Raw genomic sequence first — 288,358 nt, forward strand, 5'->3', positions numbered from 1 at the left:
AACAGATTACAAGCAATATTATTAATTAAATTTAACAAATTAGAATTGAGTAATAATTAATCAAAATAATTCCTTAAAAGGTAACCATTTAAAATGAGTAAAATTTACAAAGAAAATTTATACACAATTTTTTTTTATTGCCAACATTGAAGACACCTGATGATAACAAGCAGAATCACTGAAGGAGAAAACCGTAATTTTAAATCACCATTATGGTGATCAGTGTTTGTTTTAGTTGGGCTCTTGACCCTTAAATCATTAACTTTAGATTTTGTTTGGCTGCTGTACATGAGTTATAACAGCCAGATGAACAAAGAGGAAAGGTGATCTGATGGTGTTGGTTGTGTTTTAACATAATCATTATTTCACAATCATTTGACCTGAATCACTGAACAGAAATGATTCACTGTTTTGAACTGTTATGCTGGCTAGACACATGCAAATTTGCAAAGGAAAGACCCGAAACAAGCTAGATACAATACAATTTAATAAAAGAGCACAATATCCTTAAATACACTGCTGTATATTTTCAGAATGTGCAGAACTTAATATGCAAGTGTGATATTTTATGAATATATTAGTTTTAGAGCTTATAGTTTCCATACAGTCCATACTAACGCAGTATTATGTTTTATTTGTATAATTAACTTCTTTTTGGTTTTATATCTCATTTTATAACTTAGACATGTCAACATCTTACACATTACTGACAAGACCCACAGCATTATCAGTCAGGATAGGGGATGAGGAGGGGTCGGGGAGATCAGCAGAAAATAAACAGCCATGGTAACAGCGTTCGTGTGTTGGTGGTTGGCTCTCTGCCTCTTCTAAAGCGGCCACAAAAGTCATCGCTGCTATTGTGAACTTGCTGCTCCCCTTCAACAGCGACACTAACAAGTGTCGAAAAGGCGCTTTGCAGACTGTAAAAAAATATGGACGTAGTGTCCGTGACGTCACCCGTAGTTGAGAACCACTGTTTTAGCATCAAATTATCAGAATTTCAAATTTCGTTTCACATTGTATGACCTAACAAAGCCTCGTTTTCTGAAATCACGTGCCTTGGCCAGTTTAATACACACTTTGAAACACAGATTTTAAACAGAATTTTGAATCTTCGTACCTTTTTATCATTTAATGTTTTATTTGAAAAGGAATAAAGAGAAAAATCTGCCACATGCACTCGTCAATACACAGATAAAATTTATAAAATATTACAGAAACAACTCTAAACTCGTTTATTAATTGCACATTGACTGTTTATTAATGTCACACGAATATAATCCATTACTTTCTGCAGAATGGAAACTCTGAAGATGCGTTTCATTTTTCATCAGTAGTTGTGATGTGGATGTGTCCAGCGATGGGACAAAAGTTGAGTAAAGTTTAGCTTGTGCTTCACCTTACTGTGGCGTCTTGCCGTGGCTACAACAGAAATAAGACACACATTTACATAAATCAACACTACAAATGGTACAAATAATCTGAGAAAAACAATATATATTTCTGTCAGTGAATCGACTCGTATAATCCATCTTGTAACAGAAAGAAAAGACTGTTTAGTATCTATTAACTACACTGTTAGACTTTTCAAGGGTTTTTTACAGTAACTTACTGGCAACACTGTTGCCAGTAAGTTACTGTAATTAAGAGTTACAGTACCAAACCGTATTTCAGTTTTGTGTAATACAGTGCATTACTGTAAAAACGAAGCGAATCAGTACAGTGCATTACTGTAAAAACGAAGCTAATCAGTACACTACTGTAATTATTTTTATTTGTACTAAATATAAATTAGATTTGATAATTTTGATATATGATTAATTTTATTTTTATCCTACATAAGTACTACTTTCATACAAACTAGGGCTGGGCGATATATATCGCGATATTGTTATGCACATCTCGTCAGTAAAGCCGGTTCCTTGATTAGTAGTAAATCACTATCACCTGCTTTCAGATGGAGCGGCATTTACTACAAAGAGCCGTAGTTAACTGACAAGCTGAGCCATATCGCATTAATATCGCGGACGTATCGCCAGCGATAATTAATGCGATATGGCTCAGCTTGTCAGTTAACTACGGCTCTTTGTACACAGCAAAAACTCCACTGTTAAATTAACACTCCTGGGAGTGTATGAGTCCACACTCAAGAGTGTTTAAGTTAATGATATAATTAAGTGATTAATTTAGTGATGATTGAACATTATTGAAGACACCTGATGTTAACAAGCAGAATCACTGAAGGAGAAAATCTCAAATTGTAAGTTACCGTTATGACGATCAATGGTTGCTTTAGTTGGGCTCTTCACCCATATATTATTAACTTTAAATTTTGTTTGTCTGTTGTTTCTGAATTATAATCACCAGTTGAACAAAGAAAAAAGTGATCTGATGGTGTTGGTTATATTATGATAATAATCATTTGAACTTGATCACTGAATTCGTTAAAATAAATGTTGTTGGTTAGTGAATCTGTATAAATGCCCAGAATTTTCCGTATAATATAAAGGATTTCTTAAAAGTTGATTAAAAAAAAAAAAATCATTCTTTTAGGCACACACAGATGTCAAGATTCAGGCGAATTACTACTAATCAAGGAACCGGCTTTACTGACGAGATGCGCATAACAATCTCACGATATATATCGCCCAGCCCTAATACAAACCAATTAGACAAAGTTATCACAAAATACCATTTTTTTTTATTTAAAACATTTCATATATATCACAAAATAAACATGCCAATGCTGGAAATGATGTGTGAAATTTTTACACATGAATGGGTGAGTTTAGAGACAACATTTTTTGTGTTAATTTTAACTCATTCATTGTGTTAATGATTTTAACAAAGTAAATATGTCAGAGAGGTTAGCACAAAGATGTGTAAACGTGTTAAATTAACACATTATGTGCTGTCCTTCACTGCAAACATTTTTGAGAACATACATAAAACCATAAACAAAACATTAGCATTTGACTAAATGAATGTAGAGTCATTGGTTGTTTAGCTTATACAAGTATTATAATGAAATATCAACCATTACATTCATAAAACTGCAGAATATAAATACATTTTTAAGCATTCAAAAAGGAAATGTCCAAAACAGGACAAAACACAGTTCTTTTCACAATACAAGACACATAACCCCACCTTAAAAATAATTTCACTTATTTCCAAAAATGTGTTGGATTCATGTACACTGGTGGCCAAAAGAAGTATTTAAGTGTCGTAATGTTTTTGAAAGAAGTCTCTTTGATGCTCAAGAAACATTTCTTATTATTATCAATGTCTGACTGTCTACTCCATCTTTTCTACAGCATAGGAGTAAAAGTCATCATCAAAATAATCTTTAAAAAGCCAACACAATGTTTTTGACCACCTTTGTGAATAAATGAACTCCTCCAAAGATTGGTTCCTGTTCAGAACTTGATTGACAACATCAGAGTGTTCCCTGGTCTGCATGCGTGCCCACAAACACAAATGTACTCAGTCCTTCAGAGGAGATCCCGGTTCCAAAACTATATGAGAGAGAGAGAGAGAGAGAGAGAGAGAGAGAGAGAGAGAGAGAGAGAGAGAGAGAGAATATTAGTGTCACATTATTTTTAACCTCCTTTTTGTTAATTTTTATTATTATTTTCACAAAAACTTAAGAATATATATTTGTAAACAGCTTTTGCCAATAAATAGCATACAAAATAACTAAATTAAATTATGCCAGATTAAATTTTAATACTTACAAATCCTAAATTCTGTCCAAAAATACTGAGATCCATAGAAAGAACGACTGAAATAGATGATTTTAGCCCATTTCAGCTTGTCTGCAGTGAAGGAGTACCTGTTTGAGACAAATACACAGTAAGATACATGCAAGAAATCACTGTGTGATGATCGTTCTCCTTCCTACAGTAGTTAACCCACCTGTGCGCTGATATTAGGACCTTCCTAGTCAGGTGGAACTGCAATGGTAGAGTCTTCTGGCTAATAAAATATAAAAATAATGCAAAAATATAAACTTAAGTTGTTTAGAATGCTAGATTTGGTCTGAATGAATTAGTGAGAGTTTTACTGCAGTGCTTACCTGGATACATTAAATCTGGTGAGACTGAACAAAGACAATGGTCCATCTTCTGATTGGTTCATTTGCTGTGTAATAAAGTTAGACATAATGCAAAGGTCACTTATTTGATATAAAGTTAGCCAATTTTATAGAGATTTTATAAGATATTGTAAGCTACCTAGTCTGCACCAGTGGCTCAAAAGCAATTTTCACATAGCGTATGCTAATAATTTCAGCAAACTTATCTCAAAATATATCACAAATGGGCTGACCTACCTCTGGAATCTTGCTAAGTCACTGACGCGAATTGGCGCTTTGTTGCAGTTGCCTTTAAACACAAAAATGGAAGTAAATATTAAATTCCATTTAAAAAAAAACTATAATATGGTATAGTTTGCAAACTAATGCTAAAACTATAAAGGTTCTCATCAGTAGGCCAAAATTAGGCTATAAACAGAATTTCACATTAGTTTATTCACATTTATTGTTAATGTAAACGCGTTGCTCGTTGGCATATTTTAACTCGACAATTCAATAATCTAACAAGGTGTGTAAAATGAAACGTTAGCTCAGTTTACCATGGTAAAGTTCGTTACCGCCATGTTGACGACGAGTAACGTTAGGCTAGCGTTAACGTTATAACATGCGTTAAACTGGTCACAATCCTGTCAACAGCCAGTCTATGGTCAACATACACAGAATGTTTTTTTTTTTTTACCTTGCTTGCTGATCTCTCTCTCGGTGAAGTGAATTCCGTCTCTTCCCCGGGCCAGACACGAACGTCGCGATCCAACAAAAGACAGACCCCATTACCTACACTGGATGTCTGTCTGACGCGACACGACAAATCCCAGACCCAGACAGTGTAGTGATGCGCCGCGGCCGTTATATTTCAGACGTAGTCCGATACGAGTCCAAGCGCTCGCGCTAGTTCTTACAAGGGATAAACAGGTTTGCATTTAAAGGTCCGGTCGCTTCAATGTGTCCAATATAGACAGCCTCTGGCTATTATAGCGTTGTAGACACGCGGTGTAAGGCAAAAATTAGGAAATAAAAAGCACGGTGGAATGGTGCCAGCCAGAGAGGCAGTTACATCAAATACAGTAGTATACAGCAAATTTAAAAAATACAGTAAGTCTCTGTATGTGGTGTTAGACGTCACAGAAAATTCCCATGATGCAATTGGAATCACTGTTATTTACTGTAAAGAGAAATAGCAGTATAATACTGGGGGATTTAAAGTAAATAACTGTAGAAATTACAGAAAAGTCTAACAGTGTAGTTGATTGACTACTGAGGACATTTTGTTTTTTTTTATGAAATTGAGAAGACTTGAGAAACTTACGGACAGATTCTCATATCCAGAAGAGCCCGACTGGTGAACAGCAGGTCTGGGATGGACGGTCTATGGGAAAAACACATTGATTATTGATTATTTGACTTTTGAATGAACAAACTCTTTTACACGTGTAGTTTTTGACATTTCTCTTACTGTGAGTGTGTCATAGAGGTCAGCTGATCTGGTCTTGAGGTCAAGAGCTGCATATGTGTTTGCACTGGGATCATCGTTCTGCAGGGAAACAGAGAAGGACTATCACCACAAAACAAGAGATTTTGCATGAAAATCAAAAGTGTAATCACTCCACAGTGTGTGTTCTCACATAAAATCCTGTATAATTGTGGTAATATATGTTCTGCGTGTATAAAGTAGCTCTAATTGATTTATTGGTAGCCTGTGATTCTTTGGCCATCTCACCTCATACTCGTGTATTGCAGATCTGCAGTTTATCCTAAAAAACAAATGGAAACAAGCCAATTAATTGTTTCATTTAATAATCAAATGTACTTCTGCATTAATTAAAAGCGAATTATATTACTCTTTGTTGATCATTTTATATTTACATTTTATACAATATGATGATGATGATGATGATGAATATTCCTACACATCCCACTGGGATCCCCAGCCAGATGAGCCAACCAGCACCACGACGAACTGAAAGAGGGAGAATATCGTAATTAAATCTACAAACTAAGATTGAAGTGTGTTAATAAAAACTTCACCTGTGACAGTGACAGTGACAGTTACAGCGTCTGATCTCTGAGATCCATGTTGATTGTGAGCCTGACAGTAGAAGCGTCCACTCTGTAGTGCACTGAAACTCTGTCCAGATCCAACAGCTGAGGTTTCATTCTCCTTAAACCAGCTGATTTCTGCAGGAGGGTTTGAGTCACTGATGCAGTTCAGAGTCACTGAATCTCCCTCCACTATTACACCAGATCCACTCATCAACACTGAGACGCTCCTGGGAGGATCTAACACAGAAAAACATAGATATCCTTAACAATCACAGTAAATTTGGAATCACAGATGTTTACTTTTACGTAGATGTGATTCTGGCCCCCACATTCTCTACAAACTGCTACCATTCCCATCCATGTTCACTGGTGTTTGTTACTTGGGATTGAGTGAACTAACATTCAGCCAATCACACACAAGTGTTATTAGACCAATCATCTCTCATGCACACTGCGTGAGAGATCTCTCTGGGGGATCGACAGGTGAAATATTTCAAATATTATTTTTAACCACTAGTATTTCTCTAAAAATCCTCCAGCTGTAAATTAAATTTTAGTCTTTTACATGAATATTAAAAGTGTAAATATGGTGATTGGTCGCCTGATCAAGATTAGTTCTCTCACATTGACTATATAACCACATGTGCATGTTGGATATTTAATTTCAAAATAATGCTTTCACTCTTCTGCAAAAGCTTTCCATTAAATGTTGTACCATGAAACCCATTAATTACAAGAACTGCTTCTTAATCTTCTTAATTTGGAAAGAAACTTCAAAGAAAAAAGTGCATACATTAAATGAATCTGTACTCACACATGACATTGAGCTGAACAGCAGGAGAGATGTGAGTGTGTCCGTCTACAGCACAGCTATATCTGCCTGAATCCTCTCTTCTGACTGACTGCAGCAGGAGTTCATTGTTTCTGTCTCTTCTCTCAGTTAATGGCTGTGAGTTTCTGTACCAGATGAATGTTCTGTCAGTCAGAGCGCAGCTGCTTTTACATCTCAGAGTGACTGAATCTCCCTCTGTCACTCTCTCAGGAGACTCCACCTGAAGATCTGAACACAACACACACATTATATCTAGTGCTGCTGTCATACACTGATTATTATTCAACATAATGCACAGAAGAAGAGATAAACCTCATCAAAGTCACCTGTGACAGTAAGATTCACTCCTGGTTTACCAATCCATTTTCCATCAGGTTTATCAGTGATGAATCTGAAATAGTACTCGTCTTCATCCTTCAGTGTCACATGACTCAGTCTGATGTTGCAGTTCTGCTGTTGATCTCCCAGATACTGAAGCCTCTGACTGTATTCAGGGTCCTCAGACAGATCTGGAGGATCAACACCCCTTAGAATTGAGCCTTTGGTCCAGAACACTTTCTTGATCTTATATCCAGTAGGGTATTTATAAGTGCATCTCATTATCACTGTTGAGTCCTTTAGTGCACAGATGTGTGATCGACTGTAACTCACACCCCAATCAAACGACTGGGTACAAACTCCTGAAACACACATTAAAGGGATAGTTCACACAAAAACGATTGTTTCATAATTATTGACCCTTCATGTTCATTACATTCTTATTTCTTTTTTATATTTATTTGTTTGTAGAACACATGAAATGCTGACATTGCAAAAACATTCAAATAATCATTATTAATGCACATATTTATATTGTACATTAATTTCAGTGAGAATAATTTAAACATTTATCTAAAGGTTTAATTTTAATTTCACTTTTTAATTTTATCTCTGACTGCCTTTATTTTTTACTTTATTTGCATGATTTTTTTTATAATTTTTTTTACAAATTTGTTTGTGAAAGGGGTTTTAACAGGGTGCTGCCGGACTCATGATTTAATAAAAGAAAGACTTTGATGAGAGACTAAAGGAGTGACTCACCGTGAATCATGAGCAGAAACACCAGAGGAAGAGGAGGAGCCATTATCAGTGATGTCACTACAAGAACAATAATACAGAATCACACAGTTGTTCCTAATCCTGGACGATCCCCAGCATTTTAGATGTCTCCTTAATCAAGCACACCTAATTCAGTTCATCAGCTCGTTATTAAAGGCTTCAAGGCCTTAGATGGATTTGTCAGATAAGAGAGATATCATAACTGTGCAGTATTGGGGGTCCTCAAAGACCAGGATTGGAACCACAGGGATAACACACACAATGAGCATTATAAAACAATCTTTAGCTTTAAAAATATTTCCATAAATAATATTTCACTGAGAATATTTCCAATTGATTAGGTCAGTGGTTTCTACAACAGTATTAATCTGACTATATTCACACAGTAACCAGCGTAACTCTTACCGTGTTCTGGTGAGTCTCTCCAGCAGGCGTTGAACTGATGAATTTCTCATGGTTACACACTTAGTTTTAAAATACTCGCACACACAGAAAATGTTTCTTCCTCTTTCTTGACTCCTGCCCACACAAGCAACTTCAGACAACTTTTCATGATGATCCAATGGCATTTATTGATATCTAAAAAGTCATTAAACCCAAAATGTTTAACAATATGAAGAAGTTTGTCCACCACTTGTATTGCTCTTCTACAAAGATTTATTAACATATAGGACGTATTTACAGTTTAACATGAATTTCCACATTTTAAAAGTGAGGGGATGTTCATAAATAAATGGAATACAAATAAAAGGGGATTTTAAACTTAGTTTTTATAGCCTTTCTTCCTGGAAACATTCTCTGAAGAATTATTGAGCAAGACACTAGCGAATTTATATTGAGTAAGACTGGATGTCGATACTTTGACCGCAGACAGACAAGTTGTATTTTTACATCCTCAGGATAATTTTTGTCTTCAGTTTATTGGCGAAAAGAATAGCGACAGGAAGTGGTGGGCAGTAGAGGTGGGTCGGACAGGAAATGACCTCATCCAGAATCAGTTAAGAACACATGCACAGCCCAATGTGTCTCGTCATCGGTCCAAATTAATTCTTAGCTAATATTGCTTAATACAAAAACCCCTAAAAGGACATGGAGATGCAAAAGTATGAGATGGGAGGAGAAATTATATTTCAATGCTTTTGCATTTACTCACAAAAGTTTCATGCATGGGGAATGCAAAGAATTTGAGAGAAAACGCAAAAGCATTGAAATATAATTTCCACCACCATGTGACTTTAGGGGCTCCATTAAATGTTGTTTTAGTCAAGCTGATTAAACCAACATGATTGACCTCGTCTTAACACACGTACACAGAAGTTGCTCTACAAATAATCGTCACTGGTGACTTTAATAGACTGAGGTGTTCATCAAAGCTTTAATTGTATCCACTGTTGCACAAGTTTGTTAGAATAGTCAAAATATTAATAATAACCCAGCTATCACATATAATAGGTTACTCTGAGATTAGGTCTACAAAGACCCAGAAATGACCACACACAAGCTTGAATTTGGTAAAACTGATACAGCCTTTTTATTTGCTTACAGTAAACACATGAAGTCAAAAGTTCAAATGACTTTAACAAACAAATTACCAAGCAGTGACATCACAAAATGTTTTTAGTTTCACTAAACGCGTGTTGTTGGTTCTTTGGCTCTTTCCTTTATATTCATGCTCTTGTAATGAGAACAAGATCACAGACACTGCATTCCTGACATCTATTCACCTGATTTAATGAATAATAAATAACTGAGTGAATTAGCATGCTAAATGGACAGCCCTACTCTCAGAATATTGTTTCACTGTTTTGGCCTTTGTCTTCATGATGGTCTCATTTACTCATTTGACACTGCTGTAGATCACAGACGCCTCTTCCACAGTCTGCACATTTGATAGCCTAAAAAAATTTAATAAAACAACAATCATGTTATGTATCAGAATACATGATGATAAAATTCATTAAACAAATCAGATAACATGAGGGTGAGTAGATGGCAAACGTTTTATTATTGCGTGAACTGTCTCTTTAAGCTCGTTCTTCTCACCTCAGGACAGAATCAGGCTGACGGATCCTGATATTGTCGTAGTGGCTTTCGTTCTCCTCTGCTCTCTTCGTCTCGGTCTTTCTGTGATGTTGGACAGTTGCGTACTGGATCTCCTCAGTGTCTCTGCATTCAGGAGCATTTCCGTCTCTTCTGGGTTTGCTGGAAGTAACACTGGCGTACTGAGCGTCATCACAATCGGCTGATTCAGAAACATGAACGTCTCCCCCTGTTACGGTGGAGTACAGATTGTCCTGAAACGGAGGAAAATTAAATATTATTTATCATTCACATTTAAAGGCTATTCACACAGAACACGTTTTTCCATTTCAGCGCACTACTTTTCCATTATATTTCTATGTAAACTCTAGACCGACGTGTGTGACTGTTATAAACACGGCACTGAAATTAAATGCGGTAAACTTTTAAAAACACATCTCTAGACTTTCTGGGGTTTTTTGTCTCTCATTCCACTGACTTGTCTCTCACGTTTTGTGTGAATGGCCCCGTCTAACTAGACTATTCACATGTTGTGTCTGGAAGATTTACCTGTTTTTCAGTGAGGTCTTCAGCTTTAGCACCTCTTCGTTTTCTCCTGATTTAACAGACATTAAACTTGTAAGCTGCATTTTAAAGATTAATTACTAATCACATTACATGAGGCATTTCCACCTGCACTAGTCTGAAAGTGAATTACATTCATACACTCACTGTAACTGAGAATGATTTGAATCAAACTTACATTATAAACAGAATGATGATGATGATGACGATGAAGAATCCTAAACACGCTGTGATCCCCAACCAGACGAGCCAGCCATGACCACGATGTACTGAAAGATGAAGAATTGTAATTCAGATTAAGTCTCAAAGCTACATACTATAACTGTCTTGAACCCTTTATAAAATAAAAGCTTCACCTGTGACAGTTACAGCGTCTGATCTCTGAGATCCATGTTGATTGTGAGCCTGACAGTAGAAGCGTCCACTCTGTAGTGCACTGAAACTCTGTCCAGATCCAACAGCTGAGGTTTCATTCTCCTTAAACCAGCTGAAGTTCAGAGCAGGAGGGTTTGAGTCACTGATGCAGTTCAGAGTCACTGAATCTCCCTCCACTATTACACCAGATCCACTCATCAACACTGAGACGCTCCTGGGAGAGTCTATAACAATTATCAGATTATTATTTTTAAATCGTAGTACACATTTTTAAAATTGCTAATATGGACTGAATTTATCAAAACAGAAAATTTGCATCTTATGTTTTATCATTAACTCACACATGACATTTAAAGTCACAGCAGAGTATTTCTCTCCATGTTCATTGATGGACTTGCACTTGTATTCTCCACTGTCATCAGAGCTGATCTTTGAGATGCTGTAGATTCTTCCAGATCCTACAATCGTTCTTCCTTTAAACCAGATGATTTTTGCAGGAGGGTTTGAGTCACTGATGCAGTTCAGAGTCACTGAATCTCCCTCCACTATTTCACCAGCTGGACTGATGGACACTGAGACGCTCCTGGGAGGGTCTAATAACAATTATTATTATTATTATTATTATTTTTAAATTGAATTACAAATATTTTAAATTGCTAATATGGACTGAATTTATCAAAACAGAAAATTTGCATCTTATGTTTACTCATTAACTCACACATGACGTTTAAAGTCACAGCATTAGAGTATTTCTCTCCATGTTCATTTCTGGACTTGCACTTGTATTCTCCACTGTCATCAGAGCTGATCTTTGAGATGCTGTAGATTCTTCCAAATTCTACAAACGTTCCTCCTTTAAACCAGTTGATTTCTGCAGGAGGGTTTGAGTCACTGATGCAGTTCAGAGTCACTGAATCTCCCTCCACTATTACACCAGATGGACTGATGGACACTGAGGCGCTCCTGGGAGGGTCTAATAACAATTATTATTATTATTATTATTATTATTTTTAAATTGAATTACAAATATTTTAAATTGCTAATATGGACTGAATTTATCAAAACAGAAAATGTGCACCTTATGCTCGAATGGATACTTTGACAATTTTCAATCTGGTTTCCGACCGCACCACAGCACAGAGACAGCGCTCATAAAGATAATAAACGATATTCGCTTAAATACTGACTCAGGCAAATTATCAGTGCTGGTACTACTCGACCTCAGTGCTGCATTTGACACTGTCGATCACAACATACTTCTGGACAGGCTGGAAAACTGGGTGGGGCTTTCTGGGATAGTCCTAAAATGGTTCAGGTCATACTTAGATGGGAGAGGTTATTATGTGAGTATAGGAGACCATAAGTCTGAGTGGACATCCATGACATGCGGAGTCCCTCAAGGCTCAATTCTTGCACCACTCCTGTTCAACCTGTATATGCTCCCAATGAGCCAAATAATGAGAAAGAACCAAATTGCTTACCACAGCTATGCAGACGACACACAGCTCTACTTAGCCCTATCGCCTAACGACTACAGCCCCATTGACTCCCTGTGCCAATGCATTGATGAAGTCAACAGTTGGATGTGTCAAAACTTTCTTCAGTTAAACAAAGACAAAACTGAAGTCATTGCGTTTGGAAACAAAGATGAAGTTCTCAAGGTGAACGCATACCTTCACTCTAGGGGTCAAACAACTAAACATCAAGTCAGGAATCTTGGTGTGACACTAGAGTCAGACCTTAGTTTCAGTAGTCATGTCAAAGCAATAACTAAATCAGCATACTATCATCTGAAAAATATTGCAAGAATAAGATGCTTTGTTTCCAGACAAGACTTAGAGAAACTTGTTCATGCTTTCATCACCAGCAGGGTGGATTATTGTAATGGACTCCTCACTGGACTTCCCAAAAAGACCATAAGACAGTTGCAGCTCATACAGAACGCTGCCGCCAGGATTCTGAGCAGAACCAGAAAATATGAACATATCACACCAGTCCTCAGGTCTTTACACTGGCTCCCAGTTAAATTTAGGATTGATTTTAAAGTATTATTACTGGTATATAAATCATTCAATGGCCTAGGACCTCAATACATTGCAGATATGCTCACTGAATATAAACCCAACAGATCACTCAGATCATTAGGATCATATCAGCTAGAAATACCAAGGGTTCACTCTAAGCATGGCGAGTCCGCTTTTAGCTATTATGCCAGCCGCAGCTGGAACCAGCTTCCAGAGGAGATCAGACGTGCTCCTACTGTAGTCACATTCAAATCCAGACTCAAAACACATCTGTTTAACTATGCATTTACTGAATGAGCACTGTGCCAATGTTCGTCCGACTGTTTGTACTGTATTTTATTTTGTATTCTTCTAAACTGTTTTAATTATTCTTATTTCTTTTTATTATTTTAATTTCTTCTATGTAAAGCACTTTGAATTGCCATTGTGTATGAAATGTGCTATATAAATAAACTTGCCTTGCCTTGCCTTGCCTTGCCTTGCCTTGCCTATGTTTACTCATTAACTCACACATGACGTTTAAAGTCACAGCAGAGTATTTCTCTCCATGTTCACTGATGGACTTGCACTTGTATTCTCCACTGTCATCAGAGCTGATCTTTGAGATGCTGTAGATTCTTCCAGATCCTACAATCGTTCCTCCTTTAAACCAGCTGATTTCTGCAGGAGGGTTTGAGTCACTGATGCAGTTCAGAGTCACTGAATCTCCCTCCACTATTACACCAGATGGACTGATGAAGAACTCAGGTTTCACTGGAGGATCTACAGGAGAAACATATAGTATCACCCGTCACTCGCCCCACCAAAGCACTTCTATTTCTGTTCTTACATACAGATGGTAGGGGCAGAATTTAGCATAAACAACATGAATCCATGGATCCTTGAGTCAAAAGGTCATGTCACTTATTAAGAAATATCCAAAACGAAAAAACAACACTTTTTTCTGTGTGTGATAGTCAGTAAATCAGTGCTTGATAGTTTACTTACAAACTATAGTCAGTTACTGATTCCAAATTACATGACAAAAATTGTAGTTAGTAACTGTTGCAGAGGGACTATTTGCTGTATAGACCGGGGTGGAACCCGGAACCTTTGTTTGTTATTTTGCTTCCCCCGGTCCTGGTTAAGCTGTTGCACACCGGATGTTTTGGTTGTGTTGTTGCAGTTTTGCAAGCCGTTTTCTGTACTTGCTGCTGAGTTTAGTAAAGACGATAAACAGCAATGTCTGCGTGCATCTTTAAATACTCGGGTTATCACTCTGGCGACGAGGATTAAAACCGATAATAACCAAGCCAAGGTTCCAGTAAGTCAGCCGGTTCGGCAGCAAAGAAGTTGGCGCATAATTAAACGAAAGCTATGGCTGCTACTGTCGGCTCGCTCAGTGAGTTCTCCGAGAAGGATGGTGACTGGGTGGAATATGTCGAGAGACTGGAGCACTTTTTCCTGGCTAATGACATTGTGGATGAGGAGAAACAACGATCAATCCTCCTGAGTGTGTGCGGGGCTAAAACGTACAGATTGATCCGAAATCTTGCAACGCCGCAGAAACCGGGAGAGATCAGGTTCAAAGAAATTGTGGAGATGGTGCAAAATCACCTCAACCCCAAGCCCTCTGTGATTGTGCAGCGCTTCAAGTTTCACACGCATTCACGCAAGCCAGGAGTGACAGTGGCGGAGTTCGTGGCAGAGCTGAGGCAGCTATCTGAGCACTGTGAGTTCAGGGCAGTGCTGGAGGACATGTTGCGGGACAGGTTAGTCTGTGGGATTAACGATGACGTCATACAGCGCCGCTTATTGGGTGAAGCCACACTGACTTTCAAAAAGGCTTTAGACATTGCCCTAGCCATGGAGACGGCGGCAAACAACACGATTGACATAAAACATGCAGGCGGAGGGACGCTATCAGATACTGCCCATTTTGTAGCAAAAGAAGGCAAAAGTAGTTCAGGAAAACCCACAGAGTGTTATCGTTGTGGGGGTCCGCATTTTGCGAATGACTGTGGCTTTAAAGACGCTGTTTGCCATAATTGCCAGAAAAGGGGGCATATTGCAAAAAAGTGCAGGGGTGCTAAAAATAAACAGACAAAAGGATGGGGAAAAGCACCTAAGCCCAACACACATCACCTGCAGAGTGAGGATTTTGAGGAGCAGTGCTCATTCAACATGTTTAATATCCGTGGCCAGCCCCGGGCTCAGCCCATATACGCAACAATTAAGGTAAATGGCAAAGAGCTGAACATGGAAGTGGACACTGGGGCCTCAGCTTCAGTAATCAGTCAAACCACATTCAACAGGTTGTGGAGCTCAGGGGGTGCACCTGCAATGGAAGAGACAAGTATTAGGCTCAGAACGTATACGGGGGAGTGCATTCCACTCGCGGGGGCTATCAAGGTGGACATTGTATATCAGGAACAGCAGGCCGCGGTGACACTGCTTGTGGTGGAGGGGGAGGGACCGAGCTTGTTGGGGCGGGATCTCCTCCAGAAAATTCACCTGAATTGGGGACAGATCTGGGGTGAAATCAAACATACCACTGTGGTACAGGACATCATAGGGAAATATGCTGATGTCTTTAAAGAGGAACTGGGTACCCTCCGAGGGACCACAGTTAAACTGTGTGTTGACCCCAAAGCACAACCGCGTTTCTTCAAACCGCGAACAGTACCATATGCCATGAAAGCTAAGGTGGAGGCGGAGTTGGAAAGGCTGCAAAGGGCAGGGGTGATCGAGCCCGTGGAGTTTTCTGACTGGGCAGCCCCAATAGTGCCAGTGGTGAAGGAGGACGGGGAAGTGCGCATATGTGGGGATTACAAAATGACCATTAATCAGGCCTCACAGCTCGACACCTACCCCCTACCGCGAGTGGAGGACCTATTTGCTACACTGGCAGGTGGAAAAACATTCACTAAACTAGACATGAGTCACGCATATCAGCAACTTTTGCTAGATGAAGACTCTAAGCAATATGTGACTATAAACACTCACAAGGGTCTATTCAAGTATAACCGCCTGGTGTTTGACGTGGCCTCAAGCCCGGCTATTTTCCAACGCACCATGGACAATCTGTTTCAGAACATTCCCCAGGTTGCCGTCTACCTGGATGACATTCTCGTCACAGGTAAAACAGAAGAGGAACACCTGCAAAACCTTGACCTGGTGTTAAAGAGAATGTCTGAGGCGGGGCTGCGTCTGAAGTGCAGTAAGTGTGTTTTTCAAGCTCCTAGTGTCACATATCTGGGCCATCGGATTTCAGCTCAGGGTTTGTCTCCAGTCGAAGACAAAGTGAGAGCAATTAAGGAAGCCCCAACACCAAAGGACGTTGCAGAGCTCAGGTCGTTCCTGGGTCTGGTGAACTATTATGGGAAGTTTTTACCAGACCTCTCGACCGTGCTGGCCCCACTCTACCGGCTGCTACACAAAGGCTGTGTGTGGAGATGGCAGCAGGATTAGGACGACGCTTTCCAGCACGTAAAGGGACTATTACACTCAACACGACTGCTGGTACATTTTGACCCAGACAAGGAGGTCATTCTATCGTGTGATGCCTCCCCGTATGGACTGGGGGCAGTTCTTTCGCACCGCATGGAGGATGGAAGTGAAAAGCCAATCAGCTATGTGTCACGTACTCTTACTGCAGCAGAAAAGGGGTACTCGCAATTAGAGAAGGAGGGCCTGGCGGTTGTTTTTGCAGTAAAGCGTTTCCACCACTACCTGTATGGTCGCCCTTTTACCATCTTCACAGACCATAAGCCTCTAATGGGTCTGTTCAGTGAGACAAAGGGCATTCCACCCATGGCCTCAGCAAGAATACAGCGCTGGGCATTAACCCTGTCAGCATACCAGTATAGCATAGAGTACAAGGCGGGTAGCGACAATGCAAATGCTGATGCTTTTAGCCGTCTGCCTCTCCCAGACACACCACACCACACAGGCTTTCCCCCAGAGACTGTTTTTCTGATGGACAGACTGTCACAGGCTCCAGTGACAGCAAAGCAAATAAAGCTGTGGACTGAAAGAGACCCAGTGTTGTCGCAGGTGAAGAGGTGGGTGATGCAGGGGTGGCCTGCCACTGTGGAACAGGAGGGGTTCAAACCTTACGTCAAGCGCAAACTTGAATTAAGTGTCCTTGATGGCTGTCTCCTCTGGGGTTCCAGAGTGATTGTCCCACCTCCAGGGCAGGCTCAAGTGATGGATGAGCTACATGAGGCCCACCCCGGGGTTTCCCGTATGAAAAGTCTCGCCAGATCATTTGTGTGGTGGCCTGGGATGGACTGTGCTTTGGAAGAAAAGGTGAAGGGATGTTCTCAGTGTCAAAGCAACCTGAAGATGCCAGCGGCAGCGCCACTACACCCATGGCAGTGGCCCGGCCGTCCGTGGTCCAGACTTCACCTGGATTTTGCTGGCCCATTTATGGGTCGGATGTTTTTAGTGCTAGTGGACGCGCACTCCAAGTGGCTCGAGGCACAGATCATGTCAAATATTACTGCACCTACTACTACAGACACACTGAGAAGCATTTTCGCAACACATGGGCTGCCAGACACAATTGTGACAGACAACGGGCCCACTTTCACCAGTGAGGTTTTCAAGGAGTTTATGGATAGAAACGGGATTCGCCATGTCTGCACTGCCCCCTATCATCCCGCGTCCAACGGCTTGGCAGAGCGGGCTGTGGAGACTTTCAAAGAGGGGCTGCGGAAGATGTCAGGACAATCTCTGGAAACCAAGCTTGCACGCTTCCTGTTTCAATACAGGATTACTCCACACACAACTACTGGAGTGTCTCCAGCTGAGATGTTGCTGGGGAGGAGACCAAAGTCTCATCTGGACCTCCTCCAGCCAGACATCAGAGCGAGGGTTGCCAAGTATCAGGAGGAGCAAAAAGCAAGGCGGGACTAACATGCCAAAGAGAGACATTTTCACCCAGGGGACAGTGTGTATGTCAAGAACTTTGCCATAGGTTCACCCTGGTTGCCAGGGGTTATCCACCGCCAGACAGGGCCAGTATCTTTTGTTGTGGAATTATGTGATGGTAGGCAGGTGCGCAGGCACCAAGATCACTTGCGGGTCCGCCATGATGGGGGAGGGAAGAGTTCTCACGGGGTTTCATGCAAAGACAGTGTGGGCGGCTCTGCAGAGGCCGTGCCAGTAGCTCCAGGGAACGCGGAAATGTCACATGAGGGTCTGTTTGAGCCCTCAGAGGAGGCACCTGATGGATTGTCGGAGCAGGCAGCTACGGCTGACCCTGCTCAGAGCCTACCTGGGGGACCAGAGCCTGCCTCCAGTTCGGAGGACACCATTCCTGAGCTTAGGAGATCTAAGAGACAACACAAGCCTCCAAACAGACTGACATGTTGAGCTACAGATACACAAACATTAAATATACCATATAAAAGAGTGTTGTTTGTTTAACAAAAATTTGATGTTCATATTGCTACCAATGTTCCTCCTGGTAGAGAGGCACTTATCTTACAGTGTGTGTATTAATGTTTTATGTTTGCACTTTAAGAGGGAGAAGTGTTGCAGAGGGACTATTTGCTGTATAGACCGGGGTGGAACCCGGAACCTTTGTTTGTTATTTTGCTTCCCCCGGTCCTGGTTAAGCTGTTGCACACCGGATGTTTTGGTTGTGTTGTTGCAGTTTTGCAAGCCGTTTTCTGTACTTGCTGCTGAGTTTAGTAAAGACGATAAACAGCAATGTCTGCGTGCATCTTTAAATACTCGGGTTATCACAGTAACATAATTGTTAGGTGTGGCTGAAGAAAGCGCTAGTGATGTTCGGTTCTTGAACGAATTGTTCTTTTGAGCCGGTAGGAAGTAACCAGTCGAGCCGGTTCATTAATCAAACTGAATCAAACTTTAGTTCCAGGTTAATGATGCAAAACACGCAAGACAAAGTAGCATGTGCCACTCAAAAAGACCCCACTGTCGAAGTCTGCAGAGGATTACCGAGGATGGCGTAGTGCCATCATTGCTTGATGACGTATGGAACAGACAAATCTTTTTTTTAAACCAGCTGTCCGAATGAACCGGCTCGCGGAAATGAATCAGACTTTTCATCACAAGTAAGCGCACGACGCAGGAGATTAAGAGAAATAAACCGTCCTTATCCATTAATCCACACTGTTAGACCTTACCAGGTTTTTTTACAGTAAAATACTGGCAACACTGTTGCCAGTAATTTACTGTTAATTGTACAGTTCTTTACTGCAATCTGAAGTACGTTACTGTAAAGGTGCACTAAAATTCTAGTTAACTAATTTCACTTGCAGAAACCGACTGCCTTAAAATGACCAACTATCATTTAAACGTATTAACTAAAATGTATAATGCATTAATAACATGATAAAAGTATTACTGTGAACTTATTTCATTTGAAACCACAACAAAAAATGTGTAAATAAAGAGATTTCTACTGGACCAGCAACTACACAGTCACCGCCTGTTAAATAAAGCAACATGCAGCAAATCATCAATTTTCGTAGATCTTCTCCTGGACTGAAGCACAGGCTCTACTCTTCTGCACAATGGTGACCCAAAAAACAAGATTTTACAGTAAACTACTGGCAACAGTGTTGCCAGTATATCCTGTTAACCGTTGCCAGAGCGTGGGCGCACTGAAGCGGTTTTATTTATATATAGTTCAAAGTTACTATCAGATTTAATGTTATACCTTGACAAACTATACATCATTAAAAAGATATAAGACTCAAGTTTCAGAATTTGACCACTATTGTATTCTGAGAAACTTATAGCGACAGTTATTTCTTAATTTGTGTCAGGAGTTATGAAATGAAAAAATGAGTCGATACCTTTGATATGAATTATGCGCGTCAGCCGCTTTCATTCATAAAAAACTCCGTGCTGTCGTCATGACAGCGATACACAAAACAACGTCCTTCAGGGCTTTTAGCTAAAAAATTTGCAGATTTGGAGAAATATTGATATATTCTCATAGGTTTACATCAGATTTCTATAGACAGGAATAATATTTATTGAATTTATACCCAAATGCGTCGATGTAATCATTATGAGCGTTTGCATACTCTGTTAATGTGTTTTCAATTCATACCAATAGCCTGAGGGCGCCCTCGCCGCCCTGTGCACAGTATTAGAACATGAAGAAGTGCCAAAATCATGTGACAATCCAGGAAGCCTCGAACACACAGCTAACAACAGATCGCGCTAGGGGGGTCGGGCTAAGATGGCGGTGGGTGCAGACGACCTTTTCTAAGTGGGGAACAACTTCCCGGGATTTCCCTTCTAAATTATCTTTTTATTATGAACTGATGACAAAATAATTATTTTACATGAACTTTGTGCCGAATTTTTTGAAAAGAGATCAACTTTTACCCCGTGTTATTCGTCAGGAAGTATTTTGACTGAACCGTGCTTAGTGGGCCTATCATGGCGGGGAAAGGAGAAAAGCGCACACAAAGTGAAGTACATTCTTACTCAAAGAATTCGAATGCTGATAAAAGTAAGAGTGATGGAACGAGTAGCCCCGAAAGTAAGAAAAAAAAAGAGTTTTCCTTGATTGATTTATATAATTTAATCAACGAGAGATCGGACAGAATTGAATCAAAGGTGTCTGAAAATGCTGTGCTCGTCGAAGATCTGCGGGAGAAAGTAGACTGCATATACAACGAAGTGGGCGGCTTTCGCATCGAAATGGACGTTCTCAAGCAGAAACATGAAGCTCATGAACAGAAAATTGCGATGTTAGAAGAGAGGTTGTCCGATGCGGAGCGTTATGGAAGGAGGTGGAATTTACGGCTTTACGGGCTATCGGAGAACAGCAAGGACGACGTCAAGGCCAGAGTCAAGGAGGTGTGTCGTGCGGTCGCTCCAGAATTCAACACGAGCACAGTTGATGTGGCTCATCGACTAGGCAAGATCAACAGTGAGAACCAGCGAGCCAGGCCCGTGATCATTCGATTCATTTCACGTTCTGAGAAAGATATTATCTGGAGGGCAGCCAAAACCAGCGAGTACTTGAAGACAAACAAGCTGCAATTCAAGGAGGATTTGACGCCCGCTGATCGAGCAGTGAGACAGCGGCTGTGGCCAGAGGTGGAGCGCGCCAGGAAAGCTGGAAAGTCGGCCTACTTTGTGGGAGCGAAGGCGTATGTGGATGGGATCCAGATTCGACCAAAAGATGGAAAAATGGAGATCGGATGATTTCAAGCAGCAGAAGAGAGAAAGGAGTGAAAACAAATTTCTCCCTTGAAGTTCGACAGCTGACAATCTTCATTATATTTCTGTGTTCAGGTAAAGGGGAAAAAGAAGGAAGATATAACTAATTTGTTCAGACTGTTATATATGTTAACTTATATTCTCAGGGAGGTGCTGAACAGTTAAACCAGTTCCATGGACAGTTCCCCCTATCTCCCTCCAACGCCTATTTTTTTTTTTTTTCTCTCTCTCTTTCCCTTCTTACTCATCAGTCATCATCAATACATTAAATATATAGAAAGTTATTTTTTTGAATAAGTTTTGTTCATTTTGACATAGAGGGGTTGTCCGGGTATTGTTCTACTTAGTAAACCAGGACTTACAGTTCAAGTTTTTTCTCATGTCTTTTTCTTTAGTTTCTCTTAATGTTAGAGGCATCCGCGATATAAATAAAAGAAAGGCTGTTTTTTTATTTTTGAAAGACAAAAGGGCTGATTTTTATTTATTACAAGAAACGCATAGTTCAAAGGCTGATTACAATTTTTGGAAGAGTCAGTGGGGTCAGGACATTTGGTTGAGTCATGGTACAAATAGATCAGCAGGGGTCGCTATTCTCAGAGGGAATTTCAGGGGCAAAATTCTTCATCATGAGAGTAATAATAATGGAAGGTGGCTAATAATCATATTAGAGGACTCTCATAAGCAATATATTATTGCTAATATTTATGGTACTAATTGCAAATCTACAAATTTGATTCTACTCAATGAATTAGAAAAACGAATTATTGACCTATCAACCAAATACATGAATGCAAAATGTATTCTTGGGGGTGATTTTAATGTAGTCCCAGATAGTAACTTAGATAGGTGGCCTCCCAAATGTGTAAAAGATGATAGCAACAAAATTATTTCTGGGTTATGCAATAACTTAGGTCTTGTTGATATCTGGCGAAAAATGAACCCCCAAAAACTCATGTATACATGGCAAAATAATGACTTGTCTTTGCAGTCTCGAATAGATTTGTGGTTAATATCAGAGGAGTTGACATCATTGATAGACAACGTTACAATTGATCTTGCACCTTTTACTGACCATAATTCTATTCACATTTTTATCATCTCTAATGACAATAGAAAGAACCTGAGCAGAAGTGGATACTGGATATTAAACAATTATTTATTATTTAATGAGGAATTTAATTGTGAAGTATTAAAAATAATTGATAAATACTATAAACAGGGTGTAATTACTAACCAATATGGGCTGCAGTGGGATTTTATGAAATATAAAGTGAGGAGTTTAGCCATTAAAATGAGTAAAACAATTGCCAAAAATAAACGGGCCAAATTGCAAGCCATCATCCAAGAGTTTGGTGACCTGTGTGATAAAACAGATTTAACAGAGGAACAAGCTCAAAATCTCATAAAATTACAAGAGAATTTAAATAAACATTATGAGGAAAAGGCAAAATCTGCTTTCATACGTTCCAGAAGAAAGTGGCTCGAACATGGTGAAAAAAACACCAGATACTTTTATTCTTTAGAAAAAAGAAATGGTGAAAGATTAGCAATTAATAAATTGCGTATAAATAATTCTGTCACAGATGATTTATCTACAATTTCAAAACATACAGCAGAATTTTATAAAAGTTTGTATTCTAGCTCTGATATACAGTACTCCTTAATGGAGTCCTTTTTAGGAAAATTGGATAACACTAGTAAGTTGGTTAACGATGAATTTGGCAGCATTTGTGAGAAAGAGCTTAGTATTGGAGAAATTATCGACAATATTAAGAAACTCAAGGACAACAAATCTCCTGGAAATGATGGGCTTACGAATGAATTTTTCAAAACTTTCAGAGATGCCCTTTCCCCGTTTATTTTAGCTATGTTTAATGAATCTATAAATAATGGAATCTTACCTCCATCTCTCAGACAGGGGGTAATTACCTTAATACCAAAGGCAAATAAGGATACTTTATCTCTAGATGGGTGGAGACCCATAACTTTATTGAACACTGATGCCAAACTCTTTTCTCTTATTTTTGCTAGCAGGCTGAAATTAGGTTTGGACTCATTAATTGATCAGTCTCAGTCTGGCTTCATGAAAGGGAGGCATATCTGTAATAATATTCGTCTTATTCTTGATTTTATTGATTATAGTCACCTTCTCAATGAGGACAATCTAATACTCTTTGTTGATTTTAATAAAGCGTTTGATACAGTAGAACACAAATTCATGTTTGCAACACTAGAATACTTTAAATTTGGGAATTTTTTTAGAAAGGCGATTACAACCCTGTACACCGAATGTAACAGCTCTGTTAAAATGGTTAATGGAACTTCTGATAGATTTTTTCTTTCTAGGGGCATCAGACAAGGCTGCCCAATCTCACCGTTTCTCTTTCTGCTCGTCACTCAGGTTCTTTCTTGCTATGTAAATATGAATTTCTTTCAAGGTATTAACGTTTTTGGGAATGAACTAAAAATATGTCAGCTAGCTGATGACACAACTCTATTTTTAAAAGATGCTGCGGAGGTTAGCAAAGCAATTCGTACCATAAATAATTTTTCTAAAGTATCTGGTCTCAACCTTAATATAAGCAAATGTGAGATTTTTCCACTTAGGAATATTAACCTTGAAGAAATTGATGGAATCCCTGTCAAGGAGGTTGTCACATATCTTGGTGTAAAACTTTGCAAAGATGAATCATATCGTGCTTCTCTTAACTTTAATCCGATTATAAACAGTACAAAAAGAAAATTTGACTCTTGGTTGCAGAGAGATTTATCCATTTATGGTCGTGTCCTATTGTCTAAATCTGAAGGTTTGTCAAGATCTGCGTATATCTCCCAAGCTCTATTTGTACCCAAGACATTTACCAAAGAGTTTGACAAGTTGTTATTTGATTTTGTTTGGAAAAAAAAACCTCATTATTTGAAGAAAAATATATTATGCAATCCATATGATCAGGGTGGTTTGAATGTTGTGGATTTTACAACCTTAAACAGCACTTTTAAAATAAATTGGCTAAAATGTTTTATTAAAAATAATTGCTCTATGTGGAATATTTTCCCTAACCATTTAATTAATCAACTTGGTGGTATAAATTTTTTCCTTAGATGCAGTTTTGATATCAACAAAATACCTCTTTGTTTATCTAATTTTCACAAGCAAGTCTTTTTGACATGGTGTTTGGCTTTTAAACATAACTTCTCTCCTCATTTCTTTTTTATATGGAATAATAAGTATATTACACACCGAAGAAAAACATTATTTTTAAAACATTGGTTTGAATCTGATATATTATTAGTTAGTCAGTTATTGAATTCTGATGGTCAGTTTTTGAGTATTACTGAACTATGTCTGAAATTTAAGTGTCATATCTCTGTTAAAGAATATTGTACTGTCATGAATTCTATTTCTGCCAAAATTGTATCTCTATTCAGAAATCAGGACTCTAGGGGTAACACTGCAAGTAAAGTTTCCAAACATTTGTTTTTAGATAAACTTGATTTAATTAATGATAAATGCAGTAACCAACTGATTAGATCTCTTTTTGTCAGTATCTCTTCTCCTCCATCTAAATTTGTTTGGGTTAATATGTTTCCCTCATTTGAGTGGGAAAATGTTTGGGGAGTTCTTAGTCGGTATTGTGTATCAAATAAAACCAAAGAAGTGTCTTTTAAAATTTCTCACAGAATATATCCTGTGAAAGACACATTAGAGCGTTTTCATCTGGATATTGATTACAACTGCTGTTTTTGTAATAGTGAAAGAGAGTCTATTGTGCACTTGTTTTTTGAATGCCCCTGTTCTTCAGTCTTTTGGTATGAGATGTCTCAATTTCTAAGTGTTAAAATGAACTGCAATATAGTCTTAAATTTGTCATCTGTCTTGCTTCATTCGAATGAATTTGACTTTTCTAAAAAAAAAATTTATGTTATCGATTTGTTTCTATTATTAGGAAAATTTCATATTCATCAAACTAAATGGAGTAACTCAAAACCCAACTTTGTTCATTTTAAAGCAGCCTTTAAAATGTATTTTGAATCTGTAAAGTTTTTAAAAAATCAAAAAGCCCAAAGATCTGTATCGCTGTTAAATAAGTTTAATATATGTGTGTGATGCCCTTTTTCTTTTGTTTGTTTCTTTTCTTCTTTCTTTTTTCCAATTATTGTTGTTTCAAGTTGTTTACCAAATGTGAAAATGTGTATAAGATTTGTAACAAGATCTTGATATCAAACTCTGTAATTTTGAAAATGCAATAAATAAATAAAAAAAAATAAATAAATAAAAAAAAACAACAGATCGCGCTGTAACTATGGCTGTAACATGCAGATACAGACATTTTGAAGACAATAAACATGTTTGCTATGATATTTGAGTTACCTGTGTTTTTCAATCCATGCCAGGTATTTCCATAATAATAGATTATATTTATAATGTAATGCTAATCTATATAGAATCGTTGTGCAGAACACTATCCAATAGTATATTTTCTGTCTGATTTTTTATCTGAAGCCAAATTAGATCACAGAAGATTATTTAAAATACTCGATTTGCTTTATAAAGTAAGTTTGGAGCACAAACATGGTTTTAATCTCATAAATTGTCGTGTATTGATGGTGTGCTAAGCTAACATGCTAGCTAGCCCTAGGTGCACCTGCCACCTAGAAGTTATATTTTTATTATTTTTTGAATGCTACCTGAAATGTTTCTTTATTCAAGAAATGCATTAGATACAGTTTAAAATGTAAGGGTGAACTTTGAGAAAAGAAATTAGGGACTGAAACCCTATGAATAGCCTGTGAATAGCCAGTCGTTAGTAGCTATAATGCAGACAAAAGAAATGCATATTTACAGCCATAACAAGGCTGGAGAGGTGTGAATGTGTGCAGGGGGAGACTGAGACTGAATGGGGCTCGTTTGCACCACAAAACAATAAAGAAAATATACTGGATAGATGGTTAGAAGATGGCAATAAACATCAGTAGCATTTTAGCGTCAAATCAAAATAAAGTCACATGACATGGTCTTGAAAAACATTTCACTAAATACAGAGTTTTGGACTTATTATCTTAAGATTTTAAACATAAAATGTTTAGACATGTGGCATTAGCTGTAGTGCATTTCTAGATTGCTCCAGTGCCAACTTCAATTTTATTTTCATGAGGATATTTCATAAAAAATAATTTCTAATAACTTTACAAAACTTTGAAGCTATTTATAACATTTTTTGTCATTATGACAATAATTAATTCTACATTTACAATAAACTGCCAGGTGTCAGCTTTCAAATGAGATCATACTTGTGCTTTTAGTACAAAGGGTTCATGAACTGTATCTGTTTCAGTTTGGGTATGTCATTTCTGGGGATTTTTCAAAAGTGGGGTTGCAGCTTAACAGGATATACCAGTTTTATAACTTACAGTTTATTACTGTTAAAATACATTTTGTGGGTGTGTCGTTTTATCTTACACTGTTAACCCTTTCAACCCCACAGGAAAATCCACACTACAAAGAGTAAAAGTAACATTGAGACAGTGTTGCAGTGAGATAATTAAGAGAATATGTAAGTGATTGTTGAGCATTAGTGATGAACACCTGCTGTTAGAACAGAAAATAGAGAAACACAAGACCTACAACTGACTTCCAGCCATTACACATTATTACACTTATTATTAACCAGTATGACTTTATTTCTGTCATACATCTACAGAAGTTGTTATTGAGATGTTTAATTGAAAATGTTTGGTTTGAAGTTACCATTATAGAGATCAGTGCTTGCTTTAGTTGGGATGCTGATGCTAAAACATTTGTGTTTCTTTTACTGCTTGAGCTGTTTTTGTGCAAGTCACACTTGTGCACACATGCAGTTTATGAATGATTGTGGTTATAATGATTATGATGACAAAATCATAATATTGCCTGTTCATTCACTAAGGAAATTCATTCTCACTCATTCAGAGTTTAATTCTCAATCAAAAGAGTTGCATTAGCACCACTGTGAAACCACATCAATAAATTACAATGACAATTTTTTTTTTAACACATCATGCATAACCAGAGAAACAGAGCTCCACTGTCTATTAGAAACACAGAGATATCACAATTTAGCACATAAATCTCAACAATGGTGCCAATTTTTTTTTTTTGCAGCAGTGCATGCTGGGAGCTTTATATTATCCTGGAACCCAGCATACATTGCGACATGAAACATTTGATTGTCACCATTGTTGAGATTCTTGTGCTGATTGTTGATGTCTGTGTGTGTCTGAGTCAAGCAGGAGCTCAAAATGTTTTAATGCACTATATGATTACGATATTCTTCAGAAGACCTAATTACAGAAATATTGATTTCATGTTGTAAATTTACAGATATATGCTAAATATGAAATACCCATAAATTCAAAAAAATATATACAGGAAATATAAGAGAATCAGACATGTACAGAATGGTTGTGATATCATCACAAAAGCCAAAAACACCAGATCATCTTCCTCTTGGCTCTTTCTTGCCATAACAAATGTGTTTTATAAACTCACTGTTACAGCAGTCAGAGAGAGATGAATGGTAAGAAGTCAAGGGACAAGAGACCAACTAAAGCAAATACTGATCTCCATTATGGTGACAACAAACTGTATTATTAACTAAATATCTGTTAATTCTCAACAAGAACTTTTGTACATGTATGAAAGAAATAATCGTAAACTGGTTTGTAAACTGTTTTCACACTCGGTGGCTGGAAGTCAGTTGTAGTTTTTGTGTTTCTCTTTTTTCCTGTTCTTGTTTCTCTGTCCTTCAGTGATTCTGCTTATCAGGTGTTCATCAGTTTCTCAATTCACTCACTTTTTTACATTAAATCTGTCAAGGGGACTATATTAGTGAACTAATGTAGGGAATAGTGAATGAGGGTATAGGGTGTGATTGGGAAAACAGCCTCTGAGTGTAGACTTTGAGCGCTGTTGATTTACAGTATATTCCTGTATTCTAGTTTTGTTTTCTACGGTATATTACTGTTTTAATGGAAAATGGTATGATACTGTCAGAATTTGGCCTTTTTTTACAGCAAGGGCTAACAGTGCAGCCGGCACAGGGTCTCATTGGTCAGCTCTGTTGCCTCACAGCAGGAGTCCTTTCAGTTTGCATGTTCTCCCCTGTCAGCGTGGGTTTCTTCCGGGATACTACTGTACGGTTTCCCCCACACCACATGTAACGGAGGCCAGCTAGTATTCGCTGTGCGAGTAAACCTCACTCCTCTGATCTCAATAGGCGCTCTAGCGACAGAGGTAATTCAGCCTATTTGTGTAAATTCAAAGTTTTGTAGTTGATTGGCTAACTATAGCATGGTTGTGGATAATGCTAGAACGACGTCTAGGATACTTTTCCTCACGTCAATGATGAAAAACGATTGTTTACCTTGTAAATAATACGGCCACCGTAGGAGTTAAAACTCCCTCAGGAATGGGAGGGGCTGGAAAGTAATATTCAGTTGGTAGTCAAATACAATTTCACCACTAGATGGGAGAAAATCTTACACAGTGTAACTTTAAAAAAGATAATTTTTTTTTTGAGGCACTTACAATAGAAGTGAATGGGGCCAATTTTGGAGGATTTAAAGGCATAAATGTGAATCTTATTATTTCATAAAAGCATTTACAATCAGTATTTTGTTCAAATATGTGCATTATTTGAGCTTTAAAGGTGTTTAAACCATTATTTGAACAGCTGTTTTAGTGTATTGTGTTTATGGTGTGGCGTTGCCATAACAAGGGAGTAATATATATATATATATATATATATAACTGAATATATAAAATGTTAAAATCACACATATTGTTCATGTTTTGTGACTGTACTATTGAAACAGTGAGCATTTAAATGTTTTAAATATTAGCCCCAATTACTATCATTTTTAAAGAAAAGGAGGGACGAGTGAACTCTACTGGCTTTGGAAAGAAAACTTTAAAGAACATACTCACACATGACATTGAGCTGAACAGCAGGAGAGATGTGAGTGTGTCCGTCTACAGCACAGCTATATCTGCCTGAATCCTCTCTTCTGACTGACTGCAGCAGGAGTTCATTGTTTCTGTCTCTTCTCTCAGTTAATGGCTGTGAGTTTCTGTACCAGATGAATGTTGCTCTGTCAGTCAGAGCGCAGCTGCTTTTACATCTCAGATTGACTGAATCTCCCTCTGTCACTCTCTCAGGAGACTCCACCTGAAGATCTGAACACAACACACACATTATATCTAGTGCTGCTGTCATACACTGATTATTATTCAACATAATGCACAGAAGAAGAGATAAACCTCATCAAAGTCACCTGTGACAGTAAGAGTCACTCCAGGTTTACCAATCCATTTTCCATCAGGATTATCAGTGAGGAATCTGAAATAGTACTTGTGTGAATCCTTCAGTGTCACGTGACTCAGTCTGATGGTGCAGTTCTGCTGTTTATCTCCCAGATACTGAAGCCTCTGAATGTATTCAGGGTCATTAGACAGATCTGGAAACTCTTCATTATCTATTACCAGTGCTTTGGTCCAGAACGCTTTCATGATCTGATGTCCAGTAGGGTATGTATAAGTGCAGCTCATTGTCACTGTTGAGTCCTTTAGTGCACAGATGTGTGAAGGACTGTAACTCACACCCCAATCATCCCACTGGCTACAAACTCCTGATACACAACATTCACAAGGCAACAAGGATAAGAAACAACAATAGAAGCACACACATGCCCATCTATGAGTTAAACAGTTTACAAAACTATTGTTAATAAATGAAGAATTACACTTATGGTGTGATCTGTGTAAAACGTACAGCCATCAGACAGAAGGTGATGAAATGCAGGAAGCAGAACATTGAACACTAACCATGAAAAACGTTATGCTCTAAATGTTAGCAGTTTATTTCAGCATTATATCAGCATTATATCAGCATAACCTGAATAATACCATTTTCTTTAGAAGCAACAAATAAATCACATAAATTTCCCTCCATTATAGTAGATATTTTACCAGTGCTATTTTTCCTGGGGCACCAGCAGTGCTAACTGATCCATGTTAACTAGCCAAAACCTTTTACTCTTAGTTAGTAATGAACTCGTATGTCATTTACAGGAGAGACTCACCTGGCATCAGGAGCAGAAACACCAGAGCAAGAGTTATCAGTGACATCACAGGAAACTAAATAATTTACACAACAGTACAATATGTCATCTTTCATTTCATCAAAACTATAATAACAGCCGGTTATTGCATTATAAACACTGCAAAAATGATACAAACACTTTACAATCTTCACTGTTAGTAGATTTCCACGGATGAAACTCATTTAAAGATAACGTTATGAACACATGAGTCATCTAACAGAGGTTATAATGAAAGAAAATGTTTCTCACTTCAATTTTCTTGTATGAAACCACTCGGAAATAGAAAAAGATAAAACACTCTCTCTAAAGGATTGGTTAAAGAATATCTAAAAGCATACTATACACTGTTAGACCGTACCGTTTTTTTTTACAGTAAAATACTGCCAACACTGTTGCCAGTAAAATACTGTTAATTGTGCAGTTCTTTACTGTAGTCTAGTTTGTTTCTGTAAAAATGCACTAAATTAAAATTCAAGTTAACTAATTACATTTGCAGAAACCGACTGCCTTAAATTGACCAACTGTCATTTAAATGTATTAACTAAAATTTATAATGCATTAATAATGTGAGCAAAGTATTACTGTGAACTTCTTTCATTTGAGACCACTAAAAAACTATTGAACGTAAAAAGATTTCCACTGGACCAGCAACTACACAGTCACCGCCTGTTAAATAAAGCAACATGCAGCATATCATCAATGTTTGTAGATCTTCTCCTGGACTGAAGCACAGGCTCTACTCTTCTGCACAACGGTGACCCAAAAAACAAGATTCTACAGTAAACTACTGGCAACAGTGTTGCCAGTATCAACCTGTTTTATAACTTACAGTTTATTACTGTTAAAATACATTTTGTGGATGTGTCTTTTTATCTTACACTGTTAACCCTTTCAACCCCACAGGGAAATCCACACTACAACGAGTAAAAAGTAACATTGACGCAGTGTTGCAGTGAGATAATTAAGAGAATATGTTGAATAATAAGTTAATAAGTGAAATAAGTTATTGTTGAGCATTAGTGATGAACACCTGCTGTTAACAAGCAGATTCACAGAAGGAAAGAGGAACACACAAACAGAAAATAATACAACTGACTTCCAGCCATTACACATTATTACACTTATTATTAACAGTATGACTTTATTTCTGTCATACATCTACAGAAGTTGTTATTAAGATGTTTAATTGAAAATGTTTGGTTTGAAGTTACCATTATAGAGATCAGTGCTTGCTTTAGTTGGGATGCTGACCCTTGACTATTTAACATTAGTGTTTCACTGGCTGAATGAACTGTGTCTTTGCACTTGTGCGCACACACACAGTTAGATTGCAGTTATACTGATTATGATGATAAAATCAGTGTATAGCCTGTTCATACCTTAAATCTCTTTAATATTTTTAATTCTGTATCAAAAGTGTTATATTACCACCACTGTGAAACCATAGTAATACATTACAATCATTTTTTTTAACACATAATGCACAGCCTAAAAAAGAAACAGAGCTACAATGTCTTGTAGAAACACAGAAATATCAAAAATCTTCATATGTCTCTCATCAATGGTGGCAATAATTTATTTGTATTTATTTATTCATGCAGCAGTGCATGCTGGGAGTTTTATACAATCCTGGAACCCAGCATGCATTGCGACATGAAAGTTTTTATTGTCACCATTATTGAGATTCATGTGCTGATTGTTGATGTCTGTGTGTGTCTGAGTCAAGCAGGAGTTAAAAAAGTTTTTAAACACTATATTATTTCAATATTCTTCAGAATAACTAATTATAGAACCATTGCTGTATTTCACACTATAGATTTACAGATATGATTTATATGAAATACCCATATACAAATACAAAGCTTAAACACTGGTTAAGATCAGAGAATCAGACATGTCCAGGATGCCTATGTAATCATCACATCAGTCATAAACACCTGATCATCTTTCTCTTGACTTTTTCTTGCCATTACAAATGTGTTTTATAAACTCACAGTTAAAGCAATCAGAGAAAAACTGATATAATAAAGTCAATGGTTCAAGAGCCCAACTAAAACAAACACTGATCTCCATCATGGTGACAATAACCTTATTATTTTCAATAAAACATCAACAATTAAATATCTGATAATTCTCAAGAATAACTTTTGTACAAAAGAAATAATGTTAAATTGGTTTCACACTCAGTGTTGCTGGAAGTCAATTGTAGTTCTTGTGTTTCTCTTTTTTCTGTTCTTGTTTCTCTGTCCTTCAGTGATTCTGCTTATCAGGTGCTCATCAGTTTCTCAATTCACTCACTTCTTTTCATTCACTCTGTCAAGGGGACAATATTAGTGAACTAATGTAGGGAATAGTGAATGAGGGTATAGGGTGTGATTGGGAAAACAGCCTCTGAGTGTCGATTTTGAGCACTGTTCATTTACAGTATATTCCTGTAGGCTATTTTTGTTTTCTACGGTATATTACTGTTTTAATGGAAAATGGTATGATACTGTCAGAATTACGCCTTTTTTTACAGCAAGGGTTAACAGTGTAGAGCTTACATTACACATATCAAATGAAACTTTCAGTGTGAAGGGAAACCTCCTGTCAACATGATTAGATGGTGTTTTTCAGCTTCCTGAAAAGTGATCTTCTTTCTTTAAGACAAGCAGTTCTTCATTTTTAAAGACAGTGTTTACAAAATAAGATCAAACTGTGTGTGTTTACAGGCATGTTCAGTATTTACACCTATTTGAGGGATGAACATGCCATTGCCTTCCCTTATAATAGAATCAGGCAACAATATGATGGATGAATGGATGGATGGATGGGTTTATAATTTTGTGGGTGAAAGAAAGAAAGAAAGAAAGAAAGAAAGAAAGAAAGAAAGAAAGAAAGAAAGAAAGAAAGAAAGAAAGAAAGAAAGAAAGAAAGAAAGAAATTGATTATTGGATGGATGGATTGATTAATATGTGGATGGATGGATGGGGCATTAACATGTAATTTCATTCCCTTATATAAAAGAATCAGGCACCAATATGATGGATGGATGGTGTAACATTGAGGATGGCCAGACTTTACCTCCACTGTCCTGAAGAGGGAGCTGTTTTTCAGATCATACTTCTGACACTGTGTCAGTGTTTATCCATGTGCATTATTAGGGAAGTGTAACTCTATAAACACACACACACACACACACACACACACACAATATCTATCTAGTATGTAGTGTGAGAACAGGTAGTGGGAGTCGATGTTCAAGTCGACAGTCATGAGAACCGTCTCCTCCTGCTAATGTCTTGTCGTTTTGGTCTCATTGAGATCAAATATATGATATATGTGTCGGGGGCGTGGTTCAGTGAAGTCTACAGTGGGAGAGATCTGCCTTGTCTAAATACCACACTTGCGGTCTTTGCACTTGAACACTTGTCTACTTGCATGACGTATTTCCTCTATTTGGCCAAAGTGTTTACAGAGATTTTATTTATTATGATGGATGTAGCTAGCGTAGCTAGCGAAAGCGGTCATATAGGGATTGTCAAAGTTTTTTTTTTTTTTTTTTTTTGTCATCTGCTGAATTTTTCCGTCAACGATACCAGGGACACCGAAACACCGGGGAACATGAAATTTGGTGGGCATGTAGCCCCACTAGACTTTTACGGAAAAATTTCGTTTGGTCCGCGCTGGGCCCCCCCAAACCCAAAAAATGCAGTTTTTCCTAAATAACTACCTGAACCGTGGCACCGAGGATGAAGAATTTTTTATGGTATGTTGGTCTACTAGACTTTTACGGAAAAATTCCGTTTGGTCCCCGGGGGCCACTCCCCGTACCCCCCCCCCCCCGCGCTGGGGCCCCCGTGAATTTTTCGTCAACGATACCAGGGACACCGAAACACCGGGGAACATGAAATTTGGTGGGCATGTAGCCCCACTAGACTTTTACGGAAAAATTTCGTTTGGTCCCCGGGGGCCACTCCCCCCCCGCGCTGGGCCCCCCCAAACCCAAAAAATGCAGTTTTTCCTAAATAACTACCTGAACCGTGGCACCGAGGATGAAGAAATTTTTATGGTATGTTGGTCTACTAGACTTTTATAGAAAAATTTAGTTTGGTCCCCGGGGGCCACTCACCCCCCGCGCTGGGCCCCCCGTGAATTTTTCGTCAACGATACCAGGGACACCGAAACACCGGGGAACATGAAATTTGGTGGGCATGTAGCCCCACTATAGATTTTACGGAAAATTTTGTTTTGGTCCCCGGGGGCCACTCCCCCCCCCCGCGCTGGGCCCCCCGTGAATTTTTCGTCAACGATACCAGGGACACCGAAACACCGGGGAACATGAAATTTGGTGGGCATGTAGCCCCACTAGACTTTTACGGAAAAATTTCGTTTGGTCCCCGGGGGCCCCCCCCCCCCCCGCGCTGGGCCCCCCCAAACCCAAAAAATGCAGTTTTTCCTAAATAACTACCTGAACCGTGGCACCGAGGATGAAGACATTTTTATGGTATGTTGGTCTTAAGGGCCCACATCAACCTAGCCCATAATCGATTGTCAAAGTTTTTTTTTTTTTTTTTTTTTCGTCATCTGAATTTTTCGTCAACGATACCAGGGACACCGAAACACCGGGGAACATGAAATTTGGTGGGCATGTAACCCCACTAGACTTTTACGGAAAAATTTCATTTGGTCCCTGGGGGCCACTCCCCCCCCCCCCCGCACTGGGCCCCCCCAAACCCAAAAAATGCAGTTTTTCCAAAATAACTACCTGAACCGTGGCAACGAGGATGAAGAAATTTTTATGGTATGTTGCTCTTAAGGGCCCACATCAACCTAGCCCATAATCACTCATTTGTGATTTGCGCCCCTCCCATAAAAAATGAAAATGCAATATTATTCTGCTTTAATCGCCCCTATCTTCAGTGGAGATGTTCAGAACTGCACCATATTTCATGTGTATGATTAACTTGACATCCTCTGGGGGTATGCTAAGTTTCGTAGAATTTCATCCATGGGGGGTATAAAATAAATTCATTTATGTGCACATTTAGTGACTGTACACTCATCGGCCTGTAGATGGTGGTGTTGAGCGAAGGGTTGCTGGTTTAGGATGATACTGTCACACACACACATGCAGGAATACAAACAAACGCAAGCATGCACACACACTGACATCCACACGCACAGACACACACCCATACACACACATACAAATCCACATGCACAGACACACACACATGCACACACACATGTACGCACGCATACATACACGCACAGCAGAGGTGGGAGACTCGAGTCATATGACTTGACTCGAGTCAGACTCGAGTCGCAATTTTCTGGACTTGAGACTTACTTGACTAGATCTCTGAAAAGACTCGACTTGACTTTAGACTTGCTCCTTGTGACTTTAGACTTGACTCGGACTTGTGCCTATTTACTTGAAATGACTTGTGGAAAATAATTTATTTCAATTATTGTGAATTTTTTATTTTTTTTACGGAAACTCTTTTTCCCTCCTCTGTGGCTGTCAATCATTCTCCATTCAGTATTCAAACAGTGCGCGCGCCTCTTCCGGTTGGATGCACGGTAAAACTCTCTCCATTCTCCAATATGATATATTCACATTATAATGCATGATCTGTAGATAAAAGGCTGTGGATTTGCATAAAATGACTTTATTTTGTTGGAGTTTGTTGCTGTTTTTAAACAACTCACTACCGTGTGCTTGTTAGATCACGCACATCACAAGGACTATGAATCGGCATCAAACGCACAATAACTGGAATTTAAAACTGTGAAACAAATGATCAATAAACTGTTGGACAGATATACTCTAGGATTTGTGCGCTCGACATTTCTTCGCTTTGTGCCGTGAACTTTTAAATGCGCACTTGTGCAGCGCAGGGCTGAACACTGTGACTCCATGTTGCTTTGAGCACATCATTCTGCATACGCGCTTTGTGCGTTCTGTTTTGAAGCGTTTCATTATCATAGTTTTGCGCACTGAAAGATTATTAAAAGCTTATATTTTTTTATACCTAGCCTGCTCAATACATTTGAAATAAGCATAATTTAATTGTATATTATTTCTGTGTAGTGTAGGCTATATAAATACACTTCTGAATTCTTGACATTAATATATAAATATAAAATTGTGAAATGTATGACTGCCTGTTTGAATTTTATAAGAGTACTAATAGTAATTTGTTTTTATTAACATGTTTAGATTTTATAAAATTACTGTGCAGATTTTTTCAAGAATTACTTTTTGCTGCTGATTTATACACATTAAGTTTAATAAAAATGCATAATACATTTATGTAATATTTAAAGGTGTTAACTGGAATCTTACACTGCAAAATAATAACTTAAAAAGGATTAAATTCATCACAATTATGTAAGTATCTGGAAATTTGACATCACAGCAAAATAACTATATGTATGGCTAGCACAAGATGGGAAAAGTTTTATTAATTCTTGTTTATTTGTGTTCATTTAATTTATTTTTATTTTAGAGCATTTAAAGTGCATCTTAATGATATTTTATTTATTACACACAAGTTAGTTTATTTATTTTTGTAACCCATCAGCCCTCTGTGTCTAAATAAGTAATAAAAGTCCCAGAGTTAAAAAAAATGTGTAAAACGAGCCTGTGTGTGACTTGGTATGACTTGATGACTAAGTTGCGACTTGACTTGACTTGACCCTTACAACAGAATGACTTGACTTGACTTGACCCTTACAACAGAATGACTTGACTTGACTTTGACTTGACTTGACCCTTACAACAGAATGACTTGACTTGACTTTGACTTGACCCTTACAACAGAATGACTTGACTTGACTTTGACTTGCAATGTTAAGACTTGGACTTGACTTGAGACTTGCATTTAGTGACTTACTCCCACCTCTGACGCACAGACACACACACACACAGACACACACATACACAAACACACACACATACACACAGACACACACACACACAGACAGACATGCACATACTACTACTTTTTTTAGGTATATACATAAACACGCAATACAGCCAAATTGCTCCACGTCATTTATTTTTGTGGAAAGCCAGTGCAGGCCTGAGGGCGGTCATATTTTGTACCGCCATGCGGTACATCTAGTTATACTTTTAATACTTTGCATTTTAAAATAAACTTCTACATGTCTGTTCAGTAGTCGCTATGTAACTAACAGAAGACACAGATTTAGCATTTGACTAACCAATTATTTATTTATAATACACTTAATATATTTGTGAAATTTCTATCAAAATATTTGAGGATGGAGAATTAAACTGATCTGTTTCAAGAAACAAATATATTACTTAATTCAAATCAATATTATTAGTATATTTAACACACTTTTAATAAATTGAGTAAGTTTACTCAATTAAAACAATGCACCCCTCCCCCACCCTTGGTGCATTTCCTCTGAGAAATTCAGGTTTGTGTATGTTTTATTTTATCTATAAAATCATTACTGTGCTTTAAATCATTTTATTTAATGCAGAACAACATAGAGGCGTAATGCGACACCTAAACGAGAGTCGCGCCTGTCTTTACGCGTGATTGAAACGCTTTGCATAAACACACGACTTTATTCCTAATGATAATGAATATAATTAATTTGGATGCTAAAATGTCCTCAGAACTGTCACTGTTTGTTTATTGGCAGGTTATGGAGTCAGTCGCTCGCAGTATCTTTCGGCTGTGAGTGAAACGCAGGACGGCGGTCTGAAGGTCGAAGTTCATCCGCAGAGCGCGAGTCCGTCTCCGGCACGAGAACCAGCGCTGATCCGGTGGAGATTGGATAACAGACTGGTTGATTACACTTGAATTAGGCAAATGTTTCCTTTTTACTTCTAAAATGTTTGTTAAATGAGTTTAAATATAGGCAATATTGTTAAAACACTGTAAAATATGCTGTATTGCTGTACTCATCGACAATAAAGGCCAATGTCATGTATTATACTGGTGGTTGTATGGAATACTATTTACAAAGGTTTAGAGGAAATAAAAAGTTAATATTACTCATAAATAAAAACAGTTAATATTACTCATAAATATTGTTTTTTTTTATGTTTAAATGTTAAATTATTTCTACTCAATTTTATTTGTTAATGTACCAGATGCAGTTACTCAGATTTACTTTATTTTTTTACTTGGATTTATTCAATTCATACAGTATATTTCATTGATTTCACAGCTTTAAAATGTACAAAAAATTTTTTTTGGTGTAAAAATGTTTCACCAAAGAAATTGAGTAAATCATATTAAACCTTTTAGAGTGTAATTAAGTGATAAAAACAGTTGCAAATGTTGTACAAAATAGGCCTACACATTCCATACTCATCTTTGCACCAATAAAATGTGCAACACTTTATGTTTTTACTACCAAATTATTTGTCTCTAATTAATTTAAATTACAGTGGAATGTTTTCCTCTACATCTTGCGATTTCGGGGCACATGAGTTCCCGAACATAATGCATGATGGGATACGCTTAGCCTTGAATACTCCGAAGTGGTATTCGAGATAGTGTGGGTTTAGTGTGCATTAAGGGCACTGCACTTTGGCATTTTTAAGTCATGGGACAGTATTACGCACTTATTTCTGTCGCGTGCACGCGCTCTCAAGTGGCCAAGACCACAAGTGTGGGTATTTAGACAAGGCAAGAGACTGGAGACGAGCGGTGAGTAAGCAGGTCAAGTGCATAATGATAAACATCTGTGTCTTGTTGCAGTAATTGGCATGGAGAGACCAGATAAAAGCCACTGGGAAACTGGGAGATTCTGAGAGAGACTGGGCTGAGGACTCGTGCGCTGTGTCTGTTCCAGAGCAGACTTTATGCTACTTTGGTCTACTGAGAAATGTATGTAAGCGCAGAGAACACGTGTTTGTTTTTGGTTTATTTTAAACTAATAATAGCACTAGCCTCAGCCTATTCTTGGACCTACAGATGAAGACTCTAGCTCAACATAAACCCCCTGTATCTTGACTATAGCTGTGCATGCACACGTACAAGTGTGTGGGTTACCTAATGTAGCATCAGTGACCTCATCTTCCTTTTCTCATGAAAATTGAGCACCATCTATTTTGAGATTGAACAGAAAACTGAAAGAGAAATACACTCTAGTTCTTAGCTTAAAGTCAAACAGAAATCAACGAAATACTTTATTTATGCAAGAAAATGACAGCAACCATCATTTTTGCACTGCTTGAGTACGGAACTGTCTAAAGCCTTTCCCCGTCCCCTTTGATTGACAGCAGCTTTCATCATATAGTCAGCCTGTATTATACAGTTACTTGTTGTTAAAATATTAAAGTTTTAAGGTGTTTGTCTATGAACGCTTTACAAACGGCGCCCCATATTTGTCACCAAAATACAAAACAGTGCTAGAGAAAACATTGTGCTATTGGACTTTTGATTTTAAACCATATAGTTACTGAGACACAGCTCTGTGACAACTAGCCCCAACCAATCTCCCATAAATCCCCCACACTTAAGATATTTAACAGAACAGTTATAAAATCATGCTCTTACCCGTTTCACCAACACCCGTGACCAGTGCCAGCACTACAAATGATCAGGATGAAACCAGTATAGGCGTTTTCACACACTGAGTGACACGTGATTAACACATTATACTTTCACATGAGCTTATGACACCTCAACTAGTGCAGATCGAGCAGAGGAAGAGTTTTAACAGAAAACATTAGACTAAAGGCATAAACATTAAACTGAGAGCAACTTTACATCAGTCCATAAAGATGCTCATGTAACAATGTTTTCAAACTTGGGAATATCTATATTTAATCAGTTGCATATAGATAGTAATGACAAGGAACATGTTCTTAGGAAAATAATTGCTTTAATAACTGTACTTTAATTTGCATATGCAGACCAACTATCCTAGCTTGTAAAACACTGGAAGGTATTGCAGTAGCAGTGACGTCAAAACACACATTTCATCTCCAGCATCGCCAACTGTGCACTTGATAAACCTCCAGTTTACTGATTTATTAATACCAATCTGGAAGTTGAATAAACAAAGAACTTAAAACAGAAACAGAATTGATTAATCTGAATGTTTTTATCATGAGAACTTCAAAGCATTTTTTTTTTTCAGCGGCCTTGTTCTTCTTGAATGCATCACGTCTCTAAAAATACCATTTCCTCTTTAGTAAGTGAGACTTCAGCATCACAGTGTTGATCACGTGACCTTCATAAGCGATGGAGAGACGCTGAGGGACTTCACACCCAAGAGGAAGAGGAAATCAGTCCTGTCAGAGTAACGCTTGAGGCCTTTTTCACATATGGCGGCTCTAGTCATGGAAGTCCTGCCTTTTAAATAAAAGGTCCAAATTGGTAATCATGTCACTGTAACTGCTGTTTGATGCTCCGATTTCCATAGAAACAGTTCTGAGATGCGCGTTCAGGACTGCACAGGCGAATTGGCTGGACAAACATGTTATTAAATCAGAGCAGAAAAATGAAACAGGGCGGCAGTTCTTTATTTCTTTTAAATCACCTTTTTTGGGTAACAGGATAATGACTGCCCTCCTACAGCTCAAAGGTAGCAACCCTCCGGCCAGACTATCATTGAGCACAGACAGCAAGTCACACCTCAGCACTCACCAAAACGTTTTATAAAACTCAATTGGTAGACCATCAATTCCCGGGGCCTTACCGCAATCCATGCTTCGCAGAGCAACATGCAGTTCAGATGCTGAAAGCGGCCTCTATTGGTCTCATCTGGAACCAGTGTTGCCAGATTGGGACGGTGATTTCCAGCCCAAAAGCTCACCAAAACCCGCCCACTACAAGAAAAAACCGCCCAAAATTTTACTGCCAAAATAATATGATATAATTTCATTGTCATTCAAGGTTGATAAGCATAATTTGTATCTCCTTAAAACAAAATAACAATAAAATAAAAAATAAATAAAATAAAAAATTCCAGGAAAACAGATCAAAACAGGGCAATAATTAAGGAGAATTAGCCAAAATGACTAAAATGTCCAGATGGACACTGTCAAAACGGCAATCAAGAAATGAACCGATGACTTTAACCCTCGGAAGTACACATTGCAGAACATAACGCAGAATTTAGCAGTCAAACTCATTCATCGTTGATTCAAACCTTTTTCAGCAGCTGTCAGGGTCGAGTATTGTGCAGTCTGGACGGTGTAAAAGTTGCCGATGTCTGGTAAGGTTAGGTTAGTGTGCACATGACCATGGACATATTTCACGTCCCATATTTAATTTCATTTCAAGTCATTCAACTGTGCTCTCCTCAGAGTTATATTGACCATCGATATCTCCCACCAGGTGTACGTTTTTAGAGCTGCTCACTATCTCACTCTTTACTGTGTAGATACAACTTACTGTTTAGTAGGCTATATCACTTTGGCATTAGCGTTCACTTGAATATACAGCTACAACTTATCGCGCTCAATCGCATCTGCCTGCGGATCGCTGATTGGCTAAAAGTGCGTGCTCGTCGGTGATGTCAACACTAACGCCAGCTGACTCTGCATGGGCGTGTGTATGTCATGATGACTGATTTTATGGACTACATGCACACTTTAATTTAGTTTTTTAACCAATTAGACTTTAAAATGTAGATGTTTGAAAACCGCCTAACTGACCCCAAACCAGCCCAAATTTTGTCCACCCGCCCAAACCCTTTTTTACCCGCACAATCAAATTCAAAACCGCCCAATTGGGCGGGAACCCGCCCAATCTGGCAACACTGTCTGGAACTTTAGGCAAACCCATATAAAGAGAGCTGGCCAGCTCATCTTCCTCTGTATGTTCACTTTTATAAAGCTCAGAATAATATAATACAGCTCTTTTTCTAATTTCCTTCGGCTCCACCATTTCTATACCCTCCAATGAGTACAAAGAATATATAAGTCTGCTTTGACCATTCTTTTTTTCCAAACCGAAGAAGAATTTAGTTGGGCCATCCATCTCAACTGCACTCTGAAAACATGAGCAGATCAAAGCTCCCTGTGCTCTGATGCCCAACAGGTTATCCTTATTTTTATTTTTATTTTTTACTTTGAGGAGCTCAATATGTCCTTGATTTCCTGTGGACTCTACCAAATTCTGAAGTTCCACTATTTCAATCTCTAAGGTCTTCATTGATTGGGAAATGTCCTTGGATACATTGAGAGTGTACTGACGACACAGTTGCTGTATCTCTTTTTTCCCATGATCCCACCATTGTTGTAGGGAAGAAAACAAATTTTTCCTGGAACTGAACTGTTTCCAAAAATAAATAAAAACATCCTTAAAAAAATTGTCTTGTAGCAAAGAAGTATTAAAGTGCCAGTAGGCGCTCTTAGACTTTATATTAGTAATGAAGACACTACAGATTACTAGACTGTGATCAGAAAACCCACTAGGCAAAATCTCAGATTTCTTAATAACATTAAAATGGTATTTAAAACAATAGAACCTATCCAATCTAGCCATAGAAATATCATTTTCTCTTGTTTGCGCCCATGTGTACTGCCTTTGTTCTTTTTATAAAGTTCTCCACATATCACACAAATCATGTTCTTCTATAAGCTTTCTTATAGCATTACATGTTGAAAAGCTAGAGGTGGCTCATATCCATTCCATCATTTGCCGTACAATTAAAATCCCCTCCAGCAAATATGAACTCTTCCTCTTTACAGTTTGACAAAATATTACTTAATTTATCAAAAAGAACAACCCTTTCAGGACCAACAAGAGGAGCATGCACATTTATAAAAACTAAAAACATTTTTTCAAATTTTGCTGTTATTATTGTGGTGGGACGTACCGAGTTTCGTTTTTAATTAATTTAATGCTCGTGGGTAATGTAGTGTCCAATTACATTCCGTGAGGGAGCGTATAAAAAGGGATTCGAATGCACCATTTGTGTGTGTGTGTGGTCATTGCTGGGGACCGCCCATTCCGGTTTGTTTCATCCCTTCCGCTTGAGGTATGTGTTTGGTTAACCAGTTAGCACATAGATTTGTAACAGTCATTTGGTTTATAGCATTATGGCGGATGGTTTGTTGCTGGGGGTTGTTGGCGGCGGCTATTCATATGCCCCTCCTGCATTCCCGTGCTTCTGTTGGCATGGCGATAGTCTTCTGTGTGCGTGACTTGGATTTGCGACCCGCTATGAAATGAAGGTACGTGTAACTACCGCTACTGCGGTTCATTCATAGTTATGTTGGGAGTAATTTTATGTTTAAATTCTAACAGGAATAATCTGTTCTCGGATACCGTGTGTTCAGTGAGGCCAGCGGGGCAACACTATTTGATGCTGCTGCTTTGTCGATCCTGGTTTCTCCTGGACAACTCGCTCGTCAGCGCGTGTGCGCTCGGTTCATGTGTATTGTGACACCTGCTTTCCAGCATATATTGCTTATGTGATCGCTGGGTTGCTGGTGAAGAATGAAAGTGGAGTGAATATCCACCCAGTTTTGGAGCCCAATTCTTAACCTCAGCGTGGTTTGATGCATGATTCTCTGGTTTATTAATTAAATGATTTTCTTCTGTAACTTTTATTTAAGTTTCAGTTGTTGTTATTATATGCTGTTTTGTTTATTTGGAGACCATTTTGTTCATTCTGTTTCTCGTTATAGGAACCGAGGCTTCAGGGCAGGCCGCTCATAGGCCCTCGTGTGCGGTGGTGGGATTCTGTCACGGAGTGCTGTGTGTTCATGCTTGAACTTATTGGAGTGTGTGTGTTGTGGTGAGACCTGTGCACAGGGTGGTATAGGAGTCTTGTGCTCATTAAACTAGTTTCCCTGCCATTGGTAAGCCGCAGCCTTAAAGGGATACTTCACCTCTGGAAAGATGAATGTGTATTTAAATTGGGTCATTTATGTAGTAGAAATGTGAAAATATTTTTGAATTTGAAGCCTTCTAGAATGAGAAAAGCCAGAAAATATATTTTTGGCTCATGTGGATGAAAGACCAGAATGCACTTGTTTCGCTGCCCTAGGAGGACACTCCCAAGCCACGCCTACCGGTTAGAGAGCAGTTAAACAACAAAGCTAAGCTACTAGTGAGTCTCTGTGACGAGTCTGCCCGGGTTTTTGAGATCGCACAAAATGTCTGGGATTCGGCTTTTGCGTTCTACAGTCGCCATTCATCATGTTTACTGTGGCGAGCAGGACGAGGCTAGGGCCGCGTGAGAACGAGACGAGGCCGGTGGCGTGATTACTGATGAGTGACACCTGTGAGACGCACCGGTCTTGTATCTCTCATGGAGGAGCGGGTAGGGCTGGGCGATATGGCCAAAAAAAATGATCACGATAATTTTTTTTATATCAGTCGATATCGATAATTATCACGATAAATGTCAAATCTTTATTTCTTTCAAGTTTAAAGGCAAATTGTTGCTCTTAAGTGAAAGTTGTAGAAACCAGAGTGTTAATTGTGGTTTTAAACTACTCTTTATTGTCAGAACATATCATGACAAACACTTGCCAAACTGGTCAACACTTCACAAATCTGAGGTAGAACATTCAAACATTTGTCAATCTTCCTTAACAAAATAAATATCTTAAAGGTGCATTGCGCAACTTTTCATGTTAAAAATACCCGTTTTCTAACCCATACATGCTTAAACAATTGCCTGATGGGCTGACTGAGCCCTTTTTTGATCACTGCGATTGCCTCTATAATCCTGTACAGTAAAATAAATAAGAGGGATTCGGGTCGGAATCTGAGACTGGGCGTGACGTCATGCGCGTTCACGGCACGCTCATATGTCTGGCAGGTTTGTGTATGCGTCGACGCCGCCATTCTCCGTAGAAAATGGATTCTAAGAGACCGGCTTGTAGTTCATTTCAAACACCAACGCAAACTCCACGTAAGATAAAAAAAAAAAGAGAACTTTTGTCTAGTGCAACCAAAAGGTCCAAATTGGAGTCAGACAGGCGTCGGGGTAAGACGAGAGTAAACATAGGGAAGGCTTTCAACAAATGGAGAGATCTCCGGTCTGCTCTAGGGCTCAAACGGGATCCTCAGTTGGCTTTTTTCTTGATAAAAAGGTAAGATATATCCCATTCTCTAATGTCTGATACGGCCAATAATGACAATAAATGACGATCCATAAAATGTGTAATGCTTTAGCGTAAGCTAGATAAATGTACAATCGGAATAGGTTTTACTAACTTACCATTGTCAGTGATCAGGTTCAGAATGATTGTGATATAAAATGCTGATATATAAGTTAGATACTTAGACACAAATTTTGAGCAAATTACTGCTTAATTACGATGTATTGCTATTGGAATATGCTACTTAGCTGATCAATAAAACAGGCTAAACCCCCGCAAATCTTCGGCGGATTAGCCTGTTTGGCTTTTATGGTAACGTCATAGTGCCACTTGATTGTTTATTACCTTGAGACATTTGGGTGTACTTTGTTGACCGACTGTGTATGGTATGGTATCATGGTTACAATTTTGAGCTTTTACAAAGTTATAACTTATATTGTTCATGAACGTGTTTCCATAATAATAGTCATAAGTGGATACAGTAAACACATAACACAGTTCAACATGGAGATAGATGGGAATAAAAAACGAAGTTTTCTACTACCCCCATTTTTTCCCTCACACATAAGTGTGTTATTTACTCAATTGCCTTTCCTTTCACATATTTTAAATTACTTGCAGATTTAAAACTTTATTACCTCTGAAGACATTATGATTGTAAACAAAAGATTTGTGCGGCTGATGCTCCTTGGGTTATGACCAGCTCGAGCTCGTGCAAGCGTGCGTGTGCGTGTGGTCCGTGAGCGTGCACACCTCTGGTTGCAGTTTCGCTTGCCGCCAGAGGGGGCGTAGTTCTGCGAAAACTCAGACTCTTGCGCAATGCACCTTTAATAAAAAAAATAATTTCTTAGTTTCTGCATGTGCTAATTTTTATTTGGTAAAATGTAATATTCTGACTGTTTGAGTTTTATTAAAATTAAAACCATTGGTCATCCAGTATCATGCATTTAGATCATTAAACCACAGATGAAACCATAGCCTACAGCACCTCACCATCATGGCAAAATGTAACTTTATGGTTTCTATGGTATTTGTATGAAAAACAGTAGCCTAAATACATTATTAAATACTGCAATTATATTCCATTAGTCATTTAATACATTGTCTACATTAATAATATAACCCAATTCAATATGTATATCCCACATTTCATGGTGCAGTTAATATTACTATGCTAACGTTACAGTAAATCCATGGTAAATGATGGGAATTTGTAGACGGAAAAGCCTTCTGACTGTATCGTTGTGCACAGTGTTTCTCCTGTTTGTCAGCGCTGTTTCATCTGCCTTTAAACTGGTTTAAATCACTGAGACGTGTGTGTTCTTCGCTGAACTCAAGCGCTTCTCACTGGATCTCGTGACGAGAGCGATCAGAGTAAACGCATCGGCTCTAGTGAGCTCGCGCTGCGCTGCCGTTTGGACTTTGAGCCGAGCGGATAAACGGTCCGTGTAGCGCGCGGTTCAAATGAGTTTCGTTCCGCTTTTGGCGAATAAACATTATCGAACATTTATCGAACTCCTGATATCGTTTTATCGAGAAAAATTATATCGCGATAATTATCGTTATCGTTTTATCGCCCAGTCCTAGGAGCGGGTATTTTCTTAGCAATGGTAAAACACACATCAGCCGATCATTTGTTTAGCGTTCATGTAAACACTACATTCAGATTCACCAATCGGAATGAATTCAGTTAGATTGAAACAAAAGGTGTGCATGTAAACAATGAATGGTGACCGCAGAAAGCAAAAGCTGAATCCCGGACATTTTGGACGATCTCGATGGCCGGACATGTCCGGGAAAAAGAGGATGTATGGTAACCCCTTCTACTCAGCTTTCTCCACAGAATAAGAACCCGTTAGCTTAGCTTCCAAATAAAAGATGGCTGGCACTGTTTGTACATTCTGTGAGTGAGATCCCACCCTCTATGGGCGGGTTGAAAACATGCGGGACAGCTCCTACTACTGGCTGTAGTCTCTAGCCTCTGGCCAAAAAAATCCTCCGATGATGCAAAATTACGTTTTACGATTAGGATTTTTTTAGGACAATTAGGACAAAAAATACATAAATCTCTCGTCTCAGGGGGATATGAGGGAGGAAAGCATGGTAATTCAAAAATACTACAGGTTTTCTACTGATACAAAGCTTAATGCTAAATCCTGAAGTATCCCTTTAATGTTTGTATGTGCAACCTGCTCCTTCACTCTTTTAATGTTTTAAGATTACTGCTTGATGATTGAAATAAAACTTTTGTATCTTTTGGTATCCACGTCTCAGGCCCTCCTTCCGATAACCACGTTGTTGTGTGTCCTTTGTAGGTGGTTAAAATCATTAATATTTATATTTCCCTGTCTAACAGGGTGGCGTAGTCAGCTATATCGTATAGAGGTCGCTTGCTCTCACCTCAATGTGGCATCCCGCTACATTTTCATTAGATGTCCCTCAACAACATGTTCTATCTCATATGAAATTGGTTTAAAGTTTTTCTTAAAAAGTACAACTAAGCCACCACTACAGTGATTTTTATGGCTTAAAATAATTGACCCATCCCATTCCATTAGCCATTCATTCTCATTAAAAACATCACTATGAGTTTCCTGGACCAACATTACATCGATGTTCTTCTGTTTAATCAGTTCATAAAGCATTGCTCTTTTCTTGCTGTCTCATGCACCATTCAAATTAAGTGTGCCCAATTGTATCCTTACAGGTAATATGAGAACACCAGTAACAAACACTTAAAAAAAAAGAGAAAATAAGCTAGACTGATTTGAATTCATCGTTCAATAAATTTAGTTTTAACTTCTGGACAATTTTCTTCAGCCTAAAGACTTCTTGTTCAGTGAAAGCTCCACCCTCCTTCATTAAAGCCCTGGTTGAATCTATAAACAACTCACAATCTGAGAAGTCTACATTTACACCTTTCATGCCTTTCGTTGTCTGAAGAAACTTTTATATTTTGTCCGATGTGTAAGCGCTGGGGGCTGGGGGCTGGGTTGGAAAATATGTGACGTCATTATGTTGTGGCTGACGACATGAAATTTCTCTGTACTGTATATGTGTTGTAGACATTAAAGAAAACATTTAGTTTCATATTTATGTTTAAATATTATAGGCTAATGTTATTTTTTTATTTAATCAATGTTGATTATAAAAGTGAGCATATGCAGCATATTGAAAGATAAAGATACATCATGAGATGGCAATATGACTGGAGACATGGAGTGGGTAAGACATGATTTTGACCACTTCATTGAGTTTTGTTTTGTAGAAAGACTTTTTTTTAAAAGATTTTCGTTTTGTATAAATTGTATCTTAATTTTGATCAATGTTTTATCAACCAATTGCCTGTTTTTAATAAATAAGAAGCAAATATATAGCAGACAATGTAATAAGGCGGCACAATCACTTGCATTGCACGTGAACTGGAGGGCGCCGAAACTCAGCTTGTGCATCACTGATTTGGGAAATATAGGCTATCTATTATAGAAAGCTTGAAATGTCTACTTTTAAACGAAACTATTCAAAACGAAAAGAAATAGGCTACTCTCTGATTATGTAATCCAATGTGCATTTCACATGCATTTCTCTCTGGCGTCGAGTCCGCATCGCTAACTTCATCTTTGCAGCAACACAGAAAACCGCAGTTTATTAATAAACAATTAAATGTCTCCTTGCTATTTTTGACACATTTATACTTTTGCCGTTTTTTTGTGGCAAGCTTAATGCGTGCGGCCGTGCGCTTGAGTGCGGCTACAAATGCTCATTATCCTGTATATAGCCTATTTAAGTAATAAAATGAATATAAAGGGGCGATTTGTCCACTAATGTCTTAAATGAACAACTACTAGTCGACTAGAAAAAAACTTTAGTCGGAGGCAACCCTTACTCCACATATTTTGGTACCAGCAGGCCATTCTGGGTTGAGCGAGCGACCCTGAGCGGAATGAGCGAGCGGAGCAGAATATTCAGAAATGCGCTCTCCACTCACGTGCTCTGATCGGAACAAAGCATGACAAATTCAAACTTTATTTCATTTTCTCAGTAGCTTGAACACTCACTACATTAGGCATAAGAGAGTTAGTTAACGCTGTCCATTTATTTATTTTTATTTCACGTTTTTAAAGTACAATATTATGTTAGTCCACAGCCCCCCACTTGGGGGTGCTGATGCTATGAGGAGGGGCCTGCAGCCCCCACAGCACCCCCCTTCCCGCGCTACTGTGTGTAATACTATTTTTATGAGCTCAGACATTAGCACAACAGAATTTTTTTTAATATTTTTATTTCAACATTAAGGCCTGTTCACACCGGGACGAATTTCGCGCGCGATATTCGCCGACGTTTAACGCCTCGTGACTAAACAAAGGGCGCCAATGTGAGTGTGCACACCGACGCGAAAAACGCCACGCGTAAAAGCGTCATTTTTAAAAAAACGCCTCGGGTTCGTTTTTTTGGTTTGATGCGCCGCGTCAAAAACTATCCGACCAATGAGATTGGCGCTTTTGCTCACGTGTCTGGAGCTTCTGAAGTTACAGTAAAACACAACTTGGGGGCGCTCAAACACAAAACGGTCTTGCCGAGCACACATACAGGCGAAGAAGATAGCGTCTACACTGCTGGGAAGAAATAAGACGAGGAAGATGCAAGGCAAGATGAATGTAGAGCTGCTGGCCTCGTTGGTGTCTGAACATAAAGAACTATATGACAAACGCGACTACAAAAATCTTGATAAAAGAGAACTGTTATGGAGTGGTATTGCAGAGCAAATGGGCCTTGATGGTGAGTTTCATTTTACTTAATTGTCTTTCATGTACATAGGCTTGTAACTTTTTCCCACGAACGTTTGACAATCGCGCCATCTAATGTCAGGGAATGAATTTGCATGTTCACTCGGCTCATCGTCAGCGAAAATCGCTTGGGTGTGAACACAAAAAACGCGTTGAAAAACGCTGGCGAATAACGCGCGCCGATATTCGTCCCGGTGTGTAAGGCCCTTTACACTGTACTTTTGAGTATACATTCATAAATTGAGGTAGTGAAGAAAATGATAGACCGGCATTACATACATAAAGTAAAACATTAACGACATTTACAGATGGTCTAACCAGAATAGGAAATACCTGCAGGCTATCATGTTTTGCTCTAGAGTGTAGTTGACCAGACTTTCAACTATTTCACCAATGTCAGTTTTTGCATTTTTTTGACACCAGTGACACACAGAGATCCATACACATATGTACACATACAGAGTATTTCAGTGACTCCTATAACATCACTACATTTACGCAACACATCCAGAACTTTTCTGAGGATTACGCCAATTGGCTCTTTGCCATTAAAAAACATGGGGGTAACATCTGTCCATGAATTTGTCAAGCCTTTTACGACATCCTAGCCTGGATGCCAGCCGAACTTAGTCCCGCCCACAACATTTTTAGGTCGGGAAGTTCGGTCTGGACTCGATCCGTTGAGGAGCTATTATGCCCGAACAAAAATTGTTCGGACCAATCAAATTGTCAGGGCGGGCTTTATACGATGATGGACAGATGAGCAACGTAATCATCTACGTCACCAACGAGCGCTTGGGTTGAATTCGTTAACAACAAAGACGACAGCCGCTTGAGAATTGAGATTTCATGAATTCACACTTACAAATAAGTCAGATAGAATATATGCATATTTGACGTGCTGTCCGAGGAGAGGCTCCGGGCTCGGTATTCGGCTTGAACCCAAAGTACTCCCACCGTATTCCTGGCTGTGGAAGAACAGGCCAAGAGTGATGGAGGGATGCTGAAAACTGTCAAGGAATGTTAGGTGAGTTGACAGAGTGAATATATGTTTCCTCTCATGCTGATAGGGTAGACATGGTGTTTGATGACAAGTTGATTGGATTGATTATGTGAACGTGCTCCTGCCGAACTTTGTTTATGAAACATCATGTGTAGATTCCGCCATCGCGTCTGTTATAGAAGATATCGACAGCGCATTAATTTTAAAAGAGGAACAGAGAACCACGATCAAGGCATTTGTCGATCGGAAACATGAATGAAAACTTACTCCGTTGCTCTGATTGGTTGTAGGTCTATCCAATTGAGTGCAGAAGAATTTTCCTTCCTGGCTCGGTTGAAACGCCCCATAATCAAAGCTCAATGGAGCAGTATCAGACTCACATTCTGACTAGAATCTGAGTATGACGACGTCAGGCTAACGACATCCATTAAATTTTTGAGATTTGTAACACGTTTGGTATCCTGCGCACAATCGCAGTTTTTCGTATCACACGCAGCATCGATGATCCTGTGCATCAAGCCAACCATCTGGCCTCTTAAAATTATCTATAAACATACAGTCTAGCGTAGCTCTTAAACGACACTCATTGCCCGTGGCGCACTCACACGCCGGAAGATACTTGTGCCCCGCATCGCCAGAGCTCAAAGGGGAGTCGCTCTCCATCAGTTTTTGTGTAGCCATTTCAGAAGGTTTTAGATTTTCGAATAGTCCCTTATTCGATGATGAAAGATACTGTTAGTTCCTGGAATCTCCTGAGTGAGTCCTTGCGGCACAATCCTTCAGTGTCACATGACTCAGTCTGATGGTGCAGTTCTGCTGTTTATCTTTGGAAGCAACAAATAAATCACAGAAATGTCCCTACATTATAGTAGATATTTTACCAGTGATATTTTTCCTGGGGCTACCAGCAGTGCTAACTGATGAAAATAATCAGTTGAATTAATGAAAAGAAGAAATTTATTTGGTGGGTAGCCATGTAATAAGCGGGATAATGTAGAGCGAGGCGGTTGTTATAGCATACAACCCCTTCAGGCTGATTCAAGACCTCTCCGCTTTGCGTCGGGGTCCCGATCAGCCTGTCGGGGACCTGTTGTATTCGCTATAACAACCGCCTCGCTCTACATTATCCCTTACATATGACCCATTGAACAACGTGGGATGTGTGCCAAAATCTCTACCCGGGACGAAAGTCCTGAAAATGACCACAACCGGAGACACTATTATCACACTACAGGTGAATGGGACTTTTTCTTCTATTTATAGATATTCTCATAAATTTCTACCAGATTAATCTTCATATTAAGAGATATACTTTTTGTATTACACTTTGTCAAAAAAAAACAACAAAGCAAATGAGGCAATATCTCATTAAATATGCGTACATATAAACCCTTGAAGCTACAGATTTTCTGAGGTGATCACAATGTTCACAATGACCATGATTATAAGGTCATAGAAGAGTGTAAGCATTCTGATTTTATATAAAGAAAATGGCTAAAAAACAGTCAACCTATTACATACAACTAGCAACATACAGGAATTGCCAGTTATTTGTTAACCTAAACTTTAAAAGCTTACATTTCCTACCTGTTCTAAATATTGCTGTCATCACGTCATCACCTCCAACTTTTTTTTTTTTCAACAAAAGTTTACTTGGCAGCCAAAGTGACTTGAGGTCATAGCAGAGCACATGGCTGTCAAGCAAGATGACTTGTGAGATCAAGTAAAGTAAGGAAATCTACTCTTTATTCTTTGTGTTGGCGTGTACACTTATTACGTGTCATTATCATATGAGTTGTAATTTTGTGTATTTAAATAATTATAATGAATTTATATCAGTTTTATATTTAATTTGGTGTGTATTGTATCTAGCTAACTAGCCTACAGTTTGTTAGCTAGCTAGCTGCTAATGTTTTTGTTTTGTTTTTTTGTCAAAATGGGTAAAACATGTCATCACCAGTACATCACAACTTGTGATCACATAGTCTCAGACAAGTTGATGAAGTTACAGTGTCTTCATGTCATGAAGTTATTCCTCACAAAGAACAGATACGTTGGTACATACCAATTACTCATATTTGAAACCTTATTTTACAAAATTCCAAAAGATCTGGAGAGAGTGAGAGAACAACTTATCCATCCAGTGTCACATAGATAATACTTCATTGGACTGGGCTACAGCGGGAAACATGGTGACATAAGCTTTAATTAATTAATTAATTTCAATTTATCACTGGATTATGGGGGTTGAAAAATAGAAAAGTGACATGCCATCCTTAAGGCAACTTTTGTTTGCAACTTTTGTCTCTATCTAACACAGAGTGCAATACAAATGGCGGAAACATTCTTGGTTAAATGTCTCAAACCATCAACGGACATGGATACATCTGACGACCTGCGCATTGCTGCGTTCGATAGTAATGCCCTTATGATGGACTTTGAGAGGACCGCTTGCACCTCAACTGATGCAAGAAAACATATACAAAGAGCCTATTATCAACAGCAGCTTTGGGTCCAAGCACCATTTACAGACGCCACCTCGATCTTAAATGCAGATGCTTATGGTTTTGTAAGAAAGGGCAGTTTATTAGTCCCTGAGATTGTAATCTCAAAGCCTGAAGGTTTGCCAGATCCCTGCTCGTGTGGCAAGTGTGCACACAAGAATGGGTGTCCCTGTCGGGTAGCTGGTATCCGTTGTTGCAAGTACTGCAAATGCAAGGGAGGTTGTAATAGTTAGCTGTAAATGCAATAGTTGTAAAAATCCTATAACTGAATGAGCTCTCATCATCATCATACAGGGAATAAACCTGTTGTTTTGTATTTCTCACTTTAAGTTAACGTTCCAATGATAATAGCAAGGTTGGATATAAAATGTCTGTATATTAATCAAATGCTTGTTTTCTTTCTTTTAAAAAAGTCCCTTGTTTGTATACAATTGTATTTATAATTTTCCATTCAATACAGCACAAAACAGGACATCTTAATATGAAGATTAATCTGGTAGAAATGTATGAGGAAAGCTATAAATAGAAGAAAAAGTCCCATTCACCTGTAGTGTGATAATAGTGTCTCCGGTTGTGGTCATTTTCAGGACTTTCGTCCCGGGTAGAGATTTTGGCACACATCCCATGTTGTTCAACGCGTTGAAAGGGATAATGTAGAGCGAGGCGGTTGTTATAACGAATACAACAGGTCCCCGACAGGCTGATCCCACGTTGTTCAATGGGGTCATATTAGTCTATAACAGTTGAGATATTTTCCGCTAAATGAAGCGCATACAAATCTTACCCAGGACTTAGACTAAAAAACACCAGGCTGTAAATATTTCTTTTTCTGCTGTAAGCACTGCAACGGTTAAAAGCTGTCTACACTTGATGCGACAAAGTGACCGTTACAAATCCATTTGTTCTTCATGTCAGAAGTAGTGTATGTCATAAATTGAAGTGAGCATCAGCTTCTTGTCAGGGATTTATCGTGTCCCGCCGCATCCAGTGTCGATGGTTTCTATTGTCTTCAGTTGCGTTTCGCTGCTCGCATCACATGCAGACACGGTGACATTGAAACTATTGCAGGTGTTTCTCAGTTACAAATCTTTCAATTTTCATAATTTTTGGTAAATTTATTTGGTAGTTTGAGGTGGGGGTGGCAGATTTTGTTAAAGGTTTAAAGGGGGGCCTGATCAAAAAAGTTTGAGAACCACTGTTTTAGCATCAAATTATCAGAATTTCAAATTTCGTTTCACATTGTATGACCTAACAAAGCCTCGTTTTCTGAAATCACGTGCCTTGGCCAGTTTAATATACACTTTAAAACACAGATATGAAACAGAATGTTGAGTCTTCGTACCTTTTTATCATTTAATGTTTTATTTGAAAAGGAATAAAGAGAAAAATCTGCCACATGCACTCGTCAATACACAGATAAAATGTATAAAATATTACAGAAACAACTCTAAACTCCTTTATTAATTACACATTGACTGTTTGTTAATGTCACACGAATATAATCCATTGCTTTCTGCAGAATGGAAACTCTGAAGATGCGTTTAAAGAAGGCTTTGCCTTTCTTAGCGTTTTTGTTCCCCCTGCTGGTCTTTTTATATTCTGCACTTTGAATTGGTTTTATTCAGTTTCGGGGGTTGGGTTCAAAAGAACAAGCGCATGTTGAATTTGCCGTCAGTCCATAGCAACAACAACACTTAAACGAGGCACTGCCTGTAAGTGGGGTTTAATTATTCTTGATTGTGGCATTTTATATGTTTATGAGGGAGTGCATATGAAAGTAATCGTTTTCAAAGTTCTGCGTTATATTGTGTGAACATTTTGTATTAATTTTTCCTGTTGTACATTGTTGGACTCGTCATTTGTGACAGTTTATTTATGTATTCTTTTTGTTTTTATATTGTTTTACAGTTTTACACATTTATTCAATAAATCTGAACGATGACTCCGGTGTCAAGACTGTTTATTGAGTGGATGTGTTTAGCTTGCTGTGTACGAAGCCAGTATAGTAGTTGTGATGTGGATGTGTCCAGAGATGAGACAAAAGTTGAGTAAAGTTTAGCTTGTGCTTCATCTTACTGTGGCGTCTTGCCGTGGCTACAACAGAAATAAGACACACATTTACATAAATCAACACTACAAATGGTACAAATAATCTGAGAAAAACTATATATTTCTGTCAGTGAATCGACTCGTATAATCCAACTTGTAACAGAAATAAAAGACTGTTTAGTATCTATTGACTATATGATTGACTACTGAGGACATTTTTTTTTTTTTTTTTATGAAATTGAGAAGACTTGATTCTCATATCCAGAAGAGCCCGACTGGTGAACAGCAGGTCTGGGATGGACAGTCTATGGAAAAAACACATTGATTATTGATTATTTGACTTTTGAATGAACAAACTCTTTTACACGTGTAGTTTTTGACATTTCTCTTACTGTGAGTGTGTCGTAGAGGTCAGCTGATCTGGTCTTGAGGTCAAGAGCTGCATATGTGTTTGCACTGGGATTATCGTTCTGCAGGGAAACAGAGAGAAGGACTATCACCACAAAACATTTTGCATGAAAATCAAAAGTGTAATCACTCCACGGTGTGTGTTCTCACATACAATCCTGTAAAATCTTGAGTGTGGTAATATATGTTCTGCGAGTATAAAGAAGCTCTAATTGATTTATTGGTAGCCTGTGATTCATTGGTTCTTTGGCCATCTTACCTCATACTCGTGTTTTGCAGATCTGCAGTTTATCCTTTTATTTTGACTGTTAAAAAACAAATGGAAACAAGCCATTTCATTGTTTCATTTAATAATCAAATGTACTTCTGCATTAATTAAAAGCGAATTATATTACTTTGTTGATCATTTTATATTTACATTTTATACAATACGATGATGATGATGATGATGATGATGATGAATATTCCTACACATCCCACTGGGATCCCCAACCAGACGAGCCAACCAGCAGCACGACGAACTGAAAGAGGGAGAATATTGACTTCCGGTTTGAGCATGTAGCGAACAGACGTGTGAGAAGTGGCTCCCAAATTACTTTTTTATTTTCTACCTCATTTTTTCCTCAATGTACACGTACCTCACGTGTACGTTAAGCATAACTTTGCACAACTAAATGAGACCAAAGAGAAGTGACCGAGGGCAAAAAACGACCAAGATGGACGAAGATGCCACAAGTGAAGACAATATGGCTACACAAGCTAGCCCAAGCCCAAGCTCGGAGTTACCTGCTGATCTTGCTAAACTTCACTCGGTGCTTCTATCCGACCTTGCACAGCAAATCCCTCCTTAAAAAAGCACTCGGCGATGCACTGGCACCAATTTCGGCATCCCTGGAAGTGGTAAAATCGTCGCTTGACTCCCACGAAGAACGTATCCATGACATGGAGGAAGGGCTAAACGACCACAGCGACAGGATTGAGGACCAACATCGAAACAACATGCACCGCACTTCTAGCTGAAAACAAGAGGCTCAAGAACAAAGTGAAGGATTTGGAAAATCGCTCTCGTAGGTCCAATCTGCGAGTTGTCGGTATCCCGGAGCATATGGAGGGGCCGGACACAGTTAAGTTCATAACTGAATTTTTAGAAGAAGTCCTGGGTAAGGAATTCTTCCCACATCCCCTCATTATCTCCCGCGCGCACGGAGTGGAACCCAAACCGACCGCCGACTCCGGCGATAGCTCCAAACGGCCGAGGATATTCCTCGTTCTCTTCCACAACTTCCAAAACAAACACCGCATAATAACGAGGAAACGAGTGCAGTTGTTCTTCAGGGGACATAAGGTATTTTTCCACGAGGATGTCAGCGCGGAACTCGGCAAGAAACAAGCTGCTTTTAAAGAAGTGAAATCCCTCCTGTATAAGAAGAACGTCAGGTTCGCTCTTATTTATCCCGCCCGGCTCCGCGTCCTTCACGACGAGAAGACGCTGATCTTCGAGACTCCGGAGAAGGCCAGAGAGTTTTACGAGCTTCATTGGGGAAAGTAGCCTAAATGATGCTGGAGCACAGCATATTTACTAGAAGGTGAAAGTAAGCCTAACTTTCAGCTTAGACACTTTGATTCCTTGGGACTATTTGTTTGCTTGGATAATATATAGGGGAATTTTTTTTTTTTTTTTTTAAGTAAACTACAAGCCTACAAGGTAATACTTACCTTAATGTGGTTTTCATCCATGTTTAAGGTACTATAACAACGCAGTGGCCTCTGTGATTTAAATATACAACGGCTATGGTTTTTATTTCTTTCTTTTTCTTTCTTTTTTTGAAGCATGGCAGGGTTGTTTTAGTTAGTGTGGCTTTCACACACAACTGGCATATGACCATTTCACAGACTGGTCAATTTTAGTAAGGTAAATGAACTGATAATATCTGTCCCAAGTGAGCTGGATACATTTTATTTTTAACTAGGTCAGTCACTTTGATTTATTTTACATACTTTTATCAGTCCAATTGTGCTCTGTGTAATTGCACAGTGAGCACTGGTGATCCAGATGCAAATCAGGGATATAATACTTTCAATTTTATTTATTGATTTAGTTTGGTCACTTTTTTCTTTATTCTCAAGGTGAGCCGAATAGATAATTGTATATAGGTAGAACACAAATCACTTACTGAGAGAGGAGCCATCCTCAGGTTAGGATAGGAGTTATAGACAACGCTAGATGTCTTGGAAGTTTTCCGTCTGGGAATTCCCGCGGTTTTCTTCGTTTGGGGAAGAAGATCTAGGTTTGGGGTGTTCAATGGAATTTTTTATTCTTTTTCTATTTCAACTTAAGTTTCATGAGAACTGGGGAACATTTTATTTACATGGCAAAACCTTATCTTCTAAGGATGCACACAGCTATGTTAAACTGTATTTTTAGTTCATTATTATTACTATTTCATTTTACTTCTACACAACTGCACGCAGTGTGTGTTGACATCACTTATGACCACAAATGTACTTCCATAATGTGGTTCAGGCTAATCATACACATTTTGGATGTCTCTTATGATAAATAATGCAGGCGGTACAAGCCCAGTAGGGGGAGCTGCAGTTAGGTTTCTGTCCTGGAATGTTTAGGGGATGAACGGTACTGTGAAACGTTCTAGGATTTGTTCCCATCTTAAACAATTGAAAACTGATGTTTTGTTTTTGCAGGAGACACATTTACGGTTAGAAGATCACACCAGACTCCGTAAATTATTGGTTAATAATATCTTCCATTCCAAATTTAATAACAGATCACGAGGGGTGGCAATTTTGATTAATAAACAAATTCAGTTCTCACTAAATGCAATTATTGCAGACCCCAATGGTCGATATGTCATTGTCTCGGGCCTCCTATTTCAAACACCCGTTCTTTTGGTAAATGTGTATGCCCCTAACTGGGACGATACTGAATTTGCCAATAAGCTTCTGGCATCTCTCCCTAATTTAGATACACATAGACTGATCCTTGCAGGAGATCTTAATTGTACAATAACCCATTGCTCGATAAATCTAGCTCTAAATCTACCTCACCTTCTGCAATGTCGAGGGTCTTTTCAGACTTTATGAGACAAAATGGCTGTGTAGACCCATGGAGGTTTCAAAATCCGACCTCCAAACAATTCTCTTTCTTTTCTCATGTCCACCATTCTTTCTCAAGGATAGATTACTTTTTTATAGATAGCTCGTTCATCCCTGCAGTGAAATCGGTTGAATGCTTGGCCATCATCATTTCAGATCACGCACCACTCATCTTAGACCTTTCTTTCACTTTGAACATTAGAGAGCAATCCTTCTGGAGACTTAATTCCCTACTACTTTCAAACGAGATATTTTGCGAACATGTGGCTACTAATATAGATACTTTTCTGGAAGTAAACAAGAAGGAAGGTATATCATATTCCCTACTTTGGGAAACCTTAAAAGCGTACTTAAGAGGACAAATTATCTCCTATGTAGCAATAAAGACCGCCGCAAACAAATACAAGACCTGACGGATTCAGTTCTTTATTTAGACCGCAAATATTCTGAAAGCCCCTCCCCAGAATTATATAAAGAAAGGATAGCTCTACAGTCTAAGCTTAATCTTCTATCCACCAACCAGGCTGAATACTTATTACTGCGGACCAGGAGAACTTACTATGAGTACGGAGAAAAAACTAGTTGATTGCTGGCTCACCAGCTGAAACGTCAGGCTGCTTCACGGCTCATACCCCAAGAAAGAAATCAGGATCAAAACATAGTCACCAACCCAAAGGAAATCAATAAAACTTTTGCAACATTTTACTCTACACTTTACATGTCTGAATTCCCATCAGATGTTACGAATATGAACAGTTTTTTAGATAATTTAGAATTACCTACTATTGAGCCTGGAGACAGGGAAGTGTTAGATCGACCTCTTGCACTGACAGAGATCGCTGCAGCCTTCGGAAACATGCAAACTGGTAATTCTCCAGGACCCGACGGTTACCCCCCTGAATTTTTTAAGAAATTTAAAGATAAACTTGCACCTATTATGTTAGAAGTATTTAACGAATCATTGGGAAACGGTTCCTTGCCCCCAACCCTCACACAAACTAATATTACACTACTTCTCAAAAAGGACAAGGACCCCACTAACTGTGGCTCTTGCCGTCCTATCTCCCTTCTAAATGCTGATATAAAGATTTTAGCCAAGGTGATGGCACATCGTTTAGAAGCCGTTCTCTTCCTAAAGTAATCTCTGAGGATCAGACTGGTTTTATAAAGGGTCGCCACTCTTTTTCAAATATTCGCTGACTTGCTAACGTGATCTACTCCCCCGGTTCTTCCTCGACTGCAGAAGCTGTAATCTCTCTGGATACGGAGAAGGCCATTGACCGGGTGGAGTGGAAATACTTGTTTGCCGTATTGGAGAGGTTTGGGTTCGGTGACACGTTTCTGGCATGGATTCGTCTGCTCTATTCGTCCCCACAAGCATGTATTCAAACGAATCAATCTCATTCCAAATTTTTCCCCCTGACACTTGGGACATGTCAAGGATGTCCTCTATCCCCGCTGCTATTTGCAGTGGCAATCAAGCCTCTTTCGCTTGCTTTAAAATCGTCGTTGTTATTTCGGGGGGTTGGGCGTGGGACTGAGGAACATCGCATCTCAATTTTGGGTTTTTTTCTGGCTACAAACTCAATTATCAGAAAAGCGAATGCTTCCCCATTAATGATTTAGCAATGCAAATTAAACAAGAAGCAGTCCCCTTTCACTTAACATATTCTGGTTTCAAATATCTTGGAATAAACATTAAGCGTTCCTTCACCTCTCTTCTTGGGGCTAATTTTACACCTTTAGTTAACCAAATTAAAGCTGACTTTCAAAGGTGGAGCTGCCTACCTCTGACTATTGCAGGGAGGGTACAATCGGTGAAGATGAACGTACTCCCAAAGTATTTGTATTTGTTTCAATGTCTAGTGTTATTCCTGACTAAATAATTTTTTTAATCAGTTAACACAGCGGTTACCTCCTTCATCTGGAAGAATAAAGTTCCAAGAGTTAATAAAGGCTTACTTCAGAGGGGTCGCAATGTGGGGGGACTAGCTCTCCCCAGTTTTATTCACTACTATTGGGCAGCTAACTTACAGAAAATTTTATTCTGGCTTCATGTGCCAGACACCGACTGGTGTACACTTGAGGCATACTCTTGCCGCTCGTCATCTCTCTGCTTTGGTATACTCCTCCCTGCCCACAAAGTGGTCCAGGTTTACCTCCAATCCCATAGTACTGTCCACCCTTAGAATCTGGGCCCAGTTCCGAACCCATTACAAATTCACCTCTCCCTCCCCCCTTAGCCCTATTTGTAAGAATCATTTATTTCCAGCCTCCTCTCTTGACTTAACATTTACTCAGTGGGACAGGAAGCAGCTTTCCTGTTTTAAAAGCTTGTACTGTGAAGAAGGGTTCGATAGTTTTGATAATATATGCCAGAAATATGATCTCTCACGCAGTAACTTTTTTAGATATCTCCAAATACGCCACTGTGTCAAAGCACTGTTCCCTTCCTTCCCGGTCCTCCCTACTGAGGCAGCATGGGAAGAAATGACCCTCCTTCGTCCAAAAAAAGGACTGATATCACGATTATATTCTCAACTTATGTCTCTGGAAAACCATGACCTCTCAAAAATTAAGAACGGGTGGGAAGGCGAGTTGATGGTTGAGTTGTCGGACAGACACTGGGAGGATGCACTACAAAGGATTAACTCATCCTGATCCTGTGCACGCTTGGGGCTCATTCAGTTTAAAGTAGTGCATACCCAGCTAACAATTTTAGGTTATAAGAACGTTTCCGTAACGTTCCCATTAAGTTATAAAAACGTTATTTCTGAATGTTCTAGAAACGTTCAAAGCGTCCAGTTTTTTAGACGTTGTATTAACGTTATTTCTTAGTTATAAGAACGTTATTCAAAACGTTATTAGAACGTTCTATTCTCCTGTTATATAAACGTTGTATTAACGTTCTTGCTTGGTTATAAGAACGTTGTTCAAACGTTATTGGAACATTAAATTCTTAGGTTATAAGAACATTTCCATAACGTTCCCATTAAGTTATAAAAACTTTATTTCTGAATGTTCTAGGAACGTTCAAAGCGTCCAGTTTTTTGGACGTTATATTAACGTTATTTCTTAGTTATAAGAACGTTATTTAAAACGTTCCACTAACAAGTAAGAATAACGTTTTGATACTAACGTTTTTAGAACGTTTATCAATGACATGTTGGCACAACGTTACTTTGGTAACTTTGAGAGAACTTTTATCTAAGTTAATCAGCATTGTGATAAAAGTGTCTAATTCATACAACAAGCAAAATGCACTCAACTTAAATGAATACTGCTTTTTTCCTGAACATAATTATTTTATATTCTGGGATTTTTTATTCTGACCATAAAAAATATTTAAATGAAATAGTTAAATTATGTCAGTGCATTGTGTCATTAGTTGTGTCACTGGATTTACAAATTATATGTTTCTGAAGTTGATTTGCAGAATAAAAAGCTGTATAACTAATTTGTAATGACTAATATATATTTTTTAACATAATAATGTTTTTTAAAACGTTTATCAATGACATGTTGGCACAACGTTACTTTGGTAACTTTAAGAGAACTTTTATCTTAATATATATTTTAACAATAACGTTTTTAAAACGTTCCACTAACAATGTAAGAATAACGTTTTAATGCTAACGTTTTTAGAACGTTTATCAATGACATATAACGTTGGCACAACGTTATAATAACGTTACAACAAGAACGTTTTTGATAACTTTTAGAGAACTTTTAGAGAACTTTCAGAGAACGTTAGCCAATGTTCTGAGAACGTTCCCTGTTAGCTGGGTAGGGCTCATTTCAGTAGGGCTAGGTTAGCAGATATATATCCAGGAACGGACGGGAGTTGTAATAGATGCTCCCTCTCTCCAGCTGATTTAACACACACGGTTTGGTTGTGCCCCCGTCTAAATCAATATTGGTCATCTGTTTTGCAAACTTTATCCGAAGTCATAAAAATTAAAATTAAGCCCTGTCCGTTGATTCCAATATTTGGTATTCCAAAGGAGACCTTAACTTTAACCCGGGACCAATTGGACATTATCGCTTTTACATCACTTCTTGCCCGTCGTAGAATCTTATTGGTTTGGACATCCGCTACTCCACCAGCAGTAGCTACATGGTTAAGGGATGTTTTATTTTTTCTTAAACTAGAAAAAGTGAAATTCACGTTGAAAGGGTCCGTCCAGAAATTTTACTTAAAATGGCAACCCTTTGTGACATATTTTGAGAATCTCAAAGTATTGCCTGAAGTATAAGACCTCTTTATATTGTACAATTTACTTCTTCTTCTCTGTTTCCTTTTATATATATATATATATATATATATATATATATATGTTTATTCAAATCAATGGGCTTTTTGGGGGGGGGTTTGTATAAGGTTTTAGTTGTTTAAGATAAAATGAAACTGGAGAACTGTAACTGTCACTTCCTGTAAAATTGATTCTCCAATAAAAAAGATTTACGGGAAAGAGGGAGAATATCATAATTAAATCTAAAAACTAAGATTGAAGTGTGTTAATAAAAGCTTCACCTGTGACAGTTACAGCGTCTGATCTCTGAGATCCATGTTGATTGTGAGCCTGACAGTAGAAGCGTCCACTCTGTAGTGCACTGAAACTCTGTCCAGATCCAACAGCTGAGGTTTCATTCTCCTTAAACCAGCTGAAGTTCAGAGCAGGAGGGTTTGAGTCACTGATGCAGTTCAGAGTCACTGAATCTCCCTCCACTATTACACCAGATCCATTCATCAACACTGAGACGTTTCTGGGAGGGTCTAAAAAAGACAAAAATTCAAATTCATAATATATATTACAAAATTATACATTTTGAAATTTTAAAAAAATGTGCTGGTGATCATTAACTCACACATGACGTTTAAAGTCACAGCATCAGAGTATTTCTCTCCATGTTTATTGATGGACTTGCACTTGTATTCTCCACTGTCATCAGAGCTGATCTTTGAGATGCTGTAGATTCTTCCAGATCCTACAATCGTTCCTCCTTTAAACCAGCTGATTTCTGCAGGAGGGTTTGAGTCACTGATGCAGTTCAGAGTCACTGAATCTCCCTCCACTATTACACCAGATGGACTGATGGACACTGAGACGATCCTGGGTGGGTCTAAAACAGGACAAAAATGAAAATTCACAACAAATATTAGAAAATAATGAATTTGAAATTTTTGAACAATGAGCGGATGATCATTAACTCACACATGACGTTTAAAGTCACAGCATCAGAGTATTTCTCTCCATGTTCATTGATGGACTTGCACTTGTATTCTCCACTGTCATCAGAGCTGATCTTTGAGATGCTGTAGATTCTTCCAGATCCTACAAACGTTCCTCCTTTAAACCAGCTGATTTCTGCAGGAGGGTTTGAGTCACTGATGCAGTTCAGAGTCACTGAATCTCCCTCCACTATTACACCAGATGGACTGATGGACACTGAGACGTTCTTTGGAGGGTCTAAAACAGACAAAAATGAAAATTCACAATAACTATTACAAAATTATGTTTTTGGAAATTTTAAACAATGTGCATATGATTATTAACTCACACATGACGTTTAAAGTCACAGCATCAGAGTATTTCTCTCCATGTTCATTGATGGACTTGCACTTGTATTCTCCACTGTCATCAGAGCTGATCTTTGAGATGCCGTAGATTCTTCCAGATCCTACAATCGTTCCTCCTTTAAACCAGCTGATTTCTGCAGGAGGGTTTGAGTCACTGATGCAGTTCAGAGTCACTGAATCTCCCTCCACTATTACACCAGATCCACTCATCAACACTGAGACACTCCTGGGAGGATCTAACACAGACAAAAGAAAATCTAAATCCATGTTTTGCGATTGTTAATCCACTAATTTGTTTGTTAAAACAGTGACTGAACCATCATTAACTCACACATGACTTTTAAAGTCTCAAGATTAGAATATTTCTCTCCATGTTCATTGATGGACTTGCACTTGTATTCTCCACTGTCATCAGAGCTGATCTTTGAGATGCTGTAGATTCTTCCAGATCCTACAATCATTCCTCCTTTAAACCAGTTGATTTCTGCAGGAGGGTTTGAGTCACTGATGCAGTTCAGAGTCACTGAATCTCCCTCCACTATTACACCAGATGGACTGATGGACACTGAGACGCTCTTTGGAGGATCTAACACAGGACAAAAAATAAAACCTTAAATCATCTAATTCAAACACAATCTCCTAATTTTAAAAAGACTAAATGAATCTGTACTCACACATGACATTGAGCTGAACAGCAGGAGAGATGTGAGTGTGTCCGTCTACAGCACAGCTATATCTGCCTGAATCCTCTCTTCTGACTGACTGCAGCAGGAGTTCATTGTTTCTGTCTCTTCTCTCAGTTAATGGCTGTGAGTTTCTGTACCAGATGAATGTTGCTCTGTCAGTCAGAGCGCAGCTGCTTTTACATCTCAGAGTGACTGAATCTCCCTCTGTCACTCTCTCAGGAGACTCCACCTGAAGATCTGAACACAACACACACATTATATCTAGTGCTGCTGTCATACACTGATTATTATTCAACATAATGCACAGAAGAAGAGATAAACCTCATCAAAGTCACCTGTGACAGTAAGAGTTACTCCTGGAGTGCCAATCCATTTTCCATCAGGGTTATCAGTGATGAATCTGAAATAGTACTTGTGTGAATCCTTCAGTGTCACATGACTCAGTCTGACTGTGCAGTTCTGCTGTGTATCTCCCAGATACTGAAGCCTCTGACTGTATTCAGGGTCCTCAGACAGATCTGGAGGCTCAACATTATCTTTCACCAGTGTTTTGGTCCAGAACACTTTCATGATCTGATATCCAGTAGGGTATGTATAAGTGCAGCTCATTATCACTGTTGAGTCCTTTAGTGCACAGATGCGTGAAGGACTGTAACTCACACCCCAGTCATCCCACTGGCTACAGACTCCTGAAATACGGATTAAAAGGATAGTTCATATAAAAACTATAGTTTCATAATTATTGACCCCTCGTGTTCATTACATTCTTATTCTTTTTGTAGAACACATGAAATGCTGACATTGCAAAAACATTAATATAATCATTATTGATGCACATATTTATATTGTACATTAATTCCAATCAGAATAATTGAAACATTTATCTAAAGTTATTATTCTTTTTAATTTTAGCTCTGACTGCCTTTATTTTTTACTTTATTTTAATGATTATTATTATTTTTTTTACAAAAATTTGTTTGTGAAAGGGGTTTTAACAGGGTGCTGCCGGACTCATGATTTAAAAAAGAAAGACTTTGATGATTGACTAAAGAACATTAAAATATTCTCCATCAGGAGCGACTCACCGTGAATCATGAGCAGAAACACCAGAGGAAGAGGAGGAGCCATTATCAGTGACATCACTACAAGAACAATAATACAGAATCACACAGTTGTTCCTAATCCTGGACGATCCCCAGCATTTTAGATGTCTCCTTAATCAAGCACACCTAATTCAATTAATCAGCTCGTTATTAAAGGGCACCTATTATGACTCTTATCACAAGATGTAAAATAAGTCTCTGATGTCCCCAGAGTGTGTATGTGAAGTTTTAGCTCAAAATACCCAACAGATCATTTTTTACAGCATGTTTAAATTGTCATTTTTTGGAGCTCAGAAAAACATGCTGTTTTAGTGTGTATCCCTTTAAATGCAAATTAACTGCTGCTGCCGGCCCAGGGGGCGGAGCCTGACGAGCTCGCAATCAGAACAGAAACTCTCAGGCCTAGTCCACACGGACACGAGTATTTTTATAACCGGAGTTTTTCCTCCTGCGTTTAAAAAATCCCTTCCACACATGCTCGGTTTAAAAGAAATCTCCGCCTACATGAAAACACAAAAACACGCTATCACGCGCTGTCAAGAGCATGCCACACCAGCAGGCGGCGATCATAAAGCCACGTTGGCCAATCAGAAGCCTGAATCAGAAGCAAAAACCCTGGTTTTACTGTCTACACGACAACACTGCAACTGGCGTTTCTGAAAATCCTCACCCTGGCAGGGGTTTTCAAAAATGTTCGGTTTCAGTGACCTGATACTGCGTTTCCGTGTGGACGAACGGCCGAACTGCGAAAAAAAAGTCACAGTTATAAAAATACCCGTGTCCGTGTGGACAAGGCCTCAGTTGCGGTGTTCATTTCGACTCGGAGTCGGACAATAATGCCCACAGAGCCAGAGAATATATGCTGTATGGAGATAGAACAGGTATAGTTTAGTTTAATTATGGTTATAACTTATTTGTCATCTGCTTTTATCCACTATTAATACAAGCCTGCTGTAGCAAACCCCGTCTGAATGATGACCAAAATATACTGATGAATTAAGTGAAGTTTATTGTACATCACACAAAAGATGAGCGTTAGTTTTACTCCAGAGAATCACAGTAAGAGCTGAATAAACACAGTAAAAGAAGTGCCTTATCCATAAACTCACGCTCTCTCTCCCTTTCATTATCATCAGCATACACAGCGAAGTACACAAAACACTCGTTACAACTAAAAGAAAACAAATATATACACACCTTTTCAGTGGGTGCTTAATAAACTGGTAAACCTTATATCCGTAAACCGACTGGATGAGCTGTCATAAAGTGCGCGCTCTCACTTTAATTTCTGCCGTGATCAGTAACGTTAGGCCTGTCGCTCTGGAGACTGTAAGCTGGATCACAAACAGTTGGTACAGATCCATCCTCGAGTAACGGGAGTAAATGAAGACTGCTGTGATCATTCTTACATCCAACAACAAAACACCTCAATCGCTTAGGAGACATTCTTGTCTACCGCTGCTAAAACGTCGAAACAATGGTGGACTGTGTCCAGCTCACTCAGGGCGGGTCTGTGCTCAAACTGCAGTGTCAATCAACAGTCGTGGGAGGGGCCTGTGCAAAGTGACGTCACATTGCCCCGAATCTGAGAACAGCTCGTTCTGAGGCAGTGCTTATGATTTATGGGGATTTTAAAAAAAGCACTGGGTGGATTTTTATCATTATAGGGTGGTTGTGTACACACACTGCCAACACACATTTAGGTTCAAACGCCATGTAAAAGTGAATTTTGCATAATAGGTGCCCTTTAAAGGCTTCAAGGCCTTAGATGGGGGTGTCAGATAAGAGAGACATCAAAAATGTGCAGTATTGGGGGTCCTCAAAGACCAGGATTGGGAACCACAGGTATAACACACACAATGAGCATTATAAAAACAATCTTTAGCTTTAAAAACATTTCCATAAATAATGTTTCATTGAGAATATTTCCTTTTAAATAGTTTAGTGGTTTCTACAACAGTATTAATCTGACTATATTCACACAGTAACCAGCGTAACTCTTACCGTGTTCTGGTGAGTCTCTCCAGCAGGCGTTGAACTGATGAATTTCTCATGGTTAACAGTGTTTATTTTAAAATACTCGCACACACAGAAAATGTTTCTTCCTCTTTCTTGACTCCTGCCCACACAAGCAACTTCAGACAACTTTTCATGATGTTCCAATGGCATTTATTGATATCTAAAAAGTCATTAAACCCAAAATGTTTAACAATATGAAGAAGTTTGTCCACCACTTGTATTGCTCTTCTACAAAGATTTATTAACATATAGGACGTATTTACAGTTTAACATGAATTTCCACATTTTAAAAGTGAGGGGATGTTCATAAATAAATGGAATACAAATAAAAGGGGATTTTAAACTTAGTTTTTATAGCCTTTCTTCCTGGAAACATTTTCTGAAGAATTATTGAGCAAGACACTCAAGATAGGAACTTATATTGAGTAAGACTGGATGTCGATACTTTGACCGCAGACAGACAAGTTGTATTTTGACATCCTCAAGATCATTTTTACCTTCAGTTTATTGGTGAAAAGAATAGCGACAGGAAGTGGTGGGCAGTAGAGGTGGGTGGGACAGGAAATGACCTCATCCAGAATCAGTTCACCCACACATAAGCGCCAGCCCGTAATGAAGAACACATGCACAGCCCAATGTGTCTCAATGTACGTCATCGCTCAAAATGAATTCCTAGTTAATATTGCTTAATACAAAAACCCCTAAAAGGACATGGAGATGCAAAAGTATGAGATGGGAGGAGAAATAATATTTCAATGCTTTTGCATTTGCTCACAAAAGTTTCATGCATGAGGAATGCAAAGAATTTGAGAGAAAACGCAAAAGCATTGAAATATAATTTCCACCACCATGTGACTTTAGGGGCTCCATTAAATGTTGTTTTAGTCAAGCTGATTAAACCAGCATGATTGACCTCGTCTTAACACACGTACACAGAAGTTGCTCTACAAATAATCGTCACTGGTGACTTTAATAGACTGAGGTGTTCATCAAAGCTTTAATTGTATCCACTGTTGCACAAGTTTGTTAGAATAGCCCAAATATTAATAATAACCCAGCTATCACATATAATAGGTTACTCTGAGATTAGGTCTACAAAGACCCAGAAATGACCACACACAAGCTTGAATTTGGTCAAACTGATACAGCCTTTTTATTTGCTTACAGAAAACACATGAAGTCAAAAGTTCAAATGACTTTAACAAACAAATTACCAAGCAGTGACATCACAAAATGTTTTTAGTCTCACTAAACGCGTGTTGCTGGTTCATTGGCTCTTTCCATTGTATTCTGCTCTTGTAATGAGAAAAAGATCACAGACACTGCATTCCTGACATCTATTCACCTGATTTAATGAAAAATAAATAACTGAGTGAATTAGCATGCTAAATGGACAGCCCTACTCTCAGAATATTGTTTAATTGTTTTGACCTTTGTCTTCATGATGGTCTCATTTACTCATTTGACACTGCTGTAGATCACAGACTCCTCTTCCACAGTCTGCACATTTGATAGCCTAAAAAAATGAAATAAAACAACAATCATGTTATGTATCAGAATACATGATGATAAAATTCATTAAACAAATCAGATAACATGAGGGTGAGTAGATGGCAAACGTTTTATTATTGCGTGAACTGTCTCTTTAAGCTCGTTCTTCTCACCTCAGGACAGAATCAGGCTGACGAATCCTGATATTGTCGTAGTGGCTTTCGTTCTCCTCTGCTCTCTTCGTCTCGGTCTTTCTGTGATGTTGGACAGTTGCATACTGGATCTCCTCAGTATCTCTGCATTCAGGAGCATTTCCGTCTCTTCTGGGTTTGCTGGAAGTAACACTGGCGTACTGAGCGTCATCACAATCGGCTGATTCAGAAACATGAACGTCTCCCCCTGTTACGGTAGAGTACAGATTGTCCTGAAACGGAGGAAAATTAAATATTATTTATCATTCACATTTAAAGGCTGTTCACACAGAACACGTTTTTCTATTTCAGTGCACTACTTTTCCATTGTTTTTCTATGTAAACTCGTGCTAGACCGACGTGTGTGACTGTTATAAACACAGCACTGAAATTAAAATGCAGTAAACTTTTAAAAACACATCTCTAGACTTTCTGGGGTTTTTTGTCTCTCGTTCCACTGACTCTCTCATGTTTTGTGTGAATGGCCCCGTCTAACTAGACTATTCACATGTTGTGTCTGGAAGATTTACCTGTTTTTCTGTGAGGTCTTCAGCTTTAGCCCCTCTTCGTTTTCTCCTGATTTAACAGACATTAAACTTGTAAGCTGCATTTTAAAGATTAATTACTAATCACATTACATTAGGCATTTCCACCTGCACTAGTCTGAAAGTGAATTACATTCATACACTCACTGTAACTGAGAATGATTTTAATCAAACTTACATTATAAACAGAATGATGATGATGATGACGATGAAGAATCCTAAACACGCGGTGATCCCCAACCAGACGAGCCAGCCATGACCACGATGTACTGAAAGATGAAAATTTTTTGTTCAGATTAAGTCTCAAAGCTACATACTATAACTGTCTTGAACCCTTTATAAAATAAAAGCTTCACCAGTGACAGTTACAGCGTCTGATCTCTGAGATCCATGTTGATTGTGAGCCTCACAGTAGAAGCGTCCACTCTGTAGTGCACTGAAACTCTGTCCAGATCCAACAGCTGAGGGTTCATTCTCCTTAAACCAGCTGAAGTTCAGAGCAGGAGGGTTTGAGTCACTGATGCAGTTCAGAGTCACTGAATCTCCCTCCACTATTACACCAGATCCATTTATCAACACTGAGACGCTCCTGGGAGGGTCTAATAACAATTATCAGATTATCATTTTTAAATCGTAGTACACATTTTTAAAATTGCTAATATGGACTGAATTTATCAAAACAGAAAATTTGCATCTCATGTTTTATCATTAACTCACACATGACATTTAAAGTCACAGCAGAGTATTTCTCTCCATGTTTATTGATGGACTTGCACTTGTATTCTCCACTGTCATCAGAGCTGATCTTTGAGATGCTGCAGATTCTTCCAGATCCTACAAACGTTCCTCCTTTAAACCAGTTGATTTCTGCAGGAGGGTTTGAGTCACTGATGCAGTTCAGAGTCACTGAATCTCCCTCCACTATTACACCAGATGGACTGATGGACACTGAGACGCTCCTGGGACGGTCTAATAACAATTATTATTATTATTATTATTATTATTTTTATTTTTTAAATTGAATTACAAATGTTTTAAATTACTAATATGGACTGAATTTATCAAAACAGAAAATTTGCATCTTATGTTTTATCATTAACTCACACATGACGTTTAAAGTCACAGCATCAGAGTATTTCTCTCCATGTTCATTTCTGGACTTGCACTTGTATTCTCCACTGTCATCAGAGCTGATCTTTGAGATGTTGTAGATTATTCCAAATTCTACAAACGTTCCTCCTTTAAACCAGTTGATGTCTGCAGGAGGGTTTGAGTCACTGATGCAGGTCAGAGTCACTGAATCTCCCTCCACTATTACACGAGCTGGACTGATGAAGATCTCAGGATTCACTGGAGGATCTACAGGAGAAACATATAGTATCACCCGTCACTCGCCCCACCAAAGCACTTCTATTTCTGTTCTTACATACAGATGATAGGGGCAGAATTTAGCATAAACAACATGAATCCATGGATCCTTGAGTCAAAAGGTCATGTCACTTATTAAGAAATATCCAAAACGATAAAAAACACACACTTTTTTCTGTGTGTGTGGTAGTCAGTAAATCAGTGCTGGATAGATTACTTACAAACTATAGTCGGCTACTGATTCCAAATTACATGACAAAAATTGTAGTTAGTAACATAATTGTTAGGTGTGGCTGTAGACAGCGCTAGTGATGTTCGGTTCTTGAACGAATTGTTCTTTTGAGTCGGTAGGAAGTAACCAGTCGAGCCGGTTCATTAATCAAACTGAATCAAACTTTAGTTCCAGGTTAATGACTCAAAACACACAAGCTAAAGTAGCATGTGCCACTCAAAAAGACCCCACTGTCGAAGTCTGCAGAGGATTACCGAGGATGGCGTAGTGCCATCATTGCTTGATGACGTATGGAACAGACAAATCGTTTTTTTAAACCAGCTGTCCGAATGAACCGGCTCGCGGAAATGAATCAGACTTTTCATCACAAGTAAGTGCACGACGCAGGAGATTCTGAGAAATAAACAGTCCTTATCCATGAATCCGGCCGGCACAGGGGCTCATTAGTCAGCTCTGTTGCCTCACAGCAAGAAGGTCCCCGGTTTGAGCCCCGGCTGAGCCAGGAGTCCTTTCAGTTTGCATGTTCTCCCGTGTCAGCGTGGGTTTCTTCCGGGGTACTACGGTTTCCCCCAGACCACATGTAACGGAGGCCAGCTAGTAGTCGCTGTGCGAGTAAACCTCACTCCTCTGATCTCAATAGGCGCTCTAGCAACAGAGGTAATTCAGCCTATTTGTGTAAATTCAAAGTTTTGTAGTTGATTGGCTGTAGATGATTGGTTGTGGATAACGCTAGAACACCGTCTAGGATACTTTTCCTCACGTCAATGATGAAAAAGGATTGTTAACCTTGTAAATAATACGGCCACCGTAGGAGTTAAAACCCCCTCAGGAATGGGAGGGGCTGGAAAGTAATATTCAGTTGATAGTCATATACAATTTCACCACTAGATAGAGAAGAGAAACATTTTTTGAGGTACTTACAATAGAAGTGAATGGGGCTAATTTTGTAGGATTTAAAGGCATAAATGTGAATCTTATTATTTCATAAAAGCATTTACAATCAGTATTTTGTTCAAATATGTGCATTATTTGAGCTTTAAAGGTGTTTAAACTATTATTTGAACAGCTGTTTTAGTGTGTTGTGTTTATGGTGTGGCGTTGTCATGACAAGGGAGTAATATATATATACAGGGCTTGACATTAACTTTTTTGCTCACTAGCCAATGTGGCTAGTGGTTTTCCAAAGTTACTAGCCACACAACATTTTTACTAGCCACATTTTTGTTGTTGTGAAATTACCTGATAAAAGTTGACTATGGCGTGCTAAAATTTACTCGAAATAGATTTACAACCCTTTTAAATGTAAAACCACTGTACACACCCAAATCAAGACTACATAAATATATAACAATACAGGTCATTATCATTAGCTCTGATAAGGTTGTGTGTAAAGCTCCTTTTTTTAAATAAAACCATGTATTATGTATTATATGTCGCCACATAGCTCCACCAACATACGACGTAACTCCAGCAGGGCAGCTAGCTGTCTCTTCGTTTCTGTGTTGTCGGTAACTAGCGCGCAAGCGCAAGGCAACACTGTGTGCATGTAATACTCATTAGGGCTGTCAAAATTGCTAAAAAATGACGTTCGAATATTCCCTCTAAAAAAAACACATAGCCTATATTAGAACTATTTGAACATCTGGTTGCGCATTTTGTCAATGACGCGCATTACGTCAATAACAGGACAAATTAATACAAAGAGACATACTTGTATAGGTAGTTTATTTAAGTTTAAACATATTTGACAATGTATTACCTACACGAAAACAAGTAAATCAACTAATGGCCAAGACCGCAGACCTCACTCTCGCTCACTCGCAGGCACTCTCTCTCTCTTGCCCTCACGCTCATGCTGCGTTCACACCAAATAGAGCGTCTGGCGCGAGTGATTTCAATGTAAAGACGCGTTTACACGCGTCTGGAGGTCTTGCGGCGCGAATGAGGCGTCACGCTCTCTGCGCATAACGGTTTAAATGAACAACAACAAAGCAAATGTTGAGTGCTGATCAAGAGTTTTGTGCAAGCAATTTAAGTTATATATTATCTTATATAGACTCTTATATAGCAGGCTTCATTCAGTGATTGAAACAAATATTATTAACATTAATTGAAGTTTTACAGTATATAGAACCGACATTGAATGCTCCGAGCGAGCTGTGCTGTGGTAAACATGGTACATTTTCTTGACATGAAACGGTAAATAATCAAACCAGTGGAAGCCTGCAGTGCATGAAACTGCTGTATCTAACCTACCTTATTCATGCAATATCTATTCAGTCAGTGCAGTAGCCCACACTATAGTAATGTTTCTGTTTAATGTTAACGCTTCTTCCTGTTAGCTGTCCCTGACCCCTCAGGCAGCGCGCCCACTCGCAAAGCAGACAGCCGCGCCTCTGCTACCGCGGGCGTTTTTCCACATTCAAATATTCATTTTCACCTTCGAAATTCTGTTTTTTAAAACTATTCGAATATATATTCGAATTTAGAATATTCGTTGACAGCCCTAATACTCATGGGAGTTCAGTTGTAGTGTCACACTTATTTCAGATGCCTTTTGAAAAAAGACTACAATTATTCAACCCGCCAAAGTGGCTAGTTGGAGTGACTATGTTACCCGCCACGAGCAAAATCCACCCGCATTTGGCGGGTTGGCGGGTGTTAATGTCAAGCCCTGTATATATATATAACTGAATATATCATAAAATGTTAAAATCACACATATTGTTCATGTTTTGTGACTGTACTATTGAAACAGTGAGCATTTAAATGTTTTAAATATTAGCCCCAATTACTATCATTTTTAAAGAAAAGGAGGGACGAGTGAACTCTACTCGCTTTGGAAAGAAAACTTTAAAGAACATACTCACACATGACATTGAGCTGAACAGCAGGAGAGATGTGAGTGTGTCCGTCTACAGCACAGCTATATCTGTCTGAATCCTCTCTTCTGACTGACTGCAGCAGGAGTTCATTGTTTCTGTCTCTTCTCTCAGTTAATGGCTGTGAGTTTCTGTACCAGATGAATGTTCTGTCAGTCAGAGCGCAGCTGCTTTTACATCTCAGAGTGACTGAATATCCCTCTGTCACTCTCTCAGGAGACTCCACCTGAAGATCTGAACACAACACACACATTATATCTAGAGCTGCTGTCATACACTGATTATTATTCAACATAATGCACAGAAGAAGAGATAAACCTCATCAAAGTCACCTGTGACAGTAAGAGTCACTCCTGGAGCACCAATCCATTTTCCATCAGGTTTATCCGTGATGAATCTGAAATAGTACTTGTGTGAATCCTTCAGTGTCACATGACTCAGTCTGATGTTGCAGTTCTGCTGTTTATCTCCCAGATACTGAAGCCTCTGACTGTATTCAGGGTCATTAGACAGATCTGGAGGCTCTTCACTATTTTTATTAGTCCAGAACGCTTTCATGATCTTATATCCAGTAGGGTATGTATAAGTGCATCTCATTATCACTGTTGAGTCCTTTAGTGCACAGATGTGTGAAGGACTGTAACTCACACCCCAATCATCACTAGAAACCCCTGAAACACAAAATTCACAAGGAAACAAATACCCAGCTATGAGTTAAACCGGACCACAAACTTTCATTAAAACTTGTTTGTCTTTACAAAACCAGTGTTAATAAATGAAGAATTACACTTATGGTGTGATATGTGTAAAACCTACAGCCATCAGACAGAAGGTGATGAAATGCAGGAAGCAGAACATTGAACACTAACCATGAAAAACGTTATGCTCTAAATGTTAGCAGTTTATATCAGCATTATTTCAGCATTATATCAGCATAACCTGAATAATACCATTTTCTTTAGAAGCAAACTGCTTTTTAACTCCATTATAGTAGATATTTTACCAGTGCTATTTTTCCTGGGGCACCAGCAGTGCTAACTGATCCATGTTAACTAGCCAAACCCTTTTACTCTTAGTTAGTAATGAACTCGTATGTCATTTACAGGAGAGACTCACCTGGCATCAGGAGCAGAAACACCAGAGCAAGAGTTATCAGTGACATCACAGGAAACTAAATAATTTACACAACAGTACAATATGTCATCTTTCATTTCATCAAAACTATAATAACAGCCGGTTATTGCATTATAAACACTGCAAAAATGATACAAACACTTTACAATCTTCACTGTTAGTAGATTTCCACAGATGAAACTCATTTAAAGATAACGTTATGAACACATGAGCCATCTAACAGAGGTTATTATGAAAGAAAATGTTTCTCACTTCCATTTTCTTGTGTGGAGATTAATTAGTTAGACAATATTAATTACTGAACAAGTGAATCTCTTACCGTTTTGTAGTTTCAGCCGCTGATAACAGACTCCAGGAGAGTGAAGTGCAAATGCAAGCTGAAAACTTTCTTCTGCTATTTTACAGTTGTTTCCTTCCTCTTTTTAAAGTCTGAGCAACCTTCCCCACCCCGAGACAGGAACAACCCGAATGAAACCACTTGCAAATAGAATAAGATAAAACACTCTCTCTAAAGGATTGGTTAAAGAATATCTAAAAGCATTACTATAGAGCTTACATTACAAATATCAAATGAAACTTTCAGTGTGAAGGGAAGCCTCCTGTCAACATGATTAGATGGTGTTTTTCAGCTTCCTGAAAAGTGATCTTCTTTCTTTAAGACAAGCAGTTCTTCATTTTTAAAGACAGTGTTTATAAAATAAGATCAAACTGTGTGTGTTTACAGGCATGTTCAGTATTTACCCCTATTTGAGGGAGGAACATGCCATTGCCTTCCCTTAAAATAGAATCAGGCAACAATATGATGGATGAATGGATGGATGGATGGATGGATGGGGTGGGTTGATAATTTTGTGGGTGAAAGAAAGAAAGAAAGAAAGAAAGAAAGAAAGAAAGAAAGAAAGAAAGAAAGAAAGAAAGAAAGAAAGAAAGAAAGAAAGAAAGAAAGAAAGAAAGAAAGAAAGAAAGAAAGAAAGAAAGAATGGATGGATGGATGGATGGGGCAGTAACATGTAATTTCATTCCCTTATATAAAAGAATCAGGCACCAATATGATGGATGGATGGTGTAACATTGAGGATGGCCAGACTTTACCTCCACTGTCCTGAAGAGGGAGCTGTTTTTCAGATCATACTTCTGACACTGTGTTTGTGTTTATCCATGTGCATTATTAGGGAAGTGTAACTCTATAAACACACACACACACACACACACACACACACAATATCTATCTAGTATGTAGTGTGAGAACAGGTAGTGGGAGTTGATGTTCAAGTGGATAGTCATGAGAACCGTCTCCTCCATCAGTTTCTCAGGTATGATATCTGTCCTAACACTAAATCAGTAAGAATTGCACTTTTTACTCTTCAGTGTCATTGATAAACACCACAATTCAGCCTAATAACTCTGAATCTGCCTCTGTCAGCAGTGCTTGTTCTGTCAGCGCTGTGGCTGATGAATAACTCACTGGCTCTTACCGTCACTGGATCTGTGGGAAGCAACATCTCAGTCTCCTGCAGATACCCTGAAACATACGAGAATAACAGCAAGTTCTTCTGTCAGACGAGCGGCTGGTTTTCTCCGAGAGATCCTCAGTGTGTTCACACGGCCCATCGAGACACGAGGTCTGAACGAGGGAGACTGGCTCTTCTGGACGACACCAGCGCTCATGTTCTCACGGCTCTCGTCTCTAGACTGGCTCCAGAAGACTCGGGGAAGTACTGGTGTGGTGTAGATATCGATCTCCTGCCTGACTTTACCTCTGAGATCTGGATAACAGTCAGCAAAGGTGAGATTCACAACAGCTGAAGACTATCCGTCCTAAAGAATATCCTTAATATATACGAGCAGTTGATGTGATGAGAAGGGTTTTCTGTTAGAACGGTGTCGTGTAAGCGCCCCCTAAGTTAATAACCAATGATCTTTGCAACGGAAGTGAATCAATCAAAACTAACTTTAGCTGGACAATAACTTTATTCTAGAGCTGCTGTAAAGCCAAACAATCTCTGTTACTGTAATCTCCTATTATCACTGTAAAGCTGCTTTGAAAGAATCTATAGTTGCTATATAAATGAAGGCGACTTGACTTGACTTAAATATCTTAATTTGTCTAAACATCAAAATTGTGGAAAAAAAAATACATTCAAGCTCCATGTACAACTATTTTAAAAAGTTATTTTTCACTTTGCCTGTGGTTTTTAAGAGCTCATGTAAATTGAGCCATGAGGACATGAAATATACAGATTCATCACACAGACTGTGACACCTAATATCTTGATGAAAATAAACGTCCATGTATTGTGTATTTGTCATCAACCCGATCGGTTATTAATGCAATCTCGATCTGTTCGGCATCATTTGCGCTGAGAAACACGACCGTTCAACAGTTACAGGGATTTCTGAGGTGCCACTGAGACTCAGATTGGTTTCAGATGGGATGTGATACAGCGTCGTCTTCCTCTTACACGTCTCATAATGAGTCACTGTGAGAACTGAATTCACTCAAATGTGTGGTGAATGAATACCAGCTGAGGTTTCGATACAGATGATGAACTATAGTCCTTTCACTTTTGTTTTCTATGCTGGGGATCCACAAGAACAAACCACAGACCTGTTCCCGGAAGAAGCTGGCGGTGAGGTTACGAAACACACACACACACACACACACACACACACACACACACACACACGGTTTTGCTTTTTTCAGTCAACTCATTGTGGGTTTGCATCAACAGAGTCTTACTCCAGGTTCATGATGATGGTGGCTTTGATGTGCGTTTGCGCTCTGCTTTTCGTGTTTCTGTTTGGTCTGTTTCAAGTCCTGAAACACAGCAGTCTCAGTAACTCAGGTGAGACTACAGCACTAACAGAACATGTCTTTTTCTTCAAAACATCTTCTGTTGAGGTTCTGAAAGAGTTCAATAAATCGATAATTAAATCGTTATGTTCTTATCAGGTTCTGCTCATCACCGAAGGACAATATCAAACCCAGTTCAGGTGACGACAGCAAATCTCATTGATAATTAATAACGTTGTCTTAACATCAGTGTTATTTTAGAATTATTGACACACTAATATTATTATACACATCATGACCATATTCCAGGATGACAATAACAAGATTCACCTCTGGATGGAAAACCTGTTGTGATGTTTTTGGTCAGGATCTTGTATTGTCAATGCAAGAGTCCAGCTCTCTGTAAAGTCTCTTCCAGCACATCCTAAAGACTTTCAGTGAGTTTAAGATCTGGACTCAGAGGAGCCGATTCATGTGTGGAAATGATTCTTCATGCTCCTCCAAACCATTCTTTCACAATCTGAGCCTGATGAATCTTGACATTGTAATCCTGGAATATAAAATGCTAGAAACAAAATAATCACTGTGATAATGATCCAATCATAGACTCTTAAGAAGGCAGTGCATATTATATATTAGCCGTTATCTGCTTATAATTTATAAGTTATATTTATTTATTTTATATAGGATGACTACCAGAGAATAATGCTTCCAGACTCATCCAAAGCTCAAAGGGATAAAGAGGAATTTTACAGACCCATAAACCTGGATTACACAAACACAGAAGCGGTCGACACAGACTCCTACTACACAGATGTTGTTTCAGCACAAACACAAGATCAGATCTACACAGAACTGAACGCCAGTAGACGGAGTCACGTGTATCAGAGTTTAACAGCAGATTCTGCTCAAGAAGAGGCCATCTATCACACTATTGATCACTGAATCCTCATCAACAGCCTCATCAAAACCCTAGATTCCTCTGACAGCTACGATAATCCAACCTCTGTCAGCATCACAAGTTTTTGTGTTGTTTTCACAAAATAAAATAAAAAATATTAAGTTTACTGAATTAATTGATACAGCCTTTTGTTAAAGGTGCAATATGTAGTTTTTCGCCGCTAGGAGTCGCTAACCTCTTCAAAACAATAACAAAGGCGTAGAGTGATGACGCAGTGAATGAGCGTGGAATCATGGAACTTGTCGTCATGCCGATGGATCTAATAATGTTTATTGGGAAATGTTTATGGATGAGTGAATGCACTGATGTTTTTAACATGACTGTGGTTTGAAGTAGGGCTCGATTGCTAATGAGAGACAGATATCAGCGACACGCGAGTCCTGGGGATATAAAGGAATGAGGACATTTCATTCTACCAAACTACCTGCAATTTCTGAATTACTACTCACACAGGTCAGTTTATTAGACAAATTAAACTTGAGAGGTAACGCAGCGCTGTTTCACTTGGTCTAACAGTTACTCTATCATACTAAACAGCATATGAGTGTGTTGAAAGTTATAATGTTATTCTATGTGTAAGTTAGTTAGCTGTATGTGACTAGCAGTTAGCTAGATGAACATTAATATATCATACTGATCATATTCTAACATTTCATCATGTTAAGCTACATAACATTGATTTGTTTTATGTACATTTGCTCACCTGTCTAATAAAGCACATTCTAGAGCGGCGTCTCAAATAGAAGTGTGTCGCGAAGCTCTCAGCATCTCGAAAACGGCACAATGATATTTTATTTCTCCTTTTGTCCCAAAGTCTGCTTGCCATGGTCCATAATGTTTGAACAAAACAACATCAGCGTGTTGTTAGACGTTATGCAGTTGTTCACGTCTGTCGCCATGGTTACTATGGCAGTACAAGCGGAAACCGGGGATATTACGTCATTGACAGGCGATAAGTGACGGGCAGTATTTAAAATTGTGAATTTCTCTGGATTTACAAATTCTTGGAAACATTTAGGATATTGTAAGTATGCAACTGAACAAATACATATATCTGTGCCAGTGGTTTTTTCGGATATCTTAATTCAAAATTTTTACATGTTGTACTTTTAAAGGTGTACTGTGTAATTTTTAGCGGCATCTAGTGGTGAGGTTGCAAATTGCAACCAACATAAGTTAAGGTGGCCAACAGGAAAATATGTCGTCTTCTGAGACAGTGGAGAGTAGCCAGTTAAGGTTTCTTAACAAAGATTAATTAAGAAATTATGTTTACTTAATTATTCAGTAAATCGATATGTTATTGCTACTTGTTCATTATTGTGTCAGTGTTTAATTTGCTGACCTTTGCTAGCTTTTTTGCACGAAGAACAACATATTGACTAAACGCTCTGTAGTAGTTTGTCCGTATAGGGCCACTGTAGGAACATGTCGGCGCAAAATGTCTATTTCAATGTAAAAAGACCCGCGGTGTGTGTAGATAGAAATGGCTCATTCTAAGGTGATAAAAATATAACGGTTCATTATGTAAGGTTTTATACACCACTGCGGTTCATGCAACGGTTCATTATGTAAGACTTTATACACCACTGAAAACATAGTTATGTATATGATATTGCATTTCTGTCAACAGATCCTCCTAAATATTACACAATGCACCTTTAAAGTTGACCTATTATGCCAAAATACCACCCAGATTTTTTTATTAGGTTGTCTTTAAATGCAAATGAGCTGCTGCTCTCCGCCCCCATTCAGACAAGGACCAATCCTTTATGAGCTTCGGATACTGTGGGAACTACATAACTGACGAATTTCTTTCAGGCAAAATGTCAATAATACCCAGTAGTGAGTGCAGCCTTACGTGTTTGAACTGGAGTCAGACACAGATGGAGATGTCACCGGTGCAGGCCGGGGCGGACTCGGATGACCAGCCGCCCCTGACTCCAGACACCACCGTGAGGAGCCGACACCACAGGCACGCGACAGACGGACAAAGGAGGAGACAAGTAGTTTAGTTCACAAGCAACAATCTTTATTGAATAATAATCAACTTGGGGAAAGAATGAGCAACTCTTGTCTTCTAAGGCTATTCGGCCGGAGTAGCCGCTGGATCGACTATTCACTGTCTTCGAGACCCAATGGTGTAATAGTGGCTGGGAAGGCTTACTCCACAGCGTTGCTGCACATCTGCAGGATTCAGACAGTAAGTAACAGGCAATGTTGCTTCGCTCAGCAGTAGATTCTCTTATCAGGACATGCAAGGGAAATCGTAACTTTAAAACTCACTTCACAGCGTTGCTGCACATCTGCAGGACTCAGACGGTAGGTAACAGGTGAGGTTTCTTCTCTTAACAGCAGCTTCTCTTATCAGGACGTGAGAGGGGAATTGTGACTTTAAAACTCACTTCACAGCGTTGCTGCACATCTGCAGGACTCAGACGGTAGGTAACAGGTGGGCTTTTCTTCTCTTAACAGCAGCTTCTCTTATCAGGTCGTGAGAGGGAAATTGTGACTTTAAAACTCACTTCACAGCGTTGCTGCACATCTGCAGGACTCAGACGGTAGGTAACAGGTAAGGTTTCTTCTCTTAACAGCAGCTTCTCTTATCAGGACGTGAGAGGGGAATTGTGACTTTAAAACTCACTTCACAGCGTTGCTGCATATCTGCAGGACTCAGACGGTAGGTAACAGGTGGGCTTTTCTTCTCTTAACAGCAGCTTCTCTTATCAGGTCGTGAGAGAGAAATTGTGACTTTAAAACTCACTTCACAGCATTGCTGCACATCTGCAGGACTCAGGCGGTAGGTAACAGGTAAGGTTTCTTCTCTCAGCATCAAACACTTTCATCAGACATTAGCAAGAGACTCGATAAGCAGCTTTATCAGCGATGTTATACATCTTCAGGGCTCCATCACTAAGTATAACGGTTCAGACTTTTCCACAGCCATACGGTTCTTCACGAGACAGTTCAGTTGCATCGTTCTGGGATTTAGATGGAGACCAGTAGATCATCTCACAAGAATGAAAGCAGGCGTTGGAAGACTCTTCTCAGCATAGCACACAGCACTCGTGTTCACTACAAATCCACAGCATTAATTCGACGTGCATCAGGTAAGGCAAACAACTGCAAATCACTCACACAGTAGGGCTGATCAGAAGCCTCGCTTCATCCATGCATTTCAACGGAAATATTCACTCTCAATTCCTATCCAATGTATCTGAAACAGATGTCCTCCTCAACAGTAAATTTCACATTCACAATCTTTTCTTCAAGCTTTACATTTGATTCAATGATGAAATTAATTCACTTATCTTTCTTCCTTCCTCTTCCATAGCAGATCCAAGCAGCAGTTCAATCCAGTAGTATTCCACAACAGTTACAGGAGATCTTCTACCCCAAAACACAACTGAGACCCAGCCAAACAACTGATCAACTGAACACCGATCAACCTTTACCAGTTCCAACCTTCGCTTGACCAGTTCCAACCTTCGCTCTAACTCGACTCTGAATGGCTCTTTTATCCTCCTCTTGTGAAGCGGAAAGCCTGTACAAACACCGCTCCTCTCTCTCCCTCACACCTGTCGTGCATCAGCTGTAATTAGTTCGCGCAATATCTCCGCTACACCCGGAACCGGAGTGAGGTGTTACACCAAAATAATTCCCCTCGGGAAACATGGGAAGAAAACAAAGGTTCCGCTTTTCCCCGCATTTTGTCACCCGTGACATCCCCCCTTGCCAATCGGTTCTAGTCCCTGGAACCGGTCTTCTCTAATGCCATTCGCCATATCTCTCAGGCGGCTGTCCTTGGTTGTCCCGCTGGGACCGTCGGGGTGGCGTGGGTGAAGCCGCTCGGGCCTCTACTTCGGGATTCCGCTGGGGGCGTCGGGGTGGCGTGGGTGAAGCCGCTCGGGCCTCCGCTTCGGGGTTCCCTGGGACTATTGCCCACCCTACCATGGGCACATTGGGAGCAAGCGGCGCACTTTGTATTTCAGCCGCTGGCTGTGGATAGTTTGGACATGGACGGAGCAAATTTCGATGAAGTACTCGTATAGGTCCCGGTTTTCCCTCAGGCCGTACCGAGTAGACTGGAGCATCAGGCCCCTGCCGGTGCTCCACCACATATGGTGTCGATTCCCAACGATCATGGAGCTTTCCTTTCCCTGGACGTCGGTTGTCCCTTACCAGCACTCGCTCTCCAGGCAGTAAAGGGGCTTCTCTGGCAGTTCGATCATACAGTCGCTTGTTCTTAGCTGCTGCAGCACTCAAATGGTCTGAGACTCGCTTGTAGGCATTTAGTAGTTGTTGATGGTGTCGATTTACCCAGTCCGTTGTGTTGTACTCTCCTTCGGTGGCCTCGGTGCCCAGAAGCAAGTCTACAGGTAGACGTAGATGACGCCCAAACATGAGGTAAGAAGGGGCATACCCGGTGATGCTGTGCACGCTATTATTATAGGCTTGTAGTAACGTAGGGAGGCTCTCGGCCCACTGACACTGCTGCTCACTCTCCAACGTTCCCAACAGCCCCAACAGGGTCTGATTGAATCTTTCACATCCTCCGTTGCCTTGGGGGTGATACGAAGTCGTGTGTGTCTTTCGACAACCATAGAGCTGGCTCAGCTCCTGTATGACTCGGGACTCAAAATTTGGACCTTGGTCCGAATGGAGGGTCTCTGGACAGCCGAACGGCTGTATTACCGTTTTCCAAAGGGCATTGGCTGTAGTCACTGCCGTCTGGTCTACTGTGGGGGCGGCCCAGGCGTACTTGGTAAACAGATCCGTCATTACCAGGATGTTTTGGTATCGATCTGCGGGTCTCCCTAAGGTCAGGAAGTCAATCCCTATAATATGTAGAGGTGCCTTCGGCCGAAAAGGGACCAGTGGGGCTCGAGGTTCCTTCCGGCGTTTAAACAGCGTACACCGTGGACAACTCTGAACGAACTCTTCAACTTTCTTCTCCATCTTCGACCAGTAGAAATACCTCCTCAGCAATGACAAAGTCTTTTCTTGGCCCTGATGGCCAGCATGGGTGTGATAGGCAGCCAACAGCTCTTGGACTTGGTCCTCTGGGACCACCACTTGGTACCTGGTTTCCTGAGTTCTTTGATCTCGCAGTGAACGACAGATTACCCCACTTCTAATCCGCAGTCTCTTCCACTGCTTCAGGAGCTGTCGTACTCCCACTGTCTGAGCCTGCCTTTCCTCGGCTCGCAGCCTGAATCCCCGCCTGAGATGCGAGGCGAGCTGGCACAGGTCTTCGTCTCCTTGCTGTAACCTGCTCCACCGTCCGGGGTCCCATCCCCAACTGGACGGAATGTCCCCCTGGGTCCCGGGAGCTTCCACGACCGCCACCAACAATTCATCCTCTTGACCAAGGGCATCGAGGTGCGTTTGACCGTTTCTCTGAATGGCTGGGAGTCTGGACAATGCATCAGCATTCGCGTTTTCTCTGCCGGGTCGATACTTGAGCTGATAGTCATAATTAGCAAGCTGAGCCACCCACCGCTGCTCCACTGCTCCCAGCTTAGCAGTCTGTAAATGAACTAGAGGATTGTTGTCCGTGATCACAGTCACCTTAGCTCCCCACAGGTAGTCTTTGAATTTCTCGGCCATGGCCCATTTCATGGCTAGCAACTCTATCTTGAAGGAACTGTAGTTTGCTGCGTTCCGCTCTGCAGGATGTAAACTTCGACTGGCATAAGCAATTACCTTCTCCACTCCTTGTTGCTCTTGGGCTAATACCGCCCCCAATCCTGCATTGCTGGCATCGGTATACAGGAGAAATGGCTGAGTGAAGTCTGCATAGGCCAGGATAGGGGCCCTCAAAAGCTCCTGCTTCAAATTTTGAAAGGCTGTTTCACATGCTGAGTCCCATTGCACCGTCGATGAGCCTTTGCCACGGGAACGTCCAGTACCAGCAAGAAGCTGGTTCAATGGCTTAGCAAGCCCAGAGAATCCTTTAATAAATCGTCGATAATATCCTACGAAGCCTAGGAAGGACCGTACTTGTCTCACTGTTCGTGGGGGCTCCCAACCTTGGACTGCTGCAACTTTCTCTGGGTCAGGGGATATACCGGCAGCACTGACTCGATGTCCCAGGAACTGTACCTCTTTGCGAAACAACTGGCATTTATCTGGCCTCAACTTTAGCCCATATCTCTCCATGGCCCGAAAGACATTCTCCAAGTGATGCAGGTGAGTTTGAAAGTCAGGGGAAAAAACGATTACATCGTCCAAATAGACCAGCGTGGACTCCACTAGTTGCCCTCCCAGGCATCGCTGCATAAGTCGCTGGAAGGTTGCGGGAGCGTTGCACAACCCGAACGGCATCCGGTCCCACTCGAATAGCCCAAACGGTGTGGTGAAGGCAGTTTTCTCTCTGTCACGGTCATCCATCTGTACTTGCCAGTATCCGCTGGCCAGATCCAAAGTTGAATACCATGCTGCTTGAGTCAAACTCGTGAGTGAATCTTCGATCCGCGGCAACGGGAATGCATCTTTCTTGGTCACACTATTGAGCTTACGGTAGTCGACGCAAAATCTCCAGGCTCCCGTTTTCTTCTGTACTAGGACAATCGGGGCTGCCCATGGACTACTACTTTCTCGAACAATCCCTCCATCTAGCATCCCTTTTAGCAGGGCACGGACTTCAGTGTAGAGAGTGGGGGGCACCGGACGGTACCGCTCCCGACTAGGTGTGGCTTCTCCGGTGGGTATTTGGTGCTTAATCACTCCTGTACAACCATAGTCTTCCTCATGGGTTGAGAACACATGTTTCCACCTCTTCAGGAGCTCCTGGAGCTGTAACACTTGTCCTTCCTCCAGGTCCTCACCCTTCAAAGACTCCCCCATCAAATGGGTCGGCATTTCCCCTCTCACAGGGCCTGTACTGGCCTCCACTGGACGGACGGCAACTTCTACCACCGCAGGGCTCACCTGCCTAAAACAGACATCTTGTTGCTCTTGGACTTGGACAGGACGGACAGATGAAACTCGAACCAGCCGTTGGTGTCGACGAAGGAGTACTGGGTAGGGATGGGCATTTCGCACCTTCACTGAAACTCGCCCTCGTCGTATGACCGCTAGCCCATGGGCTACTTCGATGGGTTGACAATCTTCATGGGGCTCTACCAGGACACAGTTACCTGACTCACGGGGTCCAGCAGGCACTCGGACCCAGAGAACAGCCTCGCTCCGGGCTGGAACAGACAGAGCGTACCGGCAGGTGACTCGACCGATATCTTCCCGCTCTTGCACCTGACTTGCTGCATGAACTCTTCGGCAATCGGCCAGGATCTGGTCCCAGTCCTGCCTCACTGCTAACGGGGACGTTCGGGCCGGTCGGTCTTTAAACAGCTCTTCCCAGCAATCCAGGACAACATTCATCCCTAGCAGTGCTCGATGGAGACCCAAGCAATGGTCCCGAACAATGACAACACCCTTCTGGTGGACAGGAACCCCTCGAACCAAAAAGTCTACCACGATGTACCCAGTATAAGGAATGTCCAATCCATTCGCTCCACGTAATGTGAGTCTTGAAGTTTCCGTCCTGTGAAGCCGATGATCCGCGAATAACTCCAGAGCCAGACTCTCTGAAAACAATGTGACCTGAGAACCTGTATCGACCAGACAATTAATCTTCATTCCATTAACTTGAACTTCTACGGTGGGACAACGCCCAACCCAGTCGTCTCTCATCACAGGAACAGAACAAGGGTCTCTTGAAGGGGTCCCGGCCACTTGACCCACAGTGACCGGTGGGACTAAAAACCCCCTTGAGAACTTCGACGACGGTCGCACTGGCGGCTAATGTGTCCCGGATTTCCACAATTGATACAAATGGGTCGACCCTGATGATCCCACTGAAACCGGGGGCCCATCGGACGCGGAGGGCGGCGTACCGGTCCTTGCCCCTCCTCTGAATATGATCTTCCTCGCCCCATCGGCCCACCTTCAACTCGACCTCGATGAAGCTCACCCAAAAGATTCCGAGACAATTCTGCCATCTGTCCCTTAACATCCTCCAGTAATTCTGTCCTCAACTTCTGCTTCCACTCACTTGACTCAACAGGCGCGGGCACTGTGGCGCTGCTGGCCGCCACACGAACCGGTGTCCGAGTCGTCTCTCCCTGATCTGACTCCAACGCCAAGGCCTCTTGTCGAAGAGCCTCAAAAGACATAATGGGGTCTCGTCGAAGCTGGAGCCGTATGCCCTGACGCACCGGTCCTTCACGCAGCCCCAAAACAAACTGGTCTCTCAATAAGCCCTCTCCTTCTCCCAGTCCATGATCTTGTCGACCTTTCAGCCGGCCAAACTGCTCTCGCAGTTTCAGGGAGTATGCTCGCAGAGTCTGCTGAGGCCCCTGCTGACAGTTAAAGAACTGGGCACGAAGGATGGCTACCGGGGTAGAATCTCCATATACTCCAGACAAGAAATCAAAGATATTCTTCACAGTGGCCCGCGTAGCTTCTGATGCAGCAAGAACTTCCCTTTTGGCTTCTCCTTCTAACGATCCTAGCACAAACTGTACCTTTTGCGATGCGCTCAGTCCTTGTAATCCAGCCAGATATTCCGTCTGCGCTTTCCAGTCCTGAAAACTCAGCTCCGATCCTGGTCCTCCATAGCGTTGTGCCCAAGGGGCTCCCATCATGATGGGCATTACTTGCGAACGAACTGATGGGGCCTCTTCGTCCACCATCGCGTACCTGTGGCCGCTACAACTCACGGTGGCAACCCTGCCGACTTACGCCAAATTGTGTCACCGGTGCAGGCCGGGGCGGACTCGGATGACCAGCCGCCCCTGACTCCAGACACCACCGTGAGGAGCCGACACCACAGGCACGCGACAGACGGACAAAGGAGGAGACAAGTAGTTTAGTTCACAAGCAACAATCTTTATTGAATAATAATCAACTTGGGGAAAGAATGAGCAACTCTTGTCTTCTAAGGCTATTCGGCCGGAGTAGCCGCTGGATCGACTATTCACTGTCTTCGAGACCCAATGGTGTAATAGTGGCTGGGAAGGCTTACTCCACAGCGTTGCTGCACATCTGCAGGATTCAGACAGTAAGTAACAGGCAATGTTGCTTCGCTCAGCAGTAGATTCTCTTATCAGGACATGCAAGGGAAATCGTAACTTTAAAACTCACTTCACAGCGTTGCTGCACATCTGCAGGACTCAGACGGTAGGTAACAGGTGAGGTTTCTTCTCTTAACAGCAGCTTCTCTTATCAGGACGTGAGAGGGGAATTGTGACTTTAAAACTCACTTCACAGCGTTGCTGCACATCTGCAGGACTCAGACGGTAGGTAACAGGTGGGCTTTTCTTCTCTTAACAGCAGCTTCTCTTATCAGGTCGTGAGAGGGAAATTGTGACTTTAAAACTCACTTCACAGCGTTGCTGCACATCTGCAGGACTCAGACGGTAGGTAACAGGTGGGCTTTTCTTCTCTTAACAGCAGCTTCTCTTATCAGGACGTGAGAGGGGAATTGTGACTTTAAAACTCACTTCACAGCATTGCTGCACATCTGCAGGACTCAGGCGGTAGGTAACAGGTAAGGTTTCTTCTCTCAGCATCAAACACTTTCATCAGACATTAGCAAGAGACTCGATAAGCAGCTTTATCAGCGATGTTATACATCTTCAGGGCTCCATCACTAAGTATAACGGTTCAGACTTTTCCACAGCCATACGGTTCTTCACGAGACAGTTCAGTTGCATCGTTCTGGGATTTAGATGGAGACCAGTAGATCATCTCACAAGAATGAAAGCAGGCGTTGGAAGACTCTTCTCAGCATAGCACACAGCACTCGTGTTCACTACAAATCCACAGCATTAATTCGACGTGCATCAGGTAAGGCAAACAACTGCAAATCACTCACACAGTAGGGCTGATCAGAAGCCTCGCTTCATCCATGCATTTCAACGGAAATATTCACTCTCAATTCCTATCCAATGTATCTGAAACAGATGTCCTCCTCAACAGTAAATTTCACATTCACAATCTTTTCTTCAAGCTTTACATTTGATTCAATGATGAAATTAATTCACTTATCTTTCTTCCTTCCTCTTCCATAGCAGATCCAAGCAGCAGTTCAATCCAGTAGTATTCCACAACAGTTACAGGAGATCTTCTACCCCAAAACACAACTGAGACCCAGCCAAACAACTGATCAACTGAACACCGATCAACCTTTACCAGTTCCAACCTTCGCTTGACCAGTTCCAACCTTCGCTCTAACTCGACTCTGAATGGCTCTTTTATCCTCCTCTTGTGAAGCGGAAAGCCTGTACAAACACCGCTCCTCTCTCTCCCTCACACCTGTCGTGCATCAGCTGTAATTAGTTCGCGCAATATCTCCGCTACACCCGGAACCGGAGTGAGGTGTTACACCAAAATAATTCCCCTCGGGAAACATGGGAAGAAAACAAAGGTTCCGCTTTTCCCCGCATTTTGTCACCCGTGACAGAGAGACTCAGGAAGAGGCTGCAACTGTTAGACTCTACATGGACGTTTCTCAATGGTTAGTGGATACATTTATGTAACTTAGTTGTTGTGGAGTTACGTTTATTCATCTCATCGACTAGCCTGTACTGTCATGTTAATCTATAAACTGTTGTAAAGGTGCTTGTGTGTGAACTGTATTAGAGCCAGAACATGCTGCATGGAGATGGTTAGTTGCAGGTATGGTTTAGTTTACAATTATAATGTGGGACTGCTGCTTCTCACTCAGGGCGGGATCTAGTGCAGGTCGTCACCAGTGTCGTGGGCGAGTTTCCCTAGTCTTATGTAGGAGTAGAGGGAAATCTGAAACAGCTTGTTCTGAGAGATTGATAATGATATGTGAGGATTATAACAAAGTATGGGGTGGATTTTTACCATTAGGCTGTTTTTTTACACACACTGTGGACACACATCTGTGTTCAAACACCTTATACGAGAGTCAGAAGTTGAGATTGTAAGAACTTACAAGTATATCTGAACAACAAGCTCAACTGGTCTGACAATACGATGCAAGTCTATTAGAAGGGTTAAAGTCGTATTCATTTGTTAAGGCGACTGAGATCCTTTGGGGTTTGTCATGTACTACTTAAGACCTTCTATGACTCTGTAGTCTCATCTGCGATCTTGTACTCTTGTCACATGTTGGGGAGGGGGACTGTTGGAAAAGGAGAAGAACAAATAATCTTATAAAGAAGGCAGGTTCTGTTGTGTTTCCCACCTATTTTTATGATGAATCATGATTGTCATCCCCTTAATGAAACAGTTTGACCTCTTGTGAGTACTCACAGCTCAAGATGAATTCATCCCCGCTGTTACAAGGAGTGTTTTAGGAAGTCTTTTTTTCCAAACGCAATTAGATTGTACCAGGACGTTCAATGCAGTATTATGTTGTATATGTATGCTTAAGTTTTGGTTTATATCTTATTTGTATCTTAGACATGTCAACATCTTACACATTACTGAATAAACCCACAGGATTTTCAGTCAGGAGAAGGGATGAGGAGGGGTCGGAAAGATCAATGTCAAAACTAGAAGCATCAGCTTCTTGTCTGGGATTTGTCTTGTCCCGCCGGATCCAGTGCCGATGGTTTCTATTGTTTTCAGTTGCGTTTCGCTGCTCGCGTCACATGCAGACACGGTGACATTGAAACTATTGCAGGTGTTTCTCGTTGCAGGTTTTTCAGCTGCAAATCTTTCAATCTTCAAATTTTTTTGTGAAATTATATGGTTGTCTGAGGTGAGGGCACACGTTTTTTTTTAAGGATTAAAGGGGGTAAAACCCCAAAAAACTGAGAACCACTGTTTTAGCGTCAAATTATCAGAATTTCATTTGACATTGTATGACGTAACGGAGCCTCGTTTGCTGAAATCACGTGACTTGGCCAGTTTTGATATGCACTTTAAAACATCGATTTGACATAGAATATTGATATATGAATATTCTGAATATTCATACCTTTTTTTATCATTTAATGTTTTATTTGAAAAGGAAAACAGAAAAATCTATCACATGGACCCTTTAATACACAGATAAAATGTATAAAATATTACAGAAACTACTCTAAACTTGTTAATTAATTACACTTTGACTGTTTAATTATGTCACATGAATATAATCCATTACTTTCTGCAGAATGGAAACTCTGAAGATGCGTTTCATTTTTCATCAGTAGTTGTGATGTGGATGTGTCCAGCGATGAGACAAAAGCTGAATAAAGTTTAGCTTGTGCTTCATCTTACTGTGGCGTCTTGCTGTGGCTACAACAGAAATAAGACACACATTTACATAAATCAACACTACAAATGGTACAAATAATCTGAGAAAATATATATATTTCTGTCAGTGAAACGACTCGTATAATCCATCTCGTAACAGAAATAAAAGACTGTTTAGTATCTATTGACTAGTTGATTGACTACTGAGGACATTTTCTTTCTTTATTGATGAAATTGAGAAGACTTGAGAAACTCACGGACAGATTCTCATATTCAGAAGAGCCCGACTGGTGAACAGCAGGTCTGGGATGGACAGTCTATGGGAAAAACACACTGATTATTGATTATCTGACTTTTGACTCTTTTGCACGTGTAGTTTTTGATATTTCTCTTACTGGGAGTGTGTTGTACAGGTCAGATGATCTGGACTTGAGGTCAAGACCTGTATATGTGCCTTCACTGGGATCAGTTCTGGGATCGTTCTACAGGGAAACAGAGAAAAGGACTATCACCATATTACATTTAAAAAAATAAAATAATAATAATAATGTAAAAGATTTAAATTGTTACATGACAGTCAAATGTGTAATCACTCCAGAGTCTTTACTCATAAAACAATGTACAATCCTGTGTTTTATATATATATATATATATATATATATATATATATATGAGCTTTTTAACTCCTACGGTGGCGTATTATTTCAAATCTGCCGTCAGTCGCGAGTAATCTCTCCCTCGCATTCGTCACGGTGCCACTGAGTGTCAAAATGCAAAAGGCGAAGCTTGAATTTCCAGGTATGTCCCTCTTTGACTAATGTATTTTCAAGATGGTGGCGCAAAATGGCTGCCGTCATTCGAGCGACTCGCTCATATGTATTCTGAATGGCAGATTCTATGCTTACGAGAATACTTGGTAGTTGGTAGAAGTAATTATACATTAATGAGCACATATCATTTGGAAAGAACAAAGTGTTTTTTGCTAAGAATCAACTTTAAAAATTACACAGTGTATCTTTAAATTAACACTGCTCAGAGTTTATATAATCCACATTTAAAGAGTGTTATAAGTAAAGTTAATGAGATAAGTGAATAACTGAGTGATGATTGAGCATTATTGAAAACACCTGATGTTAACAATCAGAATCACTGAAGGAGAAAAACGTATTTTCGGTGTTTGTTTTAGTTGGGCTCTTGACCCTTAAATCATTAACTTTAGATCTAGTATGGCTGCTGTTACCTGAGTTATAACAGCCAGATGAACAAATAGAAAAGGTGATCTGATGGTGTTGGTTGTGTTTTAACATAATCATTATTTCACAATCATTTGACCTGAATCACTGAACTCATATAGAGCCCAATCTCTGAGTTAGGTTTACTTTATTAATTATAGCAGCACTGTCCTTGTACAGCATAATATGTTTAACTTTTACAATGTAATCCAAATAATTTCTTAAAAGTTGGTCTTATACATTTTTAGACACAAACATTAAGAATCAGCCTGTGAATCTCAACAATGGTGACATTTATAAAGCATGTTGCAGTGAATTCTGGGTGCCACCAATCAAAACTCATTCATGGCTCCCATCATGCATTGCAGTATGAATAAAGAGGTGATCTGTTCGTCACCATTGCTGAGATTCATACGCTAATTCTTGATGTCTGTGTGTGCCTACATTACATTTTTGGTAATTGATTTGATCATTTTGATTTCATTGAAAAGGCTAAAAATAGCATGCTCTACAAGGACAGTGCTGCTATAATCCATAAAGTAAACTTAACTCAGAAATTGTGCTCTCAGTGATTCAGGTCAAATAATGATTATGTTAAAACACAACCAACACCATCAGATCACCTTTTCTATTTGTTTATCTCACTGTTATCACTCGGTTACAGTAGGCAAACAAAATCTAAAGTTAAAAATGTAAGGGTCAAGAGCCCAACTAAATCAAACACTGATCACCATAATGGTGATGTAAGGACTGATTTTCCTGCTAAAACAAAGACTCACCCTGCAATAAAGCCATAAAACACACTCACAGAAGATAGCAAAGACAGAGCACAGGACAGGATTGTCCTGTCCAAACTTATCTCTTTGTCTCCTTGTTTGACCTCAACTCATCCCCCCTCTCCCTCCTCAAGTCACTGAAAGTTCATTAAGAATGTCTATATATCACATATGGTGTATCTTGTGAATCTATTGTTTTTCCTTTTCATGTTTGGTATCGTTTTAAGTCTCTCAGTGCGACTGGTAAAATGGTCTTAATTTCATTGCAGTCATTGGTTTAATGAGAAAGATTGAGAACTTAGGAGAATTCGGTTCCCCTCTCTGGGTGATATCTCCCGAAACCAGGTGCTACCCCCTGGTGGACATGGATTGACCCAAACAACTCTAAACAATATTTGTATAACCCTTTTGTTCTGGTCTGGGTATTTAAGGCTAGGTGACAGAGCAGTCTATGGGACCCTTTACCAGGAACATCCCCCATACAGTGCTGTTTCAGTGTTTTCCCATTGGAAAACACTCACACACCACTGTGTGTCTCGGTCAGGAAAGCATTACTTACTTTTAGAGTCATCTGTCATGTATTTATTATTTCTGAATTGGCTTTTAATCATTTACTTGTGTAATTGGCAGAATACATTTTTACCTGACAAATGTTACATCTTGATTTATTCTGAAGTATTCTGAAATCATTATTTTAGTAGGTTATGAGGAGGCTGGTGCTACTGCAGCTCTGTGTCCAGGATAGGTCAAACTAAAGACGGAACAGAGCAGTAGGCACGTCATTTGAAGACCTTTTGATTTCTGTCTATCACTGACTTGGCAAGTTGTACGGAAGTGGCTAAATAAACTGCACTTTTTTGTATGAGTGAGCAGTAGGCAACCGACTGAAGAGGTATTAGCAAACCCTGCACCCTCTGACCAAGATCAGACTGGCGAGGCTGTGTCCGTGAGATCCACGTAAACCCGGGGCGTGTGACTCTGTGCGGCATCGGGTCCCTTAGTGAATTAATAATTGAAAGTATGGGATACTCAGAAAATAATCAAAGATCTAAATTAATACATAATCAATATTTATGACTATTTTCTAATCAGAAACACAATCTAAATTTGATTATCATTTGAAATTGGAGTCAGATTAAGCGTAGAGCTAAAGTAATATTGAAACTAAATTCCAATAAATTTAGTGAACTTCACTGGAGCGCTGGAAAGACATACGCGCATTATTACTTCGCCCAGGCCGTTGGACTCCGTCATTGGGCCAATGGGTGGTCCTTAGAGTGATTTACATTACAGTTTTCTCCTTCAGTGATTCTGCTTGTTAATATCAAGTCAAGTCAAGTATATTTGTATAGCACTTTTCACAATACAGATTGTATCAAAGCATCTTCACAGTATTAAATCAAAATAACACAACAAGGTTTATTTCTAGTGGAAAAAATGTCCACGTTTGGTAAGGCTGATCAATAGTATTATTGATTGATTAAATTAAATTAAATATCCCCAACTGAGCAAGCCAAAGGCAACAGTGGCAACGAACAGAAAAAACTCCATCAAGTGACCTAATGGTGACCTAAAACTCCATCAGGTGAGCCAATGGAGAAAAAAAAAAACTTGGGAGAACCCAGGCTCAGTCGGAGGCCAGTTCTCCTCTGGCATTTATGAACTAGAGGCCGGATTTAACTGTAAGATTAAAAATATTATATGAATGCCTGGCTGAAGAGATGCGTCTTTAATCTAGTTTTAAACTGGGAGAGCGAGTCTGAGCAACGAACAGTATCAGGAAGGCTATTCCAGAGTTTTGGAGATAAATGTGAAAATGCTCTCCCTCCTTTGGTGGATCTGGATATCCTAGGTATGACCAAAAGCCTCGAATTTAGTGATCTTAAAGACCGCAATGGATTATAGGGTGATAGAAGATCCGTTAAATAGACTGGAGCTAAGCCGTTTAGGGCTTTATAAGTCAGTAGCAATACCTTATAATTAATACGGAACTTTATAGGTAACCAATGCAGTGATGATAAAATCGGTGTTATATGATCATATTTTCTTGATCTAGTAAGAACTCTAGCGGCGGCATTTTGGACTAACTGTAGCTTGTTTATTGAGGATGCAGGACAACCGGCTAATAAAGCATTACAGTAATCTAGTCTCGAGGTCATGAATGCATGAACTAACTTTTCTGCATCAGAAACTGATAGCATATTACGTAGCTTAGCAATGTTTCTAAGGTGGAAAAAGGCTGTTTTTGTAACATATGAAATATGATTTTCAAAAGACATGTTGCCGTCTAGTATAACACCCAGGTCTTTTACTGTAGAGGATAAAGTAACAGGACATCCTACGATGTTAAAGTTGTATTGTGAGCGGTTTTGTGGGTGGTTTTTTTATCCGATAAGTAGTACCTCTGTCTTGTCTGGATTTAATAAAAGAAAATTACGCGTCATCCAATCTTTTATATCTTTAACACACTCTGTCAATTTGGATAATTTAGCGTTTTCATCCGGCCGTGATGAAATATATATTTGAGTGTCATCAGCATAACAATGGAAACTAATTCCATGTTTCCTTATAATATTTCCAAGTGGCATCATATATATTGAGAATAATAGAGGGCCCAACACAGATCCCTGCGGCACTCCATAGTTTACTGAAGTTATGACCGATTTTTCTCCATTTAAATAGACAAAATGATAGCGGTCAGATAGGTATGATTTGAACCAGCTTAATGCTTGTCCTTGAACACCAGCATAATTTTGTAGTCGATCTAAGAGTATTGTGTGATCTATAGTATCGAACGCAGCACTAAGATCAAGTAAAACTAGTATTGAGATACAGCCTTGGTCAGAAGCTAAAAGTAAATCATTTGTGATTTTAACGAGCACAGTTTCAGTGCTATGGTGCGGCCTGAATCCAGACTGAAACTTTTCATAGATATCATTTTCTTGCAACAAAGAGCCCAGTTGAGCAGACACCACTTTTTCTAATATTTTAGACATAAATGGAAGATTTGAAATGGGTCTATAATTTGCTAGATTATGTGGGTCAAATTGTGGTTTCTTAATGAGTGGTTTTATAACTGCCAGTTTAAATGTTCTTGGAACATGACCTAAAGATAAAGATGAGTTAATAATATTGAGGAGAGGCTCTTCCACTACAGGTAACACTTCTTTCAGTAGTTTAGTTGGTATAGGATCTAATAAACATGTTGTTGTTTTAGATGAAGTGATAAGTTTATTTAACTCTTTTTGTTCTATAGTTGTAAAGCACTGTCATTGTTCTTGCGGGGTGATAATTGAGGCTGAATTATAAGGCGCGATTGAAGATTGAACATTTACAATTGTGGTTCTGATGCTTTCTATTTTCTCAGTGAAGAACTTCATAAAATCATTACTACTGAACTGTAACGGGATATTTTGTTCGGGTGACGTCTGTTTATTTGTTAGTCTCGCCACGGTGTTAAATAAAAACCTTGGATTGTTTTGGTTGTTTTCTATTAGTTTGCTGATGTGCTCAGCCCTGGCTGCTTTTAGGGCCTTTTTATAACGTGACATACTGTCTTTCCACGCGATTCTAAAACCTCTAAATTAGTTTTTTTCCATTTACGCTCTAAATTACGGGTTTCTCTCTTTAGAACATGCGTAGTATTGTTGTACCATGGTGCTTTACTTTTCTCTCTAACCTTTTTTAATCTAATGGGTGCAACAATATCCAATGTTCTAGAGAGAATGGTGCTCATAGTGCTAGTAGGGGTGTGCGATATATATCGTTTGCGATAATATCGTAATTGTTGTTTAAACGATATGCAAAATCATATTATCGATTATGTCATTCATTTTCAGAAACCAATCAAAATGCTGCATCAATTGTTCAAGCAAGGGTGCACACACGTGACGCATGCATTCAGAGCGTGCGGTGCTTGACAGAAGTTAAAATGAGCAACGAAACTGTGAGAGAAGATATTCAAACACCAGAAAACTCACAATCCACGCTAGAATTAATCCCTAGACGTGGGTCGTCATCACTAGCATGGAGGTGGTTTGGTTTTGAAAGGTCAGATGTCAGTCAAAAGACGCCGATCTGCAAAATGTGCCGAAAATCGGTTACAGTCAAAAGCAGCTCGACGACCAATCTCTTTCATCATCTTCGAACTACCCACCGCACCGAATATGAGGATTATGAAAAGCTTCGCGAGGCAGCCGAACACGACGCGCCTGCAGCTGACAGGGTAAAATCAAAAAAACACACGCAACAAACTTTGGCTGATTCATTTACCAAGAAAGTTCCTTACGACAGAAAAAGTGACAAATGGCAAGATATAACAAACGCTGTCACCAATTACATTGCCAGAGACATGGTGCCAATTCAAGCGGTTGAGAGAGATGGTTTTAAACATTTACATTTACATTTATGCATTTGGCAGACGCTTTTATCCAAAGCAACTTACATTGCATTATCCTATACATTTATACATAGGTATGTGCAATCCCCTGGGATCAAACCCACAACCTTGCGTTGTTAACGCAATGCTCTTACCACTGAGCTACAGGAAAGCTTTTTTTTTAAACAGCTTTTAAAGACATTAGACCCAAGATACACACTGCCTGGACGAAAATACTTCAGTGAAACAGCGCTGCCTAAATTGTATGAATCATGTCGCCAAACTCTTGCGCATGAAGTGCAGATGATTTCACATTTTGCCACAACAACCGATTTATGGACAAGCAGAACGTCAGAGCCATACCTCTCCCTGACAGCACATTTCATTGATGAAACTTGGCAACTCCAAAGCTACTGTCTGCAGACAACTTACTTTCCAGACGACCACACAGGCGACATAATTGCTGCATAAAAGATGCGTTGGCATCATGGTCGTTGCCCGAAGATCGCATGGTTTGCATGACAACAGACAGCGGGGCTAACGTTGTCAGTGCTCTACGAATTAACAACTGGCAGCGACTTCCTTGTTTTGGCCACAGGCTTCATATTGCCATTGGTAAGCAATTTTCGTGCTTCTATGAAATTAAATGTACGTAAAACATAATTGTATTGTTTGGAATGATTAAAAATACAAATAAGAATAAAATAATAAGCAAAGCTGTTTTAGAACTGTAAATTTATTTATTTTCATTATTTATTAATTTATAAAACAAATTATAAATTAAAATATAATATTATATAATAATAATGTATTTAATATTTATAAAATAGTAATATAAACTAATATAAAATGTCGTTCATACCTTCACACTTTGAATGTTCAATGGACTCAAAATGTTTTAAGTGTATCTTATGTTTTATTTTAAATGTTTTCCAGAGAGGAGCATGCGGGACCCTAGAATAGACAGAGCAATTGGAGTTTGCAAGAAAATGGTAGCTGCTTTTTCCAGCAGCTGGAAAAAGAAAAAAGCTCTTGCTGATGCACAAGAGCAGCTGCAGTCACCAACACGATGAGGGTCAAAACAGCGCATGATTGAGAGGTTTCTTGAGCAAGAAAAGGCCATTCGTCATGTTTTAACTCAAGACAAAAAGCAAAGGCACCTTGTGCCAACATGGCAAGACGTTGAGGTGCTGGAGGCAGTAAGCAAAGCACTTGATCCTCTGCTAGAATTTACAGACGCTCTGTCAGGTGAGCAGCTTGTAACAGTTTCTTACTTAAAACCTGTGTTGTCCTTGTTCAACACTGAAGTTCTGGCGGTGAAGTCTGATGACACAGAGCTAACCAAAAAAATCAAACAAACCATTTTGGAGTACCTGAACACCAAGTACTCCGAAGACTGTGTGGAAGAATTGTTAAGTTTGGCATCCACACTTGACCCACGGTTCAAAAACCGCTATAACAACGATGGCAGGATCAAAACCATTGAGACAGCAGTGACTCCAGAACTCATAGCTATGGTGACAGAGGAAGACAGCCCTACCCCAGGCCCATCAACTGCTTCTGCTCAGCCTACAACAGTGGAACCTGAAGCAGGTGACGCCACTGAGCCAGCAAAAAAGACAAAAAAGTCTTTTGGCAGTTATTTCAAGAAACCACAGGAATTCAGAGGAGAGTCTCTGCACATTGCTATAGAAAAGGAGATCCAGAGCAACTTAATGATACCAGAGGTGGACAGTGACATAAACCCACTTGACTGGTGGAAAACACAAGAAATAAATTTCCCCAGACTTGGGAAACTAGCAAAAAAGTACCTATGCATCCCTGCCTCAAGCAGCCCTTCTGAGAGGGCTTTCAGCACCGGAGGAAATATTGTAACATGTCACCGTGCAGCTCTCAAGCCAGATGCTGTGGACAACTTGAAATGGATGTAGATCAAAAGAAACCCAGTTAATGGCAAAAAATGTTCAAGCTGCTGAAAGCCTGTTTTCTCTGTTCTAGTGACTTTTATATTATAAAGGCTATTTTACCTTTTAGTCTTTAAATCGTAGACTTTGTTTATAGTAGAATCATTTGTTAATGTTTACATATAATTCTTTTTTTTTCTCAGTGCAATATTTGACAAATCTGAAGGGTTTCTAATTTTACAGCTGCTACAGCTGTTTACTTTTTGTGCAATATTAGACAGAACTTTAAGTTAGTAATTTAATTGAGTTTTTTTAATTTTTTTTTGACTATAGAACATTTTACAGAAGGGTGTATTTTGTTTACAAAGGTTTTCTAGTGCTGTTTTTGACAGAAGTTTCTTCTTGAATGTTTCAGTTTTAAATAATAAATACCCTTTACAACAATATGTTTCCATTAGCAATATATGAATATCCTATTGACATTGTAAAATATAAGACATTTACAAATACATTTTTGAATAATGCAAAATATCGTCTGATTATCGTTATCGGCAAAATCCCAAAAAATATCGAGATATCATTTTTTTTCAATATTGCACACCCCTAAGTGTTAGTTAGTTCCTCTAGTTCATCTGTTTGTTTGGGTTCAGGCAGCAGCTGAGACAGATTAGATAAGCAATTTGAGAAATGATCTATGTTGGATGGAAGGATTGTTCTGCCTGGTCGATAACGTGGCGCCGCATGACATATTACAGCAGTACGTAATATGCAAGTTACCATGTAATGGTCAGTGACATCATCACTGTGTGGAATGATATCTATATTGGTTGGATCGGTTCCATATGATATAATTAAATCGAGTGTATGATTAAGACGATGAGTTGGTCCGGTGACGTTTTGCTTGACCCCAAATGAATTTAATAAATCTGTAAACGCAGCCCCTAACGCATCATTTGAATTATCTACGTGTATGTTAAAATCTCCAACAATTAATGCTTTATCGACGTTGACCAATAGATCTGAGAGAAAATCTGCAAACTCTTTTAGGAAATCAGTGTAAGGCCCTGGCGGTCTATATACGGTAGCCAAGGCTAGAGATAATAGGATGTCTTCAATACTGCTCAGGTGTCTTCAATAATGCTCAGGTGTCTAATAATATCAGGTGTCTTCAATAATGCTCAACCATCACTCAATTATTCACTTAATTATCTCATTAACTTTAACACTGCCTCCGTCGTCCTTCAATACCAGACAGTCTCAAAAACACGGTTTGAAATCAGGTCCGGATTTGTTGCGGAACGGCTGCGGCCATTACTGACAGCTGAAGTCACAAGGACCCACGAGATCTCGCGAATTCACATATGATTGCGCGATATACGTGCTGAATTGCTGCGGAGCTCTCCGGCATCCGGCAAAAATAGAAGCTCTGCGTATCTGCTCCGGAGCGCTGCAGTCAGTGAAAATACACACATTGACATCAATGGAAACCTATTGACTCTGCCGTTCCGGAGCGGATCCGCAGCCGTTCAGCAGTTGGTGGAAATTAGGGGTGAGTGTGGACTATTGTGATATATCGCATCTCGTCAGTAAAGCCGGTTCCTTGATTAGTAGCAAATCGCCATCACCTGCTTTCAGATCACTTTATTCTTTGTTCAACTGGCAGTTATAACTCAGATACAACAGCCAAACAAAATCTAAAGTAAACATATAAGGGTCAAGAGCCCAACTAAAGCAAACAATGATCGCCATAACGGTGGCTTACAATTTGTGATTTTCTCCTTCAGTGATTCTGCTTGTTAACATCAGGTGTCTTCAATAATGATCAATCATCACTCAATTAATCACTTAATTATCTCATTAACTTCAACACTCTTGAGTGTTCATATAGACTCCCAGGAGTGTTAATTTAACACTGGAGTTTTTGCAGTGTACAAAGAGCCGTAGTTAACTGACAAGCTGAGCCATATCGCATTAATTATCGCTGGGATACGTCCACGATATTAATGCGATATGGCTCAGCTTGTCAGTTACCTACGGCTCTTTGTAGTAAATGCCGCTCCATCTGAAAGCAGGTGATGGTGATTTACTACTAATCAAGGAACCGGCTTTACTGATGAGATGCGCATAACAATATCGTGCGATATATCGCCCAGCCCTAGTGTGGACTCATATAAACACTGAGCAGTGTTAATTTAACACTGGGGATTTTGCTGTATACATGTACAAAGAAGCTGTAATTGAATTATTAGTATCATTCTGTGATTCTTTGGCCATCTTACCTCATACTCGTGTATTGCAGATCTACAGTTTATCCTTTTCTTCTGACTGTCAAAAAGAAACGGAAACAAGCCATTTAATTGTTTTGTGTAAAATTCAAAAGTACTTTTGCATTAGTCTAAAAGCAAATTATATTACTCTTTGTTGATACATTTGTATTTACATTGTATACAATACGATGATGATGATGATGAATGCCACTGTGATCACTACCCAGACGAGCCAACCAGTACCACGATTATCTGAAAGAGGGAGAATATCATAATTAAACCTACAAACTAAGAATGACACTAATAAATTCTGTGGTGGGTCTAAAGTAGAAAACACAATAAATTTCACATCACAGACAATGTTTAGAGGATTTAATGTCACATTTACTGAACCATCATGAACTCACACATGACGTTTAAAGTCGAAGAGTTCAGATGCAAAAACCTCTAAATGCCATCTGAAATTTCCTCCTAGAATGATCATTTTTATGAAGCTCGTATATTTAAGTTCAGTAATTTCACTTAAATGGCAATGAAAATTACCTATTAATTGCCATTTAAGTGAAATTATTGAAATTAAATATACAAGCTTGATAAAAATGATCATTCTAGAAGAAAATTTCAGATGGCATTTAGAGGTTTTTGCATCTGAACTCTTCAATCACAGTATCAGAGTATTTCTCTCCATGTTCATTGATGGACTTGCACTTGTATTCTCCACTGTCATCAGAGCTGATCTTTGAGATGCTGTAGATTTTTCCAGATCCTACAAACGTTCCTCCTTTAAACCAGCTGATTTCTGCAGGAGGGTTTGAGTCACTGATGCAGTTCAGAGTCACTGAATCTCCCTCCACTATTACACCAGATGGACTGATGGAGATCACAGCCAAGCAAAATTATGTTCAAAAGACATCTTTTCAATGTCTTTGTCACAAAAGCGTACGTTGAAAAGACGTCTACTGATGTCAGAATGAAAGTTTTTATGACATCTTTTTTTGACGTGTTCTGCACGTCCGATATAGACGTTCATGGATCCTCCGTACAAGGTTAAAAACTAGCTCAAATGTGGTCATTGTGGTCATTTTCAAAGTCATTCAAGGTCTCATTTAGACTTTTTATACTGTTTCTGGATGAAATAAACACTCTCAGCATGCATTAAATTAAAACTCACGTTTATTTCAATGTAATTTCCATCTGTGGTTGCAGAGAATCTCACAGACAGTGTGTATTTGTCCAAAAATCATGAAAATAAAAGAAACCACGCACCACTTTAAACAACTTAGCATCTATTTGAAGTCATCATTGTAGTGGGCAATGTTTGCTTTAGTTGGTCCCTGTACTTCTTGTGTTAGCTGTTTTTTGGCTGTTGTAGCTGTGTGTGTGTAACACAATCAGCTCATTGTTGATGATGACAAAATAATCACAAAATGAGCATCCTATGTAGTGGTTTTAATTTTGGGTTTATATTTGGCATTTATAGCAAGATTTTGCATATGAATCCCAACAGTGACAATTAAAAAAAAAGAAAAGCATTGGAATCAGGGATGAGTTTTGTACTATAAAGCCACCCATCATGCATTGCAGCATGAAGCTTTTTTTGTTTTGATTGTCACCGTTGTTGTGATTTATATGCAAAATCTTGATGTCTGTGTGTGACTACATGGTACACTTGCTCAAAACTTTATATCCACCTTCTGTATCTGATTGAAATAGTCAAAGTTTCTGTATTTTATGTCTTTGATTGAGAGCAGCACCAGTGGCTCAGTGAAGATAACAACAGAGTGAAATGCCTCTAATGTTTGTGAAGATTCATTCATATTATAAATGGCAAATAATATAGATTTTAATATAAATTCTTGCACTTAATATAAATGATTCACCCTAGTGAAGTGGTGATGAAAAATAGGTTGTTAACAAAGGTTTGTTATCTAAACATAATGTATTAACTGAACTGTGTAATTTTATTATATACTAAATAAAATAGATACTCACACATGACATTGAGCTGAACATCAGGAGAGATGTGAGTGTGTCCATCTACAGCACAGCTATATCTGCCTGAATCCTCTCTTCTGACTGACTGCAGCAGGAGTTCATTGTTTCTGTCTCTTCTCTCAGTTAATGGCTGTGAGTTTCTGTACCAGATGAATGTTCTGTCAGTCAGAGCGCAGCTGCTTTTACATCTCAGAGTGACTGAATCTCCCTCTATCACTCTCTCAGGAGACTCCACCTGAAGATCTGAACACAACACACACATTATATCTAGTGCTGCTGTCATACACTGATTATTATTCAACATAATGCACAGAAGAAGAGATAAACCTCATCAAACTCACCTGTGACAGTAAGAGTCACTCCAGGTTTACCAATCCATTTGTATTGATCAGTGATGCAGTAGTAATTGTCTTCATCTTTCTGGTTCACATGACTCAGTTTGATGGTGGTGTACCACTGTGTGTCTCCCAGATACTGAAGCCTCTGACTGTATTCAGGGTCCTCAGACAGATCTGGATACTCTCCATTATCTATTACCAGTGCTTTGGTCCAGAACACTTTCTTGATCTTATATCTAGTAGGGTATTCATAAGTGCATCTCATTTTCACTGTTGAGTCCTTTAGTGCACAGATGTGTGAAGGACTGTAACTCACACTCCAATCAGCCCACTGGCTACAAACTCCTGAAACACACATTAAAGGGATAGGTCACACAAAAACGATTGTTTCATAATTATTGACCCCTCGTGTTCATTACATTCTTTTTTTACACATTAAACACATTAAAAACATTAATATAATCCTTATTGATGCACATATTTATATTGTACAATAATTCCAATCAGAAGAATTTAAACATTTATCTAAAATTATTATTCTTTTTTATTTTAGCTCTGATTACCTTTATTTTTTACTTTATTTGGATGATTCTTTTCTCTTTTTTTTTTTCACAGAAATTTGTTTGTGAAAGGGGTTTTAACAGGGTCCTGTCGGACTCATGATTTTAAAAAAGAAAGACTTTGATGAGTGACTAAAGAACATTAAAATATTCTCCATCAGGAGCGACTCACCGTGAATCATGAGCAGAAACACCAGAGGAAGAGGAGGAGCCATTATCAGTGATGTCACTACAAGAACAATAATACAGAATCACACAGTTGTTCCTAATCCTGGACGATCCCCAGCATTTTAGATGTCTCCTTAATCAAGCACACCTAATTCAGTTCATCAGCTCGTTATTAAAGGCTTCAAGGTCTTAGATGGATGTGTCAAATAAGAGAGACATCAAAAATGTGCAGTGTTGGGGGTCCTCAAAGACCAGGATTGGGAACCACAGGGATAACACACACAATGAGCATTATAAAACAATCTTTAGCTTTAGCTTTAAAAACATTTCCATAAATAATATTTCACTGAGAATATTTCCAATTGATTAGGTCAGTGGTTTCTACAACAGTATTAATCTGACTATATTCACACAGTAACCAGCGTAACTCTTACCGTGTTCTGGTGAGTCTCTCCAGCAAGCGTTGAACTGATGAATTTCTCATGGTTAACAGTGTTTATTTTAAAATACTCGCACAGACAGAAAATGTTTCTTCCTCTTTCTTGACTCCTGCCCACACAAGCAACTTCAGACACAAACTTCTTGGGTCCTGCCCTTGTGTGAGAAACTTCAGACAACTTTTCGTCATGATCATGTATCGTAATCTAAAAAGTCTTTAAACCCCAAATTCTTTAACAAAAGGAATCCTCATTTCCTATTGTTAAGGCATTTTGGGTTTAATGACTTTTGTCATAATTCTTTGGTTCAACACTTTAATTGATCAGTGAATCTCAGATTTATTGACATATTGTCAGATATTAACGTATACAGTTTTGCTTGCTTTTTCACATATTAAAACTGAAGAGATGTTTAATATGAAGAGAGGTTTAGATGTTTATAAATCATATAAAAATGAAAACTGGCTGTTTATACTGGCCACAGTTTCTTCCTGGAAACATTTTCTGAGTAATTGTGAAACATATATTGAGTAAGACTGGATGTCGACCATAGAGAGTTATTTTTCGACATCCTTGAGAGATGTTCTTTTTGCCTTCAGTTTATTTGCAAAAATAAAAAAGAGAGAAGTGACAGGAGGTGGTGGATTGTGGTTGTTCGGCATATTTTTTAAATTCTTCAAATGATCAGATTGCATAACACTGCTGGAGCTAACGCTGCATTATCAATAGAGTCAATAGAACAAAATTTGTATGCATTAATAATACTAATGTGACCACACTGTAAAAAATAAAATCGTAAAAAAACGGTCAATGACTGTCAGCTACGGCTGCCAAACAAAAACCGTAAAAAATAAAAATATCCTAATTTAAATGAAGTGCAAAAAACTTTTACAGAAATTAAAAGTTATTTTACAGTTATTTTACAACTATTTCCTGAATTATTACGATCAAACACCTTCATTGTAAACAAATCCCATAAAAAAACAGTCAAATGACTGTCAGCAATGGCTGCCATACAAAACCCATAAATATCCTAATTTTTAAATAAGTGCAAATAGGGCTGGGCGATATATCGCACGATATTGTTATGTGCATCTCATCAGTAAAGCCGGTTCCTTGATTAGTAGTAAATCGCCATCACCTGCTTTCAGATGGAGCGGCATTTACTACAAAGAGCCGTAGTTAACTGACAAGCTGAGCCATATCGCATTAATATCGCGGACGTATCGCCAGTGATAATTAATGCGATATGGCTCAGCTTGTCAGTTAACTACGGCTCTTTGTACGCAGCAAAAACTCCAGGGTTAAATTAACACTCCTGGGAGTGTATATGAACACTCAAGAGTGTTGAAGTTAATGAGATAATTAAGTGATTAATGTAGTGATGATTGATCATTATTGAAGACACCTGATGGTAACAAGCAGAATCACTGAAGGAGAAAATCACAAATTGTAAGCCACCGTTATGGTGATCAGTGTTTGCTTTAGTTGGGCTCTAGACCATTATATGTTTACTTTAGATTTTGTTTGGCTGCTGTATCTGAGTTATAACTGACAGATGAACAAAGAATAAAGTGATCTGATGATGTTGGTTAAATTATGACATTCATCATTTGAACTTGATCACTGAACTCATTAGGATCCTTCTTTCTGACTTAGATTTATGTCGTTGATTACAGCATAACTGTGAATCTGCATAAATGCCCAGAATTTTTGATACAATATAAAGGATTTCTTAAAAGTTGTTTAAAATAAAAAATCGTACTTTTAGGCACACACAGACGTCAAGATTCAGTCTATGCATCTCAACAATGGTGACGAGCAGAATATTCACGCGATTTACTACTAATCAAGGAACCGGCTTTACTGACGAGATGCGCATAACAAAATCGTGCGATATATATTGCCCAGCCCTAAGTGCAAAATACTTTTAACAGAAACACAGTTATTTCACATTTATTTTCTGAAATTTTTACTGAAAAACATGCAGTTAACTACATGCATGATTTGCTGTGACTATACGTCACTGCATCAGCAACTACACAGTTACTGTCAGTTAAATAAAGCAACATGCAGCATATCATCAGGATTTCTTAGCTCATCCTGGACTGAACCTCAGGCTCTACTCTTCAACACAATGGTGACACACAACACACACCATACAGAAACACTTTAAACCCCAAAAGAACATTAAACACTACCAGATCTCTCAGCATCTTCACTTATTACAATCCAGACTTTATTTCTTTCATACTAACATTCTTTTTGAGAATTAACAGAGGTTTAGAAGTTGAAGTTTTATTGAAAATAATAAAGTTTGGTGTCACCATGATGGAGATCAGTGTTTGCTTTAGTTGGGCTCTTGCCCTTTTAGTTATTAACATTAATAACTATTTTTCTCTGGCTGCTTTAACTGTGTGTCTCTGATGCATATTAGTTATGGTAGGAATCCAAGAATAACTCATCAGGGGTGCAAACACATGTATGGTGAAAAAAGAGAGAGGTAATCGAAGCCCTCGTCCCACGGCAAATATCCAGATACTACATTGCCACCATCCCCAACCCACCCCTATAGGCACATAGAGTCAAATGAAATTTAGAAAAACTATCTTGCACTTCTTCTTGCTTTACTGCTACTTCCTGAAAACAATTTCACCTGATGATTTCAATAGCTCTTTTTGTAAAGAATGAATAATTCTAGGATGATTGGGGTAATTGTGTAGGGTAGGCCTAGTGCATCTGCATAGAAACTAATAAACAAAATACAAATATAAATACAATAAAACACAAATACACGAGAAATAAAGCAGTGCTTTATGTTTTTCAGGTAAATTAACTGTATTAAGTATTAATACAGTTAATTTACCTGAAAAACATAAAGTATAAGTAAAGAATAAGTAAAGAATTTATGTATTATACATAAAGAATAAGTATTAATACAGTTTATCTTTTGACAAAACGTGATTTTTCTCTTTCTCTTTTGTTGTTTGATTACTTTGGTGACACAAACAGCTGCAGGTATATTGGGTGCTGTCCCTTTAAGACGAATGCACGTATCTAATACCGGTAATGACACGCATCCGTTTTATTTTGACTGCGTTTACGGGGAAACTCGTTGAGACGGACACTGGCTTATTTTTTCGTGCACATGTCTGTTCAAACACAAATAGATAAGAAAGAAAAGGGAATTCAATTCGGTGTTCACGAACTTCACGTGCTGTCTGCGACTGCATGGCTCTGTGCGCCGACAGACCATCTACATTTGGATGTAAAACATAATATATATAGCCTGATACAGCAAAGACAACGTCGGCAGTATTGACGGCAAAATAGGCTACAGAATATTTCGTTCTGTAGGCCTATTGACAGGGGCAATATTTGAAAATCGATAATTAGGCCTATTTTTTAAATTACAATTATATATGCATTTGTCAAAACCGAGAGACTTTCAAGCATCAAAATGTAATTTATTAATATGTATTTGCGCCTTCTATTTTGTCTGAAAACTTCCAACACTCTTGCGTGTCGCGTGAAAAATAGGCGTCGGTTGCGGTTCTATTTCTGGCTCGAGAAGTGTGTGTGTCACGCAGGCATTGTGCTCTAACACAAGCTCTAACCAGTTAACATGAGAGCCGACATAAAAAAACGGACACTCCACGCCACGCAGAGAGAAATGTGATGCAGTGGCAGATCCAGAGTGAGACAGAAACACTAGTGGTTCACGCTTGCGCACATACTGCTGGTTTGGCGCGCAGTGTTCCGATTCGCTTATTTACTATTTACTTGTTGGTGGACGCAATCCAGAATTACTGTTGGTTAAATTATAATCAGACCCTCTCAACCCCCCCCCCCCCCCCCCCCTTTAAAAAAAAAACTCTTCGGATCTGCACGATTCACACAAGTCACCCAAACTGACGCGAAAAAAGCGGGAGGCGCCGAAAAGCGCGCTGTTTGCACCCCTGAACTCATATAAGATGATGTTGGTTACTTTTTAGTGATAATAGATATCATGTGGTAATTGCCTGCTTTATTGCTGTCATCTGAAGTGTAATATCTGATTAAATCATCAAATATTAGTTGTTAATTTTGCATGACAAAACTGCTATATAAGATCATGCAATGCTGTGATTTTAGTACTTAGATTTTTTTGAAGTCATTATACAGAAAATGTTTTGACAGGATCATATAGACTCACTCAGACATCAAGAATCAGCGTATGAATCGTGACAATGAAAAAAAAAAATCTGAATTACTATAAAGTCACAAAAATGCTTTGATGGTTGTCACCGTTGTTGAGATTCATATGTTGATTCTTGATGTCTCTATTCTACTAAAAAAAAAAAAACAGCTCAAAACTTTTTCTGTATAATATATATATATTTTTTCAGCTTGTTATAATACTGATGCCACAATATTTCAAGGGTCATGTGAAAAATTATGACATTATGGACTTTGTATAAAGCTAAATTCCATCTACATTAGTGTTGTCACGATACCAAAATTATTGTTTCGATACCGATACCAAGTCAAGTATTGCGATTTCGATACTTTTTCTATACTTTTCCTGAAAAGGGAGAAACACTCTCAAATATCATTGCTGTGCTTTATTTTAAAACCAGGACACCATTCTAATCATATAACACACTAATAAATGAACATATGAACAGCAGATATATTAAACGTTTGAACAAAATATGAAATATAAAAAATAAATTAAAGCAATGACATTCAAGGTAAAAAAATATATATAAATTTAGCAGCATTATCTCATTTATCATAAGAAACATAAGAGCTTTATCTTGATTCTGAACTTTGAATAAAAATATGAACAGCGATTATATTAACCAATGTTTAATATTGGTAACATATGATAAGCCTCATTGGTGATATATTTGACATATGGGGAGAGAGTTGTGGAAGGCCTATACTTCATGTTAAACATAAATATATAGCAGCAAAGACAACATCGGCAGTGTTGACGGCAAAATAGGCTACAGAATAATTCGTTCTGTATTGAGAGGTGCAATATTTGAAAATCGATAATATTTTTTTAAATTACATTTTATATTGTATTTGTCAACTTTCGAACATCAAAATGTCATTGATTAATATGTATTCGTGTCAAAATGACATAGAAACATCTTTTCCTATTTTATTTTGCCTGGAAACCCTTCCAACATGCTTGCGTCACGTGAAAAATAGGCGTCGGTTCTATTCTAGCATGCACGTGTTTTCCGCGCGTCTCGAGCTGCGCCCAGACTCGTGTGTCACGCAGGCAGTTAACATGGGAGCCGAAATAAAAACGGACACGACACGCAGCCAGTGTGTCGCCGGCCTTACAAATCTGGAACGCGGTCATTCTTAGAAGTATCGATACTAATAAATTAAGGAATCGTGACGTTTTTAATTTCCGGTTTACTTTTGAAGTTTCGGTGCACCGTGCAACAGAGCAAGGTAGGCAACGTACTTCCATATGTCACTCCTCGCGTCTTCTTTTTCTACGAGTCGTGGACCACATCTCGGTGTAGTGTTTTGTTACATGACACTGACAGCGGTGGGTTCTTTGCTGCGTTTGAGGCGTTTTTTTATTATTTTTTTAAGTATCGATACTGATAAATTTAGGTATCGTGACGTTTTTAATTTCCAAGTATCGCGATACTTTTGAAGTATCGGTACATCGTGCAACACTAATCTACATATTAAATAATCTAGGCTATTCTATTCTGAGATTTGACTGTTATATCAGTGAATCAGATCATCATATGATGACTTTAACATCACCAATGACTAATCAAGATCATCTGATATTTTCTTCTGCATTTATTGCTATAACAAATGTGTATCAAATACACAGTTAAAGCAGCAACGAGGCTTTGTTAGGTCAATACAATGTTCTGCTAATTTGATTGACTAGTTGATTGACTACTGAGGACATTTTCTTTTATTTTTTGATGAAATTGAGAAGACTTGATTCACATATCCAGAAGAGCCCGACTGTTGAACAGCAGGTCTGGGATGGACGGTCTATGGCAAAAACACATTGATTATTGATTATTTGACTTTTGAATGAACAAACTCTTTTGCACATGTAGTTTTTGACATTTCTCTTACTGTGAGTGTGTCGTAGAGGTCAGCTGATCTGGTCATGAGGTCAAGAGCTGCATATGTGTTTGCACTGGGATCATCGTTCTACAGGGAAACAGAGAGAAATACGATGATGATGATGATGATGATGAATATTCCTACACATCCCACTGGGATCCCCAGCCAGACGAGCCAACCAGCACCACGGCGAACTGAAAGAGGGAGAATATCATAATTAAATCTAAAAACTAAGAATGAAGTGTGTTAATAAAAGCTTCACCTGTGACAGTTACAGCGTCTGATCTCTGAGATCCATGTTGATTGTGAGCCTGACAGTAGAAGCGTCCACTCTGTAGTGCACTGAAACTCTGTCCAGATCCAACAGCTGAGGGTTCATTCTCCTTAAACCAGCTGAAGTTCAGAGCAGGAGGGTTTGAGTCACTGATGCAGTTCAGAGTCACTGAATCTCCCTCCACTATTACACCAGATGGACTGATGGACATTGAGACGCTCCTGGGAGGATCTAACACAGAAACACATAGATATCCTTAACAATCACAGTGAATTTGGAATCGCAGATGTTTACATGACTGTTAAATAGATGTGATTCTGGCCCCCACATTCTCTACAAACTGCTACCATTTCCATCCATGTTCACTGGTGTTTGTTACTTGGGATTGAGTGAACTAACATTCAGCCAATCACACACAAGTTTTATTAGGCCAATCGTCTCTCATGCACACTGCGATCTCTCTGGGGGATCGACAGGTGAAATATTTCAATATTTATTATTTTTAACTACTAGTATTTCCCTAAAAAACCTCCAGCTGAAATAAAAAATAAAATTTGAGGCTTTTACATGAATATTAAAATTGTGAAGATGGTGATTGGTCGCCTGATCAAGATTAGTTCTCTCACACTGACTCTGTAACACTTTTAACCACATGTGCATGTTGGATATTTAATTTCAAAATAATGCTTTCACTCTTCTGCAAAAGCTTTCCATTAAATGTTGTACCATGAAACCCATTAATTACAAGAACTGCACATACTTTTTGCCCATCCCTGGAATCTTCTTAATTTGGAAAGAAACTTAGTAGTAGTAGTAGTAATTTATTTCTTCGGTCATTATAAACATTTAAATCATTAGGTCACATGTTATTCAAAGATCCTGTACATAATACAAAAAAAAATAAAAATACAAAGAAAGAAAAAAAACAAAATATGTACATTAGAAAGAAAAAGAAAAATACAAAATGTGTACATTAGGAATTTAAATGCTAAATAATGTCTGACCGAAGGGATTTAGGCTGAAGTCAAGACTTATTTTGCCTAACCCCTTTTACAACTGAGACACTATGTCCCAAGATGACACAATTATACAGTTTCTATAATACCAACGATGGTAACATGTAAGCACAGACCTTAAACTTCACAATCAAAATTATATTATGCATCCTCTTTCAACTTCTTTTCTAATGTTCTTCATTCAAGTGTTCTATACTTTTCCATAATGTTTAACTTATACATTTTCTTGAATGCATTAATAGTTTTAGAGCCCTTAAGTTGAATAAGAAGACCGTTCCATAGATCAACTCCTTTAACTGATAAACACCTCCTCTTAGTATTACTCTTCGCCATGGGTTTTTGAAACAGATCAATTCCTCTAAGGCTGTATCTAGATTCTCTAGTTTGAAACATCTCTTGTAAACAGTGAGGAAGCATGAGATTGTGAGCTTTGTACATCACAACTGCTGTGTAAACATCAACAAGATCATGAAATTTTAATATATTTAATCTAATAAAAAGTGGATTTGTTGGAGCAAGGTATTCTGCATAACTAATCACTCTAATTGCTTTCTTCTGCAATAAGAAAATGGGTTGTATATTAGTTTTATAAGTATTCCCCCATATTTCCACACAATAGCTAAGGTATGGAAGGATAAGGGAATTGTACAGTATATATAATGCATTTTGATTCACCAAGGTTTTTATTTTACACAGTATAGCAATAAGTTTAGAAATTTTAGTCTTTAGTAAATTTATATGCGCTTTCCAATTTAACTTATCATCAATGTTAATTCCCAAAAACTTTGTTACATACACCCTTTCAATTTCTACCTCCCCAATTTTGAGTCGACAAAGTTTGTTTACTACCTTGTTTCCAAATACAATATATTTAGTTTTATGCAGATTTATGGAAAGTTTATTTACTTCAAACCATTTTTTGAGTATCTTAAGTTCGGTTTCTACTGAGTTCAAAAGCAGCTCAAGATCTTTTCCCGAACCGTACAAACTGGTATCATCAGCAAATAGGATACATTGCAATTTGTTGAGGACTTCACTAATTTCATTAATGTACATAATAAATAGTTTAGGTCCCAAAACGGAGCCCTGAGGAACACCGTGGGTTATTTTTGCCTCCATTGAACTGATACTATTAATATGTACATACTGATTTCGGTCACTTAGATAACTTTGTAGCCAAGCATGTGCTAAGCCCCTGACACCATACCTTTCTAATTTATTTAAAAGCAATGAATGGTCTATTGTGTCAAAGGCCTTGCTAAGGTCAATAAAGACACCAACAGCATACTCACTGTTCTCGATAGATGTTGATATCTGTTCTACTAATTCTGTGACTGCCATTGAAGTGGACCTATTGGATCTAAAACCGTACTGATGTTCACTTAACAAGTTATGCTTGTCTATAAAGCTATCAAGTCGTTTCACAAATAGCTTTTCCAATATTTTTGAAAACTGCGAGAGTATTGAAATCGGTCTATAATTAGTAAACTGTTGCTTATCTCCACTTTTAAAAATAGGTATTACTTTGGCAGTTTTCATTTTACTCGGAAAGATACCCATTAAAAAAGACTGATTACATATATACATGAAAGGACTAACAATACAATCAATGATATCTTTCACAAGGACCATATCTATGTCAAATATATCTGTTGTTCTCTTAGTCTTGATGGAATGTACAATTTCAATGATTTCTCTCTCACTAACACTTTCAATGAAAAGTGAGTTTAGATTATTTTTAATATTAATTTCTTCAAATTCTTTTGCATTGTTTGATTGCACAATTCCATTGGCTAACTTAGGCCCAATACTGACAAAAAAGCTATTAAATGCATTAGCAATTTCCTTTTTTTCACTGATGATTGAATTATTCACTGTGAAGTAATTTGGATATTCTTCCTTTTTTCTCCCATTCCTGATAATGCCATTCAAAACCCTCCAGGTACCTTGGATATCATTCTTGTTCTGCTCCAGCAAACTGTGATAGTACGCTTTTTTATTCAATCTTATTATTTGAGTTAACTTATTTTTATACATTTTATACCTTTCTTCAGTTTGTTTAGTCCTTTGCTTTAAATAAACTCTATAGAGCTGTTGTTTTCTCTTGCAGGCCTTAGCTATGCCCTTAGTAAGCCATGGCTTATCCTGGCTATTTTTGTTTTTAATGTAATATTTCTTACGCGGACAGTGCTGGTCATACAACTGTATAAGGGTAAGTAGGAAGGCATTGTATGCCCTATCAGGGTCAGGAGTTGCATACACTTCTTCCCAAGTTTGGGCACATAAGTCACCCTTGAGAGCAGCAATAGCTTCAGGTGTTCTATGTCTTACGACTTTGAAATCATTTGTTTTGGTTGTATTATTTTGTAATTGTTTAAAAATACTAAAAATAGGAAGATGGTCAGTGATATCATTAATGAGTACTCCAGCAGTAATTTGACTTGCTAATTGATTAGTAAAAATATTATCTATTAATGTTGATGTGTCCGTAGTAATTCTGGTTGGCTTAACAATAAGGGGAAAAAGAGTGTTGCTATACATAGTATTAATAAAATCTGTTGTTTTCATATTTTTCTGAGGGTTCAGAAGATTAATATTGAAGTCACCACACACAATATGAACCTTATTTAAATTACTAAAAAGACTGTCCATTTTTTTATTGAAGATGTCTAGACATGATCCAGGTGTTCTGTACACACAACTAACAACAATATTTTTAGATTTTTCTACAATAATTTCACATGTTATACACTCCAAAACATCATCTATGGTGGTTGACTCACTATTAATCATTTTAAACCCCAGATCTGTATCTATGTATAGTGCAACGCCTCCACCTCTTTTATTTATCCGATTGGTAGTGAACAGTTCATATCCATCTAATTCTACTTCACAACACCTATCTGCATCCAACCAAGTCTCAGAAACAGCAATGACACTGAATTTATTAAACTGACTAAGATATTGTTTAATATCGTTATAATTTTTGTTCAAACTCCTACTATTAAAGTGTATAATACTAAAGGCACCATTCATATTAATACATTTAAATTGCTCGTCAGTGTAGTAATCACAATCATTAATTATATTATTAAACAAATGCTTATCTGGATCTATGTCACAGCCAAACTCATTTACCCCATAATTTATATCATTATACAGATTGATGTCTTCACTACCATTTATAAATTCTACATCATTGCTGTCAATATCCTCTTCACACAATTCATCCTCACTGTCATACATTTGTTTTTAGTGTTGTCATACACCTTCCCACCAAAAGTACATATCGTTGGACAACCTAACTACAGGACCATTCACGCTCATAGAGCACACGTTTATGCACGCGTACGCAGGACACGCACACAGACAGCGTACAGATCCCGATTTATGCCCGAGCAACACACTAATAATCACACACACGCGCGCATACAGCACACAATCAGACACACACATAAAACTACAGTCCATTTGGAGATGTCCCGTACAGTTCCCAGTTCTTCCAAATCCAAAGCCCAAAGTCCGAGTGTTCGAAATATTGATGTCCACTTGTCGACTCCACTGAATACCATTGGAACAACCACTAATAGGAAAGCGACTCACTGTCATTATATCCCTTGAAAAAAATGTCCCAAAACTTAAGTCCTCCATCCAACGCAAGACGAACATACTCTGCCCATTTGCAGCGTTACAGTCTATCCTCAGTTCAACAAAAAAATATCCATTATTCCATGGTCTACTTCGTGTTAAATTATTAATCCAGGAAACATCCGCTGCGTAACTAAAAATAATAATAAGGCAAGATATCACCTGTGAGCATCCATGTCCTCCCATCTGGACACAATTATCTTTCCCATAAACTCTAGGGCTTGTCTTCTCTCGAGTTGTATCAAGAATAATATTCAGTGGAATTATCAACATTATTTAAATTGGTCAAGGTCTTTCATTTCTCTTACCAATATGACTTTAGCTTGTTCCGGAGTGCGCCCATTTAGCTGGATAAATATCTTACAGTTCCTCGTCCATGTCGCTTTGATCTTCCCATTTTTTTTCAGGATACGCGCTTCTCTGGCAATTTCTGCCGCTTTCTTTGTGAGATGATCATTCAAATACACTGATGTTCCTTTTAACTTCTTTCCTTGACGCATGAGTTCTGTCTTATGTTTGCGATTTGCAAAGCGCAAGATAATAGCTGGATTAGCCTTGTCCTTCCGCGGCAAAGTATGGCATGCTGAGATGGCGTTCGGATCCAGGTAAACATCCTTCTTTGCCAGAAAGTTCACAACTTGCTCTTCCAGCGTTTGCAAATCCTCGACATGTGCATCCTCACTTATATTTCTGCCTTCCATAGCTGCTCTAGCATAAGAGCGCGGCTTGATGGTAAGACCTGTAATTATTACATCTTCCATTCTGGTGTACTGCTCTAGGTTGTCGATTCTTTTTTCAAGCTCCTCGATGGTTTTGTCTCTTTCTCTTACAGTGTTTTTAAGTTGTTTCACTTCTTCAAAAAGCTCCGCTAGCTTCATCAGCTGTTGCGTCACTTTCGTTAGCTCCCCAGACATATAATTTAGGGACTCGCGGATTTCCTCCAAATCATTCTCTATCTTTGCCTCCGCTGCTGATTTTTTCGGGCCCATCATAGACTTTTCCTGTGCTTCTTTTTTGTTTGTTTGTTTTTCGTTCGTTTCTACTCACACTTTAGGCAAGAAAAAAACTTATATTTTGGTGCTTAAGCCTGCAGCACTTCACAGAGCGCAGCCATCTTGGAAGTCTCCACTCCCAAAGAAAAAGTGTCAGCCGTCTGAAAAAACTTCTTTGAAACTTCAAAGAATAAAAAGTGCATACATTAAATAAAACGATCTGCACTCACACATGACATTGAGTGTGTCCGTCTACAGCACAGCTATATCTGCCTGAATCCTCTCTTCTGACTGACTGCAGCAGGAGTTCATTGTTTCTGTCTCTTCTCTCAGTTAATGGCTGTGAGTTTCTGTACCAGATGAATGTTCTGTCAGTCAGAGCGCAGCTGCTTTTACATCTCAGAGTGACTGAATCTCCCTCTGTCACTCTCTCAGGAGACTCCACCTGAAGATCTGAACACAACACACACATTATATCTAGTGCTGCTGTCATACACTGATTATTATTCAACATAATACACAGAAGAAGAGATAAACCTCATCAAAGTCACCTGTGACAGTAAGAGTCACTGCTGGATAACCAGAATATTTTCCATCAGGTTTATTAGTGATGAATCTGAAATAGTACATGTGTGAATCCTTCAGTGTCACATGACTCAGTCTGATGGTGCAGTTCTGCTGTTTATCTCCCAGATACTGAAGCCTCTGACTGTATTCAGGGTCCTCAGACAGATCTGGAGGCTCAACATTATCTTTTACCAGTGTTTTGCTCCAGAACACTTTCATGGTCTGACGTCCAGTAGGGTATGTATAAGTGCAGCTCATTATCACTGTTGAGTCCTTTAGTGCACAGATGTGTGAAGGACTGTAACTCACTTTCCGATCATCACTATCACTGAAATATATACTAATAATATATAATATATAATAATATACTGGGTACAAACTCCTGAAACACACATTAAAGGGATAGTTCACACAAAAACGATTGTTTCATAATCATTGACCCTTCATGTTCATTACATTCTTATTCTTTTTGTAGAACACATGAAATTCTGATATTGCAAAAACATTAAAATAATCATTATTGATGCACATATTTATATTGTACATTAATTCCAGAGAGAATAATTTAAACATTTATCTGAAGTAATTTTGTTTAGCTCTGACTGTCTTTACTTTATTTTTTACTTTATTTTGATGATTTTTCTTTCACATAAATTTGTTTGTGAAAGGGGTTTTAACAGGGTCCTGTCGGACTTATGATTTTAAAAAAGAAAGACTTTGATGAGTGACTAAAGAACATTAAAATATTCTCCATCAGGAGAGACTCACCGTGAATCATGAACAGAAACACAAGAGGAAGAAGAGGAGCCATTATCAGTGACGTCACTACAAGAACAATAATACAGAATCACACAGTTGTTCCTAATCCTGGACGATCCACAGCATTTTAGATGTCTCCTTAATCAAGCACACCTAATTCAGTTCATCAGCTCGTTATTAAAGGCTTCAAGGTCTTAGATGGGGGTGTCAGATCAGAGAGACATCAAAAATGTGCAGTATTGGGGGTCCTCAAAGACCAGGATTGGGACCACAGGTACAACACACACAATGAGCATTATAAAACAATCTTTAGCTTTAAAACATTTCCATAAATAATGTTTCATTAAGAATATTTCCAATTGATTAGGTCAGTGGTTTCTACAACAGTATTAATCTGACTATATTCACACAGTAACCAGCGTAACTCTTACCGTGTTCTGGTGAGTCTCCAGCAGGCGTTGAACTGATGAATTTCTCGTGGTTGACAGTGTTTATTTTAAAATACTCGCACACACAAAAAAATGTTTCTTCCTCTTTCTTGACTCCTGCCCACACAAGCAACTTTAGACAACTTTTCATGATGATCCAATGGCATTTATTGATATCTAAAAAGTCATTAAACCCAAAATGTTAAAGAATATGAAGAAGTTTGTCCACCACTTGTATTTCTCTTCTACAAAGATTTATTAACATATAGGATGTATTTACAGTTTAACTTGAATTTCCACATTTTAAGATTAAAGGGATGTTCAGATATAAATGGAATAAAATAAAAGTGGGTTTTTAAACTTAGTTGTTATACCCTTTCTTCCTGGAAAACATTTTCTGTAGAATTATTGATCAAGACACTCAAGATAGGAACTTATATTGAGTAAGACTGGATGTCGACACTTTGACAGCCGACAGACAAGTTGTATTTTGACATCCTCAAGATAATATTTGCCTTCAGTTTATTGGTGAAAAGAATAGTGACAGGAAGTGGTGGGCAGTAGAGGTGGGTGGGACAGGAAATGACCTCATCCAGAATCAGTTCACCCACACATAAGCGCCAACCCCTAATGAAGAACACAGCCCAATGTGTCTCAATGTACGTCATCGCTCAAAATTAATTCTTGGCTAATATTGCTTAATACAAAGAGCTAGGTCTACAATCAGGCCCGTCGCGACAAGGCAGGCAAACCAAGCAATTGCTTGGGGCCCCGAGCTGGCCTGGGGCCCCAAGACAACTACTGGTTAAGAATAAAATGCAACGACAAACTGTGTGAGCGCCCCTTTGATAGTCAATGCAGTAAAGTGCAATGACACTGTTATCGGGATCCCCCTCAAGGGGGCCCCCTCAGCAGCCAGCCAACCATGCGATCTCTGCTGCCGGCAAAATACAAAACCTCCTCGCCAGTCATCATGAAGTGGAATTATGCTTCAGGAAGCCAGAAAAGAATGAAGAGAAAGGAAGAGGAGGATAAGAAAAAACAAGATAGTGGTAAGTAGGGGTGTAACGATACACGTATTCGTATTGAACCGTTCGGTACGAGGCTTTCGTTCGGTGTTCGGTACGCATTTTCAAATCGAACGGTTCGTTGGATCATTTTTCCTGCCGACCAAAATTTCGTTATTTCAAATGTAGGCGCGTTGCGCGTGGCAAGCGCGCTCATAATGTAGAGACGCCGGCGCGACCACAACATTGCCCAACATCAAATGTGCAAACGTAATGCAAGCGGAACGAAACTGGGCTACTCGTTATTGTGTGGTTGACGGACCGTTGTTTATCATTTTGGACCAGTGCAGCGCGAGCCGATCGTGATCATGCGACACTGTTACACAGCGCTTAAGAGATCCAGTAAAGAAAGCATTTGAATTCGCCACAGAAGTAATAACATCGCTGCGAGATCTAGTGAGAAACATTCACATAGTTTGGCAGGAATAGTAGGCTATTATGCCTTCAAGTAACATTACGTCGGTTTTATTTTGACATTATGAATACAATGCCCTCAAATGTTAATCTTAACTAAAATAAACATTTGTTTATAACTACTACAATATTACATTTAATTTTTTCCAAGGAGCTGTTTTGTTTTATATGTTCCTAAGAAGAGTCAATTATAGCTCCAGAATTGCTCAAAGTAAAAAGAAATCATATTTTATGATGCTAGTTTTAATTAAAAAAGAAGAAAAATAAATAAATCAAGGAAATTGGCATTTCTTTCTTTTTGCTGTATCGAGAACATACCAAACCGTGTGTATCGTATTGAACCGAATACCACCCCTAGTGGTAAGTGATAAATTACACTGGATAAAATAGCTCCACTTGTCTTGTACAAATGATGTAATTTTGCAGCAGGTAGGATAGAAAAAAATGTTTATGTTAGCTACCTGCCTGACGGCAAATGCTGCTTGTAACAAACAGTTAGTGCAACTTTTTTTTCGAACGGACGGAATTATAATATGTTTTTTATTGGGGGGGCCTCCATGTCCATTTTGCTTGGGGCCCCCAAATTCCTTCAAATGGCCCTATCTACAATGACCCAGAAATGACCAAACACAAGCTTGAATTTAGTAAAACTTATACAGTCTTTTTATTTGCTTACAGAAAACACATGAAGTCAAAAGTTCAAATGACTTTAACAAACAAATTACCAAGCAGTGACATCACAAAATGTTTTTAGTCTCACTAAACACGTGTTGTTGGTTCTCTGGCTCTTTCCTTTGTATTCATGCTCTTGTAATGAGAAAAAGACCACAGACACTGTATTCACCTGATTTAATGAATAATAAATAACTGAGTGAATTGGCATGCTTAATGGACAGCCCTACTCTCAGAATATTGTTAATTGTTTTTGCATTTGTCTTCATGATGGTCTCATTTACTCATTTGACACTGCTGTAGATCACAGACGCCTCTTCCACAGTCTGCACATTTGATAGCCTACCCAGTGGGCATTTGATGTCAATTTGACATCAAATTGATGTCAAAATTACATCAAGAAATTGGTCAAAAATGAAAATCAAATTGACGTCAAAGTGTTGATGTCAATTTGATGTCAAGATTTGACCTCTGCTGATGTCATTTTGCCAAACAAAAAGGTGAAACGCATGGCCGTACACTTATTACCAGCTTCACTTAAAACTAACCAGATTTACTTTATTTAATTTCCGGTTTAAATAAATATAATATTTAAATAGTTTAAAATATATTAAACATATTTTGATGACACCATGATGGTGGTTAGCGTTTGCTTTAGTTGTGCTCTTGACCCTTGACTCTTTAATATAAAATTTTCTCTGGCTGCTATAACTGTGTGTTTATAAAGCACAACTGTTGTAGCTAAAAAAGCCATGAGATCAGGAGATGTTGGCGGTTTATTGAAGATGATGACAATATCATCATGTAATTGCCTGAATCGCTGATCTTATTCAGTGTCTAATCTTTGGTTATATAGGACTTGTGATTTTAATGTTGTATTATAATATAAGCCAATTAATCTAACAGCATGAGAATAATGTTTTTTTTTTTAATTAATAAAGGATTTTAAAAACATTTAATGCATTAAACTCAACATTATTACTTAGCTATCAAGAATCAGTGTATGACTCTCAACAATGGTGACAATCAATGAAGTGCTTCATGCTGCAGTGCATGCTGGGTACCACCAATCAAAACTCACCCATATCTCCCAGCATGCATTGCAGCTTTAATAAATTATGCAGCTGGAGTTGATCTGATTATCTGGATATTTTGTTTGATTGTCACCATTGTTGAGATTCATACGCTGTTTCTTGATGTCTGTGTGCGTCTAATTAATGCCATAGATGACAGGGTTTTGTGCACTAAATAGTTTTTAAAAACCAAGTGCATTATTTGATAAACAACACTGCTAGATATGCTGTAGAATCAAATTACTTCTATCATGAATAAAACCGCTTTTAAACCACAAATCCCATATAATCAAAGCATTAGACACTGAACATGATCAGGGATTCAGGAAATTACATGATGATATCATCAATAAACAGCCAACATCCCCTGATCTCAGTTTCTGATGGCTTTTTCAGCTACAACAATTGTGCTTTATAAACACACAGTTATAGCAGCCAGAGAAAATTTATATTAAAGAGTCAAGGGTCAAGAGCACAACTAAAGCAAACGCTAACCACCATCATGGTTTCATCAAAATATGTTTAATATATTTTAAACTATTTAAATATTATATTTATTTAAACTGGAAATTAAATAAAGTAAATCTGGTTAGTTTTAAGTGAAGCTGGTAATAAGTGTACGGCCATGCATTTCACCTTTTTGTTTGGCAAAATGACATCAGCAGAGGTCAAACTCTTGACGTCAAATTGACATCAACACTTTGACGTCAATTCGATTTTAATTTTTGACCAATTTCTTGACGTAATTTTGACATCAATTTGATGTCAAATTGACATCAAGGTGCCCGCTGGGTAAAAACATCAAATAAAACAACAATCATGTTACGTATCAGATGATGATAAAAGTCATTAAACAAATCAGATGTTTCTGAAACATCAGTGGGACACAAAGTTGTTAAGAAAAAAAAAATCCAGATTTAAAGAACTATAAATTCTCCTTTCATCAACACAAAAGTAGCATGAGGGTGAGTAGATGGCAAACGTTTTATTATTGCGTGAACTGTCTCTTTAAGCTCGTTCTTCTCACCTCAGGACAGAATCAGGCTGACGAATCCTGATATTGACGTAGTGGCTTTCGGTCTCCTCTGCTCTTCTGCTTGAAAAAATCGTCAATAAGCTCATAATTTGTGCTAAAATAGTCTAAATGTTTAGTTTTAAGAACAATTTTAAAAAGCTGGTTATGTCCATTTTGATGTTTCTGTGCAAGTTCAGCAGACAGTGAGGTTCGGGTTTGTTCCGATCAGAGCTCGTGAGCGGAGAGCGCATTTCTGAATATTCCGCTCCGCTCACTCATTTCGTAGGGTCGCTCGCTCAACCCAGAAGAATGGCCTGCTGCCTGGCTCGAAAACATGTGGAATAAGGGCTGCTTCCGAATACATTTTTTTCTAGTCGACTAGTAGTTGTTCATTTAAGCCATTCGTGGACAAACCGCCCATTTATATTAATTTAATTACTTAGGCTAGGAGAACATCTAACTGTATATTGTAGATTGTGAACATTCCATTATCTGTTTATTTGGGGTCAGAGAACATACTTAGCTCATACATCTCTTTAATTTTGTGCTGGATGTTGAAGTGTTAGTTAAAAGATAAAGGTATTAGTTAATAACAAACAAACAAAAACTTTAAATCAACATGAAGCCATAATATTAATAAATAAAATATGGTATAATTACAGTTTACAATTACAGTACAATGACTTCATAATATTTTATTTTAGTAAAGGTATGCCTGGATCACCCAACACAAAGTTGTGCGTTGCGAGTGAGACATCGCAAAGATTACACCGATATTAGATTTCTCGAACATTGCGTGGTTGCACTATGCCTGCAACTTAGTAATCAACATGCATTTATGTAGGACTGTCAAAAAATCATCCATTATCATGGTTTAGTTGTATTTTAAAACACTGATTTTTCTTAAAAACGTTGTGTCAGATGTATTTGGTAGCATGATTATCTTGTTTAATCGTGTATTCAGTCCATATTTATCAGGTTGATATTTGTAGAAATACCGTAAGCAAAATACATTTATAAACCAAAAATAACAAGGTAATGGCCTTGTGTCAGAACACAACAGGTATGAAGATATGTTTGTTTTTTTACTTTTTATTCTAACTTTAAAGCTAGATTATCCTTTGAAAAGTGTAATACAGTATTTGATTTTTACACATGCAGTGTTTTCGCCAACTGGCCTAAACCGTCGACCCCTGAAGTTATGACTTCTGAAGGCCTCTCGTGTAGATTCACTCGGTTGAAAAAAATGGTATTTTGTCATTTAAACTTATGAAATTAATATGAAATTAACTTATTTTATTAGCTGAAATCATTGTCTTTATTCATAAATATGTCCTCATTGGTGTAAAATGACCTCTGCCAATGATCTGACATCCTTGTAAGCGAAACATTTCTTATCTTTATTTACATGGGGGCGGGTAAGTCCATGTAAGCTCCCATGTTGTTCCGCCATCTTGAAAAACTATAATAGCAGAGAGGGACACTAGCCTAGCCTAGCACTAGCCTACCTCGACACGTTTCATCAACGCGTGTTCGTTCAGAGCCGGCTGACTGAGACCAGCTGAAGCGGACACGGAGATCAGTGAGAGGCGCTTGTCACTACCCCGGCAAATATGAAAGGCTGCAGTGCACGGGACAATATAATGCAGGATCATAGTTATGCAGAGTCACAGGAGAAGTAATCCTCGTCGCCAAAAAACAAAAATTTAAAGGAGAACTCGGCAACTCTAGCGAACTCTAGTCACTTCTTCGCTGATTTTCCCTTTTGTTGTCGCATGTTTTCCCCACAAGCTCCCCCTACAGCTGTGGGGGGGCGTATATTTCACAACACGGTTGTAAAAAACTCACTTGCGGTGGCCTCCTCCCCCTCTCTACCGCTGCTCATGTGCGTTTGTTTTGATCGGAGCAAGCCAACTGTATCGCGTGGAGCTATGTCTACCGAGGTGGTGATGTATACATCATACATGCGTGGGTGTTTATGTCGAATTGCCCTAAAGCAATTTGTGTTTCACGCTCGTTCTCATTCTCGTTCTCGCTTCTCACGAGACTTCCAATTTCTATCTTGCCGGGACGGTAGTCCCCAAGTTGCAAGGTTGGTTTTCCGCCTGGGAACGCTGGGGGGAGCGGGGAAAGTCACTAATATCACCAGAACAGGTTGTTTAACCATCCAAATGAATGTTTTATTAAGTTAAAAAAGTTACCAAGTTCTCCTTTAATTTATCGGGATGTAAATAAATATCGGGATAGCTTTTCCCAGGTGGAAAGAGCTAATGAAGGAGAAAGACTTTGAAAGGGACGCTGAAGTTGCCTGCTTTCTTCTCGACAGGTAAGTCAAAGTTAGGATCTAAATTACAAGCTTTTTCCATTGCTTGGTTGTGTAAAATATTTTTTAGGCAGCATAACAGTAGAACATGTACAGTTAAACTCAATGAAGTGCTATTGGAAGACATGTTGTCATAGCTTCTTTGCACATAATGGTTACCGTAGTTGCAATACGCATTTTAAAAGCGAGGCGCTAGAGAGCACTATTCGTTAAAATGCAAAATACAATGTCTCCGCTAGATGGGAGAAATTCTTTTGGGAGAACTAAGCATACTTTTTTGCTTTATTTTTTATTTATTTATTTCATTTTTGAAAATGTAGTTTTCTGTGATGGTCGTGTTTAGGTGTACATGATCTAATATGCAGTTACGGTACAAAAATCATTATGGCTATGGAAAGCCCACATCATAAAAATTTAAACCCTGCATGGACAAAAAAATGCTAATTGAATCTTTTCATATAAATGAGATTTAAGACGACTAAGTACAGTTTTTCAACAATCTAAAGTTTTTGAACAGACATTGTTTAACCCTCTGGGGACCAAAAACGCGCCCGCGTGTTTTGCTCGTTTTTTTTTTTTTGCAATGAAAATAAACACTAAATGCTCTGTTAATTTTGATCTTTCATTTTCGTGTAATACATCAATCGATCCTGTTCAGTTTCTATTTTTTTTCTGTATACTCACAATAAAAATAAAGTGTTTTGCTTTTTGACAAATAAAGAAAAATTAACATGATGCTATTTCTGCCTTCTCTCTGTCAGTAAACTCCCATTTGATACGCGTTCGAAAATGATCTATAACTCCGCGAAAATTCAGTCAAACAGGCAAACAGACCCACGGGCATAAAGCTTGAGATTGCATCTTTTAAATGAAGTAATTTATATAAAAAACAAATATTCTCAGCTTCTGTAATCTGTACAAAAAGAGAGCGACTCCAGTCGAGCTCATTACGAGCCATTCAAAAGTAATTTGACCACTCCCCTGAGAGCGCATGCTATTCAAACGCAAATTCTGAGAACCATTTCAGTCTGTGAAACGCCCCCACATCAGCTGTAAACAAAGCGCGTTGCAATCGAGTGAGACATAATATAGTCTACCTTATGGAGAAAAGTTTCCTCAGAACAGTGCTGATATATGAGGAGCAATATCTCCTGATATGAGGAGCAGATCCCGCTGAGGAGTGAGGTAGGCTGTTTTCTTTTCTCAAGTGTTGATGTGGAATAACGTTAGTGTAGGCCTATGCAAACCGCAAAAAGATGAATCGCATTTCTATAATATGACTCGCCTTTCTGTGAGATGAATGAAGGGTACATATTTGTAAAGACTGTTTAGCCTAAATATGAATCGCGCGTCTGTGTGTAAAAGAATAAACTGCTTTGCTATAGCCTACTGAGATGAGTAAAAATCGACTGGAATATGTTGAAATAAAATGTATTTGTATAAGCAACGTATTAAACTGCAAATTAGCATTTATATGCCCTAATATTTCATAAAAACAACGTTACAGTCAGTCACTTGTTGACTAGATTTGGGTAGTTTTTAGGCTACTGTAGAATATACTGCCACATCAAATAGCCTAAGCTTTTGTTTAGCAATTTCTGCTCATATCTAACGTTATATAAATATATAACTATATTATTTATATATATATATATAATATATATATATATATATATATATATATATATATATATATATGAAGAGTTCAGATGCAAAAGCCTCTAAGTGCCATCTGAAATTTTCTTCTAGAATGATAATTTTTATAAAGCTTGTATATTTAAGTTCAACAATTTCACTTAAATGGCAATGCAAATTACCTATTAATTGTCATTTAAGTGAAATTACTTAACTTAAATATACAATCTTTATAAAAATGATCATTCTAGAAGAAAATTTCAGATGGCACTTAGAGGCTTTTGCATCTGAACTCTTCATATATATATATATATATATATTTATTTACTATATTCAAAATAATGAATACATATGATAAAATGTAGGCCTATAATCTTTTTTCTTTTTCTTTTTTACAAAGAAAGAGTACACTTGAAATATTGTTGAAATTGTAATTATTGTTGTAATTGTAAATTTTTTAATAAAATAGCAAAACATATTTACAAGATATATCTAAGCGAAATCTTAAATGGTCAATATAAGTCTTCTTCTAAATACATCTTTTGTCCTTGCATTGTGGCTCAGTCAGTGTCACACCTGAATGAATGGCTAATTATGCAGAGTCATTATGCAGAGTGGGTGGGACATGGTAATCTAAGGTGTAAACTACTCCTCCCCCTCGCATATTGGCTTTCCAAGCAAAACCTGTTTTACACCATTTAAATCAATGTATTTTTTTTTTGTGAACGATAAAGCAAGACTATTTTCACATAATTTTGAAGCTAGAACTGAAAGGGACAACATCCATTAGTCAAAAGTATTGTGGACACATATTTAATATGTGTTTTGTGGTCTTAATTCAGCAACTTTTTATTTTAATTTTTTCCAATAACCACGCATAAACATTATTCTCTTAAAAATACAAACATCTACATACACGTTGCTCGCATATTATGGTAGGCCTGTTTGTGCTATATAGAGTGAATTTACACCTTTGCCATTAACATGTTTATAAATAACTGAAAAAAGCACAAATGTCAGAGCATGTCAGAACATCTCAAGGACCCCAAAAACAGCTTGGTCCCCAGAGGGTTAATAACAGTTATACTTTAGGTCACCGTTAGACAAAATCATTACAGTAATCTTCTAAAAGATAAATAGAAGATATGAATGTATTCAAACTTTAAAGATTTCATTTAAACAATCTTTCATTTTAAAAGATCATATTTAAACTTTTACGATTATGCTTTGAAATAAATTTAGTACGAACAAAACTTTGGCTCTGGAAAGGCATTAGCAGACTAACATTACAGTTACAGTTACAGGTTCACAGTTTCTAAATATTTTCATTGTTGCTCTCTGAAGATAGGCCTACGTATATGGTGATTTTCTCACAGATACAACTTAAGGAATTATTGAACATTTCACAGGTGTGAGATGACTTGTGACGCTTCAAATTTCGAATTATTTTACATACCCATGATAAATAAAAAATATACTTTAAGTTCAAGTCAAGTTTTTCCACAGACCATCGTTGTAGAATATTTGTTTTTATTAAGACTTTTAATAATTTATTGAATTTTATTTAAAACATCTTTTATTTTTAAAAGATATCATTTAAACTTTTAAGATTATACTTTGAAATAAATTCAGCACCTGATCATTTTTGTGAACCCATTCATATGTGGTATGTTAGGACCTATTTCCTAAAAACCAAAAAAAAAAAAAAAAAGATGCATTTTATTGTTTTGTTTATTTAAAACTGAAAGAATTGGTTTCAGTAAGATATATTTTATAAGCATTTTCATTATAAAGAACAGAATGTTTTTCAACCTTAGTTAAATTAGCATGATAAGAATTTTATATACTTATAAAGAACTGAATGGTTTTTAAACTTTTGTGTGAAATATACAACATTATTAGGAAACCCCTGTTTCTCACTGTTACCTCAGGAATGTGGAGGAGCACACAGACACACACACACACACACACACACACACACACAGACACGTGTGTTTTGAGACGGTGATGTTTTGAGAGACTCATTGGAATTTTTTATTTAAACTTTTGGTGTGAGGTTTTAGTAAGCTATTTTATAATCATTTATATTCTTTTAAAAATAACTGAATGGTTTTTCAACATTTGTGTGAGATAAACTTCCACAGTTTTTTCAACCTTAGTTAAATAGTCGTCCCCATGCAGTCCGCTGTCATCCCGGAGGTCGTCCCCGTGCAGCCCGCTGTCATCCCAGAGATCGTCCCGGAGATACCCACCATCAGCCCCTGCCACGGCAAAGAAGGCTGTCTTCCTCTTTTATGCAGTAGCAGTACTGCGTGCTTGGAGGAGACACAGCAGGTCTGCTGAGACTGTTCAGGTCACGTCGGCCGATCCAGAGACCATTCAGGTCACGTCTGCCGATCCAGAGACTGTTCAGGTCACATCTGCCGATCCAGAGATTGTTCAGGTCCCGTCTGCCGATTCAGAGACTGTTCAGGTCACGTCTGCCGATCCAGAGATTGTTCAGGTCACGTCTGCCGAGCCAGTGTTTCCAGACAAGATAGCCACCGCCGAGCCTGTGTCCCCTGACAAGATGGCCGCCGTTGAGCCTGTGTCTGTTCCTGAGCCTGAGCTGGTGTCTGTTCCTGAGCCGATGTTTGTTTCTGAGCCAGTGTCTGTTCCTGGGCAGGTGTCCGTTCCTGTTCCTGAGCCGGTGTCTGTTCCTGAGCCGGTGTCTGTTCCTGAGTCAGTGTCTGTTCCTGAGCCGGTGTCTGTTCCTGAGTCAGTGTCTGTTTCTGAGCAGGTGTCCGTTCCTGAGCCTGTGTCTGTTCCTGTTCCTGAGCCGGTGTCTGTTCCTGAGCCGGTGTCTGTTCCTGAGTCAGTGTCTGTTTCTGAGCAGGTGTCCGTTCCTGTTCCTGAGCCTGTGTCTGTTCCTGTTCCTGAGCCGGTGTCTGTTCCTGAGCCGGTGTCTGTTCCTGAGTCAGTGTCTGTTTCTGAGCAGGTGTCCGTTCCTGTTCCTGAGCCTGTGTCTGTTCCTGTTCCTGAGCCGGTGTCTGTTCCTGAGCCGGTGTCTGTTCCTGAGTCAGTGTCTGTTTCTGAGCAGGTGTCCGTTCCTGTTCCTGAGCCTGTGTCTGTTCCTGTTCCTGAGCCGGTGTCTGTTCCTGAGCCGGTGTCTGTTCCTGAGTCAGTGTCTGTTTCTGAGCAGGTGTCCCTTCCTGTTCCTGAGCCTGTGTCTGTTCCTGTTCCTGAGCCGGTGTCTGTTCCTGAGCCGGTGTCTGTTCCTGAGTCAGTGTCTGTTTCTGAGCAGGTGTCCGTTCCTGGACTGTCTGCTCCGCCCTGGCCGCCTGAATGGTCGTCTCCGCCCTGGCCGCCCGATGGACTATCTGCTCCTCCCTGGCTGCTTGATAAACTGTCTGCTCCGCCCTGGCCGTCTGAGGGTAAGTCTCCGCCCTGGCCACCTGATGGACTGTCTACTTCGCCCTGCCTGCCGGCTAAGCCAGCACCCCCTGTCTCTGTTCCCCTCCATGGTCCTGGCCCTCCATCCCTCCCCCTGATACTCCACCGTTCCACCTCCCTCCTGGACTTTTGTTGGGTTTTGTTTTGTGTCATGGAGCGTCTGGTAGCTGCTCCGTAGAGGGGGGGTTATGTCACAGTGCCTGGTTTGTGTTTCCCCGGGTGTCCACTAGAGGTCTCTCTTCCTTACTGTCACCATTCATTCTGGAACTGCATTTCCCACGATCCTTTGTCTGTTTCTCATCACTCATCATTGCACGCAGCTGTTTCTCATTACATTGTTTAGTTTCTGTGTATTTATACCCTGTCTGGTTAATGTTTGTCACGGAGTCCTTAGGATTTGTCACTACACTTCTGATGTCTGTTTCCTGATTTGTTCTTGTTTTGTTTATTGTTTTGGACTGCTTATTTGGATTTTGACCCCTGCCTGGATACTACGATTTTGGATTACACTTAAATAAACATACTACTAATGGATCTTCCTGTTTCCCGTGTGTGACAGTGACATTTAGATGGGTTTGTCAGATAAGAGAGACATTAAAAATGTGCAGTATTGGGGGTCCTCAAGGACCAGGATTGGGACCACAGGGATAACACACACAATGAGCATTATTAAAACAATCTTTGGCTTTAAAAACATTTCCATAAATAATGTTTCATTGAGAATATTTCCAATTGATTAGGTCATTGGTTTCTACAACAGTATTAATCTGACTATATTCACACAGTAACCAGCGTAACTCTTACCGTGTTCTGGTGAGTCTCTCCAGCAGGCGTTGAACTGATGAATTTCTCGTGGTTAACAGTGTTTATTTTAAAATACTCGCACACACAGAAAATGTTTCTTCCTCTTTCTTGACTCCTGCCCACACAAGCAACTTCAGACAACTTTTCATGATGATCCAATGGCATTTATTGATATCTAAAAAGTCATTAAACCCAACATGTTTAACAATATGAAGAGGTTTGTCCACCACTTTGATAGGTCATGTACAAAGATGTATTAACATATAGGATGTATTTACAGTTTAACTTGTTTTTCAGCATTTTAAGAGTGAAGGGATGCTCATAAATAAATGATATGATAAAAGTGTAATTTATTTATAAATAAATAAAAGTGGGCTTTTAAACTAAATTTTTATAGCCTTTCTTCCTGGAAACATTTTCTGAAGAATTATTTAGCAAGACACTCAAGATAGGAACTTATATTGAGTAAGACTGGATGTCGACACTTTGACCGAGGATAGACAAGTTGTATTTTGACATCCTCAAGATAATATTTGCCTTCAGTTTATTGGCGAATAGAATAGCGACAGGAAGTGGTGGCCAGTAGAGGTGGGTGGGACAGGAAATGACCTCATCCAGAATCAGTTAAGAACACATGCACAGCCCAATGTGTCTCAATGTACGTCATCGGTCCAAATGAATTCTTGGCTAATATTGATTAATACAAAAACCCCTAAAAGGACATGGAGATTCAAAAGTATGAGATGGGAGGAGAAATAACATTTCAATGCTTTTGCATTTCCTCACAAGAGTTTCATGCATGGGGAATTCAAAGAATTTGAGAGAAAACACAAAAGCATTGAAATATAATTTCCACCACCATGTGACTTTAGGGGCTCCATTAAATGTTGTTTTAGTCAAGCTGATTAAACCAACATGATTGACCTTGTCTTAACACACGTATACACACAGAAGTTGCTCTACAAATAATCGTCACTGGTGACTTTAATAGACTGAGGTGTTCATCAAAGCTTTAATTGTATCCACTGTTGCACAAGTTTGTTAGAATAGTCCAAATATTAATAATAACCCAGCTATCACATATAATAGGTTACTCTGAGGTTAGGTCTACAAAGACCCAGAAATGACCACACACAAGCTTGAATTTGGTAAAACTGATACAGCCTTTTTATTTGCTTACAGAAAACACATAAAGTCAAATGTTCAAATGAATTACAAATTACCAAGCAGTGACATCACAAAATGTTTTTAGTCTCACTAAACGCGTGTTGTTGGTTCTTTGGCTCTTTCCTTTGTATTCTGTTCTTGTAATGAGAAAAAGACCACAGACACTGCATTCCTGACATCTATTCACCTGCTTTAATGAATAATAAATAACTGAGTGAATTAGCATGCTAAATGGACAGCCCTACTCTCAGAATATTGTTTAACTGTTTTGGTCTTTGTCTTCATGATGGTCTCATTTACTCATTTGACACTGCTGTAGATCACAGACTCTTCCACAGTCTGCACATTTGATAGCCTAAAAAAATTAAATAAAACAACAATCATGTTATGTATCAGAATACATGACGATAAAATTCATTAAACAAATCAGATGTTTCTGAAACATCAGTGGGACACAAAGTTATTAAGAAAAAAAATTCCAGATTTAAAGAACTATAAATTCTCCTTTCATCAACACAAAAGTAGCATGAGGGTGAGTAGATGGCAAACGTTTTATTATTGCGTGAACTGTCTCTTTAAGCTCGTTCTTCTCACCTCAGGACAGAATCAGGCTGACGAATCCTGATATTGTCGTAGTGGCTTTCGTTCTCCTCTGCTCTCTTCGTCTCGGTCTTTCTGTGATGTTGGACAGTTGCGTACTGAATCTCCTCAGTGTCTCTGCATTCAGGAGCATTTCCGTCTCTTCTGGGTTTGCTGGAAGTAACACTGGCGTACTGAGCGTCATCACAATCCCTGTGATGAAAACTGCAGTTGTCAAGCCCCTCCTGAAAAAGAACAATCTGGATAAGACCATATTAAGCAACTATAGACTGATTTCAAATCTTCCTTTCATAGGTAAGATCATTGAAAAAGTTGTCTTCAACCAGCTGAACAAATTCTTAAGCTCGAATGGATACTTTGACAATTTTCAATCTGGTTTCCGACCGCGCCACAGCACAGAGACAGCGCTCATAAAGATAATAAACGATATTCGCTTAAATACTGATTCAGGCAAATTATCAGTGCTGGTGCTACTCGACCTCAGTGCTGCATTTGACACTGTCGATCATAACATACTTCTGGACAGGCTGGAAAACTGGGTGGGGCTTTCTGGGATAGTCTTAAAATGGTTCAGGTCATACTTAGATGGGAGAGGTTATTATGTGAGTATAGGAGACCATAAGTCTGAGTGGACATCCATGACATGCGGAGTCCCTCAATGCTCAATTCTTGCGCCACTCCTGTTCAACCTGTATATGCTCCCAATAGCCGCGTTTCCACTGTCGGGCCAGGGCTTTAAACGGGCCGTCCCGGGCTAATAGCCTCGGGCCAATAGCACCGGGCATGCGTTTCCACTGTCGGGCCAGGAGCTCCCCAGCGCTTCACTAAAACACGCCCGTAACACGCCTCTCTGGGACAACGTCACACTAACCCATCATTTCACCAACAAATGGAAGTTTTATCAGAAAACTAATCAGAAATCACTGGAAACAGCGTTGAAAACAAACACGATAAAAGCGGCCGTTTGCTAGCTTTTTTTGTTTGTTTGTTTAGCAGCTACTTGAATATTTAAAACCCAAGCATCAATGTTTTACCACAGGTTTACAATAAAAAGTGATACATTGATCATAATGAATTAATTTATGTAAAAATTATGTAAAAATTGCACATTAGTCACGCAGAAATAAATTACCGTTAGGTCTATTTCACAAAAGAAAGAGGACACACTTACTTTTTCAGTCGCGTCTGTTTCTTTATCTGGTAACTTAACGTTAGTTACAGGACATATTTACATCACATTTAGAAAAAATTATAATTTCTACAAATATATGCCATACGACCTGAGGAGCTTTAGCACTCTCTCGACTCCCATTTTCAGTCAGAGAAACAGAGGAAGCTCCCGAAAAAAAAAGTTACTTTATTTTTTGATAGTCCGGTTTAAAGAGACGAGACGTAGGCTATGACAGATAAAATAAAAACATGACTGTGATAGCCTTTAAGATTGGTCTGATTTCTTCAAGCGTTCGCTATGTTTTTTTTTTTTACTATGCGTATCTTCAAGCGTTTACTATGTTTACTATGGTAACGGCTAGCGCGCATAGTCTTTTGCATCACAAACAGAAGGCATTCAAACATGAACGCGATTTAAATTATTTTATTTTTAAGTCTTAAATGCTGACAGAATCATCCGGCGCTGCCGTCTCCCAGCGGTAAACTCCTCCTCTGTTGGTAACCACTCCTCTAGCCCGAGCTGGCCCGCTTTGGCCCAAGGTATTCGACGGGCCAGAAATCCTGGCCGTTGGCCCCGAGTAAGCCCCGATCAAGCCCCGGAAGTGACAGTGGAAACGCGACTGGCCCTGGCACGCACTAGCACGGCCCGGCCCTGGCCCGACAGTGGAAACGCGGCTAATGAGCCAAATAATGAGAAAGAACCAAATTGCTTACCACAGCTATGCAGACGACACACAGATCTACTTAGCCCTATCGCCTAACGATTACAGCCCCATTGACTCCCTGTGCCAATGCATTGATGAAGTCAACAGTTGGATGTGTCAAAACTTTCTTCAGTTAAACAAAGACAAAACTGAAGTCATTGCATTTGGAAACAAAGATGAAGTTCTCAAGGTGAACGCATACCTTCACTCTAGGGGTCAAACAACTAAATATCAAGTCAGGAATCTTGGTGTGACACTAGAGTCAGCCCTTAGTTTCAGTAGTCATGTCAAAGCAATAACTAAATCAGCATACTATAATCTGAAAAATATTGCAAGAATTAGATGCTTTGTTTCCAGACAAGACTTAGAGAAACTTGTTCATGCTTTCATCACCAGCAGGGTGGATTATTGTAATGGACTCCTCACTGGCCTTCCCAAAAAGACCATAAGACAGTTGCAGCTCATACAGAACGCTGAGCAGAACCAGAAAATATGAACATATCACACCAGTCCTCAGGTCTTTACACGGGCTCCCAGTTAGATTTAGGATTGATTTTAAAGTATTATTACTGGTATATATATCATTCAATGGCCTAGGACCTCAATATATTGCAGATATGCTCACTGAATATAAACCAACAGATCACTCAGATCATTAGGATCATATCAGCTAGAAATACCAAGGGTTCACTCTAAGCATGGCGAGTCCGCTTTTAGCTATTATGCCAGCCGCAGCTGGAACCAGCTTCCAGAGGAGATCAGATGTGCTCCTACTGTAGTCACTTTCAAACCCAGACTCAAAACACTTCTGTTTAACTATGCATTTACTGAATGAGCACTGTGCCACTGTTCGTCCGACTGTTTGTACTGTACTGTATTTTATTTTATTTTTCTAAATTGTTTTAATTATTCTTATTTCATAATTATTTTAATTTCCTCTATGTAAAGCACTTTGAATTGCCATTGTGTATGAAATGTGCTATATAAATAAACTTGCCTTGCCTTGCCTAAACTTTTAAAAACACATCTCTAGACTTTCTGGGGTTTTTTTGTTTCTCGTTCCACTGACTTGTCTCTCATGTTTTGTGTGAATGGCCCCGTCTAACTAGACTATTCACATGTTGTGTCTGGGAGATTTACCTGTTTTTCTGTGAGGTCTTCAGCTTTAGCACCTCTTCGTTTTCTCCTGATTTAACAGACATTGAACTTCATTTTAAAGATTAATTACTAATCACATTACATGAGGCATTTCCACCTGCACTAGTCTGAAAGTGAATTACATTCATACACTCACTGTAACTGAGAATGATTTTAATGAAAACTTACATTATAAACAGAATGATGATGATGATGACGATGAAGAATCCTAAACACGCTGTGATCCCCAACCAGACGAGCCAGCCATGACCACGATGTACTGAAAGATGAATTATTTTTAGTTCAGATTAAGTCTCAAAGCTACATACTATAGCAGTCTTGAACCCTTTATAAAATAAAAGCTTCACCTGTGACAGTTACAGCGTCTGATCTCTGAGATCCATGTTGATTGTGAGCCTGACAGTAGAAGCGTCCACTCTGTAGTGCACTGAAACTCTGTCCAGATCCAACAGCTGAGGTTTCATTCTCCTTAAACCAGCTGAAGTTCAGAGCAGGAGGGTTTGAGTCACTGATGCAGTTCAGAGTCACTGAATCTCCCTCGTCTATTACAGCAGATCCATTCATCAACACTGAGACGCTCCTGGGAGAGTCTATAACAATTATCAGATTATCATTTTTAAATCGTAGTACACATTTTTAAAATTGCTAATATGGACTGAATTTATCAAAACAGAAAATTTGCATCTTATGTTTACTCATTAACTCACACATGACGTTTAAAGTCTCAGCATTAGAGTATTTCTCTCCATGTTCATTTCTGGACTTGCACTTGTATTCTCCACTGTCATCAGAGCTGATCTTTGAGATGCTGTATATTCCAGATCCTATAATCGTTCTTCCTTTAAACCAGCTGATTTCTGCAGGAGGGTTTGAGTCACTGATGCAGTTCAGAGTCACTGAATCTCCCTCCACTATTACACCAGATGGACTGATGAAGATCACAGGTTTCACTGGAGGATCTACAGGAGAAACATATAGTATCACCCGTCACTCGCCCCACCAAAGCACTTCTATTTCTGTTCTTACATACAGATGGTAGGGGCAGAATTTAGTATAAACAACATGAATCCATGGATCCTTGAGTCAAAAGGTCATGTCACTGATTAAGAAAAAAAAAAAAAAAAAAAAACTTTTTTCTGTGTGTGTGGTAGTCAGTAAATCAGTGCTGGATAGATTACTTACAAACTATAGTCAGTTACTGATTCCAAATTACATGACAAAAATTGTAGTTAGTAACATAATTGTTCGGTGTGGCTGTAGAAAGCGCTGGTGATGTTCGGTTCTTGAACGAATTGTTCTTTTGAGCCGGTAGGAAGTAACTAGTCGAGGGTACTTACAATAGAAGTAAATGGGGCTAATTTTGGAGGATTTAAAGGCATAAATGTGAATCTTATTATTTCATAAAAGCATTTACAATCAGTATTTTGTTCAAATATGTGCATTATTTGAGCTTTAAAAGTATTTAAATCATTATCTGAACAGCTGTTTTAGTGTGTTGTGTTTATGGTGTGGCGTTGCCATGACAACGGTGTGTAAAATTGAATATAACTGAATATAACATAAAATGTTAAAATCAATTGTTCATGTTTTGTGAATGTACTATTGAAACAGTGAGCATTTAAATGTTTTAAATATTAGCCCCAATAGGCTCTATGCACGAACGCTGCTGACGTATTTCCGGTAGGATCTCAGCCGGCGTCTTTACTTCCACATAGCGCATTCTATAGGACAATTCACTTTAATAAAAATCATTTTCTCAGAAACAGAGACAACGATTTTAGAAACTGATTCGCTAGTCGGATTTTGCGCGATATGAGCGAATACTCACCCTCAAAGTTGTTGATGTAGCTCGAAATTTATAATTTAAAGAACTTCTCTTTCTTACTCATATGTGTGACAGTTAACTGCCTCACAATATTGTTAACATCATTCACGTTAACCGCTGGAAGTTCTTGTAAACAGAGAGTGTAATTTGCCATTATCTCCACCTAATGCAAAAACGGCTTCTGACGCAGCACCGGATGTAACTGGGCGGGCTGAGACAAAACGCGGAAGCGATCGTGCATAGAGCCTATTACTATCATTTTTAAAGAAAAGGAGGGACGAGTGAACTCTACTGGCTTTGGAAAGAAAACTTTAAAGAACATACTCACACGTGACATTGAGCTGAACAGCAGGAGAGATGTGAGTGTGTCCGTCTACAGCACAGCTATATCTGCCTGAATCCTCTCTTCTGACTGACTGCAGCAGGAGTTCATTGTTTCTGTCTCTTCTCTCAGTTAATGGCTGTGAGTTTCTGTACCAGATGAATGTTCTGTCAGTCAGAGCGCAGCTGCTTTTACATCTCAGATTGACTGAATCTCCCTCTGTCACTCTCTCAGGAGACTCCACCTGAAGATCTGAACACAACACACACATTATATCTAGTGCTGCTGTCATACACGGATTATTATTCAACATAATGCACAGAAGAAGAGATAAACCTCACCAAAGTCATCTGTGACAGTAAGAGTCACTCCTGGAATACCAATATATTTTCCATCAGGTTTATCAGTGATGAATCTGAAATAGTACATGCGTGAATCCTTCAGAGTCACATCACTCAGTCTGATGGTGCAGTTCTTCTGTTTATCTCCCAGATACTGAAGCCTCTGACTGTATTCAGGGTCCTCAGACAGATCTGGAGGTTCTTCACCATGTATTAACAATTTAGTCCAGAACACTTTCTTGATCTGATATCCAGTAGTAGGGTATGTATAAGTGCATCTCATTATCACTGTTGAGTCCTTTAGTGCACAGATGTGTGAAGGACTGTAACTCACACTCCAATCAGCACTAGAAACCCCTGAAACACAACATTCATAAGGAAACAAGGATAGGAAACAACAACAGAAGGAAACAAATACCCAGCTATGAGTTAAACAGGACCATACACTATCATTAAAACTTGTTTTTCTTTACAAAACTGTTGTTAATAAATGAAGAATTACACTTATGGTGTGATCTGTGTAAAACCTACAGCCATCAGACAGAAGGTGATGAAATGCAGGAAGCAGAACATTGAACACTAACCATGAAAAACGTTATGCTCTAAATGTTAGCAGTTTATATCAGCATTATTTCAGCATTATATCAGCATAACCTGAATAATACCATTTTCTTTAGAAGCAACAAATAAATCACAGAAATGTCCCTCCATTATAGTAGATATTTCACCAGTGCCATTTTTCCTGGGGCACCAGCAGTGCTAACTGATCCATGTTAACTAGCCAAACCCTTTTACTCTTAGTTAGTAATGAACTCGTATGTCATTTACAGGAGAGACTCACCTGGCATCAGGAGCAGAAACACCAGAGCAAGAGTTATCAGTGACATCACAGGAAACTAAATAATTTACACAACAGTACAATATGTCATCTTTCATTTCATCAAAACTATAATAACAGCCGGTTATTGCATTATAAACACTGCAAAAATGATACAAACACTTTACAATCTTCACTGTTAGTAGATTTCCACGGATGAAACTCATTTAAAGATAACGTTATGAACACATGAGTCATCTAACAGAGGTTATAATGAAAGAAAATGTTTCTCACTTCCATTTTCTTGTGTGGAGATTAATTAGTTAGACAATATTAATTACTGAACAAGTGTAACTCTTACCGTTTTGTAGTTTCAGCCGCTGCAAACAGACTCCAGGAGAGCGAAGTGCAAATGCAAGCTGAAAACTTTCTTCTGTTATTTTACAGTTGTTTCCTTCCTCTTTTTAAAGTCTGAGCAACCTTCCCCACGCCGAGACAGGAACAACCCGAATGAAACCACTTGCAAATAGAATAAGATAAAACACTCTCTCTAAAGGATTGGTTAAAGAATATCTAAAAGCATTACTATAGAGCTTACATTACACATATCAAATGAAACTTTCAGTGTGAAGGGAAACCTCCTGTCAACATGATTAGATGGTGTTTTTCAGCTTCCTGAAAAGTGATCTTCTTTCTTTAAGACAAGCAGTTCTTCATTTTTAAAGACAGTGTTTATAAAATAAGATCAAACTGTGTGTGTTTACAGGCATGTTCAGTATTTACACCTATTTGAGGGAGGAACATGCCATTGCCTTCCCTTATAATAGAATCAGGAAACAATATGATTAGGGATGCACGATATTGCATTTTGGCCGATATTCGATATGCCGATATTTTCAAACTAATTTTGTTCGATACCGATACCGATACATACTGTATACACATTTTCCCCCTGATATATTTACACTTTAATTTTACTGAAGATAAATCCAAGTCTCTCTCCTGTACTACCGTTACCGTATTACACTCATGTGTTGTAGATAAGGCAATACACAAGACAAACAAAACAACATTTGATTCTACCATAAATGTATAATTTTACAAATGTAGACAGACATTCACCCCTGAAAAATAGGCAAATTATTTCACTTAGAGAATAAATGATGTGCCAGTGCCACATTTTATTTTTAAGTTCAGACTTCAAACTTCAGTCCTTAGGAGTAAAATAAATAAAAATAAATTTTCAAATAAAAAATTTACATCTTCTACTTGAACAGGTCTACCAAATGCTCCCGGTTTTGGTGCTGATGCAGTGGCGACCCGTTCATGTAACATGTAAGGGTGGCGCTGCCAATAAAGCAACTAAAAGCTGTCACAAAGAACCGCAAAAGTAATGATTATGAACAGGGGTTAAATTGGGATTTATTATGTGGGGGGGCCCGGTGGTATGCCCCCCCCGGGAATTTTTTTCAGATGGGATGTGATACAGCGTCGTCTTCCTCTTACACGTCTCATAATGAGTCACTGTGAGAACTGTATTCCCTCAAATGTGTGGTGAATGAATGCCAGCTGAGGTTTGAATGAACTATATATTGATGAATTATCAGATGATGAACTATAGTCCTTTCGCTTTTGTTTTCTGTGCAGGGGATCCACAAGAACAAACCACAGACCTCTTCCCGGAAGAACCTGGCGGTGAGGTTACGAAACACACACACACACACACACACACACGGTTTTGCTTTTTTCAGTCAACTCATTGTGGGTTTGCATCAACAGAGTCTTACTCCAGGTTCATGATGATGGTGGCTTTGATGTGTGTTTGCGCTCTGCTTTTCGTGTTTCTGTTTGGTCTGTTTCAAGTCCTGAAACACAGCAGTCGTAGTAACTCAGGTGAGACTACAGCACTAACAGAACATGTCTTTTTCTTCAAAACATCTTCTGTTGAGGTTCTGATAAACCGATAATTAAATCGTTATGTTCTTATCAGGTTCTGCTCCTCACCGAAGGACAATATCAAACCCAGTTCAGGTGACGACAGCAAATCTCATTCATAATTAATAACGTTGTTTTAACATCAGTGTTATTTTAGAATCATTGAGACACTATTATTATACACATCATGGACATATTCCAGGATGACAATATCAAGATTCATCTCTGGATGGAAATAACTGTTGTGATGTTTTTGGTCAGGATCTTGTATTGTCAATGTGTGGCATGACGAGGAGTTACTAAGGATCTAATGTAATGACTACGCCACCTGGGAATTCTCAACCCAGGAAAACCAACCTAATAAATAGGCTGCACAGATTTATTCCCGTAATAGGACAAGAGACGTGGATGAATAAATTACTTTTTTTTTTTATTAAAGGACACAAATGTAATAAATTATTCAAGACAAAGACAATACAAGGAAAATGTTCAAAATACTACAGCGCTCAATAGCACAAACCTCACAACATCAACACAAAAATAAATACACTTAGTCAAAAGAACAACACTCAAAAATAAGACAACAGGACTGAGTGAGGCCAGCAGGGGGGACTCAATGAGCACCACAACACTCAGTAAGTAGCACCAGAAATGCAAAAGAAAAACCAAAGCAATAACCACATCAGTATCACCTTCACACCGGTGCACATCCACAGCACAGCACAAGATAATCCACAAGGCAAGCCCCGCCCCTTTTTTTGCTTTTGGACACTCAACCCCTAATGACATCAAACGACAAAACACGTACATAGAATAATTAAATACAGTTCATGGTAGAAACACAAATACAAAATAACAAAAATACAAAAATTAGCTAAACAATAAACATTTGAAACAAAAATACAATTACCATACAAAACACAACAATGCACACGCATATACACACGCACGTGGCCTACGCACACACCACGCACACACTAAAACTGCAGGGCGGCGATATTCCTCCTGTCAACCTGCATACGCAATTAGCACTAACAGTTTCTTGTTCGGCCGCAGCCAGAGTGGAATGAAATTTACGCAAATCCTTTCGTGTTAGTATCTAGTTGAGACAGCAGCAAAACAGCAGCGCTCCGTAATCAACGAGCGAACGTCGGGTAACCCCAGCAATGGAATCCTCCCCGCTACTCGGCAGAATACGCTGCACTTCTGAAACGACAACTTTAATTAAAAGACATATCAGAGCATGACGCATATATACAAATAACCTGCATACTTGGGGTGCGAGGAATCCCAGTCACGGCAGTCCGAAGTGCCAAATCAACGCGCACGCTGTAACATGGAACACAAGGCATTTCAATTTACCCACTGCCCTATAAGGGAAGGATAGACGCTACAAACAACCGTGTTCCTACCTGTGAAGAGGCTGCAGACACATCCACCTTGGGAAACAGTACTCGTTCTCCTACATGCCATGGGACCACACAAACAATTTTCCCGCATGCCTCTTCACAGCATGCGGAACCGGAAAAGCAAGGAAGAAGCTCCGTGACATGACTCAATACAAGGCATGTATATATGCTCCGCCTTTAGCTGTGATAGGCTTAATAAATAGACCTGAAGCAACCAATTGTAGCGTGAAGCCAAACATCTATACTGCCACAAATGCAAGAGTCCAGCACTCTGTAAAGTCTCCTCCAGCACATCCTAAAGACTTTCAGTGAGTTTAAGATCTGGACTCAGAGGAGCCGATTCATGTGTGGAAATGATTCTTAATGCTCCTCCAAACCATTCCTTCACAATCTGAGCCTGATGAATCTTGACATTGTAATCCTGGAATATAAAATGCTAGAAACAAAATAATCACTGTGATTATGATCCAATCATAGACTCTTAAGAAGGCAGTGCATATTATATATTAGCCGTTATCTGCTTATAATTTATAAGTTATATTTATTTATTTTATATAGGATGACTAACAGAGAATAATGCTTCCAGACTCATCCAAAGCTCAACGTGATAAAGAGGAATTTTACAGACCCATAAACCTGGATTACACAAACACAGAAGCGGTCGACACAGACTCCTACTACACAGATGTTGTTTCAGCACAAACACAAGATCAGATCTACACAGAACTGAACGCCAGTAGACGGAGTCACGTGTATCAGAGTTTAACAGCGGATTCTGCTCAAGAAGAGGCCATCTATCACACTATTGATCACTGAATCCTCATCAACAGCCTCATCAAAACCCTAGATTCCTCTGACAGCTACGATAATGTGCAATGTGGTGCATTGTGGGAGTTGTTGTCTTTCACACTAATGCGTCCTGAAGTTATTTTTTGTCTTTCCTCGGTCACGAAGGCACCAAATTCAAAATTTATTTTACATTTCGGCTACATATATGACCCACTTTAAATAAAAAACAATGTTCAAATGGGTGGAATGCCCCTTTAATTATTCAGTAAATCGATATGTTATTGCTACTTGTTCATCATTGTGTCAGTGTTTAATTTGCTGACCGTAGCTAGCTTTTTTGCACGAAGAACAACATATTGACTAAACGCTCTGTAGTAGTTTGTCCGTATAGGGCCACTGTAGGAACATGTCGGCGCAAAATGTCTATTTCAATGTAAAAAGACCCGCGGTGTGTGTAGATAGAAATGGCTCATTCTAAGGTAATAAAAATATAACGGTTCATTATGTAAGGTTTTATACACCGCTGCGGTTCATGCAACGGTTCATTATGTAAGGCTTTATACACCACTGAAAACATAGTTATGTATATGATATTGCATTTCTGTCAACAGATCCTCCTAAATATTACACAATGCACCTTTAAAGTTGACCTATTATGCCAAAATACCACCCAGATTTTTTTATTAGGTTGTCTTTAAATGCAAATGAGCTGCTGCTCCCCGCCCCCATTCAGACAAGGACCAATCCTTTATATGAGCTTCGGATACTGTGGGAACTACATAACTGACGAATTTCTCAATGGCCCAGTGGAACACCACAAGTGTAACTCTGTACCATTTTGTACAAAATAAAAGTTTTTCAAAACAAAATTCCTGGTGAAAAAATAAAGTAGACTAGTGTGATCAACAGTGTCAATTTTCTTCAGATTTTATTTAATATTTCCAAAATTATTCAAAAATAATGTTTTTTTTACTCAAAAAATGAGATGCCTACTCTCAAATAAATTAGGCCTAGGATTAATCAGATGCAAATGGAAATATAAAACCAGTCCTAATTGAAAGAGAACAAGTTGACAAAAAGATTGAATCCAATATTGGGTGATAATACAACATAACAAGTGATTTATAAGCTATTTTGTGTAGGCCGGTCATTTTTGTCCGGGAACACCACAAGTGTGACTCTGTGTCATTTTGTACAAAATAAAAGCATTTCAAAAGAAATTTCCTGGTTAAACATTAAAGTAGACTAGTGTGATCAACAGTGCAATTTATTTTCATATTTTTCTCAATATTGCCAAAATTATTAACAAATAATGCTTTTTTCACTCAAAAACTGAGGTGCATAAGCTCGGATAAATGACTCTTACAATTAAACCGTTTGAAAATTAAATCCAAAACCAGTCCTAATTGAAAGAAAACAAGTTGATAAAAAGATTGAATCCAATTTTTGGGGATAATACAGTATAACAAGGGATTTATAAGCTATTTTGTGTAGGCCGGTCATTTTTGACCGGGAACACCATACGTGTAACAAGGTGAAAAAAACAAGACAAAAAAGTAAAAAAAAAAAAAAAAAAAAAACCATTTTGGACATGCTCTTATAGTCACTGTGAACAAAGTCACTAAGTTTCAGTTCAATGCGATAACATTAACTAGTATTTTCAGGAAAAAGAAAATCTTCTCCGGACAAAAATGACCTGAACACCACATGAGGGTTAATACACAGATAAAATGTATCAAATATTACAGAAACTACTCTAAACTTGTTAATTAATTACACTTTGACTGTTTAATTATGTCACATGTATATAATCCATTACTTTCTGCAGAATGGAAACTCTTAATGCGTTTCATTTTTCATCAGTAGTTGTGATGTGGATGTGTCCAGCGATGAGACAAAAGCTGAGTAAAGTTTAGCTTGTGCTTCATCTTACTGTGGCGTCTTGCTGTGGCTACAACAGAAATAAGACACACATTTACATAAATCAACACAACAAATGGTACAAATAATCTGAGAATATATATATATATATATATATATATATATATATATATATATATATATATATATATATATATATACAGGGGTTAAATTGGGATTTATTATGTGGGTGGGCTCTCCCTAGGGGGGACCGGGGGTATGCCCCCCCAGAAATTTTTTTTGAAAAATAAACTATTAAATGGCATTTTCTGGAGAGTTTTGTGCAAAGAAATGGAGAAATTGAGTCTTACATGATATGTGAAAAACTGCAAGGTTAAGAGCATATTTGCATTGTTGTAGTATCAACAGGTATTAGGACATTTAGCATTTACATTACTGTTAATCAGCAGTGGTGGAATGTAACGAAGTACAAATACTTCGTTTCTGTAGGCTTTACTTAAGTAGAATCAATAGTGCATACGTTTGACTTTTACTTCGTTACATTTTGCAGCAATTATTATACTTTCTACTCCACTACATTTCTACAACGTTTCGTTACATTTTCTGATCAGTTTTCCCCCTGCCAAAACAGGGATTGAAAAAAATGTCCTGTTTTCGGTGCTGATGCGGTGGTGACGCGTTCATGTAAGGGTGGCGCTGCCAATAAAGCACCTAAAAGCTGTCACAAAGAACCATCAAAAGTAATGATTATGAATATGTAAAATATAGCAAGGAGACATTTTAATTGTTTATTAATAAACAAGTGTTTTCTGTGTCAGTGCCCTGCATAGATGAAGTTGACGATGCAATCTTCGCAGTAGTAAACTCGCCAGAGAGAAATGCACATTTCATACGGATTAGGCTACACAAGCAGCGGTCTGTTTTCTTTCGTTTTGAAAAGAAGACCTTCCAAGCTTTCTATAGATATATTTATCAGGTCTGTCAGGCAAGTAGGCTCCCTTATACGCTGAGTTTCGGTTCATTTATGAGACGAGAGTCCAGTTCACTCGCCGGCGCGTCCGTGTCGTGATTAGCCTATCTATTGTCTATATACTATATTTACTTCTTATTTTTGAAATGAAACATTGATTAAAATTAAGATACAATTAATACAAAACGAAATTAATTTTAAAGAAAGGCTTTGTGCTTTCTGTTTGAGGTCTCAGTGAAAGTTTCAAACAGTCTTTTAGTGCCACATTCAGAGCGGTCCCGTCCGTGACATGTTTTTTTCCTCATAAATGCGAACATGAAAAATAAAATAAAATGAATATGTTATGTTCTGTGGAGAGCCAACCCTTCTTCATCCGGTGGGTAGTACTTTGGTTTGCAGTGTAATTCACAGAATTACAAAAAAATATTTTGCCACCTAAAAGTTAAAGATTTTTTGTGTCACGTCCACGGCATGTGTAGCCTATTTCCCTCATATTAAATATAAAACGCTTGATTACACATTGTATTACCTTGTTATGATATAGTGACCCATACAATGTGCCAAACATTTTTTCCTTACCTTGTTATTCAAGGCCAGGGCACTTTTTGTACAACCAACGTTGTGCTGAACTTGACAAAACTGATCTGTTGCTGCAGCGGCGGCCAGCAGCTCGGGTTTTTTTTTTTTTTTTTTTTCAAGGCAGTAGAAGGTTCTGGAACTTTTGCGCGCTTCCACATCCCGCGCAACTACGGATCTCCCAGGAACATTCATTATTGCTGCGTACATTTATCCATGTCGGAGTTCTGAGCCTACCTAGATGCGCATGGCATGCGCGAGCGGTGCACGATCATGGTCGACTGACAACGAGATTAAGCAGCTGAACAAGAGCACGGGCACGGCCGTGTTCCGATTGTTCTCATCTCAGCTCCGCCGAGACAAAATAGACATGCCATTTCAAAATCTTTCATTTATAATCAGAAATATGTTTTCAAAAGCATCACTTTTATCAAATTTTATGTGACATAATTTCCTATAGGCAACTGACTGCAAACGAGCAGGCTTATGTGCCGGGGCTGAGCCCCGGAGAGCCCCGGCCCAATTTAACCACTGTATATACACTGTAAAAAATAAAATCGTAAAAAAACGGTCATTGACTGTCAGCTACGGCTGCCAAACAAAAACCGTAAAAATAAAGTAAAATATCCTAATTTAAATTAAGTGCAAAAAACGTTTACAGAAATTTTCCTTAAATGTTTTACGGAAAAACAGTGTTATTTTACAGCTATTTCCTGAATTATTACGATCAAATGCCTTCATTGTAAAAAAATCCCATAAAAACAGTCAAATGACTGTCAGCAATGGCTACCATACAAAAACCGTAAAATTAATGTAAAATATCCTAATTTAAATAAGTGGAAAATACTTTTACAGAAATCTTCATTAATCTTTTTTAACAGAAACACACAGTTAAAACACAGTTAATTCACATTTTTTCTGATTTTTTACTGAAAAACACACAGTTAATTATATGCGTGATTTGGTGTGACTATACGTCACTACATCAGCAACTACACAGTTACTATCAGTTAATTAAAGCAACATGCAGCATTTCATCAGTGTTTCTCTGCTCATCCTGGACTGAAGCTCAGGCTCTACTCTTCAACACAATGGTGACACACGAAACACACCATACAGAAACACTTTAAACCCCAAACAGAACATTAAACACTACCAGATCTCTCAGGATCTCAGCATCTTCACTTATTACAATCCAGACTTTATTTCTTTCATACTAACATTCTTATTGAGAATTAACAGAGGTTTAGAAGTTGAAGCTTTATTGAAAAGAATAAAGTTTGATGTCACCATGATGGAGATCAGTGTTTGCTTTAGTTGGGCTCTTGACCGTTTAGTGTTTTACTTAAGTTATTCTCTGGCTGCTTTAACTGTGTGTCTTCGATGCATATTAGTTATGGTAGGAATCCAAGAGAAACTCAGATCAGATGATGTTGGTCACTTTTTAGTGATAATAGTCATCATGTAGTGTCCTGCTTCATTGATACCACCTGAAGTATAAATCTGATTAAGTAATAAATAGTGCTGTCAATCGATTAAAAATTTTAACTAGATTAATCACACATTTTTTCTGTGATTAATCGCAATTAATCGCAATAAAAAAAGAAATGTTTTTGTACGTTTTTAATATATTTTATAATGTAATAATTTCACAGTTAATCAAATTAATGTAGAAACAACATAAAGACAGTATATTTTAAATAATTGTTTAATGGCATCTTTTTATGAATGAAGGCCAGTATTACTGATATTAATACAGCTACTGATTTTTTTTCCCACATTTATTAGGCTTCAAAAATATAACAGTTTTTAATTTAAGTGAACTTAAAACAATGCTAACATAAACCCATAATAAATGTCATATTTATTCGTGCCCTTCCTGTCTTAACAGTTAGGAAATATACAGAAATGTAATAAAGTTATCAAAGTTATATGCAGTCTGCACTGCATAAACTATAAATTAAATAGTTAATCCTTATTAAAGCTACAAAAGTTATTTAGTCAACAGCAGTGAGTCATTTTCTCTGTTCCCTTTGTTCTTTAACTTTATTGACAGGAAGCTTTATTGGCTGCTGTCCCTTTAAGAGCAGACATACACACACACACACACACACACGCGGAGCTCACCGTTTATATACTGTCTATGGATCTCACACGCGCCTCATTCTCTCGCAACTCTTTGTTCATTTTAGACTTTATATAAATAATTTAAGACTGCTCTTATGAGGATAATCGACAAAATTATTGTTATTGTTATTGTTAGTTCAAGCGCGAAAGAGAACTGGATTCTGGCGCCCTGTCTATGTGTGTGTGTGTGTGTGTGTGTGTGTGTGTGTGTCACATAAGGACATTCACAGACAGCGCATTCTCTTTTGTCTTGCCGCGCTTGAAATGTTTAAAAGCATTTAAATGAATAAGAGCGTGATCATATAATGTAAAGCTAGCCAACGGATGGCAGAAAAGACGGATGCTGCGTTAATTGCGTTAAATATTTTAACACGTTAAACCAGACAAAAATTAATCGCATGCGTTAACGCGTTAACGTTGACAGCACTAGTAATAAAATATTAGTTGTTAATTTTTGCATGATAAAACTGCTATATAAGATCCTGCAGTGCTGTGATACTCAGATTTTATGAAGTCATTATACAGAAAATGTTTTGACAGGATTATATAGACTCACTCAGACATCAATAATCAGCGTATGAATCTCAACAATGGTGACAATGAAAAAAAATCTGAACTACTATAAAGTCACAAAAAGGCTTCGTTGGTTGTCACCATTGTTGAGATTCATATGTTGATTCTTGATGTCTATACTACAAAAAAAAAATAAAAAAATAACCAGCTCAAAACTTTTTCCATATAATATATATCTTTTTAAATTTCAGATTATTACAATATTGTTGCCAAGGATCATGTGAGAAATTATGACATTATAGACTTTGTATAAAGCTAAATTCCATCTACATATTATGTAATCTAAACTAATATATTGAGAGATTTGGCTGTCATATCAGTGAATCAGATCATCACGATGACTGTAACATCACTGATGAATGACCAAGATCATCTGATATTTCTCCTGCATTTATTGCTATAACAAATGTGTATCAAAAACACAGTTAAAGCAGCCAGAGAAAACTAAAATAAAAAACTCACGGGTCATGAGCCCAACTAAAGCAGACACTGACCTCAATCATGGTGATATCAAATTTATTTTAAAGCTGTCAGCTGCGGCTGTCAAACAAAAACCGTAAAAATAAAGTAAAATATCCTATTTTAAATGAAATGCAAAAAACTTGTACAGAAATTTTCCTTAAATGTTTTACAGAAAAACACTGTTATTTTACAGCTATTTCCTGAATTATTACGATTGTAAAAAATTATATGCATGTGAGAAATTATGACATTATAGACTTTGAATAAAGCTAAATTCCATCTACATGTAATCTAAGCTAATTATTCATATTTTTGACTGTCATATCAGAGAATCAAGCCATCATATGATGACATCATCAAAGAATGACCAAAATCATCTGAAATTTTCTCCAACATTTATTGCTATATCAAATGTGCATCAAATACACAGTTAAAGCAGCCAAAGAAAAACATAAGTTAAAAATTGAAGTCATGAGCCCAACTAAAGCAGACACTAATCTCAATCATGGTGACATCAAATTTATTTTAAAGTTTTTTACAATTTATTTAAATTAGCATATTTTACTTTAATTTTAGGGTTTTTGTTTGGCAGCCGCAGCTGCCAGTCATTTGACCCTTTTTTTACGATTTTTTTACAATGAAGGTGTTTGATCATAATAATGCAGGAAATACCTGTGAAATAACAGTGCTTTTTCTGTTTATTTAAATTACCATATTTGACTTTAATTTTAAGGTTTTTGTTTGGCAGCCGCAGCTGCCAGTTGACCCTTTTTTTTAAGATTTTTTTTTACAATGAAGGTTTTTGATCGTGATTATTCAGGAAATACCTGTAAAATAACAGTGTTTTTCAGTTTATTTAATTTAGGATGTTTTACAGTTTTTTGGGGAGCTGACAGTCATTTGACCATTTTATCATTTAACTGGTTTCTTTCTGTTAAATTACAGATTATATTTGTAATTTTACATACATTTTTATGTAATTTAAGAAAACAGAAAAAATACTGTATGAAAAATACAATACATTTTCTGTATAAAAAGTGTGAATTACTGTAATTTGTCATTAATGTCACAATACCTAAAATAACAGCTGAATTTTTATTTTACAGATATTATTTTTAATTTTACAGTGTTTTGAGTACAATTTAAAAAGAAAGGAAATGATCGTAAAAAAATCACAGTTATTTTCTGTAAAATTAGGATTTTTTTTTACAGTGTATATATATATATATATATATGTCAGTGAATCGACTCAAATAATCCATCTTGTAACAGAAAGAAAAGACTGTTTAGTATCTATTGACTAGTTCATTGACTACTGAGGACATTTTATTTCTTTATTGATGATATTGAGAAGACCTGAGGATCTCACACTTACGGACAGATTCACATATTCAGAAAAGCCCGACTGGTGAACAGCAGGTCTGGGATGGACGGTCTATGGGAAAAACACATTGATTATTGATTATTTGACTTTTGAATGCAGCTCTTTTGCACATGTAGTTTTTGATATTTCTCTTACTGGGAGTGTGTTGTACAGGTCAGATGATCTGGACATGAGGTCAAGACCTGTATATGTGCCTTCACTGGGATCAGTTCTGGGATCGCTCTACAGGGAAACAGAGAAAAGGGTAACACTTTATAATAACTGCATGCTATTAATCATTACTTAAGCATTACTAAACAGTTAATTCATCATTTATAAAGCATTAATAGACATTAATAAGCAGTTTATAAATATAAGCATATCTATAATGTGTTTAATAATTGTATTTTCATTCTTTATTAATGATCAATTTACCATTTCTAAATGAAGTATACCATTATTTACAAACAGTGTCGTCATTGATTAATAAGATCACTTAGAAATTGTAAGTAACTGTAACAAATGCAGGTAGTTATAAAGCATTTACTACACAGCAAAAACTCCAGTGTTAAATTAACACTCCTGGGAGTGTATATGAGTCCACACTCAAGAGTGTAAAGTGTTAAAATATGAGTGTTAAATTAACACTCAAGAGTGTTAAAGTTAATGAGATAATTAAGTGATTAATTTAGTGATGATTGAGCATTATTGAAGACACCTGATGTTAACAAGCAGAATCACTGAAGGAGAAAATCACAAATTGTAAGTCACCATTATGGTGATCAGTGTTTGTTTTAGTTGGGCTCTTGACCATTATATGTTTACTTTAGATTTTGCTTGTCTGCTGTTATTGATTTATAACAGTCAGATGAACAAAGAAACAATGTGATCTGATGGTGTTGGTTATGTTTTGACATAATCATGTTGTAATCCGAAAAATGTAACTTATTGAGATAGTTTGGTTTAACTTGTTAATTACAGCAGCTCTGTGATTCTACAGCATATGATTTTCAGTATTTTTCATATAATCCAAAATATTTAATAAACATTGTTCTGATCAAAAGACTTTCAAATGAATTTATTTAGAAACACAGACATCAATAATCAGCCTGTGAATCTCAACAATGGTGACAATAATAAAGCATGTTGCAGTGGCTGCCACCAATCACAACTCATTAATGGCTCCCATCATGCATTGCGGTATGAACAAATTATGATCTGAATTGTCTATGTAATTTACTTTTCCTAATTGAATATTCTGCTCGTCACCATTGTTGAGATGCATAGACTGAATCTTGACGTCTGTGTGTGCCTAAAAGAAAGATTTTGTTTTTTGTTTTGTTTTTTCAAAACAACTTTTAAGAAATCCTTTGTATTATATCTAAAATTGCGGATATTTATGCAGAATCACAGTTATTCTGTAATCAACAACATAAATCTACGTCAGAAATAAGGGTCTTAATGAGTTCAGTGATAAAGTTCAAATGATGATTGTCATAATATAACCAACACCATCAGATCACTTTTTTTTCTTTGTTCATCTGTCAGTTATAACTCAGATACAACAGCCAAACAAAATTAAAGTAAACGTATAAGGGTCAAGAGCCCAACTAAAGCAAACACTGATCACAATAATGGTAACTTACAATTTGTGATTTTCTCCTTCAGTGATTCTGCTTGTTAACATCAGGTGTCTTAAATAATGCTCAATCATCACTCAATTAATCACTTAATTATCTCATTACCTTTAACACTCTTGAGTGTTTATTTAACACTCATATTTTAACACTTTACACTCTTGAGTGTGGACTCATATACACTCCCAGGAGTGTTAATTTAACACTGGAGTTTTTGCTGTGTAGTGGTCAGTTAACTATTTTTGTGAGCTCATCTAAAGTGAGGACTATTCACACCTTGTAAAGCATTTACAAAGGAGATTTAAAGGCTCATTGATCTTCTAAACAGAAAAAGGAAACAAACACAACACAGTGATACAGAACAAAAAAATATTTAACAGCCTTTAAATCTCCTTTGTAAATGCTTTACAAGGCATAAATAGTCCTCACTTTAGATGAGCTCACAAAAATAGTTCACTGACCACTACTAAATGATTTATAACTACCTGAATTAATCATTAATTACAGTAGAAATACATGTTAATAAAGCATTTATTAACACATTAAGTAACTATTACTATATGTCTGAATAATAATATGTATTTAAACAGTTTATTAATCATTTACTTACACTTTCTAAGTGATCTTATGAACCACTGACAACTCCTAAATAACTGCTTTGTAAATATGCTATACTTCATTTAGAACTGATAACTTGATCATTAATAAAGTATGAAAATACAATTATTAAACACAGTATAGATATGCTTATAAATCAAGAATAAAGCATTTATAGCTGTATTTATAAACTGCTTATTAATGTCTATTAATGCTTTATAAATGATGAATTAACTGTTTAGTAATGCTTAACTAATGATTAATAGCGTGCAGTTATTATAAAGTGTTACAGAGAAATCACTGTATACATTTTGAAAAAAAAATTATAATAATAATGTAAAAGATTTAAATTGTTACATGACAATCAAATGTGTTATCACTCCAGAGTCTTTACTCATAAAACAATGTACAATCCTGTGTTATATATATATATTCTACACAGCCAAATCCCCAGTGTTAAATTAACACTGCTCAGAGTTTATATGATCCACATTTAAAGAGTGTTATAAGTAAAGTTAATGAGATAAGTGAATAATTGAGTGATGATTGAGCATTATTGAAGACACCTGATGTTAACAATCAGAATCACTGAAGGAGAAAAACGTATTTTAAGTCACCATTATGGTGATCAGTGTTTGTTTTAGTTGGGCTCTTGACCATTAAATCATTAACCTGTTAACTGTTGCCAGTGCGTCGGTGCACTGAAACTTTTTTTTTTTTTTTTATATAGTTCAAAGTTACTATCAGATTTAATTTTATACCTTGACAAACTATACATCATTAAAAAGATATAAGACTCAAGTTTCAGTATTTGACCACTATTGTATTCTGAGAAACTTATAGCGACAGTTATTTCTTAATTTGTGTCAGGAGTTATGAAATGAAAAAATGAGTCGATATGCGCGTCAGCAGCTTTCATTCAAAAAAAACTCTGTGCTGTCGTCATGACAGCGATACACAAAACAACGTCCCTCAGGGCTTTAGCTCAAAAATGTGCAGATTTGGAGAAATATTGATAGATTCTCATAGGTTTACATCAGATTTCTATAGACAGGAATAATATTTACTGAATTTATACCCAAATGCGTCGATGTAATCATTATGAGTGCTTGGATACTCTGATACTGTGTTTTCAATTCATACCAATAGCCTGAGGGTGCTATATGCACAATAATAGTCCATATATGGAACATGAAGAAGAGCCATGATCATGTGACATTCCAGGACGTCACTGATACACACAAAGCTAACAAGAGATTGCGCTGTAACATGCAGATAAAGATGTTTTGAAGACAATAAACATGACTGCAATGATATTTGAGTTACCTGTGTTTTTCAAGCCATGCCAGGTATAATAGATTATATTTATAATGTAATGCTAATCGATATAGACTATCATTGTGCAGAACACTATACAATAGTATATTTTCTGTCTGATTTTTTTATCTGAAGCCAAATTAGATCACAGAAGATTATTTAAAATACTCGACTTGCGTTATAAAGTAAGTTTGGAGCACAAACATGGTTTTAATCTCATAAATTGTCGTGTATTGATGGTGTGCTAAGTTAACATGCTAGCTAGCCCTAGGTGCACCTGCCACTAGCAGTTATACTTTTATGATTTTTTTTTCTACATAGGAATGCTTACTGAAATGTTTCTTTATTCAAGAAATGCATTTGATACAGTTTAAAATGTGAGGTGAACTTTGATAAAAGAAATTAGGGACTGAAACCCTATGAATGGCCTGTTAATAGCCAGTCGTTAGTAACTATAATGCAGACAAAAGAAATGCATATTTAGAGCCATAACCAGGCTGGAGAGAGGTGTGAATGTGTGCAGGGGGAGACTGAGACTGAATGGGGCTCGTTTGCACCACAAAACAATAGAGACAATATACTGAATAGATGCTTAGAAGATGACAATAAACATCAGTTGCATTTTAGAGTCAAATCAAAATAAAGTCATTTGACATGGTCTTGAAAAACATTTAACTAAATACAGAGTTTTGGACTTATTATCTTCAGATTTTAAATATAAAATGTTTAGACATGTGGCTTTAGCTGTAGTGCATTTCTAGATTGCTACAGGGCCAACTTCAATTTTATTTTCATGAGGATGTTTCATAAAAATACATTTCTAATAACTTTACAAAACTTTGAAGCTATTTATATAAAAAAAAAATTAATTATGACAATAATTAATTCTACATTTACAATAAACTGCCAGGTGTCAGCTTTCAAATGATATCATACTTGTGCTTTTAGTACAAAGGGTTCATGAACTGTATCTGTTTCAGTTTGGGTATGTCATTTCTGGGGATTTTTCAAAAGTGGGGTTGCAGCTTAACAGGTTAACTTTAGATTTTGTTTGGCTGCTGAACCTGAGTTATAACAGCCAGATTGTCACGGTTGTTGAATGCATTGTTTCCTTCTTGTCTCGTGTCATTGTTGTTATGTGTGTGAGTGGGCGTTGTCCCGCTCACGTGTCTGTCAGCGCTCCAGCTGATCATCATCATCTCAATCACTGTTCACAGCTGCTGTTCATTCCCATTGCCTACATATACTCACACCATTATCTGTTCCAGTGTCGGATTGTTTGTTGAGGTCCTGTGTTGCTGTTCCGTGTTCCTGTGAAGTCGCCGTCCTGTGAAGTTGCCGTGTCTGTGTCTCGCCTGCCTTGTCTTCTTGCCGTCCTGTTCCTTGTCCTTGGATACACCGCACTTCACCGGGATCGGGATTCTGCACATCACAGCACCAGAGCACCACAGACCATCTTAAGTCCCTGCACGAGCCTGAGTCGTCGCCCTTCTTTGTTCCTGAACTGTTTCCTGACCATTTGAGATATTAAACGTTTTTGAGCACCTGCAAACTGTTTCCTGTCTGTTCTATCATGACAGAACAATCCGACCAGTTGATGGAAGCAGCAGGTGGCGCCGCAGCTACAATGGATGACTTTGTTCGTGCAAGTATTCAAAGGATGGACGCCCAAGACCGTCAGCAAGGGGAGGCGGCGCGCGCGATTCAGGCTCTCGTCACGCAGGTGTCCGAGCTGACCCAGCGTTTTCAACAGCTGCAACCTCCCGCTGCGCCAGCCGCACCGCCCGTCCCTCCCACACCACCGATGACCGCCTCCCAGTCGGAGCCACGCCTTCCTACGCCTGAGCCCTATTCTGGTGAGCCTAACTTTTGCCGGCCGTTTTTGACTCGATGCAGCATGCACTTTGCTCTCCAGCCACGGACATTTGAGAGGGAAGAGACGAAGGTGGCCTTCGTTCTCACATTATTGACTGGGAGAGCGGCACTATGGGGGACGGCGGTGTGGGAGAATCGAGAACCATGCTGTTCCTCGTTCCAGGAGCTCTCCTCGGAGATGAGGAGAGTTTTTGACCGCGCGGTCGCGGGAAGAGAGGCTGCCAGGGTCTTATCAGAGCTACGCCAGCAAGAGCGTTCGGTATCTGATTATGCCATCGAGTTTAAGACCCTGGCGGCCGAGTGTCGCTGGAACGAGGAAGCGCAGTGGGATAGGTTCCTGCATGGGTTGGCTGACCGCGTCCAGAGGGAGATCTACGCCCTGGATCTACCCCCCTCACTGAATGGACTTATCGATCTGGCTCTGAGGGTGGACGCTCGACTAGCCCGGGTCGGACCACGCGCTCCACCCAGCCTGCCTCGTGGGGGGGGGGAACATCAGCGATCCAGCGGCATGGACGCGGTCGGTCCCTCCGATCCCGAGCCCATGCAGGTGGGTCGAGCTCGGCTTTCCCGGGAGGAGAGGGAGAGGCGGAGATCCCTTGGCCTTTGCCTGTACTGCGGGGGAGCAGGACACTTTGCCAACAACTGCCCGGTAAAAGGTCAAGCCCGATAGTAAGTATGAGGCTACTATCGGGTGGGATCTCCGCCGAAAAGTCCTCATCTACATCCACCATCCTCCCGGGGAGACTTAGATGGTCTGTCCACGATCATCACTGCACCGCACTGGTGGACTCCGGGGCAGAAGGTAATTTTATGGATCGCACCTTTGCACTTCAGCTTCAGATCCCACTCAGAACACTTCCCCAGAGCATCACCGTACATGCACTCAATGGACAGTCACTACCCACCATCTCCCAGGCCACCGAGAACATTACACTCATCATCTCAGGAAATCACGCAGAGACAATATCATTCTACATCACGGACTCCCATCACACCCCCATTGTATTGGGTCACCCCTGGCTCAAGAAACACAACCCCCGCATTGACTGGAAACAAAGAACCATATCAGCCTGGAGCACTGAATGTCATAGTTCTTGTCTTGTGTCTGCCTGTTCTGTTGTCTCTGTTCCTGTATTGCAGGAGGAAGCAGTGGATTTATCAAACGTGCCCGCGGAGTACCGTGACCTGAGGGAAGTGTTCAGTAAGTCAAGGGCTGCTTCTCTTCCTCCGCACCGTCCCTACGACTGTGCTATAGATTTACTGTCAGGTAAGTCTCCGCCTAAAGGCAAGATTTATTCACTCTCGGTTCCAGAGAGGGAGGCTATGGAGAAATATATTTCTGATTCTCTAGCATCCGGGTTCATCCAACCTTCCTCATCTCCAGCGGGGGCGGGGTTCTTTTTTGTGGGGAAGAAGGATGGATCGCTGCGACCTTGTATTGATTACCGGGGGTTGAACAACATCACGGTAAAGAATACTTATCCTTTGCCGTTGATGTCTTCAGCCTTCGAGAGGTTGCAGGGAGCATCCATCTTCACAAAACTGGACTTACGTAATGCTTATCATTTGGTTCGTATCAGGAAGGGGGATGAGTGGAAGACTGCCTTCAACACCCCTAGGGGGCACTTTGAATACTTGGTCATGCCTTTCGGTTTGTCCAACAGTCCCGCAGTCTTCCAAGCACTCGTCAATGACGTGCTGCGAGACATGATCGATCAGTTTATTTATGTTTACCTGGATGACATTCTGATTTTTTCCTCGTCTCTCCAGGAACACGTGCAGCACGTCCGACGAGTTCTCCAAAGGTTGCTAGAGAATGGGCTTTTTGTCAAGGCGGAGAAATGCGCTTTTCATGCACAGTCGGTCCCTTTCTTAGGACACATCGTGTCGGCTGAGGGTATGCGTATGGATCCTGACAAAGTTAAGGCTGTGGTAGAGTGGCCAAACCCAGATTCCCGTAAGGCCCTACAGAGGTTTCTGGGGTTCGCCAATTTCTACCGGCGTTTTATTCGCAACTTTAGCCAACTAGCCGCACCTCTGACTGCCTTGACCTCCCCCCGAACTGCGTTCAGGTGGTCGGAAGCAGCCGAGACTGCTTTTACCAACCTCAAGAGCCGCTTCGTTTCGGCTCCCATCTTAATCGCCCCTGATTCCTCACGTCAGTTTGTGGTGGAGGTCGACGCGTCAGAGGTGGGGGTAGGCGCAGTTCTTTCCCAACGCTCACCTTCAGACAACAAGATGCATCCATGCGCGTTTTTATCCCATCGCTTATCACCAGCTGAACAAAATTACGACATTGGCAACAGGGAGTTGTTGGCGGTCAAGTTAGCCTTGGAAGAATGGCGTCATTGGTTAGAAGGGTCCGGGGTACCCTTTATCGTCTGGACGGATCATAAGAATCTGGAGTACATTAGATCCGCTAAAAGGTTGAACTCCAGGCAGGCGCGGTGGGCACTTTTTTTCGGCCGATTTGATTTTACTCTCTCGTATCGTCCGGGTTCCAAAAACATCAAACCCGATTCTTTGTCCCGTATTTTTGATCGATCCGAACACGCACCTACTCCCGAGCGTATTTTTCCTGAGACCCTAATTATCTCTACGCTCACTTGGGAGGTCGAATCGAGAGTCAAGAAGGCTCTAGAAGGGGTAACGCCTCCGATCCGGTGCCCACCGAACCGCTTATTTGTGCCGGAGAAACTACGTCCAGACGTTATTCGATGGGGCCATTGTTCTAGTCTAGCCTGTCATCCAGGAGTTACTCGCACCCTCTATTTGGTCAGACAACGATTCTGGTGGCCGCTTATGGCTCGCGACGTTCACGATTTTGTTTTGGCTTGCTCAGTTTGTGCTATTGGTAAGTCTTCCAATCGACCCCCAGATGGGTTACTCCAACCGCTGTCGGTGCCTTCGAGACCCTGGTCCCATATCGCTCTAGATTTTGTTACCGCCCTCCCACCCTCCCAGGGTAACACGGTAGTTTTAACCGTGGTGGACCGATTCTCGAAGGCAGCCCACTTTGTTCCCTTGCCCAAATTACCCTCAGCCAAGGAGACAGCGGTTGCAGTCGTTAATCACGTCTTTCGGTTACATGGCCTCCCGACAGACGTGGTTTCTGACAGGGGTCCCCAATTTGTGTCCAAATTTTGGCGAGAGTTTTGTAAGTTACTGGGGGCGACGGTCAGTCTGTCTTCCGGGTTTCACCCTCAGAGCAATGGTCAAACTGAGAGAGCCAACCAAGACCTGGAGAGAACCTTGCGATGTACGGCTGCCAGGAATCCTTCCTCCTGGAGTCAGCAACTGCCTATGGTGGAGTACGCCCACAATTCGTTGCCAGTGTCAGCTACGGGCCTATCTCCTTTTGAGTGTAGTATAGGATACCAGCCACCGGTCTTTTCTAGTCTGGAATCCGAAGTCGCGGTCCCCTCCGCTCACGCCTTCGTCCAGAGGTGTCACCGCACATGGACAAGAGCCCGTGAGACTCTCCTCCGTGTGCGGGCGCGCACCAAGGCCAAAGCCGATCGCCACCGGTCTAGGCCTCCTGTATATGTCGTCGGTTCCAAAGTGTGGCTTTCTACTAAGAACATTCCGCTCCGCTCCGTATCCAATAAACTGGCTCCTAAATTCATTGGCCCGTTTTCTGTCACCAAAATTGTTAGTCCGGTGGCAGTCCGCCTCAACCTCCCTCCAGTGTACAGGAGAATTCATCCGGTATTCCACGTGTCCAAAATTAAACCCGTTTTTTTTTCCCGCATTAATCCGCCTGTCCCGGTTCCCCCACTGCCGCGACTCGTAGATGGGGAACCATCCTATTCGGTCCGTCGCATTATGGACTCTAGGCGGAGGGGACGCGGATTCCAGTACCTGGTGGACTGGGAAGGTTACGGTCCGGAGGAGAGAAGTTGGGTTCCGGCTCGTGACATCCTGGATCACTCTCTTATCGATGATTACAATCGACAGGTAAGGGAGTCTGGGAACGCCGTGAGGCGTTCCTAGAGGAGGGGGTACTGTCACGGTTGTTGAATGCATTGTTTCCTTCTTGTCTCGTGTCATTGTTGTTATGTGTGTGAGTGGGCGTTGTCCCGCTCACGTGTCTGTCAGCGCTCCAGCTGATCATCATCATCTCAATCACTGTTCACAGCTGCTGTTCATTCCCATTGCCTACATATACTCACACCATTATCTGTTCCAGTGTCGGATTGTTTGTTGAGGTCCTGTGTTGCTGTTCCGTGTTCCTGTGAAGTCGCCGTCCTGTGAAGTTGCCGTGTCTGTGTCTCGCCTGCCTTGTCTTCTTGCCGTCCTGTTCCTTGTCCTTGGATACACCGCACTTCACCGGGATCGGGATTCTGCACATCACAGCACCAGAGCACCACAGACCATCTTAAGTCCCTGCACGAGCCTGAGTCGTCGCCCTTCTTTGTTCCTGAACTGTTTCCTGACCATTTGAGATATTAAACGTTTTTGAGCACCTGCAAACTGTTTCCTGTCTGTTCTATCATGACACAGATGAACAAAGAGAAAAGGTGATCTGATGGTGTTGGTTGTGTATTAACCTGATCATTATTTCACAATTATTTGACCTGAATCACTGAACTCATGTAGAGCCTGATTTCTGAGTTAGGTTTACTTTATTAATTATAGCAGCACTGTCCTTGTACAGCATAATATTTTTATAAATGAATAAATAATATTCTTATGTTCAGAGGTGATCTGTTTGTCACCATTGCTGAGATTCATACGCTAATTCTTGATGTCTGTGTGTGCCTACATTACTACATTACAGTGCTGCTATAATCCATAAAGTAAACTTAACTCAGAAATTATGCTCTCAATGAGCTCAGTGATTCAGGTCAAATAATGATTATGTTAAAACACAACCAACACCATCAGATCACCTTTTCTATGTGTTCATCTGACTGTTATCACTCAGTTACTGTAGGCAAACAAAATCTTAAGTTAAAAATGTAAGGGTCAAGAGCCCAACTAAAGCAAACACTGATCACCATAACGGTAACTTACATTACAGTTTTCTCCTTCAGTGATTCTGCTTGTTAATATCAGGGTGTTCAATAATGCTCAACCATCATCAATTATTCACTTAATTATCTCATTAACTTTAACCCTTTAAAACCGGATATGTCGTCGACGACACAGCCAACCAAGCTGTATTCATGTCACTGCAACTCTTCAACCGTTTGCACTATCAAAATAATTCAAATAGTTCCTGAAAGTAGACATTGTGCGCTTTTCGTCAATATATGGCTTATTACGGTATTGTCATGCTTTCCGTCTGCAAATGACAGTCGCGCGGGATGGAAGGATTTGAACAGAGAGATACGACGCGCGGCAGGTTAGTGTTTTGGATTGCATAAAATAATAAAAGAAACGAACAAATACATGGTGAAAGAAGTGTTAGACAGCAGAAGAGGGGATTGGGATGTTTTTAATGTAATTTGGGAGGCGGATGGCCGTTACTCTTTCACGTATCTAAGCATGTAGTGTGTGCATGTGTATGTGTGCGTGCCTGTGAATGCGTGCATGTGTATGTGTGCGTGTATGACAAAAAATGTCCTAAATGAAAACTGTGCAACCCAATGTCACAATAAAGACTTGTATATATGTATTATAGTTCATTTTTCAACTTTAAAGTGTTAGTTTCTTTCGTTCGTGATTTTTTCTGTTTTTTTTTTCTAAATAAAAATAATTTAAATTTATTTTTGTCTATTTAAATTATATTTACAAACTCACCACACACAATAATGGTCAATAACTGTAATTTGTTGAAAGCTTATCTTTTTCTGAAAAAGATGACACCTTGCACATGAAGATAGCACATTGTTTTAGAATTTTAAAGTCCAAAAAATTTTAGCTTCAGGTTCTAAAGGGTTAACGCATAGAAGGGTTAACTCTGTCGTCCTTCAATACCAGACAGTCTCAAAAACACGGTTTGAAATCAGGTCCGGATTTGTTGCGGAACGGCTGCGGCCATGACTGACAGCTGAAGTCACGAGAACCCACGAGATCTCGTGAATTCACGTATGATCGCGCGATATACGTGCTAAATTGCTGCGGAGCAGAGATGCGCGGATGGGCTATTATTTCATCCGCAACTGCATCACAAAACTCATCATCCGTCCGCCATCCAGCCGCACCAATGTTTTTGACCAATTTTCAAAACCGCACCCGCCCGCCATCCCCTGATTGGTGTATACATATATTTTTCATTTGATTGGTTCAACCGCCTGCCACCCGCCCGAATTTAATTCAAATATTATTTTTCGTCACGTCATCCGCCCAATCCGCGGTTTATCCGCGGAGTCCGCGGCTATAACCGCCAACCGCGCATCTCTACTGCGGAGCTCTCCGGAATCCGGCAAAAATAGAAGCTCTGCGTATCTGCTCCGGAGGGCTGCGGAGGGCTGCGGATCGCCGTTTCGCAGTCAGTGAAAATACACACACTGACATCAATGGAAACCTATTGTATACATGTACAAAGAAGCTGTAATTGATTTATTAGTATCATTCTGTGGTTTTGGCCGTCTTACCTCATACTCGTGTATTGCAGATCTACAGTTTATCCTTTCCTTCTGACTGTCAAAAAGAAACGGAAACAAGCCATTTAATTGTTTTGTGTAAAATTCAAAAGTACTTTTGCATTAGTCTAAAAACAAATTATATTACTCTTTGTTGATATATTTTTACTTACATTGTATACAGTATCATGATGATGATGATGAATGCCTCTGTGATCACTACCCAGACGAGCCAACCAGTAACACGACTATCTGAAAGAGGGAGAATATCATAATTAAACCTACAAACTAAGAATGACACTAATAAATGATGTGGGTCTAGAGTAGAAAACACAATAAATTTCACATCACAGACAATGTTTAGAGGATTTAATGAACTCATACATGACGTTTAAATTCACATTATCAGAGTATTTCTCTCCATGTTCATTGATGGACTTGCACTTGTATTCTCCACTGTCATCAGAGCTGATCTTTGAGATGTTGTAGATTCTTCCAGATCCTACAAACGTTCCTCCTTTAAACCAGCTGATTTCTGCAGGAGGGTTTGAGTCACTGATGCAGTTCAGAGTCACTGAATCTCCCTCCACTATTACACCAGATGGACTGGAGATCACAGCCAAGCAAAATTATGTTCAAAAGACGTCTTTTCAACGTCTTTGTCACAAAAGCGTGCCAGAAGGAAAGTTTTTATGACGTCTTTTTTTTGACGTGCTGAACTGTACAATTTTATTATACTAAATAAAATAGATACTCACACATGACATTGAGCTGAACATCAGGAGAGATGTGAGTGTGTCCGTCTACAGCACAGCTATATCTGCCTGAATCCTCTCTTCTGACTGACTGCAGCAGGAGTTCATTGTTTCTGTCTCTTCTCTCAGTTAATGGCTTTGAGTTTCTGTACCAGATGAATGTTGCTCTGTCAGTCAGAGCGCAGCTGCTTTTACATCTCAGAGTGACTGAATCTCCCTCTGTCACTCTCTTAGGAAACTCCACCTGAAGATCTGAACACAACACAAACATTATAAACATTATATCTAGTGCTGCTGTCATACACTGATTATTATTCAACATAATGCACAGAAGAAGAGATAAACCTCATCAAAGTCACCTGTGACAGTAAGAGTCACTCCAGGTTTACCAATCCATTTGTATTGATCAGTGATGCAGTAGTAATTGTCTTCATCTTTCTGGTTCACATGACTCAGTTTGATGGTGGTGTACCACTGTGTGTCTTCCAGATACTGAAGCCTCTGACTGTATTCAGGGTCCTCAGACAGATCTGGATACTCTCCATTATCTTTTACCAGTGTTTTGCTCCAGAACACTTTCATGATCTGATGTCCAGTAGGGTATGTATAAGTGCAGCTCATTATCACTGTTGAGTCCTTTAGTGCACAGATGTGTGAAGGACTGTAACTCACACCCCAATCAGTACGATTACTGAAAACTCCTGAAACATACATTAAAGGGATAGGTCATATAAAAACAATTGTCTCATTACAATCTCTTTTTTTTTTTTTTTTTTTTTAGAACACATGAAATGCTGACATTGCAAAAACATTAATATAATCATTATTGATGCACATATTTATATTGTACATTAATTCCAATCAGAATCATTTAAACATTTATCTAAAGTTATTATTATTTTTAATTTATCTCTGACTGCCTTTATGTTTTACTTTATTTGCGTGAATTTCTTTCCCACAGAAATTTGTTTGTGAAAGGGGTTTTTACAGGGTGCTGCCGGACTCATGATTTAAAAAAAGAAAGACTTTGATGAGAGACTAAAGGAGTGACTCACCGTGAATCATGAGCAGAAACACCAGAGGAAGAGGAGGAGCCATTATCAGTGACATCACTACAAGAACAATAATACAGAATCACACAGTTGTTCCTAATCCTGGACGATCCCCAGCATTTTAGATGTCTCCTTAATCAAGCACACCTAATTCAGTTCATCAGCTTGTTATTAAAGGTTTCAAGGCCTTAGATGGGGGTGTCAGATAAGAGACACATCAAAACTGTGCAGTATTGGGAGTCCTCAAAGACCAGGATTGGGAACCACAGGGATAACACACACAATGAGCATTATAAAACAATCTTTAGCTTTAAAAACATTTCCATAAATAATATTTCACTGAGAATATTTCCAATTGATTAGGTCAGTGGTTTCTACAACAGTATTAATCTGACTATATTCACACAGTAACCAGTGTAACTCTTACCGTGTTCTGGTGAGTCTCTCCAGCAGGCGTTGAACTGATGAATTTCTCATGGTTAACAGTGTTTATTTTAAAATACTCGCACACACAAAAAATGTTTCTTCCTCTTTCTTGACTCCTGCCCACACAAGCAACTTCAGACAACTTTTCATGATGTTCCAATGGCATTTATTGATATCTAAAAAGTCATTAAACCCAAAATGTTTAACAATATGTGACCCTGGACCACAAAACCAGTCTTATGGGTAATTTTATTAAAATTGAGATTTATACATCATCTGAAAGCTGAATACATAATCTTTCCATTGATGTATGGTTTGTTAGGACAGGACAATATTTGGCTGAGAAACAACTATTTGAAAATCTGGAATCTGAGGGTGCAGAAAAATCGAAACATTGAGAAAATCTCCTTTAAAGTTCTCCATTTCTATTGGCGATTGTGCTGCATCCACTCACAAAAATCATTTTTTTATATATATATTTAAGGTTGGAAATTTGCAAAATATCTTCTTGGAACATGATCTTTACTTAATATCCTAATGATTTTTGGCATAAAAGAAAAATCGATAATTTTGACCCATACAATGTTTTGTTGGCTATTGCCACAAATATACCCCTGCGACTTAAGACTGGTTTTGTGATCCAGGGTCACATATGAAGAAGTTTGTCCACCACTTGTATTGCTCTTCTACAAAGATTTAATAACATATAGGACGTATTTACAGCTTAACTTGAATTTCCACATTTTAAAAGTGAGGGGATGTTCATAAATATATAGAATACAAATAAAAGGGTTTTTTAAAACTTAGTTTTTATAGCCTTTCTTCCTGGAAACATTTTCTGTAGAATTATTGAGCAAGACACTCAAGATAGGAACTTATATTGAGTAAGACTAGATGTCGACACTTTGACAGCCGACAGACAAATTGTATTTTGACATCCTCAAGATAATGTTTGCCTTCAGTTTATTGGTGAAAAGAATAGCGACAGGAAGTGGTGGGCAGTAGAGGTGGGTGGGACAGGAAATGACCTCATCCAGAATCAGTTCACCCACACATAAGCGCCAGCCCGTAATGAAGAACACATGCACAGCCCAATGTGTCTCGTCATCGGTCAAAATGAATTCTTAGCTAATATTGCTTAATACAAAAAACCCTAAAAGCACATGGAGATTCAAAAGTATGGATTCGGAGGAGAAATTATATTTCAATGCTTTTGCATTTGCTCACAAAAGTTTAATGCATGGGGAATGCAAAGAATTTGAGAGAAAACGCAAAAGCATTGAAATATAATTTCCACCACCATGTGACTTTAGGGGCTCCATTAAATGTTGTTTTAGTCAAGCTGATTAAACCAACATGATTGACCTCGTCTTAACACACGTACACAGAAGTTGCTCTACAAATAATCGTCACTGGTGACTTTAAATTATGTTTTATTAACAAGGTTCGGGAGGAGCACGTTCAGATAATTAACACAAGTGGAAAGCACTCAGCAATCAATGGTGAGAGGTATAAATACTCAGCAGTCTCACCTCATTCCATTGACAGTTTTTGCAGCATGTAGCCAGACAGTATCGTCCTAACAGGTCCGAATCGAGCATTTCCCGTCCGATGAATAATCTCTCGTCTTTGAAGAACCTCTGCCGCAATCCTCTGACCAATATCGCGGGCGTCAGGCTTAACAAACGGGATCATAACCGCGGGCGAAACATCCGCAATCTCCTTCCGCGCATTTCTCTACACCGGTCCATACAACAATTCCCGCCATTAGAGAAATGGTTAGTAAGGCAATGCCGCCCTCTTCACGCGAGGGAAGGGTCTTCCTCCTTCGCCAGGCAGCCACAGCTGGCCCTAAAGTAAGCCGCGCCGTGCCGCGTTCAGTTGTTTGAGTCACGAGCCAGTCATGCCATCTGTATACAAATTTGATCGGGGGAATGCACGTTTTAAACTGTTTCTGTACAAATGATTTACTGTCATACAGTAGGTCGCACGTTACGTGCAGTTTGATCACAGAATCATTAAGAACCTATCGTTAACACTGTCCTGCAATCTATCTGCAAAATCTCGTAAAAAAAAAAAAAAATTTAGGCTATAAAAGCAATGTGTTTCATGCCAAGAGATTAGTAATCCTTAATTGAAACACAGTTAAATAAATACAAGATGCCTACATTTATGCAAGCTTCGTCTTTTACCATAAACCGTCTCTTTTGTACTTAACTAAATAAACTTCAGATAATCTAAATTGTTCTAAACGCAAACTGTTATCTTTGCTCGGTCACTTAAACTTCAATGTGCATAATCCCGCAAGGATTTCATCTCGCCTCCTTTTTCTCGCGTCTTTGATCTAAAGCACAAGAAGACGAGCGTAGGTCCGCTAAGCCCCACTCTCCTCCTCCCTTTGTGGGAGCTCAGTTTCTCCAGGTAAGTTTATCCACTGCTGCAGCAGTGATGTCTCCTCTGGTCCTGGAGGAGCTCAATTTCTCTGGTAAAATTTTCTCTAATATTGCAACAGTAATGTCTCCTCCGCTCTCACTAGAGCTCTGTTTCTCTGGTTAAACTTCTCCACTGCCGCAGCAGTGATGTCTCCTATGCTCCCACTGGAGCTCTTTTACTCTGGCTAATCTTCTCCACTGCCACAGCAGTGATGTCTCCTATAATACTTGATTAAACAAAGTAAAACTGACCAAACCAAAAAAGGTAATTTCATCTACATTTTTAACCTCGCTTCGCAAATCCAACCATACCAGTCAATTCTGGCTTAGAATTGCCTTATCTGAAAAAAAAAAAAACTGTCTCTCTTTCTCTTCTTTACTGTCTCTTCTTTACTGTCTCCTCTTTCTGTCCAGCGAGCATTGGTCTCACAGCGGACGGAGTGAGAACTTCCCAGTGGAGCACTTACATTTTCTCTTTCATCCAGCGATGCAGTATGAGAAACTCCTGGGCAAGCACTCACCTTCCTGTTTCCTTTCCGTCCAGCGAGCATTGGTCTCACAGCGGACGGAGTAAGAACTTTCCCAATGGAGCACTTGCGTTTTCTCTTTCATCCAATGATGCTGTGTGAGAAAATCTCCTGGGCAAGCACTCACTTTCCTGTTTCCTTTCCGTCCAGCGAGCATTGGTCTCACAATGGACGGAGTGAGAACTTTCCCAGTGGAGCACTTACGTTTTCTCTTTCATCCAATGATGCAGTATGAGAATCTCCTGGGCAAGCACTCATTTTCCTGTTTCCTTTCCGTCCAGCGAGCATTGGTCTCACAGCGGACGGAGTGAGAACTTTCCCAGTGGAGCACTTACGTTTTCTCTTTTCATCCAATGATGCAGTGTGAGAAAATCTCCTGGGCAAGCACTCATTTTCCTGTTTCCTTTCCGTCCAGCGAGCACTGGTCTCACAGCGGACGGAGTAAGAACTTTCCCAATGGAGCACTTGCGTTTTCTCTTTCATCCAATGATGCTGTGTGAGAAAATCTCCTGGGCAAGCACTCACTTTCCTGTTTCCTTTCCGTCCAGCGAGCATTGGTCTCACAGCGGACGGAGTGAGAACTTTCCCAGTGGAGCACTTACGTTTTCTCTTTTCATCCAATGATGCAGTGTGAGAAAATCTCCTGGGCAAGCACTCATTTTCCTGTTTCCTTTCCGTCCAGCGAGCACTGGTCTCACAGCGGACGGAGTGAGAACTTTCCCAGTGGAGCACTTACGTTTTCTCTTTCATCCAATGATGCAGTGTGAGAAAATCTCCTGGGCAAGCACTCACTTTCCTGTTTCCTTTCCGTCCAGCGAGCATTGGTCTCACAGTGGACGGAGTGAGAACTTTCCCAGCGGAGCACTTACGTTTTCTCTTTTCATCCAATGATGCAATGTGAGAATCTCCCGGGCAAGCACTCACTTTCCTGTTTCCTTTCCGTCCAGCGAGCATTGGTCTCACAGTGGACGGAGTGAGAACTTCCCCAGTAGAGTACTAATGTTTTCTCTTTTCTTCCAGCAACGCAGTGCGAGGAAATCTCAGAGGCAACCACCCACCTTCCTGTTTCTGTAAACTACAACCGCTCCCGTTTACAGACCAACAGGGGACGTCAGCCGGGCAGGGAGCCACCATTACGGGCCTTCCCGGTCAAGCATCCAGGCCTTCTTGAGATACCAGCCCGCCAACTCGGCACTCATTTGGGGGATCTTTAGTCCGGCGGCTGTCCTCTGCTTTAGCTTTGGGGGGAGTACTCTGGGTTCGGGCTGAACTCCGAGCTCGGAGCCCTCCCTCCGGACAGCACGCCATATACGCATTAAACTTACCCATTCAAATTATATGTAAGTGTGAACTCGTGAAATTATGTTTTATTAACAAGGTTCGGGAGGAGCACGTTCAGATAATTAACACAAGTGGAAAGCACTCAGCAATCAATGGTGAGAGGTATAAATACTCAGCAGTCTCACCTCATTCCATTGACAGTTTTTGCAGCATCCCTTCACCACCCCTTCTCCACACTTCTAGTACTAAACACTTACATACGGGGGGAGTACTCTGGGTTCGGGCTGAACTCCGAGCTCGGAGCCCTCCCTCCGGACAGCACGCCATATACGCATTAAACTTACCCATTCAAATTATATGTAAGTGTGAACTCGTGAATAGACTGAGGTGTTCATCAAAGCTTTAATTGTATCCACTGTTGCACAAGTTTGTTAGAATAGCCCAAATATTAATATTAACCCAGCTATCACATATAATAGGTTACTCTGAGGTTAGGTCTACAAAGACCCAGAAATGACCACACACAAGCTTGAATTTGGTAAAACTGATACAGCCTTTTTTTTTGCTTACAGAAAACAAAGTCAAAAGTTACATGAAGTCAAAAGTTCAAATGACTTTAACAAACAAATTACCATGCAGTGACATCACAAAATGTGTTGTTGGCGTTGTTGGTTGTTGGTTCTTTCCTTTGTATTCTGCTCTTGTAAGGTTATTCACATAGAGGCACCTAGTAAACACGAAAGCTGCCGGCGGCATAACTCTGGCGTTGACGTCAACGGTGCTGGAGGAACTCAGGGCTTCCCGGAGAAACTCACCTGAGGAGAATATCGCACGTATCCAGTCAGAGAAGTGGAATGGAGGGCAAGCAAAGATACCTGAGCAGATCCTAGTTACCGGCTAGTCGAAGCGAGTACACGGGAGGAGCTCCACTCAGAGAAAACACTCGCAAATGTGTTAGAAGTTGCCCAGCAAGTAGGTCTGTAGATGTCTTAGGTACCATGCGCTAGAGCCCAAGAGAAAGCCACACTGCAGGTGGAGTGGGCCTTCACACCAAGGGGGCACGGTCAACCTTGCTGCTGGAATACCAAAGCAATGGCGTCCACTATCCAGTGGGACAACCTTTGCTTGGAGAGAGCCTTTCCCTTCAGCTTCAGACAAAGAGCTGGTCTGAGGTCCTGAAACACTGCGTTCTGTCTACGTAAGCACAGAGAGCGCGTACTGGACAGAGCAGTGCCAAGGCTGGGTCTGCCACCTCCGAGGGCAGCGCTTGCAGGTTCACCACCTGATCTCGAAAGGGAGTGGTGGGAACCTTGGCCACGTATCCAGGCTTCAGGATCACGTGAGAGCATAGACTGTATAAAAAGATGGATGACGCCCCTTCGCTCTCTTCCATTGGTGAGAACTGAAGCTGCCAGTGTCCCGATATAGTGCTGACATCTTGGGACTTGAGTCTGCACAGTAGCGATCTTGGGACCAGACCTGTGCAGTAGTGAGCAGGAAGTAAAGTCGCGAAATAAATGCCCCGTCCTCACTCTCGCAGAATGCACTCTCCCTGCACTTTTTTTAAGTGGCCTATGTCTGCTCCGTTCTGCTGCCATTTTGATGTCTGTTGATTGAAGTACAACAAGAGGCTTGTTCAAATAAAGTAAATACAATCTCCTCAGTCCTCCAAAGATCCTGAAAAAAGTCAGTTGGTGCTTCAGTGACTACATCGCTCAGAGAACCTGTCAATCACAGCTGTCAATCATAAAGTTACACCACCGTTTTTTTTATAGCATCACGTAACTAACTAAAAAACAAACTTATTTTAAAAACAGACACTTGAACTTACATCAGCGTGATAAAAACGACAGCAAATGACAGAAACCACCTTTGGAAAAAAGATATTTGAAGTGTAATTAAATTTTTTAGTTGATCTCACTTCCCATTGAATAACACGGGGAGGCGGATTTATGACCTATACTAGGACCAGTCACCGGGGGGCGATCGAGATGCTTTGGCTTAACTTTTAAGGGCTTGTGCAGCACGCTTGGGTGAGAGTAGGCCGGCCCGAATTCCAGGCACGCTTTGTCAACTGAAAATTCCTACAGGTCCCCTACCCTCTTGACGGAGGCCAATGCAAGCAGGAGCGCTGTCTTCATAGACAGGAACTTAAGCTCAACTGATTGCAAAGGCTCAAAGGGAGCACTCTGCAGGGCAGATAGAATCACTGCTAGGTCCCAAGAGGGTACGAGAGGAGAGCAAGGAGGATTTAGTCTCCTCGCTCCTCTCAGGAACCTGATGACCAGGTCGTGCTTCCCCACGGACTTACCTTCAACTGCGTCGTGATGTGCGATGAACATACACTTTGAGGGTGGAGGGAGACAGCCATCGCTCCAACCCATCTTGCAGAAAGGAAAGCACGACACTGACCAGCGTTCCACGGGGGCCTGCTCTGACAGGGATCTGGCGTCTGAGGGGGACGAGAGTGGCGAGGCAGAGCGTCGCACCCTGCCATCCACGGCCTCTTGGGGCTCGGAGGAAGGGGCATCAGTTCTTAGAAAACAAAAGATTCTTAGGGGTGTAGATGGATGGTGCCGCCCTCCTGTGACCTCCTCCTGCTCCTCCCATCAACCTGGTTGAGCCACAATAGAGTTCCTGGGCCACACATGTGGACATCACCTGGCCCAGGGATCACGCAGTGACCTACGTCGCCCGTAGAGCGAGGTCGGTACAGTGTGCAGCGGATTGACCAGCCCAGACATGGGAGGCATAGCGTCCCTGCGTGGTCAAGTTTCCAGCATTCTACGGCGGTCTGGTCTGACAGAAGTCCCAGGTCAGCACTGCTTTGGAGGCGAAGGCGGCCCACAGCTCTGCATGGCTCGGCTTTGTATCACCTGTTTCCCCTCTCGAGGAAGAGATAGATTGGGGTGTGGCAGAGGGGACTCTACCCACACAGAGATCATTGAGTCTCGATATGGGCATCGCGATGGTCATGTTCCCGCAATGAAAACATGACTCATCTATGAGTGTTGCCGAGCGTAATTAAGCCCAACATGCCAAACAGCGCTCGTGACTGTTAGGCAGATGGATCACGCTCCCACATCCAGAAAACACATGGACGAGCCGTCTTGAAAAAGATGTGCCACGTGCAGCTCTTTTAGAGAGAGGAGAAACGTCTCAGGTTACGACTGTAACCCTGGTTCCCTGAGTAGGGAACAAGACGATGCGTTGATGACGCTTTGGGAACGCCTCTGCATGATTGCGTCTGAAGCACATGTGTCAACTAGTCCAATGGTGAGAGTGAACTTCACGGGCGGGTGACGTCATGAACAGGAAAGGATAAAAGCACATCCGGTTAGAACTACACTAGCTTCGAAAAAGGCCAAAGCAAGTCGATCACAGGGATGTAGGAAGTATGGCAAAGTGACGCATTCAGGGAACCAGGGTTACAGTCGTATTAAACTGTCACGACATGAGAACTGTCATTGCTTTGTGTATTTAAATTCTTGTTTTTCAGTTAGGCTTTATGAGTCGTTGTTGGTGTAGCGTGTGGTTTTTCTTGTATGTTCATGGTTTATGTTTATTTATGTTTTGCCTTTTATTAAATCTGTGTGAGCATTTGCATTCGCCCTGGCCTCATCCTTTCACACATTACATAATGATTGAGATGCCCATTTTACACTCAATCACAACACTTCCCCCATTTATCAGCTCACCTGTTTATTGTGAACTGTTTCAAATTAGATTAACTTGGATATTCTATAATCATTTAACTTTTTTTGGAGTGTGTAACAGCCATCAAAATAAACATTAGTTTATATTTACAATATACACAAGTTGTTCAGTGAAGAAAAAAAAAAAAAATGTTGTCAGAACTTTAAAATTTTAGAATTTTAAATAAAAATGAAAGATAATTAGTAAGTTATTAGATAGTTAGTTATTAGATAATTAGATAGTTTAGTTTTTATTGCATTTTACAAAATGTCCCAATCTTTCTATTGGGGTTGTAAAATAATCCAGTACCAATATTATGCATGGGTGAATGATGGATGGATGAATTTATGAATTTATGAATTTATGGGGCAGTAACATGTAATTTCATTCCCTTATATAAAAGAATCAGGCACCAATATGATGGATGGATGGTGTAACATTGAGGATGGCCAGACTTTACCTCCACTGTCCTGAAGAGGGAGCTGTTTTTCAGATCATACTTCTGACACTGTGTGTTTGTGTTTATCCATGTGCATTAGGGAAGTGTAACTCTATAAACACACACACAATATCTATCTAGTATGTAGTGTGAGAACAGGTAGTGGGAGTTGATGTTCAAGTGGACAGTCATGAGAACCGTCTCCTCCATCAGTTTCTCAGGTATGATATCTGTCATAACTCTAAATCAGTAAGAATTGCACTTTTTACTCTTCAGTGTCATTGATAAACACCACAATTCAGCCTAATAACTCTGAATCTGCCTCTGTCAGCAGTGCTTGTTCTGTCAGCGCTGTGGCTGATGAATAACTCACTGGCTCTTACCGTCACTGGATCTGTGGGAAGCAACATCTCAGTCTCCTGCAGATACCCTGAAACATACGAGAATAACAGCAAGTTCTTCTGTCAGACGAGCGGCTGGTTTTCTCCGAGAGATCCTCAGTGTGTTCACACGACCCATCGAGACACGAGGTCTGAACGAGGGAGACTGGCTCTTCTGGACGACACCAGCGCTCATGTTCTCACGGCTCTCGTCTCTAGACTGGCTCCAGAAGACTCTGGGAAGTACTGGTGTGGTGTAGATATCTGGATAACAGTCAGCAAAGGTGAGATTCACAACAGCTGAAGACTATCCGTCCTAATGAATATCCTTAATATACGAGCAGTTGATGTGATGAGTAGGGTTTTCTGTTAGAACGGTGTTGTGTAAGCGCCCCCTAAGTTAATAACTAATGATCTTTGCAACGGAAGTGTATCACCCTTACGAAAAAAAAGTATACTTCAAGTTCATTTTATGAAGTATACTTGAGTAATGTTCAAGTATATTTTTAAGTATACTTTATGTAGTAAGTATACTAATGTCAATATGTACAGATGGTGCCCAACCAGAATGCCTATTACCGCCGCGCCAGCTGCCGCGGCGGAATCACCGCGGCGAAAATAAACCAGCCGCATTTCAAAGTCGTTCCCGAAATGACCGCCAGGTGGCGCAAAGGGACATTGTGCAAATCAGCAGCAATTGCCGTATTTTAAAATGTAAGTGGGTTAAATATAAAACCCTAAGCCTAATAGGCATATTTTTCATATATATAAATAGGCCTATAAGGCTACAACAGAATAGAACTAAAGATAGAATCAATTTTAGAACTGAAAAAATAGAATCAAAAGTTAAAAATAGAGACGATATTAGGAGCAATGACGCTATTCTATTGAGGAATTAGATAAATGAAGAGCTCTCGTGAGCGATACAATTGAGGGTTTTTTTTAACTCAAACATTAACACTGAAATAAATAAAACTAAATTATTGTACATTTTTTGGCACACCACGACGAGTGGCGCTATGCATTGTTCTAAAGCCAGGTTTTATTCTGGCATGTTGAATTAGTGTTAGACAAACGCGGCAGCGCGTTCATTTGAATGAAGAGCGCTTCTCGCTCGTGTGAGCGAACACACACTGGAACGTTATAGGCTATGTCGCAACGAGTGAATCGTGGCCGAGTGGTTGAACTTACGTTACGATCATTTAGATGACACAGGATCGAATCCCGAACTAACCTGGACTATTGATATTTTTATATTAGCCTATTAATGCATTTTATAGTCTATTGTTGATGCAGAGAGATTTGTCTAGTTCTAAAACATAGTTTTTTGCTAGCCTATTTACAAAATAAAATCACCATGCATTTCCATTTTACACTAAGGAACAAATATTATACAATGACTTTACTTCTGTAGCCTATAATAATTCCAATTGTAATTTCAAAAGTAGTTCTGTTAATATATATATATATATATGACGTTTAAACGACAAACAATAAAATCAGAACCAGTATTTGCGTTCATGGTTCCAGTGGCAGTAATGCATCCACGGCTTTTCAAAATGTCACAAAGCGTTTTGAGATTGTTTTGAATGAAATATTGAAGTTTATAATGAAGTGTTTTGGCACACCACGACGAGTGGCAAACTCTTTGTTTTGTTTTGCAAACTCAGCTAGCCTGTGGGGGGTTTGGAGAAGGCAATAGTTGCTTTATCGTGGGGGTGCAGGACAGAGGTGTTAATGTTCCGTCTTTCATATGGAGAGTGTCGGAGCCAGCCTGATGAGCAGGCAAAGGCAAAGTTATTTTAAGGTTTAATCTCAAAATCTCCAAAAGTCCATAGCCTATGTACAGTAGGCCCTATATCTTATTAAATTATATATTGTAGTATTATTGATTGTATTTAAAGGTTTTCCACACACAATTTCAATTTAGCAGATACAGAACTCTTTAATTCGCGACCCACCTCGTTTTATTGTGAGGTGAATTCAGCAAGGCATGTTGTATCTTTGAAGGAACAAAAGCTATTTGTTACAGTTTTTTCTTTCGTGATTTGTGTGGATGACACACAGCGACATATACAGTATTATCAGCTGTATGGTGTTTTTTACGCTGAAATGCTTAATTTCGAGAAAGACCCGCCGCGCGCAGTGAGGGAGACCAAACTTACAAAAAAAATATCCAGCGCGAGAGAGGCAAAGAAAAACGTTGTTCTTAATTTATGTTGCTTTGAACTTTTTTTCGTTTTGTACCGTTTTCATTTTTTAATTTAGCTGCAATTTCTTTGACAATAAATTTAAAATGTTTCTTATTTTGCACCACAAAGGGAATAAACTCTATCGAATCGATGCAACCCTGTTTAAATAAATAAACTGTCCCGACACTTTATCCATACCTTGAAATGTGGGTTTTCAAAACTTAATTAATTTTATTTTTATTTTACATTTTCATTGTTTATTTTTTAATTGAAAGTAATACTGTATTGAAAGTATTTTTCTGATTTGTTCGATCTGTTTTGGAAAATGTCTACCGTTGCTATGGCCGGGTATTACTGTCAGTCATCTCAATCTCGTGAATGATTCACACACAAAAAAAAACATAATTTAGCAGATTAAAGACGAGCTTCATCATCTTCATTTTCTGGTGCAATCGGCTGACAGTCTTCCTTCATCAGATATGTCATAGATTGCAGCGGCTCAACTGGAATGTAGCAAATTTATGTTAATGTACAATTGATAATTAAACAAGATGATTGACTTTAATAAACAGATGCATATTTAAGCATCAAGAACGGAAAAACATAAACACTGTCGGCTATACTGAGATTCGATCTCAGATCGTTTGAAGCTCCGAGAGTCTATTGTTAATGCATTGACCACAGATATCGTCTGAATAGCCTAGGTCTACTATTTTCTCTGTTTTAAAAGTAAAAAAAAAAAAAATATGTGTCAAAAAAAAAAAGTGTTTTTACAAGACCTTGTGCTGTTTATTTATTTATTTATTATTATTATTATTATTATTATTATTATTATGCAGATGTTAATTCAGCCATTCTGTTGGAAAAAAAATTATCCCTAATGTAAAATGGAAATGAATGGTAATTTTATTTTATAAATATAAAATATTTAATAGCCTATAGGCTATAGGAGAAAAAAACAATATGGTGTAGCAATATTTTAGAACTATCAAATCAAATTAATAATAAAAAAGTAGCCCATGTTTGTTCGGGATTTGAAACGTAAGTTATAGCCTACCACTCGGCCACGAATTTGTTTTGTTTTATTTTGTTTGAAATGTATTTTTACATATTTTGCTTTCGTTAATGTTAAACAATTCTGAGCATAATAGGCCTATATTTTTTCCCTAAAAGTTTGTTTTATTCTCTGCTTTGTTTGTTTATATTTTAACATATTCAGTCAGTCTAATTTTTGTTCAAATAATGAAAAAAGTTTTTTTTTTTTTTTTTTTTTTTATAAAAAGATAGGAAACTTACCTTTTAAAATGCCGCAGTTGCTGCTGTTTTGCCCTGTCACTTGCCCGGTATAGCCTATAGTAATTTCGCGAACGACTTTGAAATTCGACTGGTTTATTTTTGCTGCGGCAGTAGGCTAGTAATAGGCATTGTGGTTGATTATTTATTAAATAATTCAATTGATAATCATAACAACATGTAAGCCTAATTCTGAATATAACAAATAATGCTTAAACCGACTAACATCGGTTAGTAACTGCAAGTCCTGAAAATGTTTTAATTTTACGGTAAATTATTTTAATTTATTTCACTGTTATGTTTCAGTTAATAAATCTACAAACACATTAAAATAACACGAAGTAAATGACAAGTAACCTATTGACATAGCCTTTTTAAATTATAGAAAAACTGGGCACACAATGTTAACGTGTGTCTACTTTGTTTTTATTAAATGAATTTGAATTCGTATAACCACAATATTTATCTTAAATTTATCTGTGGCCTCCCTCAGCTCAGATTACTGCCGCGGCAGATTACGGCATTAAAGAGAATAAACTGACACTTTTCAAAGTCTGTGATTACAGCGCCACTCAGCGGTAAAAGGCAGCAAATACACATCCCAATTTTAAAAGTCTCATTCTGGTTGGGCACCATCTGTACTAGTAGTAAACTTGTAAGTGTACTATTTTAATACCGCTTGGGACTTAATTGGCCCACTTGAAGTATATAAAAGTATATGTTTAAGTGTACTATAAGTGTAACAGTAGTAAACTTTAAGTGCACAACTAGTTCATAATTATGTTTCTCATTTGTACTGCAAGTGAACTTATAGTTTATACTAGTATAAACTATAGAGTATACTAGTAGTTTACTATTTTATATATACTTTTATAATACTTGTAGCAACTTTGAAGTATACTCTCAGTAAACTACTAGTTTAGTAGTTTTATACTACAAGTTTTCTTTAAGTGAACTTAACATCATACTTATAGTTTACCATTTATATATTATTTTTGCTCTTTTAGTGTACTCTCAGTAAACTACTAGTTTAGTAGTTTTATACCGCAAGTATTTAGAAAGTTTTCTTTTAGTGTACTCTCAGTAAACTACTACACTGTAACGGATTTCTGTAATTTGAACAGTATTTTACTGTAATATGTACAGTAAGATACTGTAAAATATGTATACAGTCTGTTACTGTAAACAGCAAAGGATTATGGGAAAATATAGGGTCACTACTGTAATTCTTGCCTACTGTAAATCAATTTACAGTAGTGAACTTGCCCGTGAAAAATTGACCAATGGCAAGAGAGATTTCTTTTCAAGTGTTTTTTTTGAGGGGTGAAGTGGCAGTTAATGCACAGACAAAAGATCATGTAACTCACCAAAAAGGTTAGTATATTATTTCTATTTTATGTAAAACAAACATTTTCAAATGTTTTTACTTATGTTAACAGCAAACTAACATGATTTATCGTTTTTTTTCCGTCTGAATGGTTTTAGTGCCTTTATTTCCTGACTGTCAGTCAGAATGGTTTTGGAGCCGTATTGCTGCCTTTTTCAGGGTTGCCAACTTTGGGACTTTGGCTGGAGTGAGACTCTGTAAAACATCAGTGCGCGCGCGTAACCCTAACCCTAATTTTAAAAACATCAGTCCTTGTTTACTTATATAGCCTAAACCCTGATTTATGAGAAAAAAAAGTTTTTTCAAAATGTACAATTAATTTATTGATTGCACTATAAAAAAATAAAGATAGAGGTGATTAAATAACAAACAGGTAAAACAACAACATCACAACAAAAGGGACACATAATAGTTACTCCACCTCCCCAGAAAACCACGACACAAGTTCCCCACATTAGGCCTGTTGTGCCACAGTGGCAGTGTTGGCCTGCTTCACCACCTCTGCAGGAGCTCGTATCTGAAGCAGGGTTCAATCCGTTCATGAACGTTCATTGCGTCTGTCACGTGACAAATGAACGAAAGACTCGGAAAGTAATTATTTATGTTCCCTGTAAATTATTTTTGACTGCATTATAATGATTTCTTCATTCAGAATATGATAAAGACTGCGTAGGTGGATGTGTCCGGGGAATTTGGCTGTTAAAAGTATAACATTTAAAGCCCCTTAAATCGAAAAAAGATTCGTTCATTTCACATTTCCTGCATTTACATACCTTTAGGGACTATGGTGATACAAAATCCAGGAAATAATTAACTAGATTAAAAGAATATAGTAGGCTTCTAAACTATGTATAAGAAAAATATGTCTTACTTTCTTTATTGTTTAACAGGGGCCAATTGCCACGACTTGAGAGAATCATTTTATAAAGTCAAAAATGTTCACCATTAATGTTTTGTGTGCAAATAAAATGTAAATAATGTGAGACTCAATTTCCACTGTAATATAGAAACAACATAAAGACAGTATATTTTAAACAATTGTTTAATGCCTTGTTTTATGAATGAAGGCCAGTATCACTGTAGCTACTGATGTCTCCATGAAAATTATTTTTTACTTTTGAAAATTATAACAATTTTTAATATAAGTGAACTTAAAACTTTCCTCACATAAACCCAAAAATAAATGTAATATTTACATGTGCCCTTCCTGTCTAACAGGTATGAAATATACAGAAATTGAATAAGGTTATCAAACAGTCCGCACTCCATAAATTATGAATTAAATTAGATTAATCCTTATTAAAGCTGCAAGCGTTCTTTAGTCAAGAGCAGTTAGTGATTTTCTCTGTTCTCTTTGTTCTTTGGTTAACTGTACTGACTACAGAATTAGTGGCTGCTGTCACTTTAAAATCTGCCGCTGCTGACAGGCTCTCACGCATCTCATTTTCTCATTTACTCTTGTTCATTTAAGACTTTATGTAACTAATTTAAGACTCCTTATTGTTATGAGGATACTCGACAAAACGGACATTTTGGCATGTGATATTGTTCGTTCAAGCGCGAAAGAGAACTGCCCAGCAAAACTGATTCTGACGTGCTCGATACTGCCGCGAGTCTTTCTGTGCGTTGTGTGTGTGAGTGTGTGCGTCAGGACATTCACAGACAGCGCGATACCAGCTCATTATAACTTTTAGTGAGGTATTTTTAGTGTGTGCAAGCGACGTTCCTGGACGCGGCTGCGCGCATTGACGCAGGCAGGCGCTCCGTATCCTGCTCGGTCCTGCTCCTGGGACATGTCCACATAGGAAATTACGCCCGTGAGTGAAAGGCACACCATTTTGTTATCTGCTTACCTTGATTGTCATCCAAACTTTCAAACGCGCATCATGGGCTCCGACTCCGAACCTGTGCTCTGAACTCTCTCTGAACTTCTCACACGCAACTGACGTATCAGGTGCAAGGTTTTCAGCGACATCAACAGAAAATTAACGGATTGAGAGGGGAGAAAAATGGATTTTGGCGTGACATTTCTTGCGTGTGCGTGAGAGCGTGAGATTGATGCTGAAAGCGTGAGTGTCACGCCCGATGCGTGAGAGTTGGCAACCCTGCTTTTTTCCTGACTGTCGGCCGGGTCGCTGTCACGGTGATAATATTAACTGGTGAGTAAGTTAAGTTCACCTATATTAGCCGAAATATTCTTTAGTTAAAATGATAAAAAATTATGTTTGTGTGTTCCTCTGCCTCTTCAACGCAATTTAGCTCATCAGGTGGGCGGAGTCGTCGGTAACTTAACGTTAACCGCAGCGACCTACTGTGAAAGGCAACATTTATATTTATATTCTATATTTATATTTAATAGGCTACTCGATCAAAAGAGTTAACACAACTACAAGCCAAGTATACTTTGAATAATTAAACTTTTAAGTATATCTCGATCAAAAGATTGAGTACAAGTATAGGCCAAGTACACTTAAGTGTAATTAAGTATATTTTTGAGAAGTATATAAAATGTAGACTGAAAGTATCATGCTTTCTTCTTTTTAGTTGAAAAGAAGTATACTAATAGAACACTTGAATAAACGTATTTTCCATGCTTATTTTATTTACTCTATAAGCTATTCCACCCGAAAGTTTGTTACTATATAAAGCTGAACATGTTAGTTTATACGACAGTGTGTAATATTATGTTTTTAAAAAAGTATTTAAAAAGCTACTCAATCAAAATAGTAAACACAAGTACAAGCCAAGAATACTTAGAATAGGCCTACTTAATTATACTTTTAATATATCTCGATCAACAAGTAGAGGCCAAATATACTTAGACTTTTCTGTCAGTATAAGTCAAGTATACTTAAGTGGAATTTGAAGTATATTTCTGAGAAGTACATACAGTATATTTCTGAGAAGTATATACAAAGTAGACTGAAAGTATACTTTCTTATTTTTAGTTTAAAAGAAGTATACTAATAGCACACTTGAATAAACTTATTTTTCGTAAGGGCAATCAAAACTAACTTTAGCTGGACAGTGACTTTATTCTAGAGCTGCTGTAAAGCCAAACAATCTCTGTTACTGTAATCTCCTATTATCACTGTAAAGCTGCTTTGAAACAATCTATATTGTTGCTGTATAAATGAAGGCGACTTGACTTAAATATCTTAATATGTCTAAGCATCAAACTTTTAACTGTTAAAAATACTGGAAAAAATACATTCAAGCTCCATGTACAACTATTTTAAAAAGCTATTTTTTCACTGTGCCTGTGGTTTTTAAGAGCTCATGTAAATTGAGCCATGAGGACATGAAATATACAGATTCATCACACAGACTTTGACACCTAATATCCTGATTACAAAAAAAAACGTCCATTTATTGTATATTTGTTATCAACCCGATCGATTATTAATGTGATCCCGATCTGTTCGGCATCATTTGCGCTGAGAAACACGACCGTTCAACAGTTACAGGGATTTCTGAGGTGCCACTGAGACTCACATTGGTTTCAGATGGGATGTGATACAGCGTCGTCTTCCTCTTACACGTCTCATAATGAGTCACTGTGAGAACTGAATTCACTCAAATGTGTGGTGAATGAATACCAGCTGAGGTTTGAATGAACTATATATTGATGAACTATCAGATGATGAACTATAGTCCTTTCACTTTTGTTTTCTGTGCAGGGGATCCACAAGAACAAACCACAGACCTGTTCCCGGAAGAAGCTGGCGGTGAGGTTACGAAACACACACACACACACACATGTGGTTTTGCTTTTTTCAGTCAACTCATTGTGGGTTTGCATCAACAGAGTCTTACTCCAGGTTCATGATGATGGTGGCTTTGATGTGTGTTTGCGCTCTGCTTTTCGTGTTTCTGTTTGGTCTGTTTCAAGTCCTGAAACACAGCAGTCTCAGTAACTCAGGTGAAACTACACCACTAACCAGGGCCGGATTGGGACACATTTTCAGCCCTGGAGTTTCATGCCTTAGACCGGCCCACTTTAGTTCCCGACTGACTATTAAAATAATGTAAACCCTCAGTATATAAGGCCCAATCTTTCAAGGGCTATCTGGCACTTCCCCCAATATGGAAGCTTGTTTCCGCCACAAAATAAAAATAAATAAATGATAATTGCGACTTTTTATCTCACAATTGCGAGTTTACATCTCGCAATTCTGACTTTATTTCTCAGAATTGCGAGATACAAAGTCAGAATTGCGTGAAATAAAGTCGCAATTGCGTATGATAAAAAGTCACAATTATCTTTTTTTTTTTTTTTTTTGTGGCGGAAACAAGCTTCCATATCCCTACCCCTACCCCTCCAACCAAAAAAGAATCGAGACAACCCTACCCCTTCACGGGAACGCGCAAAACGGAGGGGTAGGGGACAAGGGGTGCATTGGGATTGAGCCTAAGTCTGCAATAGTGCACTGTTCTGTACAGCCTTGTAATTCATCGTATTTTTCAAAAATATAATTTTCTATTCAGTGCAATATCAGTACACAGGGTTTTATAAATACAGAGGTCCCAAAAGTGATCTAGGGGGTTTTGGGGCATAATATTTTTCCACTGTAATTGGCAAAGAACATCTGACTGTGTTAAATAGGAATCCATTGTAATAAAGTTATTCTCATTATTATGCAATAGGCTATTGCTCTACCTGCTCTCCTCTCTCATCTCCATCTCCTTCTCTCGTTCTTCTTCTCTCAGTCTCTTTATCTTTACCTGTAAATCTCCCCTTCCTGAAGATGAGCTTAGATTGATAGTCTTTGTAAAGTGATTATTTATGTCGGTCGTTTAAAATTTCTATCGTAAAACAGCCGTTTAGTTTAGCCACTTGCACCTTATCTCGTGAAGCGTCGTGACTCGCGTTGGGATTCGCGCGCGGCCGCGGCTCGCGCTTCTGTGAACTTAAATCCCGCTTGCTTTGATCGGTCATCTCAAACATTTTGCCATTGCAGACGAGCGGTGTTTGAGTGCTGAAGCAGCTCAGATGATGAGGTCGGTTATCGTCGCGATATGCGAATCATTGCAGCAGGTAATATTAGGCAATTATTTCACAACGTTCATTATACACTCAGGAAAAATTACCGAGGTCCGGATCTCGGAGACCTCAATGGTGGGTACGGCCCTGACTCGTAGGCTATTTGGCCGCTTGAGTTTCTAGAGATATTTTATTATTCTGGCCTTTTCAGCGCCGCCTTTGCGCCTATAGGCTATTATCCATGTTTTGTATCTCTTATTTTTTGTTCGCACATCTCTAACAAAGTGACTTTATTTTTATTTTTTGTGGGGCTGCGATAAAATAATAAAAAAAAAAAAATAGTGGGGCTGCGCTATGACTGGAGCCATAAGGAAAGCATTCAACCCAGTGCCATGACAACACCGGCCCTCCTGGCCAATAAAACAGACGGCCCACCGGGAATTTTCCCGGTGCTCCCGATTAGCCAATCCGGGCCTGCCACTAACAGAACATGTATTTTTCTTCAAAACATCTTCTGTTGAAGTTCTGAGAGAGTTCAATAAATCGATAATTAAATCGTTATGTTCTTATCAGGTTCTGCTCCTCACCGAAGGACAATATCAAACCCAGTTCAGGTGACGACAGCAAATCTCATTCATAATTAATAATGTTGTTTTAACATCAGTGTTATTTTAGAATCATTGAGACACTATTATTATACACATCATGACCATATTCCAGGATGACAATATCAAGATGCATCTTTGGATGGAAATAACTGTTGTGATGTTTTTGGTCAGGATCATGTATTGTCAATGCAAGAGTCCAGCACTCTGTAAAGTCTCCTCCAGCACATCCTAAAGACTTTCAGTGAATTTAAACTCTGGTCTCAGAGGAGCAGATTCATGTGTGGAAATGATTCTTCATGCTCCTCCAAACCATTCCTTCACAATTTGAGCCTGATGAATCTTGACATCCCAGTGGGCATTTGATGTCAATATGACATCAAATTGATGTCAAAATTAGGTCACGAAATAGGTCAAAAATGAAAGTCATATTGACGTCACAGTGTTGATCAAGAGTTTGATAATAAGTAATTTTGCCAAACAAAAAGGTGAAACGCATGGCCGTACACTTATTACCAGCTTCACTTACTCTAACCAGATTTACTTTATTTAATTTCCGGTTTAATGAAATCATATTTTGCATTTAAAGTCACCATGATGGTGGTTAGCGTTTGCTTTAGTTGTGCTCTTGACCCTTGACTTCTTAATATTAAATTTTCTCTGGCTGCTATAATTGTGTGTTTATAAAGCTCTGTTGTTGTAGCTAAAAAAGCCATGAGAAAATGAGATCAGGTGATGTTGGCTGTTTATTGATGATGATGATGATGACGATGATGATATCATCATGTAAATGCCTGAAGCCCTGATCTTATTCAGTGTCTTTTGTTCTGATTATATAGGACTTGCAGTTTCAAAACTGTTTTATTCATAACAGAAGTCATTTGATTCTACAGCATGTCTAGCAGTTTTGTTTATCAAATAATGTACTTGGTTTTTAAAAACTATTTAGTGCACAAAACCCTGTCATCTACGACATTACTTAGACGCACACAGACATCAAGAAACAGCGTATGAATCTCAACAATGGTGACAATCGAACAAAATATCCAGATAATCAGATCAACTCCAGGTGCATAATTTATTAAAGCTGCAATGCATGCTGGGAGATTTTGGTGAGTTTTGATTGGTGGTACCCAGCATGCACTGCGGCATGAAGCATTTCATTGATTGTCACCATTGTTGAGAGTCATACACTGATTCTTGATGGCTAAGTAATAATGTAGAGGAAAATGTTTAATGCACTAAATGTTTTTAAAACCTTTTATCGGGCGAAGAACTATATTTGGTAACTTAATCGACCGTTCACAATGGCGTTTGCATGTCATTATGCAGTTGCATGTCATAGTAACACCATGGCATCTGACCAATCAGGAGTCGCCCGCGCCATTACAGATTTCAGTGTCATCCGGATTTTCTGAAAGACGGATCTACGCTCCAATCTACTCAGACACAAAAATTAATACCAGCAAAACGAACAATGGTAAGTTAATGAAACTCACACATTATGTGGTTGAATAGTTGTGTTAAATGCTGAGATCGATGTTGTTTGTTTAGGATGTCTAGAAATTAGTGAACGTTGGACATGAAAAATGGTGTGATCATATTTGATCATACGCCCCGTTCAGGTAAAACTAGCGCAAGCTACAGTGTGTCCATAAATAGACATACGCCCGATGCGTCTAGCAAACCACACTTGTGGTATATATTTTTTTTAATAATGCATTATAACGTAGGACAATACTATTTAACAGTGCACTGAATGTTGCCACAGGTTTGTATAACACTATGCAGTGATCCAATGCGAAACTTAAACCATTTATTGAAATGATCAAGCCATAAATAGGGAAATATGTGTAATTTTGTTCAGTTTTATGACCTTATAACAGTTTTTATTATACTTAAATGGCATATATTGGTGTTTATTTTTACTGTGAGCCTCATTACTGCTAAAATAAGTGGTACCACCAGTACTTATAGTGCTATTTTTCACTTAAATGCATTATAATGTAGGGCAATACTACTCATGAGTGTATTGCCCTACACTTATACAAACCTGTGGATGTTGCCACAGGTTTGTATAACATTATGCAGTGATACAATGCAAAACATAAACCATTTATTGAAATAATCAAGCCATAAATAGGGAATTATGTGTAATTTTGTTCAGTTTATGGCCTTATAACAGTTTTTATTATACTTAAATGGCATATACTGCTCTTTGCGGATGATGTTGTCGTGTTGGCCTCATCAGACCAGGACCTCCAGCATGCACTGGGACGGTTTGCAGCCGAGTGTGAAGCGGCTGGGATGAGAATCAGCACCTCCAAGTCCGAGGCCATGGTTCTCAGTCGGAAAAGGGTGGCTTGCTCGCTTCAGGTTGGTGGAGAGCTCCTGCCTCAAGTGGAGGAGTTCAAGTATCTTGGGGTCTTGTTCACGAGTGAGGGAAGGATGGAACGGGAGATTGACAGGCGGATCGGTGCAGCTTCTGCAGTAATGCGGTCCCTGTACCGGTCTGTCGTGGTAAAGAAGGAGCTGAGCCGCAAGGCGAAGCTCTCGATTTACCAGTCAATCTACGTTCCTACTCTCACCTATGGTCATGAGCTGTGGGTCATGACCGAAAGGACAAGATCCCGGATACAAGCGGCCGAAATGAGCTTTCTCCGCAGGGTGGCTGGGCGATCCCTTAGAGATAGGGTGAGAAGCTCGGTCACTCGGGAGGAGCTCAGAGTAGAGCCGCTGCTCCTCCACATCGAGAGGGGTCAGTTGAGGTGGCTCGGGCATCTTTTCCGGATGCCTCCTGGACGCCTTCCCGGGAAGGTGTTCCGGGCATGTCCCACCGGGAGGAGACCCCGGGGAAGACCTAGGACACGCTGGAGAGACTATGTCTCCCGGCTGGCCTGGGAACGCCTCGGTGTCCCCCCGGAAGAGCTGGAGGAAGTGTCTAGGGAGAGGGAAGTCTGGGCATCCCTGCTTAGACTGCTGCCCCCGCGACCCGGCCTCGGATAAGCGGTAGAAGATAGATGGATGGATGGATGGATGGCATATATTGGTGTTTATTTTTACTGTGAGCCTTATTACTGCTCACAAAAATAAGTGGTACCACCAGTACTTAGTGCTATTTTTCATTTCTTATTATATATTTACAATTTACATGTCAATATTCTTTGTTTTCAGTAGATTTGCACTTCACTGTTACAGTTTTCCTTCACAAATAACTCAAAGTGGGCTTGATATTGACTCAAAAACGTACTTTTCTTTTGCAGCTGTCTACTCGGCTCTTTTATGGAAAGAGGGTGACTGCTGTTGTGCCAGCTGACCCCGCCATCAGTGATGATGAGGGCTCTGATGAGGAAGATGATGACGTGGCAGACCCCGACTTCATCCCACTTACCTACAAGTGCCGGAGTGACATGGGCCCCTCTGCCAAGAGGAAGTGTGTGCAGACTGCAGTGGAGGAGCTTGAGGACGAAGATGACGACAGTGACGGGGAGGAGGAAGAAGACCAGCCAGCACCACAAGCCAAGGGCCCCACAAAGAAGGGGAAGCCAGCATCCAGGCTAACCACCTGGAAGAAGGTTGGCCTGGATAACCAAGCCCTGCCTGAGTACCAGCACGTTCCCCCTGACTTCATTGAGACCCCGTATACTTACTTCAGTAAGTACTTCAGCCCCCATGTCATCAAGCATATCGTATACCAAACCAACTTGTATGCAACTCAGAAGGATGTTAACACCACCTTCACCACCACTGAAGATGAGGTGAGGAGCTTTGTGGCCATCTTGCTCTACATGGGGATTTCTGAGCTGCCCTCCATTGATGACTACTGGGCAATGGAGACCAGGGTCCCTCAAGTTGCAAACCTCATGTCATCTAAGAGGTTCAGGCTGATGAGAAGGCTTGTCCACTTTAATGACAACACCCAGATCCCTGGCACCATCGACAGATTCTTCAAAGTCCGGCCACTGTTCAACCTCCTGGTTACTGTCTTCAGGAGTGAGCCACAGACCCCCAAGCAGTCTGTGGATGAAGTTATGCTTGCCTACAAAGGCAAGACAGCTGGTAACCTGAGGCAATACATCAAGAGCAAGCCAGACAAATGGGGATTTAAGTTGGCTTCTGAGGATGGCTTCATTCATGACCTGGTGTTATACCAGGGCAAAACTACACTGAAGGCCCACAGTGTCCCCATGATGTCTGAACAACAAGCCATGGGTGTCACCAGCCAGATAGTCTCCGTCCTGGCCAGCACCATGTCCTCTTCCACCACCACAGCCATCTTTGCGGACAACTTCTTCACCAGCCTGGAGATAGTGCGGTACCTCAAAGACAAGAACTGCAGGTACACTGGGACAGCCAGGGACACCAGGATAGGCAACCCTCCATTGAAGTCCATCAAAGACATGGAGAAAAAGGCTGTCCCTCGTGCTGTGCATGACTACGTCGATGATGGGATCCTAGCCCTTAGGTGGAAGGACAACAGGGTCGTCACTCTGCTGTCAACAGACATGGGGGTGGAGCCCATGTCCTCAGTCTACCGGTACTGCAGTGACACCAAGAAGAAGGAACCGGTAAGCTGCCCTGCTGTCATCAAGAGCTACAATGCCAACATGGGGGGCATTGACAAGAGTGACATGCTGGTCCACCTCTACCGCACCCCCATGAAATCCAAGAGGTGGTACATGCGGATGTTTGCGTATGCAATAGATGTCAGCCTCACGAATGCCTGGATCGTGTACAGGCGGGACATCAAGGCTCTTGCTGTGGATGGCCTGTCGTTGAAGAACTTCCGGATCCAGGTGTTTAGGAGTTGCAGCAGCCAGAGGCCAGTTATGTCTCGCCCCGGAAGGAGCTCATCATTTCCATGTGCACCCAGCACCTCTGTTGATGTCCCCATGCCTATCCGGGGACACCGCAGCCACACCCCAGATGCTTCTTTGCGGTTTGACATGTCCCTGTTCCATGCCCCTGTCTACACCAACCGCCAGACCTGCAAGTACTGTAGCAGGAAGGGGAACATTTTGAGGTCAAATGTGGTCTGCAGGGTCTGTAAGGTCCACCTGTGCCTCAATGCTTAACGCAACTGCTTCATCAAGTACCATGAAGCCGTTGCCTAAGTAAATGGACACGTTATGACACATGAAAAAAATTAGTTCCTAAATAAAAATTCCATGAAATTTATATAGGTTTCATGTATTTATTTATATTTTATATATGTTTCTGATATTTTAAATGTATATGCTTTTTGGAAAAAAAATGACCATAGACTGGCGAGGAACCATATATGGTAACTTCATTGACCTTGATTTTCAACATAAAAATGATTTTTTTTTTTTTAAGTCACAAAAGTTTAAAAGTCTTTTAATAACCTCCAATAACACTCCAGGGTTGAAATTTTGAATTTCCAAGTATTTCAATGAGTGCCCTATAAAGGGTTAAAATCCATTATAGTCTTTGATAAACAAAATTGCTCTAATGCTGTAAAAATGAATAGATTCTATTGTAATATGTCATAAAAACCATAAATTCTATATAATCAAAACATTTGACACTGAACACGATTAGGGAATCAGGCATTTACATGATGGTATTGTCGTCATCATCTATAAACAGCCAACATCCCCTGGCCTTATCTTCTCATGACTATTTTGCCTATAACAAGTAGAGCAGCCAAATACCTTTTATATTAAAGAGTGAAGGGTCAAGAGCACAACTAAAGCAAATGCTAACCACCATCATGGTGACTTTCAAATACAACATTTTAATGATTTCATAAAAATGGATGAAAATCTGGTTCGTTTTTTAAGTGAAGCTGGTAATAAGTGTACGGCCATGCGTTTTACCTTTTTGTTTGGCAAAATGACATCAGCAGAGGTCAAACTCTTGACGTCAAATTGACATTAACACTTTGACGTCAATATGACTTTCATTTTTGACCTATTTCTTGACCTAATTTTGACATCAAAGTGCCCGCTGGGACTTCTATTTCTGTTCTTACATACAGATGGTAGGGGCAGAATTTAGCACAAACAACATGAATCTGTCACGGGTGACGAAATGCTGGGAAAAGCGGAACCTTTGTTTTCTTTCCATGTTTCCCGAGGGGAGTTATTTTGGTGTAACACCTCACTCCGGTTCCGGGTGTAGCGGAGATATTGCGCAAACTAATTACAGCTGATGCACGACAGGTGTGAGGGAGAGAGAGGAGCGGTGTTTGTACAGGCTTTCCGCTTCACAAGAGGAGGATAAAAGAGCCATTCAGAGTCGAGTTAGGGCGAAGGTTGGAACTGGTAAAGGTTGATCGGTGTTCAGTTGATCAGTTGTTTGGCTGGGTCTCAGTCGTTGTGTTTTGGGGTAGAAGATCTCCTGTAACTGTTGTGGAATACTACTGGATTGAACTGCTGCTTGGATCTGCTATGGAAGAGGAAGGAAGAAAGATAAGTGAATTAATTTCATCATTGAATCAAATGTAAAGCTTGAAGAAAAGACTGTGAATGTGAAATTTACTGTTGAGGAGGACATCTGTTTCAGATACATTGGAGAGGAATTGAGAGTGAATATTTCCGTTGAAATGCATGGATGAAGCGAGGCTTCTGATCAGCCCTACTGTGTGAGTGATTTGCAGTTGTTTACCTTACTTGATGCACGTCGAATTAATGCTGTGGATTTGTAGTGAACACGAGTGCTGTGTGCTATGCTGAGAAGAGTCTTCCAACGCCTGCTTTCATTCTTGTGAGATGATCTACTGGTCTCCATCTAAATCCCAGAACGATACAACTGAACTGGTGAAGTAATGTTTTGTATTGTCCTCTCTTCCCCTGAATATTGTCGTGAAGTAATTCCTCATTGAAGGCTCCTGATAATCCTCTCCCTCTCTCTGAAAGTTCAAGTCTCATGAAGAATCGTATGGTTGTGGAAAAGTCACAATTCCCCTCTCATGTCCTGATAAGAGAAGCTGCCGTTAAGAGAAGAAACCTTACCTGTTACCTACCGTCTGAGTTCTGCAGATGTGCAGCAATGCTGTGAAGTGAGTTTTAAAGTCACAATTTCCCTCTCACGGACTGATAAGAGAAGCTGCTGTTAAGAGAAGAAAAGCCCACCTGTTACCTACCGTCTGAGTCCTGCAGCAACGCTGTGAAGTGAGTTTTAAAGTCACAATTTCCCTCTCATGTCCTGGTAAGAGAAGCTGCTGTTAAGAGAAGAAACCTTACCTGTTACCTACCGTCTGAGTTCTGCAGATGTGCAGCAATGCTGTGAAGTGAGTTTTAAAGTCACAATTTCCCTCTCACGACCTGATAAGAGAAGCTGCTGTTAAGAGAAGAAAAGCCCACCTGTTACCTACCGTCTGAGTCCTGCAGATGTGCAGCAACGCTGTGAAGTGAGTTTTAAAGTCACAATTTCCCTCTCACGACCTGATAAGAGAAGCTGCTGTTAAGAGAAGAAAAGCCCACCTGTTACCTACCGTCCGAGTCCTGCAGATGTGCAGCAACGCTGTGAAGTGAGTTTTAAAGTCACAATTTCCCTCTCACGACCTGATAAGAGAAGCTGCTGTTAAGAGAAGAAAAGCCCACCTGTTACCTACCGTCTGAGTCCTGCAGATGTGCAGCAACGCTGTGAAGTGAGTTTTAAAGTCACAATTCCCCTCTCACGACCTGTTAAGAGAATCTGCTGTTAAGAGAAGAAACCTTACCTGTTACCTACCGCCTGAGTCCTGCAGATGTGCAGCAACGCTGTGAAGTGAGTTTTAAAGTCACAATTCCCCTTTCACGACCTGATAAGAGAAGCTGCTGTTAAGAGAAGAAAAGCCCACCTGTTACCTACCGTCTGAGTCCTGCAGATGTGCAGCAACGCTGTGAAGTGAGTTTTAAAGTCACAATTTCCCTCTCACGACCTGATAAGAGAAGCTGCTGTTAAGAGAAGAAAAGCCCACCTGTTACCTACCGTCTGAGTCCTGCAGATGTGCAGCAACGCTGTGAAGTGAGTTTTAAAGTCACAATTTCCCTCTCACGACCTGATAAGAGAAGCTGCTGTTAAGAGAAGAAAAGCCCACCTGTTACCTACCGTCTGAGTCCTGCAGATGTGCAGCAACGCTGTGAAGTGAGTTTTAAAGTCACAATTCCCCTCTCACGACCTGTTAAGAGAATCTGCTGTTAAGAGAAGAAACCTTACCTGTTACCTACCGCCTGAGTCCTGCAGATGTGCAGCAACGCTGTGAAGTGAGTTTTAAAGTCACAATTCCCCTTTCACGACCTGATAAGAGAAGCTGCTGTTAAGAGAAGAAAAGCCCACCTGTTACCTACCGTCTGAGTCCTGCAGATGTGCAGCAACGCTGTGAAGTGAGTTTTAAAGTCACAATTTCCCTCTCACGACCTGATAAGAGAAGCTGCTGTTAAGAGAAGAAAAGCCCACCTGTTACCTACCGTCTGAGTCCTGCAGATGTGCAGCAACGCTGTGAAGTGAGTTTTAAAGTCACAATTCCCCTCTCACGACCTGTTAAGAGAATCTGCTGTTAAGAGAAGAAACCTTACCTGTTACCTACCGCCTGAGTCCTGCAGATGTGCAGCAACGCTGTGAAGTGAGTTTTAAAGTCACAATTCCCCTTTCACGACCTGATAAGAGAAGCTGCTGTTAAGAGAAGAAAAGCCCACCTGTTACCTACCGTCTGAGTCCTGCAGATGTGCAGCAACGCTGTGAAGTGAGTTTTAAAGTCACAATTTCCCTCTCACGACCTGATAAGAGAAGCTGCTGTTAAGAGAAGAAAAGCCCACCTGTTACCTACCGTCTGAGTCCTGCAGATGTGCAGCAACGCTGTGAAGTGAGTTTTAAAGTCACAATTTCCCTCTCATGTCCTGGTAAGAGAAGCTGCTGTTAAGAGAAGAAACCTTACCTGTTACCTACCGTCTGAGTCCTGCAGATGTGCAGCAACGCTGTGAAGTGAGTTTTAAAGTTACGATTTCCCTTGCATGTCCTGATAAGAGAATCTACTGCTGAGCGAAGAAACATTGCCTGTTACTTACTGTCTGAATCCTGCAGATGTGCAGCAACGCTGTGGAGTAAGCCTTCCCAGCCACTATTACACCATTGGGTCTCGAAGACAGTGAATAGTCGATCCAGCGGCTACTCCGGCCGAATAGCCTTAGAAGACAAGAGTTGCTCATTCTTTCCTCAAGTTGATTATTATTCAATAAAGATTGTTACTTGTGAACTAAACTACTTGCCTCCTCCTTTGTCCGTCTGTCGCGTGCCTGTGGTGTCGGCTCCTCACGGTGGTGTCTGGAGTCAGGGGCGGCTGGTCATCCGAGTCCGCCCCGGCCTGCACCGGTGACAAATCCATGGATCCTTGAGTCAAAAGGTCATGTCACTGATTAAGAAATATCCAAAACGATAAAAAACACATTTTTTTCTGTGTGTGTGGTAGTCAGTAAATCAGTGCTGGATAGTTTACTTACAAACTGTAGTCGGCTACTGATTCCAAATTACATGACAAAAATTGTAGTTAGTAACATAAATGTTAGGTGTGGCTGTAGACAGCACTAGTGATGTTCGGTTCTTGAACGAATTGTTCTTTTGAGCCGGTAGGAAGTAACCAGTCGAGCCGGTTCATTAATCAAACTAAATCGAACTTTAGTTCCAGGTTAATGACGCAAAACACAGTACAAAACACAGACAAAGTAGCATGTCCCACTCAAAAAGACCCCACTGTCGAAGTCTGCAGAGGATTACCGAGGCTGGCGTAGTGCCATCATTGCTTGATGACGTATGGAACAGACAAATAGTTGTTTTTAAACCAGCTGTCCGAATGAACCGGCTCGCGGAAGTGAATCAGACTTTTCATCACAAGTAAGCGCACGACGCAGGAGATTCAGAGAAATAAACAGTCCTTATCCATGAATCCGGGCGGCACAGGGGCTCATTGGTCAGCTCTGTTGCCTCACAGCAGGAGTCCTTTCAGTTTGCATGTTCTCCCGTGTCAGCGTGGGTTTCTTCCGGGGTACTACGGTTTCCTCCACACCACATGTAACGGAGGCCAGCTAGTAGTCGCTGTGCGAGTAAACCTCACTCCTCTGATCTCAATAGACTCTTAAGAAGGCAGTGTATATTATATATTAGCCGTTATCTGCTTATAATTTATAAGTTATATTTATTTTTTTTATATAGGATGACTACCAGAGAATAATGCTTCCAGACTCATCCAAAGCTCAACGTGATAAAGAGGAATTTTACAGACCCATAAACCTGGATTACACAAACACAGAAGCGGTCGACACAGACTCCTACTACACAGATGTTGTTTCAGCACAAACACAAGATCAGATCTACACAGAACTGAACGCCAGTAGACGGAGTCACGTGTATCAGAGTTTTACAGCGGATTCTGCTCAAGAAGAGGCGATCTATCACACTATTGATCACTGAATCCTCATCAACAGCCTCATCAAAACCCTAGATTCCTCTGACAGCTACGATAATCCAACCTCTGTCAGCTTCACAAGTTTTTGTGTTGTTTTCACAAAATAAAATAAAAAAATATTAAGTTTACTGAATTAATTGATACAGCCTATTGTTAAAGGTACAATATGTAGTTTTTCGCCGCTAGGAGTCGCTAACCTCTTCAAAACAATAACAAAGGCGTAGATTGATGACGCAGTGAATGAGCGTGGAATCATGGAACTTGTCGTCATGCCGATGGATCTGATAATGTTTATTGGGAAATGTTTATGGATGAGTGAATACTTTGATGTTTTTAACATGACTGTGAAATGAAGTAGGGCTCGATTGCTAATGAGAGACAGATATTAGTGACACACGAGTCCCGCGGAGGACTTTTATTTTACCGAACTACCAGCTATTCACATTAATCAGTTTATTTAACAAATTAAACTAGTAAGGTAATGCAGCACTGTTTCACTTGGTCTACTCTATCATACTAAACTGTATTTGAGTGTGTTGAAGGTTATAATGTTATTCTGTGTGTTAGTTGGTTGGCTGTATGAGAGTTCTCCTTTTGTCCCAAAGTCTGCTTGTCATGGTTCATAATGTTTGGACGAAACAACAGCAGCGTGAGCGTGCCGCTAGACGTAATGCAGTTGTCCATGTCTGTCGCCATGGTTACTATGGCAGTACAAGCGGAAACCTGGGATAACGCGGATATTACGTCATTGACAGGCGACAAGTTACAAGGGACGGGCACTTTTTAAAATTGTGAATTTTTCTGAATTTACAAATTCTTGGAAAAACGTGAACAATGTGTCATGAAGGGCATGATCAAAAAAGTCTGAGAACCACTGTTATAGCATCAAATTATCAGAATTTCAAATTTCGTTTCACATTGTATGACCTAACAAAGCCTCATTTTCTGAAATTTGACTTGGCCAGTTTAATATACACTTTAAAACAGATTTAAACAGAATGTTTGAGTCTTCGTAACTTTTTATCATTTAATGTTTTATTTGAAAAGGAATAAAGAGAAAAATCTGTCACATGGACTCTTTAATACACAGATAAAATATATAAAATATTACTGAAACTACTCTAAACTCATTTATTAATTACACTTTGACTGTTTATTCATGTCACATGAATATAATCCATTACTTTCTGCAGAATGGAAACTATGAAGATGCTTTTCATTTCATCTTACTGTGGCGTCTTGCTGTGGCTACAACAGAAATAAAACACACATTTACATAAATTAACACAACAAATGGTACAAATAATCTGAGAAAAACAATATATATTTCTGTCAGTGAATCGACTCATATAATCCATCTTGTAACAGAAAGAAAAGACTGTTTAGTATTGACTAGTTGATTGACTACTGAGGACTTTTTTTTTTTTTTTGATGAAATTGAGAAGACTTGAGAAACTTACGGACAGATTCTCATATCCAGAAGAGCCCGACTGGTGAACAGCAGGTCTGGGATGGACAGTCTATGGGAAAAACACATTGATTATTGATTATCTGACTTTTGACTCTTTTGCACATGTAGTTTTTGATATTTCTCTTACTGTGAGTGTGTTGTACAGGTCAGATGATCTGGACTTGAGGTCAAGACCTGTATATGTGCCTTCACTGGGATTAGTTCTGGGATCGTTCTACAGGGAAACAGAGAGAAGTGAAATCAGAGAGAGTTGCCATTTTAAATAAAAAAAAAAGAAAAGAAAGAAAAGAAAAAGAAAAGAAAATGATGTGATTTGATTTGAAAATGATGATGTGAAAAAGATTTTAAATTGCTGCCTTGTATATATATATATATATATGTGTGTGTGTGTGTGTGTGTGTGTGTGTGTGTGTGTGTTTGTGTAACGATCACCAGTGAGAGTGCCTGGGATTATTGTCAGAGGGCACTCCAACCCGGACAATCATCACACATCCACGACATTCCCCATAATCCTTAGTTCAGACTCTCATCCATTATCACATTCACCTCTGTCTCATTGCCTTGTTTACTCACCCTATAATAGCCTGGTTTTCACATTCATTCTCTGCTAAGTCTTGTTTCAGTTGTCTTGAGTTCACACTTACAAATGATCAGAGAATAAATAGTTATGCGTATTTGGCGTGCTGTCCGGGGGGAGGGCTCCGAGCTCGGAAATTGGGCCCGAACCCAGAGTACTCCACCCGTATCTCTTGGTTAAGAAGATAACCAGGTAAGTGTGAGGAGATGGGGTGGTGGAGGGATGCTGAAAACTGTCAAGGATAATGGGTAAGTCGACTGTGAGTATTTATAGGCCTTTAATCATGCTGATTGAGTGGACCTGTTGATTACTGATTGCTGACAGCTAGTTGGAATGACTTGATTGTTTGATCATTAGAACGTGTTCCTCCCGAACTTTGTTAATAAAACATAATTTAGTGTTTGTACTGCAATTCTGAGTGTTCTGTCTGTTATTCCCGTGTTCTTGGTTTTGATCTCTGCCTGTCCTTGGATTTTCCTTTTTGCCTGTGTCCCCTGTGACCCCATGTGACCCCTGTGACCCTGTTATTGTTTGGACTGATTACTCTGTCTTTTTTGACCTCTTGCCTGTTTTCTGGATTACGTCTTTGGATTTCCCTCTGTTCTAATAAACTGCATTTGAACCCTCAACCTTCGTGTCTCAGAGCAGAACGTGACAATATATGTGTTCTACATGTACAAAGAAGCTGTTATTGATTTATTAGTATCATTCTGTGGTTTTGTCCACCTTACCTCATACTCGTGTATTGCAGATCTACAGTTTATCCTTTTCTTCTGACTGTAAAAAGAAACGGAAACAAGCCATTTCATTGTTTTGTGTAATATTCAAATGTGATGCAATCTGGGAAAACCCGTCGGATGTCGCGCTGGGCCGTTTTCAGTAAATTCAAAAATAGTTTGAATGTCAGTTTTTTTGTCAATTTTTTTTTTTCATTAAATTATTATTCTATAACATCTTTTCTCTTATCTCTGAAAATATCTTGGCAAAATTCCCTTGTTTAGTGCAGAAAAACAGCGATTTATAGTGTCAAGCTGAAAATACTCTCTTTCTCTAATGCATTCTATGCGACCATTTTCTCTAACGCCCGGCAGAGGTGAAAAAAACAAAAAACAATCGCCGTATATCCCATACACCTGTCCGTCTTGTAACACTACAAAGATAGTTTACCTATAAAATAAACCACATAACATGTACAGTGAATGTGTATTAGTGCGCATTTCGCGCCAAGCCTGTTTAAACTATAACGTCACGCAATTTTATAACAATCGCGTCCCGACGGTGACAGTTTAAACCTGTTTTTCTCAAAATTCCGTTCCAGAAAATCATAGCGATCGGCCGAATTCAGATAAACGTAACTTTTGCTACCAACAAGCTATGATAAAAATAAAAACAGATTTGGAAAGGGCTTGATACCAGCTTCCATATGATATCAAAACCTGTAATAGGTAAAATTTCACCATGTGGTGGGTTTTCCCAGATCGCATCACAAATGTACTTTTGCATTAGTCTAAAAGCTAATTATATTACTCTTTGTTGAAACATTTTTATTTACATTTTATACAGTATGATGGTGATCATGATTGTGAATATTGCACATGCCACTGTGATCACTACCCAGATGGGCCAACCAGCAGCACGATGATCTGAAAGAGGGAGAATATCATAATTAAATCTACAAACTAAGAATGACACTATAACCCAGTGGGCATTTGATGTCAATTTAACATCAATATGACACAAATTGATGTCAAAATTACGTCAAGAAATTGGTCAAAAATGAAAGTCAAATTGACGTCAAAGTGTCGATGTCAATTTGATGTCAAGATTTGACCTCTGCTGATGTCATTTTGCCAAACAAAAAGGTGAAACACATGGCCGTACACTTATTACCAGCTTCACTTACACTAACCAGATTTACTTTATTTAATTTCCAGTTGTAATTAATATCCGCTGGGAACTGTCTTGAACCCTTTATAAAATAAAAGCTTCACCTGTGACAGTGACAGTTACAGCGTCTGATCTCTGAGATCCATGTTGATTGTGAGCCTGACAGTAGAAGCGTCCACTCTGTAGTGCACTGAAACTCTGTCCAGATCCAACAGCTGAGGATTCATTCTCCTTAAACCAGCTGAAGTACAGAGCAGGAGGGTTTGAGTCACTGATGCAGTTCAGAGTCACTGAATCTCCCTCCACTATTACACCAGATCCACTCATCAACACTGAGACACTCCTGGGTGAGTCTAACACAGATACATATTGATATCATTAACAATCATATTAAACTTGACATCACAGATATTTTGAGGATTTAATGTCACAGTTACTGAACCATCATTAACTCACACATGACATTTAGCGTCACGGCATTAGAGTATTTTTCTCCAAGTTCATTGATGGACTTGCATTTGTATTCTCCACTGTCATCAGAGCTGATCTTTGAGATGTTGAAGATTCTTCCAGATCCTACAAGCGTTCTTCCTTTAAACCAGCTGATTTCTGCAGGAGGGTTTGAGTCACTGATGCAGGTCAGAGTCACTGAATCTCCCTCCACTATTACACCAGATGGACTAACCACTATAAATTTATTCTTTGGGGGGTCTGATAACAAAGTAGTAAACATCTTTAACCATCCTTATTTATTACATTACATGCTTGAAAAATTATTAAAGAATGATGCAATACTCACACATGAGATTGAGCTGAACAGCAGGAGAGATGTGAGTGTGTCCGTCTACAGCACAGCTATATCTGCCTGAATCCTCTCTTCTGACTGACTGCAGCAGGAGTTCATTGTTTCTGTCTCTTCTCTCAGTTAATGGCTGTGAGTTTCTGTACCAGATGAATGTTCTGACAGTCAGAGCGCAGCTGCTTTTACATCTCAGAGTGACTGAATCTCCCTCTGTCACTCTCTCAGGAGACTCCACCTGAAGATCTGAACACAACACACACATTATATCTAGTGCTGCTGTCATACACTGATTATTATTCAACATAATGCACAGAAGAAGAGATAAACCTCATAAAAGTCACCTGTGACAGTAAGAGTCACTCCTGGAATACCAGTCCATTTTCCATCAGGTTTATCAGTGATGAATCTGAAATAGTACATGTGTGAATCCTTCAGTGTCACATGACTCAGTCTGATGGTGCAGTTCTGCTGTTTATCTCCCAGATACTGAAGCCTCTGACTGTATTCAGGGTCATTAGACAGATCTGGAGGCTCAACATTATCTTTCACCAGTGTTTTGCTCCAGAACACTTTCTTGATCTGATATCCAGTAGGGTATTTATAAGTGCAGTTCATATTCACTGTTGAGTCCTTTAGTGCACAGATGTGTGAAGGACTGTAACTCACACTCCAATCATACCACTGGCTACAAACCCCTGAAACACACATTAAAGGTTCACACAAAAACGATTGTTTCATAATTATTGACCCGTCATTTTCAATACATTCTCTTTTTCTTTTTTTTTCTTTTTTTTTTTGTAGAACACATGAAAGGCTGACATTGCAAAAACATTAAAATAATCATTATTGATGCACATATTCATATTGTACATTAATTCCATAGATAATAATGTAAACATTTATCTGAAGTTATTATTATTATTTTATTTTTTAGCTCTGAATTTTAAATCTTACTTTATTTTTTACTTTATTTTGATGCATTTTTTTTTTTCACACAAATTTGTTTGTGAAAGGGATTTTAACAGGGTGCTGCCGGACTCATGATTTAAAAAAAGAAAGACTTTGATGAGAGACTAAAGGAGCAACTCACCGTGAATCATGAGCAGAAACACCAGAGGAAGAGGAGGAGCCATTATCAGTGATGTCACTACAAGAACAATAATACAGAATCACACACAGAGTGATCATTATAAAACAACCTTTAGCTTTAAAAACATTTGCATAAGGCCTTAGATGGGTGTGTCAGATAAGAGAGACATCATAACTGTGCAGTATTGGGGGTCCTCAAAGACCAGGATTGGGACCACAGGTATAACACACACAATGAGCATTATAAAAACAATCTTTAGCTTTAAAAACATTTCCATAAATAATATTTCACTGAGAATATTTCCAATTGATTAGGTCAGTGGTTTCTACAACAGTATTAATCTGACTATATTAACACAGTAACCAGCGTAACTCTTACCGTGTTCTGGTGAGTCTCTCCAGCAGGCGTTGAACTGATGAATTTCTCATGGTTACACACTTCGTTTTAAAATACTCACACAAACATAAAATGTTTCTTCCTCTTTCTTGACTCGTGCCCACACAAGCAACTTCAGACAACTTTTCATCATGATCCAATGGCATTTATTGATATCTAAAAAGTCATTAAACCCAACATGTTTAACAATATGAAGAATTTTGTCCACCAATTTGATAGGTCATGTACAAAGATAACATATAGGACGTATTTACAGTTTAACTTGCATTTCAGCATTTTAAGAGTGAGGGGATGTTCATAAATAAATGATATGATAAAAGTGTAATTTATTTATAAATAAATAAAAGTGTTTTTTTTTTTAAACTTAGTTTTTATAGCCTTTCTTCCTGGAAACATTTTCTGTAGAATTATTGATCAAGACACTCAAGATAGGAACTTATATTGAGTAAGACTGGATGTCGACACTTTGACCGCAGACAGACAAGTTGTATTTTGACATCTTCAAGATAATTTTTACCTTCAGTTTATTGGTGAAAAGAATAGCGACAGGAAGTGGTGGGCAGTAGAGGTGGGTGGGACAGGAAATGACCTCATCCAGAATCAGTTCGCCCACACATAAGCACCAGCCCATAATGAAGAACACATGCACAGCCCAATGTGTCTCAATGTACATCATCGGTCAAAATCAATTCTTAGCTAATATTGCTTAATACTGAAGGGAATGGATTGGAATCCACTGCTGCTTCAATGTATATGTAATGAGTGATTATAATCCAGGTATTCATCAATATTTTTCCTTCTAAATATCAAATGAGTTGAATGACTTCTCTGGAGATTTTACTTTGTGATAAAAAATTACCAGTATGATTACTGAAATGTTCTTTTCATATATTCTTTAATGTCTGTATTTGATATCTGAATGGAGTAACAGTGCTTGCTTATTTAGCCCGGCTTCAAGAAATGAAATAGGGACATGTTTTGTGTTTGAGAAAAGTCTTCAATGTGTTAAAAAAAAATAGGGGTCATTGAAGTCTATCATTTAAGGGACCATTTCTCAGTTAAAGCGTTACTTTCCATTTAGACTAAAGTGTCCTATCCTGAGAGAAAGAACTTGTTATCTTGTTGTTTTGAGACGAGACTCCTGTTTATAGTTAGAGCCTGGCCAAATCCAACCTTGGAACCGTGTCGGTGTGTGTGTTAGTCTTCTTGTTTACAGGTTAAGGAACCACTGGCATTATTGGAGATTGACTGAGTTGTTGTTCGGGACATGCTGGCACCCAGCAACCCAAATCTGCGACCTGGAAGGTCATGACGTGCCTGACTTCAGGGTCTGAGTGTCAGCTGCATAATCTATGGACATATGCTTCAGTCTATCTGTAGAGTTTGGTTCCAAAACGCGATAAATCCATTTTGATTAATTTGAGTAAAAATGTGTTTTCTTTACCAAGAAAGTGGCAAGATGAAAACCACTATTTTCTGTTTAAAACTTCCACATCTTTAGGTTATAATAACATAAAAAATTCAAATCCAGATTTTGATTTTCTCAAAGATTTATTATAAAAACGGATTATTTTTTCCCCAAAATGCAATAATTTCATGACACTTTTTTTTCAAAATGCAGTTAATCCATTGAATCAATATAAAAGTTATTTTTCATATTGAAACTGTTGAAAGTACACAACAAAGTCAGTTGATCCACATATGACAGCCTCTGAACTCAGCCAATACTAATCCTATACAGTATACAGGCACTGGACTAAACATACATTCAATCAGCCATCGCAAAGAAATACCTCCTGAACATTTTTGACAGCGATGTAAAGACATTAGCTCAAAGGGGAAATATTAATAATAATCCATAATTACCAATTATGATTAATTATTAATATTTGGGTCAGTTAATTAGATTAACTTTGAGGTAAGCTAATTAATATTACAATCAATTAATCAGTTCCAATGAACTCTTTGATTATTCATTTATTCTAAGAAAAGTGTATCTTTCATCGTCACTGAAAAATAATTATTCCTTAGCATGTACAGAAATTAGAGCATGCTGTAACAAGATCAAAATCGTAAAAGGGACTTTGTATGCAAACAGAGGATCAGAAATCAAATTCATAATTGTGCACAAGTTTTATTAACTAAATCACAAACATAACTAACACTAAACAAACATAAATACATTCATACATCCATACATACATACATGCATAGGTAAAGGGGTGAGTGATGTGGAACCAGAAACAGGAAATAGAACTATGGAATTAAGATCTATTGCAGTATGAAAAGAACCATCAGCTTATTTCAGAGCACCTCATTAAATTTATACCTTGCATGGTCAATTCTTGAAGTGGTTGAAGATTGAATTCGTCGCTGGGTCCTTGAGTGTCAAATGTCACTGTATGAGTTACAATCGTTTCTTCTCCGTTGGATGAAGAAGATAGGATGAACTTGTATTGTCACTGTTCTCATGGCTGGAGTGCAGATTGTCTACACGCTCTGTGCCGGCAGGACACAAGAGCACATGGTGAGAGTTGCGAAGGATTTCGTCCGTGTTGAATGAAGTCACTGAACTCCTGAGGTTGTCCTTGATGCTGGAGTGAGCACATGTCCTGGAAGCTTCGAAGCCTCCTGCCCTGGGCCTGTTGAGGCCATGCTGGAACATACGGCATCCTTAAGGCAAGAGTTGTCCGTTTCCTTCTTGGTTGGATTTAAGAAAGGCAATCTGACTCAGCCTGCAGGGGGGGAAAAGGGGGTCCCCCCCTCCCCCACATGATTCACTAGGAGCTGCAGTTTAGGTCCGAGGACAAGAGCTAAGAGGGCCGGATCTTGTGGTCAGTGACTTTTAAAGCGTGAGGATGGCACACCCATTTGGAGAAATAAGAGCCAATAAGAAGTGTCTTCCTTTGGAGGGAAAATTTCATTTTTATGACCTTTGTTCAAGCATGCTCATTTGCAATGTGTACTTTCATTGGGTGTTTAAGAGAAGAATCTTTAAGATTCTTATAATTCTAATGCGTCACAAAGTTAGCAAAATGTAATATAAATGAACAAATTGGGAACGCAGATTGGAGTTTATAGAGACCAAATACGCCACACATCTGATTTTGGTAAACCATAGTATGCAACAAGGTCTGAAAGTCATGAGGTGGGAAGATTGGATACATGTCTACACATTTCTCAAGAGGTTATACATAGAATACGTATGATTAAAAGGGTTTATCTCTCCTTCTCAGCGAGAATTAAGTGAGAGTCCAGTTTTGGTTGTATAATCAAATATATATATCAAAGTATATACATAATGGTACATAAGCCAGTAAATCATTCACACAGTTTCTGGGATGCATGTTCATTTATAGATCAGTTTGTCTACGATTAAATGAACGCAGGAGAGTTTGTTCTGATATCTGTGCCAGAGTTAGTTACTTGTTAGCATTCCTAAGAGCCATAAAAACCATCCTATCTGATCGAAGCCATGGCAACCAGGGTAACTGAGATCTTCTTGCCCTGTTTTGGGGGCTGGGACACAGATTCCCCGAGTGAGTTCTAAATATCAGTTGTTAAACTATAACAAATATTCGTGTCTGACTTGTCTCAGTTGTTACAGCGATCAGCTGTAAAATGGCTTGGTCCTGCTCGGTTTTCGTTGACTGAGTAAAACAATTGAACGTTTTTCAGAAGATCCCCTGGGGTCAACGTGTCAGCGTGACAGAAGTTTGATGCTGTCGTGTGAGAACAAGCAACAGCCGGCATTTTTCCTCCTCCCGCGTGCCTCATCTTCTTAATCTCCTCACGTAGATGATTAGATTTCGATGGCTTACGTTTCTTCCCTACCGCAGAAACAACCACAGGTTCATCAATGCCGTCAAATGTATTTGTTATTTTTGTTACAAAGTTTTGTTATTTTTGTTTGTTGATCAAAAAGTACAAAGTAGATAAGGAAAACTAGGATGCCGGGTATATTCAAAGCGCCACCGTTACTGTTTACAGTGTGTGGAATGGTGCGCTGTGATTGGTTAAGCATATTTATCGCATTCTGCAGAGAAAGGAGACTGGCGTTTGTCGCGGTTTGGAAAGAAAGGGAGAAAACATGACAGAATAACACGGCAGATATCGCATTTTACATAAAAAAAAAATCGACTTTTCAATACCGACCCTATAGAATACAGATTTTTGCAGGAACTGATTTTTTAACGTTTTTTAAGTTTTAAGCAGGGCGGCCTACAAACTCCTGTGTGAGTCTTGAAGCTGACTTCTGCTGATGAAACTGCAAACTATCTTCAGTAAAACTTTTCTTCAATTTATTATAAGTCTGACTCCGGGTCTTCTTTCAAACATCTGGGCCCGTATTCATAAAGAATCTTAATGCAAAGAGTAGCTCCTAGTGACAAAATTCTAAGAAAATTCTTAGAAATGTGGGCGTTTACTCTTAAAATTAAAGAAAAATTCCTAGTAAAGAAAAAAGTAATTCAGAAAGCATCTTAACCCTTAAAAGAGGTCTTACGGTCAAAATTGTTAGGAGCAAGGACGAGGACTTTTAAGAGGCTTAAGAGTTTCTTTAGCAGAGGAGAAAATGGCAGAAAGACGAAGAGGGAGAAGAAATGTGTTGCAGAGACAATGGATGACAGTGAGTTAATAAGACGCTATAGATTAGATCGTGCAGGGATCATGTTTGTGACTGATCTTATTAGAGACACGCTAATATCTCCGACACAGCGCAGAAATGCCATAGCGCCAGAAATGAAAGTAATCACTACATTACGATATTTGGCAACTGGGAAAATTCCATGTTTGATACATTAAAACCAACATTCAAACCACCACTTAAATAGACATGCCAGCAATCAGTGTAACTGGAAAGAGTGGAACAATTTTTATCATTCTAAGCCAGCGGTTCTCAAACCTGTCCTGGCGTACGCCCAACACTGCACGTTTTCTTTGTTGCCCTAATCAAACACACCTGATTCAACTCATCAGCTCATTATCACATGGGTTAATGAGCTGATGAGCTGAATCAGGTGTGTTTGATTAGGGCAACAAAGAAAACGTGCAGTGTTGGGGGTACGCCAGGACAGGTTTGAGAACCACTGTTCTAAGCAATCAAATACCTTATAGGAAATCAACAGCATGGTAAATAAAAAAAGGATTTATATACACATATATAATGCAATAGTGTGTGTGAGAGAACGATCAAATAGGAAAAATTACGCATGTAAGTTCAAAGTGGAGGCTTAGAATAGACCCTATACTTAAAATCACTTTTTTTTTCCTTCTTGGTCAACCAACCAATCACAGTCTTCAAAAGATTGTGTCATACATAGCAACGGGGTCAACCCCGCCTCCTCACTAAGATAAAAGTTTTTATATTTTCCTTACTCAGAGTTGCTCTCAGATCGGTCCCGAATCGCTTTTAAGCTAAGACTCCTACATAAAAGTATTTAAGCTAAATTAAGAGTTTTCTGAGAGGATTCTTAGAATCTTTATGAATACGGGCCCTGGTCCTTGGGTCCTAAACTGTAAACCCCTAACAATACAAAAACCTCTAAAAGGACATGGAGATTCAAAAGTATGGTGACTTTAATAGACTGAGGTGTTCATCAAATCTTTAATTGTATCCACTGTTGCACATTTTAAATATGTGTTAGAATAGGCCAAATATTAATATTAACCCAGCTATCACATATAATAGGTTACTCTGAGGTTAGGTCTACAAAGACCCAGAAATGACCACACACAAGCTTGAATTTGGTCAAACTGATACAGCCTTTTTATTTGCTTACAGAAAACACATGAAGTCAAAAGTTCAAATGACTTTAACAAACAAATTACCAAGCAGTGACATCACATTTTTTTTTTTTTTAATTATGTCCAATAAGTGAAGCTGGTAATGCTGTTTGTGGAGTTGTTTAATCCTCCTCTGCTGAGATCTTCACAGATTTAATGTCTTCTTTTCTCTTCAGTTGATTTCATCTAAGGATGTGGCTGAAGTCAGTTGTAGTTCTTGTGTTTCTGCTCGTCTCTTTTTCTGTTCTATTCTTTCCTTCAGTGATTTCCTTCAGATAAGGTCCAGTTCTGGTTTATTTCTTTGCTCTTGGCTGACATGTGGCATTGCTATGGCCAGCTTGTGGCCCAGATCTGGCAAACAGGAGCGGTCCGCCTAAGTGCCATCATTCCACGCTGCATGTGATCAGTAACCCACAAGTGCCAGATGTGGGCCGGATCTGGGCCGAAACAATGTTGCTATTTTTGTCTCAAATTGAGTATTGTTTTACAAATTGGTCTTTAACTAGCATATCTACTCTTTTAAAAGTATCGAATCTCTATTTAAGAAAGCCATAAAAACCTTTTGATAAAAAGGCACTGTCATTTCACCATTGCGATATTTTAGAGAGACATACATTTTTAAGCTTTGACAATTTCAAACATTTCAGGTATGCTTGTTTGGTATGTAAAGTGTTACATAATCTTGCTTGGAATGGCTTTTTCCAAAGACTTGAAAGCGGAGGTAGTACACGGGCCTCTGTAAAAGGGGACTGTGTGATACCATTTAAACACACCACTTTTGGACAAAACCGATAAGATAAAATTTTGCCCCTCCCGATAAGAGAGTGCCCAACATTTAACACCTTCAAAACTCACTTAAAACAGTGGCTCCTAGAAAACCAGAGATATACTAACTTTTAACTGTCACACATTACTCACCTGTACACTTAAACTGTTAAATCAAATGCAGTATAGAGGTGGATGAACAATGTCTTTGTCAACATGTATTTTTGTTTTGTTCTGTTTGTTTGTTTTGTCAATGTATACAATATTGTTTGGTTATAGTGAATGAATGCTGTATGATTATTGACTGTCTTTATGTTATTCTTATGTTACCGGCCTAGGGACTGCAGATGAAAAGTAGTTATTCTTTACTAATTCTGGCATATTTACATGGTGTATTTTTATACAACAATGTTCATGAATATGCATGGTCCCTATCAAATAATCGAATAAATAAAAAATCTGCGGCCGTATTCACAAAGCATTTTATCTTACCACTAAGAGTACTCCTAAATCGTACTAAAAGATTTTAGCTAGGAGTTTTCTCTTAAAAGTTATTCACAACGCCTTTCAGACCTACTCTTAGTAAAGAAAAATGACAACTCCTAAACTAAGAGTGAGTCTTTGTTGCTATGGATGACGTCATTACTCATGCACGAGCTTGACTGAAGTGACCACCTTGATTGGCTGATGATTGTAACGCGGGAATGATTCCAAACCCCTCCCCTACGATGATGAGTGACAGGTGACAGGTCTGAGAATGCGTGCGCTACACAAGTAGTGCGAAGGACGGAAGATGATGAATAACTGAATAAATAGCCTAAATGAATAAAGAGTAAGAAAAAACAAATAGCCAAGTAGCCTAATGAAACATATGGATTGATGCAATATCTTTGCAACATTATTGAATTAATCTGTCACTATATGCCTCTGCCTACGTTTGCAAAGAGAAGAACATTTTAATTTGATTCACAATGAAACGTTACAATTAGTTTACATGCAATGAGTAGCCTAGTTTTGCTTGTTGTTGGTGGCGTTATTGCAGCCCTAGTTATGCCTACAATGCAAAATTGTTCCCTCACGATTGGAAGCTCCTGTAGCCGCCGCGTACGCATTTCAAAACATCGCAGCGTGAAATGCCACAAAAAGCGGTTTGTGAATAGGTCTTAGTGAGTTAGGAGTCCTCTCGACTTCTTTTAAAGGGATACTCCACTTTTTTCGGAAATAAGCTCATTTTACATCTCCCCCAGAGTTAAACAGTTGAGTTTTACCGTTTTAGAATCCATTCAGCCGAACTCCGGGTCTGACGGTACCACTTTTAGCATAGCTTAGCACAGATCATTGATTCTGATTAGTCCAGTAGCATTTCTTTCAAAATGACCAAAGAGTTTCAATATTTTTCCTATTTAAAACTTGACTCTTCTGTAGTTAAACCGTGTACTAAGATCGACGGAAAATGAAAAGTTGCGATTTTCTAAGCCTATATGACTAGGAACTACTCTCATTCCAGCGTAATAATCAAGGAACTGTGCGGCTGTACCATGAGTGCAGCAGGCGTAGTGATATGACGCAGCGCCTGAAAATAGGTCTAATAGGTTAGACAAACTTAGTCCCGGTCACGTTGGAAGAAGTTACCGAGCTGGGGACTATTTTCAGGCGCTGCGTCATATCATTACGCCTGCTGCACCCATGGTACAGACACACAGTTCCTTGATTATTACGCTGGAATGAGAGTAGTTCCTAGCCATATCAGCCTAGAAAATCGCAACTTTTCATTTTCCGTCGATCTTAGTACACGGTTTAACTACAGAAGAGTCAAGTTTTAAATAGGAAAAATATTGAAACTTTTTGGTCATTTTGAAAGAAATGCTACTGGACTAATCAGAATCAATGATCTGTGCTAAGCTATGCTAAAAGTGGTACCGTCAGAACCGGAGTTCGGCTGAATGGATTCTAAAATGGTAAAACTCAACTGTTTAACTCTGGGGGAGATGTAAAATGAGCTTATTTCCGAAAAAAGTGGAGTATCCCTTTAAGCTGTCCCAGGCTTAGGTGCTACTTTTAGGGCTAAAATGCTTCATGAATTACTCTTAGTCAAAAAAATTACACTCTAAAAAATGAAACATGGCTGTTGTTGAACCAAAGAAATGTAACTATGCTCAAATTAAATAATGTTCTTGTGTTTGTGCATTAAAACTAAAACAGTTGTGTTGACAGAATTAGAAAAAGTCATTTCTCAAATTTACACAACTCACTTAAGTTAAATTAACGAAATGTAGTTGTGTTACCGCTGCAGTACCGCACTTTGGTCAACAGGTGGAGCTATATTTGCGCATGCGCAAATATTTCAAAGAACGTTAATGCGTAGCTCATCTCTTAGCACTCGTTCTCCATTTTGTGGGAATCAAATCATGCTCAAACGGAGGCTGCAATCAACATTTTGTATTTATCTGGACCAAAAGGTGAGTTATTTTACTTCCTATCCTTTAATATTGAGGCTGTCAGTAAATTAGAATAGTCAATCGCTGTTTTTGTTGGTATTTATTGAAGTTGCTTTAGCACTTGTCCTCAAGTGGTGTTGTTAGCTGCTAGCGTTTTTTAGCTCTTATGTGATCTTTTAAACTTGCTGAACTTTGATAATATTTGAATTCACCCATACAAAAAATGGCAAATGACCTTTTTTTTTATATAAAATTGCTAGTTAAGAAGAGTTTCTCCATGTTGTGCCCCAATACAGCAGTTGTATCTAGTTTTAGTATAAATTTTAATAACTTCCTTAATGTTGAGCATTTTTATTTAATGTCAAATAATAACTCTGAAACTTTTGAAACACAGAATGCATAGGCATATGGCAATAAACACGTTTGACACTGACTCGAGTAAGATGGCATCTACTGTAGCATCTGGTAAGCTTATTAGGTCATCCAAAATAATTTTACTACAGTTTATTTATTTTTTTTGTATTATTATTATTATTATTTGACTCACATCTTCATTTTTGTTTCCTCAGAATTTTGGAGTCCTGCATGTGACGTGCATAGATTGTGGCTCTTCTCAAACATCCAGATCTAAGCTTTTAAAACACTTCAGGTTGGTACATGGACACAGACAAAGTTTTAAAACATGGAATTCGCTGTGGTCCCACATATGCTCAATACTTATGCAGGTTATCAAGGTGCTGATGGACAGAACATTTACGCACAGGAGACATGAGATGATCGAAGATCTGCGTTTCGTCACTGAATTTAATAACAGATAGCCAGCACTCTTTAGAGGTAAGTCTTTATAATGTAATGTCATCTGTGATGAATTACTTGGATGGTTATTGTATGCAATTCCAAATTATAAATTGAAGTATTTTAGATGTAATTCAGATAAATGCTGTTAAAGAAATACTGTTAGTCTTGGTATATGATAATATTGTAAAGACTCAAATTTATCAGCAACCAACCTGATTTGTCCTTTTTGTTCATTTCTGAACCCAGCTCCTCAAAAATTTCAAAAAGACAGAAGGAACAGCGGTAAAGAAGATCATAAGCATCCTATCAGTTATGGATCTGGTATGTTCTGTTATATTCTTCATCATTTTTTATCTGACAATAATTCACTATAGATTAAAATAGTATACCCAAAGATGAACATCATTTACTCTGCTTCATGTCACCGAATCCCTTTTATTTTTCGCTTTTCTAACTAAAAAGGTAAATTATGTGGTTGTACTGCTCATTTCTGTCCATGCAATTAAAGTCAATGGTGAGTTCCTGTTCTGAAGCTTCTAAAGTCACATGCAATTGTTTGATGCTATTGAAGCTTCGGAAGAAGAATTCACCATTGACTGTCATTGTAATGACAGAAATGAGCAGGAAAAACAGGAAAAAAGACTTTGGGAGTTTGAATGACATAAATGTCAGTAAAAAAAAAAAATACAGAACTTTTGGGTATCCCTTGAATTTTTGTATATAAGCTCTGGAATGTTAATATGTACATGATTAATTCTGTTTTAATTTCAGAGCTTGTTCGTCTCTTTACCCTATTTCTCAGCAGCATCAGATTTGTGATTTATGCACCTACAATTGGAACAGCTCTGACATCCAAGATTTTTTAATGGCTTTTCTGTAGCAAAGCTTTTGGTTTAGAACCACTTATTACTTTTATTGTACTGGTTCTCTGAATTTTGAGGCCCTCACAGATGCAGTTGCAGATAATATTTTTTTTGGCTCTTGTAGAAATAACTTTGGCATAATTTGTGTTAATTCTTCTGAACACTGCTTATTTGTCTCATTGTTCAGAATGACACCACTGGGAAAAGGTGAATTCATCTTGAATGCACTTGCTGTTTACCTGGCCCTCTCAAACCTTGTGAAGGAGTGCATGGTAAATTATTTACATTTATAAAAAATATTGGATGTTTCTCTAAAATCAACTATCCCTTTCACCCCTGATCTGTTGTTAATTGTTACTTTATGTATTTTTTTAGGATGTTGAACATGAAGTCCTAACCTCAGTACGCAAGACCACCTTAGGAATCTATGTGGTCAAACATGAAGGAGCAGAGGCTACAGATCCTTACAAATATGTTGGCATCATGATTTAAGGCATCTAAATACATGACAACCTGAACAATGTGCAGAAGTGTGTTCTTCGATGCCAGGTCTTATTTACGCCTGAAAAATAAACTCTTGAAATCTGAGGTTAGGAACATTTCTGGTCTTTCTATAATGTTGCACTGTTGACTGTTACAGTACTTTTGTTTCAATATCAACCATGTTACATTCCTTTGCATAATAGTCTTGTTTTAAACAACTGATAAATTGTTTGCTGCTTTTTTTGCAGAACACCTTTATAAGTAATGATTGATAAATCCTTTCACCTAAAGGCAATATGCTTTTTTAAAATTATTTATTTAATTATTTTCTTGAAAAGTGAAGGCAGTCTTTACAGAGTAAATATTGTGTACATGTTCACGTTGGAAATGTTTGTAAAAATGTAAACAAAATTGTAAAAAAAGAAAAAGTGAATGTATTCATTGAATAAACTCATAATGAAACTGGATTATTTGTGTTGGTTGAATGTAAAAATATTAATTTTAGGATAATTGAACTTAATTAACTTAATTGTTTTGGACAAAATTAAGACTGTTAACCTTATTCAACTAAACGGCATTGGATTAACCTTATGTAATTAACTTAAGTTTATTGAAATAAATAATGTTACATAAATCCAACATAACCCAGTTATGTGGGACCGGTTGACATAAAATAGTTAATTAAAGCCAACATATCATTTCTTAGAGTGTAGGAGTCCTAAAGTTACGAGTGACACGCCCATTATTTTTAGGAGTTGCTCCTAAATTCGCCAGTTAGGAGCTACTTTTAGCCTTAAAATTATTTGTGAATACGGCCCCTGATTAGCCATGACACAGCTTTGCTTGCCTTGCTTGTGTCATGATCAGGGTCTTTTTTTTTTTTTTTTTGTCTTGTTAAAGGACTTTTATGTTGAAATGTATTATGAGTTTCCATTGTGTATATGTTCCTTTCCTGTGTTTGATTTCCATTCTTCTGTGTTGTCACATTAGTCACCATGGTCATCTTCATTTGTTCCAGCTGTTGTCAATTATCCACTCATTGCTTTGTGTATTTAAATTCTTGCTTTTCAGTTAGGCTTTATGAGTCGTTGTTGGTGTAGCGTTTGGTTTAGCATGTGTTTTTTCTTTTATGTTCCTGGTTTATGTTTTGCCTTTTATTAAATCTGTGTGAGCATTTGCATTCGCCCTGGCCTCATCCTTTCACACGTTACATAATGATTGAGATGCCCATTTTACACTCAATCACAACACTTCCCCCATTTATCAGCTCACCTGTTTATTGTGAACTGTTTCAAATTAGATTAACTTAGATATTCTATAATCATTTAACTTTTTTGGAGTGTGTAACAGCCATCAAAATAAACATTTGTTTATATTTACAAAATACACAAGTTGTTCAGTGAAAAAAAAAATAATATTTTTTGTCAGTTAAATAAAAATGAAAGATAATTAACAAATCAGAGATTCTTGTTTTTATTGCATTTTACAAAATCTTTCTATTGGGGTTGTAAAAAAATCCAGTACCAATATTATGGATGAGTGAATAATGGATGGATGAATTTATGGGGCAGTAACAAGTAATTTCATTCCCTTATATTATAAAAGAATCAGGCACCAATATGATGGATGGATGGTGTAACATTGAGGATGGCCAGACTTTACCTCCACTGTCCTGAAGAGGGAGCTGTTTTTCAGATCATACTTCTGACACTGTGTGTTTGTGTTTATCCATGTGCATTAGGGAAGTGTAACTCTATAAACACACACACACACACACACACACACACACAATATCTATCTAGTATGTAGTGTGAGAACAGGTAGTGGGAGTCGATGTTCAAGTGGACAGTCATGAGAACCGTCTCCTCCGTTTCTCAGGTATGATCCCAGCCAGCACAGCCATGTGGGGCCCAAATGGGTTTGACCTGGGCTATCTAACTGGGACCCAGCCAGTTTTGTCCTCGGTTTCCATGTAGGCCCCACATGGGTTTGCCCAGATGAAATGAACACTGCTTAGTGTGCACAGTACAGGCTGTTTAATGTAACACTGAATCAGTGTTGGAGGTAATGAGATAATTAAGTGATTGAATAATGATTGTGCATTATTGACGAACACCTGTTGTTAACAAGCAGAATCACTGAAGGAAAGAGAAACACAAGAACTACTTCCAGCCACAACCTTGGATGAAATCAACTGAAGATAAAATACATTACATCTCTCAAGATCTGATTAAACAACTCCACAAACAGCATTACCAGCTTCACTTATTACTAACCAGACTGACTTTATTTCTGTCAGACATCTACAGAAAATAATTAAGAAGAGGTTTAGATGTTGATTACTTATTTGAAAGTAATAGTTTGATTTGATGTTACCACTGTGGCGATCAGTGTGTGCTTTAGTCAGGATCTTGACTTTTTAACATTCGTTTTTCTCTGGCAGCTGTGTCTGTTTGTTATGGCGAGAACAGCAAGAGAAAATATAATCAGATGCTGTAAGCTGATTGATGATAAGAATATAATCATCATATATTGGCTTAACTCACTGATATTATGTGTGAGGTTTATACGGGTAGTATGTTATTCATTTTATTTATTGTTGTGATTCTACAGCAAAAAATAATAGAATTTAGTCAGAACATCAAATGATTTTTAAAACCCCATTTACACATGTTGGACTACTGAAAGTTCTACTTGCACACAGACATCAAGAATCAGCATATGAATCTCAACAATGGTGACATGCTTCATGGTGCAATGCATTCTGAGTGCATCATACGAAACTTATCCATGGCTCCCAGAATGCATTCTAGAGCTGCTGTAAAGCCAAACAATCTCTGTTACTGTAATCTCCTATTATCACTGTAAAGCTGCTTTGAAACAATCTATATTGTTAAAAGTGCTATATAAATGAAGGCGACTTGACTTGACTTAAACATCTTCATTTGTCTAAACATCAAACGTTTAACTGTTGTGGAAAAATACATTCAAGCTCCATGTACAACTATTTTAAAAAGTTATTTTTCACTGTGCCTGTGGTTTTTAAGAGCTCATGTAAATTGAGCCATGAGGACATGAAATATACAGATTCGTCACACAGACTGTGACACCTAATATCTTGATTACAAAAAACATCCATTTATTGTATATTTGTTATCAACCCGATTGATTATTAATGCAATCTCAATCTGTTCGGCATCATTTGCGCTGAGAAACACGACCGTTCAACAGTTACAGGGATTTCTGAGGTGCCACTGAGACTCACATTGGTTTCAGATGGGATGTGATACAGCGTCGTCTTCCTCTTACACATCTCATAATGAGTCACTGTGAGAACTGAATTCACTCAAATGTGTGGTGAATTAATGCCAGCTGAGGTTTTGATATAGATGATGAACTATAGTCCTTTCACTTTTGTTTTCTGTGCAGGGGATCCACAAGAACAAACCACAGACCTGTTCCCGGAAGAACCTGGCGGTGAGGTTACGAAACACACACTAGAGATGCGCGGATGGGCTATTATTTCATCCGCAACCGCATCACAAAAATCATCATCCGTCCGCCATCCAGCCCCACCAACGTTTTTGACCAATTTTCAAAACCGCACCCGCCAGCCATCCGCTGATTGGTGTATACATATATTTTTCATTTGATTGGTTCAACCGCCTGCCACCCGCCCGAATTTAATTAAAATATTATTTTTCGTCACGTCATCCGCCCGATCCGCGGTTTATCCGCGGAGTCCGCGGCTGTAACCGCCAACCGCGCATCTCTAACACACACACACACACACACACACACACACACACACGGTTTTGCTTTTTTCAGTCAACTCATTGTGGGTTTGCATCAACAGAGTCTTACTCCAGGTTCATGATGATGGTGGCTTTGATGTGTGTTTGCGCTCTGCTTTTCGTGTTTCTGTTTGGTCTGTTTCAAGTCCTGAAACACAGCAGTCTCAGTAACTCAGGTGAGACTACAGCACTAACAGAACATGTCTTTTTCTTCAAAACATCTTCTGTTGAAGTTCTGAAAGAGTTCAATAAATTGATAATAAAATCGTTATGTTCTTATCAGGTTCTGCTCATCACCGAAGGACAATATCAAACCCAGTTCAGGTGACGACAGCAAATCTCATTGATAATTAATAATGTTTTTATGTTTTTCATGTTTTTTTAACATCAGTGTTATTTTAGAATTATTGAGACACTATTGTTACTCAGAGGAACCGATTAATTTGTGAAAATGATTCTTCATGCTCCTCCAAACCATTCTTTCACAATTTGAGCCTGATGAATCTTTACATTGTAATCCTGGACATGATTGTTTTAAAGGGGTGGTTGATTATGATTTCACTTTTCTAACTTTAGTTAGTGTGTAATGTTGCTGTTTGAGCATAAACAACATCTGAAAAGTTACAACGCTCAAAGTTTAAAGCAAAGGGAGGTAGTGGGGAGAACAAGTATTTGATACACTGCCGATTTTGCAGGTTTTCCTACTTACAAGGCATGTAGAAGTCTGTAATTTTTATAATAGGTACTCTTCAACTGTGAGTGATGGAATCTAAAACAAAAATCCAGAAAATCACATTATATGATTTTTAAATAATTAATTTTCATTTTATTGCATGACATAAGTATTTGATCACCTACCAACCAGTAAGAATTCCGGCTCTCACAGACCTGTTAGTTTTTCTTTAAGAAGCCCTCCTGTTCTCCACTCATTACCTGTATTAACTGCACCTGTTTGAACTCGTTACCTGTATAAAAGACACATGTCCACACACTCAATCAAACAGACTCCAACCTCTCCTCAATGGCCAAGACCAGGGAGCTGTGTAAAGACATCAGGGATACAATTGTAGACCTGCACAAGGCTGGGATGGGCTACAGGACAATAGGCAAGGAGCTTGGTGAGAAGGCAACAACTGTTGGCGCAATTATTAAAAAATGGAAGAAGTTCAAGATGACGGTCAGTCTCCCTCGGTCTGGGGCACCATGCAAGATCTCACCTCGTGGGGCATCAATGATCATGAGGAAGGTGAGGGATCAGCCCAGAACTACACGGCAGGACCTGGTCAATGACCTGAAGACAGCTGGGACCACAGTCTCAAAGAAAACCATTAGTAACACACTATGCCGTCATGGATTAAAATCCTGCAGCGCACGCAAGGTCCCCCTGCTCAAGTCAGCGCATGTCCAGGCCTGTCTGAAGTTTGCCACTGACCATCTGGATGATCCAGAGGAGGAATGGAAGAAGGTCATGTGGTCTGATGAGACAAAAATAGAGCTTTTTGGTCTAAACTCCACTCGCCGTGTTTGAAGGAAGAAGAAGGATGAGTACAACCCCAAGAACACCATCCCAACTGTGAAGCATGGAGGTGGAAACATCATTCTTTGGGGATGCTTTTCTGCAAAGGGGACAGGACGACTGCACCATATTGAGGGGAGGATGGATGGGGCTGTGTATCACGAGATCTTGGCCAACAACCTCCTTCCTTCAGTAAGAGCATTGAAGATGGGTCGTGGCTGGGTCTTCCAGCATGACAACGACCCGAACACACAGCCAGGGCAACTAAGGAGTGGCTCCGTAAGAAGCATCTCAAGGTCCTGGAGTGGCCTAGCCAGTCTCCAGACCTGAACCCAATAGAAAATCTTTGGAGGGAGCTGAAAGTCCGTATTGCCCAGCGACAGCCCTGAATCCTGAAGGATCTGGAGAAGGTCTGTATGGAGGAGTGGGCCAAAATCCCTGCTGCAGTGTGTGCAAAACTGGTCAAGATCTACAGGAAACGTATGATCTCTGTAATTGCAAACAAAGGTTTCTGTACCAAATATTAAGTTCTGCTTTTCTGATGTATCAAATACTTATGTCATGCAATAAAATGCAAATTAATTACTTAAAAATCATACAATGTGATTTTCTGGATTTTTGTTTTAGATTCCATCACTCACAGTTGAAGAGTACCTATGATAAAAATTACAGACTTCTACATGCTTTGTAAGTGGGAAAACCTGCAAAATCGGCAGTGTAGCAAATACTTGTTCTCCCCACTGTATTTGCTTTTAAAGAAATCACTTTTTAAGGACTACAACAAACGGCTGGTAGGGACTACACAATATTCCTCCCGGATTAGTGACATCACCAACCCCAAATATTTACATAAACCCCGCCCCCTGAACACGATTTATAGATTATCTAGACAGAATATGCTAATCAATGACTAGGAGATAACTCCACATCAGCTACATTAATTCATCAACTAACCATTCAGAAATGTCCTGTTGCATTCTACATGTTGTCACTTCTTCTTGAGTCTCTCCATCATTGTCTCACTCTGGTCTGAACATAAAATCTAAATGTTTTAGGAATTTTCAGTGCATGTCTGTAAGAGGTAATCGAAATTGCTAACACACACACAAGCTGTTGAAGCTCCGCCCCCTGTGCCGGGAGCAGCAGCTCATTTGCATTTAAAGGGACAGACACAAAAACTGCGTTATTTTGCTCATCCTCAAAAAGTGACAACATGGTATATAAATATATATGTGGGGTATTTTGAGCTAAAACTTCACATACACACTCTGGGGACATCAGAGATTTATTTTACATCTTGTGAAAAGGGCATTACACCACCCTTTTAAGAAATGAAAACCACAGACTCCATCAATTAGGGTTAGAAGAACTGTTGCCAAACATATAACATGCTATAAACATAATAATCATGGCAATAATGATTCAATCATAGACTCTTAAGAAGGCGGTGTATATATGCATTGTGCTTATCATACAATTTATATGCGAAAATGAGTTTTCCACGTGCATATGATAAGCACTTTATTAGGCACCCCACACCACTACTAAACCTACCCATGCGTATCATATGCACGTAAAAAAAACTAATTTCCATGTATAAATTACACGATAAACACAATGCGTGCTATAGAGGCGCATTTAGTGTGACCAGGTTGGTATATTATATATTAGCCGTTATCTGCTTATAATGTATAAGTTATATTTATTTATTTTATATAGGATGACTACCAGAGAATAATGCTTCCAGACTCATCCAAAGCTCAACGTGATAAAGAGGAATTTTACAGACCCATAAACCTGGATTACACAAACACAGAAGCGGTCGACACAGAAGACTCCTACTACACAGATGTTGTTTCAGCACAAACACAAGATCAGATCTACACAGAACTGAACGCCAGTAGACGGAGTCACGTGTATCAGAGTTTTACAGCGGATTCTGCTCAAGAAGAGGCGATCTATCACACTATTGATCACTGAATCCTCATCAACAGCCTCATCAAAACCCTAGATTCCTCTGACAGCTACGATAATCCAACCTCTGTCAGCATCACAAGTTTTTGTGTTGTTTTCACAAAATAAAATAAAAAATATTAAGTTTACTGAATTAAAGGTGCTGTATGTAGGATCCAGCGGCCTCTAGCGGTGATGTTTCAGATTGCAACAACAGCGCTCGTGCTCGTGAAAAGCAATAAAGTTACAAATGTAGTCTTTCACATCAGATAACGTTAGCAAATGGTCGGCGTTAGCTGGCGAACTAATGATGTCTAACTTGAGCCAACTAAAGCACAAAATCACAATATATTTTACATGCTTTGAAGTATTGTTAGCTTACCTGTCCAAAAGGATGAAAGCCAACTCAGGGTCTGTTTTTATACCTAAAACAAAGCGGAGGTCTCTCCATAATTCAAACGCTCTGCCAATGTTGATCCGTGTTTTCGTCCTGAGTCGATCCGATTGCTGTTTGTCCTGACGAGCTTCAGCAGATACATTTTTTTTTTTTTTTTTTTTTTTTTTTTTTTGAGTTTGTGTTGGAGTCTGTGTTGTGTTGGAGGCAGGTCGTTTTTTGGTGTTATCAGACTCCATGTCGTTAGCTGCAGTGCCGTCGCAATAGACTGTATATATAAAACGGAGAGGCTCGGGAGCGCGCATGCACGTCACATCCGGTGGATTTCGCAGAAAATCCGACCCGGAGACTTAACATAAAAATAGGAATACTGGCCTTAAGAGGTAATAGCAAAACGCGAAAAGTGGATCATTGTAATGTGTGATTACAACCCCTTCACAGACGGGCAATAAAAAAAGGATTCATTTTATAAAAAAAGTTACATACAGCACCTTTAATTGATGCAGCCTTTTGTTAAAGGTACAATATGTAGTTTTCCGCCGCTAGGAGTCGCTAACCTCATCAAAACAATAACAAAGGCGTAGATTGATGACGCAGTGAATGAGCGTGGAATCATGGAACTTGTCGTCATGCCGATGGATCTAATAATGTTTATTGGGAAATGTTTATGGATGAGTGAATACATTGATGTTTTTAACATGACTGTGAAATGAAGTAGGGCTCGATTGCTAATGAGAGACAGATATCAGCGACACACGAGTCCCGCGGAGGACTTTTATTTTACCGAACTACCAGCTATTCACACTAATCAGTTTATTTAACAAATTAAACTAAGGTAACGCAGCACTGTTTCACTTGGTCTACTCTTATCATACTAAATTGTAATTGAGTGTGTTGAGTGTGTTATAATGTTATTCTGTGTGTTAGTTGGTTGGCTGTATGAGAGTTCTCCTTTTGTCCCAAAGTCTGCTTGTCATGGTTCATAATGTTTGGACGAAACAACAGCAGCGTGAGCGTGCCGCTAGACGTAACGCAGTTGTCCATGTCTGTCGCCATGGTTACTATGGCAGTACAAGCGGAAACCAGGGATAACGCGGATATTATGTCATTGACAGGCGACAAGTTACAAGGGACGGGCACTTTTTAAAATTGTGAATTTCTCTGAATTTACAAATTCTTGGAAAAACGTGAACAATGTGTCATGAAGGGCATGAATGATCAAAAAAGTCTGAGAACCACTGTTATAGCATCAAATTATCAGAATTTCAAATTTCATTTGACATTGTATGACCTAAAAAAGCCTCGGTTTCTGAAATCACGTGACTTGGCCAGTTTAATATACACTTTGAAACAGATTTGAAACAGATTGTTGAATCTTCGTACCTTTTTATCATTTAATGTTTTATTTGAAAAGGAATAAAGAGAAAAATCTGTCACATGGACTCGTCAATACACAGATAAAATATAGAACATATTACAGAAACTACTCTAAACTCATTTATTAATTACACATTGATTGTTTATTAATGTCACATGAATATAATCCATTACTTTCTGCAGAATGGAAACTCTGAAGATGCATTTTCATTTTTCATCAGTAGTTGTGATGTGGATGTGTCCAGCGATGAGACAAAAGCTGAGTAAAGTTCAGCTTGTGCTTCATCTTACTGCGGCGTCTTGCTGTGGCTACAACAGAAATAAGACACACATTTACATAAATCAACACTATGGTACAAATAATCTGAGAATATATATATATATTTCTGTCAGTGAATCGACTGGTATAATCCATCTTGTAAAAGAAAGAAAAGACTGTTTAGTATCTATTTGTCACGGTTGGTAAACCCGCTGTCTCATTCTAGTCTAGTGTGTTTGCGTGTGTGTGGGTGTGTCTCGTTACGTTCATTGTTTCGGGTGGGCGTGTCCGCCCATCATCCTAATCAGCGGCAGCTGAATGTCATCTAGCAGTCTATTTAATGCCCTCTCTCCTGTCTCATGTTGTCAGATCGTTGTTTGAGTATTCCTGTCTTTGTGCCTGTTCCTGTTCCCTCGTGTTTCCTGTGTACTGGATATTGGATTACTTAACCTCTGATCTCACCACGGATTCACCATCACCTTCACGCTGCACTTGGGATTTTGCCTGTCTCAGTCCCTGCATCACACTCTCCTGCTGGCTGTGTTCCTGATCATCAACTCTCCCCAGAGAAGTGCCTGCCTTCCGCGCTGGAACATTTATTGCATTCTTTACCCTTGAGTATTTGTTATCTAATAAATACATCTTGCACTTGCATTTGCTTCCGTCCAGTTTATCATTACAGAACGATCTGACCAACCATGGAAGCAGCAAGCGCGGCAACGTTTAAGGAGAGCGTGACGCAGGGACTGAGACAGGCAAAATCCCAAGTGCAGCGTGAAGGTGATGGTGAATCCGTGATAAATCCGTGGTGAGATCAGAGGTTAAGTAATCCAATATCCAGTACACAGGAAACACGAAGGAACAGGCACAAGGACGGGATACTCAAACAACGATCTGACAACATGAGACAGGAGAGAGGGCATTAAATAGGCTGCTAGATGACATTCAGCTGCCGCTGATTAGGATGATGGGCGGCCACGCCCACCCGAAACAATGACCGTAACGAGACACACCCACACACACACAAACACACTAGACTAGAATGAGACAGTGGATTTACCAACCGTGACACTATTGACTAGTTGATTGACTACTGAGGACATTTTCTTTATTTTTTGATGAAATTGAGAAGACTTGAGAAACTTACGGACAGATTCTCATATCCAGAAGAGCCCGACTGGTGAACAGCAGGTCTGGGATGGACAGTCTATGGCAAAAACACATTGATTATTGATTATTTGACTTTTGAATGCAGCTCTTTTGCACATGTAGTTTTTGATATTTCTCTTACTGTGAGTGTGTCGTAGAGGTCAGCTGATCTGGACTTGAGGTCAAGACCTGTATATGTGCCTTCACTGGGATCAGTTCTGGGATCATTCTACAGGGAACCAGAGTGAAATGATTATCACCATTTTAAATTTTGAAGAAAAAAAAAAGAATGAAAAAGATTTTAAATTGCTGCCATGACGATCAAGTGTAATCACTCCAAAGTCTCTACTCATAAAACCATGTACAAATCCTGAGTGTGTGTATATATATATATTCACAACATTCCCCATAATCCTTAGTTCAGACTCTCATCCATTATCACATTCACCTCTGTCTCATTACCTTGTTTACTCACCCTATAATAGCCTGGTTTTCACATTCATTCTCTGCAAAGTCTTGTTTAGTGTTTGTACTGCAATTCTGAGCGTTCTGTCTGTTATTCCCGTGTTCTTGGTTTTGATCTCTGCCTGTCCTTGGATTTTCATTTTTGCCTGTGTCCCCTGTGACCCTGTGACCCCTGTGACCCTGTGACCCCTGTGACACTGTGTCCCCTGTGACCCTGTTATTGTTTGGACTGATTACTCTGTTTTTTTTGACCTCTTGCCTGTTTTCTGGATTACGTCTTTGGATTTCCCTCTGTTCTAATAAACTGCATTTGGATCCTCAACCTTCGTGTCTCAGAGCAGTACGTGACAATATATGTGTTCTACATGTACAAAGAAGCTGTTATTGATTTATTAGTATCATTCTGTGGTTCTTTGGCCATCTTACCTCATACTCGTGTATTCCAGATCTACAGTTTATCCTTTTCTTCTGACTGTAAAAAGAAACGGATACAAGCCATTTAATTGTTTTGTGTAATATTCAAATGTACTTTTGCATTAGTCTAAAAGCAAATTATATTACTCTTTGTTGATACATATTTATTTACATTGTATACAGTATGATGGTGATCATGATCGTGAATATTGCACATGCCACTGTGATCACTACCCAGACGGGCCAACCAGCACCACGATGATCTGAAAGAGGGAGAATATCATAATTAATTCTACAAACTAAGAATGACACTATAACTGTCTTGAACCCTTTATAAAATGAAAGCTTCACCTGTGACAGTGACAGCGTCTGATCTCTGAGATCCATGTTGATTGTGAGCCTGACAGTAGAAGCGTCCACTCTGTAGTGCACTGAAACTCTGTCCAGATCCAACAGCTGAGGTTTCATTCTCCTTAAACCAGCTGAAGTTCAGAGCAGGAGGGTTTGAGTCACTGATGCAGTTCAGAGTCACTGAATCTCCCTCCACTATTACACCAGATCCACTCATCAACACTGAGACACTCCTGGGAGAGTCTAATAACAATTATCAGATTATTATTTTTAAATCGTATTACACATTTTTAAAATTGCTAATATGGACTGAATTTATCAAAACAGAAAATTTGCATCTTATGTTTTATCATTAACTCACACATGACGTTTAAAGTCACAGCATCAGAGTATTCCTCTCCATGTTCATTGATGGACTTGCACTTGTATTCTCCACTGTCATCAGAGCTGATCTTTGAGATGCTGTAGATTCTTCCAGATCCTACAAACGTTCTTCCTTTAAACCAGTTGATTTCTGCAGGAGGGTTTGAGTCACTGATGCAGTTCAGAGTCACTGAATCTCCCTCCACTATTACACCAGCTGGACTGACGGACACAGAGACGCTCCTGGGTGGGTCTAATAACAATTATTATTATTATTATTATTAAATCGTATTACATATGTTTTAAATTACTAATATGGACTGAATTGATCAAAACAGAAAATTTGCATCTTGTGTTTTATCATTAACTCACACATGACGTTTAAAGTCACAGCAGAGTATTTCTCTCCATATTCATTGATGGACTTGCACTTGTATTCTCCACTGTCATCAGAGCTGATCTTTGAGATGTTGTAGATTCTTCCAGATCCTACAAGCGTTCCTCCTTTAATCCAGTTGATTTCTGCAGGAGGGTTTGAGTCACTGATGCAGGTCAGAGTCACTGAATCTCCCTCCACTATTACACCAGCTGGACTGAAGAAGATCTTAGGATTCACTGGAGGATCTACAGGAGAAACATATAGTATCACCCGTCACTCGCCCCACCAAAGCACTTCTGTTCTTACATACAGATGGTAGGGGCAGAATTTAGCATAAACAACATGAATCCATGGATCCTTGAGTCAAAAGGTCATGTCACTTATTAAGAAATATCCAAAACTAAAAAAAACTAAAAAAACTTTTTTTCTGTGTGTGTGGTAGTCAGTAAATCAGTGCTGGATAGTTTACTTACAAACTATAGTCGGCTACTGATTCCAAATTACATTAAAAAAAATTGTAGTTAGTAACATTATTGTTAGGTGTGGCTGTAGAAAGCGCTAGTGATGTTCGGTTCTTGAACGAATTGTTCTTTTGAGCCGGTAGGAAGTAACCAGTTGAGCCGGTTCATTAATCAAACTGAATCAAACTTTAGTTCCAGGTTAACCCTCTGGGGACCAAGCTGTTTTTGGGGTCCTTGAGATGTTCTGACATGCTCTGACATTTGTGCTTTTTTTCAGTTATTTATAAACATGTTAATGGCGTAATAAAGGTGTAAATTCACTCTATATAGCACAAACAGGGCTACCATAATATGCGAGCAACGTGTATGTAGATGTTTGTATTTTTAAGAGAATAATGTTTATGCGTGGTTATTGGAAAAAATTTTAATGAAAGTTGCTGAATTAAGACCACAAAACACATATTAAATATGTGTCCACAAGACTTTTGACTAATGGATGTTGTCCCTTTGAGTTCTAGCTTCAAAATTATGTGAAAATAGTCTTGCTTTATCGTTCACAAAAAAAAAAAAAAAAAATACATTGATTTAAATGGTGTAAAACAGGTTTTGCTTGGAAAGCCAATATGCGAGGGGGAGGAGTAGTTTACACCTTAGATTACAATGTCCCACCCACTCTGCATAATGACTCTGCATAATTAGCCATTCATTCAGGTGTGACACTGACTGAGCCACAATGCAAGGACAAAAGATGTATTTAGAAGAAGACTTATATTGACCATTTAAGATTTTGCTTACATCTCTCTTGTAAATATGTTTTGCTATTTTATTAAAAATGTTACAATTACAACAATAATTACAATTTCAACAATATTTCAAGTGTAGGCTACTCTTTCTTTGTAAAAAAGAAAAAGAAAAAAGATTATAGGCCTACATTTTATCATATGTATTCATTAGTTTGAATATAGCAAATATATATATATATATAATATATATAATATATATAAATAAATATATATAATATATATAAATAATATAGTTATATATATATATATATATATATATATATATATATATATATATATAACGTTAGATATGAGCAGAAATTACTAAACAAAAGCTTATTTGATGTGGCAGTATATTCTACAGTAGCCTAAAAACTGTACCCAAATCTAGTCAACAAGTGACTGACTGTAACGTTGTTTTTATGAAATATTAGGGCATATAAATGCTAATTTGCAGTTTAATACGTTGCTTATACAAATACATTTTATTTCAACATATTCCAGTCGATTTTTACTCATCTCAGTAGGCTATAGCAAAGCAGTTTATTCTTTCACACACAGACGCGCGATTCATATTTAGGCTAAACAGTCTTTACAAATATGTACCCTTCATTCATCTCACAGAAAGGCGAGTCATATTATAGAAATGCGATTCATCTTTTTGCGGTTTGCATAGGCCTACACTAACGTTATTCCATAACGTGTCGTTATTCCACATCAACACTTGAGAAAAGAAAACAGCCTACCTCACTCCTCAGCGGGATCTGCTCCTCATATCAGGAGATATTGCTCCTCATATCAGCACTGTTCTGAGGAAACTTTTCTCCATAAGGTAGGCTATATTATGCCTCACTCGCGGCGCTTTGTTTACAGCTGATGTGGGGGGGTTTCACAGACTGAAATGGTTCTCAGAATTTGCATTTGAATAGCACGCGCTCTCCGGGGAGTGGTCAAATTACTTTTGAATGGCTCGTAATGAGCTCGACTGGAGTCGCTCTCTTTTTAAACAGATTACAGAAGCTGAGAATATTTGTTTTTTATATAAATTACTTCATTTAAAAGATGCGATCTCAAGCTTTATGCCCGTGGGTCTGTTTGCCTGTTTGACTGAATTTTCGCGGAGTTATAGATCATTTTCGAACGCGTTTCAAATGGGAGTTTACTGACAGAGAGAAGGCAGAAATCGCATCATGTTCATTTTTCTTTATTTGTCAAAAAGCAAAACACTTTATTTTTATTGTGAGTATACAGAAAAAAAATAGAAACTGAACAGGATCGATTGATGTATTACACGAAAATGAAAGATCAAAATTAACAGAGCATTTAGTGTTTATTTTCATTGCTAAAAAAAAAAAAACGAGCAAAACGCGCAGGCGCGTTTTTGGTCCCCAGAGGGTTAATGACGCAAAACACACAAGCTAAAGTATCATGTCCCACTCAGAAAGACCCCACTGTCGAAGTTTGCAGAGGATTACCGAGGATGGCGCAGTGCCATCATTGCTTGATGACGTGTGGAACAGAAAAATCGTTTTTTTAAAATAAACTGTCTGAATGAACCGGCTCGCGGAAATGAATCAGACTTTTCATCACAAGTAAGAGCACGATGCAGGAGATTCAGAGAAATAAACAGTCCTTATCCATGAATCCAGGCGGCACAGGGGCTCATTGGTCAGCTCTGTTGCCTCACAGCAGGAGTCCTTTCAGTTTGCATGTTCTCCCGTATCAGCATGGGTTTCTTCCGGGGTACTACGGTTTCCCCCACACCACATGTAATGGAGGCCAGCTAGTAGTCGCTGTGGGAGTAAACCTCACTCCTCTGATCTCAATAGGCGCTCTAGCAGCAGTCGCTAGAGGCTGCAGTCTTTAGCCTCCTTGTTAAAGCGCCTGACTCTCACGCCGGAGACTAGGATTCGAGGCCCACACAGAGCGGGGCGAGTAGGACCCGGGTGGAGGGGTCACACACAGCCCAAAGACATGCAGGTTAGGTGCATTGGACAGTCAAAAATTGCCTGTGATTGTGTGTGTGTGATAGAGCCCTGTGATGGACTGGCCATCTGTTCAGGGAGCTTTCCCCTGCCTCTGGCCTAAGAAACTGGGATAGGCTCCAGTCCTAATATATATAATAGCCAGTGAAAAACTCAGGAGAACACATCTACATTAAAACATAGACAATACCAGAAAAAGAACTGAATGAACTGAATGATTAAATATACACAAGAGAGGATAATCAACAGAACAGAGAACAGGTGTTTAACTAATTAACAACTATGGAAACTAACAATTACAGGGAACTCATATAAACAGGATCAGAAAAAAACAACAAAAAAACTAAACTGAACTAAACATAACCCTAACAGTAATCTATTACATTACAAACATTTGTTTATCACATTAATTTGAATAAGATATGCTTGGTATAAATACATATAATCAGTTAAAGTGAAACATCAGTGCAATTCATTCAAAATATATATTTACATTGGTCCAATGGAAAATTGTGATTTTCAGTTTATACCTTCTGTTTTCACTTTGCCTCAAAGTAAGTGTTACACTCTCTATCACTGAAAAAAAATGATACTTTGGATTAACTGTAAAAAATTGATGTAATTTGTTACAGCTATTTTTTTTTCCAACTCAACGTTTTACCTTAACCCAGGGTTAACTAAATCATAAATACAATTTGAGAAAAAAATAAAAAAATCAAATTTTTTAAGTTAATCCAAAGTATATATTTTTTTCAGTGTACCCAGCTCTGACTGTATTATGCAACAGTTTTTGTTTTGTTTTTTACTTTGTTGCATAATACACAACAAAAAGTATTGTATTTTTTGTTTTGTTTTCTTTAAAGCTACACTGTGTATTTTTTAAAGTTGATTCTTAGCAAAAACACTTTGTTCTTTCAAAATGATATGTGCTCATTAATGTATAATTACTTCCACCAACTAATCAAGTATTCTCGTAAGCGTAGAATCTGCCATTCAGAATACATATGAGCGAGTCGCTCGAATGACGGCAGCCGTGTTGCGCCTCCATCTTGAAAATACGTTAGCCAAAGAGGGACATACCTGGAAATTCAAGCTTCGCCTTTCACGCTTTTACACTCGATGGCACCGTGACGAATGCGAGGGGAGATTACTCGCGACTGTCGACAGATTTGAAAGCCTGTTGAAGATGGAGGATCACGCCTATTCTCGAGGACATGTAACAGAGTCGCCAAGGAAGTGAAAGAGAGAATTAAAACGACAACGCGACAAGACCAATCAACAAGACCAAAGTCAATACTGGAGTGGCTTTTCCAAGATGGAAAGAGCTCATGAGGAGCAAGGATTTTAAAAAGTTGCCTGCTTTCTTCTCGACAGGTAATTCAGCCTATTTGTGTAAATTCAAAGTTTTATAGTTGATTGGCTGACTATAGCATGGTTATGGATAACGAACGACGTCAATGATGAAAAAGGATTGTTTACCTTGTAAATAATACGGCCACCATAGGAGTTAAAACTCCCTCCAAAAACTATAATTTGAACAGCTGTTTTAGTGTGTTCATGGTGTGGCGTTGTCATGACAACGGTGTGTAAAATTGAATATAACTGAATAAAATGTTAAAATCACACAATATTGCTCATGTTTTGTGACTGTACTATTGAAACAGTGAGCATTTAAATGTTTTAAATATTAGCCCCAATTACTATCATTTTTAAAGAAAAGGAGGGACGAGTGAACTCTACTGGCTTTGGAAAGAAAACTTTAAAGAACATACTCACACATGACATTGAGCTGAACAGCAGGAGAGATGTGAGTGTGTCCGTCTACAGCACAGCTATATCTGCCTGAATCCTCTCTTCTGACTGGATTGATGGAGAGTTTGTTACTGTATTTATTCTTAGTTAATATCTTCTGTGAGTTTCTGTACCAGATGAATGTTGCTCTGTCAGTCAGAGCGCAGCTGCTTTTACATCTCAGATTGACTGAATCTCTCTCTGTCACTCTCTCAGGAGACTCCACCTGAAGATCTGAACACAACACACACATTATATCTAGTGCTGCTGTCATACACTGATTATTATTCAACATAATGCACAGAAGAAGAGATAAACCTCAAAGTCACCTGTGACAGTAAGAGTCACTCCTGGATAACCAGTCCATTTTTCTTTATCAGTGATGAATCTGAAATAGTACATGTGTGAATCCTTCAGTGTCACATGACTCAGTCTGATGTTGCAGTTCTGCTGTTTATCTCCCAGATACTGAAGCCTCTGACTGTATTCAGGGTCCTCAGACAGATCTGGATACTCTTCATTATCCTTCACCAGTGTTTTGCTCCAGAACACTTTCATGATCTGACGTCCAGTAGGGTATGTATAAGTGCAGCTCATTGTCACTGTTGAGTCCTTTAGTGCACAGATGTGTGAAGGACTGTAACTCACATCCCAATCAAACGACTGGGTACAAACTCCTGAAACACACATTAAAGGGATAGTTCACACAGAAACGATTGTTTCATAATTATTGAATATAATTATTAATTATTGAATTATTGATTATTGTTTATTACATTCTTATTCTTTTTGTAGAACACATGAAATGCTGACATTGCAAAAACATTAAAATAATCATTATTGATGCACATATTTATAGTGTACATTAATTCCAGAGAGAAAAATGTAAACATTTAGCTGAAGTTATTATTCTTTTTTAAATTTGAGCTCTGCCTTTATTTTTTTGTTTATTTGCATGAATTTTTCCACAGAAATTCTGCCGGACTCATGATTTTAAAAAAGAACTTTGATTTTGATGAGAGACTAAAGAACATTAAAATATTCTCCATCAGAAGCGACTCACCGTGAATCATGAGCAGAAACACCAGAGGAAGAGGAGGAGCCATTATCAGTGACGTCACTATAAGAACAATAATACAGTATCGCACATTCAATGATCATTATAAAACAATCTTTAGCTTTAAAAACATTTCCATAAGCAGTGTTTCATTGAGAATATTTCCTTTTAAATAGTTTAGTGGTTTCTACAACAGTAATCTGACTATATTCACACAGTAACCAGTGTAACTCTTACCGTGTTCTGGTGAGTCTCTCCAGCAGGCGTTGAACTGATGAATTTCTCGTGGTTAACAGTGTTTATTTTAAAATACTCGCACTCACAGAAAATGTTTCTTCCTCTTTCTTGACTCCTGCCCACACAAGCAACTTCAAGGCAAGGCAAGGCAAGTTTATTTATATAGCACATTTCATACACAATGGCAATTCACAGTGCTTTACATAGAAGAAATTAAAATAATAAAAAGGAATAAGAATAATTAAAACTTCAGACAACTTTTCATCCAATGCCATTTATTGATATCTAAAAAGTCATTAAACCCAAAATGTTTAACAATAAGAAAAAGTTTGTCCACCACTTTGATAGGTCATGTACAAAGATGTATTAACATATAGGACGTATTTACAGTTTAACTTGTATTTCAGCATTTTAAGAGTGAAGGGATGTTAATAAATAAATATAATGAAAATAAAAGTGGGTTTTTAAACTTAGGTTTTATAGCCTTTCTTCCTGGAAACATTTTCTGAAGAATTATTTAGCAAGACAGTCAAGATAGGAACTTATATTGAGTAAGACTGGTTGTCGACATTTTGACCGCAGACAGACAAGTTGTATTGAATTTGTTGAAGTTGAATTTTTGCCTTCAGTTTATTGGTGAAAAGAATAGCAACAGGAAGTGGTGGGCAGTAGAGGTGGGTGGGACAGGAAATGACCTCATCCAGAATCAGTTCGCCCACACATAAGCGCCAGCCCGTAATGAAGAACACATGCACAGCCCAATGTGTCTCAATGTACGTCATCGTTAAAAATCAATTCTTAGCTAATATTGCTTAATACTGAAGGGGTGGATTGGAATCCACTGCTGCTTCAATGTATATGTAATGAGTGATTATAATCAAAGATTTAATTTGATCCACTGTTGCACAAGTTTGTTAGAATAGTCCAAATATTAATAATAACCCAGATATCACATATAGTAGGTTATTCTGAGCTTAGGTCTACAAAGACCCAGAAATGACCACACACAAGCTTGAATTTGGTAAAACTGATACAGCCTTTTTATTTGCTTACAGGAAACACATGAAGTCAAAAGTTCAAATGACTTTAACAAACAAATTACCAAGCAGTGACATCACAAAATGTTTTTAGTCTCACTAAACACGTGTTGTTGGTTCTTGGCTCTTTCCTTTGTATTCATGCTCTTGTAATGAGAAAAAGACCACAGACACTGTATTCCTAACATCTATTCACCTGATTTAACCCTCTGAGGTCGGCAAACGCACCGGCGCATTTTGCTGGATTTTCTTCACATTGTAGCACAATAAACTTAAATTACTCCGTCATTTATGGTCATGCAGAAAAAATAAATATGAAAAAAGAATCTGTGAGATGTCTACTTTTGTATGTGTCCACTTACAATCAAAACAAAACATTGTGCTTTTGTAAAATAAAGAAAATAAACAGGGTGTGCGTTCTGCCTCTCCGTCTCTGTGAACTTTTTTTTCTTGAGCACGTCTATAAACTGAAACAAAACTCAGTGAATACTTGTCACACATTTATGAGCCATATATCTTTATAAACATTTAAGTGTGTACTTTTAAATGATCAAATTCAAAATGAAAACAAATATTCTCTGTTTAAGTAATTTGTATAAAACCAACAAGATGTCCAGTTTCTCAAACCCTTGCTCATTATTTTTAATGTGACCACGCCCACGCGTGCAGAAGAGATTGACATGCAAATCTCCACGTTAAGGAACGCGAACGCGCTCATTACCTCAAAAACATCAGTCTCTGCTTTTCGTCGAGTTTGGAAGACACGCTGTGAGCTTACATTGGATTTACCTCAGAAGAAGAAGAACGCGATTTGAAGACAAGAAAGATGTAAGGTAAGAAATGTATTCTGAATTATATTAGTTAATGTTATTGTTGCATAAACTTCACATTGCAGTTGAACTATTGCTAGATAAATGGTAAATATTATTATGTTTAGGCCCGTGTTTACTGTTAAATACTGTGTTTGTGGATATCTGCTCAAACGTAGATATGTATATGGTAACAATAATGTTTCATAGTTTTGAGCGGCTCGATCTCTTTGAAAAGCAAAACGCACCAAACATTAGGCTTCATGTTTTTACTCCAATCTCATTTCATAACGTCATGACGAATGGAAACATTTGAAGTGACATATGATAATCAATATTTTAGTTGGACGCGTTGCCACATTAAACAAGCAGCCGCGAGTGAAAAGTATTATTGTTAAAGTCTAATTTGCACTTTAAGCCTCTGCTCCTAGCACTTTCAAAGCGAAAGTTGGCCCATTATCGCGTTATCCACTTAATTGCAAGACCGAACCAGCTGTACTCACTCAAGCGGTGAAAGCATTTTTCTGTATATCTGTGTATTTTGCGCGCTGTCGCGGAAGCGTCAGCGGAAGCGTTCAGCCTCCTCGTGTGAAGACCGACTCGGGTAAAGACCATCGACTCTACCTGCGCGACTCCACCGAGCAGGGACACCAGAAAGGCACTTAAAATTCGCCTTTTCCCTTTCCACTTCTTATCCTATCTTTCTCCCGAATCAGCATGTGTTTTCAACACATTCCTGTTATCGTTCGACAACGCCCTTTCATCACGCGCACAAGGCAGCGCGATACTGCTAATCTGCGTCCCATTCTCTCATCCTCACACACTCCTCTCTCTCTTTCCGTGGGTCTATGGAATTGTCAGTCAGCAGTCAACAAAGCTGACTTCATTCCAGCCTTTGCATCCCATTCTACTCTCAGTATCCTGGGCTTGACTGAGACCTGGATTCGTCCTGAAGACTCAGCAACCCCCGCTGCTCTCTCTAGCAATTTCTCCTTTTCTCACTCCCCTCGCCAGTCTGGGAGGGGTGGCGGGACAGGGCTTCTCGTTTCCAACAATTGGAAATACTCAGCGCTCTCTTCTCTATGCAACAACAATTCATTTGAATATCATGCTATCACACTTACAACTCCCAGTAAGATCCATATTGTAGTCATTTATCGCCCCCCAGGTCAGCTGGGTAACTTCGTAGAGGAGCTGGATGTGCTGCTGTCCTCTTTCCCTGAGGACGGCACCCCACTTCTAGTCTTCGGTGACTTCAACATTCATCTCGAAAAACCACATGCAACAGACTTCACCTCTCTACTAGCCTCCTTCGATCTCAAACGACACATCACCACAGGTACTCACAAATCAGGCAACCAACTGGACCTGGTTTACACACGCAACTGCATCACAGACAACATTTTGGTGAGGCCTCTCCATGTTTCAGATCATTTCCTCATCACCTTCAGTCTACAACTCGCTACCCCTGCGCCACCAACCCCACCACCAGTCACCCTCAGGCGAAACCTACGCTCACTTTCCCCCTCCCAACTCTCCTCTGCCGTGTCTTCTTCTCTTCCCCCACCCTCACAATTCTCATCTCTGGATGTGAATACTGCAACGGATACCCTATGCTCCACACTAACCTCTACTCTAGACAAAATCTGCCCTCTCTCCTCCAGGCCAGCACGCGCTACTCCTTCTAACCCCTGGCTATCTGAGGTTCTTCGTGAACACCGGACCGAACTCAGGGCAGTGGAGAGGAAATGGCGCAAATCAAAAGACTCATCTGACCTGAGTATGTATAAATCTCTCCTCTCGTCCTTTTCTGCTGATGTTCATGCTGCAAAATCTTCTTATTTCCACAACAAGATCAACAGCTCCTCCAACGCACGACTACTCTTCAAGACATTCAACTCACTCCTCTGTCCACCTCCACCACCACCCTCCTCCTCCTTAACTGCCGATAATTTTGCAAACTTCTTCACCAACAAAACAACAACTATCAGCAGTCAATTCTCAGCTCCACACACACAGGAACCCAGACCGACCCCTTCCACAGCCAATACCCCTCTGTCCTCCTTTTCGCCGCTAACAGAGGAAGAAGTATCTACACTTCTCCTCTCCAGTCACCCTACCACCTGCCCTCTAGACCCCATCCCCTCACACCTTCTACAAGCCATCTCTCCCACACTTCTACCAGCACTCACACACATCATCAACTCATCCCTCCATACTGGCACCTTCCCTACAGCATTCAAGCAGGCTCGGGTCACTCCACTGCTTAAAAAACCAACGCTAAACACATCTTTTGTAGAGAATTACAGACCCATCTCTCTCCTACCATTCATTGCAAAAACACTTGAAAGAGCTGTTTTCAACCAAGTAACATCCTTCTTGTCTCTAAACAACCAGCTGGATGTCAACCAATCTGGCTTCAAGAAAGGGCATTCAACTGAGACTGCATTACTGTCGGTCACAGAAGCCCTACGGATTGCAAAAGCTGCTTCCAAATCTTCACTCCTCATTCTCCTTGATCTGTCTGCTGCCTTCGACACCGTGAACCATCAGATCCTTATGTCCAGCCTCTCATCACTGGGCATCACAGGAACTTCACTCGACTGGTTTGAATCCTATCTCACAGGTAGGTCCTTCAAAGTCGCATGGAGAGGCGAGGTATCCAGAGCACATCAACTGACCACAGGGGTTCCCCAGGGTTCAGTTCTTGGTCCCCTCCTCTTCTCCATCTACACTACATCACTGGGACACATCATACAGGCACATGGTTTCTCCTACCACTGCTATGCTGATGACACACAACTCTTCCTCTCATTTCGACCAGATGATCCCACAGTAGCTGCACGGGTCTCGAGCTGTCTGGCAGACATCTCCACATGGATGAAGGAACATCACCTGCAGCTCAACCTGGCAAAGACTGAGCTGCTCGTCCTCCCTGCCAATCCGTCTCTACAGCACGACTTCACCATCCAGCTTGATTCATCATCAATCACCCCATCAAGGTCGGTCAGAAATCTGGGAGTAACGTTTGATGACCAGCTGACCTTCACAGATCACATTTCAAAGACAGCTCGATCATGCAGGTTTGCGCTGCACAACATCAGGAAGATCAGGCCTTTCCTAACTGAGCACGCAACACAACTCCTCGTCCAGGCCCTGGTCATTTCTAGGCTTGACTACTGCAATGCTCTTCTGGCCGGACTTCCAGCATGTGCTACCAAACCTCTCCAGATGATCCAGAATGCTGCAGCTCGTCTTGTCTTCAACGAGCCCAAGAGGGCCCACGTCACCCCTCTGTTAATCTCTCTGCACTGGCTACCTCTCGCTGCTCGCATCAAGTTCAAGGCATTGACGCTTGCTTACAGATCTATCACAGGCTCAGCTCCCTCCTACCTTCACTCACTCCTACGAGCCTACATCCCCACCAGACGCCTACGATCAATCAACAAGCGACGTCTCGTGGTTCCATCACAGAAAGCCACAAAATCACTTTCCAGATCATTCTCATTCACAGTTCCATGCTGGTGGAACACTCTCCCCACCCTCATCCGGAATGCTGAATCCCTGACAACATTCAAAAAACAGCTGAAAACCCATCTCTTCCATGAGCACCTAAACTCATAAAAAAAATAAAAAAAATAAATAAAAAATAAAAATAAAAAAAACCTTTCCCTTAAAATCCCACTTATCATGCTTATGCTACTCTGAATAATGCCTGAACTTCATATTCTGAACTTCGTATTCTGAACACTTCTTGCGTTGTTGTCTTTTGCCTCTTCATGATGACTCGCTTAATTTAGTCCTGATTTGTAAGTCGCTTTGGATAAAAGCGTCTGCTAAATGACTAAATGTAAATGTAAATGTAAATATATTTTTCTCTAGTGTAGTGTTACTGAAGTGTTCCTTTTTAACGTCTGAAAGGCCGCCTGCTATAGGTTAGTGTTATTATTACTTTATGCAGCACAGCAGCCTATGCCTACAAGGCACAACAAACCTGGTGTTCATTATATATATATATATATATATATTTATTTATTTATTTATGTATATATATCACATATATATATGTGTGTGTGTGTGTGTGTGTGTGTGTGTGTGTGCATTTTGTGATTTTTAAAAGCAATTTTAAACAGACAAATCAAAAATGTATTCCCAAAATCATGCAGCCCTATACTTTCTCTTGATATCAGCATGTTCACAGCTGTTGTTGTTGTTGTTGTTGTTGTTGTTGTTTTACAGGGACCAGATGCCACTGATGAGTCCTGCTGACTTCAACATTCACATGAGTCTCTGTACATGAACATGGTAAAGTGAAAAATAAAACACCTTGGAAATTACAGTTATGTACGTTTCAGGAATGGCACAAAGGTGTGTGACTGTTCAAGTCTCTGTCTTTAGATCAGTGTGTTAAATAATGTGCTTTTTTGTCATTTGTTGTGTATCTTTGGATTATGTTGTGTTGTAAATAAATCCAAACAATCAAAAAGCCATTCTTTTTTAAATCTCCTCATTCTTTGTGCAAGGTTCCTCATAATGATAGGGCCTGATAGCTCCTAATAGGGCCATTATGGGAGGGTCTTTGTCTTTCTCAGGTGTGAAAGCCATCAATATTAATGATGTGTTCACGCCTCCTCGCATAAAGCTTTCTTACACAAAACATGTCTTACAAATTTAAAATCGATACATTGTTTTATCTGAATGAGTTGTCATGATGATTTTCACATAGTTTTGAAGAAATTATTCTAGGCTTCGTGATACAATTTTCAAAAGTCATGTGAAGAAATAATCAGTATGAGAATACCAAGGTACACTGGGAAGTATATCTCAGTGGAAATATGCAACACAATGCCTGTCCGAAGGGAGGACTTACAGAATACACATATGACCCGCGAGCAGGCTGCATATGGAAGAACACTGGGGTATCCAGCCCGCAGAGTGGAATTTTTGGGTGGCTTATAGTGGAAATACACATGTGGGGGTCGCCCAAGGGGGGAACCATGCACATGGAGGCACCTAGCCAACACGAAAGCTGCCGGCGGCATAACTCTGGCGTTGACGTCAATGGTGCTGGAGGAACTCAGGGCTTCCCGGAGAAACTCACCTGAGGAGAATATTGCACATATCCAGTCAGAGGAGTGGAATGGAGAGCAAGCAAAGACACCTGAGCAGATCCTAGTTACTGGCAAGTCGAAGCTAGTACACATGAGGATACTGGCTCCACTCAGAGATTGTAGAATCTCGCAAATGTGTTAGGTGTTGCCCAGCCAGCAACTCTGCAGATGTCTGAGGCGCCATGCGCTAGAGCCCAAGAGGAAGCCACACTCCAGGTGGAGTGGGCCTTCACACCAAGGGGGCACGGTCGACCTTGCTGCTGGAATGCCAAAGCAATGGCGTCCACTATCCAGTGAGACAACCTTCAACGTTTTGTCTACGTAAGCACAGAGAGCGCATACTGGACAGAGCAGTGCCAAGGCTGGGTCTGCCTCCTCTGAGGGCAGCGCTTGCAGGTTCACCACCTGATCTCGAAAGGGAGTGGTGGGAACCTTGGCCATGTATCCAGGCTGGGGTCTCAGGATCACGTGATAGCATAGACTGTAAAAAAAGATGGATGACGTCCCTTCGCTCTCTTCCATTGGTGAGAACTGAAGCTGCCAGTGTCCCGATATGGCGCTGACATCTTGGGACTTGAGTCTGCGCAGTAGCGATCTTGGGACCAGACCTGCGCAGTAGTGAGCAGGAAGTAAAGCCGCGAAATAAATGCCCTGCCCTTACTCTCACAGAATGCACTCTCCCTGCACTTTTTTAAGTGACCTATGTCTGCTCTGTTCCTCCATTCTGCTCCCATTTTTATGTCTGTTGATTGCAGTACGACAAGAGGCTTGTTCAAATAAAGTAAATACAATCTCCTCAGTCCTCCAAAGATCCCGAAAAAAAGTCAGTTGGTGCTTCAGTAGCTACATCGCTCAGAGAACCTGTCAATCACAGCTGTCAATCATGTTTTTTATAGCATCACGTAACTAACTAAAAAACAAACTTATTTTAAAAACAGACACTTGAACTTACATCAGCCTGATAAAAACGACAGCAAATGACAGAAACCACCTTTAGAAAAAAGATATTTGAAGTGTAATTTAATTGTTTAGTTGGTCTCATGTCCCATTGAATAACACGGGGAGGCGGGTTTATGACCTATACTAGGACCAGTCACCGGGGGGCGATCGAGATGCTTCGGCTTAACTTTTCATGGCTTGTGTAGCATGCTGGGTTGAGAGTAGGCCGGCCCGAATTCCAGGCATGCTTTGTCAACCGAAAATTCCTGCAGGTCCCCTACCCTCTTGACGGAGGCCAGTGCAAGCAGGAGCGCTGTCTTCATAGACAGGAACTTAAGCTCAACTGATTGCAAAGGCTCAAAGGGAGCACTCTGCAGGGCAGATAGAACCACTGCGAGGTCCCAAGAGGGTACGAGAGGAGAGCAAGGAGGATTTACTCTCCTCGCTCCTCTCAGGAACCTGATGACCAGGTCGTGCTTCCCCACGGACTTACCTTCAACTGCGTCATGATGTGCGACGAACATACACTTTGAGGGTGGAGGGAGACAGCCTTCGCTCCAACCCATCTTGCAGGAAGGAAAGCACAACACTGACCAGAGTTCCACGGGGGCCTGCTCTGACAGGGATCTGGCGACAGAGGGGGACGAGAGTGGTGAGGCAGAGCGTCGCACCCTGCCATCCACGGCCTCTTGGGGCTCGGAGGAAGGGGCATCAGTTCTTAGAAAACAAAAGATTCTTAGGGATGGAGACGAGTGGTGCCGCCCTCCTGCGACCTCCTCCTGCTCCTGCCATCAACCTGGTTGAGCCCTAATGGCGTTCCTGGACCACACATGTGGACATCACCTGGCCCAGGGATCACGCAGTGACCTACGTCGCCCGTAGAGCGAGGTCGGTACGGTGTGCAGCAGATCGACCAGCCTGGACATGGGAGGCATAGCATCCCTGCGTGGGGGCGTGGTCAAGTTTCCAGACCAGGGAAGGACGAGCATTCTACGGCGGTCTGGTCTGACAGAAGTCCCAGGTCAGCACTGCCTTGGAGGCGAAGGCAGCCCACAGCTCTGCATGGCTCGGCTTTGTATCACCTGTATCCCCTTTCGAGGAAGAGATAGATTGGGGTGTGGCAGAGGGGACTCTACCCACACAGAGTTCATTGAGTCTCGATATAGACATCGCGATGGTCATGTTCCCGCAATGAAAACATGACTTATCCACAAGTGCTGCCGAGCGTAATTAAGCCCAACATGCCAAACAGCACTCATGACCGTTAGGCAGATGGATCACGCTCCCACATCCAGAAAACACACCGGCGAGCCGTCTTGAAAAAGATGTGCCACGTGCAGCTCTTTTAGAGAGAGGAGAAATGTCTCATGTTACGACTGTAACCCTGGTTCCTTAAGTAGGGAACGAGACAATGCGCCGATGACGCTTTGGGAACGCCTCTGCGTGATTGCGTCTGAAGCACATGTGTCAACTAGTCCAATGGTGAGAGTGAACGTCACGGGCGGGTGACGTCATGAACAGGAAAGGATAAAAGCACATCCGGTTAGTCCATGTCTAGGTCATAAAATCTGACAAACGTAAGCGGCGAAGACCAGCCAGCTGAATCACAAACTTCTTGTAACAATACTGCATGTAGAATGGGCTCTAGTGGACAAAGGTGAAGGATGGCCCAGAACCTCACATGCAAGAGAGATAGCCTCGACTATCTCTCTTGCTAACCATCTGCTTGGATGCAGGAAGGCCTTTCTTAGGGGGTCCAAAGCATGCCAATAATTGATCAGACTTTCTCCACTGGGCAGATCTGTGGACATAGGTATCCAGTGCTCTGACTGGACAGATGAGGTTCATTTTCTCCTGGTCTAAATCCTTGAAGGGAGGAGGACAGAATGCCTGCAGTACAATAGGCCATGTCATCATTTCACTTTAGCTTTCTTTGCTGCTGCAAATGTGTTTGACAAACACACTGTCACAGCGGCCAAAGAAGACAAAAGATATAATAAGAGTTAAGAGTCCAACTAATGGAAACACTAATCACTGTTATGGTGACTTCAAATGAAACACATTAGAGTTAAACACCTGTTAATTCTCAATAAAAAAAATTGTAGACGTCTGACAGACATAAAGTCAGTCTGGTTAGTAATAAGTGAAGCTGGAAAATGGTGTTTGTGAAGTTGTTAAATCCTCCTCTGCTGAGATCTTTAGAGATTTAATGTCTTCTTTTCTCTTCAGTTGATTTCATCTAAGGCTGTGACTTAAGTCAGCTGTAGTTATTGTGTTTCTCCTCGTCTCTTTTTCTGTTCTTTTCTTCCCTTCAGTGATTCTGCTTGTTAACAGGCCTATTAAGGCTGAAATGACTCCATATTTAATATATACAGATTTTGTGGCTCAGATAAGGTCCAGTTCTGGTTTATTTCTTTGCTCTTGGCTGACATGTGGCATTGCTATGGCCTGCTTGTGGCCCAGATTTGGCAAAAAGGAGCGGTCAGCCCAAGTGCCATCATTCCACGCTGCATGTGGGCCAGATCAGTATCCCACAAGTGCCAGATGTTGGCCGGATCTGGTCCGAAACAATGTTGCTATCTGGGTATTATTTTTTTGTCTCAAATTGAGTATTGTTTTACAAATTGGTCATTAACTAGCATATCTACTCTTTTAAAAGTATTGAATCTCTATTTAAGAAAGCCATAAAAAACTTTTGATAAAAAGGCACTGTCATTTCACGATTGCAATATTTTAGAGAGACATACATTTTTAAGCTTTGACAATTTCAAACATTTGAAGTATGCTTGTTTGGTATATAAAGTGTTGCATAATTCTGTCATATTTACATGGTGTATTTTTATACAACAATGTTCATGAATATGCATGGTCCCTATCAAATAAACCAATAAATAAAAAATAATAAATAAAAATATTTTGTGATTAGCCATGACACAGCTTTTCTTGCCTTGCTTGCGTCATGATCAGGGTCTTTTGTTTTGTCTTGTTAAATAACTTTTATGTTGAAATGTATTATAAGTTTCCATTGTGTATATGTTCCTTTCCTGTGTTTGATTTACATTCTTCTGTGTTGTCACATTAGTCACCATGGTCAAAACTACTGAACATTTGTTTTTCTCTTGTGCAGTGATAAAAAGATTCTGGCAAGATGTCATGAATTGGCTGGAAACAAAAATGTATGTTCCTGGTTTAATTGGATTATTTATGTTTTGCCTTTTATTATTAAATCTGTGTGAGCATTTGCATTCGCCCTGGCCTCATCCTTTCACACGTTACATAATGATTGAGATGCCCATTTTACACTCAATCACGACACTTCCCCATTTATCAGCTCACCTGTTTGTTGTGAACTGTTTCAAATTAGATTAACTTGGACATTCTATAATCATTTAACTTTTTTGGAGTGTGTAACAGCCATCAAAATAAACATTTGTTTATATTTACAAAATACACAAGTTGTTCAGTAAAAAAAAAAAAAAAAAGTCAGTTAAATAAAAATGAAAGATAATTAACAAATCAGAGATTCTTGTTTTTATTGCATTTTACAAAAAGTCACAATCTTTCTATTGGGGTTGTAAAATAATCCAGTACCAATATTATGCATGGGTGAATGATGGATGGATGAATTTATGAATTTATGGGCAGTAACATGTAATTTCATTCCCTTATATAAAAGAACCAGGCACCAATATGATGGATGGATGGTGTAACATTGAGGATGGCCAGACTTTACCTCCACTGTCCTGAAGAGGGAGCTGTTTTTCAGATCATACTTCTGACACTGTGTTTGTGTTTATCCATGTGCATTAGGGAAGTGTAACTCTATAAACACACACACACACACACACACAATATCTATCTAGTATGTAGTGTGAGAACAGGTAGTGGGAGTTGATGTTCAAGTGGACAGTCATGAGAACCGTCTCCTCCATCAGTTTCTCAGGTATGATATCTGTCCTAACACTAAATAAGTAAGAATTGCACTTTTTACTCTTCAGTGTCATTGATAAACACCACAATTCAGCCTAATAACTCTGAATCTGCCTCTGTCAGCAGTGCTTGTTCTGTCAGCGCTGTGGCTGATGAATAACTCACTGGCTCTTACCGTCACTGGATCTGTGGGAAGCAACATCTCAGTCTCCTGCAGATACCCTGAAACATACGAGAATAACAGCAAGTTCTTCTGTCAGACGAGCGGCTGGTTTTCTCCGAGAGATCCTCAGTGTGTTCACACGGCCCATCGAGACACGAGGTCTGAACGAGGGAGACTGGCTCTTCTGGACGACACCAGCGCTCATGTTCTCACGGCTCTCGTCTCTAGACTGGCTCCAGAAGACTCGGGGAAGTACTGGTGTGGTGTAGATATCGATCTCCTGCCTGACTTTATCTCTGAGATCTGGGTAACAGTCAGCAAAGGTGAGATTCACAACAGCTGAAGACTATCCGTCCTAATGAATATCCTTAATATATACGAGCAGTTGATGTGATGAGAAGGGTTTTCTGTTAGAACGGTGTCGTGTAAGCGGCCCCTAAGTTAATAACCAATGATCTTTGCAACGGAAGTGAATCAATCAAAACTAACTTTAGCTGGACAGTAACTTTATTCTAGAGCTGCTGTAAAGCCAAACAATCTCTGTTACTGTAATCTCCTATTATCACTGTAAAGCTGCTTTGAAACAATCTATATTGTTAAAAGTGCTATATAAATGAAGGCGACTTGACTTGACTTAAACATCTTAATTTGTCTAAACATCAAACGTTTAACTGTTGTGGAAAAAATACATTCAAGCTCCATGTACAACTATTTTAAAAAGTTATTTTTCACTGTGCCTGTGGTTTTTAAGAGCTCATGTAAATTGAGCCATGAGGACATGAAATATACAGATTCGTCACACAGACTGTGACACCTAATATCTTGATTACAAAAAACATCCATTTATTGTATATTTGTTATCAACCCGATTGATTATTAATGCAATCTCAATCTGTTCGGCATCATTTGCGCTGAGAAACACGACCGTTCAACAGTTACAGGGATTTCTGAGGTGCCACTGAGACTCACATTGGTTTCAGATGGGATGTGATACAGCGTCGTCTTCCTCTTACACGTCTCATAATGAGTCACTGTGAGAACTGAATTCACTCAAATGTGTGGTGAATTAATGCCAGCTGAGGTTTTGATATAGATGATGAACTATAGTCCTTTCACTTTTGTTTTCTGTGCAGGGGATCCACAAGAACAAACCACAGACCTGTTCCCGGAAGAACCTGGCGGTGAGGTTACGAAACAAACAGACACTCACACACTCACACACACACACACACTCACACACATGTGGTTTTGCTTTTTTCAGACAACTCATTGTGGGTTTGCATCAACAGAATCTTACTCCAGGTTCATGATGATGGTGGCTTTGATGTGTGTTTGCGCTCTGCTTTTCGTGTTTCTGTTTGGTCTGTTTCAAGTCCTGAAACACAGCAGTCGCAGTAACTCAGGTGAGACTACAGCACTAACAGAACATGTCTTTTTCTTCAAAACATCTTCTGTTGAGGTTCTGATAAACCGATAATTAAATCGTTATGTTCTTATCAGGTTCTGCTCCTCACCGAAGGACAATATCAAACCCAGTTCAGGTGATGACAGCAAATCTCATTGATAATTAATAATGTTTTTATGTTTTTCATGTTTTTTTAACATCAGTTTTATTTTAGAATTATTGAGACACTATTATTACTCAGAGGAACCGATTAATTTGTGAAAATGATTCTTCATGCTCCTCCAAACCATTCTTTCACAATTTGAGCCTGATGAATCTTTACATTGTAATCCTGGACATGATTGTTTTAAAGGGGTGGTTGATTATGATTTCACTTTTCTAACTTTAGTTAGTGTGTAATGTTGCTGTTTGAGCATAAACAACATCTGAAAAGTTACAACGCTCAAAGTTTAAAGCAAAGGGAGATAGTGGGGAGAACAAGTATTTGATACACTGCCGATTTTACAGGTTTTCCTACTTACAAGGCATGTAGAAGTCTGCAATTTTTATCATAGGTACTCTTCAACTGTGAGTGATGGAATCTAAAACAAAAATCCAGAAAATCACATTATATGATTTTTAAATAATTAATTTTTCATTTTATTGCATGACATAAGTATTTGATCACCTACCAACCAGTAAGAATTCCGGCTCTCACAGACCTGTTAGTTTTTCTTTAAGAAGCCCTCCTGTTCTCCACTCATTACCTGTATTAACTGCACATGTTTGAACTTGTTACCTGTATAAAAGACACCTCTCCACACACTCAATCAAACAGACTCCAACCTCTCCACAATGGCCAAGACCAGAGAGCTGTGTAAGGACATCAGGGATAAAATTGTAGACCTGCACAAGGCTGGGATGGGCTACAGGACAATAGGCAAGCAGCTTGGTGAGAAGGCAACAACTGTTGGCGCAATTATTAGAAAATGGAAGAAGTTCAAGATGATTGTCAATCTCCCTCAGTCTGGGGCACCATGCAAGATCTCACCTTGTGGGGCATCAATGATCATGAGGAAGGTGAGGGATCATCCCAGAACTACACGGCAGGACCTGGTCAATGACCTGAAGACAGCTGGGACCACAGTCTCAAAGAAAACCATTAGTAACACACTATGCCGTCATGGATTAAAATCCTGCAGCACACGCAAGGTCCCCCTGCTCAAGCCAGCGCATGTCCAGGCCTGTCTGAAGTTTGCCAATGACCATCTGGATGATCCAGAGGAGGAATGGGATAAGGTCATGTGGTCTGATGAGACAAATATTGGCAAATATAGACAAATATATTTTTGGTCTAAACTCCACTCGCCGTGTTTGGAGGAAGATGAAGGATGAGTACAACCCCAAGAACACCATCCCAACCGTGAAGCATGGAGGTGGAAACATCATTCTTTGGGGATGCTTTTCTGCAAAGGGGACAGGACGACTGCACCGTATTGAGGGGAGGATGGATGGGGCCATGTATCGCGAGATCTTGGCCAACAACCTCCTTCCCTCAGTAAGAACATTGAAGATGGGTCGTGGCTGGGTCTTCCAGCATGACAACGACCCGAACACACAGCCAGGGCAACTAAGGAGTGGCTCCGTAAGAAGCATCTCAAGGTCCTGGAGTGGCCTAGCCAGTCTCCAGACCTGAACCCAATAGAAAATCTTTGGAGGGAGCTGAAAGTCTGTGTTGCCCAGCGACAGCCCTGAAACCTGAAGGATCTGGAGAAGGTCTGTATGGAGGAGTGGGCCAAAATCCCTGCTGCAGTGTGTGCAAAACTGGTCAAGAACTACAGGAAATGTATGATCTCTGTAATTGCAAACAAAGGTTTCTGTACCAAATATTAAGTTCTGCTTTTCTGATGTATCAAATACTTATGTCATGCAATAAAATGCAAATGAATTACTTAAAAATCATACATTGTGATTTTCTGGATTTTTGTTTTAGATTCCGTCACTCACAGTTGAAGTGTACCTATGATAAAAATGACAGACTTCTACATGCTTTGTATGAAAACCTGCAAAATCGGCAGTGTAGCAAATACTTGTTCTCCCAACTGTATTTGCTTTTAAAGAAATCACTTTTTAAGGACTACAACAAACGGCTGGTAGGGACTACACAATATTCCTCCCGGGTTAGTGACATCACCAACCCCAAATATTTACATTAACCCCGCCCCCTGAACACAATTTATAGATTATCTAGACAGAATATGCTAATCAATGACTAGGAGATAACTCCACATCAGCTACATTAATTCATCAACTAACCATTCAGAAATGTCCTGTTGCATTCTACATGTTGTGACTTCTTCTTGAGTCTCTCCATCATTGTCTCACTCCGGTTTGAACATAAAATCTAAATGTTTTAGAAATTTTCAGTGCATGTCTGTGTGAGGTAATCGAAACTGTTAACACACACACAAGCTGTTGAAGCTCCGCCCCCTGTGCCGGGAGTAGCAGCTCATTTGCATTTAAAGGGACAGACAGAAAAACTGCGTTTTTGCTCACCCTCAAAAATTGACAACTTTAAAGGGGTGATGAACTGAGAAATCAAAATTTACTTGAGCTTTTGACATATAAGAGATCATCATACTATAATAATATCCTGTAAGTTTCAGAACTGAAAACTACCTTGTTAGTCCAATAAAAGCTTTTATAGACATCAGGCTCAGCAAACGACTCGTTTTTCAAAGTGGGGAACTATGACGTCAAAGAGGATAAAACACCGCCTCCACAAAAGAAGATCAACGCCTACTTCAACACGGCCTGTTTAGCCCCGCCCACTGATTCGCCCAAACATGCTATTGCTAAATAACATAGGACGACATGATGATTGCTTACCGGATCGAGCTACTTCCAAGCAATAAACCAATAAACATGCTGTTTACTAAATATTGTGCAGTGCCTGGTTGTGGAAGAAGACAGTCTGCATAAGCTTCCTTCGGATTCCAGCATGGTTAAACTTTATTAAATCAGTCAATCACAATTTCCCGACACGGATCTGCCAGCAACATGTAAGTAACCATGTGTACTCTAATGCCTGATCTGCGATCAGTGGTTTCTGTGTAATTATTCAAGTTCAGATTCTCTTAAAATCGTTCAATACTGTTTATGCATCAGTGACTAAATGATCAACTTCACATAATTTCTCGTAGTATTATGAAAATAATCCTTTTTAAACTGTTATTAAATTAGATTAAATCAGAAAGCGATCAAAGAACGATCCCTTTCCATTCGCCCAAGCTGTCAATCAAACAGCACAGCGCGAGCCGCGAGAGCTTATCTGGACACTTACCAAACGAAATAATGACACTGTTACACTACACAACGAAGCTCTTACTGTGTATTCACATCGTGTTTGCATTGTGATTTGGTGTAAGCATTTGTGAGAGTGCAAAAATTGCGTTGCAATGATAAGATCTTTATTCACGCGATCAACAGACTGTCTGTCATCTGCTCAGTCAGTGCTCGTCATGCTGCAACCTTTCATGTGATGGAATAGATTTAAATATAATGCTTTAAACGATACTTTTCACGATTTGTTAATCTCGATAGCTGTAATAGTAAAAACGTAGTAACAGTTTTCGAGAGAGTTCATGTAATACTAGCTATTTCATATGCAAGCATGTCAGCCAATCACAGCAGTGGGCGATTGCACTGCAGTCTCACAGCAGACACGCCCCTTAAAACGGAGCGTTCAAATCTGAGCCTGAAATCAGGCTTGGAAAAATGGCTTTTATTTATAAATTATGACAATTTTTGATGTAAAAATCATACTAACATTATAAGGGCACCCCAGGAAACATTATAAAATAATAAAACAATCCAGTTCATGACCCCTTTAACATGGTATATAAAAATATATGTGGGGTATTTTGAGCTAAAACTTCACATACACACTCTGGGGACATCTGAGATTTATTTTACATCTTGTGAAAAGGGCATTATACCACCCCTTTAAGAAATGAAAACCCCACACTCCATATAGGGTTAGAAGAACTGTTGCCAAACATATAACATGCTACAAACATAATAATCATGGCAATAATGATCCAATCATAGACTCTTAAGAAGGTGGTGTATATATGCATTTTGTTTATCATGCAGTTTATATGCGAAAATGAGTTTTCGAGTGCATATGATAAGCACTTTATTAGGCACCCCAAACCACTAATCCTACCCAAACTTATAATACATACATACCCCACACCACTACTAAACCTACCCATGCATATCATATGCACATAAAAAAAATTATACGATAAACACAATGTGTGCTATAGAGGCGCATTTAGTGTGACCAGGTTGGTGTATTATATATTACCCGTTATCTGCTTATAATTTATGTTATATTTATTTATTTTATATAGGATGACTACCAGAGAATAAGGCTTCCAGACTCATCCAAAGCTCAACGTGATAAAGAGGAATTTTACAGACCCATAAACCTGGATTACACAAACACAGAAGCGGTCGACACAGACTCCTACTACACAGATGTTGTTTCAGCACAAACACAAGATCAGATCTACACAGAACTGAACGCCAGTAGACGGAGTCACGTGTATCAGAGTTTAACAGCGGATTCTGCTCAAGAAGAGGCGATCTATCACACTATTGATCACTGAATCCTCATCAACAGCCTCATCAAAACCCTAGATTCCTCTGACAGCTACGATAATCCAACCTCTGTCAGCATCACAAGTTTTTGTATTGTTTTCACAAAATAAAAAAAATAAAAATTAAGTTTACCGAATATATTGATACAGCCTTTTGTCAAAGTCCCCCTGTGGTGAAAATCAAGTTTTTAATGTTGTTTATATGTCTATGTGGTGTTTTTAATATTCTTTAAGACAAAGCATGTGTAAATTCATAAGTCAACACCATTGCTGAGTGTTTTCTCCTTAAAACTGCAGTGAACCAAAGACAGTCTCAAAAACACACTTTGAAATCGCTGGTGTTTCTGACGTCACAAACTACCTTGTGACCAATCAGATCAACGTGTGATCGTCAACCAGTGGATCTCTGAGCTGCTGTGAGTGGAGGTGGGGCTCATTTGCATATTCATAGATCCATGGAAACTAAATGAGGCAAGGGTGTCGAGTTACATTCAAGCTATTTTAAGGCATAAAGAAATGTTTTCAAGGAAAAAACTTTTAAATATGTGAGTTTGTTAAAATTATAAAATTAAAATTTAATTATTGACTACAGAGGGACTTTAATATAGAACAGAAAAACATTAGAATGCAAAAACCTATCTTGAGATGGTATGTTATTTATTGAAAATAATACAGAATTCATTCACATTTGTCTCAGGTATAGTTTGGAGAAGCAGTAACTGCCTAATAAAGTATTATAAGGTACTATTATGTTCTGTTGTGTTTTTCAAATTCACTTTGCATTGGTATTTTTGTCTTGCCATCCAAGAAACATACAATGTTTCTCTGAAAACAAGTTTGATTAGACTATGCAATAAACATTCTACTGATTCTACTGGAAAACAAGACATATACTGATGAAGAAAATGTTTTGCAGTGTCAGTCTGCACAGTTATTGAGTGCTTGTAATGTACTCATAATGTGCTTAATCAAACCGATAAAAAAACCCAGCCAGATAATCAAGACTTAAAATGAAGTACTAAGTACAATATTACGTTATGGAAATTACAACTTTGCTGAAGATTTTTACAACTGTTTTGTATTTTTTTGGAGCATACTTGTGTGTAAAATTGATTGATCATTATGTTTAAATGTTTGTTCCTGTGCAAGCAATTATACAGAAAAGAGAAGGCTGCATATTGGTGAAAAGTTAGGGAAGTTGATTATATTGAGAAATCTCACTTGAGCTGCCTTTGTACAGCTAAAGTCTTGTGTTTTGGACCCAAATAGAAACAAGGAAGTGAGAGAGAGACAGACAGAAAGACAGATGCGGTTTTATACTTTGCACACCAACAAAAGCAGTTAAAACCATTCAGCATGTGGACAGCAAGAGTCTTTGGTTTCTGTACAGGTGAGTTTTAGCGATCTCTTTACAATAAAACAGCAGTATCTTAATCTCAGAATAAATTCAAAACTATCTACATCAGTATTGGGGAAACTACTTTGAAACTCTAGTTTGGTGATCTATAGTTCAATCAACGCTTAAAAAAAAAGTATATCTGCAACATGACAAACTACTTAATCTACTAATAAAATTCTCTTTTTAATATAATTGGTCGTACATAAATAAGGATCTTAAGGGTTACAGCATCTAAACAGATCACTACCACTAGAAAAACACTGCAATAAAATGTATTTAACTGTTATTATTAACTCTTAAATCCTATTAAATTATAAAAAATAAAATAAACATGAATGTGTATATTACATTAAAAATGTAAAATGTTACTTCGACTGAAATGAATTAGTCAGTCCTTTTGGTTGAACAGCTCTTGCTTTGAACGGTCTAATTCGAACAAATTCACTTAAATTAATCAAACGGCTTCATATGACAGAAGCTTAATTCAACATCGAGCTTGAAATCGAGTTACTTTAATAGTTTGCTTTGTTGTAAAACTGTACAAAGTTGTAGAACAAAAACAGTTAATGTAGTGACGCGACTCATTGCTCTTGCTCGGAATAGCTCAATACTCTTCACGTCACTGCTAGTCGTTGCTAATTGCTAGTCAAATGGTCAAACTTGCTAATTGTCGTTTCACTTGATGAACTACAGGGAATATGCTTATGGACTGCTGCTTATTTCTGTCAGTGTATTACAGAAATCACAATCTAGTCATTTAATTAATTTTGTTTCCAGTCTGTCTGCTGGACATTAGTTGCGCTGATAGATCCACTAAGATTGGATATGAGGGAGAAGACTTTACGTTTCATGTCGGATACCCATCGGACTACGAGGAAAACAGCAAGTACTTCGGCAAATCAGATGGAATCTTCTTTGAGAAACTGGTTCAGACCACTGAATCCAACAGGTGGACCAGACAGGGAAGATTCGCTCTTCTTGACAACACATCTGCGCACTTTCTTACCGCCACCATCTTCGGACTGATCTCAGAGGATTCTGACGTGTACACCTTCGGCGTGGATGTTAAACTGATGCCTGATCCCGATACTGAAATACAACTAACTGTCAGAAGAAGAGGTGAGAGTCCTTTAACATCTATAAGCTCTGTTTTTCACGCACATCCCAGCTTACAAAAATATGTTCTAAGAACGTTTTGCTGAACTTTAAGTCTGAATGTTCACTTAAGAATGTCTTGATAATAGCCGCTTTCCGACCAAGTAGTTATAGGAACTTAGTTCTAGGAACTGTCCACTTCTAAACAGTTCTAGGAACTACTCTCCCCCAAAGGTTTTGCTGTTTGCGTTCGCACTGGCCAAGTGGCCATAGGAACTGGTAGGAGGGGTAAGGGAGTGACGCAAGCATGGTGACTTTTATTTTGACGGCGCGACGGACCTTTATTTTGGCGGCGCTGAGAACGCCAGAGCAAACAATGCTTGCATTCTCTGTGTTTATTAGTTAGCAATCTGTCTAACAGTGCTGTTTAATATCTTATTAGATAGAACTGCTATAGAAAGTAGACAGTATATGAAAAAAGGTTATTAGCCTATGCCATGTGGTTGATGTCCAGTGTTGCTAGCTGGGCAGATTTTCAAAGTAGCGTTGGATTTTCTCTTCAGCATAAAGGTTTAGAGACCTATCTATCACTGTTTTCCATGTTTGTATAGTTAGTTTATGGAGTAAATATATAGGCTATAATCTGTGTGTTTATTTCTAGCTGTTTTAAAAATGGCGGGTGCTGGTGTTCCGCGTGCGTTCGGTCAATCAGCGTACACTAACGTCACGGGTAGTTCCTATAGTGCTGGTTTAGACCCTACTCTGAAGTTGGACCTAAATTAGTTCCTACAAATGGAGTTCCTAGAACTAAAATCGTTCCTAGTTCCTGCGGTGCGAACACGCCGACATCCGGGTACTTTAGCCAATAGTTCTAGGAACTGTGAATTCTGTGAACATTCTAAAACAACTGAGCATTCTGAAACAAAGGAACATCTAAAACAAGTGAGCATTCTGAAACAAGTGAGCATTCTGAAACAAGTGAACATTCTAAAACAAGTGAACATTCTAAAACAACTGAGCATTCTGAAACAACTGAGTATTCTAAAACAAGGGAACATCTGAAACAAGTGAGCATTCTGAAACAAGGGAACATTCTAAAACAAGTGAGCATTCTGAAACAAAGGAACATCTAAAACAAGTGAGCATTCTGAAACAAGTGAGCATTCTAAAACAAGTGAGCATTCTGAAACAAGTGAACATTCTAAAACAAGTGAACATTCTGAAACAAGTAAAAATTTTAAAGGTGCAATGTGTGATATTTCTGAGGATCTGTAGACAGAAATGCAATATAAGATCCATAACTATGTTTTCAGTGGTGTATAAAGACCTTACTTAATGAACCGTTATGTTTTTATTACCTTAGAATGAGTCATTTATATGTACATAACCGCGGGCACCCCCTTGTATGAAGGTCAATATATTGTGACGTCATGTTTCTACCGTAGCCGACAGCGAACAGACAGCGCTACAGAGCGCGTTTCGTCACTAACTTGAATGAGAAGCAGCAGAAAAAGATGCAGCATATTTTCGGGAAAAATTAATGACCACAGTTATTGTTTAGGACAAGAGCTGACGGAGGGTAAATCTGCTTCGAAGAAGAGAAAGTATGTTGAAGCCAGAAAAATAAGGGAGAAACGTAGGCTAAAATCACGGGTCAACATCGGTGTGGCTTTTCACCGATGGAAGGGTCTTATGAGGGAAAAAGGCTTTCAAAGGGACGCCAAAGTTGCGTGTTATGGCTTTGCTATGTGGGGATAAATGTACTGGTTACGTTCGTGAGACAATCAGCTGATTAGTACTATTGACCGTAAAACACTAACCTCATTGCTTGACTTGCTACTCTCTGCTGACTCAGACTCAGACATCTTTTATCCTACGTCGGCCACCATAGCTTCTCCTTCGAGTTTGCAAAGGGAGGGATAGGCCGTGAGTGACTGGCTGTTTGCAATTCGCAAACCTCACCACTAGATGCCGCTAAAAATCACACTGCACCTTTAAGGACATTATTAAGAACCATATAATTATGAGCAGACATGTTACTGGAAGAACATTTAACTGCGAGAGAACCTTGCCAGAAAGTTCCGTAAAGTTCTGGGAACATTCCCTGTTAGCCGGGATGACTGAATGCTAAAGGAGCGAATCTTTCACGTTCACGTTCTTTCTCTGCACAGGTGAACCACAGAGACCCACAACATCATTACCAAGAGGTATGAGAGTAAACCGGGAAAAGAATGTTTATTGTTTATTCACACACAAAAATCTATTCGTACAATGAAAAAAATGTTGTGTTTTAGTGGTTGTCAGCAGCACAAACAGTCCTGCAAACATCACAGCACAGAACTGGGCCGAGACAAGAGAACAGGGTGATCTCTCTCTCTCTCTGTGATTCATATTATTCTGTCTGTCCTTGGCACAGTTCACTCTTTCATTCATTCGTTTTGTTTCTTTCAGACTGTCTGGTTGGTTCATTCTTTCATTCATTCTGGATCCTGTCTCTCGTTTGTCCACTGTCATTTGTTCTGTTTTCTGTGGTTGGTTCTTTTTATTGGTTATTGTGTCTGTTGGTTTTTCTGTATGTAGTTTGTCGTTCATTCAATCATTCTGATTTCTATTATGTCAATCGTTCACTCATTCCACTATTTGTTCATTCTGTCGATTGTTTGCTCAATCTCTCAATCATTTGTTCCTTCACTCAGTCGTTCATCCTGTCTTTGTTCTGTCATTTGTTCTGTTTGCTGAGTACACCATTCAATTTCAATTTTCTAATGTTCAATCTTTCTTTTTTTCAACTATTTGTTCATTCCTTCATTCATTCAATGGTGCATAATGAATAATATTTCCCTCTTGCTTTTGTTTTTTAATTCTGACATCTATCTATCTATCTATCTATCTATCTATCTATCTATCTATCTATCTATCTATCTATCTATCTATCTATCTATCTATCTATCTATCTATCTATCTAATATCGTCACCAGTCCTGAAGAGATCTGTGAGGGTTTCTCTCAATCTCTCTTCCTCTCTCTGTTTCTTTCTTTCACACAAATGAATGGTGTTTTTATCAGGTGTGTCAGATCGTTTCCTCTTTCTACAGAATCTTCCCTCAGGTTTGTGACCGTGTTGAGTCTGGTGTGTGTCGGCACACTTCTAGTTGTGTGTCCATTCGCTCTGTTTAAGGTTTTTAAATGGGCCTCCTCCTGCAAGCTGTCAGGTGAGTCGGCTAGAGGAGACTTCCTCTTTTCTACACCATCTTCACTCACTCACGCTTCACAGTCCCCCTGTAATCAATCATTTTATCTCTTAAAACTCATCCTTGATCACCAAAATGACATATTTGAATGTTTTTTCCTTGAATTTATTCTTCATGCCTTGAAATATCTTGAATGTAACTCGACACCCTTGCCTCATTTAGTATGCATGGTTCTATGAATATGCAAATGAGCCCCGCCTCCACTCACTCACTCAGCTCAGAGATCCACTCGTTGACGATCACATGTTGATCTGATTGGTTACAAGGTAGTTTGTGACGTCAGAAACACCAGCGATTTCAAAGCGTGTTTTTGAGACTGTCTTTGGTTCACTGCAGTTTTAAAGAGAAAACACTCAGCAATGGTGTCGACTTATGAATTTACACATGGTTTGTCTTAAAGCAGATTAAAAACACCACACAGACATATAAACAACATTAAAAGCTGGATTTTCACCACATGACATCTGACACATGACATATCATGACAATTAATACATTTCTCCTTCCAGTTTCCGTGTCTTATCACACCAGGACGACATCAGATCACATTGTTGTAAGTCAGTAATCTATCATGTCACATTCACGAGTATTACCGCGTTAATACTGATGCTGATGAAGTTCATTGATTTCCCTGCTGATATGAAGTGTCCTCTTTACAGGATGAGTATCTGAAAATGAGCCCAGTCGTACTTTCAAACTCATCCGGGTCTCAAAGGGAGAAAGGTTTTTTTGTCGAGGATATTCACAGACTTACAAACACACAACAGACCCACGACAAAGACGCCAACTACATCGATTCTGCTCCAGCAGAGAGTCTGGATCAGATCTACACAGAAATGAATCCTGGTTTTGCTCAAGAGTCAATTTATTACAGTATTGATCAAATTACTGACTGACAACAGAAGCCTCATTAACAGCTTGTCCTTTTTTATCGCAATAATATTCATATTTTCTTACATGTTGGGGTCAAGAAGTCTCTTATTCTCACAAAGGCTGTGTTTATTTGATGGAAAAATACAATCAAAACTGTAATATTGTAAAAATATTATTACAAATTAAAATAGCTGTTTTCTATGTGAATCTGTTGTAAAATGTAATTTATTCCTGCGGTCAAAGCTGAATTTTCAGCATTATTACTCCAGTCTTCAGTGTCACATGATCCTTCAGAAATCAGTCTAATATGATAATGCTCAAGAAACATTTATGATTATTATCAGTGTTTAAAACGGGTTGTGCTGCCTCAGATTTTCGAGGAAACTGGAATACATTTTATTTTTCAGGATTCTTTGATGAATAGAAAGTTCAAAAGAACAGCATTTATAAAAAAAAAAAAAAAAAAATTCTAATACAATTCTTTTGTTATTGTCACTTTTGATCAGTTTAATGTGTTAAGAAATTTTACCCCAAACTTTTGAATGGTAGTGTGTATATAAAGAAAAATCACTAAATTGTACTCTTGAATAAATAATCTTTAAAGTCTAATAGTGTAAGGCTGTAAATTATTATTTTGTCTCATGAACTGTCACGCATTAAATGTACTGTAAATCTAATGTTCACTGTCTGCAGCGAGGGGAAGTTGCTAATCGCCATAGAAACAGTCTGAGTTTGTGAGAGTAAAGATCTCGACACGTCACTATTGCATAACTGCATATGTCTCAAGAGGATGAAGAGACAGAAAGAGAGAAGTAAATATCGTACCACGAAAACTGTTGGCCTACTGCATACTTTGCCCAGGTTTTAGCTTTTATAACAGTGTAAAGTGAGTGTGTTTTCAGCATTTGGCGATTTTTAGTTGTCCTGTCCTGCATATTTACATTTGCTAATCTTTAGGATACAAGTAACTAAAGATTCTGTGATAACAAGACAGAATGTTTGTAAATTGTTTCTTGCTTTAAACAGAATGTGCTTGTGTTTCATAATTGAGGCCATTTAATATGAATGATAGTCTGACTGACTCGCTCGAGTTATGGATTCTGTTGATGATGTCACATCCTGTCTGACTCTGATTTCCAGCGGTGTCTTTGAATCCTCCTGGAACTGATCCAGTGGGAGGGAACATCTCACCTTCTCGCCAGCAGGAATATCAAATATTTCTGCAGAGACTCTTGTGTGGACGAGTTAATTAATAGAGTTAATTAATAGAGAGGAGAACTCGACTTGCAGAGACAGATACGCTATATATGACGAAGGATCGGACTTCCGTGTGACCATCGGCTTTCAGATTCTGGCACTTACATCTGCTCGGTGGACAGACACTTGATCAAATATGTGTATTTGAGGGTGTTATTTACTGAATATATTTTACAAGTTACTTCATAATAGTCAAGGGCGTTGGACTGGGGGTAAAACCAGCACTGATTACCAGGGCCCCAAGGCGAGTCTGGAATATACTTTATTTTCCCTGTATATTTTTATTTCCTAATTAAACTTCATAATGAATGTCAGATGAAATGTAAAGTTAGTGTATTAGTTGAATAACTCATTGATTTACTGACTACATTTTGTAAAGACTATAAGGTCTCACCCACCCCTTGCTAATGCACCAAATGGTTGAGTCCATCTGAGCACAAACTAGAACACAAAATCTATAGAGCTTAACTGCTTGAATATCTCCGTGATCGTTAATGTGTTAAAAATGAACTGAGACAACCCATTGAAAGAGCAGAACATTTCACTTTCAATCATTTAAGTAAAGTGACTGTAGACCAGAGTATGTTAAGAAAGTCAGAAATGGTGACTTAAGCACATATGGCATTAATATTAGGCTATACCTTCAGTGGCATTTACTGGGGGGGGAAACTCCAATGTCATGTATAAGCTTTAAGGGTTGAGGAACATGGGGGCCCATAAGGACTGCCTGTAGGGCCCGGGATCTTGTGCTACGTCCCTGATAATAGTTTTATAAGCTGTTGGGTTCATTCAAACTGTACTTTTCTTATAAGTTGCCATGTTTACTGTTTGTGTCATGGCATTTTGGTGTATAGCGGAAACGAGACCCTTGTGTATTTCTTAGGCGACACAGGGGTCACGGTTCGGTACGTACCTCGGTTTTGGGGTCAAGGGTTTCGAAACGAGTTCGGTGCATTTACATGTCTGGCCCAAACTGTTTTTTAAAACTTATTGGTTTGATTAACATGTTGTGTGTAGCCTACGCTGTAATTTTCTTTGCGCGTTAGAGTTCATTAACATGGCTGATGGTCAATTTTACGCATTTTCAAGAAGTCACGGAAAGATGAGCGAGTAGGAGAAAAGTGCCATCTACATCTAAGTCTACTTCAGCTTTCCACGAGGAGACGGCGAGTGAAGCTTCCCATTTCCAGGACACGCATATTTCCTCACTGGACAGTAGTGAGACTTCCACGACGCAAATCGGCACAATGCATAATGATTTTGTCTCATTATAACAGTGGAAACAACTGTCTGTCATTGATGGTCATACAGATAAGAGTAAGATCATTTGAAACTGTAAAGGGTCTGATTTTATTTGTGTACATTCACAATAAAAACAAACCATTGTGCTTTTGTAAAATACAGAAAAGAAACAAAACTTAAAGTTAATAATTTAAGGTTCAAGAGCCCAACTAAAACAAACACTGATCACCATAATGGTGACTTTAATTATGGTTTTCTCCTTCAGTGATTCTGCTTGTTAACACCAGGTGTCTTCAATGTTGGCAATAACGGATATTTTGTAAATTTTACTCATTTTAAATGGTTAACTTTTAAGGAATTAATTTGATTAATTATTACTCAATTCTAATTTGTTAAATTTAATTAATAATATTGCTTGTAATCTGTTGCCTCAATTTTATTGATTAGATATCAATAAAATCAATGTATTCTTTTTTACAGTGATTGTCATTTAGACATGTTTAAGTGTGAGTGACTCTCTGAGGTCACATGAAAACATAGTTGTTATGAACTAGATCTGTTTCGAAATGCACAGTAAGCTTTTAATGTCAATATATTTTAGGAAATAAGGGGAAGGAGAAGTTAAGCCTTACACCATTCTGTGTGCCAGTACGGAAGAAAGAGACATCTGTCAGTGTTAAAGGATTTGATTTAGTCAAAGAAAGTGCCGTAAAGCTTCACCATGTGGAACCTTATTCTTCTTCTCTGGTCCTGCATTCGTATCGGTGAGTTCAAGATTCGGATGTGTGACTTTTAAACTTCTCTAATTTTCACTGGTCTTGTATTCCTGCAGCCGTCAGTCTTTCTTAATACAGTAAACATGCTAATCCTCGCTAATGATATTTGTGTTTTCAGCTGTTGTTGTTGGAGCTCCACAGACAATTACTGGATACAGAGGAGAGAGAGTTGAGATCAGATGCTCATATGAATCTGGATATGAATCAAAATCAAAGTATTTTTGTAAAGGGAAGTGTTCATTGTTGAATAAAAACATCATGATTAAATCAGGATCTCCTGCTAAAGACGAGAGATTCTCTCTGACTGACGACACGACGGCCAGAGTTTTCACCGTCACCATCACTGATCTGAGAACAGAGGATGAAGGCCAATACTGGTGTGTTGTGAGCAGGACTTTTACTACTGATGTCTATTCAGAGATTTTGTTGCTGGTTAAACTGGGTAAGTGATTGATGCCACTTCTACTAATTGAACTATAGCAATAGTCTAAATTAATGTTTGTATCTGTTTTGAATTGAATTGAGTGTGCTCATGTATTAATATTATAACTTAATTCTAGTCCATCTTCATTGTTACCCCTTTAGATAAGAAGACTGAAGTTTTAACGACTGTTTCATCAGATCCATTGGCTCAAACCCCTTTACCCCAAACTTCTTCACCTGACACAGGTAAACGCCTCTCAACATCTCACACGCTCGCTGCTGATATTTCTCTCTTTCATTTCATTCTGTGAACCAGATGATTTAGCAATTTTGTCTTTTTTTCTGTTCTCAGGTTCAACTGGCATCATCATCGCAGGAGTTTTGTTTTTGCTCCTGATATGTGCAGTACCGCTTGTGTTGGCCATACGAACGAAAAAGCTGACTTGTGGTAATATTTTTGAATGATATATTAATAAATAAAATCTGCATTACATCAGTGAATTCAGACACTCTATAGTCCCTAATGATTGAAAATCTACATGAAAACAGACATAATCATTCAGATTAAAACAATTGGGTTTGTAATAACAGGATTTCATATTTTCTTTCTTTCATTTTTTTAGTCAGATTCTTGCTGTCTAAACAAAACAAACGAGACATCGACACAATGTCGTGATTCAAGCTAATTTGAAGGATTGAATTTACATACAGGAAGTTTTGAAACTTATATAACATGCATCTATCACAGGTCTGGCCTTCTTCACTGCAGTGCTTCATCTGACATTAAGAAAAGGAGAAGAGGTTAGTCAGAGTCATCTTCCTTGAACATTTCCATCATTATTAACTTTAGTTCCTCTCAAGTATACTTGTCGTCAACAATGATGAAGCAATTATTTCCTTCTTCCAATGTACAGAATGAATATGATGAAGGGGGCCCGACTGTCCTGCCAAACTCACACACAGCTCGATGTGATAACAGTTCGGCAGCAAACGAGTTTCACAGACCTGCGAACACAGAACCAGCCAACTCCGACCTCTACTATATAAATGTTGCTGCTGCAGATCCAGATCAGATCTACACAGACATGAACGCCAGTAGACAGAGTCACGTTTATCAGTGTCTTACAGCAGATTCTGCTCAAGAAGAGGCCATCTATCACAGCATTGTTAAAAAACAGACTGACTGAACACAGACGCCTCATCAACGAACAACCAAACCCCTTATTTTGCTTTAGACTTTTGTTGCATATGAATGCTCTGTATAATTTCAAAAATGGTACAGTAGTCTTAAATAATCTTGTCTAATAAATGTATAATGGGTGCAGATATTTGAATATTAATGTCTAGAGTTGGGGTACTCGAACTCGGACTGGAGTCCAGTTTTGAATGAACTCGGACGTGTCACGCACTCGGGTGAATTTGTACTCGGACTTGACACGGACTCGGACATTTTAGACTCGGAAAAATGTCAGAGTATAGTCGAATCCGGGCACTGGAGGACACTATATTATTCAAAAACGAAATGAAACTACTTACATTGTGTTGTTTCAGCGTTGAGCATTGTAGCCAATCACAGACATGTATATTAAGCGCGTGAACGCAGTGGCCAATCAGAGGCGTTTTAGAGTCAACATGCGAAGAATTCGCTCAAAATGTATGTTCAGAATCAGCATGAGCTTTCGCAAATCCCCTCATAAACAACAAAGTCTAGACGCGATGTATATAAGAGATTCACTATTGCGGACAACTTCAGTTTATGACGAGTTTTAGTGAGAGTGCAGAAGTAAGTAAGTGGCTTAAAAGGAGCGCTATTGACAATCTAAATAATAGTTTTGTTTTTCATGCTTTTAGAGGACCAGTGGTTACGTTCACAGTGTAAAGTTTGAGTGATAACTGCATTTAAATGTGGGAGTTAATCCGCTAAATTATAGTCCTGTGAGTCATGAAATTGGGATTATTTGACACAGTAACCATAGCAACATGAGAACGTGATAACCAAAGCAACATTTTGATGTCTAATAATGTTATGATTTTTTGTTACATTTACAATTTGGTCATAAGTTTACATACACCCAAGGGCGTAATTTCCTATGGGGACAGGGGGGACATGTCCCCCCCACTTTTCAAAATCCCGTTTGTGTCCCCCCCACTTTTCAAAATCCCGTTTGTGTCCCCCCCACTTTCAAATTCGTTTGTTATTATTTTTATTTTTTTCGTACACCCTCATCGCCAAGGAGGAGCAGGACACAGAGAGCCTGTGCCGATGCGCGCTGCCGCGTCCAGGAACGTCGCGTCCACACTCTAAAAATAGCTCACTGAAAGTTCTAATGTGCAGGTAGCTCTCGACGCACAGACAGCGCGCCAAAATCCAATTCTCTTTCGCGCTTGAACGAACAATAACACACACATTTATGCCAAAATGCCTGTTTTGTCGAATATCCTCACAAGAACAGTCTTAAATTAGTTAAATAAAAGTCAAGAGTAGAAAATTAAATGCGTGAGATCCTCTCAGCGGCTGGTCTTAAAGTGACAGCAGCCACTAATTCTCTCTGTCAGTAAAGTTAACCAAAGAACAAAGGGAACAGAGAAAATTACTCACTGATCTTGACTAAAGAACATTTGTAGCTTTAATAAGGATTAATCTATATGTAATTACAATTTATGCAGTGCGGACTATTTGATAACCTTATTCAATTTCTGTATATTTCATACATGTTAGACAGGAAAGGCACAGGTAAATATGACATTTATTATAGGTTTAAGTGAGGATTGTTTAAAGTTCACTTAAATTAAAATTTGTTAGATTTTTGAAGCCTAATAAATGTTTAAAATTGGGGGGGGGGGGGGGGTCATTTTCATCGAGACATCAGTAGCCTATATTAATATCAGTGATACTGGCCTTCATTCATAAAAAGATGCTATTAAACAATTATTTAAAATATACTGTCTTAATGTTGTTTCTACATTACAGAGGAAATTGAGTTGACTTTATTTCAATTTTATTTACACACAAAACATTAATAGTGAACATTTTTGACTTTATAAAATGATTCTCTCAAGTCTTGGCAATCTATTAAAAAATAAAAAAAGTCAATAAAAAAAAAAAACATCTTTTTGTTATACATAGTTTAGTAGCCTACTATTCTTTTTGGCAGAATTTATCATTATAATCAACTTAATTATTTTCAAAATTATTATTATTTTTAATTATCTTGTATCACCATAGTCCCTAAATGTATGTAAATGCGGGAAATGGGATTCAAATCGAAAAATGTTCCCCCCATTTTGTGTCCCCCCCACTTTTCAAACCAAAGTTACACCCTTGCATACACCTAGCAGAACTTCCAAAATGTTTTATTTATTTTTTAATAAGAAGGATCATAAAAATGTTTTGTTTTTTTTCAACCAAGGGAAAGAACCCTAGGTTGATTTTACTCCGAACCATCCCTTTAAAGGAGAACTCCGGTCAATTTTAACATTGAGCTCATTTTTTTGTACATTTGGAGTGCTGTCAGTACAGAGAACAACGACAAAAATCGGTGTTGCCTACAACGTGTTATCCTCTTTTTAAAATTTGCACCCTGTTGACTTCAATGGGGCAAGTTTTAAACCTGCTTTTAGGCTCTTAACATCCTTGATGTGTCATTACATTAAAAATGATGTTTATTCAGCCAGCGCACATACCTGTATTTACATCCTGTTTTCGGTCGAAGTCCACAGTAGTCGATTGTCGAGTTCACACGCGTGATCATAGGTACTAAACCTATGCGCGTGAACTCGACAATCGACTACTGTGGACTTCGACCGAAAACAGGATGTAAATACAGGTATGAGCGCTGGCTGAATAAACGTCATTTTTATTCATATCTTTCACATCTACTGCAGTCAGATTCACCCGCGTTCACTCTGAAGGAATCACTCACATGACCTGTGCACTTGTAATGACACATCAAGGATGTTAAGAGCCTAAAAGCAGGTTTAAAACTTGCCCCATTGAAGTCAACAGGGTGCAAATTTTAAAAAGAGGATAACTCAAAAAAACAATTTTTGTCGTTGTTCTCTGTACTGACAGCACTCCAAATGTACAAAAAAATGAGCTCAATGTTAAAATTGACCGGAGTTCTCCTTTAAGAATAGTCTAGTCCACAAGACAAAATACAAACTCAAAATACAAGACAAATTACATAGGCTTGATTTTTAATATTGTGTGTCATTACCTGAAGTATCCACAACTGTTTTTTTGTTGTTGTTTTTTGTAATGGTTGTTCGTGAGTCCCTTGTTTGTCCCGAACAGTTCAACTGCCCAATGGTCTTCAGATAAATCCTCCAGCTCCTGCACATTCTTTGCTTTTCCAGCATCTTCTGCATATTTGACTCCTTACTAGCAGTGATAGTACGATTTTGAGATCCATCTTTTCACACTGGTGACAACTGAGGGACTCATACACAACTATTACAAATGCTGCAAACATTCAGTCATGCTCAAGAAGGAAACATCCATTAAGAGCCAGGGCGTGTAAATTGGTGTAAATTGTTCTTATTGTTTTTTTTAATTTATTAATTTAGTACTGCCCTTAAAGACATTAACATGTTAGAAAATAAGAAAAATGTACACATCACCATCTTCTTGCTCAAACGTTTACCCCTGGCTCTTAATGCATCGGGTTGAATTCTTGAGCATTACCTTGCAGATTCTGAATAATGTGACAAATCATAATGCAGATATCCACCATTTTTGTCTGACAAACAAACCAAATCAGTCAGTGGACTTGAACTTGAAAAATGGTGTGTATTAACATCTTTTTGCAGTTCTAATGTTCATTCATGTTTAATTCGTGCAATAACTAAAATTGATGATCAGTTCACATGCTGCTTGAACTAAGGCGATATACATTAAAGCGTCACAAAATGGTATTTATTGTTTGAATTTCACAAAAAAATGACACAATTTTAAAGCTGAGACTTTATTTTATACCAAAAGGAACCTGCTCTGTCTTGTCTGTTGGCGCACTATCAGTGTCCTCTTTGCTCCGCAATATATTTTTCACTGTGTGAGAACATGATGTGTGGAGTGAGAGCTAAAAAGGCTTGTCAGACGTAGCAACAGTAACTAAGAGGGGCGGGTCTGTGAAAGGTCAATTTCAAATAATTGTATTCTTTGTTGACTCGGCCGGACTCGACTCGGACTTGGATGTTAAGGATTCGGACTCAAGTCCGACTCAGCCCCCTTTGGACTCGGACTTGATTGGTAAGGACTTGGACTCGACTCGGACTCGACATAGATGGACTCGGACCCAACACTATTAATGTCGTAAACTCAGTCAGTGGGTGACAGTAACCATACAGTAAAGAGTGATGTTAACTAATTAGCAAGTGGCTTATCAGGACAGTGAATTTATGATGCCACTGACTGGCTGATGATATCACAAGAAAAGAAACGTTTCGCATCCTCACTAATGGCTTTCCTGAGCTGGGGAATTAAAAACAGTATAGGCATTTACTGTAAAATTACAAAATGTTGGGAATTTAAAACATATTTTGTCAGGAAACACTATTTGAATGGCTGTCAATGGAGAAATATATTGTTTAAACCATATAGTGTAGTTATGACATCTACCAGCAGGGGTTAATGGGGTTAATATGACATCTATCAGCAGGGGTTAATGGAGTTAATATGACATCTACCAGGAGGGGTTAATGGGGTTAATATGACATCTATCAGCAGGGGTTAGTGGGGTTAATATGACATCTATCAGCAGGGGTTAACAGAGATAATATGACATTTACCATCAGGGGTTAATGGGGTTATTATGACAGCTACCAGCAGGGGTTAATGGGGTTAATATGACATCTACCAGCAGGGGTTAATGGAGTTAATATGACATCTACCAGCAGGGGTTAACGGAGATAATATGACATTTACCATCAGGGGTTAATGGGGTTATTATGACAGCTACCAGCAGGGGTTAATGGGGTTAATATGACATCTACCAGCAGGGGTTAATGGGGTTAATATGACATCTACCAGCAGGGGTTAATGGGGTTAATATGACATCTACCAGCAGGGGTTAATGGAGTTAATATGACATCTACCAGCAGGGGTTAATGGAGTTAATATGACATCTACCAGCAGGGGTTAATGGAGTTAATATGACATCTACCAGCAGGGGTTAATGGGGTTAATATGACATCTACCAGTAGGGGTTAATGGGGTTATTATGACATCTACCAGCAGGGGTTAACGGAGATAATATGACATTTACCATCAGGGGTTAATGGGGTTATTATGACAGCTACCAGCAGGGGTTAATGGGGTTAATATGACATCTACCAGCAGGGGTTAATGGGGTTAATATGACATCTACCAGCAGGGGTTAATGGAGTTAATATGACATCTACCAGCAGGGGTTAATGGAGTTAATATGACATCTACCAGCAGGGGTTAATGGGGTTAATATGACATCTACCAGTAGGGGTTAATGGGGTTATTATGACATCTACCAGCAGGGGTTAACGGAGATAATATGACATTTACCATCAGGGGTTAATGGGGTTATTATGACAGCTACCAGCAGGGGTTAATGGGGTTAATATGACATCTACCAGCAGGGGTTAATGGGGTTAATATGACATCTACCAGCAGGGGTTAATGGAGTTAATATGACATCTACCAGCAGGGGTTAATGGGGTTAATATGACATCTACCAGCAGGGGTTAATGGGGTTATTATGACATCTACCAGCAGGGGTTAATGGGGTTAATATGACATCAGCAGGGGTTAATGGGTTAATATGACATCTACCAGCAGGGGTTAATGGAGTTAATATGACATCTACCAGCAGGGGTTAATGGGGTTAATATGACATCTACCAGCAGGGGTTAATGGGGTTATTATGACATCTACCAGCAGGGGTTAATGGGGTTAATATGACATCTACCAGCAGGGGTTAATGGGTTAATATGACATCTAGCAGCAGGGGTTGGACACTGCAATGTCATGAAATATATCGTATTCAAACAAAAGAGATCTACAAATATTATATTCAGTGCATGCAGTTTTATCAAGTGTGGAAAAAACAATGCATGTATTTTTAAATCCATATTTGAGGTGATTGTAGTGAGTTTACTGCTAGACATGAGAGGAACACTGTCTCGCGACTGACCTGTAACTACTGTATACACTGTAAAAAAATCTCACTTTTCTAGTGACTGATAACATCTAAATTTTTCAATTGGCCCAAGTGAAATTCTGTAAATTATAAAATTAAATTTACAGAATTTCACTTGGGCCAATTGAAAAAATTTGATGTTATCAGTCACTAGAAAATTTTGAGTTAGGGAGGTTAGAAATTTTTTACAGTGTAGTGAAACATCACTTATGAGCTCTTTTAAGATCCTGTGTAGAGAGACAGAAGGGGAAGGAAATGTTGATATTAGTTGCTAATACTGCATGTCGTTTATTCAGTACGGAAGAGAACGACAGTAACGTTTGTCACACAGAATTTGGTCTTTTATTGAAGCGAAACGCTTGTCAAATTTCATCATGTTGGACGTCCTGCTGCTCTTTTCCAGCATCTGTACAGGTGAGTTTGAGACTCTCAGCTCTTTTACACAGAGTTTGACATCTTCTCTTGTTTTTCCTCTGTTATCACATGATCATCAGACTCATATGGATGATATTTGTAAGTTATTATTCTGGCCTGCTTATGTCTCTTGCTCACACATAACAGCTATATATAATGATATTTGTGTTTTCAGCTGTTGTTGTTGGAGCTTCACAGACAATTACTGGATCCAGAGGAGAGAGAGTTGAGATCAGATGCTCATATAAATCTGGATTTGAATCAAAATCAAAGTATTTTTGTAAAGGGGAGTGTTTATTGTTAAATATAAACATCATGGTTAAATCAGGATCTCCAGCTAAAGACGAGAGATTCTCTCTGACTGACGACACGACGGCCAGAGTTTTCACCGTCACCATCACTGATCTGAGAACAGAGGATGAAGGCCAATACTGGTGTGGTGTGGAGGGGATTTTGCCTGTGTCTTTGACTTTGCTTGATGACCTTTCAGAGATTTTGTTGCTGGTTAAGGAGAGTAAGTGAATAATGTGACACATTCATTGCAGAAATGTACATGAAAATGGGACAGCAGCTTCATATTATTATATAAAGGTCAATGTCCTGCTTAATTCATGGTTATATGCAGTTTTTAGATGAGTGTGTTAATATATAAATGTAATAACCAAATTCAGGTCTATCTTTTATTTCCACCTTCAGATAACAAGACCACTGAGGTTTCAACAATCAGCTCATTTTCAGTCACAAGAGAATCAGAAATGAATCCATCCAGCAGCGTCACAGATCATCAGATCTCCTCAACAGGTACTTCATCTTTTTCTTCTCAACATCTCTTCAGCCTTTAATATGCTTTATCTCTGGTTATTTCCTCACCTGATAATAACCAGATGCAGGCTGATTTTTCCTTTCCACCGTCAGGTAACAAGAGACAAGACCTCTGAGGTTTCAACAATCAGCTTATTTTCGGTGTATATATATATCAGTATATATGTGTGTGTGTGTGTGTGTGTTGGACCAAAAAACACACTGTTCACATTTAAATTTATAATTTTCTATCTATAGTGAATCTCCATTTTTGTCTGTTTTAGACCCTCCCAGGAGCGTCTCAGTGTTGATGAGTGGATCTGGTGTAATAGTGGAGGGAGATTCAGTGACTCTGAACTGCATCAGTGACTCAAACCCTCCTGCTCTGAACTTCAGCTGGTTTAAGGAGAATGAAACCTCAGCTGTTGGATCTGGACAGAGTTTCAGTGCACTACAGAGTGGACGCTTCTACTGTCAGGCTCACAATCAACATGGATCTCAGAGATCAGACGCTGTAACTGTCACAGGTGAAGCTTTTATTAACACACTCCTGTATCTTCACATCATTCATCAGTTTGGAGAGTTAATCATGATGATCTTCCTCTTTCAGTTCATCGTTTTGCTGGTAGCAATGTGATTGTGATCACAGCGGCATCTGGAGGATTATTCATCATCATCATCATCATAATATTATCATTTATTATGTAAATAAAAGTCTATCAATAAAGAGTACATAAATATATTTTCAAACTAATTCATAAATATATTTGATTATTAATTGTATATGAAACAATTAAATAACTTTGTTGTGTTTTTGACAGTCAAAAGAAGAGAATAAACAGAAGATATGCTATAAATGAGGTGAGATGATTAAAGAACCACAGAATAATATCATTAAAGTAATAAAAGTGTTTTATGCTTTTTTGTATAATTAGAGATGTTGTTTATGGCTTGTCCAACTTGTGATCAAGTCAGTTTACATCATATGTTGTGAAATTATCAGACTGCTCAAACATCTCGCAACAAACTGACAAACTCTGATTGAGACATGAACTCACAATGTTTAAAATCTCTTCTTCTTTTTTGTGCTGTAAATTTCTTCTCTCTGTTTCCCTGTAGAGCGATGATCCCAGTGCAGGCTCATATGCAGCTCTTGAGCTCACGTCCAGATCATCTGACCTCTACGCCACACTCACAGTAAGAGAAATGTTGAAAACTATATGTGCAAAAGAGTTTGTGCATTCAAAAGTCAGATACAGTAATAATCAATGAGTCTTTCACACAGTCTGTCCATCCCAGACCTGCTGTTCACCAGTCCGGCTCTTCTGGATATGAGAATCTGACTCTTCAGTAGCTCTTCAAGTCTTCTCAAGAAGAAACTCTCATCACTCTTACTCAATAGATACTAAACAGTCCTTACATTCATTCTTTTCAATCTATATTATATGAGCAATCTCACCAACAGTAATCGATTTTTTTACATTTGTGAGAACGATTATTTATACTATTGTAGTGTTGGCTTTTTTCATGTGTTTTTTTTTTTTTTTTTATGTTTGCAGACCTGAGCAAATGTGTCTTCCTTAACAATAACAATACATGCCAAGACACCACGCTAAGATGAGGCACAGGTTAAACTTTACTCAACTTTTGTTGCTTCATTGAACACGTCCACATCACAACTACCAATGAAAATGAACACATACAACACATGCTGCAAATGGAATTTCTGTATTTGGTTGCGTTGTGAGTATTCACAAGCATTTCATTTGCAGCACAATTCTGTATTTGATTGTGTTGTGAGTATTTGTAGCGTGTTTCTGTATTTGGTTGCGTTGTGAGTATTTGCAGCGTGTTTCTGTATTTGGTTGGATTGTGAGTATTTGCAGCATGTTATTGTATTTGGTTGCGTTGTGAGTATTTGCAGCATGTTATTGTATTTGGTTGCGTTGTGAGTATTTGCAGCACATTTCTGTATTTGGTTGCGTTGTGAGTATTTGCAGCACATTTCTGTATTTGGTTGCGTTTTGAGTATTTGCAGCACGTTTCTGTATTTGGTTGTATTGTGAGTATTTGCAGCATGTTTCTGTATTTGGTTGCGTTGTGAGTATTTGCAGCACATTTCTGTATTTGGTTGCATTGTGAGTATTTGCAGCATGTTATTGTATTTGGTTGCGTCGTGAGTATTTGCAGCATGTTATTGTATTTGGTTGCATTGTGAGTATTTGCAGCACATTTCTGTATTTGGTTGCATTGTGAGTATTTGCAGCATGTTATTGTATTTGGTTGCGTCGTGAGTATTTGCAGCATGTTATTGTATTTGGTTGCGTTGTGAGTATTTGCAGCATGTTATTGTATTTGGTTGCGTCGTGAGTATTTGCAGCATGTTATTGTATTTGGTTGCATTGTGAGTATTTGCAGCATGTTATTGTATTTGGTTGCATTGTGAGTATTTGCAGCATGTTATTGTATTTGGTTGCGTTGTGAGTATTTGCAGCATGTTATTATATTTGGTTGCATTGTGAGTATTTGCAGCATGTTATTGTATTTGGTTGCGTTGTGAGTATTTGCAGCATGTTATTGTATTTGGTTGTATTGTGAGTATTTGCAGCACGTTTCTGTATTTGGTTGCATTGTGAGTATTTGCAGCATGTTTGCATTGTGAGTGTGACAAACAGGACAAGGCTGGTGGCGTGATTGCTGATAAAAGGAGGAGCGACCACAGTGAAGGACAAGAGAGGACCAGGCCTGGATTTTATGTTGTGTTTTGTTTATGTTTTATTATGTGTCTGTGCCTCTCACGGACGACTGCCGCCCACAGATAATAAAACATAAACAAAACACAACATAAAATCCAGGCCTAGTCCTCTCTCGTCCTTTACTGTCGTCGCTCATCAGCTATCTCGTTCTGTCACGGCCCTCGGCCTCGTCCTGCTCGCCACAAACATATGGCACAGATTTTTTTTAAGGCCCCTAAAAGCAACTGTCACTGAGATGCTGTTGCACACATGCATGTTTTAGTTCTATTGTACAAGCTTTCCATGACAATAAAAAAAGTTTAAACTTCAATAACATTTATTTATTCAGTTTCATTAAAAAAAGAAGTTTTATTCACACACAAGGAAAAGCCGAGACATACTGTATATGACATAATTAGCAAAAACAATTCTATTTAAAGGGATTCTGGAGACGTTTTTGTGAGAAAACTTTACTTCCGCATTTGAAAACCGCCAAACCGGAAGTGACGAAATGGGAGGGAGTGCGGTCAAAGTAAACAATAGGAAAGCAATGGATCACAATGACAGTTCGGACGCTGAGGAAATTGTAGCCTTAATGTTTACTCGTATGACGGACCTCAGCCATATAATTATGAGCCTGCTATGCAGTCAAGAGAGCAGGGACAGGCCAGGATTAGACAAAACAAGGGTCAGAGGAGACACACTGAGTTATGGTGCAAGGAGAACAGGGCAGGGGTCTTGCTGAGAGACCAGTGTTAGCTTATAGATATATTCACGTTTGCCGATGATATGTATAACGTTATGCTCACATATTCACAATATTGTACAGATTATTATATAAAGCAATAGCAAAACTAGTGTTGGACGCTTACCTGCATGTGTTGTGTGTGTTAGCCATTAGGAGACAGTTTCCATAGAAAGAGGGACTTTATAAAGGCTTTGAATGGCCCCATTTGGCGACAATGAATAAAAAAATAATCACAATCACAGCTGTCTTACTGTATAAAAACTTTATATGTAGAAACAGCCAACACAAACATTAAAGTGTTTTTGTACAGATTGAAATTGAATTATAGAACTTTATATATTATATTTATAATAATAATAAGTTTTGGCTGCAGACTAATAACAAAAACATAAATGCATTACATTACAAGTTTATGTAGGATATGTTAAAGCTGCAGTCCGTGGCTTTTCCTCTTTGTCGCCATCTCTGTTTGAAATCTGCAATTGCAGTCATTCGCGGAGTTATCAACTTTACGTGAGTTGTGCCTCGACACAGCACAGCGCGGATGAACACAATGTATTGAGGAGAATGTGTGTCTCTCCGTCACCGCATTCAGAATCACAGATTATTATCACTGATTACTTACAAAGCACTAAATGGTTTAGCTCCGCAGTACTTGAGCGAGCTCTTAACGCATTATACTCCTTCACGTCTATTGCGATCTCAAAATTCCGGCCAGTTGATAATACCTAGAATATCAAAATCAACTGCTGGCGGTAGATCCTTTTCCTATTTAGCACCAAAACTTTGGAACAGCCTTCCTACCATTGTCCGGGAAGCAGACACACTCTGTCAGTTCAAATCTAGATTAAAGACACATCTCTTTGACATAGCGTTCACATAATACATTATAGACTTCTATAATTCAATATTAGGCTGCATAGATTAGGTCAGCTGGAACCGGGAACACTTCCCATAAATCCTGATGTACTTGTTACATCATGAGAAGAATGGCATCTACGCTAATTTTAGTGTCTTTGTTTATCCCAAGGTTTTCCCGCAGCCTGCCGGATCCAGGCCGTTTCCAGATCTGATGAAGGACCTTCGCCTGGACCCGGTGTCAACGCAGTGCTGAAGGGCCAACTAGTCTCTCCCTATGGAGGATCCCTTTACCACTCTCCAGATAACGCGTCGTCGGGAAAACTCAATTTGCGTATCTACCCCGAATTGATAAAATAAAATAAAATTCTGAATCAAAACTATAAGGAAACACCAGTAATTTGTTTAGGTTTGGTTTGTAGGGAATTCCAAACCTGCACACATATATTCAAACGCACATAACTATAGAACCCATTCTTAATGCGCATCTGAACGCCATCAGCATTTCTCACAGGTTCGCGTTTAAAGTCTGTGTAGAGAGAATGGTGTCGTCTTGGCGGCCCTAATTTAAAAACAAATGATCGTTGCGACGGAAGCGAATCAATCAAAACTAACTTTAGCTGGAAAATAACTTTATTAAAGAACCGCTATAAAGCCAAAACAATCTTACGTTAAATTATACATTTATCTCTGTAAAGCTGCTTTGAGACAATCTACATTGTTAAAAGCGCTATATAAATGAAAATGACTTCAGTCGACAACTGGCCGAGTCTACTTTCCTAACTTCTTTGCTGCGCAGCATAAAAACAAATGAGACAGACTTCAGTAAATGTCCCTCAGATGGTTTATTCAAAACGGCCGGGAGTTCTCGAGCAATACTCAGAGATTCTCGGCCCAACACAAGAATACAGTAGGCTTTATAGGGTAAAGCCAGACACATCAAAATAGAATCATCATGACTAACATGTCATGCGCTATCAATATGATTGGTTAAATTGTTTAAAGCAAGCCCCCCCCCCTGTCATTACCCTTTGTTAGCTACATCAGCAAAATATCAAAAACATTGTAAGGGATTAATATTTCAGTCAATCATTTCACAATACAGTCAAAATAAACAGGACATTGAGTCCTTTCTCAAAGTTCCATTCGACCCAGGTTACATTGAGTCAAAAGTTTGTTAGAAGGTTAGATCATATCGAAAGTTCGTCTGGTGGCTACATCCTAAATAAAAGGAAGTAAAAGTTATCCTGTTTTATTGTTAGATCTGGAATGGAAAGTTAGTCACCATCAGACATAGAAAATGGGAAGTGTAATAAAAAGTTTATCATAAGATGAAAATCTAAGTTCAGATTTTCATGGTTAGTAACATAATTAATATTATCTAATTAATTCCACTGCAACAGCAACCATCATCACCAACCCGGCCAGCCAAGAGGTCCCGTACCCCCCAGCATCAACCAGCACTCCCACCTACACAGCAACCATCATCACCAACCCGGCCAGCCAAGAGGTCCCGTACCCCCCAGCATCAACCAGCACCCCCACCTACACAGCAACCATCATCACCAACCCGGCCAGCCAAGAGGTCCCGTACCCCCCAGCATCAACCAGCACCCCCAGCTACACAGCAGCCAGCTCCACTGTCTTGGAAGACGGAAAGAGACCCAGACATCGCTCCCCCTGTCTCCAGGTTTCAACCAGCTCGAACACCAGGGCCACAGCTCAGCTCCACTTCCACATATACACCCCTCGACCTCTTCAAACTTTTCTTCCCTGTACAAACCATACAAACACTGTGCCAAAACACAAACAAGCAGGCTGCTAAACAAATGGCACAGGGAAAGAAATATAAATGGTTAGATGTGAACATAGGGGAGTTTTACAAGTACATTGGACTGCTTCTGTACATGGCCATGGTGAAACTCGACAGCATCGCAGATTACTGGAGACAGAATCACTTCTTTGCCACTTCATGTACAGATCATGCCACGGGACAGATACAGAGCACTTTCCTGAAACCTTCACCTTAGTGACCCTGAAGAGGATGTCCAGAACGACAAAAAAAAGGGCACAGTCGACCATGACAAACTTTTCAGACTGAAACCCCTGATGAACACCATCAAAGATGCCTGCAAGTCATTTTATCATCCTCACAGAGATGTGGCTGTGGATGAAAGAATGGTTGCATCAAAGGCCAAAACTGGGATGACGCAGTACATGAAGGCAAACCGATAAAGATTCAAGTTGTTTGTCTTGGCAGACTCATGGAATGGCTAAACAGTGGACTTTTCCGTTTACACCGGCAGAAGTGACATCCCCTCTGGACATGGCCTTTTCTATGATGTTGTGATATCCCTGGTTTTACATGGACAATTTTTATTCTAGCCCCAAGCTCTTCAGGACTCTCCATGAGCAAAAATGTGCTGCCTGTGGGACCTACAGGGAGAACCGCAAGGACTGCCCTCGGACAACAAATAACGCCCTCACAAAGAAGTCAGAAAGAGGCTCCATAAGATGGATCCGGGACGGCCCCCTCATCTATGTGAAATGGATGGACACGAGGGAAGTATCAGTCTGCTCCACACTTCACACAGCACACTCTGGTAACGCTGTGCAGAGGAGAGTGAAACAACAAGATGGCTCTTGGACAAAGACATCAATCCCCTGTCCCACACCAGTTATGGAGTACAATGAACACATGGGTGGAGTTGATCATTCAGACCAGCTCATTCAGTATTACTCTGCACAACACAAAACAATGCGCTGGTACAGACACCTGTTTTACCATTTTCTGGACATTGCCACCACCAACAGCTACATCCTCCACAAGGAACTCTGTCTGGCCCAGCAAACAACACCCATGACACACAGAGCTTTCATGGAGGAGCTGACTGTTGAACTCTGTGGTAAGCCTCTCCACACTGCTCCGGTCCCGGTACCTGCAGGTCATATTCCTGTGCCAATTGCCGTTCATGCAGCAGATTCTTCCACAAAAGCCACCACAGGTCGCAGCAGGTGTGAGCATTGCCAAAGCCAAGGCCAGAGAAAGGACACACCTTGGAAATGCAGGGAGTGTGATGTTGCGCTTTGCGTGCAGCTGGACAGAAACTGTTTTGCAGCATGGCATGACAGCTGAATAACTGAAACATGAAAACATGCACATTGTGTAAATATTGTAAATAATGGTGGGTTTCTTTGTTATTTCTAATATATAGTTCATCTTTGGTTTGAATTTTTTTTTTGAAAAGTTGACATGTAATGTAGACAAGAAAACATGAAAATGTGTACATTTTGTGAATATTGTTAGTAGTGAGTTTTTTTCACAAAGTAAACATTTTGCTTGAAAGAAAGTTATTTTAGTCCTATTTTATCTCAGTCCCTCTAACATTTGGTGAAGGTAGAGTCACAGACAAAACTTGTAGCCTACTTAAAAACGATTTTTCAAAATGTCACTTCAGACTATTTTATTCATATATTACACTACTTTTGTGACCCTAAGACTTTCGGAAACCCATTTCAAGGACCAAAATAATTCGTCCACATGAGTAATGATATGTTTCCACAAGAGATTTGAAGAATTTAAAAAATCGGACTTATATTTTTCACCTTTTAGAGCCAAATGATCCCTCTTCTCTCTTTACACAATGCTCTAGGACAAGTGGTGAGCTCATCAGTAAGAGAGCTGGGTTTTCTCTGCACATTTTGATATAAAACACATGGGATTATGTTATGTAATTGCCTTTAAAAGGTGAATTTATTAAGATATGTAAAATCGAAGAAAAAGTGAAAAAATGCCCTTAGACCTCAGAGGGTTAAAGGCAGATTTTTGCTCCTAAGTGAAAGTTGTAGAAACCAGAGCGTTAATTGTGGTTCTCTTACGAGAGGTTCTCTCGTATTGCGTAAGCTAGCTTACGCTGCGGGAAAGTCTCCTTTCTCGAGATACTGAAGCCAAAAATTATCCTTAATTTTTTAAATCTTGTCAACGTAGTGCAGCAGCCTGCAGACCTAGGGCAGGCGAATCGCGTGCCCATTGGCTGCTCTGCGGCAACTGCAGCAGCCTATGGCTGAGCCTTGCGCGTGACGTCACGTCCAATGAGCGCGCTTGGCGCGCTTAATGCGTCACAGCCCGTCATTAGGGGTGTGGCTTAGCGTATATAAGCAAGGAACAGAGGCTGCTTCGCTGATTTCTGTCTCTTCAGCGAAGCTCTTCGCATCGCTGATCTCTGAGGAAGCCGCCGTCGAATCAAGCGACCAGCAAGCCGAAGGATTTCAGCCTGAGGACGTCGGCCGCTCGCCGCCTTCAGCCTTCCCTGCCTGCTACGCTATCCGGCACATATATCCTTTTCTTGCTCTGTGTTGTGTGTTTTGTGTGTCCGGCGCGACACACTTGCATCTAAAAGAGCGCGAGGCGTTGTTGCAAATGCCTCGCTCATCCTGTGGCTCGTGCAGAGCCGCGCTCAGCGACGGAGACCGCCACGTGGTGTGCGCTCTCTGCCTGGGCTTCGACCACGCAGCCCGCGCTCTCTCCGAGGGCGGCTGCGAACAGTGTGAGGAGTTACCGATGTCGACCCTACGGGCTCGACTCGCTAAATTTTAAGAACCTCCACCTTCTCCGGCCACTTCTTCCGGGCCACGTAAAAAGAAACGTCGCTCTCAAAGGCCGCCGGAACTGGACGCTACAGCTGAAGGCTCGCCGGAACCTCCCCCGCGAGCCTCGCTCTCTCCTTCCCCCCCACCCTTCACCGACGCGCAGCGGCCGGCCTCTGCCCGCACTGCCGTCGTTCTGGGGGATGATGCAGATGATGTCGCTGACAGCTGCTCTCTGCTCGCGTCTGACAGCGAGGAGTGGTCGGGCTCTCACCGCTCCGCCCCCTCGACTTTGGAGTCTACCAGAACCCGCGCTAGTGTCGACGCAGAGCTTCTCCGCCTCCTCACTCAAGCGGTCGAGAGAATGGGACTGGATTGGTCCCCACCCAAGGAGCCGGAGCCCAATCGCCTTGACGGATGCTTTCTACCTAGCCGCCGCCCTGCGCCTGCCTCTAGGTCAGCACCCTTCCTGCCTGAGCTCCACGCTGAGCTCTCTAAATCCTGGAACGCTCCGTTCTCCACCAGACTCCGCTCGCCAGTCTCCTCGGCTCTCTCCCAGGTGGACGGGGCCGCCGAGAACGGCTATAACGGTATCCCCGCCGTTGAGGAAGCTGTGGCAACGCACCTTTGCCCGCCGTCTGCTAGATGGCGCTCAAAGTCTGCCCTGCCGTCTAAAGCCTGCAGGACCACCTCAGCTCTCGCCGGCCGCGCTTTCGCCGCCTCCGGCCAGGCTGCTTCCGCCCTGCACTCTATGGCCATTCTTCAGATCCTTCAAGCCGACCTCCTCCGTGAACTGGACGAGAAGGGCTCGGGTCAGTCTGCCTTAACATCGGCAGATCCATGGCCGCGCTCACCGTCATCGACAGACATCTATGGTTGACGCTCGCGGACATGAGTGAGTCAGAGCGCGCTGTATTTCTTAACGCACCACTCTCGCCCACCGGCCTCTTTGGCCCTGCGGTCAGCGGAATTGTGGATCGTTTCTCCGAAGTACAGAAGGCGTCGCAGGCCATGAACCTTTTCCTGCCCCGCCGTTCGAGCCCAGCCACAGGCCGCCCTCAATCTCAGCCTCCTGTGCGCAGCTCTAATCAGCGCTCTTCCCGGCCTCCCAGCGTCGCCAGGGCAGTCGCCCTAGGTCGCGCTCGACCAGCCGTCACAGACCGCCGCCCCCCCCGGGGCCCGCGGCCCAAGATTGCGTTGAAGCCCGAGCCCGCGAAGTCCTCCTAGCATCCGCAAGGAGGAAAAGATGGTTGAGTCCCGCTACGGCCGGACCGCCATCAAAACACACAGCTCTGTCAGTCCCCTGCGTCCAGGCTACTGCAGCAGCTCACACCGCAGCCAACGAGCCAGTAATAGCACTCGCTCGCCTGCACTCAAACGCCGTTTTTACGGCGACCCAGATAAATCTCAAAAAGAGTATAAGTGCTTTAAGTGTAGAAAATGTGCCCACACCCATGTGCTCACTGCTTCACACAAGTACAGTCCCTATGGTAACGCGCTCAGAGCGCTCTCTCATAAAGCGGCCTCACACCGCTCGAGTACTAAATGTAGTAACACCTACTCGCACCTACTCGCTGCTCGCTCTGTCACTCAGTTACCTCAAGTTGCTACGGCTCAAGCCGCAGGGACATTAAGTGTAGAAAAAGTGCCCACTCCCGTGTGCTCACTGCCTCACACAGACGAGGTTCCCATGGCAACGCGTCCAGAGCGCTATCTCTTAAAGCGGAAACATTCCGCTCGAGCATCAAGTGTAGAAAATGTGCCCACAGCTTTGTGCTCACACCTGCCCACTGCCCGCTCTGCCAGACAGGTTGCAAACCTCATAAAACTCCCAAACACTGGCCGTGTCATAAGTGCATATCCCGCGCCGGCTCACGAGCACGCTCACCCACTTTCAGACACCATAATCCCCACGCCGCTCTCGCGTCTGGGATATCTGACAGCAGTTCACGCTCCATCATCCGAGATCGAGCTACTAAAATCTGCACAGTCGGCCAGCCCTGTTCTTCTGCCCTCGTGTCCGAGCATCGGCGGCGCGCGCGCAGCCCCATCCTCTCTGATACAGGTTCCCCATCCCGCGCAATGCGGCGATCTGAACCCAGAGACCATTCGACCCCTAGCCATGCATGCAAAAGTATGGGAGGCTATTCGGGGCGCGTCAAAATGGGTGCTCAACATCATAAGACACGGCTATTCGCTCCAATTTGCTCGTCGCCCTCCGCGCTTTATAGCGCAGACGGAAACGAAAGTGAGTTTGGAAACAGCGCATCTGCTTCAAGCAGAAATAGCGAAGCTGCTGCGAAAAGGGGCCATAGAACAGGTTCATCCTTCCTTGAGCGAGTCAGGCTTTTACAGCCGTTACTTCCTCGTTCCCAAGAAGGACGGAGCACTAAGACCTATTTTAGATCTGAGACATCTGAACAAGGCTCTCATGAAACGGCCGTTCAAGATGATTACAACCAGACAGATCCTTGCGCAGATCCGCCCAGGAGACTGGTTTATCTCTCTCGATCTGAAAGACGCGTATTTCGAGATCCAGATAACTCCCCGTCACAGGCCATTCTTGAGATTCGCCTTCGACGGTCGAGCTTATCAATACACAGTCCTGCCGTTCGGCCTGTCTTTAGCACCCCGTACATTTACGAAATGCATGGACACGGCTCTCGCTCCCCTGAGGAGTCAGGGAATGCGAATTCTGAACTATCTGGACGACTGGCTCGTTATAGCGCAGTCAGAGACAGAACTTGTGTCTCACAGAACAGCGCTTCTCAGCCATCTGGAAAGCCTGGGTCTATTCAATTTCTAGTCAATTTCCTTTCTCGGAATAGAACTGGACTCAGTGGCGATGACAGCCAGATTGTCGGAGCAGCGCGCGCGCCACATCCAGCGCCTCACTGCATCCTTCAAAGAAGGCAATCGGGTTCCCCTGAAAGCATTTCAGCGCGTCCTGGGGCATATGGCCTCAGCTGCAGCAGTGCTTCAGCTGGGTTTACTGCGCATGCGCCCGCTTCAACGCTGGCTGAGAGCGCACGTATCCCATCGAGCCTGGGCGACCGGCGGCTCGCTAATCAGAGTGACTCAGGTCTGTGTTTCAGCCCTGCAGCCCTGGCTAGCAGCCGAATGGTATCACACTGGAGTGACTATGGGAGTGATTTCACACCGGAAAATTGTCTCAACAGACGCGTCCAACCTAGGTTGGGGAGCGCTCTTCGAAGGCAGACTGGTCTATGGCCGCTGGTCAGACCAGGAGAATCTCCTACACATAAACTGTCTAGAGATGCTCGCGGTCGAGAAAGCGCTCATGCACTTCCTCCCATTCCTCCATGGTCACCATGTTCTAGTCCGCACGGACAACACATCAGTAGTGGCCTATGTGAACCGCCAGGGCGGTGTCAGATCAAAGAAGCTCTGCGCCCTGACGGAACGCCTCCTCGTATGGGCTCAGCACTCTCTGCGCTCTCTGAGAGCAGCGCATGTGCCTGGCCATCTGAACGAGGGTCCCGACAGACTGTCCAGGGACAACGTTCCCCCTGGGGAGTGGTCTCTACACCCCCAAACAGTCCGGTCGCTGTGGCACCGCTTTGGCAGAGCGAAAGTCGACCTCTTTGCGTCAAAAGACAACGCACACTGCCCAGTATTCTTTTCAAAGAGCGAGGACGCGCTGGCCCAGACATGGCCCAGCGGCCCGCTATATGCGTTTCCACCGGTCTCTCTGCTGCCTCAGGTCATCGAGAGAGTCAGGAAAGCGCGCCACACAGTGCTCCTCATAGCCCCGTTCTGGGAGAACCAAGCTTGGTTCCCGGAACTCATACAATTGGCCGACCCCTTGGAACTCATACAATTGGCCGACCCCTCGGCCGATTCCGGTGCGGAGAGACCTTCTTTCTCAAGCCCGCGGCTCGATTTGGCATCCCCACCCAGAGCACTGGTCTCTGCATGCGTGGAGCCTCAACAATTACATGCTGATCTACCAGAAGGGGTGATGAACACGATCATACAATCTAGAGCCCCCTCTACGAGGCGGCTCTACACGTCTAAATGGTCGGTGTTTAACAAATGGTGCACTACCAGAGGGCTCAATCCACAGACATGTGGGGTCTCGCAAGTATTGTGCTTCCTTCAAGAGCTACTGGACGCGGGCAGGTCCCCCTCCACGCTCAAAGTCTATGTCGCGGCCATTTCAGCGCTCTCTGTCTCAGAGCCGGGCCGCGCATTAGGAAGGAACGAGTTTGTCATCCGCTTCCTTAGAGGAGCGAGGAGGATGAACCCCCCGCGACCCCCTTCGGTTCCTATGTGGGATCTTTCACTGGTCTTAGACGCACTGAAAGCACATCCCTTTGAACCCTTAGAAACTGTGGATATGAAACACCTCACGCTCAAAACCGTTTTTCTGATAGCACTGTCTTCAGTAAAACGTGTGGGAGACCTTCACGCGTTATCCACTAACGCTGCGTGCCTCGAGTTCGGACCCAATGACTCTTAAGTTATTCTCAGACCGAGGCATGGGTATGTCCCCAAAATTTTGGGCACTCCCTTCAGAGCGCAGGTCATTTCTCTTTCAGCCCTGCCGAATGCTGGCTGCGAGGCAGATAGTAATCTCCTCTGCCCAGTTAGGGTGCTGAGAAGCTATATTTCACGCTCCACCGCCTTCAGGCGTTCAGAGCAGCTCTTTGTTTCATTTGGTGGGCGCACCAAGGGTCTCGCCGCCTCGAAACACACCCTATCCAGATGGATAGTTGACGCTATCGCAGCTGCTTACGCATCTAAAAACCTGCAGTGCCCTTTGGGCATTCGGGCGCACTCCACCAGAGGCATGGCCTCATCGTGGGCGTGGTCCAGTGGGATTCCTATTCATGACATTTGTGCAGCGGCAGGCTGGGCCTCCCCTTCCACATTTGTTAGGTTTTACAACCTGGAAGTTCCCGCTTTGCAGGCCAAAGTGTTATCAGTCTAAGTCTCGCGTAGCCAGCCCACTGTCTGTGCGCGGGCTATGTTGCTGATTTAGCTCTACTGGTTGAGCTGCACTATGTGGAAGTATCAGTTGGACCGGCTGTGCCGCTCCCTGTCCCATATTATGTGCTTGTGTACTGTGGTATCTCGGCCGCCCAGCTCCGCTTTGCGTTCCCTAGGCTCCCCATGGGATTCATTCAGGATGCTGGGCGCGCGCACGGCGTTGACAAGGGTGTTCCCGCAGCGTAAGCTAGCTTACACAATACGAGAGAACCTCTCGTAAGAGAACGTACTCGGTTACTAACGTAACCTCTGTTCTCTCTAGAGAGGGAACGAGTATTGCGTAACCCGCCGTGCTCTCGCCACGAGCTCATTTCGCTTCATGCGACAGAAACCAGCGAAGCAGCCTCTGTTCCTTGCTTATATACGCTAAGCCACACCCCTAATGACGGGCTGTGACGCATTAAGCGCGCCAAGCGCGCTCATTGGACGTGACGTCACGCGCAAGGCTCAGCCATAGGCTGCTGCAGTTGCCGCAGAGCAGCCAATGGGCACGCGATTCGCCTGCCCTAGGTCTGCAGGCTGCTGCACTGCGTTGACAAGATTTAAAAAATTAAGGATAATTTTTGGCTTCAGTATCTCGAGAAAGGAGACTTTCCCGCAGCGTAAGCTAGCTTACGCAATACTCGTTCCCTCTCTAGAGAGAACAGAGGTTACGTTAGTAACCGAGTACGTTTTCAACTACTCTTTATTGTCAGAACATATCATGACAAACACTTGCCAAACAGGTGAACATTTCACAAATCTGAGGTAGAACATTCAAGCATTTGTCATTTTTCCTTAACAAAATAAATGTAATTTATATTTGCTATATAAAATTAATTTCTTAGTTTCTGCATGTGCTAATGGAAGTCTTGAAACAGGTTTGCGTTGCCTGACTTTGATGGCACGCATCTTCAGCACAGTTTGCAGTGCAGGCTGCAATATTAAAATTAGGCTACATGTTTTGTCTCGAAACGCATATTTGACAGGGAATTGACAGTATATTAGCTTGAGTTAGAATGCAGATTTACTGTTAAATTTTATATGTTCATTAACAAAAACAGTAACATCTGTTAAAAAAATGCAACAATCTCATTTTTATTTGGTAAAATGTAATATTCTGACTGTTGAATTTTATTAAAATGAACCATTGGTCATTGAGTATCATGCATTTAGATCATGATAACCACAGATAAACCCAGGCATAGCCTATAGCACCTCATCATGGCAAAATGTAACTTTATGCTTTCTATGGTATTATGAAAAACAGTAGCCGAAATACATTATTAAATACTGTCATTGTATCCCATTAGTCCTTTAAAACATTGTCTACATTAATAATATAATACAATTCAATATGTATATCCCACATTTCATGGTGCAGTAGGCTATATTACTAGGCTAACGTTACAGTAAATAATCCATGGTAAATGATGGGAATTTGTAGACGGAAAAGCCTTCTGACTGTACAGTGTTTCTCCTGTTTGTCAGCGCTGTTTCATCTGCCTTTAAACTGGTTTAAATCACTGAGACGTGTGTGTTCTTCGCTGAACTCAAGCGCTTCTCACTGGATCTCGTGACTGCCACCGATCAGAGTAAACGCATCGGCTCTAGTGAGCTCGCGCTGCGCTGCCGTTTGGACTTTGAGCCGAGCGGATAAACGGTCCGTGTGGCGGGCGGTTCAAATGAGTTTCGCTGCGCTTTTGGGGAATAAACATTATCGAACATTTATCGAAAAAAGGGGGTCAAAAAAGGGGTTGGGGTGACAGTTAGGGAGTTCACTTAACACATGACACAGGACACTCGTGAATGTTCATGTAAGCTCCGCCCAGTGACACAGACGATCTCAGACGCCGAATATTTCAGAACACCAGCGCGCAATCGGGACAGGTCAAACTGAGAAGGTTCAGTTGTGCTATCCTTCGCGGTCCGGGGAAGAAAGAGAAACTAAAGAAGAGAGATGCCGCATTCGAAGGATCTTCACATTGGGACAGACTTCGTCGCGCAGCTGTGACGCAATCGACCTTCGAAGGGTGCGTCCACAAAGAAAAAAGAAAACAAAGAAAGAAAGAAAACAAAAGCAAGATGAAGCTCTGAATCGGAACACAACTACAGTCACTGAACAGAAACAGTAGAGTTTGACATGTGAGATGAGCAACAAGCGTATTATTTTACTCTCCACTGATAGATGAGTCAGTATTATTGCTGTTGGAGTTTCAGAGAGTCGTGTGAGGAACTACTGAGAGTTTCAGACTGATTTTCTGAACTGAACTGATGAAGAAATGAAGTTTCCACTGATAGTTTGTGTGTTTCTGCTGACGGGTAAGAGCTGAAGATCTCCACTAAAAGTGTTTATTATTTAACATTATGGTGTATGTTATCAGTGTACACGAGTAAAGCTGTGTGTGTGTGTGTGTGTGTGTGTGTGTGTGTGTGTGTGTAGTGAGCAGTTCACTGTCTGAGAACATTACAGTGAGTGGAACAGAGGGACGAGGAGTGATCATTACGTGCTCTTATCCAGAAGGAATTATACATGCTTACAGTTACAAATACTTCTACAGAGGACTTTACAGAGACCGTGTCCTTATACTAGAATCTGATGGAATGGAGACTTATGCGATCAAAGGCAGATTCTCACTGAAGAATAATCCTAAAACCAGATCATTTACAGTGACCATCAGTAACCTGAAGATGGATGATGCTGGACCGTACGGATGTAGATCTGGACATGACTATGAAAACTACCATCAAGTGGAGCTTATTGTGAACAGAGGTGCCTGATATTCAATACTGAACACCAATCTGCTTCATCGTTCATGTTCATTGTTTTATGAATATATTTATTATGGCGTGACGGCTTTTCTTCATTTCTCAGCTCCAGAGACAACGACACGTGTCCAGATCTCAACAACCAGCATTAGTCCGTATAGCAGCACTGAACACACCAGTACAGGTACACACACACACACACACTGAACCCACTGATATCTGTACTCACATGTGTGTTGATGAAAATATTGTTAATGTGAAGTTATTGTGTTTTCAGAACTTAACTTCCATCAAAATATTAATGGTTAGTGTGGTTATAGTGAATACAGAGATATCAAAGCTTCTAAACACAGTTCTGATGCTGCGTTCAAGTTCATGATTTAATTCCTGTAATTACGTGTTTCCAGCTCGTTCTGACAAGATAATTTGTGTCTTACATAAACTTACAGCAACTTGGAAACTGAATTTCATCAAAACTTCTGTGAAAAATATACCACAATTGCAACATTTAGAGGTTGTGATGTTCCTCAACACTTGAATCAAATGTACAACTGAATGTTTGATGCATCATTTTACAGATCTTCTACAGGTAAAGATTTACAGTCGAACTCTATCAGCCAAACACACAAACTACACTACCCATAATGCAACTGCAGCCTTATTGATCACATGATCACTCTTTGAAATTAAATTGGTTTGTAAATTTTTTGAGACACATTTTATCTACTGTATAAACAAAATGGTGCACATATCAGCTTCCGATTAATTTGGTTTGACATCAACCATAAAGAGAAGTGTTGAGGTTTACCATTGCAGTGTCACTTCAGTTACACAATATAACAACTGTATATTTACAATATTACAATATATTTAATAGTACAATAATCAAAAGGATTAATATCTGTTTATTTAACAGTATAATCAGAATCAGTTTGTGTTTAGCATTGCCTTCAGATCTGGGTTCTGTTGCTGGCGGTCTGGGTTTGGTTCTGCTGGTTCTGACTCTATGTTGTGGAACCTTCATCATCTGTAGAAAGAGGAAGAGGAAATCTAGGACAGGTAACAGTTTGTTATTAAAATATCCAGTTTTTTGTGTTTGAATTGATTTGATTTGATTTGTTACCAATCAACTTGATTTGCTCCATTCAGCTTTATTTCAGCAAAACATGCAGCACAATACAGAGGTGAGTGTTCAAATCTTTACCTGTAGAAGATCAGACATACATGTTGAATGATTGTTCATTTATCAACAGAGATGATTACATATGTAAACTATTAAATTATTGATGTATGTGTTGTTTTTCAGACTGAACGCATGTCTGAGGAGATTCCAAACACAGACTTCAACGTGGTGACATCTTCATCCAATCAGGCGCCTGCATTTCCATCCAATCAGACGCCTGCATTTCCATCCAATCAGACGCCTGCATTTTTGTCCAATCAGACGCCTGCATTTTCGTCCAATCAGACGCCTGCATCACACCTCAACTACAATACAGAGGTGAGTGTTCAAATCTTTACCTGTAGAAGATCAGACATACATGTTAAATGAGTGTTTATTGCTCAACAGAGAGAATTACATATGTAAATTATTAAATAATTGATGTATGTGTTATTTTTCAGAATGAACGCATGTCTGAGGAGATTCCAAACACAGACTTCAACGTGGTAACATTTTCTTCCAATCAGACGCCTGCATCTTCATCCAATCAGACGCCTGCATTTTCATCCAATCAGATGCCTGCATTTTCATCCAATCAGATGCCTGCATTTTCATCCAATCAGACGCCTGCATCACACCTCAACTACCTTACAAACCTCTCTACTCTTTACGCATCAGGAACCAATCAGCAGCCTGATTCAAACCCCAGTCACACCCACTCAACCAATCAGGTGACAGATGCAGCCGGTGATTACAACTACCTAACAGCAACACATCCACCAAACTTCACAATAGACGATGATCCGCTTAAAGCTCCACAATTCTGTATAAATTGAGAGTCACGATTTTTTTGTGTAAACCGGAAATCGTGATTCTCCCACAGTTC

The 288,358-nt window shown here is 39.5% G+C and overlaps 12 protein-coding genes and 2 long non-coding RNA genes across 17 annotated transcripts in view; 7 read left to right on the forward strand and 7 right to left on the reverse strand.

The window, feature by feature from the left end:
- Positions 1–5,549: 5,549 nt before the first annotated feature.
- LOC311284082 lies at positions 5,550–6,108 on the reverse strand. Its single transcript, XR_014626155.1, has 3 exons — positions 5,960–6,108; positions 5,814–5,847; positions 5,550–5,627 (listed from the first exon to the last, which is right to left on the reverse strand). It is a non-coding gene; the product is annotated as an uncharacterized lncRNA (long non-coding RNA).
- Positions 6,109–9,579: 3,471 nt separating this feature from the next.
- LOC311283931 (B-cell receptor CD22-like) lies at positions 9,580–30,667 on the reverse strand. Its single transcript, XM_084398705.1, has 11 exons — positions 30,386–30,667; positions 29,579–29,932; positions 29,232–29,480; positions 13,580–13,831; positions 11,764–12,018; positions 11,387–11,638; positions 11,027–11,269; positions 10,849–10,939; positions 10,656–10,701; positions 10,110–10,360; positions 9,580–9,961 (listed from the first exon to the last, which is right to left on the reverse strand). The coding sequence occupies exons 1-11, from the start codon at positions 30,429–30,431 to the stop codon at positions 9,904–9,906; spliced, it is 2,097 nt and encodes a 698-aa protein (XP_084254831.1). The 5' UTR covers positions 30,432–30,667; the 3' UTR covers positions 9,580–9,903.
- Positions 30,668–55,076: 24,409 nt separating this feature from the next.
- On the reverse strand, positions 55,077–69,362 carry LOC311279678 (B-cell receptor CD22-like; the record flags this gene model as incomplete). The annotated part of the gene is made up of 13 exons (XM_084391333.1): positions 55,077–56,100; positions 56,188–56,265; positions 56,463–56,508; positions 56,622–56,724; positions 63,852–64,094; positions 64,187–64,441; positions 64,534–64,788; positions 64,880–65,134; positions 65,230–65,484; positions 65,920–66,273; positions 66,670–66,726; positions 67,358–67,430; positions 69,204–69,362. 13 exons carry the CDS (start codon positions 69,360–69,362, stop codon positions 56,026–56,028), a joined length of 2,208 nt encoding a protein of 735 aa, XP_084247459.1. The 3' UTR covers positions 55,077–56,025.
- Positions 69,363–69,835: 473 nt separating this feature from the next.
- LOC311279681 (uncharacterized protein) lies at positions 69,836–141,482 on the reverse strand. Its single transcript, XM_084391338.1, has 19 exons — positions 141,262–141,482; positions 140,925–140,979; positions 140,084–140,440; positions 139,749–139,994; positions 138,303–138,554; positions 137,943–138,185; positions 137,764–137,854; positions 137,578–137,623; positions 134,558–134,787; positions 119,943–119,999; positions 119,544–119,556; positions 119,159–119,447; positions 118,845–119,060; positions 117,980–118,582; positions 112,940–113,182; positions 71,112–71,202; positions 70,919–70,964; positions 70,371–70,621; positions 69,836–70,222 (listed from the first exon to the last, which is right to left on the reverse strand). Exons 2-19 carry the CDS (start codon positions 140,968–140,970, stop codon positions 70,165–70,167), a joined length of 3,378 nt encoding a protein of 1,125 aa, XP_084247464.1. The 5' UTR covers positions 140,971–140,979; positions 141,262–141,482; the 3' UTR covers positions 69,836–70,164.
- Positions 77,764–81,083, forward strand: LOC311284041 (uncharacterized protein). Of its 2 annotated transcripts, none has more exons than XM_084398867.1 (6): positions 77,764–77,862; positions 77,973–78,335; positions 79,144–79,179; positions 79,282–79,395; positions 79,503–79,543; positions 80,031–81,083. In XM_084398867.1, exons 1-6 carry the CDS (start codon positions 77,814–77,816, stop codon positions 80,286–80,288), a joined length of 861 nt encoding a protein of 286 aa, XP_084254993.1. In that variant the 5' UTR covers positions 77,764–77,813; the 3' UTR covers positions 80,289–81,083. The 2 variants fall into 2 exon arrangements, with proteins under 2 accessions (XP_084254993.1, XP_084254992.1); XM_084398866.1 differs by having other exon boundaries at positions 77,791–77,862; positions 77,976–78,335.
- Positions 91,786–106,665, reverse strand: LOC311284020 (CXADR-like membrane protein). The gene is made up of 9 exons (XM_084398835.1): positions 106,573–106,665; positions 106,143–106,199; positions 105,414–105,755; positions 105,070–105,315; positions 103,251–103,329; positions 103,090–103,135; positions 92,916–93,002; positions 92,778–92,837; positions 91,786–92,562 (listed from the first exon to the last, which is right to left on the reverse strand). Exons 2-9 carry the CDS (start codon positions 106,183–106,185, stop codon positions 92,536–92,538), a joined length of 930 nt encoding a protein of 309 aa, XP_084254961.1. The 5' UTR covers positions 106,186–106,199; positions 106,573–106,665; the 3' UTR covers positions 91,786–92,535.
- Positions 141,483–145,978: 4,496 nt separating the features above from the next.
- LOC311284013 (uncharacterized protein) lies at positions 145,979–167,148 on the reverse strand. The gene is made up of 8 exons (XM_084398819.1): positions 166,755–167,148; positions 166,059–166,400; positions 165,703–165,951; positions 165,118–165,196; positions 164,957–165,002; positions 153,142–153,228; positions 152,998–153,057; positions 145,979–146,984 (listed from the first exon to the last, which is right to left on the reverse strand). Exons 1-8 carry the CDS (start codon positions 166,807–166,809, stop codon positions 146,958–146,960), a joined length of 945 nt encoding a protein of 314 aa, XP_084254945.1. The 5' UTR covers positions 166,810–167,148; the 3' UTR covers positions 145,979–146,957.
- Positions 167,149–211,715: 44,567 nt separating this feature from the next.
- On the forward strand, positions 211,716–214,622 carry LOC311286077. The gene is made up of 7 exons (XR_014626474.1): positions 211,716–212,032; positions 212,406–212,476; positions 212,581–212,660; positions 212,737–212,845; positions 213,056–213,130; positions 213,860–213,944; positions 214,048–214,622. It is a non-coding gene; the product is annotated as an uncharacterized lncRNA (long non-coding RNA).
- Positions 214,623–217,215: 2,593 nt separating this feature from the next.
- LOC311279689 (uncharacterized protein) lies at positions 217,216–221,445 on the forward strand (the record flags this gene model as incomplete). Its single annotated transcript, XM_084391350.1, has 4 exons — positions 217,216–217,632; positions 218,012–218,125; positions 218,233–218,273; positions 221,185–221,445. Exons 1-4 carry the CDS (start codon positions 217,545–217,547, stop codon positions 221,443–221,445), a joined length of 504 nt encoding a protein of 167 aa, XP_084247476.1. The 5' UTR covers positions 217,216–217,544.
- An 868-nt stretch (positions 221,446–222,313) lies between these two features.
- On the reverse strand, positions 222,314–232,896 carry LOC311283949 (B-cell receptor CD22-like). Its single transcript, XM_084398749.1, has 12 exons — positions 232,883–232,896; positions 232,652–232,708; positions 231,918–232,265; positions 231,574–231,822; positions 226,563–226,814; positions 226,189–226,443; positions 225,828–226,070; positions 225,649–225,739; positions 225,489–225,534; positions 224,740–224,826; positions 224,596–224,655; positions 222,314–223,498 (listed from the first exon to the last, which is right to left on the reverse strand). The coding sequence occupies exons 2-12, from the start codon at positions 232,692–232,694 to the stop codon at positions 223,472–223,474; spliced, it is 1,701 nt and encodes a 566-aa protein (XP_084254875.1). The 5' UTR covers positions 232,695–232,708; positions 232,883–232,896; the 3' UTR covers positions 222,314–223,471.
- An 11,768-nt stretch (positions 232,897–244,664) lies between these two features.
- Positions 244,665–251,493, forward strand: LOC311284025 (uncharacterized protein). 2 transcript variants are annotated; one of them, XM_084398846.1, is made up of 6 exons: positions 244,665–244,721; positions 244,835–245,194; positions 246,005–246,052; positions 246,161–246,274; positions 246,372–246,412; positions 250,674–251,493. In XM_084398846.1, the coding sequence occupies exons 1-6, from the start codon at positions 244,673–244,675 to the stop codon at positions 250,929–250,931; spliced, it is 870 nt and encodes a 289-aa protein (XP_084254972.1). In that variant the 5' UTR covers positions 244,665–244,672; the 3' UTR covers positions 250,932–251,493. The 2 variants fall into 2 exon arrangements, with proteins under 2 accessions (XP_084254972.1, XP_084254971.1); XM_084398845.1 differs by having other exon boundaries at positions 244,668–244,721; positions 244,832–245,194.
- A 689-nt stretch (positions 251,494–252,182) lies between these two features.
- Positions 252,183–257,987, forward strand: LOC311286492 (uncharacterized protein). The gene is made up of 7 exons (XM_084402709.1): positions 252,183–252,312; positions 253,099–253,440; positions 255,588–255,623; positions 255,711–255,779; positions 256,511–256,627; positions 257,176–257,219; positions 257,326–257,987. Exons 1-7 carry the CDS (start codon positions 252,279–252,281, stop codon positions 257,560–257,562), a joined length of 879 nt encoding a protein of 292 aa, XP_084258835.1. The 5' UTR covers positions 252,183–252,278; the 3' UTR covers positions 257,563–257,987.
- Positions 257,988–260,015: 2,028 nt separating this feature from the next.
- Positions 260,016–277,806, forward strand: LOC311284099 (uncharacterized protein). 2 transcript variants are annotated; one of them, XM_084398943.1, is made up of 9 exons: positions 260,016–260,113; positions 260,640–260,802; positions 260,933–261,256; positions 269,517–269,621; positions 269,906–270,148; positions 270,232–270,325; positions 270,443–270,482; positions 270,741–270,818; positions 275,366–277,806. In XM_084398943.1, exons 2-9 carry the CDS (start codon positions 260,760–260,762, stop codon positions 275,990–275,992), a joined length of 1,554 nt encoding a protein of 517 aa, XP_084255069.1. In that variant the 5' UTR covers positions 260,016–260,113; positions 260,640–260,759; the 3' UTR covers positions 275,993–277,806. The 2 variants fall into 2 exon arrangements, with proteins under 2 accessions (XP_084255069.1, XP_084255070.1); XM_084398944.1 differs by lacking the exons at positions 260,016–260,113; positions 260,640–260,802; positions 260,933–261,256 and adding an exon at positions 269,023–269,334 and having other exon boundaries at positions 275,366–277,804.
- Positions 277,807–284,613: 6,807 nt separating this feature from the next.
- Positions 284,614–288,358, forward strand: part of LOC311279115 (uncharacterized protein) — a 4,014-nt gene continuing 269 nt past the window's right edge. Inside the window, exons 1-7 of the mRNA XM_084390389.1 lie at positions 284,614–285,863; positions 285,985–286,314; positions 286,417–286,494; positions 287,253–287,369; positions 287,460–287,494; positions 287,617–287,811; positions 287,934–288,358. The exon at positions 287,934–288,358 is cut by the window's right edge and continues 269 nt beyond it. Of these exons, the coding sequence (XP_084246515.1) occupies positions 285,824–285,863; positions 285,985–286,314; positions 286,417–286,494; positions 287,253–287,369; positions 287,460–287,494; positions 287,617–287,811; positions 287,934–288,308 (1,170 nt within the window). The 5' untranslated portion in view covers positions 284,614–285,823 and the 3' untranslated portion in view covers positions 288,309–288,358. The remainder of the gene's footprint in view (positions 285,864–285,984; positions 286,315–286,416; positions 286,495–287,252; positions 287,370–287,459; positions 287,495–287,616; positions 287,812–287,933) is intronic.

The sequence above is a fragment of the Rutilus rutilus genome, assembly GCF_951802725.1.
Source record: "Rutilus rutilus genome assembly, chromosome: 2".
NCBI classification, from domain to species: domain Eukaryota; kingdom Metazoa; phylum Chordata; class Actinopteri; order Cypriniformes; family Leuciscidae; genus Rutilus; species Rutilus rutilus.

Excerpts from the sequence above, each read along its gene's own strand:
- LOC311283931 (XM_084398705.1), bottom strand. The coding sequence starts at position 30,431 with ATGTCACTGATAACTCTTGCTCTGGTGTTTCTGCTCCTGATGCCAG. Across the intron at positions 13,832-29,231 it reads TGTTCAGCTCAATGTCATGT|ATCCTCCAGTGAAACCTGAG; the intron begins GTGAGTATGTTC and ends TTTCTCCTGTAG. Across the intron at positions 11,270-11,386 it reads TGTGACTTTAAATGTCATGT|ACTCTCCCAGGAGCGTCTCA; the intron begins GTGAGTTAATGA and ends TAATTGTTATAG.
- LOC311284041 (XM_084398867.1), top strand. The coding sequence starts at position 77,814 with ATGTTCAAGTGGATAGTCATGAGAACCGTCTCCTCCATCAGTTTCTCA. Across the intron at positions 79,180-79,281 it reads GTTCCCGGAAGAAGCTGGCG|AGTCTTACTCCAGGTTCATG; the intron begins GTGAGGTTACGA and ends TTGCATCAACAG. Across the intron at positions 79,544-80,030 it reads CAATATCAAACCCAGTTCAG|GATGACTACCAGAGAATAAT; the intron begins GTGACGACAGCA and ends TATTTTATATAG.
- LOC311284020 (XM_084398835.1), bottom strand. The coding sequence starts at position 106,185 with ATGGCTCCTCCTCTTCCTCTGGTGTTTCTGCTCATGATTCACG. Across the intron at positions 103,330-105,069 it reads TGTTCAGCTCAATGTCATGT|ATAATCGTGGTACTGGTTGG; the intron begins GTGAGTATCTAT and ends TCCCTCTTTCAG. Across the intron at positions 93,003-103,089 it reads CTGCAATACACGAGTATGAG|AACGATCCCAGAACTGATCC; the intron begins GTAAGATGGCCA and ends GTTTCCCTGTAG.
- LOC311279681 (XM_084391338.1), bottom strand. The coding sequence starts at position 140,970 with ATGTCACTGATAACTCTTGCTCTGGTGTTTCTGCTCCTGATGCCAG. Across the intron at positions 140,441-140,924 it reads GTTTCTGCTCCTGATGCCAG|GGGTTTCTAGTGCTGATTGG; the intron begins GTGAGTCTCTCC and ends GTTGTGTTTCAG. Across the intron at positions 120,000-134,557 it reads CAGCCTGATTCTGTCCTGAG|TGACGTCACTGATAATGGCT; the intron begins GTGAGAAGAACG and ends TTGTTCTTGTAG.
- LOC311284013 (XM_084398819.1), bottom strand. The coding sequence starts at position 166,809 with ATGTCACTGATAATGGCTCCTCCTCTTCCTCTGGTGTTTCTGCTCATG. Across the intron at positions 165,003-165,117 it reads ATCATGATACTGTATACAAT|TCAGAAGGAAAGGATAAACT; the intron begins GTAAGTAAAAAT and ends TCTTTTTGACAG. Across the intron at positions 153,058-153,141 it reads ACCTGTACAACACACTCCCA|ACCGTCCATCCCAGACCTGC; the intron begins GTAAGAGAAATA and ends TTTTTCCCATAG.
- LOC311283949 (XM_084398749.1), bottom strand. The coding sequence starts at position 232,694 with ATGGCTCCTCCTCTTCCTCTGGTGTTTCTGCTCATGATTCACG. Across the intron at positions 232,266-232,651 it reads GTTTCTGCTCATGATTCACG|GAGTTTGTACCCAGTCGTTT; the intron begins GTGAGTCGCTTC and ends TGTGTGTTTCAG. Across the intron at positions 224,656-224,739 it reads ACCTCTACGACACACTCACA|ACTGTCCATCCCAGACCTGC; the intron begins GTAAGAGAAATA and ends TTTTTGCCATAG.
- LOC311284025 (XM_084398845.1), top strand. The coding sequence starts at position 244,673 with ATGTTCAAGTGGACAGTCATGAGAACCGTCTCCTCCATCAGTTTCTCA. Across the intron at positions 246,053-246,160 it reads GTTCCCGGAAGAACCTGGCG|AATCTTACTCCAGGTTCATG; the intron begins GTGAGGTTACGA and ends TTGCATCAACAG. Across the intron at positions 246,275-246,371 it reads CAGCAGTCGCAGTAACTCAG|GTTCTGCTCCTCACCGAAGG; the intron begins GTGAGACTACAG and ends TGTTCTTATCAG.
- LOC311286492 (XM_084402709.1), top strand. The coding sequence starts at position 252,279 with ATGTGGACAGCAAGAGTCTTTGGTTTCTGTACAG. Across the intron at positions 255,624-255,710 it reads CACAACATCATTACCAAGAG|TGGTTGTCAGCAGCACAAAC; the intron begins GTATGAGAGTAA and ends GTTGTGTTTTAG. Across the intron at positions 256,628-257,175 it reads CTCCTCCTGCAAGCTGTCAG|TTTCCGTGTCTTATCACACC; the intron begins GTGAGTCGGCTA and ends TTCTCCTTCCAG.
- LOC311284099 (XM_084398943.1), top strand. The coding sequence starts at position 260,760 with ATGTGGAACCTTATTCTTCTTCTCTGGTCCTGCATTCGTATCG. Across the intron at positions 260,803-260,932 it reads CTGGTCCTGCATTCGTATCG|CTGTTGTTGTTGGAGCTCCA; the intron begins GTGAGTTCAAGA and ends TTGTGTTTTCAG. Across the intron at positions 269,622-269,905 it reads TCATCAGATCTCCTCAACAG|ACCCTCCCAGGAGCGTCTCA; the intron begins GTACTTCATCTT and ends TGTCTGTTTTAG.